Raw genomic sequence first — 279,876 nt, forward strand, 5'->3', positions numbered from 1 at the left:
GTTACACAGACTGGTCAATAGAGCAACGTAAAGATCCCATTCTGAGAAAAATTATTTCGGCAAAAGAATAAAATAAGATACTCAGCAAGAAAGGCGTCGCGGTCGAAAGTCCACTTATGACTCAATGAGACAGTCTATGTCTGGTCAATGAAACCCTGCAACGTAAATGGGAAAGCGAAGATGGTAAGAGCAGCCGAAATTTAATCATCATACCGGATTATAAAATAAAAGATGTTTTGACGAATTCCACAATGGACCTAGTGGATGTCACTTGGGAATAACCAAAACAGCCGAGAAAGTGAAGCAATGATTCTACTGGGTTGGATGCAAGAAATCAATTGCTTAATGGGTGGCAAATTGAGAGAAGTGCATAAAGGCGAAAGGGCAAGTCGAAAAAGTAGAGGTATTATGCAAGAGTATAGGCCAGGAACGCCATTTGAAAGAATAGCAATGGACGTTGCAGGCCCTTTCCCAGTAAGTGATTCTGGAAACCGATATGTCCTTGTGGTCATGGATTACTTTAGCAAGTGGCCAGAAGTTTATGACATTCCAAACCAAGAGGCGAAGACGTTTGTGGACGTAGTCGACAAGATCTGGATATGTCGCTACGGTGTGCCGTCCGAGATACACTCAGACCAAGGAAGAAATTGAATCGGCCATATTCCAAGAGATGTGTGACTCCCTTGCATCCACAGTATGATGGCATGGTAGAAAGGTTTAATCGCACTTTGGAAAAACATCATCGAAAGGTGGTGGATAACGGCCAACGAGACTGGGACGAGCATATACCAAAGTTTTTGCTATCTTATATTTAGATCAGCCATATATGATTCTACGTCACGAACACCGGCCAAGGTTCTATTCGGAACGGAATTGAAGTTGCCTGGAGATTTGATATTCGGCGCTAAACCTAATGAGCTCGCCATAGACGGAAACAGTAACGACATACCAAACACGTTTGGCGAAGTTCACGAATCAGTGCGTAACAAAATAAAAATGGTCAGCAACAGGATGAAAGCGAGATATGATCGTGTTGCAAATACTGAGGGCTTCCAAAAAGGACAATTGTTTCTGCTTTTTAATCCGCAACGAAAGAAAGGATTGTGTCCCAAGCTACAACACAATGGGAAAGCCCCTACAAAATCATCAAGAAGATCAATGATGTTGTATACCGCATTCAAAAGGACGACAGCCCAAGGTCAAATATGAAAGATGTTCACCTGGAACGTTTGGCTTCTTACGGAACGGGTTCTGTGCATATTCTGGACGAACAGGCTTAAGCGGGAGGCAGTGTTACGAATTCGACATTTCGATAGTCGTAAGCTAAAGTTCACCAATGTGGTATCACAATGGACTGAATAGTCTAAGTGAGCCTGATACATCGGACTGCCACCTAACCTAACCTAAACTTCTGGCCACTTGCTGAAGTAAACCATGACCACAAGGACATATCGGTTTCCAGAATCACTTACTGGGAAAGGGCCTGGAACGTCCATTGCTATTCTTTCAAATGGCGCTCCTGGCCTATACTCTTGCATAAGTCCTATACTTTTTCGTCTTGGCCCTTTCGCCTTTATGCACTTCTCACAATTTGCCACCCATTCAGCAGTTGATTTCTGGCATCCAACCCAGTAGAATCGTTGCTTCGTTGTGGAATTCGTCAAAACATCTTTTATTTTAGAATCCTGTACGATGATTAAATTTCGGCTGCTCTTACCATCTTCGCTTTCCCATTTACGTTGCAGGGTTTCATTGACCAGACATAGACTGTCCCATTGACCCCAGTATGATTTCATAAGTGGGCTTTCGGCTGCGATGTCTTTCTTGCTGGGTTTCTTAGTTTCTTCCTTCGCCGAAATAATTTTGCTCAAAATGGGATCTTCACGCTGTTCTGCTGGCCAGTCCACTCCAGATTCGACGTGCAACAGCTGGATATCCACGATTTCTTCCTTATGTTCAGCTTTTGAGCAGTGTTTGCACTCGACACTACAAGGTCGACAAGGCGTCCGCGTTCCCATGTTTGCCAACTTTTCTATGCTCGATACTGAAATCATAGCTTTGGAGTCTTTCGATCCTACGTGCCAGCTGAGCTTCCGGATTCTTGAATTGAAGCAACCATCTTAGCAAGAAATTCTGCCCATACAAGTATTTGTAGTAATACTTTACGTTTTCTATGACAGCAAGCAAATCCCTTCTCGTTACGCAATAGTTATTTTCGGACTCGGACAACGTTCGGTTAAAATATCCGATGACCTTCTCTTTACGATATATCTGTTGGGACAACACACCTCCAATTCCGAACGCTCTCGCATCTGTTTCCAAAACAAATTTTTCACCAGGAATAGGATATGCCAGGACAGGAGCAGAACATAAAAGTTCTTTTAGATGATGGAATGACTCCTCCTGTTCCTTGTTCCACTGGAACTTCGTACCTTTTTGCGTTAATTTATGGAGGTCTGCGGCGATGTTGGCGAAGTTTGGTACGAAACGCCTGTAGTATGTGCATAAACCAAGGAAGCTGCGCAATTCCGTGGATGTGGCCAATTTTTTACTGCTTGCATTTTGTCTTCATCGGTGGAACATGATGACCTAGGTACTTAACTTCTCGCTGGAAAAGCGAGCACTTCTTAGCGTTAAGTCGGAGACCAGCGGCTGACAGTTGCTGGATAACATCCTTCAAGTTATTAAGGTGCTCGTCAAATGTATTGCCCATAACTATCATATCGTCTAGGTATATCAAGCAGGATTTCCAATGCAACCCCTTTAGCACCCGCTCCATCAATCGCTCGAACGTAGGCGGAGCATTGCAGAGACCGAATGGCATTACATTCAACTGCCAAAGACAGCCATTAACGCCAAAATCTGTCTTTTCTTTGTCTTTCTCGGCGATCTCTACTTGCCAGTATCCACTCTGCAAATCAAGCGTGGAAAACCATGTTGTTCCGGCTACCAACGTGACATCAATGCGTGGAAGTGGATAACTTTCTTTCTGGGTGACATCATTTAACTTTCTGTAGTCCTAGCAAAATCGGGTGCTTCCATCTTTCTTTTTGACTAGTACAACTGGTGAGCACCAAGGACTTGATGATGGCTCGATCACACCACTTTCCGCCATTTCCTTTACGAGCTTATGAACCTCACCTCGTTTTGCCAGTGGAACACTTCGTGGGGCCTGTTTTATTGGTCTTTGCTCTATAGTATTTATTTCATGCTTCACAACAGATGTTCTTCTTTGATTTCTCTTCTCAAAAGCAAAGGCAGAGGCGTTTTTCGATAACAATTGCTTGGCCTTATTTTTCTCGGTCGGTGATAGATGACGTGCCCAAGCTTCGACATAACCTTCAAGATGTTTCTTCGCTGTGGCATGTGCCTTCGATGAGTTGTTTTCCAAATTGACTATTGCCTCGTCTGGTGTACATTTGCCAATGTCAGAAAATTTTCCAATATGCTCTTGATGGTCTGACAAGTTTAAAACTCGGACTGGTATAAGTCCCTCTTCATTCGTTGTTACCAGGGCGTTCGCTATCAAGATGTTATTATTTTTACTATTTGCTGGTTCAACCACCCACAATTTGCCGACTTCACAATCTCCATTCATTGGCACCCATAATATTGCTTCAGCATGCGGTGGTAGTAACTCTGGCTTGCTCGTAGGCAATTGTCTGATAGGGCTATTCTTGTCGTATTCCACATTAACCGGTATTTCGGTATTGGACCAGCTCATGACACGACGTTTCATATCCAGGTTTAGACCAAAGGCAATCATGAAATCCGCGCCTATTATAACTTCATCTACTATATCGGCCACAATGAACCCATACTTAACGGATATGTTAGCAATAGTTAACTTCATGGCGACTTTCCCATATACTGTTGCGGGTTCCCCTGTGGCTGTGAGTAGTTTGACTCCAATCAAAGGTGTAACTTTTTCTTTTACTATGTCTGATCTAATGATAGACTTCGGCGCACCCGTATTCAACGTCAATGTACGCTTGTCGCCATTAATAAACCCCGCGACAGTTAAAGTTATTTTGCTGTTGTACTATTGCTATGGAGATTGTGGGGCCATCATATGTGGGAGCCAGCTCTTGCCCCGCGGAACTAGCTCGATTTAATTTAAAGGTGACTCACTGGACTGTGAGTTCGCCCACACATTGCTATTGTTTGATGGGGACGGCGATTTCGATCTTGATCGCTTACGACGTGCTTTACATTCGCGAGCAACATGTCCACCAGAGCTCCTGTGGATTGGGACGCTTACAAGAAGAATCTGAGAGGATACAAGCGAGAACTGAGAAAGGCTCAGCATAACTCTTGGAATGATTACTGCAGCAGCATTAAGAATACGTCCGAGGCTTCCAGACTACGGAAGGTGCTAGCATCCACGAGCTCCGCTCCAGGTTTCATTATAACATCGGAGGGCAATTGGACAACGTCCAGTGAGGAGACGCTGGAGGTACTATTGGACACACATTTTCCCGGAAATCAGACGGTTGAACCATGCACTGGCGGTGCCACAGTGGCTCAGCGGTCGTTTCCTATCGAGGAAATTGTATCAGAATCTAGAATAAAATGGGCGTTAAATAGCTTTGGATCATTCAAATCCCCCGGACCTGATGGAATTACTCCGGCGGAGTTAAAAGCGGTGGCTGACAGAATTATCCCCTGGTTGTCGGCGATATATATAGGATGTATCAACTTAGCATATATTCCACGAAAGTGGAGAGAATCAAAAGTAGTTTTCATACCTAAAGCGGGAAAAGCCTCTCACTCGAATGCGAAGGATTTCCGACCAATCAGCTTATCATCATTCCTACTTAAGACTCTGGAGAGGATGATAGATATTTATCTTAGAACTAGCGTCGATTCAAGTTTGCTCTCGAAACGACAACATGCATACTCGAAAGGCAGGTCTACTGAGACCGCATTACATGAACTAGTCAGCTTTATTGAAAGCTCACTATCTGTCAAAGAATACACAATCGTGGCATTTCTAGACATCGAAGGGGCGTTCAATAACGTCCATCCGAGCTCGATGTTAAATGGACTGACAGCTCTGAATGTTGATCCAGGTATACTTAGGCTGTTAGACGAACTTCTAAGGAAGAGACGCATTTCAGCCACACTAGGACAAGCAAACATACAAAGGTATGTGAACAGAGGCACTCCTCAAGGAGGAGTTCTATCACCTCTTCTTTGGAATGTTGCTATAAACGACCTTCTGGTTTCCCTAGAAAAAGAAAGGATACAAGTGGTGGCATACGCAGATGATGTGGCGCTAGCAGTCAGGGGAAAATTCCCATCAACAGTTAGAGATATTATACAGAGAGCCCTCCGGATGACTGAGAAATGGGCGAAAGATAATGGTCTTGGGGTAAATCCTGCAAAGACAGAAATAGTCATGTACTGCAAAGATCGCAAAACTCCCACGGTTAGGCCCATTTCCTTAGGGGGTATTGAAATTCCCTTTGGTGAGTGTGCAAAATACCTTGACGTTATTTTGGACAGGAAGCTGAACTTTAAGCTTAATATTGAAGAAAGGGCGAGGAAAGCAGCGGTAGCTTTATACTCGTGCAAAAAGGCAATAGGGAAAAAGTGGGGACTAAAACCAAAAATTGTACATTGGCTATACACGGAAGTGGTTAGACCTATAATGCTATATGGTGTTGTAGTCTGGTGGCCGGCACTTCACCAGCCGACAAGTTTAGACAAAGTTCAGCGTATGGCGTGCTTGTGTATCTCAGGTGCATTCAGCAAGACAGGAACAAACTCCCTTAATGTCATACTGCATCTATTGCCTTTAGACATTTTGGCCAAAAAGTCAGCTGCAACAACGGCTGTGCGGTTGCGCGAGCTATTGCTGTGGTCGGAAAAAAGTTACGGTCACAGTTCGGTCCTCAAAATAATGCCAGATGTGCCTAACGTAGTGGATTACACTTTGGCGAGTCCACTTTTCGACAAAAAGTTTGAGACTCTAATTCCCAACAGTGAGGCGTGGTGTACACGGACCCCGGGGAATAAAAGATATATAGATTTCTACACTGATGGCTCCAAATTGGATGACCAAGTGGGTTTCGGAGTATATTCTAAAGATCTGGAACTTCGAATAGCGAAAAGATTACCTGATCACTGTAGTGTTTTTCAGACTGAAATATTAGCAATCAGAGAAGTGGTGAATTGGCTGAGAAGTAATGCTCCAAGCAATATTGCATTAATATATACTCAGACAGTCAACCTGCAATAAAATCCTTGGACTCTGTGTTCCTCAACTCGAAAACGGCCATCGACTGCCGCAAATCTCTCAATGAGATGGCTGAGCAGCACAATATTCACCTAATATGGGTGCCTGGCCACAGGAACATACCGGGGAACTGCGAAGCAGATGAGCTAGCAAGGCTAGGAACTACCTTACATATTCCAGGGGAACTAGAATCTGTTGGTGTGTCTCTGGCTACCTGCAAGCTCTTACTGCGTGAGAAGGCTGTCATGATGGCAAATGTTCGATGGGAGAATTGTAAGGGTTGTAACGACACCAAGCAAATATGGCCCCATTTAAACTTAAACCGCACACTAGATATGCTAGTGTTCTCGAGACGCCAGATATCACTCCTGATATCTGCTATAACGGGTCGCTGCCTGATAGGCGATTTTGCAAAAACTATTGGTGCGAAGTATAATGACTATTGTATGAGCTGTCATGATGCGGAGGAAAAGGAATCAATAAAACACCTCTTGTGTGAGTGTCCTGCATTTTGTGTAAGGCGTAAGCAAATTTTAGGGGCATATAGCTTCAGATTACTAGCGGATCTGGAAAACGTTAACTTAAGCAGTTTGCTAATGTTTTTGGAACAATCTGGTTGGTTCTACAGAAGAAAATAATCGAGAAGGTTCAACGGTTAAAACTAGAAGTGCCCATATGTAATAGGTACTTTTAGTTAATGTGGTATCACAAAGGACTGAATAGTCTAAGTGAGCCTGAACCTTAATCGGGCTGCCACTTTAACCTAACCTAACATGTCCAGGTTTATCACAGTTATGACACTTCATTCTGGATTTTGTTGTCTCCTGCTTCATTTCTTGCATTGTCAGCTTAACGGCTTCTTTCACTGAATCAATCATGGAATTTGATTCGTCATTCTCGGTCTCCACCTTACGTACTTTTTGAACTTGACGCGCTACTACTCTCGCTGTCTCTTGTGCAAGGGCAAATGTTACAGTTTTAACAAATGTAGCTTTTTGTGACGCATATGTAGCACATTTGTCTGGGCCTCGAATGCCATTTACAAAGGTCTCAATCTTGATGCGGTCCACAAGTGGATGACTCTCTCCTGGGTATGTCAATAACACTAACCGCTCAACTTCTGTTGCAAATTCTTGTAGAGTCTCGTTTGATTTCTGGACTCTACCTCTTAATTCCATTCTAAAGATATCTTACTTATGTTCTCCACCGTACTTGCGTTGTAGTGTCCCTATTACCTCATTATAATTAATTCTAGAAGGAACGGGAATGCTTTGTATCACATCGGCTGCATTACCCTTCAATGCCAACAGAAGTTCAATTGGAATTTGAATACATCAAATGAAGTTGAACCATCGAAAACAAGAGGTTTGGTTTCCTTTTTTTCCAATTTTCTTCCAATTTTCTAGAGTTTGCTTCCATTTTTAGGGAATTTTCTTCCAGCAAATTTCTAGAATTTTCTTCCATAATTTTGCTCAAAACATTGAGCATTGATGTGTAATCCACAACATTTGAAGCCACAGATGGATTTTCTACACTGCTGGTATTGACGAGTATTGATTCGTCAATGTCTTCCTTATAATCAAACTCGTGTGTCTCGATATCCATTTTGCGCCAGTAGACGCTTTTGAAGCTGAGCTTTGTTTCCTGTAATCGGCTGCTCCAGTTTATTCAATTCCTTTTTTAAGTCTTCCACTCGAAGCTCATTAAACTTCATTGTAGATTTTTTTTCGTTATTTCACTTCCCACACCAATTGTTACGTTTTGATATTGAGGCGTATTTAATGACCCCATAATTAAAACACAGTCCTTTTCAAATAACGACAATCTACAATTTATTTGCTTAACTGATAGGTTTCACTTATATGCTCTACGATGTGTACTTACGACTGACTGCACAGCTCCATCTGTCAGCTCTTTTATAAAGGGTGATACGGTCAAAATTTGGTCAAGGGAAAACGCGTGTATATCGGTGAAATCGTTTATTTAAAAAATCAAATTAAATTTCTTTTTCAAATTCAATTAGTATAAAATTCAGGAAAAATATTCAGTTAGGCTTTCGCTTTTCCAAATCCGAATTGCCGGGCCTCACGCTTGACACCTGCCATCAGATTTTGTACAGCCACCTTGTCCACCTTCTTCGGCGCAGAAAGCCAGTTTGCCTTGAACTGCTGCTCGTCCTTAGCAGTTTTTTTGGTCTTCTTTAGGTTCCGCTGACAATAGCCCAGTATTTCTCAATTGGGCGGAGCTCTGGCGTTTTGGGAAGGTTCTTGTCCTTGGGAACCACCTGCACGTTGTTGGCGGCGTACCACTCCATGGCCTTTTTACCGTAATGGCAAGATGCCAAATCCGGCCAAAACAGTACGGAACAACCGTGTTTCTTCAGGAAAGGCAGCAGACGTTTATTCAAACACTCTTTCACGTAAATGTCTTGGTTGATAGTCCCGGAAGCTATGAAATGCTGCTTTTCAAGCCACAAGTACAGATGGCTTGCCAAACCAGATATTTCTTTGCGAACTTTGACAGTTTTATGTGCTTGAAAATATCTGCTACCTTTCCCCTTCCTTTTGCCGTATAAAACTCCTGTCCCGGAAGCTGCTTGTAGTCGGCTTTGACGTAGGTTTCGTCGTCCATTACCACGCAGTCAAACTTCGTGAGCATCGTCGTATACAGCCTCCGGGATCTCGCTTTGGCCGTCGTATTTTGTTTATCATCGCGATTTGGAGTCACTACCTTCTTGTAAGTCGATAGTCCGGCTCGATTTTTGGCTCGATGCACGGTTGTAGACGATACACCCAGCTTATTTGCGGCAGCTCGGAGAGAGAGGTTAGGGTTTCGCTTGCAACTACCGGCAACTCTCTTTGTCGTCTCAGCGGCTTCCGGTTTTCGATTTCCCCCCGATCCAGACGTCCTGGCTGTCGACAAACATTCCCCAAACACTTTAATTACATTTGTAACGGTTGATTTGGCAACTTTTAGCAATTTTTCCAGCTTTGCGTGTGAGTAGCTCGGATTTTCGCGATGCGCGAGCAAAATTTTGACACGCTGCTCTTTTTGCTTGACGGCATTTTGACAACTGAAGAGTGAATTCCAAAATCAAAATAGGAGCAACATTCTACACACACACCTTCAAAATGAGGGGTGTTCATGTTTTTTAAATGCAAAATTGAAAGAAATACGTCAAGTTTATATTGACCAAATTTTGACCGTATCACCCTTTAGTAATGTATAACGATATCGAAAATTCTCGGTAGTCTGGCTACAACATTCTAGACTATTCTACTACTATCTGGTAGATGTCGCACGGACGACATCGCACATATTTATCGGCTTATGCTCATTGTCTTGGCTACAATCATCTAGAACATTCTACTATCTGGCAGATGTCGCATGAGCGATATCGCACATATTTATCGGCTTATGCTCATTGTCTTGGCTACAATCATCTAGAACATTTTACTATATGGCAGATGTCGCACAGGCATAAATGATTATGGTCATATTACTACAACTATAACAATAAGCAAAGAAGATAACAAAATGGGTTACTTTACAATGAACGATTGGGAAACTAAGAACACAAAAGATGTTTAGGAAAGTACTAGAAAATAAAGAAATAGTTTTGACAAGTAAGGGTAGGTACTATGTTCGGTTTTCGAGTTGAAAACCACTTTATTTTCGCGATTACTTTTCCTTAAATAATCAAAATTATAAATTAAAACAAACTTATTCCTGTAAAGTTTTGCCGAAATCTAGAGGAACAAGAAACTACGCATCAATTGAGTTAATTTGTCTGCTTCATATTGAATTGTTTTAATAAAGTAACCACGAAAATTTCAACGCGAAAATCGAACATAGTACTTACCTTAATGTCGTTATTTGACCGTTACAATAGATGTAGCACGGGCGATATTGGACATATTTATCGGCTTATGCTCATTGACTTGGCTACAATCATCTAGAACATTCTACTGTCTGGCAGATGTAGCACAGGCGTAAATGATTATGGTCATATTACTACAACTACAACAATAAGCAATGAAGATAACAAAACATAATATATATATATATATATATATATATATATATATATATATATATATATATATATATATATATATATATATATATATATATATATATATATATATATATATATATATATATATATATACACCGGGAGGGTTTCCATCTCTGACGAAAGATATCAACATAACACAGCGAGAGAATGAAAAGAGAGCAAATTCTGTGAAACCGCTGTATGTTGTTTCGGAACACTGTTTTATGATAAGGCCAAAAATTTGATATGCTTAAGCCTAAATATTATTTAATTTGAATATTAGAATGAGTATTCGGAGTAAAGAGAATAGACATTTGGAACCAAGAGAATAGACATTTGGCAAAAAACAGCATGTGTTTTCCCTTTGAGAGCAGCATTTTATGTATGTGTGGACATGTGTTTTATTTATCATTTTTGCACTATTGGCCCATTTTTTTCTTGCTTCGTTAAAAGAAATCGGAACGTACGAGGAGTAAGTCAAAATATTCAGGCAAAGGAAATTAAAACAAGTAAGGAAAGTCTAAAGTCGGGCGGTGCCGACTATATTATACCCTGCACCACTTTGTAGATCTAAATTTTCGATACCATATAATACTATATAATACGATACTATATATAAAGGTTTGTCCCAAATACATACATTTAAATATCACTCGATCTGGACAGAATTTGATAGACTTCTACAAAATCTATAGACTCAAAATTTAAGTCGGCTAATGCACTAGGGTGGAACACAATGTTAGTAAAAAAATATGGGAAACGTTTAAATCTGAAGCAATTTTAAGGAAACTTCGAAATAGTTTATTTATGATTTATCGCTCGATATATATGTATAAGAAGTTTAGGAAAATTAGAGTCATTTTTACAACTTTTCGACTGGCGATTTTACAAGGAAAATATTGGTATTTTGACCATTTTTGTCGAAATCAAAAAAACATATATATGGGAGCTATATCTAAATCTGAACCGATTTCAACCAAATTTGGCACGCATAGCTACAATGCTAATTCTACTCCCTGTGCAAAATTTCAATTAAATCGGAGTAAAAGATTGGCCTCTGTGGTCAAATGAGTGTAAATCGGGCGAAAGCTATATGTGGGAGATATATCTAAATCTGAACCAATTTCAACCAAATTTGGCACGCATAGCTACAATGCTAATTCTACTCCCTGTGCAAAATTTCAACTAAATCGGAGCAAAAAATTAGCCTCTGTGGTCATATGAGTGTAAATCGGGCGAAAGCTATATATGGGAGCTATATCTAAATCTGAACCGATTTCAACCAAATTTGGCACGCATAGCTACAATGCTAATTCTACTCCCTGTGCAAAATTTCAACCAAATTGGGGTAAAACTCTGGCTTCTGGGACCGTATTAGTCTATATCGGGCGAAAGATATATATGGGAGCTATATCTAAATCTGAACCGATTTCAATCAAATTTTGCACACTTGACTATATTAATAATTGTACTCCTAGTGCAAAATTTCAACCAAATTCGGCCAAAAATCTGGCTTCTGGTCCATATCGGGCGAAAGATATATATGGGAGCTATATCTAAATCTGAACCGATTTCAATCAAATTTTGCACACTTCACTATACGACTCAGTGTTATGTTTGTACAAAATCTCAAGCAAATCGGTATAAAACTCTGGCTGCTGGGTCCATATTAGTGCATATCGGGCGAAAGATATATATGGGAGCTATATCTAAATCAGAACCGATTTCTTCCAAAATCAATAGGGTTCTATTCTGACCCAAATTAGGAACATGTGCCAAATTTGAAGGCGATTGGACTTAAATTGCCACCTAGACTTTGATCACAAAAATGTGTTCACAGACAGACGGACGGACGGACAGACGGACATGGTTATATCGACTCAGGGACCCACCCTGAGCATTATTGTCAAAGACACCATGTGTCTATCTCGTCTCCTTCTGGGTGTTACAAACATATGTACTAACTTATAATACCCTGTTCCACAGTGTGGCGCAGGGTATAAAAACGGTGGAAAATATACAAAAATTACAAAGGGATCTTCATAAAAATAACGAAAGGGCACTATAACCTTTTTAGAGTTGGGACAGTATAAAAACAAAGTTTAGTTCCTCTTTATTTTGCAGCTAAAACAATTGAAAAAGTTTATTTTCTTTAAAATGAATTATTAAAGAAACACGCAGAGAAGAAACATAATTGTCACAATCATATTCGAAGAGCAAAATAATATGATAGGAGCTATTTTTGCGACGACCATGTAAAATTTTAACCTGCAACCATGTTGGCTCAGTGAACATGGTTCTAAGAAAAATATAATTGTCCTCATCTAAAATGTTATTATATTGATAAAAGGTATTTTGTTTAAATGAAAAGACAATGGTCACGATTTAAAATGTTATGGTATTATGGTTAGGCCTATCGTGCTATAGGTGTTGTAGTCTGGTGGCCGGCACTTCACCAGCCAACAAGTTTAGACAAAGTTCAGCGTATGGCGTGCTTGTATATCTCAGGTGCATTCAGAAAGACAGGAACAAATTCCCTTAATGTCATACTGCATCTATTGCCTTTAGACATTTTGGCCAAACAGTATTTTCAGGCTGAAATATTAGCAATAAGAGAAGTGGTGAATTGGCTGAGAAATAATGCTCCAAGCAATATTGGCATTAATATATCTCTTTCCGACCTATAGCCGATCCACGTGATAGATTTTCCTGGACAGAATTTGATAGACTTCTACAAAATCTATAGACTCAAAATTTAAGTCGGCTAATGCACTAGGGTGGAACACAATGTTAGTAAAAAAATATGGGAAACGTTTAAATCTGAAGCAATTTTAAGGAAACTTCGAAATAGTTTATTTATGATTTATCGCTCGATATATATGTATAAGAAGTTTAGGAAAATTAGAGTCATTTTTACAACTTTTCGACTGGCGATTTTACAAGGAAAATATTGGTATTTTGACCATTTTTGTCGAAATCAAAAAAACATATATATGGGAGCTATATCTAAATCTGAACCGATTTCAACCAAATTTGGCACGCATAGCTACAATGCTAATTCTACTCCCTGTGCAAATTTTCAATTAAATCGGAGTAAAAGATTGGCCTCTGTGGTCAAATGAGTGTAAATCGGGCGAAAGCTATATGTGGGAGATATATCTAAATCTGAACCAATTTCAACCAAATTTGGCACGCATAGCTACAATGCTAATTCTACTCCCTGTGCAAAATTTCAACTAAATCGGAGCAAAAAATTAGCCTCTGTGGTCATATGAGTGTAAATCGGGCGAAAGCTATATATGGGAGCTATATCTAAATCTGAACCGATTTCAACCAAATTTGGCACGCATAGCTACAATGCTAATTCTACTCCCTGTGCAAAATTTCAACCAAATTGGGGTAAAACTCTGGCTTCTGGGACCGTATTAGTCTATATCGGGCGAAAGATATATATGGGAGCTATATCTAAATCTGAACCGATTTCAATCAAATTTTGCACACTTGACTATATTAATAATTGTACTCCTAGTGCAAAATTTCAACCAAATTCGGCCAAAAATCTGGCTTCTGGTCCATATCGGGCGAAAGATATATATGGGAGCTATATCTAAATCTGAACCGATTTCAATCAAATTTTGCACACTTCACTATACGACTCAGTGTTATGTTTGTACAAAATCTCAAGCAAATCGGTATAAAACTCTGGCTGCTGGGTCCATATTAGTGCATATCGGGCGAAAGATATATATGGGAGCTATATCTAAATCAGAACCGATTTCTTCCAAAATCAATAGGGTTCTATTCTGACCCAAATTAGGAACATGTGCCAAATTTGAAGGCGATTGGACTTAAATTGCGACCTAGACTTTGATCACAAAAATGTGTTCACAGACAGACGGACGGACGGACAGACGGACATGGTTATATCGACTCAGGGACCCACCCTGAGCATTATTGTCAAAGACACCATGTGTCTATCTCGTCTCCTTCTGGGTGTTACAAACATATGTACTAACTTATAATACCCTGTTCCACAGTGTGGCGCAGGGTATAAAAACGGTGGAAAATATACAAAAATTACAAAGGGATCTTCATAAAAATAACGAAAGGGCACTATAACCTTTTTAGAGTTGGGACAGTATAAAAACAAAGTTTAGTTCCTCTTTATTTTGCAGCTAAAACAATTGAAAAAGTTTATTTTCTTTAAAATGAATTATTAAAGAAACACGCAGAGAAGAAACATAATTGTCACAATCATATTCGAAGAGCAAAATAATATGATAGGAGCTATTTTTGCGACGACCATGTAAAATTTTAACCTGCAACCATGTTGTCTCAGTGAACATGGTTCTAAGAAAAATATAATTGTCCTCATCTAAAATGTTATTATATTGATAAAAGGTATTTTGTTTAAATGAAAAGACAATGGTCACGATTTAAAATGTTATGGTATTATGGTTAGGCCTATCGTGCTATAGGTGTTGTAGTCTGGTGGCCGGCACTTCACCAGCCAACAAGTTTAGACAAAGTTCAGCGTATGGCGTGCTTGTATATCTCAGGTGCATTCAGAAAGACAGGAACAAATTCCCTTAATGTCATACTGCATCTATTGCCTTTAGACATTTTGGCCAAACAGTATTTTCAGGCTGAAATATTAGCAATAAGAGAAGTGGTGAATTGGCTGAGAAATAATGCTCCAAGCAATATTGGCATTAATATATCTCTTTCCGACCTATAGCCGATCCACGTGATAGATTTTCCTGGACAGAATTTGATAGACTTCTACAAAATCTATAGACTCAAAATTTAAGTCGGCTAATGCACTAGGGTGGAACACAATGTTAGTAAAAAAATATGGGAAACGTTTAAATCTGAAGCAATTTTAAGGAAACTTCGAAATAGTTTATTTATGATTTATCGCTCGATATATATGTATAAGAAGTTTAGGAAAATTAGAGTCATTTTTACAACTTTTCGACTGGCGATTTTACAAGGAAAATATTGGTATTTTGACCATTTTTGTCGAAATCAAAAAAACATATATATGGGAGCTATATCTAAATCTGAACCGATTTCAACCAAATTTGGCGATTTTACAAGGAAAATATTGGTATTTTGACCATTTTTGTCGAAATCAAAAAAACATATATATGGGAGCTATATCTAAATCTGAACCGATTTCAACCAAATTTGGCACGCATAGCTACAATGCTAATTCTACTCCCTGTGCAAAATTTCAATTAAATCGGAGTAAAAGATTGGCCTCTGTGGTCAAATGAGTGTAAATCGGGCGAAAGCTATATGTGGGAGATATATCTAAATCTGAACCAATTTCAACCAAATTTGGCACGCATAGCTACAATGCTAATTCTACTCCCTGTGCAAAATTTCAACTAAATCGGAGCAAAAAATTAGCCTCTGTGGTCATATGAGTGTAAATCGGGCGAAAGCTATATATGGGAGCTATATCTAAATCTGAACCGATTTCAACCAAATTTGGCACGCATAGCTACAATGCTAATTCTACTCCCTGTGCAAAATTTCAACCAAATTGGGGTAAAACTCTGGCTTCTGGGACCGTATTAGTCTATATCGGGCGAAAGATATATATGGGAGCTATATCTAAATCTGAACCGATTTCAATCAAATTTTGCACACTTGACTATATTAATAATTGTACTCCTAGTGCAAAATTTCAACCAAATTCGGCCAAAAATCTGGCTTCTGGTCCATATCGGGCGAAAGATATATATGGGAGCTATATCTAAATCTGAACCGATTTCAATCAAATTTTGCACACTTCACTATACGACTCAGTGTTATGTTTGTACAAAATCTCAAGCAAATCGGTATAAAACTCTGGCTGCTGGGTCCATATTAGTGCATATCGGGCGAAAGATATATATGGGAGCTATATCTAAATCAGAACCGATTTCTTCCAAAATCAATAGGGTTCTATTCTGACCCAAATTAGGAACATGTGCCAAATTTGAAGGCGATTGGACTTAAATTGCGACCTAGACTTTGATCACAAAAATGTGTTCACAGACAGACGGACGGACGGACAGACGGACATGGTTATATCGACTCAGGGACCCACCCTGAGCATTATTGTCAAAGACACCATGTGTCTATCTCGTCTCCTTCTGGGTGTTACAAACATATGTACTAACTTATAATACCCTGTTCCACAGTGTGGCGCAGGGTATAAAAACGGTGGAAAATATACAAAAATTACAAAGGGATCTTCATAAAAATAACGAAAGGGCACTATAACCTTTTTAGAGTTGGGACAGTATAAAAACAAAGTTTAGTTCCTCTTTATTTTGCAGCTAAAACAATTGAAAAAGTTTATTTTCTTTAAAATGAATTATTAAAGAAACACGCAGAGAAGAAACATAATTGTCACAATCATATTCGAAGAGCAAAATAATATGATAGGAGCTATTTTTGCGACGACCATGTAAAATTTTAACCTGCAACCATGTTGTCTCAGTGAACATGGTTCTAAGAAAAATATAATTGTCCTCATCTAAAATGTTATTATATTGATAAAAGGTATTTTGTTTAAATGAAAAGACAATGGTCACGATTTAAAATGTTATGGTATTATGGTTAGGCCTATCGTGCTATAGGTGTTGTAGTCTGGTGGCCGGCACTTCACCAGCCAACAAGTTTAGACAAAGTTCAGCGTATGGCGTGCTTGTATATCTCAGGTGCATTCAGAAAGACAGGAACAAATTCCCTTAATGTCATACTGCATCTATTGCCTTTAGACATTTTGGCCAAACAGTATTTTCAGGCTGAAATATTAGCAATAAGAGAAGTGGTGAATTGGCTGAGAAATAATGCTCCAAGCAATATTGGCATTAATATATCTCTTTCCGACCTATAGCCGATCCACGTGATAGATTTTCCTAAATTTTTGAATTCTGTTATTTATGTGTACATAGAACATTTTAAATTATTAAGTTTGTTCAGTTTGATCCTGTATCCTGTTTTTTCAGGATACGCACAATTGTTGCAGTCCACTAAATTCCGGTAAAAGCCCGGACGTAAAAATATCAAAAAACACAAAATAATCACGAAGTTACTGTTGGCATACAATATTTAATATGTTTTCTTATTGAAAACACTTGTTTGATGAAATATTCCACAATTTAAATAATTTTAATTTATTTGCAAACTTACCCATTTTTACAAATGCGCAAAGTACACTGCTGAAACTACAAAATTAATATGAAAAGCAAATATTTATAACGGTTCTTCACATTCTTAGACAAAGAAAGAGCATACACAATTATTTTTTTGCCGCTCTTATCGCAGTACGTCATATATTAAAGAAATTATAGAGACTTAAACTTACCCGCACAATTGTGCGTACACGGTCGGAAAGGGATATACTCAGACAGTCAACCTGCAATAAAATCCTTGGACTCTGTGTTCCTCAACTCGAAAACTGCCATCGACTGCCGCAAATCTCTCAATGAGATGGCTGAGCAGCACAATATTCACCTAATATGGGTGTCTGGCCATAGGAACATACCGGGGAACATCGAAGCAGATGAGCTAGCAAGGCTAGGAACTACCTTACATATTCCAGGGGAACTAGAATCTGTTGGTATGCCTCTGTCTACCTGCCAGCTCTTACTGCGTGAGAAGGCTGTCATGATGGCAAATGTTCGATGGGAGAATTGCAAGGGTTGTAACGACACCAAGCAAATATGGCCCCATTTAAACTCAAACCGCACACTAGATATGCTAGTGTTCTCGAGACGCCAGATTTCACTCTTGATATATGCTATAACGGGTCGCTGCCTGATAGGCGATTTTGCAAAAACTATTGGTGCGAAGTATAATGACTATTGTATGAGCTGTCATGATGCGGAGGAAAAGGAATCAATAAAACACCTCTTGTGTGAGTGTCCTGCATTTTGTGTAAGGCGTAAGCAAATTTTAGGGGCATATAGCTTCAGATTACTGGCGGATCTGGAAAACGTTAACTTAAGCAGTCTGCTAATGTTTTTGGAACAATCTGGTTGGTTTAACAGAAGAAAATAATCGAGAAGTTTCAGCGGTTAAAACTAGAAGTGCCCATATGTAATAGGTACTTTTAGTTAATGTGGTATCACAATGGACTGAATAGTCTAAGTGAGCCTGAATCTTAATCGGGCTGCCACTTTAACCTAACCTATGGTATTCATTAAAAATGTTTTTCTGCTAGTTAAAATGGTCACAACCTAAAATGTTTTGATCTTTATGAAAAAACTTTTTTCATCGTCGAAAAGAGGACGCCACTTGAGAAAAGAAAACACAAAATTAAATTTGTTTGTTTTTATTTATTTATAAACTAATTCATTGTTATTTATATTTATAATGCCGTTCAAGCAAACATCATATATTTTTACACACTCTTTTTTTCAATTTCAACAATAAGTAATTATTCCATATTTACATCGTGCCCATCAAATGTACAAACGCAGACATCATGTAACTGCAAATAAAAATAAATTATACCATATAGCAAAATGCAGAACAAAAAACAGGTACATGTTTTCAATTACACTTTCCTTTTTTTGTGTTCACATGAAACCACGTGCCACTTCTGAATAAATAAATTAACACAAAACACAGTAAATCCGTATTCTCCGTCCATTCCAAGAAACAATCAACACACGACTGACGCGCAAAATGAAAATCGGGTGTACTTGTTCAATGTTTTTATAAAATTCTTTTCGCTGCAAAAAAGTTAAAAAATTAAATTGTAACGAAAAAAAATGTAAATGGTCTTTATGGCCATGTAATGGTTCTAGACATGCTTCCAAACATATAATATGTTCTCATAAAACAAACATATTAATGTTTCGGCAGTATTCAATAATATATGTGCTTCCTGTAAAATATGTTTGGAACATATGTTAGGTTAGGTTAGGTTATGTGGCAGCCCGATGTATCAGGCTCACTTAGACTATTCAGTCCATTGTGATACCACATTGGTGAACTTCTCTCTTATCACTGAGTGCTGCCCGATTCCATGTTAAGCTCAATGATAAGGGACCTTCTTTTTATAGCCGAGTCCGAACGGCGTTCCACATTGCAGTGAAACCACTTAGAGAAGCTTTGAAACCCTCAGAAATGTCACCAGCATTACTGAGGTGGGATAATCCACCGCTGAAAAACTTTTTGGTGTTCGGTCGAAGCAGGAATCGATCCCACGACCTTGTGTATGCAAGGCGGGCATGCTAACCATTGCACCACGGTGGCTCCTTAGATGTTAGAGAAGCGTTTTTTTTGAGGTTGCAGATATTTTGAAAGTTTTACGAAACTCACAAAACATTCGGATGTACCAAATTTGAAGAAGTTCGGATGATAAATACGTCAAGTATGAACATATCGGTGATGAATATATATGACAGCTACACCCTCAAAAAAATCGCTTCTTTAACATATGTTCCAAACATATTTTGCAGGAAGCACATATATTATTGGATACTACCGAAACATTAATATGTTTGTTTTATGTGAACATATTATATGTTTGGAAGCATTTTGCGCCCAAAAATATTATATGCTTGGAAGAATTTTTCCCAAAGACGATTGTGCTCATTGCCTAACATACTCGTAATTTTCACTTCCACGAAATATTATAGTTTTTGGCACCTTTTTCTGTAATACAAATAATGTGGAAGAAATTATTCACTTTTATACATTTTTTAAAATTTACCTTTCGCCTGCACGGAGAATCGAACCGAGGGCCATACAGTTTGTAAGCCAACACACTATCCACTGGACTACATAGCTGTTATAGTCACCAGTAGATAATTATCGTTATAAGTTACATTTATATAGCATAGTTTGCAGCGCCCACGAGCCCGTGCAAACATAACATTATTTAACAGAAACATACATTTGTTTGCCACGTGGAGCAGTGGTTAGCATGTCTGCATTGCATGCAAAGGGTCGTGGGTTCAATCCCTGCAAATTGACACAGAATTTAACGACGATCGGTATACTAAACGATGATTTTCAGACATATCCTTCTTACATACACTGTTAGAAAAATATGTTTTTCATATGTTCCGATATAAACAAAATGTGTTTCGGGCACAATTTTTAAACACAATATATTTAAGTGCAAACATGTAATGTTCCTAAACTAACTCTAAATGTTTGGGACACATATGTTAGTATGTTAGAATATATTATGTTTGCGGCATGAATGTTTCATAAAAATAATATGTGTGAATGAAAATATATATACATTTACAAATTTCGAGTAAACATATATATGTCGTGATATTTTATTCAGAGAGCGACAGAGAGATATTATAGAGAAAGAAATAGTGATGGAAACCGGGAGGGTTGACGAAAGATATCAACATAACACAGCGAGAGAATCAAAAGAGAACAACTTGTGTTTTATGACAAGTCCAAAAATTTGATATGCTTAAGTCTAAATATTATTTAATTTGAATATTATAATGAGTATTCGGAGTAAAGAGAATAGTCATTTGACAAAAAAAAAAAAACAGCCTGTGCTTTCGCCTTGAGAGCATTCATTATATTAAAAATATTATATGCTTGGAAGAATTTTTCCCAAAGACGATTGTGCTCATTGCCTAACATACTCGTAATTTTCACTTCCACGAAATATTTTAGTTTTTGGCACCTTTTTCTGTAATACAAATAATGTGGAAGAAATTATTCACTTTTATAATTTTTTTTTTTAAATTTACCTTTCGCCTGCACGGAGAATCGAACCGAGGACCATACAGTTTGTAAGCCAACACACTATCCACTGGACTACATAGCTGTTATAGTCACCAGTAGATAATTATCGTTATAAGTTACATTTATATAGCATAGTTTGCAGCGCCCACGAGCCCATGCAAACATAACATTATTTAACAGAAACATACATTTGTTTGCCACGTGGAGCAGTGGTTCGCATGTCTGCCTTGCATGCAAAGGGTCGTGGGTTCAATCCCTGCTCCGACCGAACACTTTTTTTTTAATTTAATTTACACATTTATATTTATACTATATTAGATTTTTATAATGAAACTTCGAAATGTGGGTTAGTAAAGATTTATAGTCAGTAACAGTGCTTGATATAAACGAAATTGACTGATTTTTGGATAAAATATTATTTTTTTATTGCAAAAATAACAATTTTGTAACAAAAAACTGTTTTTGGTGCAAAACTTTAAAATTTGGAAGGAATTCAAAAACTCTAGCAAAATAAGAACATGGAGTCGAGTATAAACATATATAAATAATTTTATAATATAAACATAAATTTATTTAGGCGTGAACAGTTTTTTACTAGCATTTAACACCATCGCTCTAAAATGCCTTTTATTTTTCTTTAATAATTCATTTTAAAGAAAATAAACTTTTTTAATTGTTTTAGCTGCAAAACCCGCTTTTATATTTGAAGGTGTCCGTCAACTCTTCGTGGCCTACTTATTAATAAAGAGGAACTAAACTTTGTTTTTATACATTTTACTGTGTAATTTTTCACTATTTCCTCCTTATTTAATTTTACTGTCCCAACTCTAACAAGAGTATAGTGCCCTTTCGTTATTTTTATGAAGAACCCTGATTTCTTTTAACGAACCATGGTTAGGTTAGGTTAGGTGGCAGCCCGATGTGTCAGGCTCACTTAGACTATTCAGTCCATTGTGATACCACATTGGTGAACTTCTCTCTTATCACTGAGTGCTGCCCGATTCCACGTTAAGCTCAATGACAAGGGACCTCCTTTTTATAGCCGTGTCCGAACGGCGTTCCACATTTCAGTGAAACCACTTAGAGAAGCTTTGAAAACCTCAGAAATGTCACCAGCATTACTGAGGTGCGATAATCCACCGCTGAAAAACTTTTTCGTGTTCGGTCGAAGCAGGAATCGAACCCACGACCTTGTGTATGCAAGGCGGGCATGCTAACCATTGTACCACGGTGGCTTTGAATACAATATCACAACATATGTATGTTTAGTCGAAATTTGTAAATTTATATGTTTGCATTCAAACATATGATTTTTATGAAACATTCATGCCCCAAACATAATATATTCTAACATATTAACATAGATGTCCCAAACATTTAGTGTTAGTTTAGGAACATTACATGTTTGCACTTAAATATATTGTGTTTTAAAATTGTGCCCGAAACACATTTTGTTTATATAGGAACATATGAAAAACATATTTTTCTAACAGTGTATATCTAAGTCTGAACCTATGCCAAATTTGAGGGCGGTTGGACTTAAACTGCGAGCTGTACTTTGCACACAAACGTACATGAACAGACAGACAGACGTAACTAAATTGACTCAGAATTTAACGACGATCGGTATACTAAACGATGATTTTCAGACATATCCTTCTTACATACACTGTTAGAAAAATATGTTTTTCATATGTTCCGATATAAACAAAATGTGTTTCGGGCACAATTTTTAAACACAATATATTTAAGTGCAAACATGTAATGTTCCTAAACTAACTCTAAATGTTTGGGACACATATGTTAGTATGTTAGAATATATTATGTTTGGGGCATGAATGTTTCATAAAAATAATATGTGTGAATGTAAACATATATACATTTACAAATTTCGAGTAAACATATATATGTTGTGATATTTTATTCAGAGAGCGACAGAGAGATAGTATAGAGAAAGAAATAGTGATGGAAACCGGGAGGGTTGACGAAAGATATCAACATAACACAGCGAGAGAATCAAAAGAGAACAACTTGTGTTTTATGACAAGTCCAAAAATTTGATATGCTTAAGTCTAAATATTATTTAATTTGAATATTAAAAGGAGTATTCGGAGTAAAGAGAATAGTCATTTGACAAAAAAAAAAATAAAACAGCCTGTGCTTTCGCCTTGAGAGCATTCATTATAAAAATTTAATATAGTATAAATATAAATGTGTAAATTAAAAAAAAAAAAAAATTGGTGTACGGTCGGAGCAGGGTTGAACCCACGACCCTTTGCATGAAAGGCGGACATGCTAACCATTGCTCCACGTGGCAAACAAATGCATGTTTCTGTTAAATAATGTTTTGTTTGCATCGGCTCGTGGGCGCTGCGGACTATGCTACATAAATATAACTTATAACGATAATTGTCTATTGATGGCCATAACAGCTACGTAGCCCAGTGGATAGTGTGATGGCTTACAAACTGTATGGTCCTCGGTTCGATTCTCCATCCAGGAGAATGGTAAAATTTAAAATATTTATAAAATTGAATAATTTCTTCAACATTATTTGTATTACAGAAAAAGGTGCCAAGAACTAAAAAATTTCGTGGAAATGAAAATTATGTGAGGGAATGAGCACAATCTTCTTTGGGGAGAATTCTTCCAAGCATATAATATTTTTGGGCTCAAAATGCTTCCAAACATACAATATGTTTACATAAAACAAACATATTAATGTTTCGGCAGTATCCAATTATATATATGCTTCCTGCAAAATATGTTTGGAACATATGTTAGAGAAGCAATTTTTTTTGAGGGTGTACAAATGCACAAACATATTATACCCTGTACTACAATAGGGATGAAGGGTTTGAATTTGAAACTAAAATCTATGTAAAGTATTAAAAAATAAAGTATATACTCCCAAATACATTCTAGGTTAAGTTAGGTTAGGTGGCAGCCCGATGTATCAGTCTCACTTAGACTATTCAGTCCATTGTGATACCACATTGGTGAACTTCTCTCTTATCACTGAGTGCTGCCCTATACCATGTTAAGCTCAATGACAAGGGACCTCCTTTTTATACACTGGTAGAAAAAGTTTCGTTATATTAATGAAATGTGTCATTAAAATTGAGCCAATGCACAGTGGGCCAAATGACATGTTTTTTACGCATTAAATCAACGGAAGCACCCAGAGCTCTGAAATTTTGTACATATACCACTGGGGATGAGAATAAAGTACGATTAAAATTTTGGACCGATCCGCCCACTGCCACGCCCACTTTAAAATGAAGGCCTATTTCAACCCAAAGGAAGCGCCTAGAGCTCTGAAATTTTGTACATGTACCACTGGGGATGAGAATAAATTATGATAAAAAATTTGGACCGATCCGCCCATTGCCACGCCCACTTTAAAATGAAGGGCGTATTTCAACCCAAAGGAAGCGCTTAGAGCTCTAAATTTTTGTACATGTACCACTGGGGATGAGCATAAGGTATGATCAACATTTCGGACCGATCCGGCCACTGCCACGCCCACTTTCTAATGGAGGATGTATCTCAACCACTTTTATCATACACACTGTTAGAAAAATATGTTTTTCATATGTTCCGATATAAACAAAATGTGTTTCGGGCACGATTTTAAACCACAATATATTTAAGTGCGAACATGTAATGTTCCTAAACTAACACTAAATGTTTGGGACATCTATGTTAATATGTTAGAATATATTATGTTTGGGGCATGAATGTTTCATAAAAATAATATGTGTGAATGTAAACATATATAAATTAACAAATTTCGAGTAAACATATATATGTTGTGATATTTTATTCAGAGAGCGACAAAAAGAGAGTATAGAGAAAGAAATAGAGATGGAAACCGGGAGGGTTGACGAAAGATATCAACAGAACAAAGCGAGAGAATGAAAAAAGAACAATTTCTGTGAAACCGCTTGTATGTTGTTTCGGAAAACTGTTTTATGATAAGGCTAAATATTTGATATGCTTAAGTCTAAATATTATTTAATTTGAATAAAGAGAATAGACATTCGGAACCAAGAGAATAGACATTCGGAACCAAGAGAATAGACATTCGGAACCAAGAGAATAGACATTGGAAAAACAAACTGCATATGTTTTCGCCTTGAGAGCAGCATTTTATGCATGTGTGAACATGTGTTTTGTTTATCATTTTGGCATTATGGGCACAATTTTTCGTTAAAATAAATCAGGGGTCTTCATAAAAATAACGAAAGGGCACTATACTCTTTTTAGAGTTGGGACAGTAAAATGAAATAAGGAGGAAATAGTGAAAAATTACACAGTAAAATGTAAAAAAACAAACTTTAGTTCCTCTTTATTAAAATGTAGTCCACGAGGAGTTGACGGACACCATCAAATATAAAAGCGGGCATTAAGTTCGAGTTTTACAGCTAAAACAATTTAAAAAGTTTATTTTCTTTAAAATGAATTATTAAAGAAAAATAAAAGGAATTTTAGAGCGATGGTGTTAAATGCTAGTAAAAAACTGTTCACTCCTAAATAAATTTATGTTTATATTATAAAATTATGTATAAATGTTTATACTCGACTCCACATTCTTCTTTTGTTAGTTTTTCAATTCCTTCCAAATTTTAAAGTTTTGTACAAAAACAGTTTTTTATTAAAAAATTGTTATTTTTGCAATAAAAAATAATATTTTATCCAAAAATCAGTCAATTTCGTTTATATCAAGCACTGTTACTGACTATAAATCTTTAATAACACACATTTCGAAGTTTCATTTAAAAAAATTTAATATAGTATAAATATAAATGTGTAAATTTAAAAAAAAAAAAATAAATAAATAAAAAATGTTCTGTCGGAGCAGGGATTGAACCCACGACCCTTTGTATGCAAGGCAGACATGCTAACCACTGCTCCACGTGGCAAACAAATGTATGTTTCTGTTAAATAATGTTATGTTTGCATGGGCTCGTGGGCGCTGCAAACTATGCTATATAAATGTAACTTAAAACGATAATTATCTACTGGTGACTATAACAGCTACGTAGCCCAGTGGATAGTGTGTTGGCTTACAAACTGTATGGTCCTCGGTTCGATTCTCCGTGCAGGCGAAAGGTAAAATTTAAAAAATTTATAAAAGTGAATAATTTCTTCAACATTATTTGTATTACAGAAAAAGGTGCCAATAACTAAAAAATTTCGTGGAAGTGAAAATTACGAGTATGTTAGGGAATGAGCACAATCGTGTTTGGGAAAAATTCTTCCAAGCATATAATATTTTTGGCTCAAAATGCTTCCAAACATATAATATGTTCACATAAAACAAACATATTAATGTTTCGGCAGTATGCAATAATATATGTGCTTCCTGCAAAATATGTTTGGAACATATGTTAAAGAAGCGATTTTTTTTGAGGGTGCACCAAATCAAATATTTCAATATGTAGTAACATTGGAAACTGAAAATCTAGATTAGAACTGATGCTCACTGTTACTCCATCTTGATCACTGCCTTAAAGTGTATATGATTTCAGCAATTTTAGTTTAATTCAATCGCTCATTTTAGCTAAAAGTTTCAAATACCATTATTTCTGCAACACTATGTTGAAATGGGAGCATATTCGTTAAAAAATGTTCAGATACCGTTTTTGCGTTCCCAGCCCAAAAATAACATTTTGTTCTTGAAACATGTTTGACGTGATCCTATTACTTCTGTACGTGTCACTACCTTGACACTCTGCTATATGTAAGTCTATATGTAAATATTAGCTTTATGATTAAGCATATTTTGTAACTGGACTTGTGTCGACGAATCAGTTGCAGTAAGACACCCAGGACGACATTTTATTTTATATGCCTATTATTAATGATATGGTAGATATTGCAGATTTACCTAAATTTCTCATTCGTTACCATTGTTTTGTCCAGATGTTTCTACTAAACAAAGTAACGCTACTTCATTATATTTCCCTGCACAATTATTTTACTTTTTTCTTGATGGTAGACTTATCACTTTTTAATGTTTTTGCATTATTATTACAGCACTGGGAGTTGTTTTCTATCCAATATTTAATAATTTCTGCGTTTTGATTGTAACACCATAATTATAACAGGGTAGCTTCATTAGCACTTATAAGCAGACAAATTTATGTTTGCAAGAAAGATAACATCTCAACCTTTCTAACGCAGTATAAAACTCAACCAATACGTTCCAATATATTAAGTTCTACTCCAGAAAACATGGGACATACATTATATTTAGCAAAGAAAAAATATGCTTTTTGTCACACATTTTTCTTAAACAACCAAACAATATTTACCATCGCTGTTAATTTTTACTAAAAGTACATACTTTGACTTAAATTTTACATTTTAAATTAAGTTTATAACTTTAAAAACTTTTTTTAATTATACAATTATTTTTCGAGCTTTATGGACAGATATAGATTAAGGAACATGGTTAATAGAGCCATTGAAAAGAAAACGCCAGATACCAATCTATACACGCCTGGACTGTACATGTTTCGGTTCGGGCGAATGAACCTTTCCACAGCCTTTTAGTATAGTCTGGCTGGGAGAGATAACTCAATTTTGGGCCCTTTATGCTAACTCCTTATGGAGAAAACATTTGGGAAATTTCCTCTTACAAATTGAATCATCTTTTCTCCCACTGTACATCATCTTTTCATATAACTTGCAAGTCCCTTAATCTTATTTTTATTTCGTTTTGTTACATAGTAATGCAACAACACGAAATTTATTTTTTTTAGAAAGCTAATTTGTTAGAATTCACCTAAGTGGTGAACAGTCGAACAATGCTTGTTGTTTCTACAGTCAACTACAACATATGACAATTAACAGAAACTGGTTTCCAGGATACAACAACAATTCTAACGCGTACATTAGTCGTGTTTTTCCTAGTTTTACGACGGGCTCATCGTTGCTTATTATATTTCATGTTAGCCTGATAATGAAACAGGCAATTGACGTCCAAATGCATTATATCTAATTATACAATTATTTTTCGAGCTTTATGGACAGATATAGATTAAGGAACATGGTTAATAGAGCCATTGAAAAGAAAACGCCAGATACCAATCTATACACGCCTGGACTGTACATGTTTCGGTTCGGGCGAATGAACCTTTCCACAGCCTTTTAGTATAGTCTGGCTGGGAGAGATAACTCAATTTTGGGCCCTTTATGCTAACTCCTTATGGAGAAAACATTTGGGAAATTTCCTCTTACAAATTGAATCATCTTTTCTCCCACTGTACATCATCTTTTCATATAACTTGCAAGTCCCTTAATCTTATTTTTATTTCGTTTTGTTACATAGTAATGCAACAACACGAAATTTATTTTTTTTAGAAAGCTAATTTGTTAGAATTCACCTAAGTGGTGAACAGTCGAACAATGCTTGTTGTTTCTACAGTCAACTACAACATATGACAATTAACAGAAACTGGTTTCCAGGATACAACAACAATTCTAACTTTTTTTATCAGCAAAATCTCTAAAGCACCTTGCTAAACTATGAATTCAAGAAAAAAATCAATGGCAAAGAGTTGCCACTTCGTCGGCCTGAGACGGCCAAACGGGTTGCCATATTGTTTTACCATTTTGGATTTGTTTTTCGTAATGTGTTGTCAACTTTTTCGTACCACCAAATATTTAATTTTCACAAGTTCAAAAATTGATTTTATGCGTGGGAGTTCGGTCATTTGGCCCAATGTGCAATGAAACAAATTCATTGATATAACGAAATTTCTGTTAGTCAACGAAACGTTTCGTACTATCAACGAATATTTTCATTGTATGAATGAAAATGTTTCATTGTATCAATGAAAAATTTTCGTTGGCTCAATTTTAATGAAATTTTCTTTGTGTGTAGCCGAATCCGAACGGCGTTCCACATTGCAGTGAATGAAGGGATGAAGGGTTTGAATTTGAAACTAAAATCTATGTAAAGTATTAAAAAATAAAGTATATACTCCCAAATACATTCTAGGTTAAGTAAGGTTAGGTGGCAGCCCGATGTATCAGTCTCACTTAGACTATTCAGTCCATTGTGATACCACATTGGTGAACTTCTCTCTTATCACTGAGTGCTGTCCGATACCATGTTAAGCTCAATGACAAGGGATCTCCTTTTTATACACTGGTAGAAAAAGTTTCGTTATATTAATGAAATGTGTCATTAAAATTGAGCCAATGAAACAAATTCATTGATATAACGAAATTTCTGTTAGTCAACGAAACGTTTCGTACTATCAACGAATATTTTCATTGTATGAATGAAAATGTTTCATTGTACCAATGAAAAATTTTCGTTGGCTCAATTTTAATGAAATTTTCTTTGTGTGTAGCCGAATCCGAACGGCGTTCCACATTGCAGTGAAACCACTTAGAGAAGTTTTGAAACCCTCAGCAATGTCACCAGCATTACTGAGGTGGGATAATCCACCGCTGAAAAACTTTTTGGTGTTCGGTCGAAGCAGGACATGCTCCCCTAATAGAAAAAGTTTCGTTATATTAACGAAATGTGACGTTAAAAGTCAGCCAAAGAAACAAATTCGTTAATACAACGATATTTTTCGTTATTATAACGAATTTTCTGTCAATCAACTTAACGTTTCGTACTATTAACGAATATTTTCATTGTATTAATGAAAATGTTTCGTTATATCAATGCGAATTTTTCGTTGGTTGACTTTTAATGAAATTTTCTTTGTGTGTAACCATTGCACCACGGTGACATACTTCAAGCATATATATTTTCAAGATTTGTCCAAACTTTTTGTCCAAATATTGTTCAAACATATTATGTTGCACTTTAGGCTATATATTTTTAAGGCGTCAATTGGTTACTTCCATTTTTACTTGCAGCAAAATGCAATAAACGTACTTGTGTTGGATTACAAGTAAAAAAAAATTATAATTTATTTGAATGTTTATAAACAAAATATATTTATTTAGAAACAAAATATAAAAGTCGACAACAAAGACAATACACTAAGGAAGATGGGAGATTGGCTGCTGAGCACATCAAACCATTTATGGTGCTAGGCCCATACTATTCGGTTATCGAACCAATCGCGTATACGACAAGTATTGGCATAGCATTAAAATGCAAATAAAAAGAAATTAAGTGCAGGAAATAAATTTCGATAAACGGGAATATGTATTTCTTTGTTGCCTAAAATTTAACATTGTTTTATTAAGAAAATTAAGTTTTTCATTTAAAAAATAAAAACGAAAAACAAATAACAAAAATTACAAACATGTATGGACCTACGACGGTAAATGCAACATTTGGTGTGACGCATGTCAATTTCCCATCTTCCTAAGTGTATTGTCTTTGGTCACACTGAAAAAACAGTGAACCCACCAGGAAGAAAACTTTCGGTTAATTTTAGAAAATTTTGAATATTTGTAGAAAATTTTAACTAAACAGTATTACAAACGTTGCCATCAGGCCGATGTCATAAAAATAAGTAAATATTTTTCGACAAATACAAGAAAATTTATTAGACATAACTAAGTTTTTTTCACTTGTTAAAGAAAATTTTGTAGTTTGAAGAAAAAACTTGGAGTTCAAAATTGCAAGAATGTGTTTAGTGACATACGAAGTTCACGATGGACGCATTTTTGGTAAAATTTACAAATTTAAAGAAATTCTGAACTATTTTGTGGAAGACACGAATTTAGTTAATCTTTATGCTTCATTTGAGTATATTTTTTTCCTCGGGTTTAGTTAATTTAACTAACGTACACAAAAAAACTTTTAGAGTAAAGAAAACTTTCTCAAAACATAATATTTCTATGAACTAAAATAAAGTTAAATTGGCTTTAGTGAAATAGAGAGTTCACTTTTTTTTTGAGTGCAACAAGCAATCACGAACATTTACGTTTTACATATTCCTTCATGTTGGACTTTTAGCCTCACTGTGTTGTGTTGGTGTCTTTCGTTATCTCTCTCTCTAAAAACTCTAAAAACATATATTACACCCAGAAAAAAGTGACCCCCTTCTTTAAGTTAAAATGAACTCATTGTGAAGAAAGTTGAACTTCGTATAGCGCTAAAGACATTTTTATTTGTTTGAAAGATGTGATTTTCGTAGAAATTAGGTAGAATGCATTCCATATATTAGTTAACATTTTCCTATATTTATGTACCACTATACTATAGAATGAAAAAATTTACCTGAATTGAATTCATATATGGAATGATTTTATTGAACTTTTTTCATTCATTTGGACAAATCTTACATATTTGTGGTAAACCATTTACTTTAAAATTAGAACTTCGTTTTTAAATACAATTTTATTTATTTATATAGGCAATTTTTTCTTCAATAAAGACCTGTTTTATTAATATACTAGCGTAACCCGGCCTGCTTCGCTGCGCCTACCGAAGCATATAACGTAGTCAACCATATCCTTCGATCGATTCAAAAAGATTTGGAATCTTTTAAAGAGCAGGTTCAGGGGAAGTCTGGCACAAAAGACTGAAATACTGATTATTCACTCCATGGTTTCCACACACGTGCCCCGTACGTTTCAAAAAAAAATCGGACTATTTGCTTTTTCGTTTATATACAGAAAGAGAGCGGTTATGAAGATGTAAAATGGACCGGCTTAACAAACGTCGGGTAGGGGGTGTTCCCTTTCAACCAATTTTTTGTTTTTTAATTGTTCTGAATTCAAATCGTTGGACAATCTGTGAATTTCAAGCATGGTTTGTCAACTTCATGTAAATTTAAGTTTTTTACTTAAAAAAGTCAAGCAGAAGCCTGTGGAAGAATCATACAGTTATCTACCGAGTTCCCATTTATCGACAATCCTCTACTTTCTATTTTCAAAAAATCGGGCAAAAGGGTAGTAGACGTCCCAGAAAACCTCAAGCAAATTATAAGCCCTATTTTTAAACAGCAGGGCAAAGGGAGGCCCTCTTCCCTGCCGAATATCACAAAATCAGATATCCATTATAATAATATAACCTACCCCACATCCTCTGCAAATTTCAAGTAAATTGCAAAAGTTTAATTGTTTCACGGTATGTACTTTAGGAGAAAGGAGGTCTCCCTGTGCCCTTTCAACCTTCTTAGAAAATTTCAAGCAAATCGTATATATTTTTTTCCAATTTCCAATACATCGGGCAAGGGGAGGTGCCCCTTCTCGTCCAAATATTAAAAAATTAGGTACTCCATAATAAATGCATAACCTTACGGCGTGTTCTCTGTATATATCAAGTACTTAAACACCAAATATCGAAAAATAAAGTAGCGGGTATTTGTCTAGACACCACCCCTAAACTTCCATGGAAATTTCACCCAAATCGGAGGACTTTAGCCCAATTTTGAAAATGTCGGGCAGGGGATGTCCCCCTCCCCCACCAGATATCAACAAATGAGGTACCTTTTTTCACCACATGTACTCCGAACATTTTTCATGTGAAAAAATAAAATTATTTTATAACAAAAGCAACTGCGATGAATTTAAATTATAAATTTTTATAATGTGCTGCTTTTCCGTTGAAACATTTCTTGAATTTTCTTTGCTAGAAATCGGTTCGTGCGTTCTGCAGTTTCATCAGAGATGGCGCTGTATATAAAAAAGATTTTCGCGCTTTTCTCATGACACTTTTCTTGAATTTTCTTTGCTATAAACCTTACGGAGCACGATACCTTTCCAACAAAAGTAAAACCATGGAAATCGGTTGGTGCGTTCTGGAGTCATTACGTCTGTAAGTGTTTTCTTTCTTTGTATGTACACCATCATGAACATTGATAGACTTATTATTTGATATTTTTTGTTATTTATGTTTAATAATTTTCAAAAAAAAGAAAATTTTTCTCACTAATTTAAAATAACAAATATTTTATATATTTTATTTGTTATTTATTATATTATTTTACTACATTATTTTTTTAACAATCTCTCCGTATACAATAACAACGCGATTCCAACTAAAAGACAACCCACGCGCAAACATATATGACAGGTGCACTGTTAGAAAAATATGTTTTTCATATGTTCCGATATAAACAAAATGTGTTTCGGGCACAATTTTAAAACACAATATATTTAAATGCAAACATATAATGTTCCTAAACTAACACTAAATGTTTGGGACATCTATGTTAATATGTTAGAATATATTATGTTTGGGGCATGAATGTTTCATAAAAATCATATGTGTGAATGCAAACATATATAAATTTACAAATTTCGACTAAACATACATATGTTGTGATATTTTATTCAAAGCGACCGAGAGAGTATAGAGAAAGAAATAGAGATGGAAACCGGAAGAGTTGACAAAAGATGTCAACATAACACAGCGAAAGAATCAAAAGAGAACAATTTCTGTGAAACCGCTTTTATGTTGTTTCGGAAAACTGTGTTATGATAAGGCCAAAAATTTGATATGCTTAAGTCTAAATATTATTTAATTTGAATAAAGAGAATAGACATTCGGAACCAAGAGAATAGACATTTAAAAAAACAGCACATATTTTCGCCTTGAGAGCAGCATTTTATGTATGTGTGGACATGTGTTTTATTTATCATTTTGGCATTATGGCCACAATTTTTTTCTTGGCTCGTTAAAAGAAATCAGGGGTCTTCATAAAAATAACGAAAGGGCACTATACTCTTTCTAGAGTTGGGACAGTAAAATGAAATAAGGAGGAAATAGTGAAAAATTACACAGTAAAATGTGTAAAAACAAAGTTTAGTTCCTCTTTATTAATAAGTAGTCCACGAGGAGTTGACGGACACCTTCAAATATAAAAGCGGGCATTAAGCTCGAGTTTTGCAGCTAAAACAATTTAAAAAGTTTATTTTCTTTAAAATGAATTATTAAAGAAAAATAAAAAGCATTTTAGAGCGATGGTGTTAAATGCTAGTAAACAACTGTTCACGCTTTTTTATGTTTATATTATAAAATTATTTATGTATGTTTATACTCGACTCCACATTCTTCTTTTATTAGAGTTTTTGATTCCCTTCCAAATTTTAAAGTTATAAAGATTTAATATAGTATAAATATAAATGCGTAAATTAAAAAAAAAAGTGTTCGGTCGGAGCAGGGATTGAACCCACGACCCTTTGCATGCAAGGCAGACATGCTAACCACTGCTCCACGTGGCAAACAAATGTATGTTTCAGTTAAATAATGTTATGTTTGCATGGGCTCGTGGGCGCTGCAAACTATGCTATATAAATGCGATGCTGGATCTGTAATGTTCCATCGAAATATAGATCGAAGTGGTAGAATTACTAGACGTGCAAACGATATAGCTGTTTCCAGATGCCGATTAGAACTCACAAAACAACGTATTGGCTACTCGGGACCCACTGAATATAATAAATTACCTGTGTACTTAAAAAACTTATCTTCAATTTCTATGTTTAAAAAGGAGATAAAAGAACACCTTTTGCTAAATGTTGAAACACTTTTAATGTAATTATTTGATTTTTATGATTTAATATGATTATTTGAGTTATACGTATATGTAGTTATTGTTAAAGTTGCCTTTTATGCCCCTAAAAAGTCTATAAGGCGCTGGGGCTTTAATATGAATTTTGTATAGATAAATGAATTAATACATAAATAAATCAAAAAAAAAAAAACTTATAACGATATTTATCTGCTGGTGACTATAACAGCTACGTAGCCCAGTGGATAGTGTGTTGGGTTACAAACTGTATGGTTTTTCGGTTCGATTCTCCGTGCAGACAACAGGTAAAATTTAAAAAATTTATAAAAGTGAATAATTTCTTCAACATTATTTGTATTACAGAAAAAGGTGACAAGAATTAAAATATTTCGTGGAAGTGAAAATTACGAGTATGTTAGGGAATGAACACAATCGTCTTTGGGAAAAATTCTTCCAAGCATATAATATTTTTGGGCTCAAAATGCTTCCAAACATATAATATGTTCACATAAAACAAACATATTAATGTTTCGGCAGTATCCAATAATATATGTGCTTCCTGCAAAATATGTTTGGAACGTATGTTAAAGAAGCGATTTTTTGAGGGTGTAGACAAAAGAAATATCGGAAAATTTCTTATATTTTAACAAGTGTGTTTCCTTAAGTTTTGAAAAGAATGAATACTTATTAGTACGAATCAAATGCCTGCACAAGCCTATTCGAAGTAATCGATGTTCTACACGGACGAAAAATACTATTTTTCATATGTGTGGGTGTAAAAATTATATGTTTGGAACTCAAATTTGTAAACACAATATTTTTAAGCGCAAGCATTTAATGTTCATAAACTAGCATAACATGTTTGGGACATATATGTTAATATGTTAGAACATATTATGTTTGGGACATAAAATGTTTGTAAATATAATATGCTTGGATGCAAACATATATTAATTTAGAAATAGACTATAAACATATATGTGTTTAGAAAGAGAGACATAAAATGTGTGGTGGAAGTAAAATCATGAAAGTAACAAATTAACGCCTTAAAAATATATATACACAAAGAAAATTCAATTAAAGATTGGAAAAATACTGTGTGTGAATATAAACAAGTATAAATTTCCAAATTTGGAGTAAACATATATATGTTGTGATATAAGACCGCCAAAAATTGTATACGCTTAAGTAAAAAGATTAAAATGAGTGTTCGGGGATGAACTTATGAAATGCGCTGAAAAGTGAAACAATTTTGCCTTCCGAAATTATTACACTTGAAGAAATTTTAGTTTTAAATTTTAAATTCAGGAATATTTATTTTCAAATATTTTAGTGTAAAATTGTTTTCTCATTTTAATTCATAATTTATTATTAGATTTAAGTTTTAAATTAGCAATTAGGTTTTAGATTCAGGTTTAAAAAGTATTTACAAAGAGAATTCAATTTTCATTTATATGTAGAAAAGGGTGTAATTAAGGGTTACTTTTACTTTACAGGCAATGTACAATGGAATTGTGCAATATAGTTGTAAGTAGAAATTATAAGTGCAATTTAGATTTAACTTTTTGTGCAATATAGATTTAAGTCGAAATTTAAAATTTTTATTTACAATGAATGTTTGGTGTTGTGATTTTGTTCTTTTTGTTGATGAGGGTTTTGTTTGTGTCTCTCACTTGTACTTGATGGGTAATGGGATGATGGGTTGTTTTTGTCACTGTTCACTAAATGTCTTTAGGTTTACCTGTATATAGTTATTGTTTTTAACTGTTCACTTAAATGTTTGTTATATTTTAATGTTTATTTTACTTTTTGTTCACTAATGTTGTACACTCGTAACTTATCGCGGGGGGAGATCGTTTGTGCGTGCGCGGGTTGATTGTCGGTTCAATACTGGTTCGTTGCGCTCTTGAGTGATGCTTAGTAGCCGATGCAAAGCTTAGCGACAAAACTATAAGCATCGATCAAAGGGCAACTTTCCAGGTAAACAAATAGAAAAACAAAAGGACACGACGATTAAAAATTATTTGTGACGCCACGCACAGTGTTTCAAAACAGGTTCAAAGAAACTTGTCTTGTGTTGGCTTACCGGACGGACGTGTTTGTTTATGCTGCCACAAATTCACAAAAATAACACTGTTTAAAGCGTTGATTGTTGGTGACGGGTTGTTTTATTGGAGATGTGGCCCTTTGAGCATCTCTTCACTGTATTGTTGACGTTGTTGGCGGTGAGTTTTGTCATATTCTATTATTTTATTTGCCAAAACCCCCGGATAAAAGGCAAAAAAATAATAAATTCACTTGAAAGAGACGGATAATAGAAACACCAGCTGGATACATTGTTTATATTATTGACAGTATCAGCTGGTCGTTTCTCTCAAAATAGTGGTTGTTCAGTTGCATCATCAATACACCATATTGAACAGAGTTGTACCGAAGAGTAACATTCAAGATTTGTGGGTGGGTAATGCCGTGCGTATTGGTGTGTAAACACCGAATACATTTTGAACGACACGAGTCACCCTGTGTCAGATCTTGGTCGTTATGAAAGCGGTGAAACAACTCGTAGAAACAGCATTGGCTCCTTTCGCCTAAATAAGCTCCAAGAATTAGAAAAGGCAAATGCCGAACTAACGCTACGAAATGAGAAATATGAAAGATTACGTATTCAATTACAACACGATGCTGCCTGTTTAAAACAACAACTACATAAACGAACTGAATCGTACGAGACAGATGAAAACGAACTTCAGCATGAAGTAGGTCACTTTGAAAATGAAAACCAACAACTACCAAGAAATACGGATAGAGAGATGGAATCCACCTCAAATGAATGGCAAACTGTTAGAAGGAAGAAAAGATCAAACGAAAGCCCTGAAAAAGCAAATAATAATAAAAAACCTGCCACTGAAAACACATATTGGTTAAGTAAAGATCCGCAAACTACAAACCAATTTGCAGTTCTAGATAATGAAGACAGGGAAAATGAAAACTTCGTCAGAAACTCAACCATTCCGAAACCACCACCTATTTTCGTTGAAAATGTCTCAAATATTCAACCTTTAATAACACTTTTATCCCAAACTGTACCTGACCAATTTGAAATCAAAGCTCTACGTAATGAGCAGGTCAAGATACTGCCAAAGACCCCTAATACCTATAAAAAGATAATCCAAGAGTTAGACCTTAAAAATACTGAATTTTACACTTACAAACCGAAGAGTGAGAGAGGATTCAAAGTAATCCTGAGAAACATGCATTCCTCAGTTGATATACAACAACTCAAGGATGAACTTTTTGCACTTGGACATGAAGTATTGAATATCTGGAATATAAAAAGCAGTTATACAAAGAAACCACTACCACTATTTGAATTGGTGTTAAACACCAAACCTAATAATAAAGAAATTTATAATGTAACGAAACTGGTATCAAGTATAATCAAATTTGAACCCCCGATTCCAAGAAAAACTGTTCCTCAATGTTCAAACTGTCAACAGTATGGGCATACTAAATCATATTGCAGGAAAAAACCTGTCTGTATTAAATGTGCTGGAAATCATGAATCCAAGTCATGTACTCGCAGAAATTGGGCAAATGACGTTAAGTGCGCTCTCTGTAACGGTAATCACCCTGCAAATTATAAGGGATGCTTAGTATATAAGCAAATATATACCAAGCACTATCCCCCTCCTAGAACATCGAGAGAAACTCAATCCCAAGCTTCCTTTGGCCAAGCTCAAAGAAACGATGGTATGACATACGCAACGATGGTATGACAATGCAAGCGATCGTTTTCTACTAAACAATCAACAATGCACTGATCCCCAACAAAACAATACACAAACCACTGAATCAAATAAACTGTCTGAAATTCAAGATATGCTGACAAATTTAATCTTGCTTATGCAACAAATGTCAACTCTGCTTACGAATATAAGCACAAAACTTACCTTGCAACCCTGAGCAATAATATTAACAATGGATTATCTGAAAATAGTATTCTGGAATGCAAATGGCCTTGCCCAGCATACATTGGAAATAAAAAACTTTTTGCTATATAACCAAGTGTATATTTTACTTATATCTGAAACACATTTTACTGATAAGCACCATTTTTCCATTCCAAAATACAATTTTTACCATACTATGCACCCAAGTGGGAGGGCGCGTGGTGGATCTGGAATCCTTATCAAAGAATCAATTAAGCATTATCCTGAACGCAATTATTGCTCAGACGAAATTCAAGCAACTAATATTAGAGTCGAAAGTCTACAGGGTCCTATTACTATATCTTCGGTATATAGTCCACCAAGATACACTATTAAAAAAGATCAGTACATGAACTTCTTAGAAACTCTTGGAAATAGGTTTCTAGCATGTGGTGACTATAATGCGAAGCATACCCTTTGGGGGTCACGTCTCACGACACCCAAAGGCAGACAATTGTATTTGTCAATCAAAGAGCTTAGATTAAAGACAATTTCTCCATATTCACCGACCTATTGGCCTACTGATTTAAATAAATTTCCTGATTTGATAGACTTCTGCATTTCAAAGGGTATCCCGACTGATTCTGTAAAATGTGAATGTAGCGAAGATTTGTTTTCAGATCATTCCCCAGTTTTCTTAACCTTGCATACACAACGAATCGAAAAAGATCATAAATGCACACTTCATACTAAGAAAACTAACTGGCATTACTTTAAATATCAAGTCAGCAAAAACTTAAATAAGAAACTCCCTCTAAAAACTGAGTACGAAATAACTGAAGCTGTAGAACATTTTGTCCAAGTAATTCAAAATGCTACATGGAATTCAACACCAAAAACAAGTTTTAAAGACTTCCCGACCGTATCCAATACAGTGAAGAGAAAAATAATAGAGAAATGAAAGGCCAAAAAACAGTGGCAACTATCAAAATCTCCCGAAGACAAACGTCGAATAAACAAGGCAACGTCTGAACTCAAAAAAATTCTACAGACAATACAAGACGAACAAATTGAGAAGGAAATTCTCAATCTTGGCCCAACTAAGTCAAGTGACTATTCTTTGTGGAAAATTACTAAAAAACTAAATCTGAACGATAAAACCATTTATCCAATTCGGAAGAGTGACAGTACATGGACAAAAACCAATACTGAAAAAGTAGAAACATTCGCTGACCATTTGTACAATGTATTCACTCGCAACAGTTGCGAAGAAACTCCAGAATATATTCAAACTTTTTTAGATCAAACTCATCAACTCGATTTGCCAATTAAAAAATTCACTAAGAGCGAAATTACACAAGCTATAAAATCTCTAAAACTTGGTAAAGCTCCGGGTTATGACTTAATAACCCCAAAGGTTCTGAAGGAGCTTCCAAAAGATTGTATCACATTTATATTTAACGCCTGTCTAGTCTACAACTTTATTCCTCCGCAATGGAAAGTTGCACAAATTTCTATGATTCAAAAACCTGGTAAGCCATTTGACCAAGTGAATTCTTATCGACCAATCAGTTTACTTCCTGTATTATCTAAACTTCTGGAGTCTCTTTTCCTTAAAAGATTAATGCCAATAATTGAAGAAAATAAAATTATACCACATCACCAGTTTGGATTCAGGAAGAATCACGGAACAATCGAACAAGTACATCGCTTGGTGGAAACAATAAATCTAGCTTTTGAATCGAGACAATACTGTACATCTGCGTTTCTAGATATTTCACAGGCATTTGATAAAGTATGGCATGATGGCCTACTATACAAAGTCAAATCGCTTGTTCCAATAAACTATTATTTGTTTATGAAATCATATATTCAAAACCGATTATTCTATGTACAAGAGAATGATGAGATGAGTACACTGAGATCTATTAGGGCGGGCGTTCCCCAGGGGAGCGTTATGGGTCCTATTTTATATATACTATTTACATCAGATCTGCCTGAATCAGAATCTACTGTCATTGGAACTTTTGCGGATGATACCGCAGTACTGGTAGTAGACATCAATGCGGAAAATGCGAGTAATTTACTACAGAATTATTTAAATACTTTAAGTATATGGCTAAAAAACTGGCGCATAAAAGCGAATGAGTCGAAATCTACCCATGTCACATTTACATTAAATCATTCAACTTGTCCACCTGTGAAAATGAATCAAATAGATATTTCACAAAAGAAAGAGGTCAAGTATCTTGGATTGTACTTAGATAGCAAACTGAAATGGGGAACCCATATCAAAACGAAACGAAAAGCACTTGATATTCAAGCCAATAAAATGAACTTACTAATTGGTCCCAATTCGAAACTCTCTTTGGAAAATAAAATACTGATATATAAATGTATAATAAAACCTATCTGGACATATGGTATCCAGCTATGGGGCACAGCTTCCAATACAACTATCAAGATACTGCAACAATTTCAATCTAAAATACTAAGAAAAATAACTGCTGCTCCTTACTACATAACAAATAAACAAATACATGAAGAACTGAATATGAAAACTGTTACAAAATAAGAACACAAAATCATCCAAACCCATTAGCAATAAATTTAATGGCAAATGTGGAAACTTTCACTAGACTAAATTGAAAAGCTCCGCAAGATTTACTATTGTAATCATTAAAACACCTTAAACATGAAGATTGAGGAAAACAAATATTGAAAATATAATAATTTTAATTAAATGTATTTAATATAAAATGGGCTCACCACTGGGTGGGTACCATTAGCATAACTGTATTAATAATCAATTAAATAATGAAAATATCGCTAATAAGATAGAATGCATTAATAAAGAGATAAAAAAACATTGAACAATGAGTATTCGGAGAGAAAATTCATTAGGAACCAAGAGAAAAGACATTTGAAAAAAAGAGCATGAGTTTTGTTTATCATTTTCGCATTACGGGCACTTTTTTTGTTTCGTCAAAACAAATCGGAACGTAGGACGAGTAAGTCAAAATATTCAAACAAAGGTAATTAAAGGGATCTTTATAAAAACTAACGAAAGGGCACTATACACTGAAAAATAGCATGCCCAGTTCCAAAGATTGTGTCTCTATTTTAACAATTTTGGTATTGATTCCGAGCCAATGAAGCCGAGAATTCAAGTAAGGATACTTTTAAGACACAATTCTCTTTTAAATGTGGGTTTTGTGTATTTGACTCTATGAAGCAAATTTTATTTTTTCGCTTTTTCAGCTTTTTTCATATGCTATCCGTTGAAAACAAGACGTCCAGTAGAAATTATGCTATGTTTCAAGTAAAAAACGTCTTTAAAATAACGTTTTGAAAAACATGTCCAGATGCAAAAATGCAACAAATTTGAAGACAATTTCATTAGTTTTAAAGAATTTTTCTAAATTATTAAAGTCAAGTTGACCTTAGTTCAAAATTTTTTTCTTTCATGTTATGATACCCATTTTCAAGCCACTTAATTATAAGAATAACACGGCTTCATTAAAAAGTTTATCGACTTTTGAACATGGAAAAAACTTTATATTAGAGAAATGTGTCGTCTAAGCAAAACAAAATGTGTGTTCGTATATGAAGGACATGCAATCTTTGGCCTCACGACAATATTTTTTCAGTGTACTCTTTTTAGAGTTGTGACAGTAAAATGAAAACATTGGGAAACAGTGAAAAATTAAACAGTAAGATCTATAAAAACAAAGTTTAGTTCCTCTTCTTTAATAAGTAGTCCAAGAGGAGTTGACGGATACTTTCCAAAATAAAAGCGGGCATTGAGTTCGAATCGGTAAACCCAGAATAACATTACAACTTTTTTAGGCAAATTGTATTATAACTTGGTGGGGCATGATCCCAAGCAACAATTGAATAAGTTTATTTTCTTTAGAATAAATTATTAAAGAAAGCAAATAATTGTTCACACCTAAATAAATTTATGTCTTGGTTGTAAAATTATTGTTTAGAATTTAAATATAAAGTGCTTGGAAAAATATTTATATATATACTCGACTTCACATTCTTCCTTTGTAAGAGTTTTTGAATTTCTTCGAACATTTCAAACTTGTATACAAACCCTTTTTTGTTACAAAATTTTTATTTTTGCAATAAAAAATAATATATGATTTGAACTCAGTCCATTTCGTTTATATCAAGCACTGTTGTTTTCTGACTTTAAGTCTTTTATAAGACACACTTTACAGTTTCGTAGTAAAACTTTAATATAGTAGTATGTAATGTTGAACACCTTTTCGGGATATTCCGAACGTATCTGGAATATACGTAAAAAAATATATGTAAAAAAAAATAAAAAGCAGGTATCGAACCCAGGACCCTTGGCATGCAAGGCGGACGTACCAACCACTGATCCGCACCGCCAACAAATGTATGTTTAACAATGTTATGTTGTTAAACAATGTTATGTTTGCATCGGCTCGTGGGCGCCGCAAGCTATGCTATATAAATATGTCTTATAACGATAATTATCTCTTGATGATCATAACAGCTACGTAGCCCAGTGGTTAGTGTGCTCGCTTAAATACAAACTGTGTGGTCCGCTGTTCGAATCCCCGTCCGGCAAAAGGTACACTCAAAGTGAACTCTCTATTTCAATAAAGCCAATTTAATTTTATTTTAGTTCATGGAGTTATTATGTTTGGAGAAAGTTTCCTCTACTCTAATAATTTTTTGTGTACGTTAGTTTAATTAACTAAAACCGAGGAAAAAAATATACACAAATGAAGGATAAAGATTAACTAAATTCGTGTCTTCCACAAAATACTTCAATATTTCTTTAAATTTGTACATTTTACTACAAATGCGTATGTCACTGAACTTCGTATGTCACTAAAGACATTCTTGCAATTTTGAACTCCAAGTTTTTCCTTCAAACTAAAAAATTTTCTTTAATAAGTGAAAAAACTTAGTCTAATAAATTTTCTTGAATTTGTCGAAAAATATTTACTTATTTTTATGACATCGGCGTGATGCCAACGTTTGTAATATTGTTTAGTTAAAATTTTCTAAAAATATTCAAAATTTTCTAAAATTAACCAAAAGTTTTCTTCCTGGTGGGTTCACCCAGAAAAAAGTGCCTTCGAAACTAAAGGAAAAAGTTTCACCAATATGGTTTATCCATTTTATTACCATTAATGTAAATTTTTGTGAGAAATAATAAAATTTACTCGTTTCAGTAAAAAAAATCCTAAACTGTAAGCAGTTAGGAATAGTTCATTAACTAGAATAAGGCATGGAATTTTACTCATACTGTTTTCTTCGCTGGGTATAAGAATTTACTACTGAACAAGAAAATTTTATTCACCAATAACAAAGCATTCGTAAAAATAAACAAAATCCGAACTAAAACCAAGTTTCCTCAAAATTAGTAAAATTTCTTATAAAATGATAATTGCGACTTCCTTTATAATAGAAAGTTTTTCATACATACGAACAACACTTGGCATAGAAAAATATTTTAGTTCATTCGTACTAAGAAGTATGCAATCCTTTCAAAACTTAAGGAAACACACTTGTTAGAATATAGGAAATTTTCCTATATTTCTATTGTTACCTGTAATCGATACCTGTCATCGTAATCGATGTGTTTGCGCGTGGGTGTATCGATATGTTTGCGCGTGGGTTGTTTTTTTAGTTGGAATCGCGTTGTTGTGGTATACGTAGAGATTGTTAAAAAATAATATGGTAAAATAATATAATAAATAACAAATAAAATATATAAAATATTTGTTATTTTAAATTAGTGAGAAAAAATGTTCATTTCTTGAAAATAAATCTATCAATGTTCGTCATGGTGTATAAAGAAAGAAAACACCAGCAGAATAACAACCCTTTCATTTGTCTTCATTTTGGAATCTTCAATTATCAGGTAATATTCAGTGACGCTAACCTTTTGTAACAAAAATGGTTTATGATTTTTTATATTTGTAGGTATTGAAATCGTTAGGCAGCAACTTATTAAAAGTGAAAAGTACAAGAAGAAGAAAAAGAGTGTTTTACAGTTGATAATATCACATGGAAATTGGAAATAGTTGAATAATAAACTAATATTTCAAGGACAGTCGATGCTGTTGATTCTTAATAAATATATTCAATATATTAATAAAACATGTCTTTTATTGAAGATAAAATTGCTTATATAAATAAATAAAATTGTATTTAAAAACGAAGGTAAGCAATTCTAATTATGAAGTAAAAGTTTTACCACAAATATGTAAGATTTGTCCAAATGAATGAAAAAATTTCAATAAAATCATTCCATATATGAATTCAAATCAGTTAAATTTTTTCATTCTGTAGTATTGTGGTACATAAATATAGGAAAATGTTAACTAATATATGGAATGCATTATACCTAATTTCTACGAAAATCACATCGTTCAAACAAATAAAAATGTCTTTGGCGCTATACGAAGTTCAACTTTCTTCACAATGAGTTCATTTTAACTTAAAGAAGGGGTCACTTTTTTTTGGGTGTTCACTGTTTTTTCAGTGTAAAATTTAAAAAAAAATATAAAATTTAATAATTTCTTATGCAATGTTTGTATTACAGAAAAAGGTGCTATGAACTAAAAAACTCGTGGAAGTAAGAAAAATGTGAGGAAATATATAATTAGGCAGAAAAAAAAAATTTGAGCACAATCTTCTATGGGAGAAAATTCTTCTAAGCATATATTATTTGTGGGTTCAAAATGTCTCCAAACATACTATATATGCTCTCATAATAACATATAGTTTTTTGGAAGACAACATTATTGAATTTGGATGGAAAAATACATAATGTTTGGAACTTAGACTACCCAAACATATTATATTGTTTAGACCAATATGCTTTCAAGCATATTATATATTGGAAGAAATCAAATATATAAATGTTTGGGCAATACCCAAAAATGTATATGCTTGAAGCAAAATGTGTTTGGGAGTATATGTTACAGAAGCGATTTTTTTTGAGGGTGTAGTGAAGGCAATACACTTCGAATACTTCGATTAATGAATAAAACAAAACCACTGTAAAGCAATTACAGTGTCAAGCATTGCAGAGCCATCACAGTCAAAAGGAATCGTTTTACAGTTCTTTTCAATATTTTGGTTTTGAAGTAATCGTCATGATACGAGTAAATCAAAACATTTTTAGTGAAGATACACACACACACACGATGCTCTGAACGTGTAACAATACATATACCAAATCTCAGTTTTCTGTGAGAGTATCAATGAGAACAAAGCTTTATTTTATTTTTACATTTGCTATGACTCATAAAGGAATATCAAGTTAGACTTTTTAATTTTAAGCCATAGTCGACATAAGGAAATGAAAGACACTACAGCCATTACAAGCTCCGACATCTTAGGGTACAATCTGCAACTTTAGTCGCCCATACATCGAACAAAGATTCATGACAATAACTTGTCCACCATTAATTAAGGATCTACTTCCTTCGGTCACTGCTACTTGCTTCCTAGTCCTTGATTCACATCATCATCCTGTAGACAAATGTAAATAGCTAAAATAAAAATAAATGGAAATAACAAAAATAAATTGCTATACATGTATGTAGTCCTGCATTATGACGAACCTATCTCGGACTCGTAAATATACTTGTGTAAAACGTGTAACTTGATTAGTTAACATACAAGATATCTCTGAATGGATTTTAAAGAATTTTGCAAATTTTCTCATTCTAAAGGCCGGTGCTCTGTTCGGTTTTTGCATTGAAACTCCATACAAATCCAAAAAATGCGAAAAACTTGCGAAATTTTTCCATTTGTGGTACTTTGTTTTTTTTTTTCGAGTTGAAAACGTTTATAGCATGGCGCCATTTGCAATGTGAATTAAGATATAATTTATTTATTAAAACTATTTGTGTGGATTTATAACGCAAACACGGATCATATTTTTTTCCGAAAATATACAAAGGATCAAAGGAGTAGCAGATCAATTGCCCAAGGTAAAATAAAATGTTAATCTTGTAATGCAAGCAGCAACCACCAACTTAATTCCATATCGCTCACTATTAAATAGCGCTCCCTGTTACCTAAATAAACATCGCTTTCTATGTGCGAAATAATGGTTTCTATAAAATTTTTTCGCGGGAATGAACAAAAGGAACACACGACTTCGGTAAAAAGTTCATATCTGTCAGGAAATAAACTACGCTGGATTAACATCAATGTTTCATCCCATGTATAAGCCCATAATACCTATTTTATGTAAAGATACCCGAGTCATAGAGTTACTACGGAAGAAAGATTTCAAAATTATTTTAGTGTTATTTTCAATATTTTATTAAAAAAATAAAAATACAAACCGATTATTAAATAAAAAGCGCAATTGTTAATATATTTTATAAAAATTGTATAAAAGAGTATAAAAGAAGCAGTCTGTTGCAATATCCCATTTTAGGGTTATATGGTATAATGGTACTTAGGCTGTCGATGTTTCAACTTTTTTATCTTTATCCTCCTGGGATGATGGTCCCGTTTTGGAAATTGGTACAACACGTTCGGTGGCGGGTGCTGGTATTTTTTTCATAGGTGCAGTAACAGTCAACAAGCCGTCCGATGAGAGCGAAGAAGTAATAGTGTCTGGATTGACATCATCTGAAAATGTAAATGTTTGTGTGAATTCCTTCAAAATAACTTAATGGTCAATGTTCTGTATTGTACATATTCTCTTGAATAATAAAGGAAGTGTAAATATCATATTACCCAAAAGTGGAAAATTGGTCTTTCTATAGTTTAAAAATTCTGCAAAGCTTAATTTGGATACAAAGTGATTTCAAATATAGGATATTCCCATGATGTGGACATGAAATTGACAATTTTTTTAACGCAGTGCGGCAGATTGAAAGCCAGTCCTCCACAGAAAAAAAGTAAACTGTTTTATGGGAAAAATGAAGTAGGTTAGGTTAGGTTAAAGTTGCGGCCCGATTAAGATTCAGGATCATTTAGACTATTCAGTCCATTGTGATACCACATTAACTAAAAGTACCTATTACATATGGGCACTTCTAGTTTTAACCGCTGAACCTTCTCGATTATTTCCTTCTGTTGAACCAACCAGATTGTTCCAAAAACATTAGCAGACTGCTTAAGTTAACGTTTTTCAGGTCCGCCAGTAATCCCCTAAAATTTGCTTACGGCTTGCACAAAATGCAGGACACTCACACAAGAGGTGTTTAATTGATTGCCTTTCCTCCGCATAATGACAGCTCATACAATAGTCATTATACTTCGCGCCAATAGTTTTTGCAAAATCGCCTATCAGGCGTTATAGCAAATATCAGGAGTGATATCTGACGTCTCCCATCGAACATTTGCCATCATAACTGCCTTCTCACGCAGTATGAGCTTCCAGGTAGCCAGGGGCATACCAACAGATTCTAGTTCCTCTGGAATATTTAAGGTAATCCCTAACCTCGCCAACTCATCCGCTTCGCAGTTCCCCGGTATGTTCCTATGGCCAGGCACCCATATTAGGTGAATATTGTGCTGCTCAGCCACCTCATTGAGAGATATGCGGCAGTCGATGGTAGTTTCGAGTTAAGGAACACAGAGTCCAAGGATTTTATTGCTGTCTGAGTATATATTACTGACTGGTTGGCCAAAATGTCTACGGCAATAGTCGGTTTCTGAAGTGCCGGCCACCAGACTACAACACCATATAATATTATAGGTCTAACCACAGCCGTGTATAGCCAATGCACAGTTTTTGGTTTTAGTCCCCACTTTTTTCCTATTGCCTTTTTGCACGAGTACAAAGCTACCGTTGCTTTCATCGCCCTTTCTTCAATATTAAGCTTATAGTTCAGCTTCCTGTCCAAAGTAACGCCAAGGTATTTTGCACACTCACCAAAGGGAATTTCAATACCCCCAAAGGAAATGGGCCTAACCATGGGAGTTTTGCGATCTTTGCAGTACATGACTAGTTCTGTCTTTGCAGGATTTACTTCAATACCATTATCTTTCGCCCATTTCATCCGGAGGGCTCTCTCTTTAATATCTCTGATTGTGGATGGAAATTTTCCCCTGACTGCTAGCGCCACATCATGTGTGTATGCCACCACTTTTATCCTTTCTTTTTCTAGGGAAACCAGAAGGTTGTTTATTGCAACATTCCAAAAAAAGAGGTGATAGAACTCCTCCTTGGGGAGTGCCTCTGTTCACATACCTTTGTATGTTTGCTTGTCCTAGTGTAGCTGAAATACGTCTCTTCGTTAGAAGTTCGTCTAACAGCCTAAGTATATCTGGATCAATATTCAGAGTTGTCCATTTAAAATCGAGCTCGAGCTATTGTTGAACGCCCCTTCGATGTCTAGGAACGCCACGATTGTGTATTCTTTGACAGATAGTGAGCTTTCAATAAAGCTGACTAGTTCATGTAATGCGGTCTCAGTAGACCTGCCCTTCGAGTATGCATGTTGTCGTTTCGAGAGCAAACTTGAATCGACGCTAGTTCTAAGATAAATATCTATCATCCTCTCCAGAGTCTTAAGTAGGAATGAGGATAAGCGAAATAATATACCTGCCTATTTTTTCGTGCGAAAAATCCAGGGTTGTATAAATATGTGTTTGAAAATGCTCAAAACAAAGATTTCGCATTTATTCCGCGCTAACGTTTTTTATATGGAGTATAAACGTTTTTCGTGCGAAAACTTTATCTTAGTACTAGGCTTTAGGTATGAAAACGATTTTTATTTCCCTCCACTTTCCTGGGATATATGCTAAGTTGATACATCCTATACCGAAAACCAAGGGATGATTCTGTCAGTCACTGCTTGTAACTCCGCCTGAGTAATTCCATCAGGTCCGGGAGAATGAATGATCCAATTATCTATCCATTTTATTCTAGATTCCGATAGAATTTCCTCGATAGGAAACGACCGCTGAGCCCCTGTGGCACCGCCAGAACATGGTTCGACCGTCTGATTTCCAGGAAAATGTGTGTCCAATAGTACCTCCAGCGTCTCCTCACTGGACGTTGTCCAATTGCCCTCCAATGTTTTAATGAGACCTGGAGCGGTCTCATTAAAATATTCAGGAGCTCTGGTGGACTTTGCTTTGTTAAAGAGCTTCCTGCAGGATTTCCTGTTTTTAGTGACAAAGGTTGGGGTCTCCCTTATTGCAGACTACCAAATTAGTACGCAAAATAAACTCTAGGAGTGACTCTCGTCTTGCATTAATGTCACCACTTCCCCATATACTAAGACTGACTAAGATGACTCCTCAACTAAGGTGTTAACGGGACATGGAGGCATCTCCCTATTATGTCCCATGTAGACCGAAGATACCCAATATTTGCATTTGGCTCATTCTAAACTGGCAACGACAGTGTCAGTATTGCACATTGAAGGAAGCAGAAACAAGTTGAGCTCGTTTTTAGCAATTATACAGGCTCGATTTACATCATTACCAGTATACTGCAATAGTTTGCATCCCGGAGTACTTAATTCACATATTTTGTTTCTATAAACATATGGTTCTTGAATAAGAACTATATCTATGTCCCCTTTCACCAGGAGAACTTTTAAGGCAGCACATGCAGCCTTACAATGGTGAAGATTTATCTGGAGGATCCGTAGGACCATCGAGATTTTCAAAAACCGTCACATCAGCCGTTTCAATCGAGTCATACAGAATGTCCTCTTCAGAGATCTCGGTGACTCTCTCAATAACCATAGGTTCAAGTTTGGTGAGTTTTGAAGCTGCAGAAACCCACTCTCGAAACGGTGTCTATCCATGTCTGCATCTTTGGTATCTCCCTCGACTTCGCAAGAGGATCCGATTATTTCTGATTCAGATAGAGGATTGTCCGTTTCCGAATGCTTTAGCTGATCGTTTTTATATACCTTCATTTGGATATAATGAAAGCAATAACATACACGGCCCTGGGACTTTGCTAGATGTGGCAAAGACTGAGTGTTCAATATAAACACTGCATGCCGTCTCGGTCCATCCACTTCATCCAAAGGGCCAACCTTCCAATCAGCTGTTGGAAGATCTGGATTGCATTGTTTCAGTCTATTTAAAATAGATTCAGGGTTAGGAGGGTTTGCAGGTACCCACGCATGTGCTCTTGGTCTAGCCGGTATGTCTTTCTTCTCGACTAACTGTAGAACAGCTCCTTCCTAAACTTCACCAATTAGTATCAACGCAGCTTTAAAACATTCTATAGACCTCTGGTCCTCAAATGCGACTAGCTTAAATCGTCCTTGATACCAACCAGCCTCTTGGAGTCGAGGATCAGGGCCGGGAAATTTTTCCAGCACCTGTGAGTAGATGCCAGACAAAGCATTCTCAATTTCCCCCCATTTTTGCTTTCGAACCATACCGTCCAATGCTCCTTTAGTAATGATAGCCATCACAAGGCTGTCTTTAGCATCTGAGGCAAACGATCTTTGATTCCTTTTGGAGGATGACAGCTCATTCGGTGATCGTTCCGTTTTCCAGCTTCAATAATTCCTTGAGCCCATTTTAAGGAATCGCTTTGTTTGGCCGACAACGTGCTTTGGTCTACTGATCCTAGTTTCCTTAGGATAAGCAAAGCATTTATGCGTTCCTTGAATCTCTTTCCTGAGGGATTACCTCCTTTTGATGTCGTTACCTTAGAAAAGGTTCGACTTGTCAAAGTGTCGTCACCTGTCGACCCGTCTACAGGTCGACTAATTGGGCCTAACTCTTGGTCATTGCCCAAATTTATAACTCCAGTCGATACCCGTCCACTGGGCCCTGAAGTTAGCAACCCAGTGGATGACTTTGAATTTCGCTGCATGATGGCTTAATATTCCACCACACTTGAAATTAGTAGTAGGTACTTATTACAATGAGTTAGTCCGCTATTAAAAAAACACGTCCGTTCCGTTCGACGGTTGAATGACGATGAAGTACCTGGTGGGAAAATTGAACTAAATTGTAATCCATTGTTTGAAATTTCCACAATTCGTTGCTAAAACAAAAGGAAATGTAATGACATGGTAACTAACTACCATTTGCGAAATTACTCTGTATAATAAAAAGCAATTAAAATGAAATAAAAAAATCATTAGCGTCAAATCATGACCATTTCTGTCAAGTACATCGAAAAAAGTAAACTGTTATAGGAAGATTGAACTACCTCGCGCGAAAATTGAACTAATTTGTTCTGCACATTTTGACATTTCCACAAAGCATTGTTAAAAACAGGAAAATTTAATGCCCTATTGTACTTTTCAACTGCAGTCCACGAAATTACATTCTCTCCTAGAAGAAAAAATGAACTAAAAGTAAAGAAGAAAATCATTGACACATAACCATTTTAACCATACAGTAGTTCATTCTTACTATTTTTGGGAATCGTACGGAAATTTCCATTTTCCATATTGAACTTATGTGTACGGTCATTGAACTCACGTTTAGTTCATAAAATTTTTGAGACATTCTTAAAAAAAGTAAGATTTCATTAAGCTGTGGAAAATTTCGATAATATAATAAAATTTAACTACAAGCAAATAATTTTTATCCAATAAAAATAAGTTAAATTTAGCATTAGTTTAACTACGGAAATTTTTTTCTGTGTACAACAAATTATTGTAACTTTCTAACATTGGTTATAAATTAATATTTCGAAATGTTTCGTACATTCTTTCCTAGTATATTATTGACATTTTGTTTAACTTGTACATTTATGTACTTTTAACAAATTTAATGACACAAAACGTGCTCAACTTAAAATGACGCCGTGCCCACGGTTGCCACTCGAGCTAAAAAAATATACCAAAATTTGGAGAAAATTATACCGAAAAACTACCAAACAAAAAACTTTTATTTTTTCAAATCTTTCTTCTATAGAAAATTTTATTTCCATAGAAAATTTTATCAAAATTTCACTTTTGTAGAAAGTTTTGTCAAAATTCTATTTCTATAGAGAATTTTGTCAAAATTTTATTTCTATAGAATATTTTGTCAAAATTTTATTTCTATAGAAAATTTTGTCAAACTATTATTTTTATAGTAACTCTTAGTTGGAGAGGAATATTTTTCAAAATCTACCAAAACATCAATAATTCTACTAATTCCAAACAGTACAGAATTTACCAGTTTTGGTAGAATTCTGCCAACAGGGGTAACCGCCTGTCCCCCCATTTGGGAAGTGCTGCTTTAGAGCAATACCCAAATTAATCCTTTCGAGTACATAAGCATAAGTGAACGCATCTAAAGATAAGTCTTTTTCGCTAAACAATTTAGGATTTTAGTTTTTCAATAAAGACTAATCAATGAGAAATATTTTTTGAACATAAAACTGTGTAGCTGCATGATCAGAAGTGAACACTTTTGAAGTAAAATCTATAAAATTTGAAAATTGAGTTACAAATGATTTTGCAAAATAAGAACAAAATTACATTAAAATAAATATCGAATATAATATATAAACCCGAAAAATTATCGTATATCCCAGCCAAGCTTGTTTCTAGAATTTTCTGAGTAATATTTATCTGAATAGAAGGTTAGGTTAAAGTGGCAGCCCGATTAAATTCCAGGCTCACTTAGACTATTCAGTCCATTGTCTGAAAAGAAAGATGAAACCACAAACTATTTCGATTTACTTGTCCATATCATCTAGTGCATTTGAACGTCATCTGCTATCAGATAAGCCCAAACTATTCAACATTTCAAAAGCTTACCACCTGACAGGTGGTAAGCTTTTGTCCGCCATCAACCGATTTTATTAAATGGAAAATATCTCATCTCACATATTGCTAGGAATTTTTTTCAACTGTAAGCTGACAAAGCACATATCACACTCGTGAGGTGATTTACATCATCTATCTGATTTTCCGAAATGCGTCACATTTGAATTCATAGTATAAAATTATATTCAAGAACCATAAAGAATGTAGGTGGGATGACGAAAAATGTTTTCCCAATATTCAAATATTTCTGCCTCAAAAATACATATGCGCTATGCATGAGGCAATCTATTTTTGGTGAGTAATCAATGTTCGGATTATTTTTATCTCTGGTGCAGCGTTGCCAATTTAGCTATTTTCCCGCCAGATTTGGCTTTTTTTGACGTCGTTTAGCGGGAAAAAAATGCATTTAGCTGGCTTTTTTTCATTACCCTTTTAGCTTTTTTTGTTTTTTTTTCGACATGTTTCTATTGAAATATGGACAAAACGGCGTTTTTACTTAAGCCTTGCTGTCAGAAGAAGGTTTTCCACATATTTCAAAGCTCAATTGAAACATTAATAATGATTCCAGTCATTATGCGGGCATTTTAGCATCAAATAAAAGTTATCGTAAACTTTAAATCTAATGGTAGATACAGCTACAGATTCCTTAAATAAACTGCCACTAAATTATTAGGAATATTAGCATTTGACTCGTGTACCCTTTTTAAGCTATTATAATATTCTAGTTATTATGATATTACTAAATTGAAATAGTAGATATGAATTGCTTTGTACACTGAAAAATATTGTCGTGAGCCCAAAGATTTCATGTTTTTAAAATACGAACGCAAATTTTGGTTATAAAAGCATTTGTGAATTTATAATATATATAAATTGTTTTCCTTGTCCAAAAGCCGATGAAGTCGTTTTGTCCTTCTAGTTGAGTGATTCAACTTAAAAATGGTTATCTTTACATGAAAGAAGGCTAGGGTCAATTCTAAATAATTCTTAAAATTAATGAAATAGTCTTTAAATGTGTAAAAAAATACAATAAATAAAACCGTATTGATAGGATCAAAACATTTTTAAACGCGTGATAAAACAAATCTGTTATTTATTAATGGAATGGATTTACATTTACGAAAATTGGGCAACAATAGGATTGTTTGGGTAATTTTCCAATTAAAGTTATTCAGTATAAACTTGCAAGACAGTACACGCAAAGAAAAAAACGTTTGGAAAACGTGTACCGAAAACGTTTTTCTTTTGTTAGAGTTTTTTGAATTGCTTCGAAAATTTTAAACTTTTATCACCAAAAAAATTCGTTTGTTACAAAATTTTTATTTTTTCAATAAAAAAAGTTATTTTTGAAATAACAACACAGTCCATTTCGTTTATATCAAACACTGTTCTTCTCTGACTTTAGGTCTTTAATAAGACACATTTTACAGTTCAAAATTTAATATAGTACAATATAATGTTGAACATTTTTTCGGAATCTTCCGAATATATCTGGAATATATGTAAAAAAAAAAACAAAAGCAAAAAAAAAACTTTGGCCGAAGCAGGGATCGAACCCACGACCCTTGGCATGAGAGTCGGACGTAGCTACCACTGCTCCACGGTGCCAAACTAAATGTTTGTTTCTGTTAAATAAACTTTGTTTATTCGGTTCGTGGGCGCCGCAAGCTATGCTATATAAATATTACTTATATGGATATTTATCTATTGATGACCATAACAGGTACATAGCTCAGTGGTTAGTGTGTTGGCTTACAATGTGCATGGTCCGCGGTTCGATTCTCCGTCCAGGCGAAAGGTAAAAAAAATTTTAAAAATTTATAAAATCGTATAATTTCTTCTACATTGTTGGTATTACAGGAAAAGGTGTTAAGAACTAAAAATCCTCGTGGATGTGAGAAAGATGTGAGGGACAATGCAATTAGCAAGAAAATAATGTTTTTTTTGAGCTAGTCTTTATGAAATTGTTTTTACATCCTGGAAAAGAATAAACGTTTATCACAAAAAGTATATACTTTTCTTCCAAATACACTTCCTTACAGCGAAAAGCAAATGAGAAACGAACTTTGTTTGTCTAAAATTTCGTTTGGGAGGAAAGAATTATTTTTTTGCGTGTATATAAGTTTTATTATCTTGGGTAAAATTAGAAGAAGTGTACACGTTCACGAATTTATCATTAATTCAGCGGATTTAAACCAATTAAAACGAAATATATTGATATTTTCTAATGCACTTCTATGTGAAATTGTGCAATATATCGCACATTGGATTTGTTGATGATTAACCAGCTGATAATTGCAAGTTTTGACTGGGAAATGTAAACGACGGACTTCCAGTAAAAATTTGTGATAGTAATCATAATGTATCGAGTACGCAAACAGAACTCATATGGCTTAGATATTGTTGCAGTCTCACAGAAGTAGAATTAAAATGAATACAATTAAAATAATATGCTTTTTATGCATTTTAAGTGAAATAAAGCCTTTAATTTTGCTCAATTTCAATCAAAAATTTGACTTTTGATACAACAAAATTTAGCTCTTTTTAAATATTTTTTAGCTTTTTTTAAGCTATTTTTTGGGCAAATCTAGCGGTTTTTGGTGAAACAATTCTGGCAACGCTGCTCTGGTGCATTGTAGCACAAACTAAGAATGACAGACATTGTACTAAGAAATTTCGTTTCTGTTTTAATGTCAATATTGATGGTTTCCTGAGGAATTTTGAAAGTACTTTCAAAAACATTAGCCGTGGGGTATAGCCTAAACTCGAAATATATATTTTTGCTGAACGAGAGACTACACCCTCAAAAAAAATAGTAAAAAACATATATATGCTTCAAGCGTATATATTATCAAACAAAATATTGTTTGTATTGTTCAAACATATTATGTTTCAAATTAGGCATACACGGGTAGAAACAAATTTAATGAAATTTTCTTTGTGTATATATGTTTTTAAGGCGCCAATAGGTTACTTCCAATCTTTTAGTTGCAGCATACTCTCTGGTCTCTCTTTCTAAACACATATATGTTTATAGGCTATTTCTAAATTAATATATGTTTGCATCCAAGCATATTATATTTACAAACATTTTATGTCCCAAACATAATGTGTTGTAACATATTTACATATATTATGTCCCAAACATGTTATGCTAGTTTATGAACATTGTATGCTTGCACTTAAAAATATTGTGTTAAAAAATTAGAGTTCCAAACATATAATTTTTACACCTAAACATATGAAAAACATTCTTTTTCGTCCACGTATGCAACCTTAATTTTAATTTACTGGCAAAGTTTTACAATAGTATTGGTGGGACCAGCTAAGCTTGGTGTACAGTGAGCTGCAATCAAGTGATACGACCACAGGAACTTGTTGCAAAAACCCGTGAAAACTTATTTGGAAATGCTCAAATAGGAAGTCCTACCCCACCATATAGGTCAAATATTGCGCCTTCTGATTACCACTTGTTCCGATCGATGACTGACTAATCAACATTTTCGTTCTTATGAAAAAGCCAAAAACTGGGTAGCGATGGACAATACTTCGATTGATAAGTCTTACTAAAGACAAAATCTTTGGAACAGTGCATGCTTTTTTTCAGTGTAGGATTTAATAAACTTAAACAACTTTAGGCACTGTCTATTAAATATGACCACAATGTCCATTTGGTAGTTAAGACTTTGAGCCTTAAACTAAATTTAATTTACATACAGTCTCCGTATTTTTATGGCATGATTTATATCACTTTGCTATTACTTACTTGGTAACATGTAACGCCTTGTAAACTGTCTGGATACATAACCGTGCTCGTCTTGTTTTTCCTCATGCTTAGCCTCAACGATGACAAATTTATCGGTGACCTTAACATTGATTTCATTTGGAGAAAACTGTTGGACATCAAGGATAACCTCAAATTTTTCCTCGTTGATATTCAGAGTAGAACCGGAATCCTGTTTTTGCAGACCTGTGGTTCGCTGCCATGGGCGCATATAGCCGGATCGAAGCATTGTTGGACGTGAATTCCACACGGACGAAAGCAAGTCATCACGTCTCAAGCCTGTGCCGAAATGTTGATCCAAAAGACGCGATGTGCGAGTTGGAAACTCGAGTTCATCCCACCAGTCACGGAACATTAATGGAACTACGGACATCTACAGGATACAAGCAGAGAAAAAGAAAGTCAGTACTGACAACCAGCTGTAATGGCCATCCAATATTATACAGCGTTAATTTAATTTGTAATTGTCTCTGCGAGATGTTTGCTCAAAGTAGCCTACCCTTGATTCAGTTCACAAATATAAATTTGCTTTCCACAGGTGTATTCACGGCTGCTGTGTGTTTGTTAATAATCAAAATTTGAGTTTTCAACAAAATTTATATTAGGAACAGTGATCTCGCATCCACTCACAACCTAAACGAATGCTAAAAATAGATCACACAACTCATTAGTGTATACAATAGGATGTCCGCTATAAGTTGCTTCTAACAAAATCCATTTGTATATTAGTTTTGAAATATTTCGTAATTTTATCGGAGCTAGAAAGGCAATACCCCTTTTCGTGTGATTACAGTTTTAGAAAATGGTAATACCTCGAAGAAGAAGTTTAGTTCTTCATTTATAGATTAAGCTCTTATATTTATACCCTTCACCACTACTGTGGTACAGGGTATAATAAGTTTGTGCATTTGTATGTAACACCAAGAAGGAGTAATCATAGACCAACCTTTTAGTATACGGATCGGCTTAGAATTAAATTCTGAGCCGATTTAGCGATGTCCGTCTGTCTGTCTGTCCGTCTGTCTGTCTGTCTGTCTGTCTGTCTGTCTGTCTGTCTGTTGATGTATTTTTGTGTGCAAAGTACAGCTCGCAGTTTTAGTCCGATTGTCCTAAAATTTGGTATAGGGTCCTGTTTCGGCTCAAAGACGATCCCTATTGATTTTGGAAAAAATTGGTTCAGATTTAGATATAGCTGCCATATATATTTTTCACCGATCTGGTCATAAGTGGCGTGTATATTAACCGATCTTCCTCAAATTCCGTACATCCGAATATTTTATGAGTCTCGAAAAACTTGCAAAATATCAGCAAAATCGGTTCAGATTTAGATATAGCTCCCATATATAGCTTTCGCCCGATTTACACTCATTTGCCCACAGAGGCCAATTTTTTGCTCCGATTTCGTTGAAATTTTGCATAGGGAGTAGAATTAGCGTTGTAACTATGCGTGCCAAATTTGCTTGAAATCGGTTCAGATTTGGATATATCTCCCATATAAAGCTTTCACCCGATTTACACTCATATGACCACAGAGGCCAATTTTTAACTCCGATTTAGTTGAAATTTTGCACAGGGAGTAGAATTAGCATTGTAGCTATGCGTGCCAAATTTGGTTGAAATCGGTTCAGATTTAGATATAGCTCCCATATATATGTTTTTCTGATTTCGACAAAAATGGTCAAAATACCAACATTTTCCTTGTAAAATCGCCACTGCTTAGTCGAAAAGTTGTAAAAATGACTCTAATTTTCCTAAACTTCTAATACATATATATCGAGTGATAAATCATAAATAAACTTTTTCGAAGTTTCCTTAAAATTGCTTCAGATTTAAACGTTTCCCATATTTATACCCTTCACCACTACTGTGGTACAGGGTATAATAAGTTTGTGCATTTGTATGTAACACCAAGAAGGAGTAATCATAGACCAACCTTTTAGTATACGGATCGGCTTAGAATTAAATTCTGAGCCGATTTAGCGATGTCCGTCTGTCTGTCTGTCCGTCTGTCTGTCTGTCTGTCTGTCTGTCTGTCTGTCTGTCTGTTGATGTATTTTTGTGTGCAAAGTACAGCTCGCAGTTTTAGTCCGATTGTCCTAAAATTTGGTATAGGGTCCTGTTTCGGCTCAAAGACGATCCCTATTGATTTTGGAAAAAATTGGTTCAGATTTAGATATAGCTGCCATATATATTTTTCACCGATCTGGTCATAAGTGGCGTGTATATTAACCGATCTTCCTCAAATTCCGTACATCCGAATATTTTATGAGTCTCGAAAAACTTGCAAAATATCAGCAAAATCGGTTCAGATTTAGATATAGCTCCCATATATAGCTTTCGCCCGATTTACACTCATTTGCCCACAGAGGCCAATTTTTTGCTCCGATTTAGTTGAAATTTTGCATAGGGAGTAGAATTAGCGTTGTAACTATGCGTGCCAAATTTGCTTGAAATCGGTTCAGATTTGGATATATCTCCCATATAAAGCTTTCACCCGATGTACACTCATATGACCACAGAGGCCAATTTTTAACTCCGATTTAGTTGAAATTTTGCACAGGGAGTAGAATTAGCATTGTAGCTATGCGTGCCAAATTTGGTTGAAATCGGTTCAGATTTAGATATAGCTCCCATATATATGTTTTTCTGATTTCGACAAAAATGGTCAAAATACCAACATTTTCCTTGTAAAATCGCCACTGCTTAGTCGAAAAGTTGTAAAAATGACTCTAATTTTCCTAAACTTCTAATACATATATATCGAGTGATAAATCATAAATAAACTTTTTCGAAGTTTCCTTAAAATTGCTTCAGATTTAAACGTTTCCCATATTTTTTTACTAACATTGTGTTCCACCCTAGTGCATTAGCCGACTTAAATTTTGAGTCTATAGATTTTGTAGAAGTCTATCAAATTCTTCCAGATCGAGTGATATTTAAATTTATGTATTTGGGACAAACCTTTATATATAGGCCCCAACACATTAGACGGATGTGATATGGTATCGAAAATTTAGATCTACAATGTGGTGCAGGGTATAATATAGTCGGCCCCGCCCGACTTTAGACTTTCCTTACTGGTTTTTTACTAACATTGTGTTCCACCCTAGTGCATTAGCCGACTTAAATTTTGAGTCTATAGATTTTGTAGAAGTCTATCAAATTCTTCCAGATCGAGTGATATTTAAATTTATGTATTTGGGACAAACCTTTATATATAGGCCCCAACACATTAGACGGATGTGATATGGTATCGAAAATTTAGATCTACAATGTGGTGCAGGGTATAATATAGTCGGCCCCGCCCGACTTTAGACTTTCCTTACTGGTTTTAATATATATAATAACATCAAATATTTTGATAAAAAATAAGTAAGTAAAGACTAAAGTCGTGCGGGATCGATTATAATCATCTTCGTGTAGATCAAAAAAATTTTGTACCATAACATATTATATGTTCACATAATAACATATTGTTTTTTGGAAGACAACATTATTGAATTTGGATGCAAAAATACAAAATGTTTGGAACTTAGACTACCCAAACATATATTGTTTAGACCAATATGCTTTCAAACATATTATATATTGGAAGAGATCAAACATATAAATGTTTGGGCAATACCCAAAAATGTAAATGCTTGAAGCAAAATATGTTTGGGAGTATATGTTACAGAAGCGATTTTTTGTGAGGGTGTATAGTTGTTATTTATTGATAGTAATTGTATGTGTAAGTTATGCTAGAACAAAACACACAAATAACAAGAACCAAATTCTTCTGTCTATAGCATAATTCACAAAAATAAAATGTTGATTTTTTATAAGAAACGCATATTTTCTTTTATTTCAAATAAAACTAAATACGATTTTGGGGCCGCAATATATAAATTTTCTGAATGAAATTTATAGCCAATTTCAATGAACTATTTAATTGAATGAATCAAATAGATGATTGATTTTTGTCGCGAAATGAATTAAAATTTTAATTTATCCAATTAAAACTGTGATTGAATTTTATGTTAAAAATCAATCACGTTTTCATTTGATTCAATCACACAATTAATTGATTCCGTGACAAAAGTCAATTAAATTTTTAATTGAAAATCGTGTTGGTTTTCAATCAAAATGGGTGATTGATGCTATCATTTTCGTGATTGAAGACATTTCAATTAAAAAAATGATTGAATCCGCGATTTTCGTGATTGAAATCAAAAAAATTGTTTTGTGTGTAGAAGTGTCCATATGTAATAGGTATTTTTAGTTAATGTGGCATCACAATAAAAACAAAATAAAAAAAATTACTGTACATACTATTTTTATACCCTTCACCACTACTGTGGTACAGGATATAATAAGATTGTGCATTTGTATGTAACGCCAAGAAGGAGCAGTCTTACACCAATCGTTTAGTATACCGATCGTCTTAGAATTAAATTCTGAGTCGATTAACGATGTCCGTTTGTCTGTCGGTCTGTTTGTCTGTATATGAAATTTTGTGTGCAAAGTACAGCTCGCAGTTTAAATCCAATGGTTCTCAAATTTGGCATAGGGTCTTCCTTTGAGTCAAAGACAATCGCTATTGATGTTGAAAAAAATCGGTTCAGATTTAGATATAGCTCCCATATATATTTTACGCCCGATATAGATTCATATGGGCACCGGTGGCCAAAGTTTCGGTTGCGGTTTAGATAAGGCTCCGACATGATGTAAATGTCGCCCGATTCGGCCAAACATTGTCTCAAAGCCCACAATTGGGCACCTATCTTAGCAATATCTAGCCCATTGCTAAGTAGCCAAAATTATATATCGAAAACAAAATTGGCTTAAAACTCACATTTTTTTAATAACATTGTGTTTCGTCCCAGGATGTTATCCGATTTAAATTTAAATTGTAGAGAATTTGTTATGACTCATTCACATTACACTTCCAAAATCAACTTTAGCTAGATTTCATCTGTCATTGGCCTTATAAATAAGGGAATTGAAATCCGCTTTTAATAGATTTCGAGCCTAATTGTAGTCCAATTTAGACGTTTACACAGATACATACCTATAAATTTGATGGATTAATTGTGTATTCCCCCACATCTTTCTCACTTCCACGAGATTTTTTAGTTCTTAGCACCTTTTTCTGTAATACAAACATTGTAGAAGAAATTATTCAATTTTATGATTTTTTTTTATTTTAATTTTACCTTTTGCCGGACGGGGATTCGAACAGCGGACCACACAGTTTGTAAGGATCAAAGAAGTAGCTGATCAATTGCCCAAGGAAAAATAAAATGTTAATTTTGTAATAACAAGCAACAACCACCAACTTAATTCAATATCGCTCCCTGTTAAATAGCGCTCCAAGCTACTAAACACATATATGTTTATAGGCTATTTCTAAATTAATATATGTTTGCATCCAAGCATATTATATTTACAAACATTTTATGTCCCAAACATAATATGTTCTAACATATTAACATATATGTCCCAAACATGTTATGCTAGTTTATGAACATTATATGCTTGCACTCAAAAATATTGTGTTTAAAAATTTGTGTTCCAAACATATAATGTTTATAGCCAAACATATGAAAACAGTCTTTTTCATCCGTGTAGGGTGAAAATATAAATTATATAAATCATTCACTTCCTTATCATAATAACCATGTCAGCATGTTCCTTTTAATATGTAGATGCGCCTAGATTTCCAATAAATCAGCAATCTGTAAGCTAAATAAGTTTTTCTGAAATAATTCGAATTTAATTTTGTTCAATTAAAAGTTATTTTTGTTGAACATTACCTGCATAGAATATCAAGTCCAATTCTTAGTTCCAGGTTGCAGATTTATAATCTTCTTTTGCAGTTGTAGTCTTTTAGCATAAAAAGGTGTGTATCGGTAATTTAATTCCGTTCCAAAATTTCCACACATTGAAATCGTCTATTAAAATTTGAAACAATCAAATACAAAAATTTGGTATTATATTGATGATACTTTGTAAATTCTGGAAATAGAAAAAAATATAAATGGAAAATACATATTTTTATTATTGTCGGATATTTTTCATATTTTTAAATCCAAAAGAAAGAACTTTTTTACCGTTACATTCTCTACTTGGGTTCAGACTGAAAAAGACAGGTAAAACAAAAATTCAATTTAATGCCAACGCTACTTCGCAAGGTGAATCTTCCAACAAATCCATACCGTTTTTGGTTTTAAGAAAACTAGGAGTGAATAAAATTTATAATTTTAAAAGATCAGTACGGTACCCACCTTTTGATTGCAAACATATTCTTATATATTTGATACAATTATGGAGTTGGTGGGATTGATTGGTCAATTTCACGAAATAAAATTGGTCACTAAAAGAAATGAATAAAAAAATTTTAGCCCGTTTAATGTAAACAGGCTTCAATGGAAAACGGTACTCACAGTTCACAATTTCTTACCTTCAATAAACGTAGATTGCTTTCCATTTTTACAATACCACAAAACACAAACACAGGTAATTTCAAATGTTATATATTTCTTTAAACCTTTACCACGTGGCCATTGCACACTTTATTTATTTCAACCCTATGCTATGATGTGTTGTTGCTTTCAAAATATATATGCACACATTTTGAATGCAGCAGACAGAATGTCGCCAATCATGTTTTTCAATTTACGCGAAAAACAAAAACCCAACCGTTCGTTACCAGTTACTTCCACAGACTGATCTCTCCATCATACATTGTTGAATAAATACCCATTCTCTTGTTCTCTTTTCGCTCTTTCCATTGCTCAAAATTATTCCATTTCAATCACAAAGGTGATTGGATCAATCACATGTGTAATTGGAAACGGAAAAATTTTCAATCACGTTATTTCTGAATTGATTAACAAATTGATTGAATCAATTAATATTTTAATTGGAAACGTAACAAATATCAATCCTATTTTTAATTGGTTTTTATTCGGATTTGATTAAATAATTAATTGAATCAATTAACATATTAATTGAATCCGTTCCAAATTCAATTAATTGTTTAATTGAAAAAATGTTGATGGTAATTTTTTGTGTGTAGTTTTAACCACTAAACCTACTCGATTATTTTCTTCTCTTATCTCTTATCACAGAGTGCTGCCCGAATCCATGTTAAGTTCAAGGGACCCCCTTTCTATAGCCGAGTCCAAACGGCGTTCCACATTGTAGTGAAAATACACCCTCAAAAAAAATCGCTTCTGTAACATATACTCCCAAACATATTTTGCTTCAAGCATATAAATTTTTGGGTATTGCTCAAACATTTATATGTTTGATTTCTTCCAATATATAATATGTTTGAAATCATATTAGTCTAATTATGTTTGTATTTTTCCATCCAAATTCAATAATGTTGTCTTCCAAAAAACTATATGTTATTATGTGAACTATAATATGTTTGGAGGCATTTTGGACCCAAAAATATTATATGCTGAGAAGAATTTTCTCCCAAAGAATATTGTGCTCAAAATTTTTTTCTGCCTAATTGCATATTCCCTCACATTTTTTTCGCTTCCATGAGTTTTTATAGTTCTTAATACATTTTTCTGTAATACAAACATTGTAGAAGAAATTATTAAATTGTATATTTTTTTTTAATTTTACCTTTTGCCGGTCGGGGATTCGAATAGCGGACAGTTTGTAAGCCAGCACACTAACCACTGGCCTACGTAGCTGTTATGTTCATCAAGAGATAATTATCGTTATAAGTTATATTTATATAGCATAGCTTGCGGCGCCCACGAGCCGATGCAAACATAACATTGTTAAACATACATTTGTTGGCAGCGTGGAGCGGTGGTTGGTCGTCCGCCTTGCGTGACAGGGGTCCTGGGTTCGATCCCTGCTTCGACCAACACCATTTTTTTTTTTTAATATATTTTTTACGTATATTCCAGATACGTTCGGAAGTTCATGAAAAGGTGTTCAGCATTACATACTATTATATTAAATTTTTACTACGAAATTGTAAAGTGTGTTTTATAAAAGACTTAAAGTCAGAAAAGAAAAATGCTTGATATAAACGAAATGGACTGAGTTCAAAACAAATATTATTTTTTTATTGCAAAAATAAAAATTGTGTAACAAATAAAGGTTTTTGTATACAAGTTTAAAATTTTCGAAGAAATTCAAAAACTCTTACAAAAGAAGAACGTGAATTCGAGTATATTAAAAAAATTTTTCCATCGAATCCTAAGGTTAACGATAACCATTCAAAAGCACATTATATTTAAATTCTAAACAGTAATTTTACAACAGCACATAAATTTATTTTGGTGTGAACAATTGTTTGCTAGCATGTAACACCATTAATTTAGAAATACAAATAAATATGAATTTTTATTAACGAATAATTTTGTACTTAATTTAATTCTTAAGGCCGGTATAAATTGGTATTATCGCGTTAAAATGGCCATGTTTACCCTTTTACTTTTCTTTAATAATTTCATTTAAAGAAAATAAACTTATTCAATTGTTGCTTTGGATCTTTCCCCACCATGTTATAATACAATTTACCGGAAAAAGTTGTAATGTTATTCTGGTTTTGCCGCTAAAATGAGAAATAATTTTAGCGGAAAAACTCGAACTCAATGCCCGCTTGTATTTTCGAAAAAATCCGTCAACTCCTCTTGGACTACTCATTAATAAAGAGGAACTAATCTTTGTTTTTATAGATTTTACTGTTTAATTTTTCACTGTTTCGCCCTGTTTTCATTTTACTTTCACAACTCTAAAAAGAGTGCATTGAAAAAATATTGTCGTGAGGCCAATGAGTTCATGTCCTTAAAATAAGAATACAACTTTTGCTTAGCTTAGAAGGCGCATTTCTCTAATAAAAAGTTTTTTTCCATGTTCAAAGGTCGATACTTTTAATGAAGTCGTGTTGTCGTTATAATTAAGTGATTTGACTTAAAAATGGGTATCATAACATGAAAGAACAAATTTTTGGACTAAGGTCAACTTGACTTTAATAATTCAGAAAAATTCTTTAAAATTAATGAAACTGTCTTTAAATTTGTTGCATTTATGCATCTTGACTACAAGGCAAAAATCATTAAAAAATAGGATATGTTTTTCAATACTTTATTTTAAAGACATTTTTTACTTGAAACATAGCATAATTTCTACTGGAAGTCTTGTTTTTAATGGACATTTTATAGCATATGAAAAAAAAAAGCTGAAAAAGCGAAAAATTGAAATGTGCCTCGTAGAGTCAAGTACACAAAACCCCATTTAAAAGAGAATTGTGTCTTAAAAGCATCCTTACTTGTATTGTCCGCTTCTTTGGTTCGGAATCAATACCAAAATTGTTAAAGTGGAGACACAATCTTTGGAACCGGACATGCTTTTTGTTCAGTGTATAGTGCCCCTTTCGTTAGTTTTTATGAAGATCCCTTTAATTACCTTTGTGTGAATATTTTGACTTACTCGTCCTACGTTCCGATTTGTTTTGACGAAATTGTGCCCGTAATGCGAAAATGATAAACAAAACTCAAGCTCTTTTTTTCAAATATATTTTATCTTGGTTCCGAATGAATTTTCTCTCCGAATACTCATTTTAATATTTTACTTAAGCATATACAATTTTTGGCGAAGTCTTATATCACAACATATATATGTTTACTCATAATATGTAAATTTATACTTGTTTATATTCACTCGTATTATTTTTCCTATATTTAATGAAATTTTCTTTGTGTATATATATTTGTAATGCGCCAATTGGTTATTCATTATTTTACTTCCAGCATACACTTTGTCTCTCTTTGTAAACACATATATGTTTATGGGCTATTTCTAAATTAATATATGTTTGAATCCAAGCATATTATACTTACAAACATTTTATGTCCCAAACAGAATATGTTCTAACATATTAACATATATGTCCCAAACATATTATGCTAGTTTATGAACATTATATGTTTGCACTCAAAAATATTGTGTTTAAAAATTTGAGTTCCAAACATATAATGTTTATACCCAAACATATGAAAAACAGTCTTTTTCGTCCGTGTACAGAAGCTTTGAAACACACAGAAATGTCACCAGCATTACTGCACTCAAAAAAAAGTGAACTCTCTATGTCACTAAAGCCAATTTAACTTTATTTTAGTTCATGGAATTATTATAATTAATTTTTTTGCGTACGTTAAGTAAGAAGTTTTACTAAATTCGTACTTCTCAAAAATAGTTTATTATTTCTTTAATTTTGTAAATTATAGTACAAATGCGTCCACCATGAACTTCGTATGTCACTAAAGATATTCTTGCAATTTTGAACTCCATTTTTTTTCTTTCAACTTACAAAATTTTCTTTAATAAATAAGAGAAAAAAATTAATTATGTCTAAAAAATTTTGTTGAATTTGTCGAAAAATATTTACTTATTTTTGTGATATCGGCGTGATGTCAGCGTTTGTAATACTGTTTAGTTAAAATTTTCTCAAATTAATTAAATGTTTTCTTCCTGGTGGGTTCACTGTTTTTTTAGTGTGTGGTGGGAATCGAACCCGCGACCTTGTGTATGCAAAGCGGGCATGCTAACCATTGCACCACGATGGCTCCCTAAGACCAATAATAGCAGCTTTCAGATGCTAACTCAAAATACGATTTTTTAATTTGTTTTTAACTGTGTCAAATATTAAAAATGCCCTTTCAAAAGAAGAATTTGAAAAGGATAATGAAAATAATGGTAATGCATACTTGCTAATATTTAGGAACTTAGGTTGATTTCCTGTATCATTTTTCTCCAATTTCATGCCAGAATTTTTCCAAATTTGGTCGAAAATTGCTCCACTTTATAAGGTCTAAAATATTATTTTACCCCCAAATAAGTGTTACCCCTAAAAATCCCCCTAAGCTTGAAAAAAAAACCCTATATTTGGGGGGAAACCCCTAACCTGGCAACTCTGGCTTAGTGTCGTTGCCAGCGTTGCCAGAATTTACAATTTTCGTAAATATAATTCCAATCCTTTAATAAATAGCAGATTTGCTTTTATCGCGCGTATAATAATGTTTTGATCCTATCAATACGATATTTTTATTGTATTTTTTATGTTAAAAAAATAATACCACATTCAAAACTTTATTTCCTTAATTTTTTCTTGCATACACTGAACAAAAACATGTCCGGTTCCAAAGATTTTGTATACTAATGCTTTTGGTATTGATTCCGCGTCAAATTAGAATTTATTCGTTTTCTCAGTTTTTTCTTCATAAGCTATCAAAGTGCTTTAAAAACTTGGTAACGACAATTTAAATTTCCAAATTCAGACTCGACTTCAAGTAGAAATTATTCTATGTATCAAGTAAAAATGTAAAAATTAATTGTTGAAAAACATCTCCTGTTTTTGAACGCTTATTTATTTTGTGGTGAAGATACAAAAACTCCACAAATTTAAAGACTATTTCATTAATTTTAAGAGTTTTTCAGAATTGACCCTAGCCTAAAAAAATTTTCTTTCATGTAGAGATACTCATTTTTAAATTGAATCACTTAACTATAAGGAAAACAGTTTATATAAGAGAAATTCACAAATGTTTCAAAATTCGCGTTCGTATTTTAAGGACATGAAATCTTTGGCTTCACGACAATATTTGTTTTAGTGTACAAAGTAATTAACATCTACTATTTTAACTTAGTAATAGCATAATAACTTGAGAATATTATAATAACATAAAAAGAACACCATTAACGAGTCAAATGCTAATATTCCCAATAATTTACTGACAGTTTATCTAAGGACTTTGTATGGTAATAGTAGATTTAAAGTTTACGTTATCTTTTATGAATACGGGGAAAAAAACTTTACAACAAGGTGTATTTGTTTCAAAAATGCCCCGCATAATGGCGGGAAGCAATATTAATGTTTCAATTGAGCTTAGAAATATGTAGAAACTCTTATTCTGACAGCAAGGCTTACATACAAACGTTGACCTAGTCAAACAAAATGAAAGCACATTTTGTTTGACTAGGTCAACTAGGCTTTAATAATTTTGAAAAATTCTTCAAAATTAATGAAATAGTCTTTAAACTTTATGACTTTTTGTATCTTGACGACAAAGCAAACAAGCCTTTACTTGAAACATAGCATAATTTATACTTAAAATCGGGTCTGAATTTGCAAATTTAGGTTTTCCTAAGAATGTGTTTAAAGTGCTTTGGACCATATGAAGAAAAAAGCTGAACAAAACGTATGAATTAACATTTTTTCCTGAAATCAAGTACGCAAAACACAAACTTAATAGAGAATGTGTCTTAAAGTGATTCTTACTTCAAATCAATACCAAATTCATTAGTGTAAAGACAAAAACTTTGGAACCGGGTATGCTATTATTAATGCAAATAAATTTGACAAACATACTGTTTCTCTGTTGGTTAAGCTATCTTGCAGTTTAGCTAGGGCATGGGTTTAAGCTGAAATCAAAACAGCAATAATGTTTGAAGAAGAAACCAACACACAAATGAATAATTTTTCCATTACATGTAGTACATGAACCTTGGATATTTGTGGCTCTCGGTTAAAGTCATATATTTGTGAACTAAGGAAAATTGTTTTCTCTAAATGTCTCTAAACTTTTGTATTTGTTTTTTAATCAATTTTTTAGTGTCAAATGAAAACGTTGCTTGTCTGGAATTTTGTTCATCAGAAAAGAAAACTCTTGTTTCAGTGTATTAGTTTAAATTCGAGCTTTATTATATCCAAAGTACAAATTAAAAAATGTATTGTTTTTTTTTTAATAAATTATTAAAAAAAAAGTAACGGTAAAACAATTGCTTTTTTCGCCCGATAATGTCTTAAACATATTCCTTTAAATACAATTCCGCCGTTTTTGGTATTTTTTTTAACAGATTTTTTATTACTTCTGCTGTTCTTGAAGTTGCTATTATCACCCGATTTTCATATATTTTTAATACGTTTTGAGCCATAGCTATACAGTTTGTATCGCATCACTTTTGTATACCAATTGTATTGTTTTGATCATCTTGATTTGCATGTGCACAAATAAAATAATTCATTCCTCCGAAATGAAATTTTAGACCAACGAAGATTTCTCCTATTGGTAAAAATCTTTCTTTAACGGCAAATAAATCTTTGTTTATGGTACCTGTTTATACTCAACGATCTTTGTTTGAGATATGAGTAACATTGGTTAATGAATAAGAGTATTATGAGAAAATTTTAGATAATCGAGAGATCAGTTAATATATAAGGTTATTATGGACAAAAATAGGGTTATCAGGTGAAATTTTTTCAAACCCGCGGAAAAGGAATATGATCACCGCAAACATGTTTCAAGAGCAAAATGTTATTATTTGCGACAAAAATGTTTCATGTTCATTGTCTAAAAATAACATTTTGCTCTTGAAACATGTTTGAGGTGATCATATTACTTCTCTGCGTGAAATTGGGCGATACATACAGTGCTGTTCAAAACATTTGCAACTAGTCCTATCATGAATTTAATCTAGGTATATCTCCCATAATAATAACTTTATTGTTTAGCTTCCACTTAAAAAATATATACCTGTACTACAATACCCGGATTTTTTACAAACTTTTATATAAATAGCGAAACTTTGAAAGCGATGATTCCAAGTTCAAGCGAGCAAGACGCTCAAGTCCTAGCCATTACTAGAAGCATGCAAAAAGAGTTGCATGTACAAAAACATGACGATGACCACCCATGATGATGAAGTACGAAGTTCAAAGCCCGATCAACTTTTAATTTGGGAATGCACATCACCCACCGACATACGAAATATGAGAAAACTCAAGTTTATACCGAATATGCAGAGAAAGAAAACAATATTTGAGATAAATAATAGCAATGTGTCTGTGATATACAGCGATAATCCATTGAACACTAAGGTGACTTTGGAGAAATTTATATTAAAGATGCAACAGCAACGAATAGAAGAATTAGCGATGAGGAAAAATGATGAATTGTTCATATCCTTGGCCATGAAAGAATTCAAAAAAGCAAATTTGAAAAGAAAAGAATAAACTCCACACGGAGGACATTTAGGAGTCCGCAAAACATTATTGAAACTAAAGCAAAAGTATTTAGTGCTCCATACCACCATGAGACATTGGGTTCAATAAGGAGAAATCATAGAGTTCTTAATTTTTGTTAAATTTCACCAAGGATGATGAATGGGATACCATTTTTTACGTTTGCTTTTAATACCACACCACATGTTGATATTAATTATTCACCATATGAGCTAGTTTTTGGTAAGTTACCTTATTTACCGAACGATGAAATAAGAACAGCTAAAAAATGTTATAATATGGATGATTATGCCAATGAATTGAAACAAAGACTTAAATATTCTCTTGCTAAGTCAAAAGAATATTTAGAGAAGTCAAAAATAAGGAGAGTTCATAGTAGAGGTGTGCACGTGAGTAATAACTATTTTACTCATGCTCACGCACACTCACGCCGGAAAAATCTTACTCACGCACGATATTGTTGGGTAAGACTCACGCTCACGCACACTCACGAAAAGAAAATTTGTACTCACGCACACTCTCGCACGAAATGTCGTGACTCACGAAAAATATCGTGACTCACGAATAATTGTATGACTAATTTACCTTAGGGACGTGTTTGAAAACATGAGCATGATTAAAATCGAGAGCGTTATTAAACTCTTAACATCCTAAAATTGTAAATGTCACTAAAATTGTAAATTAATTAATTTCGTAAGCATTTTTTGTCTGTGGGCGGGATTTTTTCGTGAGCGTATTTTTCCGAAATTCGAAATTTTTCGTGATTCACGACAATTTCGTGTCACGTGCACACCTCTAGTTCATAGTAATCAAACTTCTAGTCCACTTATTTTGAAAGAAGGCGATTTTGTACTTTTACGCCAGATAAATAGAAAAAAGAGTCAATCACCGCATCTAGGCCCATATGAAATTGTAAATAGAGAAGGGGTAAATAGTTTTATAAATATCTATGGAAAAATAAATAAATTCCATAATAATATGTTAAAACCATGGAATTATTTAACAATGAATTCAACCTAATTGTGATTATATATATTATATATTCCGTAAAGACTTTTTTCCATTATGATGATAAAACAAATGATTTTTTTAACAAAGAATTGAATTGTAACTGAATTGAACAATTTAATATTTATAAAAATACATATATTTTTTTCATATGAATATTCAAAAATTACTCTTTATAGGGTGAGGGTGTAGTGCAAACGGTATTGTATATGTAAATCAGCTGTTTAAGTATAATTGGATTTTTGATCAGCTTTTTAGTAATAAGTTTATATGATATGCTATCTTTAAGGATTGTTGTTTATTTTTAAGGATAATGTTGAAAACAGAATTAGAAATTAGAAATATAGTTATTTAAGTATAAAAGATGAACGTTTTTCAATAAAGTAATCAATCAAGTTTAATTAAAAGGATCAACTTGCTGTGGCACTGAATCTGTGCCTTCAAGAAATTAAAAACTATTTTTCTACCGTGGCGTTCTTAAACGCCGGCAAACCAACTAGGCAGGCATTTAAAAACAACATACACTATTTCACATATAAATAAACTGAACTTCATCACAACAAATATAAACACACTTTACAATAGTTAGTACTACAGAAGATTAGAATAAGCCAACTTTGAGTAAGATGGGTGACAAAAAAGGCTTTGAAAATCGGGAAAATCTGGCGATTTTTTGCATATAGTTAATACTATAGAAGATTAGAGTAAGCAAAGTTTGAGTAAGATCGGTTCATAAATAAGGCTTTTGGGGTCATATTTGGGAAAATCGGGCGATACATATATATCACAGCTATATATAAATCTGAACCGATGACATTTTTCAGACTTAAAGATTACTTTGTGCCAAATTTGACGACGATCGGTTAATAAAAAAAGCACAACGAGACCCCTTTTGTCGAAATCGGGCGATACATATATACATGGGAGCTATATCTAAACTTGATCCGATTTCTTCCAAATTCAATAGCGTTCATCCTTGTGCCTAGAAAATACTCTGTACCAAATTTCATCAACACGAACAACAAATACAAAGCAATACTGGCAAAAAAAATCCCTAACAAAAATTTGCAACTTCTCAAATGTCACATGTGATCTCTCCTTCTCCGTCTCCCTTTTGCTGGCTTTTGGACCAAACGAACGACTTTGTGATAATTATCAAAAATTATTTGGTACAAGAACGGATCTAGTGGTTGAAATTATATGGAATAAAGCAACGACTGAACAAATCAGAACACCGCGTAGGTTAGGTGTCCATTGTGATACTATAACATACGTGATTTACTTCTCTCTTATTAATGAATGCTTCTATGGGTAGCTCAATGACAAGTGAACTCCTTTTTATAGCCGAGTTCAAAGTAGAGGTGTGCACGTGAGTAATATTTTACTCACGCACACTCATGATGGAAAAATCTTACTGACGCACTATATTGTTTGTTAGGACTCACGAAAAATACCATGACTCACGAATAATTTGATGGCTATTTTACCTTAGGGGCGTGTTTGAAAACGTGAGCATGATTAAAATCGAGAGCGTTATTAAACTCTTAACATCCCAGGTGTTACTAAAATTGTAAATGAATTCATCTCTTAAGGGTTTTATGTCCGTGGGCGGTATTTTCTTCGTGATCGTATTTATCTGAAATTCGTCACGACTCACGAAATTTTTCGTAATTCACGACAATTTCGTGTCACGTGCACATCTCTAGTACACACAGCGTTTCACATAGCAGCTTTTAAACACTCAGCATACACCGCTGAAACACACTTTGTTGTTTGGTCGAAATTGTGGTTGAAACCAAGGCTCAAGGCGTAAGATACACGGCGATGATTTCCCATTTATAAAAATTCCCTTTTGTGCGAAAAAAAAGTCGCATGGCGTCAGAAAGGTTGCAAAATGCGACTAAAGTCGCACAACTGTCACACCGCTGGTGACCCTCGTAGGTTTGGAGTGTCAGTATCAAGTGATCGCTTTTACTCGTTAGACCCTAATATTTCCACACGAGATCTATTTTTAAGCAAACGTCACTGTTTTAATTGTTTATATTTTTGTGCCATGAGCAATTCCCACTGAGTGTTAAAAGCGTGGGTATAGAGTCCCAATGTTTATATTCTTTGTGTATGGTGCCGATTGCAATCACATACTGTATATTTGTGGTATAATTTTGTGGTACACTGAAAAAAACAGTGAACCCGTTTCCATTGCAAAATTAACTAAACTGTAGTAATATTGACCATGATTTAGCCCTTAAAATTTTTTTCAACTTGTCTAGTTTATAATTCTCTTAAATTTTATTTCATCTATAATATTGTAGTTTAGTTCATAATAAAAATTGGTCAACAGTATCTTTAAAATGTCGACGACTAAACTATTTTTAAATCAATCATTCCACAGTGCAGAGAAATTAAATAATTAAAGGAACAACAAACCTTTTTACTATTATGAAAATTTTCATACATTAAAATTAAACTTTCTTTAAGCAAAAGTACTTTATTATAAAAACTTATGATGAAAGTTCTTAATACAATGTTTTTTTGTGAATTAAAATTATGACCGCTGTTTGGACATTTTGACTTATCCTTTTTTTATTCATTGTAGGTAATTTTTTCACATATCTTGCTGGAAAAAAATGGAAACAATAATGAAAATTGTTAAAAATTAACACCATGTAATGAAATATAATTTTTAATTCTTCATTTTATTAGAAATTTTGATTTTCTTTGATCTTTCTTTTATCCAATAGAAAATAATTAATCAAGCTTGAGATCGTTTTTTGTGTGTATTGGTTTCTTTATTTTTCAATATTTCGCAATTACATTGAATTGCTTCATCAGGAGTCGATCTACAATAAAAGTGGTTTGATAATTGTTAATCATGACATGTAATATTCTTTCTCAAAATTGTTTTTCAAATTGCAAATAATTTTAGTGGTTTATGCTACACTGAAAAAACAGTGAACCCTTTTCCATTGCAAAATGAACTAAACTGTAGTAATATTGACCATGATTTAGCCCTTAAGATTTTTTTCAACTTGTCTAGTTTATAATTCTCTTAAATTTTAGTTAATCTATAACATTGTATTTTAGTTCATTTTTACAACACCATAAGATTTATATACCCCTACCAAGTTAAAAAGTCAGTATTATTTTGGTTTACCTGTTTATTTTTTGGGAAACCCGATAATAAAAAGTGGTTAACAGTCTCCTTAAAATGTCGACGACTAAACTATTTTTAAATCAATCATTCCACAGTACAGAGAAATTAAATAATTAAAGGAACAACAACCCGTTTTACTATTATGAAAATTTTCATACATTAAAATTCAACTTACTTTAAGCAAAATTACTTTATTATAAAAACTTATGATGAGAGTTCTTAATACAATGTTTTTGTGAATAAAAATTATGACCACGTGGAACAAGAAAGTAGTTTATTTTAACTCGCTATTTGGACATTTTGACTTTTCCTTAGTTTTTTATTCATCGTTAGTATATTCACATATCTTGCTGAAAAAAATGGAAGGAATAATGAAAATTGTTAAAAATTAACATGTAATAAAATATAATTTTTAATCTCTTTAAATTAGCTTGTAACTTACCATATTTGGGGGCATTTTATTAAATGATGTAAGGAATTCAACTTTTCTTAGATAAACGTACCTCATAAAGTTTGTACCTGAAACAATTAGAGAAATAATGAATTAAGTAATATATTAACTGATAAAACTGTGTTGTTATCGATGTGAAGGACATAATACAATAAATATTCTTGTCAAAAGAAAGCCAGAGTTTTAATATAAAACTTACCAATTCTCTATTAAATTGTACGCTGAGGTTAAAAAGTTATCGAAATTCATTTGGGGATACACTGTAAATAATTTTTTTTTTACATTAAATAGAAAACATTAAAATGGTTTCCAAAAAATCTAATTAAAGAAATAATATGCATAAAAAAAACTAAATATTCTTGTTAAAAGAATGTTAAAGAAAGCTTACCAATCCATAAAAATGTTTCCAAATTGTTATTCTGAAATTAAATATTTGTTTTTTACAATAAAAATATTAAATTTGTTTCCAAAAATATTTGATTATTGTAATACTAAAATAAGGTATTAAAAACATGTAATTTTGATAATAAAAAGGTCATAAAAATTTAAACATTCTATTGAAAAGAAAGCCAATTTTTAAAAGAAAACTTACAACTTCTCTATTAAATTATACGCTGAGGAGGAATATAAAAATATGCCCGAATCCATCTTGGGGTTGCTCTGAAATTAAATATTTTTTTTTACAACAAAGAAAAACATTAAACTAGTTTCAAAAAAATAATAATAATAATTAGCAAATAATGATATAAATAAAAAATATCGTTTTTAAAAGAAAACCACAATTTAAAAAGAATACTTACCAATTTATGATTAAACTATGTATATGATGAGGTGTAACAAAAATTTTCCAAAAATATTTGATTATTGTAATTTTAAAATAAGGTATTAAAAACATGTAATTTTGATAATAAAAAGGTCATAAAAATTTAAATATTATAGTGAAAAGAAAGCCAATTTTTAAAAGAAAACTTACCACTTCTCTATTAAATTATACGCTGAGGAGAAATATAAAAATTTGCCCGAATCCATCTTGGGTTGCTCTTAACTTAGATATTTTTTACAACAAAGAAACTTGTTAAAAAATTAATAATAATAATAATTAGCAAATAATAATAATATACATAAAGAATATTATTTTTTAAAAGAAAACCACATTGAAAAAGAACTCTTACCTATTTATCATTAAACTATACGCTGAAGTGTACCAAACAATTTTCCAAATTCATCTGGAATTACTCTGAAATTGAATATTTATTTTTTACATTGAATAATAAAAATTAAATTAGATAACACAATTTCAATATACTTTCCATTTCAGCATTTTGTCCTAAATATTGAACATTCTTAAACTTTTTTTCTAAGCTACCGATCATCACTTCGCCATCGTACATCTCATCGCTAAAATATTAATAACTTTCATTTCAAAGTTTTAATAAACAAACACCAATATATGTCTAAAAAAACCAAAATATTCCATACCTTTGTATTCCCTTGTTACATACTTGCTAAAAAGATGCAACAGCCCACGCCAACGCCAACTATATAACTGAAGCATGCCAAACAAAACCAAGCAAAACCAAAACATTCCTACAACAACAAAAACACATGTGCCTTCATTGAAAACAACACCTCATCCAGACAAATAAACCAATCGCCAATAATAAACACACACACAAACCACTGAAAGAACAAAAACAACCCCACGCTCAGATATACACAACATCCCCATCACTCGCTACCATTTCTCATTATTGCATTGCATGCTCTCACTCTCAAAAAAAAAAAATTAAAGTAACATCATCTTTACATTAAACATATTCCACTTTGACGAGAAAGATCTCTGTACTATGCATTAGTTCATCGCATCTGTCCACAATTTACTCTAAAAACAATACTCTTAAATGCATATCAGTATAAGAACGATGAAACGTTTAACTTAAAATTAGCAAAAACTTCATGAAATGATATCTACCCATTTTTGACGAAAATGTCTATAAATTTAATTACATGTGAACTAAAAATATTTCATTGGGAAATTTTTTACCAACAATTATTAACCATAGGAATTATCAGTAAGAAATTGCTATCCACTTTCAAGTTCATTTTTCGTAAAAAAATATTTTCTCATACAAAAAAATCTTATGGTAAATTGCACTTATTATTTAGAAAATACTTTACATTTCACAAGTAGTTTTATAGCATGACAAACGAATTTTTAACTACCAGTTAAGAAATTTTTTAAGGAAATTGCCATCGTATTTTGTAGGCCATGAACTAAACGATTGCTACTTAGAATTTGTAAAATTTCCTTTCGAGTAGTTAATTTTCGTTGAAGATACGAAAAATGAACTAAAATTCTGGAAAATTCTTGTAATAAATTATTGTAAAAATCTTCTTAAATTTACGAGACACTATTTTTTCTGTGTAATCACAACTATTGGTTTTAGTTTACCAATTTTTATAAATAATTAAAGATTTTAACAATTGTATATTAACAAGTATCAGGAGTACAGGAAAAAACAAAAGGAATTACATTATACACTTACGTACGCAAAACATTCAAGTGTAACACAACAACAACACATAAAGCTTAAAACTAGAGTAGTATCACTACGTTCGTCTATTACTTTTATTGCACTGATTTCCTTCTTGCTTTCTCTGATGCTGAGTACTTGCGTATCTAGTTGTCTTGTCTATGATGTGTCTGTATATGTGAGCAATGTTATCTGTATCTGATTTGTAGTTCATTCTCTTCTCTGTGGGTACATTGTTAATGTACAACATTTCTAATGTTAATCTGTTGCTGTTGCTACTCTCTCTCTCCAATACTCTCACATCGTCAAAGTCCGGGTGATGTTTCGTTGTCGCACAGTGTGTTGCAAGCGCTGTTTTTTTGGAGTTTGTTACTATTGCGAAGTTTTATGTCTGATTTGTGTCCCGACAGTCTTGTTTTTAATTTATAATTCGTAGTTCCAATATATAATTTGTCACATGGTTCTTTGTTGTCTCCATTGCATGTTATTTGATAAATAATATTAGATGTTTCCATAATAGGTGTCTTGTCTTTAGTTTTTGTGAAAATGTTTTTTAGTGTATTGTAATTTTTATGGGCAATATTAACTTTATTTTTGTCTACTATGTTAGAGTTTGTAATCCTTTCCGAAATTCCTTTTACATAGGATAAGGATCTGTAAATTTTGGGTTCTTTCTCTATATTTTCTTTGTCCCAGTAGGGTTTATAAGATGAAATTTATCCTTTTATTAGTTTTGGTGGAAAATTATTTTCCTGAAGTATATTTTGCAGCTTTTTTCTGTTGTTTTTATGGAATTTATTATCGCTTATTGTCAGTACTCTGTTTACTAAGTTTTTGGCCGTATTTATTAGCATGGACCTTGGATGATTGGAATAGAAGTTCATTATTCTTCCTGATGCTGTATCTTTCTGATACCAGTCTGTGATAAGTTTTCCATTTTCTTTTATTAGTAGTATGTCCGTTTCTATTTCCATCGTAAAACTTATGTTTTATGAAATTCATTAGGGCATTTTAATGTGTTATCTATTTCGTCCTCTTTTAATATCGCAAATAGGTCGTAACGTACTTAGTCATAATTTTGGGTTTTTCTTTTAACTTTTTTTTTAACAATTTTCCATTAAAATGTCTGCTATGACCGGAGATGCTGGTGATCCCATGGGTAAGCCTTGTTTCTGCCTGTATATTTTTCCGTCGTATTTAAAATATCGATTGTCCACTATACAGAAACGTAGTATTTTCATAAACAGATGCTTTGTCATATTCGTGTGCACAGTTATTTCATTCCATCTTTCTTCTATTATTAGAAGTGCTGCGTCAACTGGTACACTTGGGAAAAGCGATACTACGTCAAACGAAATTAATTTCTCATCCTGTTGGATCGTCAAGTGTTTTATCCTATCTCTAAATTGCACTGAATCCCGAACATTATATCTAGACTTAACTGTCAAGCATTTCAGAATATCTGCCACATATTTACACATCTCCGAGGACGGGGATTTAACCGAAGAGCATATTGGTCTCAATGGGTATCCTTCTTTATGGATTTTTGGTAGTCCGTGCAGCCTTGGTGCTATCACATTATCTGCCTTAAGGTTCTTCTTTTCCGTTTCCTATATGATATTTTTGAAAAGTTCTTCAACTAACTCATTATTTCTCTTTTGTAGGGCTTGTGTGGGGTCTTTATTTATTCTTTGATATGTCATCATATCTCCTACAATTTTTAACATCCTCTCTTTATATTCTTACTTCTCCATGGCCACTGTAACGTTTCCCTTGTCTGCGTTTAGTATGTAAATATTCTTGTTGGCATTTAAAATTTTTTTTTTATTTCGTTCCACTGTGTTTATAATATATTTTTCTCTTCCACTATGGGACAATTTGTTAATGTGGTTCTCTACCGATGTTGCGAACTTTGTCCTAGCTTTTTCTTGCTCTTCCTTGTCATTGTTCATCTGGATTAAATTTTCTCCATCAGCGATATATTTGAACGACGGGAATTTTGTTCTGTGAGACCGTTTTGTCCTAGAGATAGAAGCCATTTTATATCGTATGGAAATTCCGTTTTGGTTTTGTTAACAAACCATTTTTCAATAACCCGTATGTTTAGTTCAGTCCGTTGTTTTTCTAAAAGTTTGTTGAACGAAATAAAAAAAAAAATTTTAAATGCCAACAAGAATATTTACATACTAAACGCAGACAAGGGAAACGTTACAGTGGCCATGGAGAAGTAAGAATATAAAGAGAGGATGTTAAAAATTGTAGGAGATATGATGACATATCAAAGAATAAATAAAGACCCCACACAAGCCCTACAAAAGAGAAATGAGTTAGTTGAAGAACTTTTCAAAAATATCATATAGGAAACGGAAAAGAAGAACCTTAAGGCAGATAATGTGATAGCACCAAGGCTGCACGGACTACCAAAAATCCATAAAGAAGGATACCCATTGAGACCAATATGCTCTTCGGTTAAATACCCGTCCTCGGAGATGTGTAAATGTGTGGCAGATATTCTGAAATGCTTGACAGTTAAGTCTAGATATAATGTTCGGGATTCAGTGCAATTGAGAGATAGGATAAAACACTTGACGATCCAACAGGATGAGAAATTAATTTCGTTTGACGTAGTATCGCTTTTCCCAAGTGTACCAGTTGACGCAGCACTTCAAATAATAGAAGAAAGATGGAATGAAATAACTGTGCACACGAATATGACAAAGCATCTGTTTATGAAAATACTACGTTTCTGTATAGTGGACAATCGACATTTTAAATACGACGGAAAAATATACAGGCAGAAAAAAGGCTTACCCATGGGATCACCAGCATCTCCGGTCATAGCAGACATTTTAATGGAAAATTGTTAGACACATCTATGGACAAGTTAAAAGAAAACCCCAAAATTATGACTAAGTACGTTGACGACCTATTTGCGATATTAAAAGAGGACGAAATAGATAACACATTAAAATGCCTTAATGAATTTCATAAAACATAAGTTTTACGATGGAAATAGAAACGGACATACTACTAATAGAAGAAAATGGAAAACTTATCACAGACTGGTATCAGAAAGATACAGCATCAGGAAGAATAATGAACTTCTATTCCAATCATCCAAGGTCCATGCTAATAAATACTGCCAAAAACTTAGTAAACAGAGTACTGACAATAAGCGATAATAAATTCCATAAAAACAACAGAAAAATGCTGCAAAATATACTTCAGGAAAATAATTTTCCACCAAAACTAATAAAAGGATAAATTTCATCTTATAAACCCTAATGGGACAAAGAAAATATAGAGAAAGAACCCAAAATTTACAGATCCTTATCCTATGTAAAAGGAATTTCGGAAAGGATTACAAACTCTAACATAGTAGACAAAAATAAAGTTAATATTGCCCATAAAAATTACAATACACCAAAAAACATTTTCACAAAAACTAAAGACAAGACACCTATTATGGAAACATCTAATATTATTTATCAAATAACATGCAATGGAGACAACAAAGAACCATGTGACAAATTATATATTGGAACTACGAATTATAAATTAAAAACAAGACTGTCGGGACACAAATCAGACATAAAACTTCGCAATAGTAACAAACTCCAAAAAACAGCGCTTGCAACACACTGTGCGACAACGAAACATCACCCGGACTTTGACGATGTGAGAGTATTGGAGAGAGAGAGTAGCAACAGCAACAGATTAACATTAGAAATGTTGTACATTAACAATGTACCCACAGAGAAGAGAATGAACTACAAATCAGATACAGATAACATTGCTCACATATACAGACACATCATAGACAAGACAACTAGATACGCAAGTACTCAGCATCAGAGAAAGCAAGAAGGAAATCAGTGCAATAAAAGTAATAGACGAACGTAGTGATACTACTCTAGTTTTAAGCTTTATGTGTTGTTGTTGTGTTACACTTGAATGTTTTGCGTACGTAAGTGTATAATGTAATTCCTTTTGTTTTTTCCTGTACTCCTGATACTTGTTAATATACAATTGTTAAAATCTTTAATTATTTATAAAAATTGGTAAACTAAAACCAATAGTTGTGATTAGCATAAACCACTAAAATTATTTGCAATTTGAAAAACAATTTTGAGAAAGAATATTACATGTCATGATTAACAATTATCAAACCACTTTTATTGTAGATCGACTCCTGATGAAGCAATTCAATGTAATTGCGAAATATTGAAAAATAAAGAAACCAATACACACAAAAAACGATATCAAGCTTGATTAATTATTTTCTATTGGATTCTTCATTTTAGCTTGTAACTTACCATATATGGTGGCATTTTATCAAATGGTGTAAGAAATTCAACTTTTCTTTGGAAAACGTATCTCATAAAATGTGTACCTGAAACAATTAGAGAAATAGTGAAGTATTCTAAATAAACTCATAAAACTGTGTTGTTATCGATGTGAAGGATATAATAAAATAAATATTCTAGTTGAAAGAAAGCCAAAGTTTTAATATAAAACTTACCAATTCTCTATTAAATTGTACGCTGAGGGCAAATATAAAAAGTTGTCCAAATTTATTTGGGTTACTCTGAAATTAAATATTTATTTTAAAAATTTAAATTATATAATAGGTTTTCAAAAAATCTAATGAAAAAAATAATAATATGCATAAAAAACCAAATATTCTTGAGAACGCTAGACAGTCATCATTCGTCAAAATGACGACATGTAATTTCAGTTTCGATTTAAAATGCATTTTAGTCTATTGGGAAATGGTAAATTTAAGTTATACTAATTCGACCGTTTTATGATTTTTTGTTTTATACTACTTAAAACCAAATTGAATAAGAAAATAAATTCAAGTTTGGTTCACTTTTTCGCACACGATGAAAATTATAGCGTCTTGAAATCAGCCGTAGTCAAAATGACGAAGGATGACGTTAATGTACAAAAAATAAGGATGACTGTCCAGGGTTAAAAGAACGTTAAAGAATCCTTACCAATTCACTATTAAATTACAGGCAAAGGAGTACTAAAAATTTGTCCCAATTTTTAAGGGGTTATTCTGAAATTAAATATTTGTTTTTACATTAAAAATATTATATTGGTTTCCAAAAAAAATTGATTAAAGTAATACTAAAATAAGGTATTAAAAACCTGTAATTTTGATTATAAAAAGGTCACACAAACGTAAATATTCTAGTTGAAATAAAGCCAATTTTTAAAAGAAAACTCGAATTCTCTATTTTTTAAATTTGTTCGAATCCATCTGGAGTTGCCCTGAAATTAAATATTGTTTTTACAACAAAGAAAAACATTAAACTGGTTTCCAAAAAAAAGTAATTAACAAATAATAATATACATACAAAATATTCTTTTTAAAAGAAAGTCATATTAAAAAAACACTTACCAATTTATGAATAAACTATACGCTGAAATATAACAAAAATTTTCCAAATTCACCTGGAATTGAATATTAATTTTTTACATAGAATAATAAAAATTTCAATACACTTTCAATTTCAACATATTTTCCCAAATATTCTTAATAACTTTTTTCTAAACTACCGATAAAATATTAATAATTTTCATTTAAAAGGTTTAATAAACAAACACCAATATATGTCTCAAAAATCCAAAATATTACATGCCTTTATATTCCCTTGTTGCATACCTTTTTAAAAAATGCAACAGCCCACGCCAACGCCAACTATACAACTGAAGCATGCCAAACAAAACCAAGCAAAGCCAAAACATTCCAACAACAACAAAAACACATGTGCCTTTATTGAAAACAACACCTCATCCAGCCAAATAAACCATCCGCGAATAACACACACACACACAAATCACTAAATGAACAAAAATAAAAACAACCCCACGCTCATGTATACACAACAAAACTCAAGTAACAACATCTTTACATTAATCACATTCCACTATGCCGATAAAGATCTCTGTACTATACATTAGTTCATCGCATCTGCTGACAATTTACTCCAAGAATAATATTCGTAAAGGCACACCAGTTTCTGAACGAAGAAAAGTTTAACTTAAAATTTGCAAAAACTTCATGAAATGTTATCTACCATTTTTGACGAAAATGTCTATAAATTTAATTACATGTGAACTAAAAATATTTCATTGGGTAATTTTTTACCAACAATTATTAACTATAGGAATTGTCAGTAAGAAATTGCTATCCACTTTCAAGTTCATTTTTCGTAAAAAAATATTTTCTCATAAAAAAATTTCTCATAAAAAAATTTTATAGTAAATTGCACTTATTATTTAGAAAGTACTTTACATTTCACAAGTAGTTTTATAGCATGACAAACGAACTTTAACTACCAGTTAAGAAATTTTTTAAGGAAATTTCCATCGTATTTTGTAGGCCATGAACTAAACGATTGCTACTTAGAATTTGTAAAATTTCCTTTCGAGTATTTAATTTTCGTTGAAGATACGAAAAATGAACTAAAATTCTGGAAAATTCTTGTAATAAATTATTGTAAAAATCTTCTTTAATCTACGAGACACTTTTTTTCTGTGTCGTCCCATAACTCTAATCAATAGAAAAGTACATAGGATGCATACAAACCCAATTGTAGTATACAAAACTTTCTTTCTCACAGTTTACAAACTCTTCTCTTACACTGAAAAAAAAGCATGCCTGGTTCCAAAGATTTTGTCTTTACTTTAAAAATTTTGGTATTGATTCAGAGCCAAAGAAGCGGAGAATACAAGTAAGGATACTTTTAAGACACAATTCTCTTTTAAATTTGGGTTTTGTGTACTTGCTTCTAGGAAGTAAATTTAATTTTTCGCTTTTTCAGCTTTTTTTCTTCATATGCTATTAAAGTCCTTTAAAAACGAGTTAACGACAACTTTATTTTCCAAATTAAGACTCGGCTTCCATTAGAAATTATGCTATGTATCAAGTAAAAAACGCCTTTAAAATAAAGTGTAGAAAAACATGTCCTACATTTGAACGATTTTTTGCTTTGTACTCACGATGCAAAAAGACAACAAATTTAAAGACAAATTGGTTAAATTTAAAGTTTTGTTTTCTGAATTATTAAAGTCAAGTTGACCTTAGCCCAAACATTTTTTCTTTCATGTTATGAGACCCATTTTTAAGTGAAATTACTTAATTATAAGGACAATACGATTTCATTGAAAAGTTTACGGAATTTTGGACAAGGAAAACAACTTTATATTAGAGAAATGCGCGTTCTATGCCAAGCAAAATTTGCATTCGTATTTTAAAGACATAAAATCTTTGACCTCACGACAATATTTTTTTAGTGTAGACAAAACTCTTCTTTTTGGCATTTTCGCAATCCCTGCACGACTTCCATCGCTCATTGCTTATACACGGAAAAATGTCAATTACACTAGCTTACAAAATAAAATTTTTTAATGTACATTTGATGAAAAGTGACTTATCTTATATATTTTGATCTGCTGAATTTGAATATTAGATTTTTATTTTTTTTATGGAACAGTTTCTTAGATATCCCGTTATTGCTGGTACTTGAATACAAGGTATTGAGATGACGTGCAAACGTGTATAATTGGATATGTGATAAGTTAAGTGGTTCAAAATATATTGATGAAAATAGGGTGAAGTTTCAAAAACATGACTCTGTGGTGCCGGAAAAGTATAATCCTTTGAATCTCTTCGTGTTTGTAAAGATGATACTTCAACGTAAGAAATAAGACCAACTAGAAGAAAAACGACCGAAAAATGAAAGTTATAAGCAATTGAGTAAACAAATCCGATGTCAAATCATGCAAATATGAGCCACTCACTCACACAAAAATGCCACTCGGCCACACAAAAATGTGTTTTTTGTCACGAGTTTTTTGAACGTGCGCCCAATTTTCATCGATATATTTTGAACCACAGATCCAATTATACACGTTTCTTCGTCATCTCAATACCTTGCATTCAAGTACCAACAACGATATAATCGGACATTTCTACTTCGTGGTATATGTTAAATTGTTTGAAAAAAAGTCCGAAAACCTAAAAATAACGGGATATCTCAAAAACTGTTCCATAAAAAAATGTTTAACCCTTTCGACCCTAAAGTTGCCTGTGGGCAACTTTTTGTGTTTTGAGACTCGCTGTCAGCGTTGTTTTTGTTCATAAAACAGTAACGGTATCGAAAGCTACAAGTGCTTTCTTCAAGTTGAATGAAAAATCAGTTAATTTGGTTGTCAATTAGCAAAAATTTTTTCATTAATACGCACGTGCCTCAAGAAAAAAATATTTGCGAATTTAAAAAGAGGTTTTTATACATGTGACTTTTTTTCAAAAAAAATCAAATAAAATTTTGAAAGTTTTTATTAAATCTGTTGTAGTACATGTCGAATAAAATATTTCTGGAAGTCAAATCTTAGAATTGCAAAAACACAACAGATGAGAAATTTTTAAAATTGAAAAGTTGCCTGTGGGCAATTGTGGTAGTAAAATTACATTACAGAGAAAAAAGGTTTGAAAACAATGATTTCTAACAAATTTTGAACTTCGATTGGGATGTCCCAGTGACGAGAAATGCGGCGATGATGTGGAAAGCATATCTGAAGTGCAGGAGGAATTTGGAAGGAATCGTAAAAAGGGAGGAATCCACAGATATCGACCTTCTTGGCAACATACTAGTGGATTTGCACGAATATTGGCGCTTTACAATACTTTGTTTTTTTTTTACACCGCCAGTTAAATTGACATGGGTTCAAAACAAAAAAAAAAAAAAAACATTTTCGTGAGTCACGCGAAACCGTGAATGAAATTTAAAGGAAATCTCGTGAATGTGCGTGAACGGGACTAAACAAAAATTTGTGGCGCGTGAGCGTAAGTAAAAATCAAATTGTGTTAATGATTGTGAGTGAGTAAAATTTCTCCGAAATCACGCTCCCGATAAAAATTCACATTCACGATCCAACTCACGATCATGATCCAACTCACTCACGATCAAGATAAAATTCACGTTAACGATAAAATTCATGTTCACGATAAAATTCACACTCACGGTAAAACAGAGACACAAAAAGTCACAATCACGAACAAATTCACGTTCACGATTAATTTCAAGCTCACCGATTTTAATCACCATTCATCACGGTTAAGATTTCAATAGGGTGAGTCACGAGAAATTTCGTGAATTACGAGAATTTTATTGAGCCACGAAAATTGTCGTGTTCCGAAAATATTCGTGAATCACGAGGTTTGTCGTGAAGTACGAAAATTGTCGTGAATCGTGCGAAAGCGTGAGGCATAAACGTTGTTCATGTGTGAGCGTGCGCGAGTATAACTTTTAATTTCGTGAATTGACGTGAGGGTGAATTCCTACCCACATGGCGTGCGTGAGTACAAATATTTCTTCGTGAATGTGTTTGAGCGTGAGTGAAATTCCACTCACGCGCGCACCTAAGTGTATATTTACTGTAAAATAACAAAAAACTTAAAAAAATCCAATAAAACGTAACACGTCTATCTTTCCAAAACAAACTATTTTGTAGTCACAATTGCCTAAAGTTGCCCACAGGCAACATTCTCTACAGCCTAAACGAATGGGCGTGGCGACCCGAAATTTTGGCCAGACGCTTTTTAAATGACTTCAACATGATTAAAAGTAAAAAAAAAAAATTAACCTTCATTTTCGAATTCAGCAGATCCAAATATACATATAAGAAAAGTCACCTCTAATAAAATATACATTTTCAGTGCAAACTAGTGTTATTACCCTGTTGCTAAAATTAACTTATTTAAATTTTTAAGAAATTATCCCCAGGGCAAATAGGTTAGGTTAGGTTAAAGTGGCAGCCCGATTAAGTTTCAGGCTCACTTAGACTTTTCAGTCCACTGTGATAAAAGTACCTATTACATATGGGCACTTCTAGTTTTAACCACTGAACCTTCGCTATTATTTTATTTTGTTGAACCAACCAGATTGTTCCAAAAACATTAACAGACTAAAATTCGCGTACGCCTTACACAAAATGCAGGACACTCACACAAGAGGTGTTTAATTGATTCGTTTTCCACCGCATCATGACAGCTCATACAATAGTCATCTTCGTACCAATAGTTTTTGCAAAATCGCCTATCAGGCAACGACCCGTTATAGCAGATATCAGGAGTGATATCTGACGTCTCGAGAACACTAGCATATCTAGTGTGCGGTTTAAGTTTAAATGGGGCCATATTTGCTTGGTGTCGTTACAACCCTTACAATTCTCCCATCGAACATTTGCAATCATGACAGCCTTTTCACGCAGTAAGAGCTTGCAGGTTGCCAGAGACATACCAACTGATTCTAGTTCCCCTGGAATATGAAAGGTAGTTCCTAGCCTTGCTAACTCATCTGCTTCGCAGTTCCTCGGTATGTACCTATGGCCAGGCACCCATATTAGGTGAATATTGCACTGCTCGTTGAGAGATTTGCGGCAGTCGATGGCCGTTTTCGAGTTAAGGAACACAGAGTCCGAGGATTTTATTGCTTGACTGTCTGAGTATATATTAATGCCAACATTTTTTGGAACATTACTTCTCAGCCAATTCGCCACCTCTCTTATTTCTAATATTTCAGCCTGAAAAACACTAAAGTGATTAGGTTAGGTTAGGTTATGTGGCAGCCCAATGTATCAGGCTCACTTAGACTATTCAGTCCATTGTGATACCACAGTGGTGAACTTCTCTCTTATCACTGAGTGCTGCCCGATTCCATGTTAAGCTCAATGACAAGGGACCTCCTTTTTATAGCCGAGTCCGAACGGCGTTCCACATTCCAGTGAAACCACTTAGAGAAGCTTTGAAACCCTCCGAAATGTCACCAGCATTACTGAGGTGGGATAATCCACCGCTGAAAAACTTTTTGGTGTTCGGTCGTAGCAGGAATCGAACCCACGACCTTGTGTATGCAAGGCGGGCATGCTAACCATTGCACCACGGTGGCTGGTAATTGATTAGGTAAACGGTGATTAGGTAATTTTTTTGCTATTCGAAGTTTCAGATCTTTAGAATATACTCCAAAATTTAAAGTTGTTACATTGTGTGGACGTGTTTTTAAGATACTCAAAATAAAATTAAAATTCTTTGTGTATACACCGCTTAGTTGGTACTAAAAACTATGACAAATTGTGAATTAAAGCTTTTGCAATCTAGTCGTAATATTCATTTCGAGGTACTTTGTGCTGAAAGCTGCATTTTTTGCTGTTTTATAAAATTGAGAAACATTGAAACCAAAGCAAGTGATTTTAGTTTTGTTGTTGTTTCGTCTTTGTAAACAAAGAGAAAGGGCGCTTTAACCTGTGAGTAGATAAATAAACAAAAGTCATCTTAATGTCCAAGAAAGTAGAATTGCCATTTTCGAATTTCGAAAATTTGAAAGTTGTGCTGGATTGTGCTAGGTTTGTACCGATTTGTGCTGCAATTTGTTTTTTTTTTTAATTTTATCAAATAGCCGAGATATTTGGAAAAAACATTTTTCAACAAAATTTTTGCCAGAATCGCCATTTTCGAATTTCGACATTTTGACAGTTGTGCTGAGTTGTGCTATTGTGCCGTTTAAATAAAAATTCTACCTCTTATAGTTTTCGAGAAATTCTAAAATTTCGAAAAATTTCCAGAATCGCCATTTTCGAATTTCAAAAATTTTAATATTGTATTAAACCGTTATCGACTTGTGCTAAGTTGTGCCGTTGAGATCACCTTTCTATCTCAAGCCGTTTCCGAGAAACAGCCAAATTAAATTTTTAAAAAAGTTCAAAAATATATGTTTGAAAAACGCCAAAATTTAAATTTTCGAATTTCAAAAAGCTGAATGTTGTGCCAATTTGTGCTAGGTTAGTACTTATTTGTGTCGTTTGAATCAACTTTTATCTCAAACCGTTTTGGAGATATTCGCAAAAACTTTTCTTAAAAAATGCCAGTTTATGCGAAAATAGTCAAAATTTAAAATTTTTGAATTTCAAAAAACTGAATGTTGTGCCAATTTGTGCTAGGTTAGTACTCATTTGTACCGTTTGAATCAACTTTCTACCTCAAACCGTTTTGGAGATATTCGCAAAAAACTTTTCTTAAAAAATGCCAATTTATGCGAAAATGGTCAAAATTTAAAATTTTCGAATTTCAAAAACTGAATTTGTGACAATTTTTGCTAGGTTAGTACTCATTTGTGCCGTTTGAATCAACTTTCTATCTCAAACCGTTTTGGAGATATTCGCAAAATTTTTCGAAAAAATAGCAACTTGGCTTTGTATTCAGTTTCCAAGTTTTATAAGGCTTGAATGTAGTGATATCCCAATGGGTCCCATAAAAAGACTCTTCATTAATTTAAATGTATTTATTTTAATAGTAAGCTTAAACCTCTATGGTCAACATCACAAGTCTTCAAGCTTTGTATAAAATATAATTTGAGGATCAACTAGTGTGTTAATATTAACACCAGTTGGAGATTTTTCTGATGATAAGTCATCGTATTCCAACCAGTGGTGATTTATTCGCACATAGCCAGTGTAGTGTCCAATCGATGTAGTAGTCCAATCGATGTAGAATATGGGGACTGTAGTAGCAGTTGCATAGCATGTCCTGGCTGCAACATCTTTTGATTATATTTGTGAAGTCCAATGCCTCCGCAAGATGTTTTATTCCTCTCTGTTTTATGATGTCGAGATGAATCCGAGTATCTATAAACACATCTGTCTTCGAAGAGTTGCATATTTGACATTGATACATGACGACATAGCTAGGTGCTCCAGAGAGTAGTTCCTTTGCCAAATCGGTGATGTTGCACTCGCAACTAATGTTTTCCATGGTGCACGTTGATTTGTTGGTGAATTTCGAAATTCTTCTTTGAGCAGTCCGCATTGATCGGAGTATAGATGCTCGCTCACGAAATAGTTTTGCACAAAGCCTTTCCTTCAAGAACATCCTGGCACAGCTAAACAAAGGAATGTCCACGTTTTGTAATTGTTCAGCATACGAAGACTCGTTCGCCAGTGCAATACACACAATCTCAAAAAAGCTATCGAATGCACAAGTGTTAGGCAAAGACACGAAACATCCCTTCAGCTTCACATTTGGACAACGGGATCCGTTTGGAATAACAGGGAGGTAGGTTCCTTTATCTTTCGTAGATGGTTCAAATTCTGGATATTTTTCACCATACCGTGCCCGCTTTATTTTAACCTTTTTGGATTTCTCTGATTGGAACCGTTTGAAGTCGGATACTACTTCTATTTCACTCTCAGAATCAGGAGAATCGTCTGGCATTTGTATTTCTTTTGTTATTTTTCTTCCGCCAATCTAACTCCAAAGAAAGTTCATTCTCAATATTTACATTTTGTTGAATTCGCTTAGGTTGTGGTGGGCATGTTTTTGATGTATTCTCCAATATTATTTTCCCTTCGATGTCGGTAGATTTTGCTATATAGTCGACGTCTCCATCTTTGTTTAATTTGAAGCATCCGGTTGTAGACTCATACAACGTTTTTTGAATTTCACGTATGTGTATTGCGGCGAATTTATCCACACGAAGCGGAAGACCTACCACCCGAAACTGCCTGTGCTTCAGATCGTTAAAATAGGATTCCACGGGTGCGGACGTTGCATTTACTCTTCCTTCTCCACGAAGACCACGCATAATTTCGGTAAATATTGGAAAATACATCATTAATTTTTTTAACTTCACAGTGAAGTCGGGAAGCATATCTCCATTAAAGTCATCGTCGATATCCATATACTCACTTTTGGCGTTTTCAGCAACTTCGTGTATGTGTTATTCACATAGGTCTGAATACTTGAATATGGTTCTTCTTCTATATGATGTTCTTCGACTTCTAAGTCCTCCGGTTCAGAAGAATATAATTGGTCATCAAAATTAAGTTCTGGGCTTCCCTTTATTTTGGACCTCAAGTACTCTTTGGCTTCAAATGCCGGACTTCCTTTTTCGCCACTTTTGTGCAATGCCAATTTTAAAATTGAAATGAACATTTTATTCATCTCTGAAAAATCACTTTGGGTCCTCAAAATACATAAAGATCGCATGTACATTGCTCTTACTCCAGTCTGGTGCACTTCCGAGCAATTATGTTCGTAAAATGACACACATCTAAACGTAAAATACAAGAGGGAAATGTTTGATTATTACCGCAAATAATATCGAAGCACCAATCTAGATAATGGTGCAAACTATTTGCATTCGAGAAGACGCGCGATGCCGCACCTAATAATGCTTTATTGAAGTCGCAAATAAATTCTTTCGGTACCGTTATGTTTCTCCTTTCAATTTGGTATTTTAAGAACCAACTTATAATCGCAACAGTTGTTTTAACCGTGGTTAGCATTTGACATACACGAATAGAAAAATTGCGTTCCGCAATCGTGACCGGACGGTGACAAAATGAAATGGAAACGTTGACAAAAAAATCAAAACGAAATGTTCACGATTTCGACCACGGGCGTTCACGATTTTATGAACGGCATTCGTTTTTCTTTGGCCATGAAAATTCTGAAAATAATCCTTAGACGTTGTTATGGCAATTCCGCCGGTGGTGTAATGTGCTAAGGCGACTGTTAACGCGTATGGTGCAGACGACACAGGTTCGAGTCACGGTAGCGGAAATCTTTTTTTAATTTTGTTTTTAAATTCGTAACCATTACGTTTTCAGATCATGAACGCTGGTTGTTGTTTTGACCACGCATGGTGTCATTTTAACGTTGTCAGATTGACCCCATATGTTCTCAGTTTGACAACACATGTGTGTTGATTCACTTTCATGAACGGATCGTTTTGAAATGACCACGCCGTTCATGATTTTTTCTATTGGTGTACCGGTACCGTTTTGTTGTTAATTTGAATGACCGCCTGGAACAGAAATATGTGCGAAGATTTTTCTTTGTTTGGTAAAACAATTGATTTTACTACACTGCCCGTTGCGTCCACTATTAAAGATTCGTTAAATTTCGAAAATAGGTACATTTGATCTCTCTACCAGTAGTGAACAAAAATTGGATCAAGACCGATATTGTGAATTGACGCAGAGTATTTGGTTGTGTATTTTAAATTGTAAATTCCGTCTATTGCATTTGTGCCCGTTATTCCTAACATTCTGTTCATAGCTTTCTGTTTCGCTTTCCCTAGGTTTTCAACTCTAGTCAAATTCGGCGGACTGGTATCTCCAAGCGTTTCAATTAACCGGTGAGCTTCGTTTCTTCTATATTGACACGGCAATAAATTTTTCTCTACCAAATTATTACCGATGGCTTTTCGTAAATTGCCTCGAAGTGGTCTCTTTTTTACGTGATTTACACTACCGTCAAAATCGCTAATACTACAATACATTTTGATCATTTCACCATCATTAGGTTCTTGAGGAATTCTGCCCAGAAATTTGCAAGGACATTCAGGACATTGACCAGATACCGATATATATTCCCGATTCGGACACTTGAGATTTTTTGAAAATGAATGGGCATGGAATATTTGTTACATTATGAATCTCTTCGTAAAGAACGTACGTCCATGTATTTTTTTTTTTCAACGTTTTTATGGTACGATCACGATTTTTGAAAATATGTAAACTACTGTCTGGTTTTAAACTAGACCAAATCTCCGTAATGTCTATATTGAATTCAACGATGTTAGATGATGTATCGGATGAACTGTTAACCTCGTTTGATTCGTAGCACGGACAGTCAATGTTAAGGATCGAGACCAAATCCGTATACAAACTATAACGGTTCGCTTTGAAAAGATTATAAATATACTTCGGTTTCATTTTATTACAATTTTGTAACGAATCACTTAAATTTTTATACACGTTTGCGGACGGAGGGGCTACATTTCCTTTTGAATCAATCACGTTGGAAAATTTGGGTTCACGAATAAGTTCTCTTAAATTTTCGATTTTATTATGAACTTGATTTGCAGACGATTTCTCCACTTTACTAATTTCTGGAACGACCTTAGTTTTATTGTTATCAACGGATTTTTCACTATTGATCGAACTCTTTCCCGAACTCATTTTAGATTTCACTTTAATATAAAATTGATAAAAAAAAATTGGCACAGAAACTTCGAATATAAGCACTTTTGATATGATTATGTAGGTGTTTACAGTTTGAGGTTACGGTTTTAATTGATTGGGAAAGTGTAAACCACGCTTCATTGAATAGGATAAATTCTTACAAATCATAAAATAGTACAGGTACACTCTATACGTGGTAGATCACATGTGTTTTCAACTCTCACATTATTGGGAAATCCTATAATTCGATTTGTTAACTCTTAATCATTCACAGATAAGGAAGTCTATTCAGAATTTATGAATGAATCGGTGGATTGTTACCTGTATTGCAGTGGTACAGAGCACGGATTTCCCAAATTTACCTGTCCCCCGACCACGACCTACATTTTGTCTGTATATGACCACGTCTGAAATTGTCTGTTGTCACCAACGAATTAAGTCATGGAAACCTGTGATCATACCAAAATAGAAGACGATAAATGATAATAAAATTATAGGACCATTTTAAACAATATGTTTGCCATTTCCTTTCCATTGGCACAACATTCAGTTTTTTGAAATTCGAAAATTTAAATTTTGACTTTTTTTCAATCATAAATTGGCATTAAAAAAAAAAAGTTTTTGTGAATATCTCAAACACGGTTTGAGATATAAAGTTGATTCAAACGGCACAAATGAGTACTAACCTAGCACAAACCGTGGTGCAAAGATTAGCATGCCCGCCTTGCATACACAAGGTCGTGGGTTCGATTCCTGCTTCGACCGAACACCAAAAAGTTTTTCAGCGGTGGATTATCCCACCTCAGTAATGCTGGTGACATTTCTGAGGGTTTCAAAGCTTCACCAATGTGGTATCACAATGGACTGAATAGTCTAAGTGAGCCTGATACATCGGGCCGCCACCTAACCTAACCTAACCTAGCACAAATTTGCACAACATTTAGTTTTTTGAAATTCGAAAATTTTAAATTTTGACTATTTTCAATCATAAATTGGCATTTTTGAAAAAAAGTTTTTGCGAATATCTCCAAAACGGTTTGAGATAGAAAGTTGATTCAAGCGGCACAAATGAGTACTAACGTAGCACAAATTGGCACAACATTCAGTTTTTTGAAATTCGAAAATTTTAAATTTTGACTATTTTCAATCAGAAATTGGCATTTTTGAAAAAAAGTTTTTGCGAATATCTCCAAAACGGTTTGAGATAGAAAGTTGATTCAAACGGCACAAATGAGTACTAACCTAGCACACATTGGCACAACATTCAGTTTTATGAAATTCGAAAATTTTAAATTTTGACTATTTTCGCATAAATTGGCATTTTTTAAGAAAAGTTTTTGCGAATATCTCCAAAACGGTTTGAGATAGAAAGTTGATTCAAACGACACAAATGAGAACTAACCTAGCACAAGTTGGCACAACATTCAGTTTTTTGAAATTCGAAAATTTTAAATTTTGACTATTTTCAATCATAAATTGGCATTTTTTAAAAAAAAGTTTTTGCGAATATCTCCAAAACGGTTTGAGATAGAAAGTTGATTCAAACGGCACAAATGAGTACAAACCTAGCACAAATTGGCACAACATTCAGTTTTTTTAAATTCGAAAATTTTAAATTTTGACTATTTTCAATCATAAATTGGCATTAAAAAAAAAAAAGTTTTTGCGAATATCTCCAAAACGGTTTGAGATCGAAAGTTGATTCAAACGGCACAAACCTAGCACAAATTGGCACAACATTCAGTTTTTTGAAATTCGAAAATTTAAATTTTGGCGTTTTTCAAACCTATATTTTTGAACTTTTTTAAAAATTTAATTTGGCTGTTTCTCGGAAACTTGAGATAGAAAGGTGATCTCAACGGCACAACTGAGCACAAGTCGATAGCGGCTTAATACAATATTAAAATTTTCGAAATTCGAAAATGGCGATTCTGGAAATTTTTCGAAATTTTAGAATTTCTCGAAAACTATAAGAGAGAGAATTTTTATTTAAACGGTACAATAGTGTACTCGGCTAGCACAACTCAGCACAACTGTCAAAGTGTCGAATTTCGAAAATGGCGATTCTGGGAAAAATTTTGTTGAAAAATGTTTTTTCCAAATATCTCGGCTATTGGTTAAAATTTAAAAAAACAAATTGCAGCACAAATCGGCACAAACCTAGCACAACTTTCAAATTTTCAAATTCAAATTCGAAAATGGCAATTCTATTTTCTGGGACATGTCATCTTCAAAAGTTTTCTGTGGTTGCTGATCAAGCTAAGTACTAATCACTGGTGATTGTCATAGCTAAGTACTGAACTTGTTTAGGCAAACTCAACTCTGAATTTAAGGTGTTTTTTATTTATGCCTAGAAGTATACTTTGATTTTTTGTATTATACTGGAGTGAGTATTACATTTGAATTCGAGTCTGAAATTATATATACTAATTTACTAAATCTTGAAATTATCTTGGAATCCATATCCTATCTTTGATATATCAAATATGCTTTGACTTGCCCAATATCGTCGTGTCGTATAACTAAATTAGATGAACAAATGATTTCTTGCTGGATTTGTACAACAAACTTCCATTCAAAGTGTGCGCAATTGGAAGCACGTACCATAGATAACTTACGCGAAGATAAGGGGCTTCGGTGGTGCTGTGAAAAGTGCAAACTGATTGATGGAGAGTTATTTAATTTGTTTAAGAACTGTAGAGCTAGACTTGATGACATTGCAAATGATTTTTATTTACTGTCGGATCGCTTTAAAAGATTTAAGAACATTCTGGATAATTCATCGAACTTGTATTTGGTTCTACAATCACCAAATGAACATTCTAGAAAAAGGAAGAAATCTAAAACTAATAAAAATTCATCGAAAAACGAAACCGGGAAAATTTATGTCCAAGAAAGTAGAATTGCCATTTTCGAATTTCGAAAATTTGAAAGTTGTGCTGGATTGTGCTAGGTTTGTGCCGATTTGTGCTGCAATTTGTTTTTTTAAATTTTATCAAATAGCCGAGATATTTCGAAAAAACTTTTTTCAACAAAATTTTTGCCAGAATCGCCATTTTCGAAATTCGACATTTTGACAGTTGTGCTGAGTTGTGCTAGCCGAGTACATTATTGTGCCGTTTAAATAAAAATTCTATCTCTTATAGTTTTCGAGAAATTCTAAAATTTCGAAAAATTTCCAGAATCGCCATTTTCGAATTTCGAAATTTTTAATATTGTATTAAACCGTTATCGACTTGTGCTAAGTTGTGCCGTTGAGATCACCTTTCTATCTCAAGCCGTTTCCGAGAAACAGCCAAATTAAATTTTTAAAAAAGTTCAAAAATATGTGTTTGAAAAACGCCAAAATTTAAATTTTCGAATTTCAAAAAACTGAATGTTGTGCCAATTTGTGCTAGTTCAGTACTCATTTGTGCCGTTCGAATCAACTTTCTATCTCAAACCGTTTTGGAGATATTCGCAAAAACTTTTTTTTTTAAAAATGCCAATTTATGATTGAAAATAGTCAAAATTTAAAATTTTCGAATTTCAAAAAACTGAACGTTGTGCCAATTTGTGCTAGGTTAGTACTCATTTGTGCCGTTTGAATCAACTTTCTATCTCAAACCGTTTTGGAGATATTCGCAAAAACTTTTTTTAAAAAATGCCAATTTATGATTGAAAATAGTCAAAATTTAAAATTTTCGAATTTCAAAAAACTGAACGTTGTGCCAATTTGTGCTAGGTTAGTACTCTTTTGTGCCGTTTGAATCAACTTTCTATCTCAAACCGTTTTGGAGATATTCGCAAAAACTTTTTTTAAAAAATGCCAATTTATGCCAAAATAGTCAAAATTTAAAATTTTCGAATTTCAAAAAACTGAACGTTGTGCCAATTTGTGCTAGGTTAGTACTCATTTGTGCCGTTTGAATCAACTTTCTATCTCAAACCGTTTTGGAGATATTCGCAAAAACTTTTTTTAAAAAATGCCAATTTATGATTGAAAATAGTCAAAATTTAAAATTTTCGAATTTCAAAAAACTGAACGTTGTGCCAATTTGTGCTAGGTTAGTACTCTTTTGTGCCGTTTGAATCAACTTTCTATCTCAAACCGTTTTGGAGATATTCGCAAAAACTTTTTTTAAAAAATGCCAATTTATGCCAAAATAGTCAAAATTTAAAATTTTCGAATTTCAAAAAACTGAACGTTGTGCCAATTTGTGCTAGGTTAGTACTCATTTGTGCCGTTTGAATCAACTTTCTATCTCAAACCGTTTTGGAGATATTCGCAAAAACTTTTTTTAAAAAATGCCAATTTATGATTGAAAATAGTCAAAATTTAAAATTTTCGAATTTCAAAAAACTGAACATTGTGCCAATTTGTGCTAGGTTAGTACTCATTTGTGCCGTTTGAATCAACTTTCTATCTCAAACCGTTTTGGAGATATTCGCAAAAACTTTGTTTAAAAAATGCCAATTTATGATTGAAAATAGTCAAAATTTAAAATTTTCGAATTTCAAAAAACTGAACGTTGTGCCAATTTGTGCTAGGTTAGTACTCATTTGTGCCGTTTGAATCAACTTTCTACCTCAAACCGTTTTGGAGATATTCGCAAAAACTTTTTTTAAAAAATGCCAATTTATGATTGAAAATAGTCAAAATTTAAAATTTTCGAATTTCAAAAAACTGAACATTGTGCCAATTTGTGCTAGGTTAGTACTCATTTGTGCCGTTTGAATCAACTTTCTATCTCAAACCGTTTTGGAGATATTCGCAAAAACTTTTTTTTAAAAAATGCCAATTTATGATTGAAAATAGTCAAAATTTAAAATTTTCGAATTTCAAAAAACTGAACGTTGTGCCAATTTGTGCTAGGTTAGTACTCATTTGTGCCGTTTGAATCAACTTTCTATCTCAAACCGTTTTGGAGATATTCGCAAAAACTTTTTTTAAAAAATGCCAATTTATGATTGAAAATAGTCAAAATTTAAAATTTTCGAATTTCAAAAAACTGAACGTTGTGCCAATTTGTGCTAGGTTAGTACTCATTTGTGCCGTTTGAATCAACTTTCTATCTCAAACCGTTTTGGAGATATTCGCAAAAACTTTTTTTAAAAAATGCCAATTTATGCCAAAATAGTCAAAATTTAAAATTTTCGAATTTCAAAAAACTGAACGTTGTGCCAATTTGTGCTAGGTTAGTACTCATTTGTGCCGTTTGAATCAACTTTCTATCTCAAACCGTTTTGGAGATATTCGCAAAAACTTTTTTTAAAAAATGCCAATTTATGATTGAAAATAGTCAAAATTTAAAATTTTCGAATTTCAAAAAACTGAACGTTGTGCCAATTTGTGCTAGGTTAGTACTCATTTGTGCCGTTTGAATCAACTCTCCATCTCAAACCGTTTTGGAGATATTCGCAAAAACTTTTTTTAAAAAATGCCAATTTATGATTGAAAATAGTCAAAATTTAAAATTTTCGAATTTCAAAAAACTGAATGTTGTGCCAATGGAAAGGAAATGGCAAACATATTGTTTAAAATGGTCCTATAATTGTATTATCATTTATCGTCTTCTATTTTTGTATGATCACAGGTTTCCATGACTTAATTCGTTGGTGATAACAGGCAATTTCAGACGTGGTCATATACAGGCAAAATTTAGGTCGGGGTCCATATACAGGTAAATTTGGGAAATCCGTGCTCCGTACCACTGCAATACAGGTAACAATCCACCGATTCATTCATAAATTCTGAATAGACTTCCTTATCTGTGAATGAATACGAGGTAACAAATCGAATTATAGGATTTCCCAATAATGTGAGAGTTGAAAACACATGTGATCTACCACGTATAGAGTGTACCTGTACTCATTTATGATTTGTAAGAATTTATCCTATTCAATGAAGCGTGGTTTACACTTTCCCAATCAATTAAAACCGTAACCTCAAACTGTAAACACCTACATAGTCATATCAAAAGTGCTTATATTCGAAGTTTCTGTGCCAATTTTTGTATCAATTTTTATAAAAGTGAAATCTAAAATGAGTTCGGGAAAGAGTTCGATCAATAGTGAATCCGTTGATAACAATAAAACTAACGTCGTTCCAGAAATTAGTAAAGTGAAGAAATCGTCTGCAAATCAAGTTCATAATAAAATCGAAAATTTAAGAGAACTTATTCGTGAACCCAAATTTTCCAACGTGATTGATTCAAAAGGAAATGTAGCCCCTCCATCCGCAAACGTGTATAAAAATTTAAGTGATTCGTTACAAAATTGTAATAAAATGAAACCGAAGTATATTTATACTCTTTTCAAAGCGAACCGTTATAGTTTGTATACGTATTTGGTATCGATCCTTAACATTGACTGTCCGTGCAACGAATCAAACGAGGTTAACAGTTCATCCGATACATCATCTAACATCGTTGAATTCAATATAGACATTACGGAGATTTGGTCTAGTTTAAAACAGAAAGTTGTTTACATATTTTCAAAAATCGTGATCGCACCATAAAAACGTTGAAAAAAAAATACATGGACGTATGTTCTTTACGAAGAGATTCATAATGTAACAAATATTCCATGCCCATTCATTTTTAAAAAATCTCAAGTGTCCGAATCGGGAATATATATATCGGTATCTGGTCAATGTCCTGAATGTCCCTGCAAATTTCTGGGCAGAATTCCTCAAGAGCCTAATGAAGGTGAAATTGTCAAAATGTATTGTAGTATTAGCGATTTTGACGGTAGTGTAAATCACGTAAAAAAGAGACCGCTTCGAGGCAATTTACGAAAAGCCATCGGTAATAATTTGGTAGAGAAAAATTTATTGCCGTGTCAATATAGAAGAAACGAAGCTCACCGGTTAATTGAAACGCTTGGAGATACCAGTCCGCCGAATTTGACTAAAGTTGAAAACCTAGGGAAAGCGAAACAGGAAGCTATGAATAGGATGTTAGGAATAACGGGTACAAATGCAATAGACGGAATTTACAATTTAAAATACACAACCAAATACTCTGCGTCAATTCACAATATCGGTCTTGATCCATTTTTTGTTCACTATTGGTCGAGAGATCAAATGTACCTATTTTCGAAATTTAACGAATCTTTAATAGTGGACGCAACGGGCAGTGTAGTAAAATCAATTGTTTTACCAAACAAAGAAAAATCTTCGCACATATTTCTGTTCCAGGCGGTCATTCAAATTAACAACAAAACGGTACCGGTATGTCAAATGCTAACCACGGTTAAAACAACTGTTGCGATTATAAGTTGGTTCTTAGAATTTCTAAGAAAATGCCAAAATGAAACGAGAAACATAACGGTACCGAAAGAATTTATTTGCGACTTCGATAAAGCATTACTAGGTGCGGCATCGCGCGTCTTCTCGAATGCAAATAGTTTGCACCACTATCTAGATTGGTGCTTCGATATTATTTGCGGTAATAATAAAACATTTCCCTCTTGTATTTTACGTTTAGATGTGTGTCATTTTACGAACATAATTGCTCGGTGGAAGTGCTATTCCAAACACCAGACTGGAGTAAGAGCAATGTACATGCGTTCTTTATGTATTTTGAGGACCCAAAGTGATTTTTCAGAGATGCATAAAATGTTCATTTCAATTTTGAAATTGGCATTGCACAAAAGTGGCGAAAAAGGAAGTCCGGCATTTGAAGCCAAAGAGTACTTGAGGTCCAAAATAAAGGGAAGTCCAGAACTTAATTTTGATTACCAATTATATTCTTCTGAACTGGAGGACTCAGAAGTCGAAGAACATCATATAGAAGAAGAACCATATTCAAGTATTCAGACCTATGTGAATAACACATACAACGAAGTTGCTGAAAACGCCAAAAGGGAGTATATGGATATCGACGATGACCTTAATGGATATATGCTTCCCGACTTCGCTGTGAAGTTAAAAAAATTAATGATGTATTTTCCAATATTTACCGAAATTATGCGTGGTCTTCGTGGAGAAGGAAGAGTAAATGCAACGTCTGCACCCGTGGAATCCTATTTTAACGATCTGAAGCACAGGCAGTTTCGGGCGGTAGGTCTTCCGCTTCGTGTGGATAAATTCGCCGCAATACACATACGTGAAATTCAGAAAACGTTGTATGAGTCTACAACCGGGTGCTTCAAATTAAACAAAGATGGAGACGTCGATTATATAGCAAAATCTACCGACATCGAAGGGAAAATAATATTGGAGAATACATCAAAAACATGCCCATCACAACCTAAGCGAATTCAACAAAATGTAAATATTGAGAATGAACTTTCTTTGGAGTTAGATTGGCGGAAGAAAAACAACAAAAGAAATACAAATGAAGCAGAATTTGCAGTTTTGCCGGATGATTCTCCTGATTCTGAGAGTGAAATAGAAGTAGTATCCGACTTCAAACGATTCCAATCAGAGAAATCCAAAAAGGTTAAAATAAAGCGGGCACGGTATGGTGAAAAATATCCAGAATTTGAACCATCTACGAAAGATAAAGGAACCTACCTCCCTGTTATTCCAAACGGATCCCGTTGTCCAAATGTGAAGCTAAAGGGATGTTCTGTGTCTTTGTCTAACACATGTGCATTCGATAGCTTTTTTGAGATTGTGTGTATTGCACTGGCGAACGAGTCTTCGTATGCTGAACAATTACAAAACGTGGACATTCCTTTGTTTAGCTGTGCCAGGATGTTCTTGAAGGAAAGGCTTTGTGCAAAACTATTTCGTGAGCGAGCATCTATACTCCGATCAATGCGGACTGCTCAAAGAAGAATTTCGAAATTCACTAACAATTACAAATCAACGTGCACCATGGAAAACATTAGTTGCGAGTGTAACATCACCGATTTGGCAAAGGAACTACTCTCCGGAGCACCTAGCTATGTCGTCATGTATCAATGTCAAATATGCAACTCTTCGAAGACAGATGTGTTTGTAGATACTCGGATTCATCTCGACATCATAAAACAGAGAGGAATAAAACATCTTGCGGAGGCATTGGACTTCACAAATAGAGTCAAAAGATGTTGCAGCCAGGACATGCTATGCAACTGCTACTACAGTCCCCATCTTCTAGTTAGTGTCGATATTGGTTTGGATAACCGGCTAAAAGTTTGTGATATACCCACCGAAATACAAATTTGTGGGGGCCCTAAGTACAAGATTGCGGGATTCGTCGGCTACAGAGGCAATTACAGCACTACATCGATTGGACACTACACTGGCTATGTGCGAATAAATCACCACTGGTTGGAATACGATGACTTATCATCAGAAAAATCTCCAACTGGTGTTAATATTAACACACTAGTTGATCCTCAAATTATATTTTATACAAAGCTTGAAGACTTGTGATGTTGACCATCGTAATATAGAGGTTTAAGCTTATTATTAAAATAAATACATTCAAATTAATGAATAGTCTTTTTATGGGACCCATTGGGATATCAATACATTCAAGCCTTATAAAACTTGGAAACTGAATACAAAGCCAAGTTGCTATTTTTTAGAAAAAATTTGCGAATATCTCCAAAACGGTTTGAGGTAGAAAGTTGATTCAAACGTCACAAAAGAGTACTAACCTAGCACAAATTGGCACAACGTTCAGTTTTTTGAAATTCGAAAATTTTAAATTTTGACTATTTTCAATCATAAATTGGCATTTTTTAAAAAAAGTTTTTGCGAATATCTCCAAAACGGTTTGAGATAGAAAGTTGATTCAAACGGCACAAATGAGTACTAACCTAGCACAAATTGGCACAACGTTCAGTTTTTTGAAATTCGAAAATTTTAAATTTTGACTATTTTCAATCATAAATTGGCATTTTTTAAAAAAAGTTTTTGCGAATATCTCCAAAACGGTTTGAGATAGAAAGTTGATTCAAACGGCACAAATGAGTACTAACCTAGCACAAATTGGCACAACGTTCAGTTTTTTGAAATTCGAAAATTTTAAATTTTGACTATTTTCAATCATAAATTGGCATTAAAAAAAAAAAAGTTTTTGCGAATATCTCCAAAACGGTTTGAGATCGAAAGTTGATTCAAACGGCACAAACCTAGCACAAATTGGCACAACATTCAGTTTTTTGAAATTCGAAAATTTAAATTTTGGCGTTTTTCAAACCTATATTTTTGAACTTTTTTAAAAATTTAATTTGGCTGTTTCTCGGAAACTTGAGATAGAAAGGTGATCTCATAAATTGGCATTAAAAAAAAAAAAGTTTTTGCGAATATCTCCAAAACGGTTTGAGATCGAAAGTTGATTCAAACGGCACAAACCTAGCACAAATTGGCACAACATTCAGTTTTTTGAAATTCGAAAATTTAAATTTTGGCGTTTTTCAAACCTATATTTTTGAACTTTTTTAAAAATTTAATTTGGCTGTTTCTCGGAAACTTGAGATAGAAAGGTGATCTCAACGGCACAACTGAGCACAAGTCGATAGCGGCTTAATACAATATTAAAATTTTCGAAATTCGAAAATGGCAATTCTACTTTCTTGGACATGGAAAATTTCTCCGGCTCCATTGGATTCTAATACTATAACGGATTCCGGTATTACCACTCCGACTAACAATACTGAAATAACTCCTTTAGCTGTTCCACCCCGTCACATTCCGCCACACTGAATAGTGGAACAGTCATGGCGTCAGCTACTGTGCCCACTGATACTAATACTTTCTATTTCCCTTTCAATACGCCTACAAATCAGTTACATGCTGGTACTGCACCAAAACCATTAAGAGTCTTACAGCCAATGAAAACTATTTTCGCTGCTCGTTTTGCTAATGTTGATGTCAAAGTATCTACACTGCAATTTATGGAGAGAAGGAACAAATCATCATTTAAAATTTTTGTACCTGAGGACATTTTTGATACTGTGGTAAACCCGGATTTCTGGCCGTACAGAGCTGTAGTTCATGAATTTGTTTTCAAAGATAGAGTTGCCCGTTTACCTCCCCGTACTGTCGAGCCATGAAAAAACTGAATACAACCCTGTCTGATATAAATTTTATTATGGTTTATCAGAATGTTAGGGGACTTAATACCAAATTATGTAATTTATATACTGGTAGCTTTGGCTTTAATAACGATTTAATTATATTTACAGAAACCAGGCTTTAGAGCAATGTCTTGAATACTGAAATTTTATGCGACAGATACCAAATTTACAGATGTGACCGCACTAATGGCTTGAAGAAATCAGGTGGTGGTGTCCTAATTGCTGTCTCTACAAAGTATGTTTCGTCAAAACTTGAACGAACATCAAATTGAGTATTTGGGAGTGAAAATAAGGTGCGGCTACAAATTTTTGTTTGTAACTTGCTCCTATATTCCTCCAGGTTCTTGTAACGATGTTTATAATGCTCATTTGACTGCTATCCGATCGGTTATGGCTACTGCAAGATCCTCTGATTTGATCGTTGTGTCTGGCGATTTTAATCTTCCATGAAATTGTTGTAAGGATATGAATCACTCTGTACCAAATATAAGTAACGGATTTCATTCTGATTTTATCGAAAATCTATTGAAGGATGGTGTTTTTCAAGTCAACAACATTCTAAATTATAAGAATAAATTATTGGATTTGATTCTAATGAATGAACTAGAAGATGTAATCCTTTCACGCATCAACGCTATTGTAAATCCTGAAGATCCTTATCATCCCACTATTTGTATGAATATAAATATGTCCTATTCAAGATCTGTACGAAATAAAACTGACACGAAAACTGAAAAGGAATACTGTTTTTGCAAAACTGACTACGGAAAACTGAACTCCTTACTATTAAATGTAAATTGGCATGATATTCTTCCTGCGAACAGTCTTGAGGAATCAATAAATATATTTTATGAAACTTTGATCTCATTCATTGGTAAATCTGTCCCCTTAATTCGAGTTACTAATTACACTGATCCGCCCTGGAACAACAATAAATTAAGTAACTTGAAAAACAGGAAGAATAAACTTTACAAAAAGTACAACATTTTTGGCTCAGCTACTGATTACGCAAATTACTCTATCGCTCGTTCGGAATACAGCTTGTGGAATAGACAATCATACAATAATTATCTATCGAAAACCAAAAATGAATTGAAACTTAACCCAAAATCATTTTACAAATTTGTTAATTCCAAACGTCAATCGAATGTTTATCCATGATAATGTATCTATATATAATATGTTTTCCAAGTTCTTTGCAACAACATACTCCTATAAGAATAATGGAACATTCTACACTCTCCACTCCTTTTATATCTCCTAATATTGTGCTGAGTTACATGGAAAAGATAAAATGTTCTTTTCGTCCGGGGCCAGATGGTATCCCCAGTAATATACTAAAATATTGTGATCATTCTCTATCGACTGCTCTTTCTATTCTATTTAACGAATTTTTGCGAACTTGTATCTTTCGCACTCTGTGGAAGGACTCATTTATCATTCCACTATTTAAAAGGGGAAACAAGTCTGATATTACTAACTACAGAGGCATTGCTAAACTGAGTGCTATTCCAAAACTAATGGAGAATATTATATCTGATATTTTGGTTCATAAAGTCTCCTCTTTTCTATCACCCAAACAACATAGCTTACGTAAATCTTGTTCAACCATAACAAATGTCTTGGAACTGACCACAATGATTAATGAAGGCTTTAGAGATCGTTTACAGACTGATGTCGTCTATACTGATTTTAGTAAAGCGTTTGATAAAGTAAATCACTCACTTCTACTGTACAAATTACATCGCATGGGTTTCAGTGACTTAATGGTATCCTGGCTTGGAAGTTATCTGACAAATCGCACTCAATGTGTAGTATTTGATAACATTATTTCGGAATCGATACATGTGCCTTCTGGTGTTCCTCAAGGCAGTCATCTTGGACCTTTATTGTTCTGTTTATTTATAAATGACCTTCAATCAGCAATTCGATTTGGTAATACACTTATGTATGCTGACGATGTTAAAATTATGAAAATTATCCGGAATAGTGATGATCAAGCTTTACTTCAATCTGATCTAAATAGCATGTACAACTGGTGTTCTCTAAATATGATGGAACTGAACACAAAAAAAGGCAAGCACATCTCTTTTTATAGATTGATTCACATTGATACAAATTACTATATAAATAACGACATGCTTGAAACTGTTGAATCCTTTAAGGATCTCGGAATACTGTTGGATCGGAGACTAGATTTTAGATCTGTCAATAAATCATATGAATCACTTGAATTTGTCAAACGCTGGAGTAAGGAGTTTTCTGAACCATTTGTAACAAGGAATTTGTACACTTCACTTGTGCGTCCAATCCTTGAATATGGATCTGTAATATGGGACCCACGGTATCAAATACACTGCAACCGTGTTGAATCTGTATAAAAGCAATTTCTACTGTTTTGTTTACGTCGGAACAACTGGACTCATCAAACCATGCCATCTTACAAGGAAAGACTTTCACTTGTCAAATTGCCTACACTGAAAAGTAGACGTACTATGCTGAATATCTGTTTTATGGTTGATGTTATTAATGGTAGATTTAAATCTGAGTTCCTTCTTAACAGTATCTCATTCAATATACCGTCAAGACCTACTCGTAATTTTGAACTGCTTCGCATTCAGTACTTTCGCACAAACTTTGAAAATAACGATCCTGTTCGCCGACTATGTGATGAGTTTAATAAATACTATAAATATTTTGATTTTTCAGAAGATAAATATAATATAAAAAGAAATATTACACTATTATTAAATACTTAGGGATAAGATACCATTTGTAAATATTGTAGTATAGCATTGTTAGTCTGTAAAGATTACTCCATAGATGAATAATAATAAAAAAACAAAAAAAGAAAACCATCAGTGTAGAAATCTATATATCTTTTATTCCCCACTGTCTGTGTACACCACGCCTCACTGTTGGGAATTAGAGTTTCAAACTTTTTGTCGAAAAGTGGTTTCGCCAGAGTGTAATCCACTACGTTAGGCACATCTGGCATTATTTTGAGGACCGAACTGTGACCGTACATTTTTTCCGATCACAGCGATAGCTCGCGCAACCGCACAGCCGTTGTTGCAGCTGACTGTTTGGCAAAAATGTCTAAAGGCAATAGATGTAGCATGACATTAAGGGAATCTGTTCCTGTCTTATTGAATGCGCCTGAGATACACAAGCACACCATACGCTGAACTTTATCTAAACCTGTCGGTTGCTGAAGTGCCGGCCACCAGACTACAACACCATATAGCATTATAGGTCTAACCACTGCCGTGTATAGCCAATGCACAATTTTCGGCTTAGTCCCCACTTTTTTCCTATTGCCTTTTTGCACGAGTACAAAGCTACCGTGGCTTTTCTCGCCCTTTCTTCAATATTAAGCTTAAAGTTCAGCTTCCTGTCCAGAATAACGCCAAGGTATTTTGCACACTCACCAAAGGGAATTTCAATACCCCCTAACGATATGGGCTTACCCGTGGGAGTTTTGCGATCTTGGCAGTACATGACTAATTCTGTCTTGGCAGAATTTACTCCAAGACCATTCTCTTTCGCCCATTTCTCAGTCATCTGGAGTAGAGGTGTGCGCGTGACACGAAGTTTTCGTGACACGCGTGATTCACGCGTGAGTCACGTGATTCGTGAATGAAGTTTTGACCAAATCACGTGAATGTGCGTGAATGGGACTGAACAAAAATGTGTCGTGCGTGATCGTGCGTGAACATCAAATTCTGTTCGTGAATGTGCGTGAGTAATTTTTTTTCAAAATCACGCTCACGACAAAATTCACGCTCACGAAGAAATTCACGTTCGCGAAGAAATTTACATTCACGAAAACTTCACACTCACGATGACATTCACGTTCACGAAAAAATTCACGTTCACGAAAAATTCACTCTCACGAGAAAATTCACGTTCACGAAAAATTCACTCTTACGAGAAAATTCACGTTCACGAAGAAACTCACATTCACGAAAAATTCACGCTCACGATGAAATTCACGTTCACGAAAAAATTCACATTCACGAATTTATTCAGCCTCACGAGAAATCACGAACCTATTCACGCTCACGACAAATTTTATATCTACAAAAATGTCTTGCTCACGATAAAAAGTATGTATGAAATATCTGTATTGGACTTCATACTAGATTTTATTAAAAACAACATTTTCATTATTCATGTTTCGCAGCTAAAATTTATTTTTTAATAATTAGCTTTAAAAAGTAAGATTTACTCAAGTATATTTTACTAAAATTTTTAACATGTACATAGTTTCATGGGGTTAAATTTTAAATCCTATGAACATAGTGTACTCAATGAACTATTTGAAATATATGACGCATATTAAGCAAAATGTCCAGTATCGATACTGCTTTCATTTTTACATCGAAAAATTCTGAATAATGTGTTGGGGTATAACTGACGTCGTCATTCCGGTTGTAACACATTGAAATACTGCTCTCATACAGAATAATATTCTGGGTCGTGGTGAAATTCGATCTAGCGATGCCGGTCCGCATGTTGAAACCTAATTTCCGAACGAAACAAGCTATCGATATAAAACTTGGTATAAGTAGTTGTTATTTATGTAGGTGGATGGTATTACAAATGGGCCCCCATATTTGGCTTCCGGAAGAGCAAATTTCCATATGTGTCCTTAGTTATATATAGCTCCCATTTAAACCGCACTAGTAATATGATCTGTTTTAAATGGTATGATTTAGGGAGAATGCAACAACACACACAATTTAACGTAATTTTGGGCCTGGTTTAATTGCTAGATATATCGAGGACAACCATTCGGACGAAAGATAGTTTTCTATGCATTCAAGACATTTTCTGCAGCAAAAAAAAGCCGTATCTATCGCTATTCTTTATAACGAAGTCAATTGTTTCATGTAGTATTATAATTTCATGTATTATATGATCTTTGACTACATTTTTAAACATAAGCAGCATTTTATTTTTAGATATTGCCACAGATTAGATATCAATCACAGAATTAATAAGAAACAAGAAGCCTTATTTGATTAAACAATAATTGATTTCTTCCGGCACTTTCAATGAATTACTTAATTGGTTGTGGTCGAAACTTAATTTTTTAATTGAGGCAATAATTATTTATTGTATTGTTTATTTATTTATAATTATTGGTTTCTTCGATGAAATAATTTATGGTAACTTTACAAGAGTTTACACTTTCTTATGTGCTTTCAGATTATATTATAGTTGGATTTTTTCTTTACACGAAAAAATATCAGTAAAATATTTCCAATTGAAAAGTTGATTGGAATTGAAAACGTAATCAATTAATTAATTAACTTATAAAATTAACTTGTTAATCAAAATAAATAATAAAGCCAACTAAGATAATGATTGAACATTTTTACATTTTTAAATTGAAAACATACTTCCAAATATAAAATTAACAATTTTCGGAAATAATTGGTTTCATTGGTTCATTAAATTTTGGCTTAGATCTGAAAAAATAATTCTACATAGTATAATTATAATATATGTAATTATAATATAATAAAAAATAAAATAAGTAAACAATAACACTATAAATCATTGATTGCCTCAATTAAAAATTAATTAAGTTTTTCGGACAAAATCAATTCATATTTTAATTGAGTTTATATTTTGATTTGATTAAAATGTTAATTGTATCTGTTAATTTTTTAATTGAGTACGTTTTCAACTTCAGATTTTTAATTAGAAATATTTTGGCGAATTTGTGTGGGTAGCTCATTTGTATCACAAGCGAGAGTTTTTAAGTTCGTACTCATTCGTGAATTACATTTTTTTCGTTTGTTTTGTAAGTATAATAGTCGTGAACGAGCGTGAGTTGATTTTACATCGTGAGCGTGCGTGAATAGTTTTTATGAATAGTGAATGTGCGTGAGTTGCATTTTACATCGTGAGCGTGCGTGAATTGTTTTTATGAATCGTGAGTGTGCGTGAGTAAGTTTCGTATGTCGTGAACGTGCGTGAGTTGCATTTTACATCGTGAGCGTGAGTGAATAGTTTTTTTTTTTATGAATCGTGGGTGTGTGGAAGTACGTTTCATTGTTCGTGAACGTGCGTGAGTAGTTTTTTTCGAATCGTGAGTATGCGTGAATAAGTTTGTTGTTCGTGAGTTGATATTTCCCGTCGTGAGCGTGCGGTAGTCACTATTCTGCAATCGTGAGTGTTTATCTTTGCAGGATTTTGGTTCGTGAACGTGCGTGAATCAATAAAAACCTTCGTGCGTGAATATTACGAATTCATTCGTGAGCGTGCGTGAGTGTGAGCAATTCAATAACTGGCGTGCGTGATCGTGCGTGAATATTACGAATTCATTCGTGAGCGTGCGTGAGTGTGAGCAATTCTAAAACGGGCGTGCGTGATCGTGCGTGAATGTTACGAATTCATTCGTGAGCGTGCGTGAGCGTGAGCAATTCTAAAAAAGGCGTGCGTGATCGTGCGTGAATGACATTTTGAATTTGTGAGCGTGCGTGAGCGTGCGTGAAAAATCCCTCACGCGCACACCTCTATTCTGGAGGGCTCTTTATATATCTGATTGTGGATGGGAATTTCCCCTGACTGTTAGAGCCACATCGTCTGCGTATGCCACCACTTTTATCCTTTCTTTTTCTAGGGAAACCAGAAGGTTGTTTATAGCAACATTCCAAAGAAGAGGTGATAGAACTCCTCCTTGGAGAGTGCCTCTGTTCACATACCATTGCATGTTTGCTTGTCCTAGTGTGCCTGAAATACGTCCCCTCATTAGCAGTTCGTCTAGCAGCCAAAGTATACCTGGATCAACATTCAGAGTTGCCAGTCCATTTAATATAGAGCTCGGATGGACGTTATTGAATGCCCCCTCAATGTCTAGAAACGCCACGATTGTGTATTCATTGACAGATAGTGAGCTTTCAATAAAGCTGACTAGTTCATGCAAAGCGGTCTCAGTAGACCTGCCCTTCGAGTATACATGCTGTCGTTTCGAGAGCAAACTTGAATCGACGCTAGTTCTAAGATAAATGTCTATCGTCCTCTACAGAGTTTTAAGTAGGAATGAGGATAAGTTGATTGGTCGGAAATCCTTCGCACTCGAGTGAGAGGCTTTTCCTGCTTTACGTATGAAGACGACTTTTGTTTCCCTCCACTTGTCTGGAATATATGCTAAGTTTATACATCATTTTATATATCACCGTCAACCAAGGGATAATTCTGTTAGACACTGCTTGTAACTCCGCTGGAGTAATTCCATCAGGTCCGGGGGATTTGAATGGCCCAAACAATGATTGTGAGAAATTGTAATTCTGTTTTGATTTATTTTTTGTGAGAATAACAAGTGTTAAGACTTTCATCCAGGATATCTTGAAGCAATCATGCATGTTTTTTTTTTTTGAATTTTCAATGTTAATTGCATATTTTTATTGGACAAGACTTGTTTTCCTGCAATGGGACTTAAAACAAAAGCCATTATTCCCCTATTATTTATGGGATAGTGGAACAAATATGGTGAAATATTTACCGGAAAACCAGTGCTTGATATAACTCATGGGCTCAATTTCGGGCTCATAGGAAAACATTTTTCTGTGGTGGTTTATATTTGCCCAGTAAGTGGTTTCACACTTACAGATTGGCTGATAAGTCCCCGGCCTAACAAAGAAAAACAATTTTTTTTGTCAAAATTCGTTTTTATTATTCAACATAGTTCCCTTCAAGAGCGATACAACGATTATAACGACCTTCCAATTTTTTTATATCATTTTGGTAGTACTCCTTCGGTTTTGCCTCAAAATAGCCCTCAGTTTCGGCAATCACCTCTTCATTGCAGCCAAATTTTTTCACCGCGAGCATCCTTTTGAGGTCTGAGAACAAGAAAAAGTCGCTGGGGGCCAGATCTGGAGAATACGGTGGGTGGGGAAGCAATTCGAAGCCCAATTCATGAATTTTTGCCATCGTTCTCAATGACTGGTGGCACGGTGCGTTGTCTTGGTGGAACAACACTTTTTTCTTCTTCATATGGGGCCGTTTTGTCGCGATTTCGACCTTCAAACGCTCCAATAACACCATATAATAGTCACTGGTGATGGTTTTTCCCTTCTCAAGATAATCGATAAAAATAATTCCATGCGCATCCCAAAAAACAGAGGCCATTACTTTGCCAGCGGACTTTTGAGTCTTTCCACGCTTCGGAGACGGTTCACCGGTCGCTGTCCACTCAGCCGACTGTCGATTGGACTCAGGAGTGTAGTGATGGAGCCATGTTTCATCCATTGTCACATATCGACGGAAAAACTCGGGTGTATTACGAGTTAACAGCTGCAGACACCGCTCAGAAACATTAACACGTTGTTGTTTTTGGTCAAATGTGAGCTCGCGCGGCACCCATTTTGCACAGAGCTTCCGCATATCCAAATATTGATGAATGATATGACCAACACGTTCCTTTGATATCTTTAAGGCCTTTGCTATCTCGATCAACTTCATTTTACTGTCATTCAAAATCATTTTGGGGATTTTTTGATATTTTCGTCGGTAACCACCTCTTTCGGGCGTCCACTGCGTTCACCGTCCTCCGTGCTTATTTCACCACGCTTAAATTTTGCATACCAATCAATTATTGTTGATTTCCCTGATTTCCGTAAACTCATTTCGAGCCAAGTTTTTGCTTCCACCGTATTTTTCCCCTTCAGAAAACAGTATTTTATCATTTTTTTCACAATAACAAAAGTTGCTTCACAAAAGACGCTCTATCTCACAAACTAATTGACTTACAGACGTCAAATTTTGACACGAATCATTTGAAGGTTGGTACTAGAGGTGTGCGCGTGAGGGAGTTTTCACGCACGCTCACGCACGCTCACAAATTCAAAATGTCATTCACGCACAATCACGCACGCCTGTTTTAGAATTGCTCACACTCACGCACGCTCACGAATGAATTCGTAACATTCACGCACGATCACGCACGCCCGTTTTTGAATTGCTCACACTCACGCACGCTCACGAATGAATTCGTAACATTCACGCACGATCACGCACGCCCGTTTTGGAATTGCTCCCACTCACGCACGCTCACGAATGAATTCGTAACATTCACGCACGAAGGTTTTTATTGATCCACGCTCACTCACGTTCACGAACCAAAATCCTGCAAAGATAAACACTCACGATTGCAGAATAGTGACTACCGCACGCTCACGAAGGGATATATCAACTCACGCACGTTCACGAACAACAAACTTATTCACGCACACTCACGATTCGAAAAAAAACTACTCACGCACGTTCACGAACAATGAAACGTACATCCCCACACTCACGATTCATAAAAAAACTATTCACGCACGCTCACGATGTAAAATACAACTCACGCACGTTCACGACTATTATACTTACAAAACAAACGAAAAAATGTAATTCACGAATGAGTACGAACTTAAAAACTCTCGCTCGTGATACAAATGAGCTACCCACACAAATTCGCCAAAATATTTCTAATTAAAAATCTGAAGTTGAAAACGTACTCAATTAAAAAAATAACAGATACAATTAACATTTTAATCAAATCAAAATATAAATTCAATTAAAATTTGGATTGATTTTGGCCGAAAAACTTAATTAATTTTTAATTGAGGCAATCAATGATTTATAGTGTTATTGTTTACTTATTTTATTTTTTATTATATTATAATTACATATATTATAATTATACTATATAGAATTATTTTTTTTACATCTAAGCCAAAATTTAATGAACCAATGAAACCAATTATTTCCGAAAATTATTAATTTTTTATTTGGAAGTATGTTTTCAATTTAAAAATGTAAAAATGTTCAATCATTATTATACCCTTCACCACTACTGTGGTACAGTGTATAATAAGTTTGTGCATTTGTATGTAACGCCAAGAAGGAAAAGTCTGAGACCCATCGTTTAGTATACCGATCGTCTTAGAATTAAATTCTGAGTCGATTTAGCGATGTCCGTCTGTCTGTCTGTCTGTCTGTTGGTGTATTTTTGTGTGCAAAGTACAGCTCGCAGTTTTAGTCCGATTGTCCTAAAATTTGGTATAGGGTCCTGTTTCGGCTCAAAGACGATCCCTATTGATTTTGGAAAAAATCGGTTCAGATTTAGATATAGCTTCCATATATATTTTTCACCGATCTGGTCATAATTGGCGTGTATATCAACCGATCTTCCTCAAATTCCGTACATCCGAATATTTTATGAGTCTCGAAAAACTTGCCAAATATCAGCCAAATCGGTTCAGATTTAGATATAGCTCCCATATATAGCTTTCGCCCGATTTACACTTATTTTCCCACAGAGGCCAATTTTTGCTCCGATTTAGTTGAAATTTTGCATAGGGAGTAGAATTAGCATTGTAACTATGCGTGCCAAATTTGGTTGAAATCGGTTCAGATTTAGATATAGATCCCATATATAGCTTTCGCCCGATATGAACTTATATGGCCCCAGAAGCCAGAGTTTTACCCCACTTTGCTTAACATTTTGCACAAGAAGAACGTGAATTTCATCGTGAGCGTGAATTTTTCGTGAATGTGAGTTTCTTCGTGAGCGTGAATTTTCTCGTGAGCGCGAATTTTTCGTGAACGTGATTTTTTTCGTGACCGTGAATGTCATCGTGAGTGTGAAGTTTTCGTGAATGTGAATTTCTTCGTGAACGTGAATTTCTTCGTGAGCGTGAATTTTGTCGTGAGCGTGAATTGTTCGTGAATGTGAATTTTTTCGTGAACGTGAATTTTGTCGTGAGCGTGATTTTGAAAAAAATTTACTCACGCGCATTCACGAACAGAATTTGATGTTCACGCACGATCACGCACGACACATTTTTGTTCAGTCCCATTCACGCACATTCACGTGATTTGGTCAAAATTTCATTCACGAATCACGTGACTCACGCGTGAATCACGCGTGTCACGAAAATTTCGTGTCACGCGCACACCTCTAGTTGGTACTATATAAAAATAATATGCATTTAATACTAGCGACGCCATCTCAGACCGGGGACTTATCAGCCAACCTGTTAAGAGCGAAGTTCTTTTACCTTTGTTTACCTTTGTTTACCTGAATTGTCTAGGTCTGAGTCTGAAATAACGAGCTAATACCACAATCTAGCATAACTTAACTTTGGGAGCCACCGTGGTGCAATGGTTAGCATGCCCGCCTTGCATACACAAGGTCGTGGGTTCGATTCCAGCTTCGACCGAACACCAAAAAGTTTTTCAGCAGTGGATTATCCCACCTCAGTAATGCTGGTGACATTTCTGAGGGTTTCAAAGCTTCTCTAAGTGGTCTCACTGCAATGTAGAACGCCGTTCGGACTCGGCTATAAAAGGGAGGTCCCTTATCATTGAGCTTAACATGGAATCAGGCAACACTCAGTGATAAGAGAGAAGTTCACCTATGTGGTATCACAATGGAGTGAATAGTCTAAGTGAGCCTGATACATCGGGCTGCCACCTAACCTAACCTAACCTAACCTAACCTAGCATAACTTAACCCAAGGGTATATGAACGAATGTTACGTTGAGCTGATTTCTAATATCGTGATCGCATGATTCGATTTTAATGAGAAATAAAATTGAACAAAATTTTCTATAGAAATAAAATTTTTCTATAGAAATAATTTTTTTACAAAATTTCTATAGAAATAAAATTTTGAAATCTTTTCTATTTGGCAAAATTTTCTTTAGAAACAATATTTTGACAACATTTGCTAAAAAAAATAAAATGTTAACAAAATTTTCTATAAAAATTAAGTTTTGGCCCATTCAAAAGCACATTATATTTAAATTCTAAACAGTAATTTTACAACAGCACATAACTTTATATTGGTTTGAACAATTGTTTGCTAGCATGTAACACCATTAATTTAGAAATACAAATAAATATATAAATTTTTATTAACGAATAATTTTGTACTTAATTTAATTCTTAAGGCCGGTATAAATTGGTATTATCGCGTTAAAATGGCCATGTTTACCCTTTTATTTTCCTTTAATAATTGTTTTAAAGAAAATAAACTAATTCAATTGTTGCTGTGGATCTTTCCCCACCATGTTATAATACAATTTATCGGAAAAAGTTGTAATGTTATTCTGTATATATATATATATATATATATATATATATATATATATATATATATATATATATATATATATATATATATATATATATTACAACTTTTTCCGATAAATTGTATTATAACATGGTGGGGAATATATATATATATATATATATATATATATATATATATATATATATATATATATATATATATATATATATATATATATATATATATATATATATATATATATATATATATATATATATACATATATATATTTTTTTTTTTTGCCTGAATATTTTGACTTACTCCTCGTACGTTCCGATTTGTTTTAATGAACCAAGAAAGAAATTGTGCCCATAGTGCCAAAATGATAAACAAAACACATGTTCACACATACATAAAATGCTGCTCTCAAGGCGAAAACACATGCTGTTTTTTTTCAAATGTCTATTCTCTTGGTTCCGAATGTCTATTCTCTTTACTCCGAATACTCATTGTGATATTCTAATTAAATAATATTTAGACTTAAGCATATCAAATTTTTGGCCTTATCATAAAACAGTTTTCCGAAACAACATACAAGCGTTTTCACAGAAATTGCTCACTTTTCATTTTCTCGCTGTGTTATATTGATATCTTTCGTCAACCCTCACGGTTTCCATCTCTATTTCTTTCTCTATACTCTCTCTGAATAAACTATCACAACATGTATATATGTTTACTCGATATTTGTAAATTTATATATGTTTACATTCACACATATTATTTTTATGAAGCAAACATAATACATTCTAACATATTAACATATGTGTCCCAAACATTTAGTGTTAGTTTAGGAACATTACATGTTTGCACTTAAATATATTATTGTGCCCGAGACACATTTTGTTTAGGTCGGAGCATATGAAAAACATATTTTTCTAACATTGATAGCACTTTTAGCCGAATACAAGGTTAATAGATTAGTATCATGGCACAATTTTATTTCCAATTCGATTTCGACCCTTTCTTTTGTATACAGTATAGATAAAAGTTTGAACGTAAACGCACTCACACGGCTATCCGAGTAAACCAAGAACTTGTTTTTGGCCAGCAGTACAGCTTTAGTAAGGGCGACTGCAACTTTCACTTGCACCCGAATGTTTCATTCAGTGCCAGTTGCTACAAGCGTAAAGATCTCGACACAAAATAATTTCGGCAGTCAAAAGATTTCAAAATCATCCAAAAATTTATGTGAAAATGTGAGTGTTGACGTAATAATTTCAGTGCTCAAAATAGTTGCATATACAAGAGTTTGTGATGTAAATACTTATTGCAATTTGTCGTTAACAAACGGCGGTCTTATATCAACCATCAGAAGCAAAGAAAACAAATGCGTCACTTTCGCCAAAGAAGTTTAAAAAATAAATTGTATTTATTTCGTATATATAGAAGCCTACGAACAAAGCAATCAAAATAATAGTAAAATTCGAAGAAGCTTGTACCGAAGACTGTTAATAATATAAAGTCTGTGGCATATCAGTTTGTGGATCTAAAAAAGTGTTTTAGCTGATCGTAAGTCAAATTGGCAACTCGATATATTTGAAGTATTGAACTTAACTTTTATGAGGTTTATGAGAGTGACTTAATTGCAAATTCATTAACCCCCAAAGCCTATACACGGAGTAACAATGGTAAAACAGCTCGAATATATGGGAAAATAGGTAATAGATCGAGACACCAAGAGTTTTCTCCGAATGGCAAACCCCACAAGCGGTATAATAATGTGCGATAACAGAATATGTGAAAGTGTACTGAAATAACGCTAGGCCAGGAAATTTGAATATATTGACAGAAAACCCACTAGTGATTAGAGCTGTAGCAGACCACAACATTCAGATTTCAGATAGGAAGAATGAATTACCCATTGCGAGAACTGAACTAAATTGTATTTCACATTCTGAGATTTCCACAAAGCGTTGTTACTTTTTAACTGTAATTCACGCAATTACATAGTCTCATAGAAGAAAAAACTAACTAAAAGCAAAACTAACATAGGCGCAAAATCATGACCATTTTAACTATACGGTTTGTAACCAGAAGGAGACGAGATATACTTCTAATACATATCTATCGACCGATAAATTATAAATACACTTTCGCGAAGTTGCCTAAAAATTGTTTCAGATTTAAATGTTTCCCATATTTTTTACTAACATTGTGTTCCATCTAGGGTTGCCAGATGGACTGGAATGGATTTCCTTTGTTATGTCCAGTTACAAACTATTCAATAATATTTCCAGCTAAATATTTCAATAGAAAAGACTATACGTTTAGTTATTTATCTCTTTCATTCTCAATAAGGTAATTTTTGATTGTTAATTACATTTAACCAGCAATCAATTACACCCAGAGAGAGAGAAAGCGTACACTGAAAAAACAGTGAACCCACCAGGAAGAAAACTTTCTGTTAATTTTAGAAAATTTTGAATATTTGTAGAAAATTTTAATTAAACAGTATTACAAAAGTTGGCATCACGCCGATGTGATAAAAATAATTATATATTTTTCTACAAATTCAAGAAAATTTATTTGACATAACTAAGTTTTTTCACTTGTTAAAGAAAATTTTGTAGTTTCAAGGAAAAACTTGGAGTTCAAAATTGCAAGAATGTCTTTAGTGACATACGAAGTTCATGATGGACGCATTTTTGGTAAAATTTACAAATTTAAAGAAATTCTGAACTATTTTGTGGAAGACACGAATTTAGTTCATCTTTATGCTTCATTGGAGTATATTTTTTTCATCGGGTTTAGTTAATTTAACTAACGTACACAAAAAACTATTAGAGTAACGAAAACTTTCTCTAAACATAATAATTCCATGAACTAAAATAAAGTTAAATTGGCTTTAGGGAAATAGAGAGTTCACTTTTTTTTTGAGTGTAGTAACACAAAATTTTCTCTTTTAATTAACACTTTCGACCCCGAATTTTTATCGGTATCGCTAAACAAATGTTTATATTTTTAAACATCTAGCCAACATTTCGGATGGCCACGTCCATTCGTTTGGGCGGTAAAGAATGTTGCCTGTAGGCAACTTTGGGCAATTGTGACTATAAAATGGTTTGTTTTGTAATGATAGACGTATTACGTTTTATTGGATTTTTTAAAGTTTGTTGCCATTTTTACAGTAAATATATACTTGAATGCGAACGTGAGTGAAATTTCACTGACGCTCAGGCACATTCACGAAGAAATATTTCTACTCACGCACGCCATGTGGGTAGGAATTCACGCCCACGCAAATTCACGGTATGAAAAGTCATACTCGCGCACGCTCACGCACGAACAACGTTTATGCCTCACGCTCCCACACGATTCAAAACAATTTTCGTAATTCACGACAAATCTCGTGATTCACGAATATTTTCGGAACACGACAATTCTGGCGGCTCAATAAAATTCTCGTAATTGAGGAAATTTCTCGCGACTCACAACAATATTCTTCATTCTCGAAAATGTTTGTGATACAACAATTACTATTCACTAAAATTCTTGTAATTCACGACAAATCTCATGACTCGCTGCAATTACTGATGAGTACTTAACATTCATAACTCATGACGGAACAATTAGCATAATTAATTTTTTTGTGTCCCTGTTTTATCGTGAACGTGTACATTATCGTGAGCACGAATTTTATCGTGAACGTGGATTTTATCGTGAGCGTGCGTTGGATCGTGAACGTGAATTTTTACCATGAGCGTGATTTCGGAGAAATTTTACTCACTCACAATCACGAACACAATTTGATTTTTACTCACGCACGACACATTTTTGTGTAGTCCCGTTCACGCACATTCACGACATTTAGTTTGAATTTCATTCACTGCTTCGAGTGAATCACGCGTGATTTACGAAAATGTTTTGTTTTGAACCCATGCCATTTTAAATGGCGGTCTAAAAACCACAGTATAATATGTAAAACGCCAATATTCGTGCTAATCCACCAGTAGGTTACCATGAAGACCGATATCTATGGCTTCCTCCCATTTTACGATTCCTTCCAAATTCCTCCCCAGCACTGCAAATATGTCTTCCACATCATCGCCGCATTCCACGTCACTGTGACATCCCAATCGAAGTTCAAAATTTGTTCAATATCATTGTTTTTTATACCTTTTTTCTCTAGGTCTCATGTCCAAAAATGTGTAATTTTACAAACATAACATGTATAAAAACCTCTTTCCAAATTCGCAAATATTTGTTTCTTGGGGACGTGCGTACTAATGAAAAAATATGCTAATTGACCACCAAATTAGCTATTTTTTATTCAAATTGAAGAAAACACTTGTAGCTTTCGATACCGATACAGTTTTATGAACGAAAACAAAAACAACGTTGACAGTGAGTCCCAAAACACAAAAAGTTGTCCACAGGCAACTTTAGGGTCGAAAGGGTTAAAAAACGATACACACTGTACACGCGAATAAAAAAAACCGTTTGGAAAACGTGTACCGAAAACGTTTTTCTTTTGCTAGAGTTTTTTGAATTGCTTCGAAAATTTTAAAGTTTTATCACCAAAAAAAATCGTTTGTTACAAAATTTTTATTTTTTCAATAAAAAAAGTTATTTTTGAAACATCAACACAATCCATTTCGTTTATATCAAACACTGTTCTTTTCTGACTTTAGGTCTTTAATAAGACACATTACATTTCAAAATTTAATATACTACAATGTAATGTTGAATATTTTTTCGGAATCTTCCGAACATATTTGGAATATATGTTAAAAACAAAAAAAAAACTTTGGTAGAAGCAGGGATCGAACCCACGACCCTTGGCATGCAAGTCGGACGTAGCAACCACTGCTCCACGGTGCCAAACTAAATGTTTGTTTCTGTTAAATAAACTTTGTTTATTCGGTTCGTGGGCGTCGCAAGCTATGCTATATAAATATAATTTATATGGATATTTATCTATTGATGACAATAACAGGTACATAGCTCAGTGTTTAGTGTGTTGGCTTACAAAGTGCATGGTCCGCGGTAGAGGTGTGCACGTGAGTAATAGTTTACTCACAGTCACGCACACTCACGACTGAAAAATCATACTCATGCACGATATTTTTTGGCAAGACTCACGCTCACGCACACTCACGAAAAGAACATTTTTACTCACGCACACTCACGCACGAAAACGTCGTGACTCACGAAAAATACCGTGACTCACGAAAAATATCGTGACTCGCGAATAATTTTATGATTAATTTGCCTTACCGAAGTGTCAGAAAACATGAACATTATTAAAATCGAGAGTGTTATTAAACTCTTAACATCTCAGGTGTCACTAAAATTGTAATTGAATTTAACTCTTAAGCGTTTTATGTTGGTGAGCAGGAATATTTTCGTGAGTGTAATTCGTTACTCAGGCACACTCACGAAGATATTATTTTCGTGACTCACGCTCGCGCACGACATTTTGGTTTGTTAATCACGCTCACGCACACTCACTCTCTTGTCATGAGCGTGACTCACGCACGAATCACGAAAATTTTCGTGAGTCACGACAATTTCGTGTCACGTGCACACCTCTAGTCCGCGGTTCGATTCTCCGTCCAGGCGAAAGGTAAAAAAAATGTAAAAATTTATAAAATCGTATAATTTCTTCTACATTGTTGGTATTACAGGAAAAGGTGTTAAGAACTAAAAAACCTCGTGGATGTGAGGGAAAATGCAATTAGCAAGAAAACAATATTTTTTTTTGTTTGTCTTTATGAAATTGTTTTTCTTCCAAATACACTTCCTTACAGCGAAAAGCGAATGAGAAACGAACTTTGTTTGTCTAAAATTTCGTTTGGGAGGAAAGAATTATTTTTTTGCGTGTAAAATTCTCCAATTTTTTACTATTCTTTCATTTAAAAAATGCCTTTATGTCTCTTTTCTTGTCTTCAGAGTTAATACTTTTTTACTACAGTTTTTTTTTGTCTCTACTGAAAATAAAAAAATTTGGTGTTACTACACACAAAAAAAAAAATTTTTTTGATTTCAATCACGAAAATCGCGGATTCAATCATTTTTTAAATTGAAATGTCTTCAATCACGAAAATGATAGTATCAATCACCCATTTTGATTGAAAACCAATACGATTTTCAATTAAAAATTTAATTGACTTTTGTCACGGAATCAATTAATTGTGTGATTGAATCATTGATTTTTAACATAAAATTCAATCACAGTTTTAATTGAATCAATTAAAATTTTAATTAATTTCGCGACAAAAATCAATCAACTATTTGATTCATTCAATTAAATAATTAATTGAAATTGGCTATAAATTTCGATCAAAAAATTTATATATTGCGACCCCAAAATCGTATTTAGTTTTATTTGAAATAAAAGAAAATATGTGTTTCTTATAAAACATATTCAATATTTTATTATTTTTTGAATTATGCAATAGACAAATAAATTTGGTTCTTGTTATTTGTGTTTTGTTCTAACATAACTTACTAATACAATTACTATCAATAACAACTATAGGGTGAAAAAATAAATTATATAAATCATTATCTTCCTTATAATAATAACCATGTTAGCATGTTCCTTCTAATATGTAGATGCGCCTAGATTTCCAATAATTCAGCAGCCTGTAAGCTAAATTAGAATAATTTGAATTTAAATTTGTTCAATTAAAAATTAATTTTGTTAAACATTACCTGCATAGAATATCAAGTTCAATTCTTAGTTCCAGGTTACAGATTTATAATCTTCTTTTGTAGTTGTAGTCTTTTAGCATAAACACGTGTATTAAGGAGCTCGGTAATTTAATTTTAGTAACAATTCCTTTCCAAAATCCACACATTGAAATCGTCTATTAAAATTTGAACCAATGAAAGACAAAAATAATGGGAAAACAATGTAGTATTTGGTATTATATTTATGTTATTTTGTAAATTCGGGAAATAAAAAAAATATAAATGGAAAATACATATTTTTATTATTTTCGGATATTTTTCATATTTTTAAATCCAAAAGAAATAACTTTTTTTACCATTACATAATTCAGCTCATTAGTTTATATATCAGATATACTGCTCTCTACTTGTGTTCAAACTGAAAAAGGCAGGTAAAGCAAAAATGCAATTTAATTCCAACGCCACTTCCCAACTTCAAGGTGAATCTTCCAACAAACCCATACCGCTCTTGGTTTTAAGAAAACTAGGAGCGAAAAAAATATAATTTTAAAAGATCAAGAAGGTACCCACTTTTTTGTTGCAAACATATTCTTATATATTTGATAAAATGATGGAGTTGATGGGATTGATTGGTCAATTTCACAAAATAAAATTGGTCACTAAAAGAAATGAATAAAAAAAAATATATTATTTTAGTCCGTTTAATGTAAACAGGCTTCAATGGAAACCCGTATTCACATTTCACAATTTCTTACCTTCAATAAACGTAGATTATTTTCCATTTTTACAATACCACAAAACACAAACACAGGTAATTTCAAATGCGTTCTCTCATATATTTTTTTGAAACCTTTACCACGTGGTCGTTTGTTGTTGCACACTTTATTTATTTCAACCCTTTGCTATGATTTGTTGTTGCGTTCAAAATATTTATGCACACATATTGAATGCAGCAGACAGAATGTCGCCAATCATGTTTTTCAATTTACGCGAAAAACAAAAAACCAACCGTTCGTTACGAGTTACTTCCACAGACTGATCTCTCCATCATACATTGTTGAATAAATACCCATTCTCTTGTTATCTTTTCGCTCTTTCCATTGCTCAAAATTATTCAATTTCAATCACAAAGGTGATTGGATCAATCACATGTGTAATTGGAAACGGAAAAAATTTCAATCACGTTTGTAATTGAAAATTATTTCCGAATTGATTAACAAATTGATTGAATCAATTAATGTTTTAATTGGAAACGTAACAAATATCAATCATTTTTTTTTATTGGTTTTTATTCGGATTTGATTAAATAATTAATTGAATCAATTAACATATTAATTGAATCCGTTTCCAAATTCAATTAAGTGCTTAATTGAAAAAATTTGGGTGATAATTTTTTGTGTGTACCCTTTTGTTTAATCGGTGCGATATGTGTTATCTATAAGAACTGCATTAACCCTATTCTCATAAGCGTAGGAAGGCCTCTGGGGAGGGGGCTTAGACCCCCCCAGAAAAATTTTAGCCCCCCAGAATTTGAAACCCTATTTACGATTTTACATTTTGTATTGTTGTTGTTTTTTATTGCAGCTTAAAACCATGCATTGACTAAACTACAAGTGTAGCTTAACCAACAGAGGAAAAGAATGTTTGTCAAATTTATTTGGGCAAAGCCCTATAGATTGCAAGATGGTTGGATGGACGCACGTTTCGGAATTACCACATTCCTCATCAGCATCCTCTACTTGCAGCAAAACTATCAACCAATTATCTGAATAAATTCAGGCAGTTTATTAAAACCAACAAAAACCACACTTACATTTTTATAAAAATTAAACAAGTCTATACTCGTACAACGCACAAAGTTTCACTAAAGACTTTCATGCACAATCGAATTTCTTGGGTTGTGGTAGAAGTCTGATATTTATGAAATAAAGCTGTGGTTGAACTTATGATTTAGTTGAATAAAAAGTAGTAATTGATATTAAAACTATTCTTTCATAAATTAATATCTTAATAATACTGCAAAAAAGCGTCGCCAAACAAGAAGTGAAAATGTTCTTTTTGGGTCAGGAAGTGGTACAAAATTGGCGGAGAAGCGATGAATTTAATATGAACTTGTCATAGAACGAATGACCACCGTTTCAACAACCGTTGTAATGAATTTGCATCACTTCTTAAGGTGTGATCAGAATTCAGTGTTTTGAATGTGAAGTAAAAATTTTGTGATATTTTCCCAAATAAATAATTTTTATACTTTTTTATGATTTTTAATGCATTCTAACGCTTGTTTGAAACGTTTTTTCAAATATTATCGATTTTTCTATAATGGATTTAGCATTTTTGTGGCAAAATTTGAATCATTTGTACCATTTTATTTGTTCTTACTCTTTTTTTAAACTATTTAAAAATGAAAACAAAAAATTACACATTAAAATATAAAAAATGAAGTAAAAAACTTCCTGTGTAGTTAAAATAGTTAACTTCTTTGTGAAGACATTTTTGGAAGTGCTTTTAAAGTTGTGCCTTTAGAACAACTCCCAATTTTTTGCTGGGAAAAGTGTGGAACTACCCTACGGGAAATGGATCAACCACAGAACTGGTACAGGACTAGTCCCTGGTGTGTATGGACCAGTCCCAGTTCTGATCAAAACGTATGGAAGGGACCGTCCACTTTAACATGGGTTTGTCATTGACGGAGTAAACTTATATTTTAGGACGCGTCTTGGACTCATCCCAAAGGACACGTCCTGGGACAATTTAGCAGGAGCAACCCATAAACAGGTCCTCAGGAACCAGTCTCGGACAAACTCTTAGAAATCTTCTTCAATTTGGGCTCCTAATCGAACCCGAAATGAAAAAAAACTTGGAATATGTCGAACAAAAGGTTATTCTGATAATTTTATTTCACTAAATGTGAAAATTGCAACTACCTGGAGCACAGGTACCAGTTCTGTGATAGGTCCGTCAGTGGCAATTTGCACCAATTTACCGTAGGGTACTTTTAGTTGATTTATTATAAATTGATTGTCGAGCTATTTTGATGTCTATTTTTTTATTAAATTTTATGAAATAAAACATTAGTTGAACCTATAAGTTCAGTCTATAAAGTTTTAGCTAGGGGGGCTATAGCCCCCCCTAGGAAAATTGTCTAGCTACGCTAATGCCTATTTTGCCCCTTAAATTTAATTTTGTAAGAAAAGATTGAATTAAAAATATGTTCTCTTTTTTAATTTAATTAAATTTACTTTATTTTATTTATGTTTATAAAAAGACTGAATTATAAATGTTTTGCTGTGTTTTTATTATTTATTTAAATATTTTAATAAATAGTTTTATTCCTCATATTTGGGAATCTACTAAATCCAGATTTTTTTTTTTAAATTCGGACAACCTTTACCGAAATTCCAGACAAAAGGGCATTTGAATCTGGCAACCCTAGTTCCACCCCAGGACATCAGCCGACTTACATTTTAAGTCTATAGATTTTGTTGAAGTTTAATAAATTTTGTTCAGATCGAGTCAGATTTATACAGCACCTAACATACCTGACGGATTCGATATGGTATAAAAAAAGTGGATCTGCTAAGTGGTGCGGGTATAATATAGTCAGTCCCGCTCGATTGTAGACGTTCCTTACATGTTTTAATTATTAATTTAGCCTTATTCTATCAAAAAAAAATCAATATTTTATTAATATGTACACTGTTAGAAACATATGTTTCCGTTGCAAACAAAATGTGTTTCGGGCACAATTTTTAAACACAATATATTTAAGTGCAAACAAGTAATGTTCCTAAACTTACACTAAATATTTGGGGCACATATGTTAATATATTAGAATATATTATGTTTAGGGCATGAATGTTTCATAAAGATAATATGTGTGAATGAAAATATATATAAATTTAAAAATTTCGAGTAAATATATATATATATATATATATATATATATATATATATATATATATATATATATATATATATATATATATATATATATATATATATATATATATATATATATATATATATATATATATATATATATATATATATATATATATATATATATATATATATATATATATATATATATATATATATATATATATATATATATATATATATATATATTTACTCGAAATTTTTAAATTTATATATATTTTCATTCACACATATTATCTTTATGAAACATTCATGCCCTAAACATAATATATTCTAATATATTAACATATGTGCCCCAAATATTTAGTGTAAGTTTAGGAACATTACTTGTTTGCACTTAAATATATTGTGTTTAAAAATTGTGCCCGAAACACATTTTGTTTGCAACGGAAACATATGTTTCTAACAGTGTACATATTAATAAAATATTGATTTTTTTTTGATAGAATAAGGCTAAATTAATAATTAAAACATGTAAGGAACGTCTACAATCGAGCGGGACTGACTATATTATACCCGCACCACTTAGCAGATCCACTTTTTTTATACCATATCGAATCCGTCAGGTATGTTAGGTGCTGTATAAATCTGACTCGATCTGAACAAAATTTATTAAACTTCAACAAAATCTATAGACTTAAAATGTAAGTCGGCTGATGTCCTGGGGTGGAACTAGGGTTGCCAGATTCAAATGCCCTTTTGTCTGGAATTTCGGTAAAGGTTGTCCGAATTTAAAAAAAAAAATCTGGATTTAGTAGATTCCCAAATATGAGGAATAAAACTATTTATTAAAATATTTAAATAAATAATAAAAACACAGCAAAACATTTATAATTCAGTCTTTTTATAAACATAAATAAAATAAAGTAAATTTAATTAAATTAAAAAAGAGAACATATTTTTAATTCAATCTTTTCTTACAAAATTAAATTTAAGGGGCAAAATAGGCATTAGCGTAGCTAGACAATTTTCCTAGGGGGGGCTATAGCCCCCCTAGCTAAAACTTTATAGACTGAACTTATAGGTTCAACTAATGTTTTATTTCATAAAATTTAATAAAAAAATAGACATCAAAATAGCTCGACAATCAATTTATAATAAATCAACTAAAAGTACCCTACGGTAAATTGGTGCAAATTGCCACTGACGGACCTATCACAGAACTGGTACCTGTGCTCCAGGTAGTTGCAATTTTCACATTTAGTGAAATAAAATTATCAGAATAACCTTTTGTTCGACATATTCCAAGTTTTTTTTCATTTCGGGTTCGATTAGGAGCCCAAATTGAAGAAGATTTCTAAGAGTTTGTCCGAGACTGGTTCCTGAGGACCTGTTTATGGGTTGCTCCTGCTAAATTGTCCCAGGACGTGTCCTTTGGGATGAGTCCAAGACGCGTCCTAAAATATAAGTTTACTCCGTCAATGACAAACCCATGTTAAAGTGGACGGTCCCTTCCATACGTTTTGATCAGAACTGGGACTGGTCCATACACACCAGGGACTAGTCCTGTACCAGTTCTGTGGTTGATCCATTTCCCGTAGGGTAGTTCCACACTTTTCCCAGCAAAAAATTGGGAGTTGTTCTAAAGGCACAACTTTAAAAGCACTTCCAAAAATGTCTTCACAAAGAAGTTAACTATTTTAACTACACAGGAAGTTTTTTACTTCATTTTTTATATTTTAATGTGTAATTTTTTGTTTTCATTTTTAAATAGTTTAAAAAAAGAGTAAGAACAAATAAAATGGTACAAATGATTCAAATTTTGCCACAAAAATGCTAAATCCATTATAGAAAAATCGATAATATTTGAAAAAACGTTTCAAACAAGCGTTAGAATGCATTAAAAATCATAAAAAAGTATAAAAATTATTTATTTGGGAAAATATCACAAAATTTTTACTTCACATTCAAAACACTGAATTCTGATCACACCTTAAGAAGTGATGCAAATTCATTACAACGGTTGTTGAAACGGTGGTCATTCGTTCTATGACAAGTTCATATTAAATTCATCGCTTCTCCGCCAATTTTGTACCACTTCCTGACCCAAAAAGAACATTTTCACTTCTTGTTTGGCGACGCTTTTTTGCAGTATTATTAAGATATTAATTTATGAAAGAATAGTTTTAATATCAATTACTACTTTTTATTCAACTAAATCATAAGTTCAACCACAGCTTTATTTCATAAATATCAGACTTCTACCACAACCCAAGAAATTCGATTGTGCATGAAAGTCTTTAGTGAAACTTTGTGCGTTGTACGAGTATAGACTTGTTTAATTTTTATAAAAATGTAAGTGTGGTTTTTGTTGGTTTTAATAAACTGCCTGAATTTATTCTGATAATTGGTTGATAGTTTTGCTGCAAGTAGAGGATGCTGATGAGGAATGTGGTAATTCCGAAACGTGCGTCCATCCAACCATCTTGCAATCTATAGGGCTTTGCCCAAATAAATTTGACAAACATTCTTTTCCTCTGTTGGTTAAGCTACACTTGTAGTTTAGTCAATGTATGGTTTTAAGCTGCAATAAAAAACAACAACAATACAAAATGTAAAATCGTAAATAGGGTTTCAAATTCTGGGGGGGGCTAAAATTTTTCTGGGGGGGGTCTAAGCCCCCTCCCCAGAGGCCTTCCTACGCTTATGAGAATAGGGTTAATGCAGTTCTTATAGATAACACATATCGCACCGATTAAACAAAAGGGTACACACAAAAAATTATCACCCAAATTTTTTCAATTAAGCACTTAATTGAATTTGGAAACGGATTCAATTAATATGTTAATTGATTCAATTAATTATTTAATCAAATCCGAATAAAAACCAATAAAAAAAATGATTGATATTTGTTACGTTTCCAATTAAAACATTAATTGATTCAATCAATTTGTTAATCAATTCGGAAATAATTTTCAATTACAAACGTGATTGAAATTTTTTCCGTTTCCAATTACACATGTGATTGATCCAATCACCTTTGTGATTGAAATTGAATAATTTTGAGCAATGGAAAGAGCGAAAAGATAACAAGAGAATGGGTATTTATTCAACAATGTATGATGGAGAGATCAGTCTGTGGAAGTAACTCGTAACGAACGGTTGGTTTTTTGTTTTTCGCGTAAATTGAAAAACATGATTGGCGACATTCTGTCTGCTGCATTCAATATGCGTGCATAAATATTTTGAACGCAACAACAAATCATAGCAAAGGGTTGAAATAAATAAAGTGTGCAACAACAAACGACCACGTGGTAAAGGTTTCAAAAAAATATATGAGAGAACGCATTTGAAATTACCTGTGTTTGTGTTTTGCGGTATTGTAAAAATGGAAAATAATCTACGTTTATTGAAGGTAAGAAATTGTGAAATGTGAATACGGGTTTCCATTGAAGCCTGTTTACATTAAACGGACTAAAATAATATATTTTTTTTATTCATTTCTTTTAGTGACCAATTTTATTTTGTGAAATTGACCAATCAATCCCATCAACTCCATCATTTTATCAAATATATAAGAATATGTTTGCAACAAAAAAGTGGGTACCTTCTTGAACTTTTAAAATTATATTTTTTTTTCGCTCCTAGTTTTCTTAAAACCAAGAGCGGTATGGGTTTGTTGGAAGATTCACCTTGAAGTTGGGAAGTGGCGTTGGAATTAAATTGCATTTTTGCTTTACCTGCCTTTTTCAGTTTGAACACAAGTAGAGAGCAGTATATCTGATATATAAACTAATGAGCTGAATTATGTAATGGTAAAAAAAGTTATTTCTTTTGGATTTAAAAATATGAAAAATATCCGAAAATAATAAAAATATGTATTTTCCATTTATATTTTTTTTATTTCCAGAATTTACAAAGTATCATAAATATAATACCAAATACTACATTGTTTTCCCATTATTTTTGTCTTTCATTGGTTCAAATTTTAATAGACGATTTCAATGTGTGGATTTTGGAAAGTAATTGTTACTAATATGTTAGAATATATTATGTTTAGGGCATGAATGTTTCATAAAGATAATATGTGTGAATGAAAATATATATAAATTTAAAAATTTCGAGTAAATATATATATATATATATATATATATATATATATATATATATATATATATATATATATATATATATATATATATATATATATATATATATATATATATATATATATATATATATATATATATATATATATATATATATATATATATATATATATATATATATATATATATATATATATATATATATATATATATATATATATATATATATGTTATGATATTGTATGGAGAAAGATATAGAGATGGAAACCGGGAGAGTTGACGAAAGATAACACAGCGATAGAATCAAAAGAGAACAATTTCTGTGAAACCGCTTATATGTTGTTTCGGAAAACAGTTGTATGATAAGGCAAAAAATTTGATATGCTTAAGTCTAAATATTATTTAATGTGAATATTAGAATGAGTATTCGGAGTAAAGAGAATATACATTCGGAACAAAGACAATATACATTAAAAAAAATCAGCATGTGTTTTCGCCGTGCGAGCAGCATTTTATGTGTGTGTGGACATGTGTTTTGTTTATCATTTTGGCATTATGCACACAAAAAAATATCACCAAAATTTTTTCAATTAAACACTTAATTGAATTTGGAAACGGATTCAATTAATATGTTAATTGATTCAATTAATTATTTAATCAAATCCGAATAAAAACCAATTAAAAAATTGATTGATATTTGTTACGTTTCCAATTAAAATATTAATTGATTCAATCAATTTGTTAATCAATTCGGAAATAATTTTCAATTACAAACGTGATTGAAATTTTTTCCGTTTCCAATTACACATGTGATTGATCCAATCACCTTTGTGATTGAAATTGAATAAGTTTGAGCAATGGAAAGAGCAAAAAGAGAACAAGAGAATGGGTATTTATTAAACAATGTATGATGGGGAGATCAGTATGTGGAAGTAACTCGTAACGAACGGTTGGGTTTTTGCTTTTCGCATAAATTGAAAAACATGATTGGCGACATTCTGTCTGCTGCATTCAAAATGTGTGCATACATATTTTAAACGCAACAACAAATCATAGCAAAGGGTTGAAATAAATAAAGTGTGCAACATCAAATGGCCACGTGGTAAAGGTTTGAAAAAATATATGACAGAACGCATTTGAAATTACCTGTGGTATTGTAAAAATGGAAAATAATCTACATTTATTGAAGGTAAGAAATTGTGAAATGTGAATACCGTTTTCCAGTGAAGCCTGTTTATATTAAACGGACTAAAATAATATATTTTTTATTAATTTCTTTTAGTGACCAATTTTATTGCGTGAAATTTACCAATCAATCCCATCAACCCCATCATTTTATCAAATGTATAATAATATGTTTGCAATAAAAAAGTGGGCACCGTATTGATCTTTTAAAATTATAAATTTTTTTCACTCCTAGTTTTCTTAAAACCAAGAGCGGTATGGGTTTGTTGGAAGATTCACCTTGAAGTTGCGAAGTAGCGTTGGTATTAAATTGCATTTTGTTTTACCTGCCTTTTTTCAGTTTGAACCCAAGTAGAGAGCAGTATATCTGGTATATAAACTAATGAGCTGAATTATGTAATGGTAAAAAAGTTATTTCTTTTGGATTTAAAAATATGAAAAATATCCGAAAATAATAAAAATATGTATTTTCCATTTATATTTTTGTCTATTTCCAGAATTTGCAAAGTATCATCAATATAATACCAAATATTGCATTGCTTTCCCATTATTTTTGTCTTTGATTGGTTCAAATTTTAATAGACGATTTTAATGTGTGGACATTTTGGAAAGGAATTGTTACTAAAATTAAATTACCGAGCTCCTTAATACACCTTTTTATGCTAAAAGACTACAACTGCAAAAGAAGATTATAAATCTGCAACCTGGAACTAAGAATTGAACTTGATATTCTATGCAGGTAATGTTTAACAAAATTAACTTTTAATTGAACAAAATTAAATTCGAATTATTCTGTTTACTTTCAGAAAAACTAATTTGATTTATTGGAAATCTAGGCGCATCTACATATTAGAAGGAACATGCATGGTTATTATTAAAAGGAAGATAATGATTTATATAATTTATTTTTTCACCCTATAGTTGTTATTGATAGTAGTTGTATTTGTAAGTTATGTAATTCAAAAAATAATAAAATATTAAATATGTTTTATAAGAAACACATATTTTCTTTTATTTAAAAAAAAAAAACTAAATACGATTTTGGGGTCGCAATATATAAATTTTTTGATCGAAATTTATAGCCAATTTCAATTAATTATTTAATTGAATGAATCAAATAGTGGATTGATTTTTGTGGCGAAATTAATTAAAATTTTAATTGATTCAATTAAAACTGTGATTGAATTTTATGTTAAAAATCAATCACGTTTTTAATTGATTCAATCACACAATTAATTGATTCCGTGACAAAAGTCCATTAAATTTTTAATTAAAAATCGTGTTGGTTTTCAATCAAAATGGGTGATTGATACTATCATTTTCGTGATTGAAGACATTTCAATTAAAAAAATGATTGAATCCGCGATTTTCGCGATTTGAAATCAAAAAATTTTTTTGTGTGTGGGTACAACTTTTCTTGGGTCGTTAAAAGAAATCGGAACGTACGAGGAATAAGTCAAAATATTCAGGCAAAAGAAATTAAAAACATCAAAACGGTGGAAAATATTCAAAAATTACAAAGGGATCTTCATAAAAATAACAAAAGGGCACTATACTCATTTTAGAGTTGGGACAGTAAAATGAAAAAAGGAAGAAATAGTGAAAAATTAAACAGTAAGATGTATAAAAACAAAGTTTAGTTCCTCTTTGTTAATAAAGGGTGATACGGTCAAAATTTGGTCAATATAAACTTGACGTATTTCTTTCAATTTTGCATTTAAAAAACCTGAACACCCCTCATTTTGAAGGTGTGTGTGTAGAATGTTGCTCCTATTTTGATTTTGGAATTCACTCTTCAGTTGTCAAAATGCCGTCAAGCAAAAAGAGCAGCGTGTCAAAATTTTGCTCGCGCATCGCGAAAATCCGAGCTACTCACACGCAAAGCTGGAAAAATTGCTAAAAGTTGCCAAATCAACCGTTACAAATGTAATTAAAGTGTTTGGGGAACGTTTGTCGACAGCCAGGACGTCTGGATCGGGGGGAAATCGAAAACCGGAAGCCGCTGAGACGACAAAGAGAGTTGCCGGTAGTTGCAAGCGAAACCCTAACCTCTCTCTCCGAGCTGCCGCAAATAAGCTGGGTGTATCGTCTACAACCGTGCATCGAGCCAAAAATCGAGCCGGACTATCGACTTACAAGAAGGTAGTGACTCCAAATCGCGATGATAAACAAAATACGACGGCCAAAGCGAGATCCCGGAGGCTGTACACGACGATGCTGACGAAGTTTGACTGCGTGGTAATGGACGACGAAACCTACGTCAAAGCCGACTACAAGCAGCTTCCGGGACAGGAGTTTAAACGGCAAAAGGAAGGGGAAAGGTAGCAGATATTTTCAAGCACATAAAACTGTCAAAGTTCGCAAAGAAATATCTGGTTTGGCAAGCCATCTGTACCTGTGGCTTGAAAAGCAGCATTTCATAGCTTCCGGGACTATCAACCAAGACATTTACGTGAAAGAGTGTTTGAATAAACGTCTGCTGCCTTTCCTGAAGAAACACGGTTGTTCCGTACTGTTTTGGCCGGATTTGGCATCTTGCCATTACGGTAAAAAGGCCATGGAGTGGTACGCCGCCAACAACGTGCAGGTGGTTCCCAAGGACAAGAACCTTCCCAAAACGCCAGAGCTCCGCCCAATTGAGAAATACTGGGCTATTGTCAGCGGAACCTAAAGAAGACCAAAAAACTGCTAAGGACGAGCAGCAGTTCAAGGCAAACTGGCTTTCTGCGGCGAAGGAGGTGGACAAGGTGGCTGTACAAAATCTGATGGCAGGTGTCAAGCGTGAGGCCCGGCAATTCGGATTTGGAAAAGCGAAAGCCTAACTGAATATTTTTCCTGAATTTTATACTAATTGAACTTGAAAAAGAAATTTAATTTGATTTTTTAAATAAACGATTTCACCGATTTACACGCGTTTTCTCTTGACCAAATTTTGACCGTATCACCCTTTAAGTAGTCAAAGAGGAGTTAACGGACAACCTTCAAATATAAAAGCGGGCATCAAGTTCGGGGTTTGCAGCTAAAACAATTGAAAGAGTTCAGTTTCTTTAAAATGAATTATTAAAGAAAAGTAAAACGCAAAACATTTTAGAGCGATAATACCAACTTAATGAAATTAAGTACAAAACACAATAAGTTGTAAATGCATTTAAAATGGTGTTAAGTGCTGGTAAAAAACTGTTCACGCCAAAATAAATTAATGTGTATATTATAAAATTATTTATGTATGTTTATACTCGACTCCACGTTCTTCTTTTGTTAGAGTTTTTGAATTCCTTCCAAAATTTCAAACTCTTATACCAGTTTTTGGTTACAAAATTGTTATTTTTGCAATAAAAAAAAAAATATTTTATCCAAAAGCTCAGTCCATTTCGTTTATATCAAGCACTGTTTCTGCACTCTTAGAAAGATATGTTTTTCATATGTTCCGATATAAACAAAATGTGTTTCGGGCACAATTTTAAAACACAATATATTTAAGTGCAAACATGTAATGTTCCTAAACAAACACTAATCGCTTCTGTAACATATACTCCCAAACATATGTTGCTTCAAGCATATACATTTTTGGGTATTGCCCAAACATTTATATGTTTGATCTCTTCCAATATATAATATGTTTGAAAGCATATTGTTCTAAACAATATATGATTGGGTAGTCTAAGTTCCAAACATTTTGTATTTTTGCATCCAAATTCAATAATGTTGTCTTCCAAAAAACAATATGTTATTATGTGAACATATAATATGTTTGGAAGCATTTTGCACCCAAAAATATTATATGCTTAAAAAAATTCTCCCAAACAATATTGTGCTCAAAATTTTATTTATTTATTTATTTATTTACAATCATAATGAATTATGAAAATAAACAGGTAATATAGGTGCTAACAACATAGGTTTTCGACCTGAATGCTCAAAATTTTGTTTCTGCCTAATTGTATATTCCCCCACATCTTTCTCACTTCCACGAGATTTTTTAGTTCTTACACTCTTAGAAAAATATGTTTTTTCATATGTTCCGATATAAACAAAATGTGTTTCGGGCACAATTTTAAAACACAATATATTTAAGTGCAAACATGTAATGTTCCTAAACAAACACTAAATGTTTGGGACATCTATGTTAATATGTTAGAATATATTATGTTTGGGGCAAGAATGTTTCATAAAAATCATATGTGTGAATGCAAACATATATAAATTTACAAATTTCGAGAAAACATACATATGTTGTGATATTTTATTCAAAGCGACAGAGAGAGTATAGAGAAAGAAATAGAGATGGAAACCGGGAGAGTTGACGAAAGATATGAACATAACACAGCGAAAGAATCAAAAGAGAACAGTTTCTGTGAAACCGCTGGTATGTTGTTTCGGAAAACTGTTTTATGATGAGGCCAAAAATTTGATATGCTTAAGTCTAAATATTATTTAATTTGAATAAAGAGAATGGACATTCGGAATCACATACATAAAATGAGAGCAGCATTTTATGTATGTGAGGACATGTGTTTTGTTTATCGTTTTGGCATTATGGGCACAATTTTTTTCTTGGTTCATTAAAAGAAATCAGGGCTCTTCATAAAAATAACGAAAGGGCACTGTACTCTTTTTAGAGTTGGGACAGTAAAATGAAATAAGGAGGAAATAGTGAAAAATTACACAGTAAAATGTATAAAAATAAAGTTTAGTTCCTCTTTATTAATAAGTAGTCCAAGAGGTGTTGACGGACACCTTCAAATATAAAATCGGGCATTAAGTTCGAGTTTTGCAGCTAAAACAATTTAAAAAGTTTATTTTCTTTAAAATGAATTATTAAAGAAAAATAAAAGGCATTTTAAACCGATGGTGTTAAATGCTAGTAAAAAACCTAAAAACCTAAATAAATTTATGTTTATATTATAAAATTATTTATGTATGTTTATACTCGACTCCACGTTCTTCTTTTGTTAGAGTTTTTGAATTCCTTCCAAATTTTAAAGTTTTGTACAAAAAACAGTTTTTTTGTTACAAAATTGTTATTTTTGCAATAAAAAAATAATATTTTATCCAAAAATCAGTCAATTTCGTTTATATCAAGCATTGTTAATGACTATAAATCTTTAATAACCCATATTTCGAAGTTTCATTATAAAAATTTAATATAGTATAAATATAAATGTGTAAATTAAAAAAAAAAGTGTTCGGTCGAAGCAGGGATTGAACCCACGATCCTTTGCATGCAAGGCAGGCATGCTAACCACTGCTCCACGTGGCAAACAAATGTATGTTTCTGTTAAATAATGTTATGTTTGGATGGGCTCGTGGGCGCTGCAAACTATGCTATATAAATGTAACTTATAGCGATAATTATCTGCTGGTGACCATAACAGCTACGTAGCCCAGTGGATAGTGTGTTGGCTTACAAACTGTATGGTCCTCGGTTCGATTCTCCGTGCAGGCGAAAGGTAAAATTTAAACAATTTATAAAAATGAATAATTTCTTCAACATTATTTGTATTACAGAAAAAGGTGCCAAGAATTAAAATATTTCGTGGAAGTGAAAATAACGAGTATGTTAGGGAATGAGCACAACCGTCTTTGGGAAAAATTCTTCCAAGCATATAATATTTTTGGGCTCAAAATGCTTCCAAACATATAATATGTTCACATAAAACAAACATATTAATGTTTCGGCAGTATCCAATAATATATGTGCTTCCTGCAAAATATGTTTGGAACATATGTTAAAGAAGCGATTTTTTTTGAGGGTGTAGCACCTTTTTCGCTAATACAAACATTGTAGAAGAAATTATTCAATTTTATGATTTTTTTTATTTTAATTTTACCTTTTGCCGGACGGGGATTCGAACAGCGGACCACACAGTTTGTAAGGATCAAAGAAGTAGCTGATCAATTGCCCAAGGAAAAATAAAATGTTAATTTTGTAATAACAAGCAACAACCACCAAGCTACTAAACACATATATGTTTATAGGCTATTTCTAAATTAATATATGTTTGCATCCAAGCATATTATATTTACAAACATTTTATGTCCCAAACATAATATGTTCTAACATATTAACATATATGTCCCAAACATGTTATGCTAGTTTATGAACATTATATGCTTGCACTCAAAAATATTGTGTTTAAAAATTTGTGTTCCAAACATATAATGTTTATAGCCAAACATATGATAAACAGTCTTTTTCATCCGTGTAGAGAAAGAAATAGAGATGGAAACCGGGAGAGTTGACGAAAGATATCAACATAACACAGCGAAAGAATCAAAAGAGAACAATTTCTGTGAAACCGCTGGTATGTTGTTTCGGAAAACTGTTTTATGATAAGGCCAAAAATTTGATATGCTTAAGTCCAAATATTATTTAATTTGAATAAAGAGAATGGACATTCGGAACCAAAAACAGTTTTTTGTTACAAAATTGTTATTTTTGCAATAAAAAAATAATATTTTATCCAAAAATCAGTCAATTTCGGTTATATCAAGCACTGTTAATGACTATAAATCTTTAATAACCCACATTTCGAAGTTTCATTATAAAAATTTAATATAGTATAAATATAAATGTGTAAATTAAATTAAAAAAAAAAGTTTCGGTCGGAGTAGGGATTGAACCCAGGACCCTTTGCATGCACGGCGGACATGCTAACCACTGATCCACGTGGCCAACAAATATATGTTTCTGTTGAATAATGTTTTGTTTGCATCGGCTCGTGGGCGCTGCAAACTATGATATATAAATGTAACTTATAACGATAATTGTCTATTGGTTACTATAACAGCTACGTAGCCCAGGAGATAGTGTGTTGGCTTACAAATTGCATGTTTCCCGGTTCGATTCTCAGTCCAGACGAAAGGTAAAATTTAAAAAATTATAAAATTGAATAATTTGTTCAACATTATTTGTATTACAGAAAAAGGTGCCAAGAACTAAAAAATTTCGTGGAAGTGAAAATTATGTGAGGGAATGAACACAATGTTCTTTGGGGAAAATTCTTCCAAGCATATAATATTTTTGGGCTCAAAATGCTTCCAAACATCTAATATGTTCACATAAAACGAACATATTAATGTTTCGGCAGTATCCAATAATATATGTGCTTCCTGCAAAATATCTTTGGAACATATTTTAGAGAAGCGATTTTTTTGAGGGTGTAGCAAAAATTAATATTTTATTGTCAAATCCATTCTAGAAAAATTGCGAATTTTTTGAAATACAAGCGTTAGAATGCATCAAAAATCGTAAAAAAAACTATACAAATTATTTATTTGGAAAAATATCACAACATTTTTTAATTCATATCCAAAACACTAAATTCGGATCACTTCTTAGAAAGTGACACAAAGGCTGTTGAAATGGTGAACATCGGTCCAATGACAAGCCCATGTTAAATTCATCGCTTCTGCGCCATTTTCACACCACTTCCAGATCCAAAAAGAATATTTACACTACTTGTTTGGTGACGCTTGTACACCCTCAAAAATAATCGCTTCTGTAACATATACTCCCAAACACATTTTGCTTCAAGCAAGTAAATGTTTGAGTATTGCCCAAACATTTTATGTTTGATATCTTCTAATGTTTTAGCAGTCCAAGTTCCAAACATTTTGTATTTTTCAATCCAAATTCAATAATGTGTCTTCCTAAAAACTGTATATTTTTGGATATTGCCGAAACATTATTATTGGATATTGGCGAAACATTATTATATTTGTTTTATGTGAACATATAATATGTTTGAAAGCATTTTGAGCCTAAAAATATTATATGCTTAGAAGAACTTTCTCCCAAAGAAGATTGTGCTCAAAATGTTTTCTGCCTAATTGTATATTCCCTCACATCTTTTTCACGTCAACGAGGTTTTTTAGTTCTTAGCAGCTTTTTCTGCAATACAAACATTGTAACGGCCGAAATGATTGTATCTTCTCAAAACCTAGTGCTACCTTTATCTACCGGCCGTGCTCAGGGAAAGGGGTGGAGTTCTTGTTTTGGAGAAAATACATCAAGCACATTACTAAACTAAAAATTAGGTAGCTAACCACGACGATGACGAAATTCGACATAGAAACAAAAAAAAAAAATGTTAAATAAATAAATAAATAAAATTAGGTATACTGGCTTGCAAAGAGGACATAGATGTAGGCGCCTCTTGCAATCTCTACCCACCCATCCTGTGTTGTCCATTTAAGTATCATTGAACAACCCTTGTTGATTGTGCTAAAACGCTCTCCGAGCCCTTCGTGGAAAAGGAACTAACTTAATTCATATTTGAATTGTTTATATACAAAGAAGTTTATTTATGTAAACCGCGAGGCGAAGAAAGTTAATTGAACCTATTAAGTATATGACTATATATCGAAATATTGTTATAATAAACTATTTAAAAAAAATTTAATAAAAAAATTAATGAATTAAATTATTTAAAATTCAACGGTGCATAAAAAAATTGATTAACGTCATACAAAATTAATGTAAATAAATGTTTAGAACTAATTCCGAATTTGTGTCTGTTTTGTGTAGAAAATGAGTGAATAATTTGTCTTAAAATTCATTTTTGTAACTCACCAGCAAAATTTTCCCTGATGACTGCAGGCCTGTTGTCACTTCCGGTTTCTGGCTGTTTGCTTAGAAAAAAAATTATTTAGCACGTATCCGCCCGTGTGTCATTCGCTGCCAGTTAAGTTGCACAATCGCCCGGTCAGATGATGCTTTTTCCGTGGATATTATTATGTGGTAATGCGTAATGATTGTAAAAATGCGTTGGGAGGAACGAGAAATTCCCCAGTTCCTATAAAATGGTGAAAATCTATAACGAACACATTCCTATTTCCTTCTTCTTAAAAATATATTTACCTCCCATAAATGTAATAAATGTAAATGTATTTCGCGTTCTAATCCACAGCAATATTCAAATAAATTTATTTCTTTTCAGCCGGTCTCAGTTTGCAACAAAAAAAAAATTCCGATGGCTTTTCTTTTTATTCAAACAAACGATACACACAAATTGAAAATTTTCTTAGAATGACAAATACATTTTTCTGTACACTCAAATTATTCGACAAGCAAAATTATAACAATTCCAAACTAACTAGATCAAAACAAAAATGTCTAACAAAGTAAATATACATGAGAGTATTTTATAGCCCATAATTCACCCCCACCCAAAAACAGGGGCTGACAAGTCTCAAAGGCTGATTCTTCTACTATACCCATATATCCTTTGCATGATATACGCCTGTATTTCCATTCTCTAAATCTCGAAGTTCTAAACTAACCCTTCCTACTCGTCGTATGACCTCTGCCTTCACTCCAACTGGAGCAAGTTTGCTATTATAATAGAGGTCCTTTGAACTTTGAGTAAAATTCCTTCTGATCACCTCTTGGCCAACCGTAAATTCCTTCTTTTTAGATTTTAAATTATATAATCGAGCATTCTTCTCATAAGCCTTCCGTACTCTTTCTTGAATTTGGTCCCGCAATAAAGAGAACTCATCATCCCTTTCAAGTTGGTTATCCGTCTCATTCATTAGTTGCAATCTTCTCATTATGTCGTAATCTTTTCCGTGTAAAACCATTGTTTGTCCGAATACAATTTGATATGGTGTTTTGCCAGTCGTTTGATGAATACTATTACGTAATGCGCTGTTAATGCTATCCAAATATACGTCCCAATCGCGTTGGTCATGCCGAACATAGGATCGTAATGCCTCATTAATTGAGCGATTCACACGCTCGCTGGCATTAGCCTGAGGACTGTGAACTGCCGTAAACATGTGCTTCACCCCAAATTTCTCCAAAAATTTCTGAAAATCTTTGCTACGAGATTGCGTCCCGTTGTCTGTTAGGATCGTTTCAGGTACACCGAAACAATTAAAAATCCAATCTCGTAGATATTTAATAATCTCATTCGAAGAAAATTTGCGAAGTGACTTCAAGAAAGTGAATTTAGAAAAATGATCCAATATTATCAAAATTCCTATATTTCCTTTCTTGGTCCTTGGAAGTGGTCCAATCAGGTCTATATAAAACCTTTGAAAAGGTCTCTCAGTTCCGACAAATTGTCCTAGCGGAGGTCTCATCGTTGTTGTTGGTGTTTTCGAAGTTTTACACATATCACAATTCTGGACATAATCTCTTACGTCGGTGCAGAGACGAGGCCAATAGAAATAACGCCGTACTCGTTCCAAAGTCTTAGCGATTCCGCCATGAGCAGAATTCGGTAAATCATGAGCTGTATACATAACTTCTTCCCTTAGTTCAGAAGGAACGTAAAGTTTCCATGACTCCGACTCATCGCCACCTCCTTCAGAAAATTTGGTTCGCTTATATATAAATTTTTCTATTACTTTGAAATCAGGCATTTCATTTTGACACAAGTCATTCCTCAAATTTGCATATTCAGCGCTATCAAAAGCCCTAGAATTAAGGTTAATCGCTGGTAAAGTTTCCAACTCGATAACATTCAAGGAGTTCTCCCCTTCATGGACTCGTGATAATGTGTCTGGAACAACATTCTCTTTCCCACTTCGGTGTTCGATAGTGAAATCAAAATGTTGCAGCTTCAAAGACCACCTAGCCAAGCGTCCAGATAAGTCGCGCTGTCCCATCAACCACTTGAGGCTCGCATGGTCCGTCACAACTTTAAACTCCTGCAGTTCAATGTAAGCTCTAAACTTGTGGACAGCTAAAACAACAGCCAGGTATTCAAGCTCGGTTATCGTGTAATTTCTTTGGGCCTTATTCTGTTTTTGCGACATGTACGCAATTGGCCTTTCGTTACCGTCTTTCTCCTTCTGCGCCAAAACACCTCCAACTCCAAAAGTGCTTGCATCGCATTGAACTATGAAAGGTTCGTCGTAATTTGGATGTATCATGACCGGTGCTCTCGTAAGTATTTCCTTTAGCTCATCGAAAGCATTTTGAGCCTCACTCGTCCATTTGAAAACCTTCTTTTTGGTAAGAAGTTCGGTTAATGGAAAGCAGATAGTGGAAAAATCTCGAATAAAGTGTCTATACCAACTTGTCATGCCAAGAAATCTTCTAAGCTCTCGTATGGACTTTGGTGGTGTACCATTGCCTACCACATACCCGAGGTACTTTACTCTGGACAAACCGAAACTGCTTTTGCCAACATTTATAGTAAGACCCGCCTTACGAAGGTGCATGGCAACCTCCATCAAATGATTCAAATGCTCATTAAAGTCTTTGGAAACAACGAGTAAGTCGTCTAAATAAACGAATACGTGCGTACGTAAATTATACGGAATTACCTGGTCCATTAACCTACATAATGTCTGTGGAGCGTTACACAATCCGAATGGCATTCGTGTGAACTGGTAGAGTGGCCGATTCGGAACTGTGAAAGCTGTCTTAGATTTAGAATTTTCCTCCAACTTGATCTGCCAAAAGGCATCTTTTAAATCTATCTTTGAAATACAATACACTGGAGGAAGTCTTGCCAACAGTCCATCTATATTTGGTATGGGATACGCATCTTTCGTTGTGACCATATTCAATTTCCTACTATCTACGCACATCCTTACCTTACCTGGTTTCACAACAACTACTACTGGGGAAGACCACGGTGAACTTGGTGCTTCCTCTATAACACCCAAAGCGATCATTCGATCTAATTCTGCGCAAAGTAGCTTCTCAACTGCAGGTGAGATGGGGTAATAACGTTGTTTCACGGGTTTGGCGTCTCCAGTGCCTATCACGTGTTCAATCAAAGAAGTACAACCAAGCCCTTCTGTCTCGGAATTGGGAAATATCGACACTACTTTATCCAACCTACTTCGCTGTTCTTCTGTTAAGACAAGTTTATCTGGATCTGACTCAGTAAATGTAACCTCGCCAATGGAAGGTACTGAAATTTTTAGTCCGAATGTTATCCAAAAATCATAACCGCACTGTTAAAAAAATATGTTTTTCATATGTTCCGATATAAACAAAATGTGTTTCGGGCATAATTTTTAAACACAATATATGTAAGTGCAAACATGCAATGTTCCTAAACTAACACTAAATGTTTGGGACACATATGTTAATATGTTAGAATATATTATGTTTGGGCATGAATGTTTAATAAAAATAATATGTGTGAACGTAAAAATATATAAATTTACAAATTTCGAGTAAACATATATATGTTGTGATATTTTATTCAGAGAGCGACAGAGAGAGAGAGTATAGAGAAAGAAATAGAGATGGAAACCGGGAAGGTTGACGAAAGATATCAACACAGCGAGAGAATGAAAAGAGAGCAATTTCTGTGAAACCGCTTGTATGTTGTTTTTATGATAAGGCCAAAAATTTGATATGCTTAAATCTAAATATTATTTAATTTGAATATTAGAATGAGTATTCGAAGTAAAGAGAATAGACATTCGGAACGAAGGGAATAGACATTTGAAAAAAAAAACAGCATGTGTTTTCGTCTTGAGAGCAGCATTTTATGTATGTGTGGACATGTGTTTTGTTTATCATTTTGGCATTATGGACACAATTTTTTTTTCTAGGTTCGTTAAAAGAAATCGGAACGTAGCTAACCACTTCTTCACGTGGCCAACAAATGTATGTTTCTGTTAAATAATGTTATGCTTGCATGGGCTCGTGGGCGCTGCAAACTATGCTATATAAATGTAACTTATAACGATAATTGTCTATTTGTGACTATAACAGCTACGTAGCCCAATGGTAGTAAAGTCGGGCGGGGCCGACTATATTATACCCTGCACCACTTTGTAGATCTACATTTTCGATACCATATCACATCCGTTAAATGTGTTGGGGGCTATATATAAAGGTTTGTCCCAAATACATACATTTAAAAATCACTCGATCTGGACAGAATTTGACAGACTTCTACAAAATCTATAGACTCAAAATTTAAGTCGGCTAATGCACTAGGGTGGAACACAATGTTAGTAAAAAATATGGGAAACGTTTAAATCTGAAGCAATTTTAAGGAAACTTCGAAAAGGTTTATTTATGATTTATCGCTCGATATATATGTATTAGAAGTTTAGGAAAATTAGAGTCATTTTTACAACTTTTCGACTAAGCAGTGGCGATTTTACAAGGAAAATGTTTATATATTGACCATTTTTGTCGAAATCAGAAAAACATATATATGGGAGCTATATCTAAATCTGAACCGATTTCAACCAAATGTGGCACGCATAGCTACAATGCTAATTCTCCTCCCTGTGCAAAATTTCAACTAAATCGGAGCAAAAAATTGGCCTCTGTGGTCATATGAGTGTAAATCGGCCGAAAGCTATATATTGGAGCTATATCTAAATCTGAACCGCTTTCAACCAAATTTGGCACGCATAGAAACAATGCTAATTCTACTCCCTGTGCAAAATTTCAACCAAATTGGGGTAAAACACTGGCTTCTGGGACCGTATTAGTCCATATCGGGCGAAAGATATATATGGGAGCTATATCCAAATTTGAACCGATTTCAATAAAATTTGGCACACTTGACTATAGTACTAATTGTTCTTCTTGTGCAAAATTTTAAGCAAATTAGGGTAAAACTCTGGCTTCTGGGGCCATATAAGTCCATATCGGGCGAAATATATATATGGGAGCTATATCTAAATCTGAACCGATTTCTTCCAAAATCAATAGGGTTCTATTCTGACCCAAATTAGGAACATGTGCCAAATTTGAAGGCGATTGGACTTAAATTGCCACCTAGACTTTGATCCCAAAAATGTGTTCACAGACAGACGGACGGACGGACAGACGGACATGGTTATATCGACTCAGGGACCCACCCTGAGCATTATTGCCAAAGACACCATGTGTCTATCTCGTCTCTTTCTGGGTGTTGCAAACATATGCACTAACTTATAATACCCTGTTCCACAGTGTGGAGCAGGGTATAAAAAGGTGCAAAGAACTAAAAATTTCGTGGAAGTGAAAATTATGTGAGGGAATGAGCACAATCTTCTTGGGGAGAAAATTCTTCCAAGCATATAATATTTTTGGGCTCAAAATGCTTCCAAGCATATAATATGTTCACATAAAACAAACATAATAATGTTTCGGCAATATCCAATAATATATGTGCTTCCTGCAAAATATGTTTGGAACATATGTTAGAGAAGCGATTTTTTTTGAGGGTGCGCAAATAACATCTTGTCGTATAGATGGTACCACTAAAAATTCGATATTTTTAACCTGCCCTTGAAATTTGATTTCAATGGACACTGTACCAAATACGCACTGACTTTTTCCATCAGCTGTACTTACGTTCCCAATACACTTACGAAAATTATTCCAACCACGAACCTCTTCCGATAGTTTTCCACCAATTACACTCCTATTAGCGCCGCTGTCTAATAAAGCGCCGTATGACTTCTCGCAAATACTTATGTTTATAAATGGTCTACTGTCATTAGCATAGTCGATAACTGGGGATATCACACACAACCCGTATGCCTTCAATCTTAAATAATAATCTCGAATGCGCCTTGATGATCTTAACTTTATACTATTTTTATTAAATATCCTAGCCCTAGCTATCTGATATTCCTTTAGTCTAATATGGTAAGGTCTTTGTAAGGGATGCACCTTTTCGCTGTTGACGTCATCTGCATCCGCGAATCTTGTGTTGTCATCTTTATTGAAATTGGATGCCCGCTCTTTTAATAGCGGACATCCTTCCACCCGTTTTCCTGCTTCTTTTTGGTACAATTCGGGCATGTTGGTTTGAAATTGTCCTTAAGGCCACAACCGTAGCAGAAAATTCTTCTTGACTCCATACAGTCAAAAAATGAATGGCCTATCCCATCACAATTCCAACATCTCATGTCACTTTTCATTGCTGCACAAATAATGTCATTGCCAATTTCCTCTTCGATGGAAACTTTATTCTGTATCTGATCAGTAATTTCACAGACTTTTCCCTTGTATTTTCTCTGATCAACCCCTTGAGTGTCCTTCATAAAACGCTCGTGTTTCCTCACGGCAGTCCGTAAATCTGACACAGTACCAATATTTAAATGCAATAGTTCGTGTCTAATTTCTGTTCTTAAATTTCGAACAATAATTTCACAAAGATCACCATCGGAAATTTGGTTTCTCAGTCTGTCTGTCATCGCATGAATAGCATCTAGGTATTCATCAAAAGTCTCGCTTGACCTCTGCTTGCGTTTACGTATATCTTCCAGTACATCAAAATCTGTATAATCGACTTTATATTGTCTCTTTAAAGCGCTTGTAAGTGAAGTCCAATCGATATGCTCATTTTGGCGATGGTACCGCCAATACCACTCTAACGCCTTTCCCTCGAACAAACTATAAGCATGCTTGCACAAAAGTTCGAAATCACCTCTTAAATTAGTGGTAGTCAAAATATTAATGCTATATATAAATTCCTCAATTGGCATCTGGTTGTCAAATCCAGAAAACTTTAATCGCCAATTACGAATAATATTTAGAATCTTTTCTGTATAAAATGTCTCATTAGCTGAATTGGGTAAAGCCGAATTAGATGCTTCTAATGGAATATGCCGTGTATTATTAGATGTGGATAGACCTGATAGGTCAGGTCCATTCTGCACATGGTTCAAGTCAGGGTTTACATTTAGATTAGAATTCATACTTTGAATCCCAGGATATAAATCCTCTAATCTCACCTCGAAAATCGTTCAAAGAGTCGGAAATCATTCGGGTATATCTACTGTCACCATCACCGGACCCAATCTCGTTGCGATCATTATGTGTTGCAGCGCGTCTTCTCTGCTCAGCACCTCTAGTATTTCTGGAAACTGAGTCGTCATTACTCATGTCTATCGTAAAACTCACGTTAGCCAGTTGGTCAATTTCCAGCAAATTCTCACGACTACGAGTCAAAGGCATAATTCAATTTTTTTTTTAGCAAAAGCAATAAATACATTTCCACTACAAAACTCGGAGTAAGCATTAGCACAATCAATACAAAAAAAATTTTAACCAGTACTCTAACATAAACAAAAAAAAATATAATAAAATTAAAATTACAGGATATTGTACAGGTATGTAATACCGATAGATTACTTCGATAGAACAAAAATCACAATACACATATCTGCCACCATAAAACTTAATCAACTACTCGTCAATGTGAGTCAAATCCCGATATGTCAACCAAGCCTTGAAATCTCAAAACATTGTGAAATAGTGATATATAGATAGATATAGAAGAGATTTCCAAATGAAAACTTGTTCGAATTCTGTGAGTATGTCACCGATGCCGCTCAATCACAAAAATCTCATACAAATCATCCGAACACTATAACAAAAAAATCAAATATATCCGAATTGTCCGGTCTGGAATCCCAAAATCGAAATTTCCAAAATCCGTAAATCGAATTCGCAGAAAAAAACTGAAAGGCACAAAATAAATAAAACATTCGTAATCTGTCAACGCCGCCACGGAAAGATAGTAGAAAAAAGGGACAACGACAATTAGTAAAATGAACTCAAATTCACAGATGTAATGATAAAATTTTTCCCGCGATATACTGCCGTTAGGCCCCACGTTGGGCGCCATTTAATTTATGTAACGGCCGAAATGATTGTACCTTCTCAAAACCTAGTGCTACCTTTATCTACCGGCCGTGCTCAGGGAAAGGGGTGGAGTTCTTGTTTTGGAGAAAATACATCAAGCACATTACTAAACTAAAAATTAGGTAGCTAACCACGACGATGACGAAATTCGACATAGAAACAAAAAAAAAATTTAAATAAATAAATAAATAAAATTAGGTATACTGGCTTGCAAAGAGGACATAGATGTAGGCGCCTCTTGCAATCTCTACCCACCCATCCTGTGTTGTCCATTTAAGTATCATTGAACAACCCTTGTTGATTGTGCTAAAACGCTCTCCGAGCCCTTCATGGAAAAGAAACTAACTTAATTCATATTTGAATTGTTTATATACAATGAAGTTTATTTATGTAAACCGCGAGGCGAAGAAAGTTAATTGAACCTATTAAGTATATGACTATATATCGAAATATTGTTATAATAAACTATTTAAAAAAATGTAATAAAAAAATTAATGAATTAAATTATTTAAAATTCAACGGTGCATAAAATAATTGATTAACGTCATACAAAATTAATGTAAATAAATGTTTAGAACTAATTCCGAATTTGTGTCTGTTTTGTGTAGAAAATGAGTGAATAATTTGTCTTAAAATTCATTTTTGTAACTCACCAGCAAAATTTTCCCTGATGACTGCAGGCCTGTTGTCACTTCCGGTTTCTGGCTGTTTGCTTAGAAAAAAAATTATTCACTCTTAACAAGCAATTGTATAGTGTAATTTTCTTATACGTTGAACAATATAATTGATAAGAATATTTGGGAAATCCTTGGTCACTAAGGTATCGCCCACACAGATTCCTTCGAAACGACTTCTATGTAAAAATTCTTTTAACTTTTTATGCTGATAATAATGGAATAATTAAAATATGCCAATTGTACATAGCGTATACGTAACGGTCCATTCAAGATTCGCAATCAGTTATTTAGCACGTATCCGCCCGTGTGTCATTCGCTGCCAGTTAAGTTGCACAATCGCCCGGTCAGATGATGCTTTTTCCGTGGATATTATTGTGTGGTAATGCGTAATGATTGTAAAAATGCGTTGGGAGGAACGAGAAATTCCCCAGTTCCTATAAAATGGTGAAAATCTATAAGGAACACATTCCTATTTCCTTCTTCTTAAAAATATATTTACCTCCCATAAATGTAATAAATGTAAATGTATTTCGCGTTCTAATCCACAGCAATATTCAAATAAATTTATTTCTTTTCAGCCGGTCTCAGTTTGCAACAAAAAAAAAAATTCCGATGGCTTTTCTTTTTATTCAAACAAACGATACACACAAATTGAAAATTTTCTTAGAATGACAAATACATTTTTCTGTACACTCAAATTATTCGACAAGCAAAATTATAACAATTCCAAACTAACTAGATCAAAACAAAAAATTCTAACAAAGTAAATATACATGAGAGTATTTTATAGCTCACAACCAGGGATCCGGAGCGGTCCATTTTTTTCGCTCCGCTCCGCTCCCGCTCCGGAGAAAAAAAAAACCGCTCCGCTCCTCGCTCCGCTCCGAGAAAAAAAAATCGCTCCGCTCCTCTTCGAGAAAATTATAGTACAAACATTGTATTATTTGCTCAATTGAGTTTTATTTTATTTAGAAAAATCGGGCGGTACATATATGGGAGCTATAGCTAAATCTGAACCGATTTCGATGATTTTTTGCACATATAGTTAGTGCTATAGAAGATTACATTTCGCCAACTTTGAGTAAGATCGGTTGATAAATAAGGGTTTTATGACATAATTTGACAAAATCGGGCGATACATATATATGGGACCTATATGTAAATCTGAACCGATTACGATGAAATTTTCAGACTTAAAGGGTGATACAGAAGATTATTTTGTGCTAAATTTGACGACGATCGGTTAGTAAAAAAAGTGCAACGTGAACCCATTTGTCGAAATCGGGCAATACATATATATGGGAGCTATATCTAAATTTGATCCGATTTCTTCCAAATTCAATAACGTTCGTCCTTGTGCCCAAAAAAACTCCCTGTACCAAATTTCATCAAAATCGGTTAATAATTGCGACCGAAATCCTGTGAACAACAAATACATGGACAGACGGACGGATGGACGGACGGACGCCAAGCGCTAGATCGACTCAGGAGGTGATTCTGAGTCGATCGGTATATATTTTATGGGGTCTAAAATCAATATTTCTTGTAGGCACATTTTTTGGCAGATCAAACTTATTATACCCTAACCACTATGTGGTTTAGGGTATAATGACTTTAAAACAATGTGTTGAAATATTTTATTAATTTTGAAGATTTTTTCAGAAATATTAAATCCATTTTGACTTCATTAAAACGAAATTTGCATTCATGTTAGGATACACATTTTTATGTCGAATCATTTAGCTATAAGGACAAACAGACTTCATTGAAAAGTTTAGAGACTTTTAGACAAGGAAAAACTTTTTTTCAGAGAAATACGTCTTCTATTCTAAGCAAAATTCATATTCGTATTTTAAGCATGTGAAATATTTGGCCTCCCGACAATATTCTTTGCGGTGCACCATCTACTATTTAATATGTGATAGAAACCAAATTTATGAAAATGGACCAAAATGGACCAAATTCTGTTTGGTCTGACCATCGGACCAAATTTAAAAATTAGAAATCTTTTGGACCAATTTTGGTCCGATCGGACCAAAACGGCAACGCTGATTGGAATTGAAAGTCTATACACAGAGTAGAAGTAACTACTCTCCGAAAGTTTTTTTTGTTTTGCAACAGACGTAGAGAAGAGGTTTTGTTATATTTGTAATGTGTGTGTATGTTTATGTTTGCAACAACCTCCATCGACATCAGTCCGTGGTATACCTACGAATATTCTTACTCAGATCTAGTGTTACCTAATTTCGCTTTTTTCCTCTTTATTGTATAATAAATGTATATGCGCACATTTTTCAACCAAAATTGAAACTATCCAGTTTGGGTATTACTTCCGAGCCAAAGAAGCGGAGAATACAAGTAAGGATACTTTAAAGACGTAATTCTCTTTTAAATTTGGGGGTTATGTACTTGCTTCTAGGAAGCAAATGTTAATTTTTAATTTTTTTTAGATTTTTTTCGCCAGTTGTCAAAATCCTTTAAAAACGAGTTATTTTTTTTTCCATATTAAGACTCGACTTCCAGTAGAAATTATGCTACGTTTCAAGTAAAAAGCGTCTTTAAAATAAAGTGTTGAAAAACATGTCTTATTTTTTAACGATTTTTTGCTTTGTAGGCAAGATGCAAAAAGGAAACAAATTTAAAGACAATTTTATTAATTTTAAAGAATTTTTCTTAATTATTAAAGTCACGTTGACCTTACCTCAAAAATTTTATCTTTCATGTTATGATACACATTTTTAAGTAAAATCACTTAATTATAAGGACATTACAACTTCATTCAAAAGTTTATTGCCTTTTGGACAAGAAAAAAAACTTTATTTTAGAGAAATGCGTCTTCCATGTTAAGCAAAATTTGCATTCTTATTCTAAGGACATGGAATCTTTGACTTCACGACAATATTTTTTTTAGTGTAGAAAACTAAAAAATTAAATATAAATAAGATCGTTTAATTGCATTTATTTGACGTTCATTACAAACATCTTTGTAGTAATACGGGATGAAATTGATCGAAAGTACTGTTGTTACTTTTACAACACATACTAGATATATATTTTGACATTTGCCGTTTTTGAAAACAATTACTAAAAAACACGTTGTGTTTTCCCCAATGTACGTACGTACAAAAATACATATCGTACATTTTAAACGTTTACTCACACTACGCTAAGTACTAGCTAAATTTGAAATTACCTACACAGTGTAATTTCAAAGTTACACATTTCATTCAAGTAATATTTTATTCGGAGCGGAGCGGTTTCCAAATGAAAAACCGCTCCGCTCCGAATAAAATATTACTTGAATGAAATGTGTAACTTTGAAATTACACTGTGTAGGTAATTTCAAATTTAGCTAGTACTTAGCGTAGTGTGAGTAAACGTTTAAAATGTACGATATGTATTTTTGTACGTACGTACATTGGGGAAAACACAACGTGTTTTTTAGTAATTGTTTTCAAAAACGGCAAATGTCAAAAATTCGCTCCGCTCCGGATTTTTGAAATACCGCTCCCGCTCCGCCAAAAAAAGGGCTTGCTCCGCTCCGCTCCGGATCCCTGCTCACAACATTGTAGAAGAAATGATTAAATTTTATATTTTTTTTAAATTTTACCTTTTGTCGGACGGGGGTTCGAACCGCGGACCACACAGTTTGTAAGCCAACACAATATCCACTGCGCTACGTAGCTGTTATTGTCATCGCTAGACAATTCTCGTTATAAGTTATATTTATATAGCATATTTAGTTTGTGGCGCCCAGGAGCCGATGCAACCATAACACTCTTTAACAGAAACATACATTTGTTGAAGTCGAATAACGATAACCATTCAAAAGCACATTATATTTTAATGCTTAACAATAATTCTACAACCAACACATAAATTTATTTAGGAGTGAATAGTTTTTTGCTAGCATATAACACCATTTTAATTGCATTCAAAATTTATCGCATTTAGAAATACAAATAAATAGGAATTTTTATTAACGAATAATTTACCTAATACCTTTAAGGCCGGTATAAGATAAATTCAAAGATTTACCTAAGAATACTAGATCCGATTCTGGATTTTGAGAGGAATAATAAACATTTCTTGCAAGTGTGCAAGAAAATGATGAAATAATGCCTTGATTTGAAATCTAAAATCTGTACATTATTACCCCCATTATTTAAATGGTTACAAGTATAATCTGGAAAATTTACTTTCAGTTTCAAGCAATTTGCATGATCAGTGCACCTTCTGTACCCTCATAAAGTGAAATCGGTTTATATGGAGGCCTTATCAAATGGACCGATAAAAATTTAATCTTATACACGTTTTTGTAGGTCTAAAAAACCAGTATATTTACAATTTGAGGCAAATCGCAAAACTACGATCCATATATGCCTAAAATATGGATCGATACACGTCATTTCTTGCACACCTATTTATAGTCTAAAAACATCCAAATTTTTAATTTCAGGCTAATTGAACAAGCCCAAATAGTAAAATCGGGAGATCGGTCTATAGGGGGATATACCAAAACATGGACCAGGACATACCATTTTCGGCACACGTATTTGTGGTCCTTCAATACCTCTGGATTTCCAATTTCAGGCAAATTGGATAAAAGCTACGGATTCTAGACGCTCAAGATGTAAAATCGGTAGCGGTCTATATGAGGACTATATTAAAACATAGACCGATACTCACGATTTTCGGCACACCTCTGTATGGTCCTAAAATCCCTCTAGATTTCAAATTTCAGGCAAATTTGAAAAAAAACTACGGATTGTAGACGCGCAGGAAGTAAAATCGGGAGATCCGTCTATATGGGGGCAATATCGAAGCTTAGACCGATACTCACGATTTTCAGCACAACTCTTTACGGTACTAAAATACCTCAAGATTTCCAATTTCAGACAAATTGGATAAAAACTACGGATTTTAGTCGTCCAAGAAGTAAAATCCGGAGATCGGTCTATGTGGGGGATATATCGAAACATAGACCGATACTCACAATTTTCGGCAGACCTCTTTATGGTCCTAAAATACCTCCAGATTTCCAATTTCAGACAAATTGGGTAAAACCTACGGATTATAGTCGTCCAAGAATTAAAATCGGGAGATCGGTCTATATGGGGCTTAACCAAAACATGGACCGATACTCACCATTTTTGGCACACCTCTTTATGGTCCTAAAATACCTCTAGATTTCCAATTTCATACAATTTGTATAACTAGTACGGTGTCTACACGGACGAAAAAGACTGTTTTTCATATGTTTGGGTGTAAAAATTATATGTTTGGAACTCAAATTTGTAAACACAATATTTTTAAGTTCAAGCATATAATGTTCATAAACTAGCATAACATGTTTGGGACATATATGTTAATATGTTAGAACATATTATGTTTGGGACATAAAATGTTTGTAAATATAATATGCTTGGATGCAAACATATATTAATTTAGAAATAGACTATAAACATATATGTGTTTAGAAAGAGAGACATAAAATGTGTGCTGGAAGTAAAATCATGAAAGTAACAAATTGGCACCTTAAAAATATATATACACAAAGAAAATTCAATTAAAGATTGGAAAAATACTGTGTGTGAATATAAACAAGTATAAATTTCCAAATTTGGAGTAAACATATATATGTTGTGATATAAGACTTCGCCAAAAATTGTATATGCTTAAGTAAAAAGATTAAAATGAGTATTCGGAGAGAAAATTCCTTCGGAACCAAGAGAAAAGACATTTAAAAAAAAAGAGCACGAGTTTTGTTTATCATTTTTGCATTACGGGCACTTTTTGTTGTTTCGTCAAAACAAATCGGAACGTAGGACGAGTAAGTCAAAGACACAATTCTTTTAAGACACAATTCTCTTTTAAATGTGGGTTTTGTGTATTTGACTCTATGAAGCAAATTTTATTTTTTCGCTTTTTCAGCTTTTTTCATATGCTATAAAAAAAGTCCGTTGAAAACAAGACGTCCAGTAGAAATTATGCTATGTTTCAAGTAAAAAACGTCTTTATTAATGAGTAATCCAAGAGGAGTTGACGGATTCTTCGAAAATAAAAGCGGGCATTGAGTTGGAGTTTTGCCGCTAAAATTATTTCTCATTTTAACGGCAAAACTCGAATCGGTAAACCTAGAATAACATTATAACTTTTTTAGGCAAATTGTATTATAACTTGGTGGGGCATGATCCCAAGCAACAATTGAATAAGTTTATTTTCTTTAGAATAAATTATTATAGAAAGCAAATAATTGTTCACACCTAAATACATTTATGTCTTGGTTGTACAATTATTGTTTAGAATTTAAATATAATGTGCTTTTGAATGGTTATCGTTAGCTTTAAGATTCGATGGAAAAATATTTCTATATATACTCGACTTCACATTCTTCCTTTGTAAGAGTTTTTGAATTTCTTCGAAAATTTCAAACTTGTATACAAACCCTTTTTTGTTACAAAATTTTTATTTTTGCAATAAAAAATAATATATGATTTGAACTCAGTCCATTTCGTTTATATCAAGCACTGTTGTTCTCTGACCTTAAGTCTTTTATAAGACACACTTTATAGTTTCGTAGTAAAAATTTAATATAGTAGTATGTAATGTTGAACATCTTTTCGGGATATTCCGAACGTATCTGGAATATACGTAAAAAATATATGTAAAAAAAAAAAAATAAAAAAGGTGTTCGGTCGGAGCAGGGATTGAACCTACGACCCTTTGCATGCAAGGCAGACATGCTAACCACTGCTCCACGTGGCCAACAAATGTATGTTTCTGTTAAATAATGTTATGTTTGCATGGGCTCGTGGGCGCTGCAAACTATGCTATATAAATGTAACTTATAACGATAATTGTCTACTGGTGACTATAACAGCTACGTAGCCCAGTGGATGTTGGCTTACAAACTGTATAGTCCTCGGTTCGATTCTCCGTCCAGGCAAAAGGTAAAATTTAAAAAATTTATAAAATTGAATAATTTCTTCAACATTATTTGTCTTACAGAAAAAGGTGACAAGAACGAAAAAATTTCGTGGAAGTGAAATTTATTCCAAGCATATACTATTTTTGGGCTCAAAATGCTTCCAAACATATAATATGTTCACACAAAACAAATATATTAATGTTTCGGCAGTATCCAATAATATATGTGCTTCCTGCAAAATATGTTTGGAACATATGTTAGAGAAGCGATTTTTTTTGAGGGTGTATGCAATTGAAATGAACAAAAAGTACGAAAATTTGATGTTGTTGGGGCAAGGAACAATTTTTTTCACAAATTCAATTTTTTTTGGCATTAAAAATACGAATTGAAACCTTAATAACTTTTGAACTAATTGTGATATTATTATGATTTTGGTTTTTTGATATTGCTGAATATACCATCCCCAAAATTGGTATAGAAAATCCCCAAAGTGGGGACATATGTTGAACAATATAATATGTTTGAGTAGTCTAAGTTCCAAACATTTTGTATTTTTCCATCCAAATTCAATAATGTTGTCTTCCAAAAAACTATATGTTCTTATGTTCTTATGTTTTTTTTTTGTATTCTTAAACATTAAAAATAGATTGTTTAAGTTATACTACTACAACTAGTCTATTTACAAAGGGACTAACTAGTAGTTTTTTAATATTGATATGAAAATTTACAGAGTTAAAGTATCATATTGTGCCTTGTTGATTGAATCGAAATTTCAAATCAAGTGGTTTATATCTCTGAAGTCTTCGGTTAGATATATGTTGTAATATATGTGGTATCTCTTCATTTTTGTGACTTAACAGTCTCATTTCATGCGCTTCTGCTTGATGATAGATTTCTTCTCTCACTGTTTTTATATTCAGATCCCTATGCAGGTCGTTGTTCCTTATATACCACGGAGCGTCCACTATTTCTCTCAACACTCTGTTTTGAAATTTTTGAATCATATCTATGTCTTAATTTTTAGCACAACCCCATAGTTGTAGACCGTTTGTCCACACATGCTTCAATACTTATTTGTACACCATTAGTTTATTTGCAATTGACAAATTACATTTTCTTTATTTCCAATGCCTTTTTCTTACTCTTTATCTGCTGGTTCCATTTCAGCTTTTCATCAAGTGTCATACCAAGATATTTCGCTGAATCAGCTCTAGGTACTTCTTGATCTTTAATATATATAGGTTAAGTTGTATCGTTTTCTGTGTAAAGTTAACATGCACAGATTTTGAACTGTTTAATTTTAGACCCCATTTGTCCATCCATTTATCAATATCGTTTAGAGCAGTTTGTAGTTTGGTTGTTGATTCTTCAATATTTCGCGTTTTTGCCATTATCACTGTGTCGTCAGCAAAAGTGCCTATTATGCAATCTTCCTGAGGCTGAAGGTCGTATGTATATAGGAGATAGAGCATAGGACCCAATATGCTACCTTGCGGTACACCGGATTGAATATGGTAAAGGTTGGAGTACTCTAAACCTTGCTTGACACGATAAAATCGGTCTTTTAGATACGATTCCAGCAAAAGGCAGAAGTTGCTGGGTAAAATCTTTTCCAATTTGTGTATTAATGACGAGTGTACTACTCCATCAAATGCTTGTGATATGTCCAAAAAGACTGCTGAACATACCTCCCTTTTCTCAAAAGTTTCTTCAATGGCATGAGTTATTCTGTGAATTTGCTCTATTGTAGAGTGTCCTTTTCGGAAGCCGAATTGATGATTAAGAATGATTTTTTCACGCTCCAAATATGAGTTGAGTCGTTTACATAATTTTTTTTCAAATAGTTTTCCAATTAATTGCAGTAAAGATATAGGTCTGTAAGAACTAGCTTGACTAGAATTCTTCCCAGGCTTTGGAATCATTACAACTTCTGCAACCTTCCAGAGAGTTGGAACGTATTGAATGCGAATGAAAGAATTGAATATTTTGGTCAGTTTTGCTACCGCTTTAATTGGTAATTGCTTAAGGATCTCTCCATTAATTAGGTCAAAACCAGGCGTTTTTTTTGCAGCTTAAATTTTTTTATTTCTTGAAGAACTTCTTTCATCGTAACTTTTTCTATAATTTCTTCCTCAACGTTTCCGGTAATGTCAGTCATTGGGTTAGAAATTGAGAAAATTGTTTTTAAATGTTCGGCAAAGACATTGGCTTTATCGTAGTCAGTTTTTGCCCATGTATTTTGTTGTGTTCTTAGTGGTTGATTTAATTTCTTTGGCCGTTTTAATTTTTTCGTTGCTTTCCACAAAGAATAATCAGTTTTACTGTCATGCCCAAGCTCTGATATGAATTTATTGAATTTGTTATTATTGTACTTTTTAATTTCTTTACGTAACTTTTGTGCTAACTGATTCATTTTCTTTTTTTCGTGCGGCGATCTATTTGTTTGCCATTTTTTTCTTTGTTTTCTCTTTTCTTTAATGAGATTTGTTATATACGATGGGTAGGTGTGGCCTAGTGAAGGTTTTTTTACAATAGGAGTGCTGTTCCATCCAGCATTCTGAATTATGTTTGTTAATTCTAAGACTTCCTTTTCAAGATCGTCAGAAGTTTCTATTTGAGAAAAACAATTTATTCCATTTTGGACCACAGTCCTAAAATATTCCCAGTCAGTTTTGTGACTCGCTAGTCTTGACTTTTCTTCATACACATTGAGCTCTGTGCAGTATGTTAAGTAAATTGGAGAATGATCAGAATTCAATTCATAACCTTCTTCAATTTTTAATTGTGTTGCAGAGATTTTATTAATAATGAAAAAATCTATTAGATCTGGACTTTTAGAATAATCCGTAGGCCGATAAGTTGGAGATCCGGTAGAGAATACATTGCATCCAATTTTGTTTACAGCTTTAAGGAGCTCCCTTCCTTTGGTTGTAGTTAATCTTGACCCCCAATGCACATGTTTGCATTAAAGTCACCATCAATTATAAATTTATATTTAAAACTTTGAAATAATTTTAAGTAATCAGTATGTTTTATGTTGTGTCTCGGCGGACTATAAACAGACATGATAGTTAGATGTTGGTTATTTTCCATTACAGTGATAGTTGTGGCTTGAAATTGTTCACATTGAATTTTCTCTTCCTCCCAGTGGATTAAGTAGTTTTTTACGATAATTGCACTGCCGCCTCTGGCTTTATTGCATGGATGAATAGTATGATATACAGAATATTTTTGAAGAGAAAAGTATGATTCATTTGTAAAATGGGTTTCGCTTATTAAACAGATGTCAATATTTTTTGATTCCAAAACTTGAATCAGTTCATTTTTTTGTTTTTGGAGCCCATTGGCATTCCACTGCATAATTTTTATGTTCGACTTCATTCGAATACACAACTGAAATTTTCCTCCAAAGAGAGGAGGCGGTTCTCGAATATCTTATTTTGTGATACAATGTTATCTAATTTGATTATTATTTCTGTTAGGAGATTTTGATTGATTTGGTTTGTATTTGGTACACTTTGTTTTTGATTGATTTGATTTGTATTTTGTACACTTTGACGTGTTATTTGAGAGTATGATTTCGATGGTTGGGTTTTATTTGAGATTGTTACTACATTTGTATCTAATATTCTTTTATTTCCTTGAATGGTTAAATGATTAGCATGTGTTGGGACTTTTCTGTTATTAATGCCATTGTGAGATACGGCATTTTTTAACTTCTTTTCACGTATTTTTTGGAGCTCCTTAGCTACAATGCAGCCTCGATAGCTGGCGGGGTGCTCTTCGCCACAGTTGACACATTTCGGATTGGTATCTGTTTGTTTTGTGCAGTTTTTGATTCGTGTTTTCCAGCGCAGCGGACACATCTAGGTTCTTTTGAACAATAATTTTTAGTATGGTTAAAACTCTGACATTTTCCACATTGAGGAATGAGTTTTGGAAGTTTCAGTGATTCTATGATTATTTTTGTATCAAGTACAGTATCTAGTTTGTATATTTTGTTTATATCTTCGGAGTGGTCGAATGATAAAACAAACATATCTAGCGGTTCTTTAGTTTTAAATTTTGTTTTATTAAAGGCATTAATAATTTTAAGTCCCTTATCTTTTATGTTGGCTATGATTTCAGTGGCATCACAGGTATGAGACAGACCCTTTGCCATAACACTTATAGGTCTTTGTTGCTTGTCCTCATAGGTATGCCAAGTGGTTTTGGATTCATTCAATATTTTTGTAGTGTTACGATAGTCATTCGCATCTGATGTGTTGATTTTATATGATTTATTGGGCAATAGTTTTATAGAGAAATCATTTTTTGTAGCACTTTTTACAAGATTATGCAGTTCATGATAGTTTTTATCAAACGACACAATAATCGGTGGTGGCCGATTGGGTTGGTTGTCCCTGTTATCCCTTTGTTTATGATTTTCATTTGTACCCGATGGGTCATCGGTTTGATTTGATGATGTTGTTGATTTTGGAGGTTGAGGATGTACCTTGATTTTAGATTTCTTGTGTCTTTGAACTATCCAATTAGTTTCACGTGTAAGTTCATCCTCATCGGTGAAGTATTCTTGTATTGGTTGATCAGGAGCAGTTTCTGTGCGACGATCATTAGAATTTATATGTTGTTGGGTTGAAGCATCTTGTTTTAACGATAAGTTTTCTTCTTTCAATGTATTGTTTTCTTCAAGTAAGTTATGAATGTATGTTTCAAGTTCGTTGATTCTTTGAATTAAATTTGCGTTTATGGACTCTAATTCTTTGACTCTGTTTACCCTAAACTCAGATAAACTGTATCTTGGAGTGTCTATATTATTCATTTTTTAATTTGTAATTCCTAGTGGGGTGTTTATAAAACAGTTCCTACTGGGGTAGTTTTGATCAGCTGATTGGCCACTACACCATAGACCAATTAAAATAGAGACATACCTTGATAATTCACCATGGTTTTGTTTATTTGCAGTGCGCAGTCACTCCACTCAATTGCGCAGTCAAGTGACTCAATTTATTTTTGGAAAACGAGAATTACCGTACAAATCAGTCAATTTGCATTACAAAAAAAGTGTGGATGTATAGAATTTTATAAGCTTTTTCAATATTTAGTGTTTCATCAAAAGAACAAAGGAATGAAAACAATTTAAAGCCAAATTAAAAAATCACTCAATTGCAGACGAAAAAGAGCCATCTACGGTGTGCAGACAAACTACAGCGCTGTGAATTCACTTGAGATGTCTATACCTTCCTTGGTCTATGACTACACCAATCGCTGTTTTAAAGGCGGTCGATATGGCAACTGCGATTGATCTGTACGAATGTATCAGATGTAGTTGTTTACTTTTATGTTACTGTCTCTATCAGCTGTGTTGAGTATTGTTTGTGTATATATTATAGCACAGAATTCACAAAATTTCAAGTAAATTTCTATTATTTTTAATTGTGGAAAACTACATTCAAGAACCGAGCCGTACATTGCCGAACAGCAACGAATATGTTATGTGAACATATAATATGTTTGGAAACATTTTGAACCCAAACATATTATATGCTTAGAAGAATTTTCTCCCAAAGAAGATTGTGCTCAAATTCTTTTTTCTGCCTAATTGTATATTCCCTCACACTTTTCTCACTCCCACGAGTTTTTAGCACCTTTTTCTGTAATACAAACATTTTAGAAGAAATTATTATATTTTACAATTTTTTTTAATTTTACCTTTTGTCGGACGGGGATTCGAACAGCGGACCACACAGTTTGTAAGCCAGCACACTAACCACTGGCCTACGTAGCTGTTATGGTCATCAAGAGATAATTATCGTTATAAGTTATATTTATATAGCATAGCTTGCGGCGCCCACGAGCCGATGCAAACATAACATTGTTAAACATACATTTGTTGGCAGCGTGGAGCAGTGGTTCGTCGTCCGCCTTGCGTGACAGGGGACCTGGGTTCGATCCCTGCTTCGACCAACACAATTTTTTTTTTAATATATTTTTTAACATATATTCCAGATACGTTCGGAAGTTCCCGAAAAGGTGTTCAGCATTACATACTATTATATTAAATTTTTACTACGAAATTGTAAAGTGTGTTTTATAAAAGACTTAAAGTCAGAAAAGAAAAGTGCTTGATATAAACGAAATGGAATGAGTTCAAATTAAATATTATTTTTTTATTGCAACAATAAAAATTGTGTAACAAATAATGGTTTTTGTATACAAGTTTAAAATTTTCGAAGAAATTCAAAAACTCTTACAAAAGAAGAACGTGAAGTCGAGTATATATAAATATTTTTCCATCGAATCCTAAGGTTAACGATAACCATTCAAAAGCACATTATATTTAAATTCTAAACAGTAATTTTAAAACAGCACATACATTTATTTTGGTGTGAACAATTGTTTGCTATCATGTAACACCATTAATTTAGAAATACAAATAAATATGAATTTTTATTAACGAATAATTTTGTACTTAATTTAATTCTTAAGGCCGGTATAAATTGGCATTATCACGTTAAAATGGCCATGTTTACCCTTTTACTTTTCTTTAATAATTTCTTTTAAAGAAAAACTTATTCAATTGTTGCTTCGGATCTTTCCCCACCATGTTATAATACAATTTACCGGAAAAAGTTGTAATGTTATTCTGGTTTTGCCGCTAAAATGAGAAATAATTTTAGCGGCAAAACTCGAACTCAATGCCCGCTTTTATTTTCGAAAAAATCCGTCAACCCCTCTTGGACTACTCATTAATAATGAGGAACTAATCTTTGTTTTTATAGATCTTCAAAGGTCGATACTTTCAATGAAGTCGTGTTTTCGTTATAATTAAGTGATTTGACTTAAAAATGGGTATCATAACATGAAAGAACAAATTTTTGGACTAAGGTCAACTTGACTTTAATAATTCAGAAAAATTCTTTAAAATTAATGAAACTGTCTTTAAATTTGTTGCATTTATGCATCTTGACTACAAGGCAAAAATCATTCAAAAATAGGATATGTTTTTCAATACTTTATTTTAAATACATTTTTTACTTGAAACATAGCATAATTTCTACTGGAAGTCTTGTTTTTAACGGACATTTTATAGCATATATATATATATATATATATATATATATATATATATATATATATATATCCCTTTCCGACCTATAGCCGATCCACGTGATAGATTTTCCTAAATTTTTGAATTCTGTTATTTATGTGTACATAGAACATTTTATATGATTAAGTTTGTTCAGTTTGATCTTGCATCCTGTTTTTTCAGGATACGCACGATTGTTGCAGTCCGGTAAATTCCGGTGAAAGTCCGGACGTAAAAATATCAAAAAATACAAAATAATCACGAAGTTACTGTTTCCATATAATATTTAATATGTTTTCTTATTGAAAACACTTGTTTGATGAAATATTCCACAATTTAAATAATTTTAATTTATTTGCAAACTTACCTCTACCACTCATTTTTACAAATGCGCAAAGTACACTGCTGAAACAACAAAATTAATATGAAAAACAAATATTTATAACGGTTCTGCACATTCTTAGACAAAGAGAGAGCATACACAATTATTTTTTTGCCGCTCTTATCGCAGTACGTCATATATTAAAGAAATTATAGGGACTTAAACTTACCCGCACAATTGTGCGTACATGGTCGGAAAGGGATATATATATATATATATATATATATATATATATATATATATATATATATATATATATATATATATATATATATATATATATATATATATATATATATATATATATATATATATATATATATATATATATGTTTACTCATAATATGTAAATTTATACTTGTTTATATTCACACATAGTATTTTGCATATATTTAATGAAATTTTCTTTGTGTATATATATTTGTAATGCGCCAATTGGTTACTTTCATTATTTTACTTCCAGCATACACTTTGTCTCTCTTTGTAAACACATATATGTTTATGGGCTATTTCTAAATTAATATATGTTTGCATCCAAGCATATTATATTTACAAACATTTTATGCCCCAAACATAATATGTTCTAACATATTAACATATATGCCCCAAACATATTATGCTAGTTTATGAACATTATATGTTTGCACTCAAAAATATTGTGTTTAAAAATTTGAGTTCCAAACATATAATGTTTATACCCAAACATATGAAAAACAGTATTTTTCGTCCGTGCAGCTGTTTAGTGGTAGGGTGTTGAAACCATTTACACTTAACGTAGGTAGTGGAAATATAGGGCTTTTTAGAAAACAGATCGGCTTAGCAATCGGTGCTTTGCAAAATGAGAATTTTTGAAAACAAAATTTTTTCTTTCTGAAAAATTGCCGATTTTGGGAGGAGAAGAACTCACATACTACATGACCAAAATGTCTGATAAAAGCAAATAAATTGTGGGCCCATATCTTGCAAACAGTAAAAGATAATCGCACAAGTTCTATACAGCAAAGATAAAATCGTCGAAATCGGTTCAAAATTGCGGAGTTGAAAGCTAAAACAAAATGTCATACCCCCGAGGTCACCTATTTTCAACGGTCGGCCCGTGGACGCATTAGAGATCCACAAATTTGCATCCTAAGAGGAAAACGCCACAGGTTTCATAAAAAGGAAAAAATCATGTTGATATCTTTATCCGTTCAAAAGTTGCAGAGTTATTTCCAAAAAAAAGCGATTTGGACCCACTGTGCGGAGGTTGAACCTGGGTCTGTTGGCACCATAACACAACGCTTTAGCAGACTCAGCCACAAACGCCACTGAACACGATGCAAATGTCTGTGATACGAACCTAATATAACATCGCGGCATGACATTCTAAATCAGAGCTTCCCAACCCAATTTGCTTCGCGCCCCCAAAACCAAACAAACAGAAATAAATACTAACAAAAGCTAAAAATATGATTAACAATAATTAATTAAACAATTAAAAATAACAATGTCAATGAATATTAATATAAAAGAGTTTATCAATTAGTGGGAAATTTGGTAATTGTTCTTTTCATTAGCTAGATTTTTAATATTTGGTACTATTACTGATAAAATCTTTTCAATTTCAATTTCAATTTCTTTATTGTTTAATAATAGTTACAATATTCATTTATATAAATTTAGCTATATAATTTTAAAGAGCTTAAGGCTTAACCTTTTTCTACTTAAATAATGCAAACTGATAATATGAAAGATGTATGGATTAATTGGTGATTTAAATGGAGGAAAAAATTTAACAAAAACCTTTATGAATATTTTTTTTTAATTTTTTTTTTTTTTTTTTTTTTAATAAAAACACCTATCCTAACTTAAATCTAATTACGAAACAAGCTCAGCTATATGATTAAATTCGGAAAAAGAACATTTGGCGTTGAAATTGGAAGTCATTATATTAATTTTGTCAGCCACTAAGTCGATATTAGCATCGTGGTGAAGTACCTCAGTTGAGAATAATCTGGGACGGTTGTAAATTAATTTAAGTACTTTATTCTGAACGACTTGCAATTTTTTTACATGAACATTTGCACTAAAAGCCCAAACAGGAGCTGCATAGAAAATAACGGCTTGAAAAATAGATTTAAATATTAACATTTTGTTTTCTAAGTTCAACGCCGAGGTTCTGCTAATAAAAGGGTAAAGAGTTCTTATAAGTATATTACATTTATTGACAATATAGGCAATATGATCTTTAAAAATCAATCTTTTGTCTAGCATTAACCCTAAGTATTTAACACTACTTTCCCATTCGACTTCACTATTGTTAACAATTATATTTGTTTGGGGTAAAAAACATTCCTTCCTTTTCCTTGTAAAAAATATAGCTTGACATTTGTCCGAATTAACAACTATTTTCCATTTGGCATAATAATTTAACAGTGTATCTACAGATCTCTGTAAATTATATATTATATCTGATGATAGCCTCCCAGAACATAGTATAGCTGTGTCATCAGCAAAAATGGATAATATAGAATTTTCCAGATTCGGAATATCAGCCGTATATATGTTATACAGTATTGGGGATAAACAAGATCCTTGAGGGCAACCTGCTTTTATTTCAAATAATTCTGACATCACAGAACCGATATGTACTCTAAATGATCTAGATTGTAAAAAACTTCTTATTATCCGCACTATTGACGACGGAAATCCTAACCTTATCAGCTTATAGACCAGTGCATCATGCCAGACAGAATCAAACGCAGCTTTAATATCGAGAAGTAGCATGCCTGTAGAGTTTTGTACATTAAAATTAGTCTTGACAATATTTCTAATTCGAACTAAGGGATGAACGGTATTGTGTTCCCTTCGAAAACCGAATTGCTCCGAAGGCAAAATATTTTTATCGTCAACAAACTGTACTATCTGGTCCTTGACAACTCTCTCCAGAACTTTACTCACTGACGATAATAAACTGATAGGTCGGTAAGAAGATGCCGAATCACGTGGCTTATTAGGTTTGTTAATTGGAATCACCTTAGCCTCCTTAAATTTCTGTGGAAAATATCCGAGCCTAAGACAGCTATTTATAAAAAAGGTTAAGAATTTTATACCCTTACTTGGTAGAGCTTTCAGGCATATATTATTAATACCGTCAATTCCAGGAGCTTTTTTCTTTCGAAGACTCTTAATTATTTCATTAATCTTTCTACAAGAAATGACGACGTGATTTTCAGGAGCCATGTTAGAATCGAATAATTGTAAACGATTTGTAACAACATCCTCAATAATAGGGCTTCTTAAGTTGCAGGAAAAAGAGTAATTTTCGTAAAAAATCTTTCCTAAAATCTGACATTTCTCAGCATTGGTAGAATAACGAATGTCGTCCTGCGTTATAGTGGGAATATTCTTGGATTTTTTACGTATTATCTTTGTTAGGTTCCAAAATGGAGGGGATCCTTTATCCAAGGATGATAGCAGATTGTTCCAAGATCTGTTTCTAAAACTCTGAATCGCATCTCCTACAATTAAATTCATTATTTTAAACTCATTGTAATCGTTGGTTTCTCTATAGCGTATCCATCTTCTACGAAAATGGTTTCTACGTCTAATGAGAAGCTTTATATTTTCAGGTAATTTTCTACCACGATTTTTCTTAACTCTACAGGGTACACTGTGAGCGATAGCTTCATTTAAAACTGTAGTAAAATGTTCAAGAGCTGAATCGACAATTTCTGTTGACGACAATTCTACAGTGGGGAGATTAAGATTTTGATTTACAAAGTGAGCGAATCGATGCCAATTGGCAGATTTAAAATCAAGATATGAAAGTAGGGTATTGCTATATTGAAAATTTAAACACAATTTCACTGGAAGATGGTCTGAACTCAATTCGTTCGTGACTACCGGTGTCTCCAAGAATTCCATCATGTTGCTGAGAAAGATATCAAGAGTAGAGCTCTGACAATTTAATTGTGATGGAATGTATGTACTTTCATTAGGATATAGAATGTCAAAACCATACGAATTCTGTTTCTCATAAATAATGTTTCCCCAGCAATTTGCCCTAGTGCAGCCCCATAATTGATTACGGCTGTTGAAATCGCCCCCCAGAATATATTTCTCACACCTTGTCAGTTTATGAATATCAGACGCAAATATCTTTTTACGTGAAACATCAGCGCCAACATTACCACCAGAAAAGTAACAAGAGTAGATATTAACGTTACCTATGTTCGTTTGAACTTGTATACCTATGTTCTCGCACTGTTAGAAAAATATGTTTTTCATATGTTGCGATACAAACAAAATGTGTTTCGGGCACAATTTTTAAACACAATATATTTAAGTGTAAACATGTAATGTTCCTAAACTAACACTAAATGTTTGGGACATCTATGTTAATATGTTAGAATATATTATGTTTGTGGCATGAATGTTTCATAAAAATCATATGTGTGAATGCAAACATATATAAATTTTCAAATTTCGACTAAACATACATATGTTGTGATATTTTATTCAAAGCGACAGAGAGAGTATAGAGAGAAATAGAGATGGAAACCGGGAGAGTTGACGAAAGATATCAATATAACACAGCAAAAGAGTCAAAAGAGAACAATTTCTGTGAAACCGCTTGTATGTTGTTTCGGAAAACTGTTTTATGATAAGGCCAAAAATTTGATATGTTTAAGTCTAAATATTATTTAATTTGAATAAAGAGAATAGACATTAGGAACCAAGAGAATAGACATTTGAAAAACAAACAGCATATGTTTTCGCCTTGAGAGCAGCATTTTATGTATGTGTGGACGTGCGTTGGGTTTATCATTTTGGCATTATGGGCACAATTTTTTTCTTGGTTCGTTAAAGGTATTCAGGGGTCTTCATAAAAATAACGAAAGGGCACTATACTCTTTTTAGAGTTGGGACAGTAAAATGAAATAAGGAGGAAATAGTGAAAAATTACACAGTAAAATGTAAAAAAACAAACTTTAGTTCCTCTTTATTAAAAAGTAGTCCACGAGGAGTTGACGGACACCATCAAATATAAAAGCGGGCATTAAGTTCGAGTTTTACAGCTAAAACAATTTAAAAAGTTTATTTTCTTTAAAATGAATTATTAAAGAAAAATAAAAGGAATTTTAGAGCGATGGTGTTAAATGCTAGTAAAAAACTGTTCACTCCTAAATAAATTTATGTTTATATTATAAAACTATGTATGTATGTTTGTACTCGACTCCACGTTCTTCTTTTGTTAGTTTTTGAAGTCCTTCCAAATTTTAAAGTTTTGTACAAAAACAGTTTTTTATTACAAGATTGTTATTTTTGCAATAAAAAATAATATTTTATCCAAAAATCAGTCAATTTCGTTTATATCAAGCACTGTTACTGACTATAAATCTTTAATAACGCACATTTCGAAGTTTCATTTAAAAAAAATTAATATAGTATAAATGTGTAAATTAAAAACAAAAAAAAAAAAAAATGTTCGGTCGGAGCAGGGGTTGAACCCACGACCCTTTGCATGCAAGGCAGACATGCTAACCACTGCTCCACGTGGCAAACAAATGTATGTTTCTGTTAAATAATGTTATGTTTGCATGGTCTCGTGGGCGCTGCAAACTATGCTATATAAATGTAACTTATAACGATAATTATCTACTGGTGACTATAACAGCTACGTAGCCCAGTGGATAGTGTGTTGGCTTATAAACTGTATGGTCCTCGGTTCGATTCTCCGTGCAGGCGAAAGGTAAAATTTATAAAAGTGAATAATTTCTTCAACATTATTTGTATTACAGAAAAAGGTGCCAATAACTATAAAATTTCGTGGAAGTGAAAATTACGACTATGTTAGGGAATGAGCACAATCGTGTTTGGGAAAAATTCTTCCAAGCATATAATATTTTTGGCTCAAAATGCTTCCAAACATATAATATGTTCACATAAAACAAACATATTAATGTTTCGGCAGTATGCAATAATATATGTGCTTCCTGCAAAATATGTTTGGAACATATGTTAAAGAAGCGATTTTTTTTGAGGGTGCGATAAGGGAAGTAGTCACAATAGGGATAGCCGAATGTGAAATATGGTTTCTAATCAATATAGCTACACCTCCCCCTCTATTAGAAGTTCTATCATTTCTATAAATACAAAATTGTGGATGACTAAATGAGATATTTGGTTTGAGCCACGTTTCAGACAATAGGCAGATATGTATATTATTGTTAGTAAGAAAATCAAATAATTCTAAGGTTTTGTTTTTAACGCCTCTCGCATTCCAAGTTACTATTACTACATTGTTTCTCATTATGACAAAAATTTGGTGGCAATACTGGTAATGACTTCGAATTGATCGAGTTTGTTTCTGCAATTTCTGAGTCTTGAGATTAACTCCACAGTTATTTGTTGCAATTCTTGAATAGTAAACAGATCTTCCGAATTCGGTGTACCATTGTAAACATTATGGTTGTTATTGTTGTTCAAAAGAGAGCTGTGGCTTCTCTGTGTCGACCATACTGGCGGTGGTTGGGGAATACGCTGATTGAGAGCATTCGGAAAGTTATAGGTGTTCGGAGTAAATCGATTGAACGTAGATTGTTGTTGTTTACTCTTTGGTCTGTTTCGTTCTTTGATTTCAATGTACTGAGCTCTACTAGGACAGTTTTCGTCTGTTGATTTATGAGCTCCCATGCAGTTTGCGCATTTCGAGATATTTTCATTGCAATCACTGGTTTTATGATTACCTGCACAATTTGAACAAAATGTTTTGACATTGCAACGACTTTGACCATGACCGTACATTTGACAGTTATGGCATTGAGTTATACGATTTCGTCGCACAGCTTGAAAGTCCCATTTAACTTTAACATAATCTATCACTGAATGATTAAGTCTGAGTTCCTTCATTGTAATAGTTTTTCGTTTGAAATATACAACGAAAATAACTATTGATCCGTATTTAGATTTTTGGTGAACAATTTTTACATCAATGCACTGAAGACCTTTACCGATAAGCTTATTTTTAATTGAGAGTGGATCTTGAGTTTCCAATCCAAAGAGAAGGGCCTTGTATGGTTTCTCTTCTTTGGTAGCATAAGTAAAAAATTCGTATTTGCCATTTAACAAAGTACACATAGCATCAAAATCATCCTTTGATTTGCAAAAGAGTTTAAGACCAATTGACATCTTTCGAAGAGAATAGTCAGATATTTTACAAATTTTACATAGTTCGTGCAATTCTTCTATTTTACATTTTAAAATAGTAATTGGTGGAATGTGAGATTTAGTTGCATTCGCCACTTCTACACTTTCAATATCATCGTCTGTTATAGTTTGCAATGGAGCAAAGTAATTTTTATTCCCTGCACTAGGTGCAGTTTCATTGTTTTTGGGTTTTTTCCCTTTCATTTCGATTAGATGTGCGTACACATCATTGGGTTCATGCGACCGTTTTATTTTGTTTTGTTACAAAAAAATTGTTCTTGTAACAAGTGAATTTTTGTGTTTTTGTTTTGAGCAGAAATATTGTTGGTTTGCGAAAATACACGAAAACGAACTCGGTTTATCACACAATGCGCAGAACATCCGATTGTATCGAAAGCTGATCATTGACTGATAAAATCTTTTGTAGTATTTTATTAATGTTTTATTGAACTTAACAATTTGTGTTATTTTAACAAATTTAATGATACAAAACCTGCTAAACCAAAAATGACGCTGCCCCCCCCCCCTGGAACCACGTGATGCCCCACTAGCGGGGGGGGGGGGGCACCATTTGGGAAGCGCTGTTCCAACTACTTCTTGAGATGTTCTTATTTATTATGAATGAGAAATAAAGAACTCTGATTCAGATCTCACCAGCGGCAATTTGTTATCAAATATTTTTTTAAAAATTATTTGTTTACACTATAAATCGTTTTTATTTTGTTATTTTCGGCATATATTTTTGTATAAATATATTTTTTCCATTAAAAATAAAACAAACACAATATTGAAAATTATAATAATTTGCAAAACCTTCTCAAAAGAACTTCCATGTTATTGAAAAAGTCAAACGTCACAGGCTTCATTCCCGGCTTTGATTTGAATTATTTTTTTTTTAATTTTTTACTTTTTTATTGATTTTATATTTTTTATCAAACTTAATTGTCCAAAACTAAGATTTTAATTTAAAATAGCCTAATTGGATACTTTCTAACACTTGGCCAAAATGACTGCATCGGAAGAGGAAAAACTTCAGTAGGGGCTCCCGGGACTCGGTGGGATCCCGGGATGTTTGTGGACTTGTCCAAAAGGACTGCATGGGAAGTGGAAAAAATAGATGGGGGGTTCCCGGATGTACTTTAAAATAAATGTTTGTGGAATAACTTGCAATTTTTTTTTGCTGGGTACACTGAAAAAAAGCATACCGTGTTCCAAAGATTTTATCTTTACTTTAACAATTTTGGTATTGATTCCGAGCCAAAGAAGCGGAGAATTCACATAAGGATACTTTTAAGACACAATTCTCTTTTATATTTGGGTTTTGTGTACTTAACTCTAGGAAGCAAATTTTAATTTTTCGCTTTTTCAGCTTTTTTTCTTCGTATACTATCAAAGTCCTTTAAAAACGAGCTAACGACAAATTTATTTTCCAAATTAAGACTCGACTTCCAGTAGAAATTATGCTATGTTTCAAGTAAAAAACATCTTTAAAATAAAGTGTTAAAAAACATGTCCTATATTTGAACGATTTTTTACTTTGTAGTCAAGATGCAAAAAGACAACAAATTTAAAGACAATTTCATTAATTTTAAAGAATTTTACTGATTTATTGAAGTCAAGTTGTCCTTAGCCCAACAATTTTTTCTTTCATGTTATGAAGTCCATTTTTAAGTCAAAGCACTTAATTATAAGGACAATACGACTTCATTGAAAAGTTTATCGACTTTTGGACAAGGAAAAAACTTCATATTAGAGAAATGCGTCTTCTACGCTAAGCAAAATTTGCATTCGCATTTTAAGGACATGAAATCTTTGGCCTCACTACAATATTTGTTTCAGTGTACTTAAAATCAGTTAAAATGGGGTAATCGTTGAAATGTAAACTATATCAGAGTGTCAAATTACAACGATTTAGTCAGTTTTTTCCGTGCCAGTAACGTAATTTAATGATTTTACCTAACCGTAGAAAATTTCTTCATCATTCGTAGAAAGTTCATGCATCCTAGTAAAAATTGATCTTATTGACGGTAAAACTGTCTTAACCCTTCTGCACGTAGTGAGGTCCCGGAGGGCCTTTTTTCATACATAACTTTATCTTTTATATGATTTGCAGCGTAATAGTTTGACTTCTGAAGTATTTTAAGTTGAAAATTTTTAAAACTTATATGATTGAATCATTAGATCGGTTTTTACAGGAAATTGAAGCGACCTATATGGCTTTAAATCTAGGACCAATAAATTTAAAATTAGGATAAAGATCTCATTTATATAAAGGTTCTCACGCACAAACAAATGTCAGTTTAAAAATCCAAACTATAACGGAATTAAAAAATGTTTTCTTAATTCCAAAAAAAAAAAAAAACTTTAAACCAAAGACACTAAATCCTCAAAATAAGTCTTAATCTATATTTGAAGCGTTATTATCTTAAATCCAACGTTTCAATATTTCAGTTAATTTAAGGACAATTTCTTTAAATCAAATGTGTGTCTTTACTTTAAGGAAAATTAGCCTTATTTCAAAGACATAGGACTTTAACGAAGGGACGCAAATTTACAAAATTTGTGTCCTAAATTTAATTTTTGAAGCAAAGATTATAAACTTTATTTTAATTCAAATTTCATTATTTAAAAAAAAAAATTGTCCTTAATATTTTGTAAATTTCGCATCCTAAAATTTAGGTTGCGTAATCTTTAATATCACGTAACTATTTTTTTTCAATGTGGGATGTTAAGAGTTTAATAATGCTCTCGATTTTAATCAAGCTCATGTTTTCAGACACGTCCCTATGTTTGTCCTTTAAAAATATAGTTTGTTCAGAACAACAACCCGACAAAAAACGTCTCCTTTACAGGAACTTCCAAATTATTTTGCTGGGAACATATTGGTGCATGGTACACCCTAAAAAAAAACGCTTCTCTAACATATGTTCCAAACATATTTTGCAGGAAGCACATATATTATTGGATACTGCCGAAACATTAATATGTTTGTTTTATGTGAACATATTATATGTTTGGAAGCATTTTGAGCCCAAAAATATTATATGCTTGGAAGAATTTTCCCAAAGAAGATTGTGCTCATTCCCTCACATAATTTTCAATTCCACGAATTTTTTAGTTCTTGGCACCTTTATCTGTAATACAAATAATGTTCAAGAAATTATTCAATTTTATAATTTTTTTTTAAATTTTACCTTTCGCCTGGACGGAGAATCAAAACGAGGACCATACATTTTGTAAGCCACCACACTATCCACTGGGCTACGTAGCTGTTATAGTCACCAGTAGACAATTATCGTTATAAGTTACATTTATATAGCATAGTTTGCAGCGCCCACGAGCCCATGCAAACATAACATCATTTAACAGAAACATACATTTGTTGGCCACGTGGAGCTGTGGTTATCATGTCTGCCTTGCATGCAAAGGGTCGTGGGTTCAATCCCTGCTCCGACCGAACACCATTTTTTTTAAATTTACATTTATATTTATACTATATTAAATTTTTATAATGAAACTTCGAAATGTGGGTTATTAAAGATTTACAGTCAGAAACAGTGCTTGATATAAACGAAATGGACTTGTCTTTTGGATAAAATAATATTTTTTTCTTGCAAAAATAACAATTTTGTAACAAAAAAGTGTGAAATTTGGTATGAAAGTTTGAAATTTTGGAAGAAATTCAAAAACTAACAAAAGAAGAATGTGGATTCGAGTATAAATATACATAAATAATTTTATAAAATACACATAAATTTATTTAGGCGTGAACAGTTTTTTACTAGCATTTAACACCATTTTAAATGAATTTAAAACTTTTGTACTTTTTACTTTTAAGGCCGGTATTAGGTTGGCATTATCGCTCTAAAATGACCCTATAGAGAGTATATTTAGTGCACTTTCGTTATTGTTATGAAGATCCCTTTGTAACATTTGTATATTTTCCACCTTTTTATACCCTGCGCCACACTGTGGAACAGGGTATTATAAGTTAGTGCATATGTTTGCAACACCCAGAAGGAGACGAGATAGACACATGGTGTCTTTGGCAATAATGCTCAGGGTGGGTCCCTGAGTCGATATAACCATGTCCGTCTGTCTGTGAACACATTTTTGTGATCAAAGTCTACGTCGCAATTTAAGTCCAATCGCCTTCAAATTTGGCACATGTTCCTAATTTGGGTCAGAATAGAACCCTATTGATTTTGGAAGAAGTCGGTTCAGATTTAGATATAGCTCCCGTATATATCTTTCGCCCGATATGCACTAATATGGACCCAGCAGCCAGAGTTTTATACCGATTTGCTTGAAATTTTGTACAAACATAACACGTAGTCGTATAGTCAAGTGTTCAAAATTTGATTGAAATCGGTTTAGATTTAGATATTGCTCCCATATATATCTTTCGCCCGATTTACACTCATATGACCACAGAGGCCAATTTTTAACTCCGATTTAGTTGGTTGCCAAATTTGGTTGAAATCGGTTCAGATTTAGATATAACTCCCATATATATGTTTTTCTGATTTCGACAAAAATGGTCAAAATACCAACATTTTCCTTGTAATATCGCCACTGCTGAGTCGAAAAGTTGTAAAAATGACTCTAATTTTCCTAAACTTCTAATACATATATATCGAGTGATAAATCATAAATAAACTTTTGCGAAGTTTCCTTAAAATTGCTTCAGATTTAAATGTTTCCCATATTTTTTACTAGCATTGTGTTCCACCCTAGTGCATTAGCCGACTTAAATTTTGAGTCTGTAGATTTTGTAGAAGTCTATCAAATTCTGTCCAGATCGAGTGATATTTAAATGTATGTATTTGGGACAAACCTTTATATATTGCCCCCAACACATTTGACGGATGTGACATGGTATCGAAAATTTAGATCTACAAAGTGGTGCAGGGTATAATATAGTCCGCCCCGCCCGACTTTAGACTTTCCTTACTTGTTTTAATTTCCTTTACCTGATTTGACTTACTCCTCGTACGTTCCGATTCTTTTAACGAACTGGAAAAAAATTGTGCCCATAATGCCAAAATGATAAACAAAACACATGTCCATAAAACAGTTTTGGCCTTATCATAAAACTGTTTTCCGAAACAACATACAAGCGGTTTCACAGAAATTACTCTCTTTCGATTCTCTCGCTGTGTCATGTTGATATCTTTCGTCAACCCTCCCGTTTTCCATGTCTATTTCTTTCTCTATACTCTCTCTGTCGCTCTCTGAATAAAATATCACAACATATATATGTTTACTTGAAATTTGTAAATTTATGTATGTTTACATTCACACATATTATTTTTATGTAGCTGATGGCCTTAGCAGCCAATGCTACTTTTCCCTTTTCTTTTTTATCATACATTTACTGTATGATTAAAATAAACAATAAATAAATAAATAAAATAATATTTTTATGAAACATTCATGCCCCAAACTTTATATTTTCTAACATATTAACATATGTGTCCCAAACATTTAGTGGTAGTTTAGGAACATTACATGTTTGCACTTAAATATATTGTGTTTAAAAATTGTGCCCGAAACACATTTTGTTTATATCGGAACATATGAAAAACATATTTTTTGGACGGGAAACATGGAACATTTTTTGACAAAAATGTTGTTTGACCAAATCTTTGTAATTTAAAACAATACGAGTATCAGAGTACCCTACTAAAGGGTGATTTGTTAAGAGCTTGATAACTTTTTTTAAAAAAAAAACGCATAAAATTTGCAAAATCTCATCGGTTCTTTATTTGAAACGTTAGATTGGTCCATGACATTTACTTTTTGAAGATAATTTCATTTAAATGTTGACCGCGGCTGCGTCTTAGGTGGTCCATTCGGAAAGTCCAATTTTGGGCAACTTTTTCGAGCATTTCGGCCGGAATAGCCCGAATTTCTTCGGAAATGTTGTCTTCCAAAGCTGGAATAGTTGCTGGCTTATTTCTGTAGACTTTAGACTTGACGTAGCCCCACAAAAAATAGTCTAAAGGCGTCAAATCGCATGATCTTGGTGGCCAACTTACCGGTCCATTTCTTGAGATGAATTGTTCTCCGAAGTTTTCCCTCAAAATGGCCATAGAATCGCGAGCTGTGTGGCATGTAGCGCCATCTTGTTGAAACCATATGTCAACCAAGTTCAGTTCTTCCATTTTTGGCAACAAAAAGTTTGTTAGCATCGAACGATAGCGATCGCCATTCACCATAACGTTGCGTCCAACAGCATCTTTGAAAAAATACGGTCCAATGATTCCACCAGCGTACAAACCACACCAAACAGTGCATTTTTCGGGATGCATGGGCAGTTCTTGAACGGCTTCTGGTTGCTCTTCACTCCAAATGCGGCAATTTTGCTTATTTACGTAGCCATTCAACCAGAAATGAGCCTCATCGCTGAACAAAATTTGTCGATAAAAAAGCGGATTTTCTGCCAACTTTTCTAGGGCCCATTCACTGAAAATTCGACGTTGTGGCTCGTTAGTAAGTCTATTCATGATGAAATGTCAAAGCATACTGAGCATCTTTCTCTTTGACACCATGTCTGAAATCCCACGTGATCTGTCAAATACTAATGCATGAAAATCCTAACCTCAAAAGAATCACCCTTTATAAGTAGAATTTTTAACTAATTTTAAGTGGTCGCATGAACTGCAAAATAAAAATTATTATGATAATTTCATAATTTTCTGTAAAATTGAACTAACTGGTTGTAAGTGTGATTAACTTGAAGTTCAAAGCTTTTTATAAATTACGAGGTACATTTGTTTCTGTGTACATGACATTATTTTATACTAATGGAATATATTTGTAAGACAACATTGCACGCACAGAAAAAACATGTTTGGACATGGTTGCAGCATCCATTTAATGCTTATATAGGGCATTTGTGAAAATAATTTTCGAGCCGAGAAAAATGTATGCTGGCAATAAGCATTTAAATGGTTCTCAAATGCCGCAACATGTTCTATTATTTAAATGATAGAATTTGAGACCATTACATGGCCGGGAAGATCATGTACCTGACCATTCCATTTTTCGACTTTTTTGCAAGGAAAAAAAGGGTTTTTATAGGTTACGTATAGATATGTCTAGAACCATTACATGGTCATAAAATTCGTGTACATATATTTCAACTTTTTTATAAAAACATTGAGCAAGTACATACGATTTTCATTTTGCGCGTCAGTCGTGTGTTGATTATTGCTTGGAATGGACGCAGGATACGGAATTACTGTGTTTTGTGTTAATTTATTTATTCATACGTGGCACGTGGTTTTATGTGAGCATAAAAAAAAGAGAAGTGTAATTGAAAAAAATGTAGCTGTTTTTTGTTTTGAATTTTCTATATAGCATCATTTATTTTTATTTGCAGTTACATGATGTCTAAATTTGCATGACGTAAATATGGAATGATAAATACAAATAAACAAGGAATTAGTTTATACGACGACGAAAAAAGTTTTTTCATAATGATCAAAACATTTTAGGTTGTGACCATGTTCTTTTAACTGGAGAAAAACATTTTTGATCGTGACAATTGTCTTTTGATTCAAACAAAATTCTTTTTTTTCAATATAATAACATTTTAGATGAGGACAATTTTATTTTTCTTAGAACTATGAGTCAACATGGTTGCAGGTGAAAATGTCGCCGCAAAAATAGCTCTTATCATATTATTTTGCTCTTCGAATATGATTGTGACAATCATGTTTCTTCTCTGCGTGTGAGCATAGGGAGCCACCGTGGTGCAATGGCTAGCATGGAATGTATAGGGAGCCACCGTGGTGCAATGGTTAGCATGCCCGCCTTGCATACACAAGGTCGTGGGTTCGATTCCTGCTTCGACCGAACACCAAAAAGTTTTTCAGCGGTGGATTATCCCACCTCAGTAATGCTGGTGACATTTCTGAGGGTTTGAAAGCTTCTCTAAGTGGTTTCACTGCAATGTGGAACGCCGTTCGGACTCGGCTATAAAAAGGAGGTCCCTTGTCATTGAGCTTAACATGGAATCGGGCAGCACTCAGTGATAAGAGAGAAGTTCACCAATGTGGTATCACAATGGACTGAATAGTCTAAGTGAGCCTGATACATCGGGCTGCCATCTAACCCAACCAACCCATGGAATGTATAAAAAACGTAAAGGCGAAGATTTTTCACCGACATCCTGATAAAAATCATTGCAAACTGTATCACAATGGACTGAATAGTATATGTGAGCCTGAAATTAATCGTGCTGTCCCTTTAACCTAACGTTTTGAGTTTTTTAATTGATTAATTTGAGCTCTCGGTGTTTATTGTATGGAAAAAAAAATATTTGTTATAAAATAAGAGGGGAGGCAATTCATTTAATGCAAAGTCGTCGAATGCAGGAAAATGTTTTTAAAAGAAATCAAAATAAATCGGAATTGTTAATTTTTGGTTTATTTTTTACCTACATTAGTACATAGCATCGCCGGCAATTTGTAGGAATCTGGGGTTTTTCGATATTATCGCTATCGGAAAATAAATATCGATTGTACCTTAAAAATAAAACTATCGATAGTTTTGCAGCTATACACGAATCCGTGCTAAGTGCATTTGTGTCCACTTAGACCATAGTTGGTCCATTGCGGTTCCTCAAACTTCTTGCCATCTTCCTCTTCGTGTCTTTCTCACTCCGGCCGGAATGAGTCCATCCTATGATAATGAGTCCTTCAGATGCGCCAAGGTCCTCCACCCCCATACCTTGATGAAAGCGGGAATACTCCTCAGGCTGCATTCTCGCAAGTCGGTCATAGTCTGAATGAAATAAGAGCCCAGTAACTTATTTCTTGTGAAAGATAGTTCTGGACACTAGAGGTCTGCATCGAATAACTTTTCACTACATGTATGCAATTCGCTGTCGAATATAGTACATACACTCTCTTTCTCTCAGAGCGCAAGTAGTGAAGTGAAGAGAACACTTGCTTGTCAAATATCACCAAGTATTTATCCGAAACAGTATGTGTTCCGAAAAAAGGAACAATAAAAATGTAAGTACTTGAGAAAAAGTACAACATGGATTCACTTCACGTGGTACCACAAGTATTTCTCAGTTATGTGCGAAGCAAAACTTTCCATTATTATTAATCATAGATAAGTATGTATGTCACATATTTGATATATGTACGCATGTCACACACTTACCTTAAAGTTTGCCGTTCTTTATAACAAACCGAAAACGTATATTATGGAGTGTAACTGTTTTTTGTATTTCTGAAACTGCACGTGGTACATGGAGTACTCTATGAAGTTTTGTTCTCGCAACATACTCGGCGTGATCACTCTGAGTACACTTAAATAAGAGAGAAAGAGGAACATGTGTTTGTTGGTAGTGAAGACATCAGAGTAGCAACAAGAAGTTACTGGTGGCTTTTGGTGTTCATCAAAATGTGTACCAAGTGTTTTACGACTCTCTCAAATAGATGTACTCAAGTAGCAAGTACACGTGTACTCTGCATTTACAAATGGAATTGTGCAGACTTCTACTGGACACTGGCACCGAAAGCGAAATGAATCTTCCGTAGCCACGGGGTCCAGATGTCATCATTCGTTAGACCGATTTTTTCCCAGAGTGTTGTGTCCTGTTATGATACCTATTATCGGCCTCACCTCCTCTCTTTGCAATGACATCAGGGTTCCTAATATTATTTTCGTCCCATATTGGTTTCGTTTGTTCACAGCCCACAAAAGAAGCACATCGTCCCTTCCATAAATCCTCATATTTGCTATTGATCTTGTAAATAAACAAAGAAAGCGGAGGAAAAACATCCGAAATTACGTTATCTGTGCCACCTGCGCCTTCCTTAGCCAATACATCTGCCTCTTCCTTCCCAGTTATGCCATAATGTCCAGATACCCACCACAGAGTTACCAAACACCATAAAGTTTTTCAGCGGTGGATTATCCCCTCTCAGTAATGCTGGTGACATTTCTGAGTGTTTTAAAGCTTCTCTAAGAGACTTCACCGCAATGTGGAACACCGTTCGGACTTGGCTATAAAAAGGAGGTCCCTTCTCATAACATAGAATCGGGCATCACTCAGTGACAGGAAAGAAGTTCGTTACTGTGGTATCACAATGAACTGAATAGCTTAAGAGAGCCTGAAATATCGGGCTGCCGCTATACCTAACCTAACTTAACATTGAGCACAAAATTTTTAAAAATACACGCTTTAGAGTTATCTTTTTTATTTTAATATGTTTTTGGCATTTTAATATTGTTTTTAGTATTATTTTAATGTTGATTTAAATACGAAATTTGTTTAGATCTGGTCACACAGATAATAACAATTAAAAAAAATTTAAGTACCCAATGTGTTGAACATGAACTAGACCACAGTAAAACTATACTAAATTAGCTGTTTGATTTTATTCCGCATAGTTTAATTTAAATTAGCTTCGTTAGACGCTAGTACCAGCAATCAGCTATGTAAATCGAAATTTTTTTAAGTTTTACTGCATTCAACTAAAGTGTACGTTATTTAATTGTAATACTGTTTTAGATGCCGCAAAGTACCTACCGAGCAGTAGATATTCCGTTCAATCAAGTTCAAAAACTTGCTATATCGGGAGGATATTCGACTTTTTACCCAGCAGTTGAACCTGCAGTCAAAATATGGGGAGATTACCGGTTGCGATATTGCTCCTTGGCAGACACGTTCAAACCAGTACTGGATCGTGTTTATAATTTTAATGTTCGTGATGATGATGTGTACATAATAACCAGCACAAAATGCGGTACAACATGGGCTCAAGAAATGACATGGCTGATTATGAATGATTTTGATTTTGAACAAGCCAAAAAAATTGATTTGACTATCCGATCACCCTTCCTGGAGTAAGTATTTTCAAAACTATTAGATTTATATAGCAACACAATTGGCACCAAATGTTTGAAAGGATTCTGTTTAGCGGTTCGTATTTTATTGTAATTACTCTGCAAACCGCATTCGTATCGCGTGAGTAAAGGCCTGGTTATGCCTCCAAAAACGAGTCGTAAGCGTAGGCGTGTCAGCTGTTTGTTTTTGATATACGACAGCCCATACAAACGATTACCCAACGTTTGCATAACGTAAGCGTTTTGTAAGATTCAGTAAAAACAAAAATTTACGTGTCGTTGTCGTATCAGCTGATCAAAAAACAAGCGTCATCGATGAAAAATGCGATTAGCGTAAAAATATATTTAATTAAAATTTAGTATTGTGTTCTTTTCGGTTAAAATGGACGATGAGAAATTAATATTTTTCGTGAAATTCATTTTAAATGTAAAAAAAAAACTTTTTTCTTCCAGTTCTTGATAGTTTGTTGGTACGTTTTTTCAAGCTGGATTAGCCATTATGTTACGGCTACGCTACATTTGCATAACCAGGCCTTAAATCGCTATTTGCATTAATGTTTCACCGTATCAGCAAGTACTTGCACTTTTTCTTGATACTTTTTGCTTTGTAAAATTTCTTGATACAACCTTCATCCATGTGATACGGTTTATTTTCTTTATATTTTCTTTACTTGAACAACAAAATATTAATAATAGGCTTGTTTTCCCGGTTTACATGTTTCTTATTTTATTAAAATCAGAAAAAAAGAAGTTGCGAAAAAAACTCGAGTACGTTGAAATAAAAATATTGTCACATACAGGAACATAGAACGTGTCGGAATAATCAGGTACAAACGAGACGATCAGATGATAGGATTATTTCGGCGAAAATCAGGAAACCGTAAATATAAGCAATTAATGCTATGTTCCCACTGACTCGTTTTCCTCATTCGTTTTTCTAAAACATTTCACCGCTCATACCGAGTTGAGATGTTTTAGTTTGACGGTTTCCATTGAAATTCGAAATTTCCATTTCCTTTAAATTCAAATATACTCACCGTTTGTTCAAATAAATACCGCGATCGCAAAGGGGAAACATTTTTTAAGTTATTTTCACGTCCCTATGGTCTCCAAAGGCTTTGTTTATTCATTTTTTCTATGAAAATTATTTTAATATTTTGACATACATATATTTTGAAATGAGTATGTTCAGTCAGAGCATATTCCAAATTAGGGGCGTTTACATTATAAAATTAACGTGTTTTGGAGGAAAACTTGTGTTTTGAACATGATTTTTTGTATGGGGACTCGTTTTGAAATGCTTATAAAGGGAAAACATCATAAACCCCAAAACATGCTTGGTGAGAACACCGTATAAGAGACCATTAGTAGCGGGAACAATATATTGATAGACGAAATAAGTTAACAGCAATAACTTGGAAGGCTGGAATACGATATGTGTTTAATGTCGAACGACATTAAACCATGAATTGTTCCAAAGAAAATTGCAAAGTTTCAAATTATAAAATTATTTCCTTAATTTGTTTTGAATTAGTTAAAATCGTCTTATTTTGATTATTTAACATTCATTTGTTTTCTATTTCAATGTCTATTGTATTTCTTTTCAATATTTTACATATTCAATTTTTTACTAACAAAAGCACGACCCACCCTAATATACAATTCATACTTCCAATAATCCATATGACATTCAAATCAACGACCTCTTCATTTTTGGCACCTTCTTTTTGCATTATCAACTAATCATTTGCCTGCAATCATAGGGTAACGGTATGACCCTTTTGTTGTTGTTGTTTTTCGTTGCATGCTTTGTTTACCACTCCAACGCATAGGAGTGAGAACTAATGCATGCAACAGATCAGTAGTCGTTAAACCATTGCGTCGGTCGCGTACATCAATCGTTAATAGATCAAACAACAAGAAAACAAATAGACATTAACATATTTATATACAAAACGAAATTAACTTACATTTGCAAACCAATGAACTTTTATATTGTGAACAAACGTAAAATAAACTGAAGAGAAATTATAAATAAAACATTTTAAATACAAAACAAACAAACATAAAAGTGTTAATTATTCAAGGCAAAGTGTGGTAAAATCGGACGGACATAATTGACATTTTTAGAGGTCAAAGTCGACCTCAAAACTTATAGTGAAAAATTGAAAGGTCTATACCGACCTACATTACGCCCCCACTAAACATTTGTTCAGCTTCGAACCGAATAGTGTGTTTTTAATAATAAATCGGTTTTATTAAAAACGTTCAGTGACTTGTGAACAGTGACCTACGGAACAGTGACCTATGGATAAAAAAGTGATTAAAGTAATCAAAACTCTTTTTTGTAAAAAATATTTTCAAAACCTAATCGAAAAGTATATTTATTTTAACCAAAAGAATCTAGTGACTTTTGTGGAAAAGTGGACATTTTGAAATTTTATTTTTTATTCGTGTCAAAACGCAAAACTACACTGTTAGCAAAATATGTTTTTCATATGTTCCGATATAAACAAAATGTGTTTCGGGCACAATTTTTAAACACAATACATTTAAGTACAAACATGTAATGTTCCTAAACTAACACAAAATGTTTGGGACACATATGTTAATATGTTAGAATATATTATGTTTGGGGCATGAATATTTCATAAAAATAATATGTGTGAATGTAAACATATATAAATTTACAAATTTCGAGTAAACATATATATGTTGGGATACTTTATTCAGAGAGCGACAGAGAGAGAGAGAGAGTTAGTATAGAGAAAGAAATAGAGATGGAAACCGGGAGGGTTGAATAAAGAGATATCAACATAACACAGCGAGATAATGAAATGAGAGCAATTTCTGTGAAACCGCTTGTATGTTGTTTCGGTAAACTGTTTCATGATAAGGCCAAAAATTTAATATGCTTAAGTCTAAATATTATTTAATTTGAATATTAGAATGAATATTCGGAACCAAGAGAATAGACATTTGAAAAAAAAACAGCATATTTGTATTACAGAAAAAGATGCGAAGAACTCAAAAATTTCGTGGAAGTGAAAATTATGTGAGGGAATGAGCACAATCTTCTTTGGGGAATTCTCCCAAGCATATACTATTTTTGGACTCAAAATGCTTCCAAACATATAATATGCTCACATAAAACGAACATATTAATGTTTCGGCAGTATCCAATAATATATTTTCTTCCTGCAAAATATGTTTGGAACATATGTTAGAGAAGCGATTTTTTTTGAGGGTGTACATAAGTGACATTTGTAGAGAAAAATATTTAAATTCAATTTTAATTTTCATATCTGTAAAACTTTCAAAATCAAGCAAATATTTTTACCAATCAACTTGTGGCAATTTTTGGACATTTTTTGTTTAGCTAAAACAAAAAGTGACCTAATTTACATTGTAATTATTTCAAAATTTCCAAAAAGAAAACAACATTACCTTAATAAGTCTTGAGCGATTATGACTTTTAATAAAATTTTGGAAAATATTAAAAACTTTTTGTGCGTGAAAAATCAAAAAACGGTAATTCAAATTTTCTTGAAAATTGACTTAATTTTGACTGAGTGACATATAAAAGTGAAAAACAAAAATCAAACTCTTTTAAAGTCAAATTAGTGTATCCAGTGACAAAAAAAGAAGTTTGTTTTTCAAAAAGTGAAGCAAAACTGTATTCCTAACGGTAAATCATCTTCAAGGCCAACATCGGCAAAATATATTCTGTGCAAAATTTTGGACATTTTTACAAAAACAATATCGTGCAAAAATACTGGGACACCAAGTCATCGTACAACAACGATCAGTGACGTCATCTGCAACATCAATGCAGTAGGAGTAACAAAAATTCACGCAAGTAGAAAAAGGGGACAAGCAGTAAGTACACAAGCAATAGTACTAAAAAACATCCCGAGACATTTCTGTAAGCTGAATTTAAGTGACATTCTTTCCTTGCGTCATCTCAAATTTTGATGTATCTTCGAATTATTTTGAACAATTTTCCAATAAAAATGGACGTTGTACAAAAATTTCATAATTTATGTGACGATTTAATTGATCTAGTTGAAACCGACGACAGCAGTCAAGTCAATTATCATATCGCGACTTTAGAATTTATTCTAAATCATTCAGAAGACTTATGGTTTCAAATACAAGATGCATTCGACAAATGTCAAGACCTCATTCAGCGAAATGCAAATCCAATAAACCCAAAACAACTCAGGGTAAAATATTGGACGACTTTCAACAAATACAAAATATTTTCGAAAAATATTAAATCAATAATACAAACTTCAAGACCGTCCCAGACTTCTTACAATTTCAACTCAAAAACTTCCTGCGTACCTCACAACGAGTTTCTTTCATCAAAAACACGTCCAAACAAACCAATCACTGAAAATGGATCTATAATAAAAGTACACATCTAAAATCATCAGACCTCCTGGTCGACAATACAATCCAATTAGTTCCTGGACCTCTTTATCGACCTAAAGAAACACAGGACACATTTTCGCATACAAGTATACAGTCCACATTTCAACCTAACTCATCCGGAAATAAAATACAGTCCACACTACACCCAAAACAAAATATTCTATCCACAAATATTACCGTCCTACCACGACCTAAGACTTTGCCTATACAAAACTTCTCTCAGCAGAGACTCATGACTTCAACTGCCAACAATGTTAAGTCCAATCGACATCGTGATCAACGAGACATAACATCGTCAACTTTATTTGATGACAGTCGACATTCGTCCATACATCATCCACAACTTAGTCTTGTCCAAAATTCTAGTCAACAAAAACTAGAATCTAAACCGACCGAACGACAACCTACTCAAATCTTCATCACAGATTATTCAGGACATGAACTCAGACCTCCATCAAGTCGAGCAGAAGTTCATGCTTCAATCGTAAACCTAGTTCCAGATAAAATTGCAAGACTGACTTGTAATTTTGTTCATTCAAAACATGAACTCAGACCTCCAAGCCGAGCAGAAGTTCATTTTACGGCAAATCTAGTTCAAGGTATTACAAATCCTATTTGTAATTTTATTCGTTCAAACAATGAACTCAGTCCTCCACCAAGCCGAGTAGAAGTTCATTCCTCAACCTACTACTTATTACAACATAAAATTACAAACCAGACTTGTAATTTTATTCATTTCAACTATGAACTTAGACCTCCATCAAGTCGAGCAGAAGTTCACTCATCACCATTGAGTCTATTGCGATCTACAATTGCATTATCGACCTTTCGTACTTTACCATACACACTTTCATCTTTAAACGAGTACATCGACCTTTACAGCAAAATCGAAAACTTACCTTGTGGTTCCAGTCCGCCAATCGACCTATTCATTGGACTTGACATTGCGGAACTATTTCCAGACCTTAAAGCCCCGATGCGTCCATTTGCGCTTCCTTCGCCACAAAAAACAGTTCAAGACTTGATTGTGGGAGAACCGATGGAGCAATCGAACTTTTTGGTATTTAGCACGTGGTCAGCGTCTCTTTTGACACAAAATACAGCCATGACCTTGATTGTGGGAGACTGACATCACGTCCAGCTAAAGCGATATCTAATGAGTATCAGTTAGATATCAACTTCGCCCATTTTTTGGGGGCGGAGGCGACCTCAAAACACCTTTTGAGGTCAAATCAATACTACAACCACAACGGAATTAATTTAATAACCCCATCGCATCGAATTTTGTCTACAATTTCATCTAAGAAGTATTCGAAAATATTGTCATTCAACAAAATAAGAATGATAGTCAACACTTCTATTGGCATTGACCTCCACAATTCAAACCTGGATCTCCAACAAGGCAATGCAATCCCCCAAGCGAATACAAATGGCCTTTCAGAAAATTACTTACCACACATCAGATTCAGAAAATTTACTACAAGTCGCTCATGGACTTCAATTAAAAAATGCATGTACAGCAGAATTTTTATAATCTACAAAAAATCACCCCCTAGCGCCAAAGTGAAAATTTACAACATCAAACCTCAAGACTTCACAATCTGGCTCGAAACAGCAATTTTTAACCAATTTTCAAAAATTGACTTTGCAAAACATGGATACACGTACGAATCGCCTACATACAAATCCGCATTTCGTGCTAAGGGACATCTACATGTGAGGTGGCATGATCATCCCTGGAATATCCGACGACATTCATCTTTTCATCAAGATCTAAATTTCCAAGAACAACTTTAAGTTCAAATGACCCACACGACCTTTTCAACAAAGCAATGCACAGTTCAGTAATTTTTTGATTCTCGCCAATCAGTTTCGACTTTTCGTATCATTCGCCATCAGACCTCTCTACTTGCAATTTTAACGATGAATTACTTGGAGGACTATCGACTTCTTCTAGGGACATATCAACACCGTATCAGAAAATTTGCAACACCTAAAATTCACCACTGAGATTTTCCGAAAATTTCAACTCATCGAAATTCAAGATCAGCATGTTTTACAGTGCGGTGCATCACCCTGACATCACCTGGAGTTCATCACGGAGAGGCCGGCATGTTTAATGTCGAACGACATTAAACCATGAATTGTTCCATAGAAAATTGCAAAGTTTCAAATTATAAAATTATTTCCTTAATTTGTTTTGAATTAGTTAAAATCGTCTTATTTTGATTATTTAACATTCATTTGTTTTCTATTTCAATGTCTATTGTATTTCTTTTCAATATTTTACATATTCAATTTTTTACTAACAAAAGCACGACCCACCCTAATATACAATTCATACTTCCAATAATCCATATGACATTCAAATCAACGACCTCTTCATTTTTGGCACCTTCTTTTTGCATTCTCAACTAATCATTTGCCTGCAATCATAGGGTAACGGTATGACCCTTTTGTTGTTGTTGTTTTTCGTTGCATGCTTTGTTTACCACTCCAACGCATAGGAGTGAGAACTAATGCATGCAACAGATCAGTAGTCGTTAAACCATTGCGTCGGTCGCGTTCGTCAATCGTTAATAGATCAAACAACAAGAAAACAAATAGACATTAACATATTTATATACAAAACGAAATTAACTTACATTTGCAAACCAATGAACTTTTATATTGTGAACAAACGTAAAATAAACTGAAGAGAAATTATAAATAAAACATTTTAAATACAAAACAAACAAACATAAAAGTGTTAATTATTCAAGGCAAAGTGTGGTAAAATCGGACGGACATAATTGACATTTTTAGAGGTCAAAGTCGACCTCAAAACTTATAGTGAAAAATTGAAAGGTCTATACCGACCTACATTACGCCCCCACTAAACAATATGTTTAGAACTGGAATAAAGTGAAAAACCGGAACTGCAGCAATTTTTGAGACGGCAAAGTTACAAAGAAATGGAAGACTTAGTTGAAGTTATAACGAAGTTTCATGGCAAACCTTAAAGTGGTGTTCGATGCTGGCCATGATGTAGCAGAATACGATCAACAAATCGGATCAGATAGGTTAGGGTTGGTTAGGTTATAGTGGCAGCCCGATTTATTTTCAGGCTCAATAGACCATTCAGTCAATTGTGATACCACATTAACTAAATGTACCTATTACACATGGACACTTCTAGTTTTAACCGCTAAACCTACGCGATTTTTTTTTTGTGGAACCAACCAGATTGTTCCAAAAACATTAGCAGACTGCTTAAGTTAACATTTTCCTGGTCAATAACATTTCTGCGGGTTTCAAAGCTTCTCTAAGTGGTTTCACTGCAATGTGGAACGCCGTTCGGACTCGGCTATAAAAAGGAGGTCCCTTGTCATTGAGCTTAACATGGAATCGGGCAGCACTCAGTGATAAGAAAGAAGTTCACCAATGTGGTATCACAATGGACTGAATAGTCTAAGTGAGCATGATATATTGGGCTGACACCTAGCCTAACCTTCCTGGTCAGTAATCTAAAGATGTATGCTCCTAAAAAAAAGAACGGATGTACACCACTGAATTTGCATCAGTTCTTAGGGTGTGATCCGAAATCAGTGTTGTTGGCTAAATTTAAATTCATTCTAACGCCTACCTGAAACGTTTGGCCTCAAATATTTTCAAAAATTCGCAATTTTTCTATGTAAAGATAAGCTCATAACAAAGAAAGGTTCAAATTAAAAAGATTTTGCAATTTATAAATTTTTAACCCACTTTTGCGATTTTTATACACTAAACCACATAGTGGTCAGGCTATAATAACTTTGATCTGCCCAAACCCCGATTTATTAACCGATCTTACTCGAAGTTGGTTTGCTCTAATCTCCTATATATAGTTGGTACTCTATATGTGCAAAAATTATCGAAATCGGTTCAGATTTAGATACTCGTGTAGCTCCCATATGTATGTATTCAATTGGAATTGACAACAAGTAGTAATGAGTATAATTTTAAGGGAACATCAATATCAACTACATCCGAACAGATGACACACCCTCAAAAAACAAAAATCGCTTCTGTAACATATGCCCCAAACGCATTTTGCTTCAAGCATAACATATATATTTTCAGGATTGGTCCAAACAAAATATTGTTTGTATTGTTAAAATATATTATGTTTCACCTCAGGCATACAATGATAGAAAAACATTTTAATGAAATTTTCTCTGTGTATAGATATTTTTAAGTCGCCAATTGGTTACTTCCAATATTTTACTTGCAGCATGGTTAGGTTAAAGTGGCAGCCCGATTAAGATTCAGGCTCACTTAGACTATTCAGTCCATTGTGATACCACATTAACTAAAAATACCTATTACAAATGGGCACTTCTAGTTTTAACCGCTGAACCTTCTTGATTATTTTTCTTTGTTGAACCAACAAGATTGTTCCAAAAACATTAGCAGACTGCTTAAGTTAACGTTTTCCAGATCCGCCAGTAATCTGAAGCTATATGCTCCTAAAAGTTGCTTGCGCTTTACAAATCGCCTATCAGGCAGCGACCCGTTATAGCAGATATCAGGAGTGATATCTGACGTCTCGAGAACATTAGCATATCTAGTGTGCGGTTTAAGTTGAAATGGGGCCATATTTGCTTGGTGTCGTTACAACCCTTGCAATTCTCCCATCGAACATTTGCCATCATAACAGCCTACTCACGCAGCATGAGCTTGCAAGTAGCTAGGGGCATACCAACAAATTCTAGTTCCCCTGGAATATGTAATGTAGTCCCTAGCCTTGCCAACTCATCCGCTTCGCAGTTCCCCTGTATGTTCCTATGGCCAGGCACCCATATTAGGTGAATATTGTACTGCTCAGCCATCTCATTGAGAGATTTGCGGCAGTTGATGGCCGTTTTCGAGTTGAGGAACACAGAGTCCAAGGATTTTATTGCAGGTTGACTGTCTGAGTATATATTAATGCCCACATTTTTTGGAACATTACTTCTCAGCCAATTCGCCACCTCTCTTATTGCTAATATTTCAGCCTGAAAAACACTACAGTGATTAGGTAATCTTTTCGCTATTCGAAGTTCCAGATCATTAGAATATACTCCGAACCCCACTTGTCCATACAATTTTGAGCCATCAGTGTAGAAATCTATATATTCTTTATTCCCCGGGGTCTGTGTGCACCACGCCTCACTGTTGGGGATTAGAGTCTCAAACTTTTTGTCGAAAAGTGGACTCGCCAAAGTGTACTCCACTACGTTAGGCACATCTGGCATTATTTTGAGACCGAACTGTGACCGTAACCTTTTTCCGACCACAGCGATAGTTCGCGCAACCGCACAGCCGTTGTTGCAGCTGACTGTTTGGCCAAAATGTCTAAAGGCAATAGATGCAGCATGACATTAAGGGAATTTGTTCCTGTCTTGCTGAATGCGCCTGAAATACACAAAATACACAGCGTATGGCGTGAACTTTATCTAAACCAGTCGGTTTCTGAAGTGGCGGCCACCAGACTACAACACCATATAGCATTATAGGTCTAACCACTGCCGAGTATAGCCAATGCACAATTTTTGGTTCTAGTCCCCACTTTTTTCCTATTGCCTTTTTGAACGAGTACAAAGTTACAGTTGCCTTTCTCGCCCTTTCTTCAATATTAAGCTTAAAGTTCAGCTTCCTGTCCAAAATAACGCCAAGGTATTTTGCACACTCACTAAAGGGAATTTCAATACCCCCTAAGGAAATAGGCCTAACCGTGGGAGTTTTGCGATCTTTGCAGTACATGACTAATTCTGTCTTTGCAGGATTTACCCCAAGACCATTGTCTTTCGCCCATTTCTCAGTCATCCGGAGGGCCCTCAGAATAATATCTCTGATTGTGGATGGGAATTTTCCCCTGACTGCCAGAGCCACATCATCTGCGTATGCCACCACTTTTATCCTTTCTTTTTCTAGAGTAACCAGAAGGCTATTTATAGCAACATTCCAAAGAAGAGAGAACTCCCCCTTGTGGAGTGCCTCTGTTCACATACCTTTGTATGTTTGCTTGTCCTAGTGTGGCTGAAATACGTCTCTTCATTAGCAGCTCGTTTAACAGCCTGAGTATACATGGATCAACATTCAGAGTTGTCAGTCCATTTAATATCGAGCTAGGATGGACATTATTGAACGCCCCTTCGATGTCTAGAAACGCCACGATTGTGTATTCTTTGACAGATAGTGAGCTTTCAATAAAGCTGACTAGTTCATGTAGCGCGGTCTCAGTAGAGTATGCATGCTGTCGTTTCGAGAAAAAACTTGAATCGATGCTAGTTCTAAGATAAATATCTATCATCCTCTCCAGAGTCTTAAGTAGGAATGAGGATAAGCTGATTGGTCGGAAATCCTTTGCCCTCGAGTGAGAGGCTTTTCCCGCTTTAGGTATGAAAACGACTTTTGTTTCCCTCCACTTTCCTGGGATATATGATAAGTTGATACATCCTTTATATATCACCGACAACCAGGGGATAATTTTGTCAGTTACAGCTTGTAACTCCGCCGGAGTAATTCCATCAGGTCCGGGGGATTTGAATGGTCCAAAGCTATTTAGCGCCCATCTTATTCTAGTTTCCGATACAATTTCCTCGACAGGAAACGACCGCTGAGCAACTGTGGCACCGCCAGTACATGGTTCAACCGTCTGATTTCCAGGAAAATATGTGTCCAATGGTACCTCCAGCGTCTCCTCACTGGACGTTGTCCAATTGCCCTCCGATGTTTTAATGAAACCTGGAGCGGAGTTGGTGGATGCTAGAACCTTCCGTAGTCTGGAAGCCTCGGACGTATTCTCAATACTGCTGCAGTAATCATTCCAAGAGTTATGCTGAGCCTTTCTCAGTTCTCGTTTGTATCCTCTCAGATTCTTCTTGTAAGCGTCCCAGTCCTCAGGGGCTCTGGTGGACTTTGCCTTGTTAAAGAGCTTCTGCAGGATTTCCTCATATTACTTAATTCCGTAGACCACCATGGTGGTCGATGTTTCCCCCTTGGCTTTCCTCCAGGGCATGCAGCTTTCAGTGAGATGTTGAAGGCCTTAGTAATCCGCTCCACTGCGTGTTCGATATCTTGCACATTTCTCATATTTGTCTCTGTTATTTCCGGTATCATCATATTGAACGATTCCCTATACCTATTCCAGTCAGCTTTCCTAACATTTGGCGGAAATATGGTCTTGGTGATATGAACATCAAATTTGAAACTGATGTAGCGATGATCTGGGAAGCTGTGTTCACTTAAAACCTGCCACTCAGATATCATTTCATTCAGTTCTTGCGAGGCCAAGGTGATGTCCAAAACCTCTTGCCTGTTTTTAGTGACAAGGGTTGGGGCATCTCCCTTATTGCAGACTACCAAATTAGTACGCAAAATAAACTCTATGAGTGACTCTCCCCTTGCATTAGTATCACTACTTCCCCATATACTATGATGTGCATTCGCATCGCATCCCATAATGAGTTTCGTCTTTGTTTTCAGTGACTGCTCCACTAAGGTCTTAACGGCATATGGAGGCATCTCCCTGTCATGTCCCATGTAGACCGAAGATACCCAATATTTGCATTTGGCTATTTCTAAACTGGCAACGACAGTGTCTGTATTGCACATTGAAGGAAGCAGAAACAAGTTGAGCTCGTTTTTAGCCATTATACAGGCTCGATTTACATCATTACCAGTATACTGCAATAGTTTGAACCCCGGAGTACTTAATTCACATATTTTGTTTCTATAAACATATGGTTCTTGAATAAGAACTATATCTATGTCCCCTTTCATCAGGAGAACTTTTAAGACAGCACATACAGCCTTACAATGATGAAGATTTATCTGGAGGATCCGTAGGACCATCGAGATTTTCAACAACCGTCACATCAGCCGCTTTAATCGAGTCATCAAGAATGTTCTCTTCTTCGGTGACTCTCGCAATAACCATAGGTTCAACTTTGGTGAGTTCTGAGCCAATAGAAACCTCCTCTCGCATACGGTGTCTATCCATGTCTTCAACTTTGGTATCTCCCTCGACTTCGCAAGAGGATCCGCTTACTTCTGATTCAGACAGAGGCTTGTCCATTTCTGAATCCTTTAGCTGATCGTTTTTATATACCTTCATTTGGATATAATGAAAGCCATAACATACACGGCCCTGGGACTTTGCTAGATGTGGCAAAGACTGAGTGTTCAATATAAACACTGCATGCCGTCTTGGTCCATCCACTTCATCCAAACGGCCAACCTTCCAATCAGCTGTTGGAAGATCTGGATTGCATCGTTTCAGTCTATTTAAAATAGATTCAGGGTCAGAAGGGTTTGCAGGTATCCACGCATGTGCTCTAGGTCTAGCAGGTATGTCTTTCTTCTCGACTAACTCTAGAGCAGCTCCTTCCCAAACTTCACCAATTAGTATCAGAGCAGCTTTAAAACATTCTATAGACCTCTGGTCCTCAAATGCGACTCGCTTAAATCGTCCTTGATACCAACCAGCCTCTTGGTGTCGAGGATCTGGGCCGGGAAACTTTTCCAGCACCTGTGAGTAGACGACAGACAGAGCATTCTCAATCTCCCCCCATTTTTGCTTTGGAATCATACCGTCCAATGCTCCTTTATTAATGATAGCCATCACAAGGCTGTCTTTAGCAACTGAGGCAAACGATCTTTGATCCCTTTTGGAGGATGGCAGCTCATCCGGCGATCGTTCCCTTTTTCCAGTCTCAAGAATTCCTTGAGCCCATTTTAAGGAATCGCTTTGTTTAGCCGACAGCGTGCTTGGGTCGACTGATCCTAACTTCTTTAGGATAAACAAAGCATTTACTTGCAGCATACTCTCTAGTTCTCTCTTTCTAAACACATATATGTTTATAAACTATTTCTAAATTAATATATGTTTGCAACCAACCATATTATATTTACAAACATTTTATGTCCCAAACATAATGTATTCTATTATATACATATTAACATGTATGCCCCAAACATGTTATGCTAGTTTATGAACATTATATGCTTGCACTTAAAAATATTGTGTTAAAAAATTTGAGTTCCAAACATATAATGTTTACACCCAAACATATGAAAAATATAGACAAATCCACTTAGCATGACTCTGATAGTCATGACGCAGTTGTTAGAAAAATGTAGTACAAAGTCATTTAGTCACTACTTTAAGAGCACTTCCAAAAATGTCCTCCCACAGATGTTCTTTATTTTAACTACATAGGAAGTTTTTTTATTCAATTTTTTATAACTCGCTTTTTTCATATTTTTAATGGTTAATTTTAATTTTTGTTTTATTTCACGTAGCTTAAAAACAGAGTAAGAATTAAGAAAATCGTAAAAGTAATTTAAATTTTGTTGAAAAAAATTCTAAATCCATTCTACACATTTATTTAGCAAAATATAACAAACTTTTTTTTAAATTCACTTCCAAAGCACTGGAAGCACTGGCCATTCAAAGCCAGTACTTTTTAATTTACAAAATACTTTATATAAATTATAAATTTTGTTCATTCAATTTATGAATTCCATCATTGGAATTCACTATTCATAAAATAAATGAATTATAATTTTTGCGTAAAATACAAATAGTGGTGGTCACTAAAGGGTGATACGGTCAAAATTTGGTCAAGGGAAAACGCGTGTAAATCGGTGAAATCGTTTATTTAAAAAATCAAATTAAATTTCTTTTTCAAGTACCACTCCATGGCCTTTTTACCGTAATGGCAAGATGCCAAATCCGGCCAAAACTGTACGGAACAACCGTATTTCTTCAGGAAAGGCAGCAGACGTTTATTCAAACACTCTTTCACGTAAATTTCTTGGTTGACAGTCCCGGAAGCTATGAAAATGCTGCTTTTCAAGCCACAGGTACAGATGGCTTGCCAAACCCGATATTTCTTTGCGAACTTTGACAGTTTTATGTGCTACCTTTCCCCTTCCTTTTGCCGTATAAAACTCCTGTCCCGGAAGTTGCTTGTAGTCGGCTTTGACGTAGGTTTCGTCGTCCATTACCACGCAGTCAAACTTCGTCAGCATCGTCGTGTACAGCCTCCGGGATCGCGCTTTGGCCGTCGTATTTTGTTTATCATCGCGATTTGGAGTCACTACCTTCTTGTAAGTAGATAGTCCGGCTCGTTTTTTGGCTCGATGCACGGTTATAGACGATACACCCAGCTTATTTGCGGCATCTCGGAGAGAGAGGTTAGGGTTTCGCTTGAAACTACCGGCAACTCTCTTTGTCGTCTCAGCGGCTTCCGGTTTTCGACAAACGTTCCCCAAACACTTAAATTACATTTGTAACGGTTGATTTGGCAACTTTTAACGATTTTGCCAGCGTTGCGTGCGAGTAGCTCGGATTTTCGCGATGCGCGAGCAAAATTTTGATACTCTGCTCTTCTTGCTTGGACGGCATTTTGACAACTGAAGAGTGAATTCCAAAATCAAAATAGAAGCAACATTCTACACACACACCTTCAAAATGAGGGGTGTTAAGGTTTTTTAAATGCAAAATTGAAAGAAATACGTCAAGTTTATATTGACCACATTTTGACCGTATCACCCTTTATTTGTATTTATTTTCTAAATTAAAAAGTACTGGCTTTGAATGGCCAGTGCTTTGGAAGGGCAGTTCGGAAACTTCTTAGCCTAGCACAAAAAGCGCGGTATAAACAGAAAAAAGTTAAGTGTTTTGGAAACTTACATCTCTGTTATGAACACATGTTAAATTTTGTTTCGATCTGGCAACTCCTTCATATAGAAACAGGTGTTCAAAAAAGACGCATCCGCAATTTTTTTACAATGGAAAAATTAGAAATGAGTGCTGTCATTAAATATTTACATAAAAAAGGTTTATCGGAACAAGAAATTCATAACGATATGGTTGTTGTTGTTGTTGTTGTTGTTGTAGCCCTTTGGAGTTGGTATTTTCGAGTTTTTCGGGAAATAAGCATACTCCAAATGGGGGTTTGCAGTCCTTGGACAGGGTTGAAAACCTACTACTGATTTAGCTCCCAGTGACTTTTACTTGTTCCCAATTCTAAAAATATTCCTTGCTGGTAAGCGTTTTACCACAAATGAAGATGCAATTATAGTTGTAAACCACTATTTTGAAGATCTTGAGGAAAACTATTTTAATCAAGGGTTAGAATTGCTAGAAAAGCGTTGAACTAAGTGTATTGAAGTTTCAAAATATTTCTGAAAAACTAACTATTCTCTTTCATCGATAGGCTAAGAAGTTTCCGAACCGCCCTCGTAGTGGTTACAACTACAATGGTACTCCCTGATAACTTCACAGAAAAAAATATCACTAAAATATTTCCAATTAAAAAGTTAATTGAAGTTGAAAATTGTTTCAATTAATAAATTAATTGATACAATTAACTTTTTAATCATGATAGAAAATTAAGTTAATTAAGTCAATGATTGAACATTTTAAAGTTTTTAATTAAAAAATTAATTGATACAATTAACTTTTTAATCAAATTCGGAGGACTAATTCAATTAAAAAAGTGCTGATTTTTTTTAATTTTTAATGAAAAATGTATTTCAACCAATCATTTGTTAATCCAAATAAAAACTTTAAGCCAATTCAGAAAGTAATTAAAAATAGTTACCTTTTTAATTAATAAATTATTTGAGTTTTGCAATCAACATCAATTAAATTTTTAATTGAATCAATTAAAAAATTAATTGAAATTTGCTGAAAAAAATCAATTAATTTTTTAATCAAGAATTTTTTCTATGCCCAATTAAAACTGTGATTGATACTATCATTTTCGTGATTGAAGACATTTCAATTAAAAAATTAATTGGATCAATTAATTTGGTGATTGAATCAGAAAAAAAATTTTTGTGTGTTCATTAAGAATTTATTGATTTGAATTTGCTTAAAATATGGCGACTTAAATCTAACTTTGTCTTGAAAATTTGCATTCCTTAAGGTGGGTATTAAGTTCGAGTTTAGCCGCTAAAACGCTATAGTGAAAACTAAATCAGTAAAAAAAGGCATACAATTATACATATTTGTTGCAAATTGTATTATAACTTGATGGGGAATAGCCCAAAGAAAATTTTCACAAAGTTTGTATTCCCTAAAGTGAAAAGAGGATTCCTGACAGAGAAGAACACGCAAAGAAAAAAGTGATGTAAAAAAGCATTGATCTAAACAGAAGGATCCGGAAGCGGTGCAAAATCGGATAAGTAAAAATGAACCAATCAAGAACACAAGTGGCTTATATAAGTATTTAATCTGTTCCTTTACCTAACATAGACTACAATTAATTTTAGACAAACAAATATCGTTTACCAGAAGACTAAAAAGACATTTTACCGATTGTGATACTTCCATATGCATCCTGGAAATGCAGTTTACTTTGATGTTTCAGAACCATAATGGCCCCAAGCACACGTGTAAGGTGGTAAAATGGCAATGGGTTTGCGATGAAATATTGCGTGTGGTTGACTGGCCTGCCCAGTCAACTGACCTAAATATCATCGAGATCGAAAATTGCACCCAGAGAAGGAATATGATCACCTCAAATATGTTTTAAGAGCAAAATGTTATTTTTGGGTGGTGACCATGTAACATGGTTTTCGCAGCCATGTTATTTTCCCGGAAATCATGTATCTGATTTCGGCAAGCAGGTTATATTTGACGAGAAAATAACATTATAGTGACAAGCATGTTACATGGTCACCATACAAAAATAACATTTTGCTCTTGAAACATGTTTGAGGTGATCATATTCCTCCTCTGGGTGTGAAAAACGAAAAAATGTTTAACGATTTTTTTCTTGAAAAACTTGATGATCAAGAAGTATTAATTATTAACATTTATCGTTGAATGTACACTTAAAAAACAGTGAATCCTTTTGTTAACAGTTTCTTTAAAACGTTTAAAATGTCGACGAATAAGGTTAGGTTAGGTTAGGTGGCAGCCCGATGTATCAGGCACACTTAGACTATTCAGTCCATTGTGATACCACATTGCTGAACAAACTAGTAAACATGTAACAAAGTAACACATAGGTTAGGTTAGGTTATGTGGCAGCCCGATGTATCAGGCTCACTTAGACTATTCAGTCCATTGTGATACCACAGTGGTGAACTTCTCTCTTATCACTGAGTACTGCCCGATTCCATGTTAAGCTCTATGACAAGGGACCTCCTTTTATAGCCGAGTCTGAACGGTGTTCCATATTGCAGTGAAACCACTTAGAGAAGCTTTGAAGCCCTCAGATATGTCACCAGCATTACTGATGTGGGATAATCCACCGCTGAAAAACTTTTTGGTGTTTGGTCGAAGCAGGAATCGAACCCACGACCTTGTGTATGCAAGGCGGGCATGCTATCCATTGCACCGGATTTGGATAGGTTCGGAACATAAAAAAATATATTCTTCCTCCACTAAGAAATTTAAGACAAACTAATACCAATATAGATATATACATCGCAATATTTCGACTTATATTGTCACCAAACCCTTATTTTACAACTAACATCAAAGAAATTTGTTCTATTCTTAAATTTCCTGTGAAAAATTCAATGGTTTTTCGGTGGGATGAAATTTAACATGAAAGTATTAAACATCGATTAGTGATAGTGATTTTAATTTAATTACAAGTGGACGTTTGCCCAAATTTTTATGAATTTAATTTGATTTTTTTTATTATTTATTTATGAATTAAACTTCTTATGAATTTGAAATTTATGTGAATTAAAGAATTATGAATTATAATGTACTCTTTGTCTTTGAATTGCTTTGAATTATTTTAAATTCCTTTTACTAAAAGTTTACTAAATAATCGATAAAATCTATTGTGAATACTTCCTAATTGAATTTAATACATTAAGCTGTCATCAGTTTAAGACGCTTTCTTTCCCTCCAACTTTCAAACGGTGAGCATCTTTTCTCAATTTACACTAACTCTTTTTAACTCAACTTCTCAATAAATATTATACACTTGTATTTAAAACTAAACTTCTCTGTGTTACCATTATATTTTCTTTCCGCACTGAAAAAACAGTGAACCCTTTTTCATTGCAAAATGAACTAAACTGTAGTAATATTGACCATGATTTAGGTTAAAGGTTAAAGTGGCAGCCCGATTAAGATTCAGGCTCACTTAGACTATTCAGTCCATTGTGATACCACATTAACTAAAAGTACCTATTACATATGGGCACTTCTAGTTTTAACTGTTGAACCTTCTCGATTATTTTCTTCTGTTGAACCAACAAGATTGTTCCAAAAACATTAGCAGACTGCTTAAGTTAACGTTTTCCAGGTCCGCTAGTAATCTGAAGCTATATGCACCTAAAATTTGCTTACGCCTTACATAAAATGCAGGACACTCACACAAGAGGTGTTTTATTGATTCCTTTTCCTCCGCATCATGACAGCTCATACAATAGTCATTATACTTCGCACCAATAGTTTTTGCAAAATCGCCTATCAGGCAGCGACCCGTTATAGCAGATATCAGGAGTGAAATCTGGCGTCTCGAGAACACTAGCATATCTAGTGTGCGGTTTAAGTTTAAATGGGGCCATATTTGCTTAGTGTCGTTACAACCCTTACAATTCTCCCATCGAACATTTGCCATCATGACAGCCTTCTCACGCAGTAAGAGCTTGCAGGTAGCCAGAGACACACCAACAGATTCTAGTTCCCCTGGAATATGTAAGGTAGTTCCTAGCCTTGCTAGCTCATCTGCTTCGCAGTTCCCCGGTATGTTCCTGTGGCCAGGCACCCAAATTAGGTGAATATTGTGCTGCTCCGCCATCTCATTGAGAGATTTGCGGCAGTCGATGGCCGTTTTCGAGTTGAGGAACACAGAGTCCAAGGATTTTATTGCAGGTTGACTGTCTGAGTATATATTAATGCCAATATTGCGTGGAGCATTACTTCTCAGCCAATTCACCACTTCTCTTATTGCTAATATTTCAGCCTGAAAAACACTACAGTGATCAGGTAATCTTTTCGCTATTCGAAGTTCCAGATCTTTAGAATATACTCCAAAACCCACTTGGCCATCCAATTTGGAGCCATCAGTGTAGAAATCTATATATCTTTTATTCCTCGGGTCCGTGTACACCACGCCTCACTGTTGGGAATTAGAGTCTCAAAATTTTTGTCGAAAAGTGGACTCGCCAAAGTGTAATCCACTACGTTGGGCACATCTGGCATTATTTTGAGGACCGAACTGTGACCGTAACTTTTTTCCGACCACAGCGATAGCTCGCGCAACCGCACAGCCGTTTTTGCAGCTGACTGTTTGGCCAAAATGTCTAAAGGCAATAGATGCAGTATGACATTAAGGGAGTTTGTTCCTGTCTTGCTGAATCCACCTGAGATACACAAGCACGCCATACGCTGAACTTTGTCTAAACTTGTCGGCTGGTGAAGTGACCATGATTTAGCCCTTAAGATTTTTTTCAACTTGTCTAGTTTATAATTAGTCTTGGGCAAAATCGTTCACCGTAGTGATTCGGACTCATCGTTCCTTTTGTACAAAGGAACTAGTTCCTTCAAATCGTTCCATCGTTCCTTTTCGTTCCGGATTTTTATATATGTCATCACACTCAAAACAAAGTGAACTCTCTATTTCACTAAAGCCAATTTAACTTTATTTTAGTTCATAGAAATATTATGTTTGGAGAAAGTTTTCTTTACTCTAATACTTTTTTGTGTACTCTAATTACTTTTTTGTAATTAACTAAACCCGAGGAAAAAATATACTCAAATGAAGCATCAAGATTAACAAAATTCGTGTCTTCCACAAAATAGTTCAGTATTTCTTTAAATTTGTGAATTTTACCAAAAATGCGTCCATCGTGAACTTATGTCGTATATTATGTATGTATGTCAATAAAGACATTCTTGCAATTTTGAACTCCAAGTTTTTTCTTCAAACTACAAAATTTTCTTTAACAAGTGAAAAAACTTAGTTATGTCTAATAAATTTTCTTGTATTTGTCGAAAAATATTTACTTATTTTTATGACATCGGCGTGATGCCAACGTTTGTAATACTGTTTACTTAAAATTTTCTACAAATATTCAAAATTTTCTAAAATTAACCGAAAGTTTTCTTCCTGGCGGGTTCACTGTTTTTTCAGTGCACTGTCATCTACTAAAGACAGACATGACATTGTTTGTTTACATTGTGTAACGAAGTTCGTGGTCAATTGAAAGTTACAAAAATATGGAAAATTGAGTGAAATTACTTGAAATATTGTATAGTAATATAATAAGAAAAAATAATGAAAGGAATGGAAAATTTAAGGAAGTAACTAAACCCACACTCAAAAAAAGTGAACTCTCTATTTCACTAAAGCCAATTTAACTTTATATTAGTTCATAGAATCAATATGTTTGGAAAAAGTTTACTTTACTCAAATAATTTTTTGCGTACGTTAGTTAAATGAACTAAAAAACAGGAAAAAATTATACAAAAATAAAGCATAAAGGTTTCCTAATTTCGTATTTCTCACAAAATAGTTCATTATTTCTTTAAATTTGTAAATTTTACCAAAAATGTGTCCATCATGAACTTCGTATGGCACTAAACGTTAAAATTACATTTTCTTTAAGCAAAAGTACTTTATTATAAAAACTTATGATGAAAGTTGTAAGAGGAAATTTCCCAAATGTTTTCTCCATAAGGAGTTAGCATAAAGGGCCCAAAATTGAGTTATCTCTCCCAGCCAGATCTATACTAAAGGCTGTGGAAAGGTTCATTCGCCCGAACCGAAACATGTACAGTCCAGGCGTGTATAGATTGGTATCTGGCGTTTTCTTTTCAATGGCTCTATTAACCATGTTCCTTAATCTATATCTGTCCATAAAGCTCGAGAAATAATTGTATAATTAGACTTAATACAATGTTTTTTGTGAATAAAAATTATGGCCATGTGGAACAGAGAATAGTTCATTTGAACTCGCTGTTTGGACATTTTGACTTATTCTTTTTTATACATCGTAGGTAATTTTTTCACATATCTTACTGAAAAAAATGGAAGCAATAATGAAAATTGTTAAAAATTAACACTATGCACTATGGGCGGAAATTGAAAATTTGCGGCAAAAATTATTTACAATCAATCTAGTATCGCCAAACATGGTATATCGATATATCTTATCAAAATCAAATGTTACCAACAAAAAGGGAGTCAATCCCCCTTATTCCAGGTGCGTTACTATAGAGGGGTCGAAATTGTAATTCCACTTGGAATACTATAGAATATACTCTTAGATGGAGTTTAATTTATATTTGCTTATTTTCCTTATTAAGAAAGCGCCTTATCCCCAGAACTTGATGTAAATAGTATAAACCAATTGTCATTTTATTAAATTAATTTTATTAATTAAAATTAAACAAATATTAACCATCAAAATCACATTCTTCGGTATCTAACTCTAATTCCGACCCTCTGTGTTTGTTGTTCGCAGGATTCCGGTGGCAATTGTTAACCGATTTTGATAAAATTTGGTACAACATGTTTTCTTGGTCAAAGGACAAACACGGTTGAATTTGGAAAAAAATGGATCAAAGTTACATATAGCCCCCATATATATGTAGCGCCCGATTTTGACAAATTAGACCATACTGCGCTTATTTACCACCCGATTGTCTTCAAATTTAACACAAAGTAATTTTTTATAGTACCCTTAAAGTGTGCAAAATTCCATCAAATCCGGTTCAGATTTAGATATAGCTACCATATATATCTATCGCCCGATTTTCCCAAATTTGACTATAAAACCCTTACATTTATTTTAGTATGGGCAAGTTTGGGCAGACAAACTTTACAGCACGTAAAAGTATACTTCCTCACGAACAATAATAAGCAAAAATTTTCATTAACAATCGTTAACATTTCTAGTTCTATTCCTCGCGAATATACGTATGTGTTACAATTTTCTCATATAAACCGCATTTTTGAATCCATAAATTCAAGTTCAAAAACACAAATATTTTGTAAAGTCTTTACAACATTTTGAACTACTAAACCTCCTCTTAGAATCTACATTTAAAAGTTTTCTTTATTCACTTTTATTGCGAAAAAAAAATTAAGCACGAAATTTGTTAATTTTTGTTCTCCTTGATTAAACGCAACTGGCATAAATTTTGGCAAACATTGGCAGGCTTTTCCCCTGAACAGGGTTGCCAAGTTTTAAATTAACTTTCGAGTTTTACTATCCAAGATGTTCTATAGTAAGTTCAATTGGAATATCCAATAATTTTTCATTTTGAAAATTTGACTTTTTGCCGCTGTGTTGCGATTTCCGCCCATAGTGCCATGTAATGAAATATAGTTTTTTAATTCATCATTTTAGCTTGTAACTTACCATATTTTGGGGCATTTTATCAAATGGTGTAAGGAATTCAACTTTTCTTTGGAAAACGTATCTCATAAAATTTATACCTGAAACAATTAGATAAATAATGAAGTATTCTATATAAACCCATAAAACTGTGTTGTTATCGATGTGAAGGATATAATAAAATAAATATTCTAGTTGAAAGAAAGCCAAAGTTTTAATATAAAACTTACCAATTCTCTATTAAATCGTACGCTGAGGGGAAATATAAAAAGTTGTCCAAATTTATTTGGGTTACTCTGAAATTAAATATTTATTTTTTACATTAAATACAATTATTAAATAGGTTTCTAAAAAATCTAATGGAAAAAATAATAATATGGATAAAAAAAAACCAAATACGCTGGTTAACCCTAGACAGTCATCATTCGTCAAAATGACGACATTTCATTGTCGATTTAAAATGCATTTTAGTCTATTGGGAAATGGTAAATTTAAATTATACTAATTCGACCGTTTTATGATGTTTTTGCTCTATACTAATTAAAACCAAATTGAATAAGAAAATAAATTCAAGTTTCGCTCACGATGAAAATTATAGCGTCTTGAAATGAGCCGTAGTCAAAGTGACGAAGGATGACATTAATGTACAAAAAATAAGGATGACTGTTTAGTGTTAAAATAAAGTCAAAGAATCCTTACCAATCCGCTATTAAATTACAAGCAAAGGAGTACTAAAAATGTTTCCAAATTTCTAAGGGGTTATTCTAAAATTAAATATTTGTTTTTTACATTAAAAATATTACATTGGTTTTAAAAAATTGATTAAAGAAATACTAAAATAAGGTATTAAAAACCTGTAATTTTGATGATAAAAATGTAAATATTCTAGTTGAAAGAAAGCCAATTTGTAAAAGAAAACTTACCAATTCTCAATTTTTTAAATTTGTTCGAATCCATCTGGAGTTGCTCTGAAATTAAATATTGCTTTTACAACAAAGAAAAATATTAAACTGTTATCCAATAAAATTAATTAACAAATAATAATATATAGGGTTTCCATATGGATAATTTTCAAAAGAGAACTTTCGCTTTAAAAAAAGGGAACATTTTAACTAAAAAAGAGTTTACAATAAAAAAATTCTTTATTAAAAAATTAATAATTTTATTGATGTTAAAATAAAAATAATAATAGTTTCTAATGATAGAAACAACGAAATAAATATATAACAAAACAATAAAAAACAAAAAGAATCACATTTTCTTAAAAAATAAACAAAATAAATTGACGACGACAACGTATTGGCGTATTTACGTCGTACGTTCAATTACATCTATTTCTAATTTTTCGCCGTACATCGAAACGTCGCAATTGTGTTCCCGCCTTTAATTTGTCAACAGATTTAACCCAGTAAACAATTAGTGGCGAACAATTGTGGCGAATTCCTACTAAATAAATAAAATTCCATTAATCTGGGATTTTTTTTGAAATAGAGTACATAAAGAGCACTGTTGGACATAAAAATACGGCACCAAAAAAAGAGAGTGAACAAAAAGATACGAACACAAAAAGAGAACATGTTATCTTTAAAAGAGATGTAATGGACAGCCTAATAATATACATAAAATATATTATTTTTAAAAGAAAGCCATATTAAAAAAATACTTTCCAATTTATGATAAACTATACGCTGAGATATAAAAAAAATCCAAATTCATCTGGATTTGAATATTAATTTTTTACATTGAATAATAAAAATTTCAATACACTTTCAATTTCAACATATTTTCCTAAATGTTCTTAATAACTTTTTTCTAAACTACCGTTAAAATATTAATAACTTTCATTTAAAAGGTTTAATAAACAAACACCAATATATGTCTCAAAAATACAAAATATTCCATGCCTTCATATTTCCTTGTTGCATACCTGCTTAAAAGATGCAACAACCCACGCCAACGCCAACTATACAACTGAAGCATGCCAAACAAAACCAAGCAAAGCCAAAACATTCCTACAACGCCAAAAACACATGTGCCTTTATTGAAAACAACACCTCATCCAACCAAATAAACCATCCGCGAATAACAAACACACACACAAACCACTAAATGAACAAAAATAAAAATAACCCCACGCTCATGTATACACAACAAAACTCATGTAACATCATCTTTACATTAATCACATTCCTCTATGCCGATAAAGATCTCTAAAGGCACACCAGTTTATGAACGATGAAACGTTTAACTTAAAATTTGCAAAAACTTCATGAAATGTTATCTACCATTTTTGACGAAAATTTCTATAAATTTAATTACATGTGAACTAAAAATATTTCATTGGGTAATTTCCTACCAACAATTATTAACTATAGGAATTGTCAGTAAGAAATTGCTATCCACTTTCTAATTCATTTTTCGTAAAAAAATATTTTCTCATACAAAAAAATCTTATAGTAAATTGCACTTATTATTTAGAAAGTACTTTACATTTAACAAGTAGTTTTATAGCATGACAAACGAATTTTTAACTACCAGTTAAGAAACTTTTTAAGGAAATTTTCATAGTATTTTGCCATGAACTAAACGATTGCTACTTAGAATTTGTAAAATTTCCTTTCGAGTAGTTAATTTTCGTTGAAGATACGAAAAATGAATTAAAATTCTGGAAAATTCTTATAATAAATTATTGTAAAAATCTTCTTAAATTTACGAGACACTTTTTTCTGTGCGGATTGGTTTCACTTCCTGAAAATATCGTTTGTAATTTCTCATTACTCTGAGAAATAACACAACGAATCGCATTGCTTTCCCAAAAAAAAAACTTAGATGCGAAATAATTTTAGCAGTGGTTGAGTGTACACGTTAGAAATTAACATATACAGTGACGCACATAATTATTGGCACACCAAATAAATTTGATTAAAAACCACATGTTAAAAGTGATATGAAGCTATTTTAAATTGAAAAATATTTTTGTTTGGATTATAACTGCATTAAGAATCTAGATCATTTTTTATTTTAGAAAAATTTTTGTACTTTCAATATTTAAATTATAAAAAATTAAAAAAGGCACAGATAGTTCTAAATTGGTTTTTGGTACCTTTAGTACTTTTTGGGCATTCCTTTGTGTTTGAAAGCAGCATCAAGCAGTCTAGACAATTAATGGACTAATTTTTTATTTTATTTGTACCTATATTCCCCCATTATTCCATCAACACTGTACCAAATTTCATCAAAATCGATTAATAATAGTGGCCTGAATACTTCGAACAATAAATACATGGTTAGGCGGACGGGCACCAATGGCTAAACCAACTCAGGAGGTGGTTCCGAGTCGATCGGTATATATTTTATGGAGCTTAAAATAAATATTTTTGGTAGGCACATTTTTTCACAGATACTCTATACTCAGATACTTATGTGCGGCACTGTAATTCTTCAACGAAATAATTATTAAAAAAAGTATATTTTTAGATTATTCGTTAATAATTTTGTGGGATAATTATAAATTCATTTATTAGAAAGAATTCGTTTGATTTAAAAGATTCATTTGATTTGCAAAAAGTTTAATTTGAAATGAAAAAGGTTTCATTTGATTTGAAAAAGTTTTCATTTGAAGTGAAAATGCTATATATGGATCTAACACTTTTTAAAAACATATAATTTTAGATTTAATGGAGTAGTGCCCAACGTGCCTCATGATACGATTGATGCAGCTAATGCTTTGGGATCGCCTCGCTTGCTGAAGTCACACCTTCCTGCAATGCTGATTCCCAAGGATGTATGGGTAAAGAAAGCGAAGGTGAGTATCTTCAAATCAGAAATTGCAACATTTTAATCACCTCAGTCGAGCAAACAAAGAAATAAAGAAAAGACAAAAAGTGTGTGGTTTCTTTTGATTCAGTGCAAAAAATATATATTTGGCGCTGAAAGCTTTTTTTCGGTTCAAGCAAATCAGTATCAAATCTTTGGGACATATTAATAAAATAATAAGGGTTGGGAACTGGGTAAGGTTTCCATATTATCGTGAATTAAAAGGACTACAAATATTATTCGTTATAACCATTAATTCGTTATGGGCGTGTGTGTTATAATGTTTTCTCCCAGTTAAGAAGAGCATGGACATTATCTATAAGTTTATGATTGTATGATTTTTATGATGAAACGGCGTAAACCGAACGCCATTTGAGAAAAGAAACCGCATAAACAATTTATATTCCATTAATGCGTATTTCCGAGGCGACATGTGCATTTTCTTGTGTGAGTAGTTGCATTCTAAGGTCCTTAATATCGGCTTTTAATACTGTGATTTCTTCTGAGCCTTTTTCCAAATGAAGAACACGATCATTAAGCTCTTTAACGTCTGTTTTGACATCACACAATCTTTTGTCGAACTCTTTAAGATCTGTAATGACGTCACACAGTCTTCTGTCGAGTTCATTTAAAATGCGGCTCTCGGTTTCTCTTAACATATTTTTAAATTGATCAATTAAACGGTCACTTAGTTTTGAAAAACGTTCATCAAGAATCTGCATAACTCGGAAAGGAGAATCTGATGATCTGGGTGTTTTGGAAAGATTACCGTAAGTACGTAATAAAAAACTTTCTCTATCACGTTTGGGTGCATTAGAGTTACGTATAACATTGTCATTATCTTCAACCAAATCCATCTGAGTGACGTCTCCTTGGTTTTGTTCAATCATGATTGCTATATATGTGGTTTTATAACAGCCTTTAGGCGCCTTTATTATTAGCAGCGACACCTGTAGTTTTAATTAAAAGAAAGTTTATAATCCTTGCTTCAAAATTTTTTTCATTAAATTTAGGACACAAATCTTAAAATTTTCCATATATCTAATTATGTTGTATCTAATTCCTTCCTTTAGTTAAACTAACCCTACACTGAAAAAAATATTGACATAATATGGAAGATTATGCAACTTAAATTTTAGGACTCGAAATTTACGCAATGCTAAGGACAAAATTCTTTAAAATAATGACATTTTAATTAAAAGAAAGTTTATAATCCTTGCTTCAAAATTTTTTTCATTAAATTTAGGGCACAAATCTTAAAATTTCCCATCCCCCTGTTGAAGTTGTACATCTTTGAAGTAAGGCAAATGTTCCTTAAAATAAAGAAAAACATTTTTAATTTAAATTAATCTTTTACTCAACTGACATATTGAATTTTTAAATTTAAAGATAAAAACGCTTCAAATATAGACTAAGACTTATTTTAAGGATTTGCATCTTTGGTTTAAAGTTTTTTTTTTTGCATTAAGAAAACAGTTTTTACTTTCAAGTACTTGGCATAATTTGGATTTTGAAATTGGAATTTGTTTGTACATGAATACCTTTATTAATATATCGCAAACAGAGAATAAAAATTCGATGAATGAAATCTGTATCCAATTTTAATTTTATCGATCCTAGATTTAAAGCCAGGGGGTTCGTAAAACATGTCTTTATTTTAAAGAAGCCTCTTTGGCTCGGAATCAATACCAAAATCCTCAAAGAAAGGTCAAAATCTTTGGATCCAAGTTAACTTTTTTTTTAGTGTAAATTTAATTTATGTTTAGTTTTGTGTGAAATTTCCAACTGCCCAATGAAATTTTCCTTTTTTTGAAGTATGTCTCAAATATTTCTTAATAATAATCTGTATCCAATTTTAATTTTATCGATCCTAGATTTAAAGCCAGGGAGGTCCGTAAAATATGTCTTTATTTTAAAGAAGCCTCTTTGGCTCGGAATCAATACCAAAATCCTTAAAGAAAGATCAAAATCTTTGGATCAAAGTAAACTTTTTTTGAGTGTAAATTTAATTTATGTTTATTTCAGAAAATTCATTTGTTTGTAGTTAAATTTTATTATTTTTGTGTGAAATTTCCAACATCCCAATGAAATTTTCCTTTTTTTAAGTATGTCTCAAATATTTTATGAACTATACACACAAAAAAAAATTTCTGATTCAATCACGAAATTAATTGATCCAATTAATTTTTAATTGAAATGTCTTCAATCACAGAAATGATAGTATCAATTAAAAAATTAATTGAAGGTCAATTAAAAGGTTAATTGATCCAATTAAAAAATTAATTGATACTATTATTTTTGTGATTGATTTTTGTTTCAATAAAAAAATTTGTTGAATCAATTAAATTTTTAATTGAATATTTTTTAAAACTCAATTAAAATTTTAATTGGAAAAATTTTCGTGAAATTTTTTTGTGTGTAAGTGCACTGAAAATATTAAGGACATATTTCTTTAAAATAACGAAATTTTAATTAAAATAAAGTTTATAATCTATGCTTCAAATTTTTTTTTTATTAAATTTTGTAAATTTGCGTCCCTCCGTTAAAGTCCCATGTCTTTGAAATAAGGCTAATTTTCCTTAAAGAAAAGAAACACATTTTTGATTTAAAGAAATTGTCCTTAAATTAACTGAAATATTCAAACTCTATACCTATTTTGAGGATTTAGCGTCTTTGGTTTACATTTATTTTTGAAATTAAGAAAACATTTTTTATTTTGAGGTATCCGTTATAATTTGGATTTTTCAACTGGCATTTGTTTGTACGTGAGAACCTTTATTATTATGATAATTTGATAAATGAGATCTTTATCCTAATTTTACTTTTATTGCCAGATACACGGACAAAAAAGACTGTTTTTCATATTTGGGTGTAAAAATTAAATGTTTGGAAAACAAATTTTTTAACACAATATTTTTAAGTGCAAGCATATAATGTTCATAAACTAGCATAATATGTTTCGGACATATATGTTAATGTGTTAGAACATATTATGTTTGGGACATAAAATGTTTGTAAATATAATATGCTTAGATGCAAACATATATTAATTTGGAAATAGCCTATAAACATATATGTGTTTAGAAAGAGAGACCTAGAGAGTATGCTGCAAGTAAAATAATGGAAGTAACCAATTGGCCCCTTAAAAATGTATCCACACAAACAAATTTCATTAAATATATGCTTGAACCAAACTGTGTTTGGGGTATATGTTACAGAACCGATTTTTTTTGAGGGTGTTGGTCGCTAAAAATTTCATTATTTAAAAGAAGCCGCATCTATGACTCGGAATGAGTGCTGCCGCTAGTGAAAAATTGAGTGAATTAGATTTTGGAAAAAAGTGGAGTAGATTGAATAAAATTGAAGTAGCATACATTTTTGAAAACAAAACAATAGAAATCATTTTATTATACCCTCCACCATAGGATGGGGGTATATTAACTTTGTTATTCCGTTTGTAACACATCGAAATATTGCTCTAAGACCCCATAAAGTATATATATTCTGGGTCGTGGTGAAATTCTGAGTCGATCTGAGATGTCAGTCCGTCTGTTGAAATCACGCTAACTTCCGAACGAAAGAAGCTATCGACTTGAAACTTGGCACAAGTAGTTGTTATTGATGTAGGTCGGATGGTATTGCAAATGGGCCATATCGGTCCACTTTTACGTATAGCCCCCATATAAACGGATCACCAAATTTGGCTAAGAGAAGAAAATTTCATCCGATCCAGCTGAAATTTGGTAAATGGTGTAAGTATATGGTCTCTAACAACTATGCAAAAATTGGTCCACATCGGTTGATAATTCAACGATTAAAACCGCTATGTTCATCGTAATTAAAGGAATAGGAAAAACAATTAGGTAATATGGGGACAATTTTAAAAATTTGAAGCAGAACAAAAAGTGAAGCAGATTTTTGGAAGAAGGAGTGACGAAGTAAATTTTTAGAATATGAAGCAAAATACTTCGATTGAAGTAGTAGCGGCAGCACTGCTCGGAATGAATACGAAATTCCTTAAGGGAATGTCAAAATCTTTGGATCAAAGCAAACTTTTTTTAGTGTGGGTATAAAGTTAAATGACCGTACACATAAGTTCAATACGAACTAAACCAAACGAAAATTTTCGTGCGATTTCCAAAAATACTAAGAATGAACTACTGTATGGTTAAAATGGTCATGATTTGGCGCCAATGAATTTCTTCCTAACTTTTACTTCATTTTTTCTTCTATGAGAGGGTGTAATTTCGTTAACTGCAGTTAAAAAGTTCAACAGGGCATTACATTTTCGTGGTTTTTAAAAACGCTTAGTGAAAATCGCAAAATGTCGAGTACAAGTTAGTTAAATTTTCGTACGAGCAAACTTCAACTATTGTTATATCCTCTATTTTGATTAATTTCAACAGTAAGTAATCATTCAATATTCACGTCGGGCCTTCACAAAATGTGCAAATACAGATCAGCCAGACCGAATCTTATGTACCCTCCACCATGGATTGCCTAGAAACTTCTACTAAAGACTGTAAGGTAAGGTATCATAAAATTCTTAATAACGTCTTCTAACTTGTAATTTAGTCGGGGTATACGGGGTATATATTAGATGAAAAAAGGAGATTAAATACTTATAAAATTCAGTTCTTGACCGGTATGTACAGGGGAGTCGGCACGTAATTATTTGAACAGATGTGCATTTTTGCGCGGTAAGTAGAGAGCCGGAAGTGAAATATGGGGGCTAAATTGTGAAAAATACAAATACACAGAAAAAAGTAAACTACATTATGGGAAAAATGAACTATATCGTGAGAAAATTGAACTAAATTGTATTCGAAATTTTGAGATTCTTTAAATTGACGAAAATTTTCCGACTTTTTTGAATTTTTAATTACCATTTACGAAATGCATCTTTCTCAAAAAGAAAAAATTAACTAAAAATAAAGAAAAAATCTTAAGCGCCACATCATTCCCATTTTAACAACGCTGTAGTTCATTCTCACTATTTTTGAGAAGTGTACGAAAAACTTTTTCTGTTTTACTTAGAATTGAACTAATTTATATGTCATTGAAATTTTACTGCCATTTAGTTCATAAAATTTTTGGGACATACTTGGAATAAATAGCAAATCGTTGGGCTGGGGAAAATTTCTTAAAAAATTTTAAAAATAATTTTTTTTGCAATAAATACTAGTTCATTAAGCATCAGTTTTTTTTCTGTGTATGGATTAATTTTTGTGTGATTAGTACCAAATTTTAGTAAGATCAAATGAACTTTTCTTATCAAGAGGTAAAATTTGTGGATCGTTTTAGCTGGGGGCTATATATACCTATAGACCGATATGGACTAATTTTGGCATGGTTGTAAGCGGCGATCAGAGATTGAAGCCAAAACAGTAACAGCAAAAACAGTAACAGTAGAGATGAATAAAATAAAATTGCCTTTGCTGGATTGGTTGTACAATTAATCTAATAGCGATTGGCATAGTTGAAAAATTTATATCGGCGCAACCGTGAAGCCGCCGCCGCAGCGAAAATTGTGTTGGAGAATGGCCAGTACAAATTTCAGCTGAATCGCATGAACTTTGCTCCTCTAAGATACGGAGTCTCCAAATCTGGGGGTCGGTTTATATAGGGATATATAAGTTAACAACAATTTTATTCTTTTAACTTTTGCAAACATTGCATCCGGTCAATTTATTGAACAAAAGTTAAAAGACATTTAAATAGGTCACTACTCATATTGCAACGTAAACCATTCCCACTTATTGGCATTTTTGTTAGCGTAGTACAATTGCTAATTTACAAGCTCATGTTTTATTATTGTCAACTAGAATTTAAAAGGAAATGTTAGCGTAAGCATAATTGTTAATTTATAAGCTCAATATCATTAATAAAGTTTAGTCGTAGTCAAGCACTCGAAATAGTAGTTTCAATTATAAAACTAACTGGCGCCCAACAAAATATTTAAAGACACTCAAGAAGTGTATCATTTTAAGTAAAAATACCACTAAAATAGTGAAAAAACTTTAAAATAAAAAAAAAAAAAATTTAAAGACACTCAATAGGTGTATCATTTTAAGTAAAAATACCACTAAAGTAGTGAAAAAAACTTTAAAATAAAAAACAAAACATTTAAAGACACTCAAGAAGTGTATCATTTTTAAGTAAAAATACCACTAAAGTAGTGGAAAACTTTAAAATAAAAAACAAAAACATTTAAAGACACTCAAGAAGTGTATCATTTGAACAAATTCTTAAACTAAACATTAAAATAGTAAAAAAGGGAAGTGAACCGTTAATACCAAAATGAAAACAAAAGGACACTAAAGCAGTGAACCACCGAAAAAAAAAAATAATAATAATAATAATAATAATAATAATAATAATAATAATAATAATAATAATAATAATAATAATAATAATAATAATAATAATAATAATAATAATAATAATAATAATAATAATAATAATAATAATAATAATAATAATAATAATAATAATAATAATAATAATAATAATAATAATAATAATAATAATAATAATAATAATAATAATAATAATAATAATAATAATAATAATAATAATAATAATAATAATAATAATAATAATAATAATAATAATAATAATAATAATAATAATAATAATAATAATAATAATAATAATAATAATAATAATAATAATAATAATAATAATAATAATAATAATAATAATAATAATAATAATAATAATAATAATAATAATAATAATAATAATAATAATAATAATAATAATAATAATAATAATAATAATAATAATAATAATAATAATAATAATAATAATAATAATAATAATAATAATAATAATAATAATAATAATAATAATAATAATAATAATAATAATAATAATAATAATAATAATAATAATAATAATAATAATAATAATAATAATAATAATAATAATAATAATAATAATAATAATAATAATAATAATAATAATAATAATAATAATAATAATAATAATAATAATAATAATAATATAATAATAATAATAATAATAATAATAATATAATAATAATAATAATAATAATAATAATAATAATAATAATAATAATAATAATAATAATAATAATAATAATAATAATAATAATAATAATAATAATAATAATAATATAATAATAATAATAATAATAATAATAATAATAATAATAATAATAATAATAATAATATAATAATAATAATAATAATAATAATAATAATAATAATAATAATAATAATAATAATAATAATAATAATAATAATAATAATAATAATAATAATAATAATAATAATATAATAATAATAATAATAATAATAATAATAATAATAATAATAATAATAATAATAATAATAATAATAATAATAATAATAATAATAATAATAATAATAATAATAATAATAATAATAATAATAATAATAATAATAATAATAATAATAATAATAATAATAATAATAATAATAATAATAATAATAATAATAATAATAATAATAATATAATAATAATAATAATAATAATAATAATAATAATAATAATAATAATAATAATAATAATAATAATATAATAATAATAATAATAATAATAATAATAATAATAATAATAATAATAATAATAATAATAATAATAATAATAATAATAATAATAATAATAATAATAATAATAATAATAATAATAATAATAATAATAATAATAATAATAATAATAATAATAATAATAATAATAATAATAATAATAATAATAATAATAATAATAATAATAATAATAATAATAATAATAATAATAATAATAATAATAATAATAATAATAATAATAATAATAATAATAATAATAATAATAATAATAATAATAATAATAATAATAATAATAATAATAATAATAATAATAATAATAATAATAATAATAATAATAATAATAATAATAATAATAATAATAATAATAATAATAATAATAATAATAATAATAATAATAATAATAATAATAATAATAATAATAATAATAATAATAATAATAATAATAATAATAATAATAATAATAATAATAATAATAATAATAATAATAATAATAATAATAATAATAATAATAATAATAATAATAATAATAATAATAATAATAATAATAATAATAATAATAATAATAATATAATAATAATAATAATAATAATAATAATAATAATAATAATAATAATAATAATAATAATAATAATAATAATAATAATAATAATAATAATAATAATAATAATAATAATAATAATAATAATAATAATAATAATAATAATAATAATAATAATAATAATAATAATAATAATAATAATAATAATAATAATAATAATAATAATAATAATAATATAATAATAATAATAATAATAATAATAATAATAATAATAATAATAATAATAATATAATAATAATAATAATAATAATAATAATAATAATAATAATAATAATAATAATAATAATAATAATAATAATAATAATAATAATAATAATAATAATAATAATAATAATAATAATAATAATAATAATAATAATAATAATAATAATAATAATAATAATAATAATAATAATAATAATAATAATAATAATAATAAATAATAATAATAATAATATAATAATAATAATAATAATAATAATAATAATAATAATAATAATAATAATAATAATAATAATAATAATAATAATAATAATAATAATAATAATAATAATAATAATAATAATAATAATAATAATAATAATAATAATAATAATAATAATAATAATAATAATAATAATAATAATAATAATAATAATAATAATAATAATAATAATAATAATAATAATAATAATAATAATAATAATAATAATAATAATAATAATAATAATAATAATAATAATATAATAATAATAATAATAATAATAATAATAATAATAATAATAATAATAATAATAAATAATAATAATAATAATAATAATAATAATAATAATAATAATAATAATAATAATAATAATAATAATAATAATAATAATAATAATAATAAAATAATAATATAATAATAATAATAATATAATAATAATAATAATAATAATAATAATAATAATAATAATAATAATAATAATAATAATAATAATAATAATAATAATAATAATAATAATAATAATAATAATAATAATAATAATAATAATAATAATAATAATAATAATAATAATAATAATAATAATAATAATAATAATAATAATAATAATATAATAATAATAATAATAATAATAATAATAATAATAATAATAATAATAATAATAATAATAATAATAATAATAATAATAATAATAATAATAATAATAATAATAATAATAATAATAATAATAATAATAATAATAAAATAATAATAATAATAATAATAATAATAATAATAATAATAATAATAATAAATAATAATAATAATAATAATAATAATAATAATAATAATAATAATAATAATAATAATAATAATAATAATAATAATAATAATAATAATAATAATAATAATAATAATAATAATAATAATAATAATAATAATAATAATAATAATAATAATAATAATAATAATAATAATAATAATACTAATAATAATAATAATAATAATAATAATATAATAATAATAATAATAATAATAATAATAATAATAATAATAATAATAATAATAATAATATAATAATAATAATAATAATAATAATAATAATAATAATAATAATAATAATAATAATAATAATAATAATAATAATAATAATAATAATAATAATAATAAAATAATAATAATAATAATAATAATAATAATAATAATAATAATAATAATAATAATAATAATAATAATAATAATAATAATAATAATAATAATAATAATAATAATAATAATAATAATAATAATAATAATAATAATAATAATAATAATAATAATAATAATAATAATAATAATAATAATAATAATAATAATAATAATAATAATAATAATAATAAAATAATAATAATAATAATAATAATAATAATAATAATAATAATAATAATAATAATAATAATAATAATAATAATAATAATAATAATAATAATAATAATAATAATAATAATAATAATAATAATAATAATAATAATAATAATATAATAATAATAATAATAATAATAATAATAATAATAATAATAATAATAATAATAATAATAATAATAATAATAATAATAATAATAATAATAATAATAATAATAATAATAATAATATAATAATAATAATAATAATAATAATAATAATAATAATAATAATAATAATAATAATAATAATAATAATAATAATAATAATAATAATAATAATAATAAAATAATAATAATAATAATAATAATAATAATAATAATAATAATAATAATAATAATAATAATAATAATAATAATAATAATAATAATAATAATAATAATAATAATAATAATAATAATAATAATAATAATAATAATAATAATAATAAATAATAATAATAATAATAATAATAATAATAATAATAATAATAATAATAATAATAATAATAATAATAATAATAATAATAATAATAATAATAATAATAATAATAATAATAATAATAATAATAATAATAATAATAATAATAATAATAATAATAATAATAATAATAATAATAATAATAATAATAATAATAATAATAATAATAATAATAATAATAATAATAATAATAATAATAATAATAATAATAATAATAATAATAATAATAATAATAATAATAATAATAATAATAATAATAATAATAATAATAATAATAATAATAATAATAATAATAATAATAATAATAATAATAATAATAATAATAATAATAATAATAATAATAATAATAATAATAATAATAATAATAATAATAATAATAATAATAATAATAATAATAATAATAATAATAATAATATAATAATAATAATAATAATAATAATAATAATAATAATAATAATAATAATAATAATAATAATAATAATAATAATAATAATAATAATAATAATAATAATAATAATAATAATAATAATAATAATAATAATAATAATATAATAATAATACTAATAATAATAATAATAATAATAATAATAATAATAATAATAATAATAATAATAATAATAATAATAATAATAATAATAATAATAATAATAATAATAATAATAATAATAATAATAATAATAATAATAATAATAATAATAATAATAATAATAATAATAATAATAATAATAATAATAATAATAATAATAATAATATAATAATAATAATAATAATAATAATAATAATAATAATAATAATAATAATAATAATAATAATAATAATAATAATAATAATAATAATAATAATAATAATAAATAATAATAATAATAATAATAATAATAATAATAATAATAATAATAATAATAATAATAATAATAATAATAATAATAATAATAATAATAATAATAATAATAATAATAATAATAATAATAATAATAATAATAATAATAATAATAATAATAATAATAATAATAATAATAATAATAATAATAATAATAATAATAATAATAATAATAATAATAATAATAATAATATAATAATAATAATAATAATAATAATAATAATAATAATAATAATAATAATAATAATAATAATAATAATAATAATAATAATAATAATAATAATAATAATAATAATAATAATAATAATAATAATAATAATAATAATAATAAAATAATAATAATAATAATAATAATAATAATAATAATAATAATAATAATAATAATAATAATAATAATAATAATAATAATAATAATAATAATAAATAATAATAATAATAATAATAATAATAATAATAATAATAATAATAATAATAATAATAATAATAATAATAATAATAATAATAATAATAATAATAATAATAATAATAATAATAATAATAATAATAATAATAATAATAATAATAATAATAATAATAATAATAATAATAATAATAATAATAATAATAATAATAATAATAATAATAATAATAATAATAATAATAATAATAATAAATAATAATAATAATAATAATAATAATAATAATAATAATAATAATAATATAATAATAATATAATAATAATAATAATAATAATAATAATAATAATAATAATAATAATAATAATAATAATAATAATAATAATAATAATAATAATAATAATAATAATAATAATAATAATAATAATAATAATAATAATAATAATAATAATAATAATAATAATAATAATAATAATAATAATAATAATAATAATAATAATAATAATAATAATAATAATAATAATAATAATAATAATAATAATAATAATAATAATAATAATAATAATAATAATAATAATAAATAATAATAATAATAATAATAATAATAATAATAATAATAATAATAATAATAATAATAATAATAATAATAATAATAATAATAATAATAATAATAATAATAATAATAATAATAATAATAATAATAATAATATAATAATAATAATAATAATAATAATAATAATAATAATAATAATAATAATAATAATAATAATAATAATAATAATAATAATAATAATAAATAATAATAATAATAATAATAATAATAATAATAATAATAATAATAATAATAATAATAATAATAATAATAATAATAATAATAATAATAATAATAATAATAATAATAATAATAATAATAATAATAATAATAATAATAATAATATAATAATAATAATAATAAATAATAATAATAATAATAATAATAATAATAATAATAATAATAATAATAATAATAATAATAATAATAATAATAATAATAATAATAATAATAATAATAATAATAATAATAATAATAATAATAATAATAATAATAATAATAATAATAATAATAATAATAATAATAATAATAATAATAATAATAATAATAATAATAATAATAATAATAATAATAATAATAATAATAATAATAATAATAATAATAATAATAATAATAATAATAATAATAATAATAATAATAATAATAATAATAATAATAATAATAATAATAATAATAATAATAATAATAATAATAATAATAATAATAATAATAATAATAATAATAATAATAATAATAATAATAATAATAATAATAATAATAATAATAATAATAATAATAATAATAATAATAATAATAATAATAATAATAATAATAATAATAATAATAATAATAATAATAATAATAATAATAATAATAATAATAATAATAATAATAATAATAATAATAATAATAATAATAATAATAATAATAATAATAATAATAATAATAATAATAATAATAATAATAATAATAATAATAATAATAATAATAATAATAATAATAATAATAATAATAATAATAATAATAATAATAATAATAATAATAATAATAATAATAATAATAATAATAATAATAATAATAATAATAATAATAATAATAATAATAATAATAATAATAATAATAATAATAATAATAATAATAATAATAATAATAATAATAATAATAATAATAATAATAATAATAATAATAATAATAATAATAATAATAATAATAATAATAATAATAATAATAATAATAATAATAATAATAATAATAATAATAATAATAATAATAATAATAATAATAATAATAATAATAATAATAATAATAATAATAATAATAATAATAATAATAATAATAATAATAATAATAATAATAATAATAATAATAATAATAATAATAATAATAATAATAATAATAATAATAATAATAATAATAATAATAATAATAATAATAATAATAATAATAATAATATAATAATAATAATAATAATAATAATAATAATAATAATAATAATAATAATAATAATAATAATAATAATAATAATAATAATAATAATAATAATAATAATAATAATAATAATAATAATAATAATAATAATAATAATAATAATAATAATAATAATAATAATAATAATAATAATAATAATAATAATAATAATAATAATAATAATAATAATAATAATAATAATAATAATAATAATAATAATAATAATAATAATAATAATAATAATAATAATAATAATAATAATAATAATAATAATAATAATAATAATAATAATAATAATAATAATAATAATAATAATAATAATAATAATAATAATAATAATAATAATAATAATAATAATAATAATAATAATAATAATAATAATAATAATAATAATAATAATAATAATAATAATAATAATAATAATAATAATAATAATAATAATAATAATAATAATAATAATAATAATAATAATAATAATAATAATAATAATAATAATAATAATAATAATAATAATAATAATAATAATAATAATAATAATAATAATAATAATAATAATAATAATAATAATAATAATAATAATAATAATAATAATAATAATAATAATAATAATAATAATAATAATAATAATAATAATAATAATAATAATAATAATAATAATAATAATAATAATAATAATAATAATAATAATAATAATAATAATAATAATAATAATAATAATAATAATAATAATAATAATAATAATAATAATAATAATAATAATAATAATAATAATAATAATAATAATAATAATAATAATAATAATAATAATAATAATAATAATAATAATAATAATAATAATAATAATAATAATAATAATAATAATAATAATAATAATAATAATAATAATAATAATAATAATAATAATAATAATAATAATAATAATAATAATAATAATAATAATAATAATAATAATAATAATAATAATAATAATAATAATAATAATAATAATAATAATAATAATAATAATAATAATAATAATAATAATAATAATAATAATAATAATAATAATAATAATAATAATAATAATAATAATAATAATAATAATAATAATAATAATAATAATAATAATAATAATAATAATAATAATAATAATAATAATAATAATAATAATAATAATAATAATAATAATAATAATAATAATAATAATAATAATAATAATAATAATAATAATAATAATAATAATAATAATAATAATAATAATAATAATAATAATAATAATAATAATAATAATAATAATAATAATAATAATAATAATAATAATAATAATAATAATAATAATAATAATAATAATAATAATAATAATAATAATAATAATAATAATAATAATAATAATAATAATAATAATAATAATAATAATAATAATAATAATAATAATAATAATAATAATAATAATAATAATAATAATAATAATAATAATAATAATAATAATAATAATAATAATAATAATAATAATAATAATAATAATAATAATAATAATAATAATAATAATAATAATAATAATAATAATAATAATAATAATAATAATAATAATAATAATAATAATAATAATAATAATAATAATAATAATAATAATAATAATAATAATAATAATAATAATAATAATAATAATAATAATAATAATAATAATAATAATAATAATAATAATAATAATAATAATAATAATAATAATAATAATAATAATAATAATAATAATAATAATAATAATAATAATAATAATAATAATAATAATAATAATAATAATAATAATAATAATAATAATAATAATAATAATAATAATAATAATAATAATAATAATAATAATAATAATAATAATAATAATAATAATAATAATAATAATAATAATAATAATAATAATAATAATAATAATAATAATAATAATAATAATAATAATAATAATAATAATAATAATAATAATAATAATAATAATAATAATAATAATAATAATAATAATAATAATAATAATAATAATAATAATAATAATAATAATAATAATAATAATAATAATAATAATAATAATAATAATAATAATAATAATAATAATAATAATAATAATAATAATAATAATAATAATAATAATAATAATAATAATAATAATAATAATAATAATAATAATAATAATAATAATAATAATAATAATAATAATAATAATAATAATAATAATAATAATAATAATAATAATAATAATAATAATAATAATAATAATAATAATAATAATAATAATAATAATAATAATAATAATAATAATAGTGAACTGGTAATTTAACAAAGACACAAATATTGAAAAATAGAAATACATTGCCTAAACATACAATTGAATAAAACTGCTTAAAATACAAAACAAACGGTTCTATAATCACGGAAACTACAAACTTATAACAATACCTGTCAAGCAACAAAAGGAAACTGTGTCACCAGCAAACAGATTGAAAACGCACAACGATTAAAGAAGCAAAATCTACATAAAAGAAGACCTACCCCTAAAAAGATGAAATCAGCTATAATTTGGTTGTGAGTTCTTAGTTACTTTATTCTAAGATATTATAAGTATTTGTTTTTTTTCTTCATATGATTAATTATACTAGAATCTTAAAAATCATTAATAATAATAAAAAGAAAAAAATTTATAAAATTTTTTTTACAAAATATTATAACCTTGACCTTTGAATTCAAACACGAATTTGTAAAACGAATCCTATTTTCAAATTCCTCACTAAACTATAAATATCTTGATAAAATGTCTAATCCAAATAATCTAATCCGCCCTCCAATATTAACTCCTCCCAACAATCAACCCAACAATCCTAACATCCCACCCATCCCACCTATCAATCATAATGCTCAATCTGAAATAGACATCATTAATGTAGTAACTAGAATTTGTAGGGAACAATGCAGAAATGTAGTAGAGAATATGTTAAATCCCAATGCGGATATTTCAGGGATAGATCAGGGCATAGACGAACGATATAGAGAGAACCTTACGGATTTAGACAAGGTTCCCGATATAGTTCGCTGTCTGAGGGAATTCTCCGGCAATCACACAGAATTTAGCTCTTGGAAGAAGAGTGTGGAACGGGTTTTAAGCCTGTACGAATCAACGTGAGGTACTCCGAAATATTTTGCAATCCTGAATGTTATTAGAAATAAAATAATTGGGGCGGCCGATGCTGCTCTCGAATCTTACAATACTCCCTTGAACTGGGAATCTATTTCGCGCTGTCTAGCATTGCGTTATGCTGATAAACGTGATCTTGGTACTTTAGAGTACCAAATGACCACTCTTATTCAGGGTAATAACACGGTTCAAGATTTCTATCAGGACGTTTACATCCACCTTTCTCTGATAATAAACAATATTTCGTGCATGACTATCGGTAAAGAAGCCATGGATATTCTAATCCAAACTTATAGAGATAAAGCTTTGGATACTTTCATTCGCGGGCTAAAAGGCGACCCTGCAAAATTGTTGTGCACTCCATCTGTGTCTAAAAATGCAAAACCAAAACTTCCGTACAGAACACGCTTATGGTAAAAATACCAAACCTCCGCAACACCCAAGAACCAATCAGAATTTTAGACCCCAAGTCTCCCACAGAACTCATGATGCATTTCCTCAAGTAACACCTGTATCCCTTAGAACTCAAAACATTTACCAACAGCATCAACCCCAATACTTGAACAACAATTCCCAACCCTTACAATACTTCAATCGGAACCGACAATTCCCGACCCGAATTCAGCGATACCAGATAGGCCAAAACAAAATAATGATTTCACAGGGAAAAGACCACCAGAACAAACATACCAACAACCCCAAAAATTCCAACGAAATTTCCACATAGAAACTACTGACCAGGAAATAAACGGTCAAGTTCACACTAACGAGGATGAATTATACTACTTATGGTATGGAAAATAATCTCCAAGATTTTCCAGAATATGTCGAATATGTGGATAGTCGATATGATGAAGAAAGCTCAACTGATATTCTCGAAACAGCTGACATTAATTTTTTAGATTAGAAAGCTCGTCTTTGCCATATTTTGAAGTTAAGACGAGCTCTGGTGAGATCCTTAGAATCTTGGTGGATACAGGATCTAATAAAAATTATATACAGAATTCCCTAGTAAAATCAAGTCATCCAAATAAAGTTAAATTCTACGCAAAATCCGTTGGAGGCAAAACCGCTATAACCCACCATACATTTTTAAATCTCTTCGGGTTGAAGCAAATTAATATTACATTCTTTTTGCTACCTGTTTTAAAATCGTTTCATGCGATACTGGGAAACGATACTCTGAAGAGCCTGTCAGCAGTTATCTACACTGCAGAAAATTATATGACCATAGGAGACAACATAAAAATACGGTTAAAACAACAGGTTTCACAATCAGTTAACACCATACAAATAAGATCTGATCACATGACTAAGGAACAAGAGTCCAAAATTAATCAAATAATCCAGAAATATCCTATTCTTTCTCCGAACCAAACGAATCGCTTACGTATACAACATCAGTCAAAGGCGAAATAAGAACCAACACCGATAATTTACTCCAGATGCTACCCATATCCCATGCATTTAAAGGATGAAGTCGAACGTCAAATAAAAGAACTATTGACTCAGGGCATTATTAGATCCTCAAAATCACCATACAACTCACCTGTATGGATCGTACCGAAAAAAATGGATGCTTCAGGGGTAAAGAAATTTAGAATAGTTATTGACTACAGAAAACTCAATATGGTCACAGTCCCCGACAGATACCCTATTCCTGAGATTAATGAAGTTCTTTCTTAATTGGGTCAGAATAAATTTTTTTCTGTAATAGACTTAAAAATTGGATTCCATCAAATCCCTCTTAAAGAAAGTGATATGGAGAAAACCGAATTCTCGGTTAATAACGGGAAGTACGAGTTTACGCGACTCCCGTTCGGTCTTAGAAATGCCCCTTCAATTTTTCAAAGGGCCTTGGATGATATATTGCGCGAACACATCGGAAAGATCTGATATGTCTATATAGACGACATCATCGATGACAGCTAAAATAAAGAGGGTGACCAAACTATGCAAAATATGTAAAGAAAATAAATATGATCGACACCCAAATAACATAAACCTTCAAGAGACACCAATTCCACAATATCCGGGACAGATTGTTCACATTGATATTTACATTACAGAGAGGACGTCCATCTTGACGGGAATTGATAAACTTACGAAATATGCCCAGGCGAGAATATTGAAATCAAGGGCGACAGAGGATATTAGACAACCACTTAGAGAAATACTTCTAAACTTTGGAATGCCCGAAATCGTTGTCATGGATAATGAAAAATCTTTCAATTCAAAATCTATAATATTCATGATGGAGAATGAATTCAATGTAAAAGTTTTCAGGATTCCACCTTACGCTAGTACTGTAAACGGTCAAATAGAAAGATTTCACTCAACCCTCTCCGAAATTATGAGATGCCTTAAGTCGGAAGGAACGCAACTTAATTTATCTGAACTTTTGGACAAATCCATCTTCGAATACAATAATACCGTTCATTCATCCCTAAGAAGAAAGCCAACCGATGTATTTTTTGGTAAAAAGTCCCATGGTAATCCTAAACAACGCGAGAATGAGATAGCGAAGATAGTCAAAGCTATTAGGGATAAACAAATAGCTGATCTGAATTACCATAATCGTGGAAGAAGTGCCCCGAAAGAGTATAAAGTAGGGGAAACAATCTTCGTAAAGGTTAATAAAAGATTGGGGACTAAACTTTCTAAAAATTATAGACAGGAAATAGTTAAAAAAAAATAGGAATACCACTGTATTGACAAATAGTGGAAAAATCATTCATAAAAATAATATCCGTAACTAATAGAATATAACTCTCTAAAATTCTTTCTTTTTTAGCATTGCGCTATCATCTCTTGCTTATAGCGAGGTGAGGATACTAGATTACACCAATTCACGAGTGGTAGCTATCGATACTGGATCTGCTAGAATTCAGTCTGGCACGGTGAAACTTGGGCATGTTGTTGATATTGATAAATATGAAAAGGTAGTCAACGATATACAGTCCATCGTCTACTCAAATGTGAGCACTTCCCATTCCCTTTATCCCTTCCTTTCCTATGAGATAGAACAACTACAGATACACATTAATAACTTAAAACCGAGAAACAAGAGATCCTTGGATTTTATTGGATCAGCATGGAAATGGGTCGCAGGTAACCCAGATCATGCTGATTTTGAAATCATTGAACAAAAAATAAATAATGTATTACAAAATAACAATAGACAGGTTATAATCAATAGGATGTCGTTAGAAAAATTAAATGAATTAACTTCACAAAAAAATAAAGTACTTAAATCAGTGAAAAATGAAGAAATAAAAAATTCTCTAATAGACGAATTAAAATACAAATTACAAATTATTAAAACCGAAATTTCAAACCTAAAATACGCTATAGATTGGGCAAAGGCAGGGGCCATTAATTCGTTCATATTATCCAAATATGAAATGGATATGATCAAAACCTTAGCTGACAAAGAAAATATAACTTATCTAAACATCGAAGAATCTCTTGATTTCGGCGAGATAAGAAAAGCCTCTAATGTTAACTCTTTAATTTATATTATAAATATTCCTACAACCTATAATGAATCATGTACACACAAAGAAAATTTCATTAAAATTGAGCCAACGAAAATTTTTCATTGATATAACGAAAAATGTTCATTTATACAATGAAATAATCCGTAATAGTACGAAACGTTACATTGATTAACAGAAAATTCGTTATAATAACGAAAAATTTCATTGTATTAACGAATTTGTTTCATTGGCTCACTTTTAATGAAGCATTTCGTTAATATAACGAAACTTTTTCTATCAGTGTAGTAAAATAAGAATAAAACCTGTAAAAACTAACAAAATTGCCATTAAGATCGAATTTGACGAAATCCTGATTTGCGATAAAAAAAAACGTTCGGTATTAAGAATAAATGCCAAAACTTCAATGAATTGACCATATGCAAAGATAACAACATAGAAGATATTAGTGATTCTGAATGTATCCCTAAGCTTATACGCAGTAAACCCTCAAATTGTTCCATGATAAATAATCTCCATATTGCTACTATAGAAGAAATTATTCCTGGCACTCTCCTACTAAACAAATTTAACGGTACAATTTTGGTGGGCCAAGAATCATACGACCTTAAAGGTACTTACCTTATTAAATTCCACAACGAAACGTTGAGAGTAGGTGGTAAAACTTTCTCATTTTCAGAAATTTCCTTTTCTAATCCATTACCTGCCATCGTGCAACCCATAGTAGGAAACCCGTATGTGGAGGAGACTCTTACATTGGAATTAATAAGAGAAATGAATGCTAATAATACAGAGGCCATATAACTTTTGAATATCGAAAATAGACTAAATTATGTCATAAATAACATTTTGGTGATCTCTGCGATATTATTGATCTGTCTAAAAAGGAAACGTAATTATAGGAAAGATCAGATATCCACTAGCATTAATGTAGACACTTCATGGCCATCACAGAATGTAACCCCCGTCAAAATGATTCCAACAATTATCCAATTGCAAAAATTACTCAGATACCCTATTTTTGATTGTGGACAATCAATCTAAAGGGGGAAGAGTTAACAACAATTTTATTCTTTTAACTTTTGCAAACATTGCATCCGGTCAATTTATTGAACAAAAAATAAAATACAGGTCACTACACTGAAAAAAAAGCATACTAGGTTCCAAAGATTTTGTCTTTACTTTAAAAATTTTGGTATTGATTCCGAGCCAAAGAAGCGGAGAATACAAGTAAGGATACTTTTAAGACACAATTCTCTTTTAAATTTAGGTTTTGTGTACTTGCTTCTAGGAAGCAAATTTTAATTTTTCGCCTTCTCAGTTTTTTTTTTCTTCATATGCTATCAAAGTCCTTTAAAAACGAGTTAACGGCAACTTTATTTTCCAAATTAGGACTCGACTTCCAGTAGAAATTATGCTAAAGGGTGATACGGTCAAAATTTGCTCAATATAAACTTGACGTATTTCTTTCAATTTTGCATTTAAAAAACCTGAACACCCCTCATTTTGAAGGGGTGTGTGTGTAGAATGTTGCTCCTATTTTGATTTTGGAATTCACTCTTCAGTTGTCAAAATGCCGTCCAAGCAAGAAGAGCAGCGTATCAAAATTTTGCTCGCGCATCGCGAAAATCCGAGCTACTCGCACGCAAAGCTGGCAAAATCGCTAAAAGTTGCCAAATCAACCGTTACAAATGTAATTAAAGTGTTTGGGGAACGTTTGTCGACAGCCAGGAAGTCTGGATCGGGGGAAATCGAAAACCGGATGCCGCTGAGACGACAAAGAGAGTTGCCGGTAGTTTCAAGCGAAACCCTAACCTCTCTCTCCGAGATGCCGAAAATAAGCTGGGTGTATCGTCTACAACCGTGCATCGAGCCAAAAAACGAGCCGGACTATCGACTTACAAGAAGGTAGTGACTCCAAATCGCGATGATAAACAAAATACGACGGCCAAAGCGCGATCCCGGAGGCTGTACACGACTATGCTGACGAAGTTTGACTGCGTGGTAATGGACGATGAAACCTACGTCAAAGCCGACTACAAGCAGCTTCCGGGACAGGAGTTTTATACGGCAAAATGAAGGGGAAAGGTAGCAGATATTTTCAAGCACATAAAACTGTCAATGTTCGCAAAGAAATATCTGGTTTGGCAAGCCATCTGTACCTGTGGCTTTAAAAGCAGCCTTTTCATAGCTTCCGGGACTGTCAACCAAGAAATTTACGTGAAAGGATGTTTGAATAAACGTCTGATGCCTTTCCTGAAGAAACACGGTTGTTCGTTCTGTTTTGGCCGGATTTGGCATCTTGGCTTTACGGTAAAAAGGCCATGGAATGGTACGCCGCCAACAACGTGCAGGTGGTTCCCAAGGACAAGAACCCTACGTCAAGCGGAACCTATTGTCAGGCGGAACCTAAAGAAAATAACAACCCCTTCATTCGACTGCAAAGGACGAGCAGCAGTTCAAGGCAAACTGGCTTTCTGCGGCGAAGAAGGTGGACAAGGTGGCTGTACAAAATCTGATGGCAGGTGTCAAGCGTGAGGCCCGGCAATTCGGATTTGGAAAAGCGAAAGCCTAACTGAATATTTTATACTAATTGAACTTGAAAAAGAAATTTAATTTGATTTTTTAAATAAACGATTTCACCGATTTACACGCGTTTTCCCTTGACCAAATTTTGACCGTATCACCCTTTAGAGTACATACACGCAGAGAAGGAATATGATCACCCCAAACATGTGTAAAGAACAAAATGTTATTTTTGGACGGTGACCATTTAACATTTTTGTCGCAAAAATTTAACATTCCCGGCAAACATATACATGGTTGCCGAAATCAGATACATGGTTAGGTTAGGTGGCAGCCCGATGTATCAGGCTCACTTAGATTATTCAGTCCATTGTGATACCACATTCACCCAGAAAAAAGTGACCCCTTCTTTAAGTTAAAATGAACTCATTGTGAAGAAAATTGAACTTCGTATAGCGCCAAAGACATTTTTATTATTTGTTTGAAATATGTGATTTTCGTGGAAATTAGGTAGAATGCATTCCATATATTAGTTAACATTTTCCTATATTTATATACCACTATACTACAGAATGAAAAAATTTAACTGAGTTGAATTCATATATGGAATGATTTTATTGAACTTTTTTCATTCATTTGGACAAATCTTACATATTTGTGGTAAACTTTTTACTTCAAATTTAGAACTGCTTACCTTCGTTTTTAAATACAATTTTATGTATTTATGTAAGCAATTTTTTCTTCAATAAAATACATGTTTTAAATATATTTATTTAGAATCAACAGCATCGACTGGCCTTGAAATATTAAAACACATTTTTTTCTTCTTCTAGTACCTTTCACTTCGAATAAGTTGCTGCCTAGCAATTTTGTCCACCTTTTACAATTTCAATACCTACAAACACAAACAACAAAAAATCCTATACCAATTTTTTCACAAAAGGTTAGCGTCACTGAATATTACCTCATAATTGAAGATTCCAAAATGAAGTCGAATGAAGGGGTTGTTATTCTGCTGGCGTTTTCTTTTTTATAAACCAATATTCAAAAAACGAAAATTTTTCTCACTAATTTAAAATAACAAATATTTTATATATTTTATTTGTTTTTTATTGTATTATTTTACAATATAATTTTTTAAAAATCTCTTCGTATACCATAATAACGCGATTCCAACTAAAAAACAACCCACGCGCAAACACATCGATGACAGGTATCGATTACAGGTAGATAAAAGAAATGTAGGAAATTTTCCTATATTCTAACAAGTGTGTTTCCTTAAGTTTTGAAAGGATTGAATACTTCTTATTACGAATGAACTAAAATAGTTTTCTACGCCAAGTGTTATTCGTATGTATGATAAGCTTTCTATAATAAAGGAAGTCAGAATTATCATTTTATAAGAAATCTTACTAAATTTGAGGAAACTTGGTTTTAGTTCGGTTTTTGTTTATTTTTACGAATGCTTTGTTATCAGTGAATAAAATTTTCTTTTTCAGTAGTAAATTCTTATACCCAGCGAAAAAAACTGTATTAGTAAAATGCCATGCCTTATTCTAGTTAATGAACTATTCCTAACTGCTTTCAGTTTAGGATTTTTTTTTACTGAAACAAGTAAATTTTATTATTTCACACAAAAATTTAACTGAATGGAAATAAAATGGCTAAACTAAATTGATGAACATTTGTTCCTTTAGTTTCGAAGATACTTTTTTCTGGGTGTTGGTGATCTTCTCTCTTATCACTGAGTGCTGCCCGATTCCATGTTAAGCTCAATGACAAGGGACCCCCTTTTTATAGCCGAGCCCGAACGGCATTCCACATTGCAGTGAAACCACTTCGAGAAGCATTGAAACCCTCAGAAATGTCACCAGCATTACCGAGGTGAGATAATCCACTACTGAAAAACTTTTTGGTGTTCGGTCGAAGCAGGAATCGAACCCACCACCTTGTGTATGCAAGGCGGGCATGCTAACCATTGTACCATGGTGGCTCCCATATCAGATACATAATTTCCGAGAAAATAACATGGTTGCGACAAACATATTCCATGTTCACCTTCCAAAAATAACATTTTGCTCTTAAAATATGTTTGGGGTGATCGTGTTCCTTCTCTGGGTGTATTTTATAAGAGAAAAAATTGATGCAAAATGGTTGATTTATATGAAGGAAAACTATTAACAAACTACACTGAAAAAACAGTGAACCCACCAGGAAAGATAACTTTCGATTAATATTAGAAAATTTGGAACTTTTTTAGAAAATTTTAACTAAACGGTATTACAAGCGCTGGCATCACTCCGATATGGCAAAAATAAGTAAATATTTTTCGACATATTCAAGAAAATTTATTAGACATAACTAATTTTTTTCAGTAGTTAAAGAAAATTTTGTAGTTTTAAGAGGAATCTTGGAGTTCAAAATTGCAAGAATGTCTTTAGTGACATACGAAGTTCATGATGGACACATTTTTGGTAAAATTTACAAATTTAAAGAAATAATGAACTATTTTGTAAGAAATACGAAATTAGGAAATCTTTATGCTTTATTTGTGTATAACTTTTTCCCGTTTCTTAGTTCATTTAACTAACATACGCAAAAAATTATTTGACTAAAATAAACTTTTTCCAAACATAATGATTCTATGAACTACTATAAAGTTAATATGGCTTTAGTGAAATAGAGAGTTCACTTTTTTTTGAGTGTATAAAAAAGGAAAACTATTTAAAACAAGTAAAGGGTGATTTGTTAAGAGCTTGATAACTTTTTTTTTTTAAAAAACGCATAAAATTTGCAAAATCTCATCGGTTCTTTATTTGAAACGTTAGATTGGTCCATGACATTTACTTTTTGAAGATAATTTCATTTAAATGTTGACCGCGGCTGCGTCTTAGGTGGTCCATTCGGAAAGTCCAATTTTGGGCAACTTTTTCGAGCATTTCGGCCGGAATAGCCCGAATTTCTTCGGAAATGTTGTCTTCCAAAGCTGGAATAGTTGCTGGCTTATTTCTGTAGACTTTAGACTTGACGTAGCCCCACAAAAAATAGTCTAAAGGCGTCAAATCGCATGATCTTGGTGGCCAACTTACCGGTCCATTTCTTGAGATGAATTGTTCTCCGAAGTTTTCCCTCAAAATGGTCATAGAATCGCGAGCTGTGTGGCATGTAGCGCCATCTTGTTGAAACCACATGTCAACCAAGTTCAGTTCTTCCATTTTTGGCAACAAAAAGTTTGTTAGCATCGAACGATAGCGATCGCCATTCACCGTAACGTTGCGTCCAACAGCATCTTTGAAAAAATACGGTCCAATGATTCCACCAGCGTACAAACCACACCAAACAGTGCATTTTTCGGGATGCATGGGCAGTTCTTGAACGGCTTCTGGTTGCTCTTCACTCCAAATGCGGCAATTTTGCTTATTTACGTAGCCATTCAACCAGAAATGAGCCTCATCGCTGAACAAAATTTGTCGATAAAAAAGCGGATTTTCTGCCAACTTTTCTAGGGCCCATTCACTGAAAATTCGACGTTGTGGCTCGTTAGTAAGTCTATTCATGATGAAATGTCAAAGCATACTGAGCATCTTTCTCTTTGACACCATGTCTGAAATCCCACGTGATCTGTCAAATACTAATGCATGGAAATCATAACCTCAAAAAAATCACCCTTTATATACAGCACTAAGTTCGGCCGGGCCGAATCTTAAATACCCACCACCATGAACCAAATATTAGGGTTTCCTTTGAAATTTCAGGAGGGCTTGAGGACTTGAGGACACTTCCCGAAGATAAATTTAAAGATTTCACCTATGAGAACTATATCAGATTCTGGATTTATAAGAACCAAGAAAATTATAAAATAACGTCTTGATTTGAAACCTTAAATCTGTAGAAGTAAAATCTGGAAATTTTACATTGAGTTTCGAGCAATTTTCATGATCAGTGCGCATTCAACACCCTCAAGAAGTGAAGTCGGTCTATATGGAGGCATTACTAAATGGACCGATAAAAACTTAATCCGATACACGTTTTTGTGAGCCTAAAATACCAGAATATTTACAATTTCAGGCAAATCAGATAAAAACTACGGTTTCTAGAAACCCAAGGAGTTAAATCGGGAGATCGTTCTTATGGGGGCTATACTAAAATATGGACCGATACTCACCGTTTTTGGCACACCTCTTTATGACCCGAAAATACCTCTAGATTTCCAATTTCAGGCAAATAGGATAAAAACTTCGGATTCTAGAAGCCCAAGAAGTAAAATATGGACCGATACTCACCATTTTTGGCACACCTCTTTATAGTCCTAAAATACCTCTAGATATCCAATTTCAGACAAATTGGATAAAAACTACGGTTTCTATAAGCCCAAGACCCCAAATCGGGAGGTCGTTTTATATGGGGACCATACCAAAACATGGACCGATACTCACAATTTTTGGCACACGTACTTGTGGTCCTACAATACCTCTAGATTTCAGGTAAATTGAATTCTATAATCCCAAGAAATAAAATCGGGAGATCGGTCTATATGGGTGCTATACCAAAATATGGACCGATACTCGCAATTTTTGGTACACGTATTTGTGGTCCTACAATACTTCTAGATTTCCAATTTCAGGTAAATTTAATAAAAACTGCGGTTTCTATAAGCCCAAGAAGTAAAATCGGGAGATCGGTCTATACGGGGGCTATACCAAAACATGGACCGATACTCACCATTTTTGGCACACCTCTTTATGGTCATAAAATACCTCTAGATTTAAAATTTCAGGCAAATTGGATAAAAACTTAGATTTCTATAAGCCCAAGACCCCAAATCGGGAGGTCGGTTTATATGGGGACTATACCAAAACCTGGACCGATATATCTTCGAACTTGACCTGCCTGCAGACAAACGACGAGTTTGTGCAAAATTTCAGCACGATTGCTTCATTATTGAAGACTGTAGCGTGACTACAACAGACAGACAGACGGACATCGTTATATCGTCTTAGAATTTCTCCCTGATCAAGAATATATATACTTTTTATAGTCGGAAATCGATATTTCGATGTGTTACAAACGGAATGACAAACTTATTATACCCCCGTCACCATTCTATGGTGGTGGGTATAACAATCGATTTAACATAAACGCAGAGAAAGAATAAACAGATCACTTAGCAAAAAATTTTATTTTTGGACTGTGAACATGTAACATGCCGGTCGCAGCCATGTTATTATCTCGGACATTATGAATCCGATTTCAACAATAATTCTATCTTTATCGAGAAAACAAAATTTTTGTGGCAAAAAGTAAAATTGTCTGAATCTGATACATAAAGTCCCATTCAAAACTAACATTTTGCTCTAGAATATGATCATATTCCTTCTCTGTATGGGGTATCTATACTAACATTTAATGCTTATCTGAAGCACGTAATTGTCGCAAAATCCATGTATTTTGTCTTTATGAAAATAATTTTCTAGCAGAGAAAAATTTATGTTGGCAATAAGCACTTAAATTGTCGTCAAATGTGACAAACATGTTCTATTATTCAACCCTTTCGACCCTAAAGTTGCCTGTGGGCAACATTTTTTGTTTTGAGACTCACTGTCAGCGTTGTTTTTGTTCATAAAACTGTAGCGTTATCGAAAGCTACAAGTGTTTTCTGCAAGTTGAATAAAAATACAGCTAATTTGGTTGTCAATTTGAAACATTTTTTCATTAGTACGCACGTGACACAAGAAAAAACTATTTGCCAATTTTGAAAAAGGTTTTTATGCATCTGACTTTTTTCAAAAATCACAACAAAAATCGAAAGTTTTTATTAAATCTGCTGTAGTACATGTCAAATAAAATATTTGTCGAAGTCAAATCTTAGAATTGCAAAAAACAACAGATGAGAAATTGTTAAAGTTGTAAAGATGCCTGTGGGCAATTGTGGTAGTAAAAGTACATATTTTTAAACATAAGACCTAGAGAAAATAGGTTTGAAAAACAACGATATTGAACAATATTTTTTAGTCACGATAAAATACACGTTCACGATAAAATTCATACTCACGGTAAAACAGAGACACACAAAAATTACACTCACGAACAAATTCACGTTCTCCGCTAAATTCAAGCTCCCCGATTTTAATCACCTTCACGTATTTTATCACGCTTAAGTTATCAATTGTTTGATTGTGCAACATATTTTAATTTTGCTAATGATTCCATCGTGAGTTATGAATGTTAATTACTTATCAGTAATAACAGCGAGTCATGAGATTTGTCGTGAATTACAAGAATTTTTGTGAATGCTAATTGTTGTGACATTTTCGTGAACCAAGAATAATGTCGTGAGTCACGAGAAATTTAGTGAATTACGAAATTTAGCCACGAAAATTGTCGTGTTCTGAAAATATTCGTGAAATGTCATGAATCGTGCGGAAACGTGAGGCTTAAACGTTGTTCGTGCGTGAGCGTGCGCGAGTATGACTTTTCATTTCGTGAATTTGCGTGAACGTGAATTCCTACCCACATGGCGTGCGTATGTACATAAATTTCTTCGTGAATGTACATGGACGTGAGTGAAATTCTCGATTGGGCGTGGTGACCCGAAATTTTGGCTAGACGCTTCTTAAATGACTTCAACATGATTAAAAGTAAAAAATTTAGCGATACCTGTAAAAATTCGGGCTCGAAAGGCTTGACCCCTGAGACCATTACATAGTCGGGTAAATCATGCACCTGTTTCTCGCGACCATCAAATTTTTTACCTTTTTAGCAGCGAAAAAAGTATTTTTTCCAGATCATTTAATTTTTCAACTTGTTTATGGCAAAAATAATTTCATAAAAACTTCAAGTATATACGAGTACACACGATTTTTATTTTGCGCGTCATTCGAGTGTTGGCTGTTGCTTAGAATGGACTTACAGAATTACTGTGTTTTGTGTTAATTTATTCATTCATAAGTGGCATGTGCACACACAATTTTTTTCTGATTCAATCACGAAATTAATTGATCCAATTAATTTTTTTATATGTCCTAATCACAGAAATGATAGTATCAATTAAAATTTTTTTCAATTAATAAATTTGTTGAATCAATTACGTTTTTAATTGAATATATTGTAAGACTTAATTAATACTTTAATTGGAAATATTTTTGTGAAATTTTTTTGCGTGGTTTCATGTGGACATAAAAGAAAGGAAGTGTAATTGAAATGTGTGTTTGTGTTTTGCTCTGAATTTTTATACCCTCCACCATAGGATGGGGGCATATTGACCTTGTAATTTCGTTTGTAACACAACGAAAAATATATATATATGTATATATATATATATATATATATATATATATATATATATATATATATATATATATATATATATATATATATATATATATATATATATATATATATATATATATATATATATATATATATATATATATATATATATATATAGAAAAAATAGGAAACTAATTTTAATATACAAATACATTAAGTCAATATTATATCTACAAGCAAAGTTATAATATTAGATATTCTAGTTGTGAAATAAATTTGGAATATTCTTTTTAAAAGAATATTATTTAATAATTTAATTATTTGGAATCATTGCTCAAAAAAGGAAGCGTTTAAATAGTTTAAGGTTGGGTTTCATACCATGCGTTAATCCGTCCGTTTATTGAAAAGTTGAATTTTCTCTTTTGAAAGCAACGCCTCGGTTAAAGTGCCTCATATAAAAAGACTAAAAATAAGTTCAATGCTAACTAAAGCAGAAGAAATTTTTCGTACACTTCTCAATAGTAAGAATGAACTACAGTGAGGGAATTATCTGGCACCTAAGATTTGTTCTTTATTTTTGCTTTTTCAGAAGGCTGCATTTCGTAAATGGTAGATAAAAATCCAAAATCTTCGCATCTGCAGTTCGCCCACTGAGTCCTTTGGGCCTACAATTCCCCCACTTATACCTTCAGGCCAAGGCCGTAGCCAGGATTTTAATTCGGGGGGGGGGGGGGGTGTTCAACTTTTAAAAAAATATTCATATAATCTCATGTGTAGAAAATTTTATTTATGCATAGGTATGTATACAATATTTTTATAATATTAAATTGAGCCGACGGGCTTTTTGGGCAGCAAATAAATCAATGACTTCTTCAGTCTGCACATTTATTCGGCGATGAACCGACATTAATGCCAATCCATTGAGTCTACTCTCGCCAGTCGAATTTCTAAGATACGTCTTTAATCTCTTCATTTTTGAAAATGAACGTTCGGATGAGCACGTAGTAATTGCAGGGATGAAAAATGCAGAACTAAAGTACTTTTTTCAATACTTTTTCACCCCGGTCAGTACCGTAGTACCCCCGCGAATGATTTAGTACCTTTTGTGTAGACATTTTTGAGTCGATATTAGATTTATGGTACAATAGCTTTGACAAAATATTTTAATATTTTGAGAAAGTCTTTATCAACCTTTTTTGCTAATAGTCTTTTACAAATATGGCAAAATAGACACGTTCATGTGGGAAGAAAATCTCGATTTTGTAAAAGATATAGTTAAAAACAGGATTTTATTGAACTTCAAGAATGTTTTAGTCGAAAAAAGAATGCGATTCTATATTATCAATTTTTTATTTCGGTAGAAAATGTTGTCTAAATTTTATTTCTATATAAAATTTTTGCAAAATTTTATTTTTATAGATAATTTTGTCAAAATATTATTTCAATTGAAAATTTTGTAAAAATGTTATTTCTATAGGAAATTTTTGCAAAATTTTATTTCTATAGAAAAAATTTTGCAAAATTATTTTTTTTCTATAGATTTTTTTTGCAAAATTTTATTTCCCTTCGTTTTGTTTTGTTATTGTTGGTTTTGTTCTTTAAGCATTGTTGTTGTTTTTTTATTGCAGCTTAAAACCATACATTGACTAAACTACAAGTGTAGCTTAACCAACAGAGGAAAATAATGTTTGTCAAATTTATTTGGGCAAAGCCCTATAGACTGCAAGATGGTTGGATGGACGCACGTTTCGGAATTACCACATTCCTCATCAGCAACCCTTACTTGCAGCAAAACTATCAACCAATTATAAGAATAAATTCAGGCATTTCAGTAACCCAACAATGAACCACACTTGAACCTTCCGAAAAAAAAAAAAGTTTTTGTATGATAGCCGGCTATAGAAAATTTTTGCCAAATTTTATTTATATAGAAAATTTTGTCAAAATTTTATTTTCTTTAAAATTCAGCCTCTTGACAATAATCTTCCAGTGAAATTTTTGTTGAAGTTTAGTAAAAAGTACCTTTCCGCTCAAAAAATACCTTTTTTGTACTTTCTTAAAAATTGTATTTTCCATCCCTGAGTTACTGGCAAAGTGACCAAAATTTTTAAAAGAATATGCAGTTTGGAAATATCTCTTTATTTCACTCTCCAAGTGCTTCCATCGCTGAATTAGGCAGGTTCTTTTCGCAGGTTTTGCGACATTTCATTTACACATGTGTGCTTGGCTGTTTCGTTGTTGTTGCTATGGCCAAACAAAGCGAGTCATGTTCACAAAAAGAACAACAAACACACATAAAAATCAGAAATACATTTTCCAAAAATGAAATTTGTGGTGCGAAAACAAAAACAATTTGTTTTTTTTTCGACCGTCGTTTGACGGGCTTTTCAACTAGTATTCTAGGATTTGTGCAAGTTTTATAGGTAAGCGTTTTCAAAATAAAACCTTCTGCTTTCCTTCAACATCTTCGATAAGATTTTTCTATGCAGCTAAAAATATATATTTATTTATATAAAAATATTCATTCATTTCGGGGGGGGTTTGATCCCCTCATCCACCCCCTTGAATACGGCCTTGCTTCAGGCCTACAGTTCCACCATTGAAATCATCGTATACCGTACAATATTTTTATTAAACCTTGATTTCTTTTATGAAATAAACTCACAAATCTGCTATGGGTTTTGTAACTGATAAAATGTCTACGATATTTTTGTTGAATAATGGATTTTTTATCAGTTGAAATTAGAAAGAATTTTCCATAAAACACCTACAACTCTGGACGTAGAATCTATTAAAATGCTTTTCTCAGGAAAATTCAATAATATTTCATTTGAATCTTCGTATATTTTAATCAAATAAAATTGTTTTCGGTCTGTGTAGATGTAAGAATAATAAAAAAATACAATGAAACGTTTCGTTTTTTCCTGAATCTGCCGCCATAAAAAAGAGACATATTTCATTCTACTAAACATTTTCATTGTCTTGTTTAAAATTTTTTTGTCAACGAAAAAAACTTTACCTCAGAGTTATGAACTAATCATGTTAAATTATCTTTCAGATTATTTACGTTTTTCGCAATCCTAAAGATGCTGCTGTTTCCTATTTCCATCATTGGCGTGGAATGGTTGGTTATGAAGGATCAAAGGAAAATTTCGTTCAGTCCTATATTGATGGGCATGTTAATTTCAATCCATTTTGGCCACATGTTTTGGACTTTTGGCAATTGCGCAACTCACCACAGGTATTCTTTACCAGTTACGAGAGAATGAAGAAAGACTTGGGTGGCGTGATCCAAGATGTTTGCCGCTTCTTAAGCAAAGCTATAAACGAACACCAACTTGCTGAAATGATTGATCATTTGTCCTTTGAGAAGATGAGGGATAATCCAGCGTGCAATCATGTTAGAGAATTTGACAGTATGAAGGAAGCCTCAGGCCGTGAAGTAGACGACTTCAGGTTCGTAAGACGTGGTATTGTGGGAAGCCATAAAGATGAATTGGCGCCCAATATCATAGAGAATTTAGATGAATGGACATTCGACAATTTGCACAGTTTGAACTTGAGTATAGAGGACTTTACGACGTACTCAAAATATTAATTAGGACTCGTTATTTATATATTTTATTAAATATTTAGTACAAAAATAAAAGTTAATCACAAAATCGAAAGGCATTTATATTATACATACCTGTAAAATTTTTATTTTTCTGCATTAAACGCTATGAGCTCATCACACAAATTTTTATAAATTTTTATTTTTAATTACGATTTTTTAGATACCAATCCTATTAGAAGGTTGGAAAGAAAAAACTTTAACTTGTAAAATGTTTCTGCAAATAAAAATTTTGCGTGTTACGAATTCGTAAAGCAGAACATGGGACGTATTTTGAATCCAAGGGTATTTCTTCTGATAAACCTGGAATTTTGAAACTAATGTTATATTCAATCCATAACGGTAGGCTATGAATAAGGGTTCTATCGACCTACTGGGAGGGAAAATTAAAAATGCAGGCGATTTCCATTGAGAAATTATACCGAAAAAATTTAGCAGGCTGATGTAAGGGAAAATAAATCCGTATATGAAAAATCGTTTCAGCGCCACCTATATGTGAAAAAAATGGGTTATATACGAATAATTTTTTTGCGATATAATCCTCCGTAGAAATTGGCATAAATTGACCAAACGGGAAGAGATAGAAAAACCAATTTTCAACCAAAGATAAACTGAAACGATAGCTTTCGATTGGAATTAAAACCTTTTGCCAGAAATCTTACGAATCGCAGTAATGTTGCATATACGAAACAGAGAGAAAATGGAAAAAGATGGGGTTCCAGATTTATATGTGAAAGATTTCTTTGAGTGCTCTATCCGATGGTAAAAACGGATATTGCGAAATGTGTTTGGGAGTCTCAATATATGGCTTGGAAAAAAGTGGACGCACTTCACCTCAAGTGACCACTGTGGCCAAATGGAAAGAGATGGGGTTCCAGATTTATATGTGAAAGATAGATCTTTTAGTGCTCTATCCGATTATAACAACGGATACAGCTAAATGTGTTTGGGAGTCTCAATATATGGCTTGGAAAAAAGTGGACGCACTGCTCCTGGAGAGAAAAGTGACCACTGTGGCCAAATGGAAAAAGATGGGGTTCCACATTTATATGTGAAAGATAGATCTTTTAGTGTCCTATCCGATGGTATATTGTGAAATGTGTTTGGGAGTCTCAATATATGGCCTGGAGTAACGGTTTATATGGGGGCTATATATAATTATTGACTGATATGGACTAATTTGTTCATGGTGGTATCTGAAATTTGGTCTTCACAAGGTTGCGGAAATCAAATCTGTGGATCGGTTTATATAAGCGCTATACCTAAATGTGGTCCGATATGGCCCATTTGCAATACCATCCGACCTACATCAATAATAACTACTTACGCCAAGTTTCAAGTCGATAACTTGTTTTGATTTCACCATACGGACGGAGATAGGTAGATCGACCGCAGATTTCTCGACGACCTAGAATATACAGACTTTATACGGTCTGAAACCAATATTTCGATGTGTTAAAAACGGAATAACGAAGTAATGGGGAAAGGTATAAAAACACAAATTATTTGAATTATTTGATTTCTTCAGAACGGAATAACGAAGTAATGGGGAAAGGTATAAAAACACAAATTATTTGAATTATTTGATTAATATTCTATTTGAATTAAAAATTTTATTGATTTCGGTCGAAACATTCTACACCTAGACCTCGCTTTACGTGGCAGATACGTTCCAAAAAATACGACGCAAAGTGAATTATGAGTTTTTATGGCAAACTATGCAAAGATTGGAGATAGATAATAACGCAAGTTTGAAAATCTAGCGACGAAAAGTGAAAACTAGTGCTAATTCAACAGCGACGCAAATTCGAAACAACGCAAAACGAAACGACGCAAACCGAGGTCTAGGTGTATTAAGTTTTTAATTGAGGCAATTATTTGTTTTTTGTTCCACTGTTAATTTATTTATAATTAATTGTCTGTTAGATGATTAATATTCTTATAATCTTACAAAAGTTTAAATTTTTCATAAAATTTGCAATTTTAATTACAGTTTAACTTTTCTTTAGATTTTATTACAAAATGTGTAGTACACTGAAAAAAATATTTACGTGACATTGAAGGTTACGCAACCTAAATTTTAGGATGCGAAATTTACAAAATATTTCTTTAAAATAATGAAAATTTAATTAAAATAAAGATGATAATATTTGCTTCAAAATGTATTTTCATTAAATTTAGGACACAAATTTTGTAAATTTGCGTCCCTCCGTTAAAGTAGCATGTCTTTGAACCAAGGCAAATTTTCCTGAAAGTAAAGAAACGCATTTTTGATTGAAAGAAATTGTCCTTAAATTAACTGAATATTGAAACTTTAGATTTAAGATAAAAACGCTTCAAATATAGGCTAAGACTTATTTTGAGGATTTAACGTCTTTGGTTTAAAGTTTTTGGATTTACGTTTATTAATAAACCGTGAAAAGAGAATGAAAATTTGACATATGATATTTGTATCCTAATTTTAATTTTATTGGTCCTAGATTTAAAGCCAGATAGGTCGCTAAAAAAGTTCTTTATTTGAAAGAAACCGCATCTTTGGCTCGGAATCAATACCAAAATCCTTAAGAGAAGGTCAAGGACTTAAAACTTTTTTTTTAGTGTATGTACGTTTATTTCCGAGAAATTTTTTCAATTGAAAAATTGTGTTTATTGAATTAAAGTGTTAAAAAACATTTACTCATTTTGTTTACAATTTTTTTGAATTTTATTAAAAAGTTAATTTTTTAAATGATTACGTTTTCAATTTAAAATATTTTAGTGATATTTCTGTGACTTTTCCATTTTTCTCTAGGAGCAGTGCCCCCATTTTTTTCCAACCCATATATTGAGACTCTCAAACAAATTTCACAATATCCGTTTCTACCATCGGATAGAGCACTAAAAGATCTATCTTTCACATATAAATCTAGAACCCCATCTTTTTCCATTTGGCCACAGTGGTCACTTTTCTCTTGAGGTGAAGTGCGTCCACTTTTTTCCCATCCATATATTGAGGCTCCCAAACACATTTCGCAATATCCGTTTTTACCATCGGATAGAGCACTAAAAGATCTATCTTTCACATATAAATCTAGAACCCCATCTTTTTCCATTTGGCCACAGTGGTCACTTTTCTCTCTGTTTCGTATATGCAACATTACTGCTATTCGGAAGATTTCTGGCAAAGGTTTTAATTCCAATCGAAAGCTATCGTTTCAGTTTATCTTTGGTTGAAATGTGGCTTTTCTATCTCTTCCCGTTTGGCCAATTTATGCCAATTTCTACGGAGGATTATATCGCAAAAAAAATTTTATTCGTATATAACTCATTTTTTCACATATGGGAGGCGCTGAAACGAATTTTCATATACGGATTTATTTTCCCTTACATAGCAGACTGATATATTGAAGTATATATCTGGGATGCTTTTGAAAATGAAAACTACTCGCAATTGTACTACTCGTCAAGATCAAAAATGTAGAGCAGGCATTGTACAGTGCGCCCACGTGCACTATATTGTAAATTCTTACAACTTAATTATAGTTGTGATTAAAAACGATATTTCTTGGATGCTTTCGAATATCGCAACCATTTGAGGCGTACTATAGTCTCAAGACCATTCTTCTGATATAAACAACTAAGGAAAGTCTAAAGTCGGGCGGGGTCGACTATATTATACTCTGAAATTTTGAAAAAGTCGCAAAAAAGTCGCATACTCCAAAAAAGGTCGCACAAAAAAGTCGCATAATAATAAAAAAGTCGCATACATTTGTGAGGTATTTTTATTAAAAAAAATGTTCTATACATCAACACAAAAACAATAAAGGAACAGTCAGTCCCTCTAACATAAAGATATATTTTAAGAACTTATTGTATCATAAAATCCAGTAAATAAGTGCAATAAAGTAGAAATGTAGGAGAACGCCATCCAGTGCCAATTTGCCATCAGCCAATTAAAATAACAAAAAAAATATTTATGTTTTATACTACACTTCTAATTGACTCTGTGAAATATATTGCATGTATTATGTGCTTACTGCTAACTTTTGCAAGATTTTACATGGAAAAAAATTCCTAGCAAAAACTTGCAGCTTCTCTATTTCTCAAATGTCAAATTTAATTTCACTCTGACTTACTAACTCCAAAAATTAAATGAACGTCTCCAGTAAAAATTTGTGATAATTATCAAAAATTAGTGGGTACTCGAACGAGGCTAGAGGAGCTAAACCATGTAGTGTAGGTATCGTAGACTAGGTGTCCATTGTGATACCATACACGATTTACATCTCTCTTAGTAATGAGTGCTTCTATGTTTAGCTCAATGACAACTTGTCATTGAAAAGTGAACTCGTTTTTTATAGCCGAGTTCTGGCGTCTCACATTGCGGTGAAGTACTTCGAAAGCTTTGAAACATTCAGCATCAACCGCAGAAACACATTTTGCTCTTTGGTCGAAACTGGGGTTGAATCCATGACCCTTTGTATACAAGGCGGGCCATTGCACAACAGTGGCTTCGCGTAAGGCGCACGGCGATTCCCACTTTTAAAAATGATTAAAATTTAAGCTCTTCCCTTTTGTGCGACACGCATGCGACAAAAGTCGCACATTTTGTATATTTTAAAAAAGTCGCACAAAAAGTCGCATGACGTCAGAAAGGTTGCAAAATGCGACTAAAGTCTCACAACGGTAACACTGTTGTGAGACTTTATTGACCCTGTGTTAATGTTCTCTAACAATTTAAATTAACTTAAATTGATGTTTGTGGATTTGATTAAGAAAGTAAGTAAAACAATTAGACAATACCTTCTTACAGATTTTTCATCAATATTTTGCAGGTCAAAAAGCACGCAAAAGTGCTCTATTTTTAGATAAGTACTCTTTTTGTGCTCTTCGTATGCATCACAACAAATATTACTTCAACGCGATTAAATAAATGCTAAAAGTAAACTGAACATACGTAAGTGTCACACTACGAGATTTTCCTATGCCGTTATTTTCTAATTAAATAGTGTTTTACTTTATAAATAAGAGTTGAAGAAGAGCACGCCGATGTTGCTTCTTCAATTTGTACCCTGTTGTAAATGTAAACAAACTTCTTCAATAACGTTTTTCACGAAAACACCAAAAAATGACTTGCAAAGTATTGTAAGAAAATAAGCTTGAGTTGAAAGTGGGTTATTATGTTTATGGTATGAACCTTTTAGTTATTTTTAAATGAATTGTATTTCTTTCGTTTGAAAAAGTGTGATCTATTTTTTTCGTATGTGCTCTTTTTATAAGCTGAATTTGCTCTTTTTGCTTCTTCAAAATCTGGCATCCCTAGCTACAATGCATGATAAATGCGACAACTAGAGAAAGAAGTCAACAGAATCAGCCAAATGTATACAGATCTTCAAATACTCAACATTAAGGATCTCTACAGAACTGCAATATTACATGAATTCTCTGCAAACACACATCTACTACAACCAAGAAACCATGTGAACTGAAATGAATTAATAATCATAATATATCAAATTACTTAGGTCTAGTGTGCCTACAAACAAGCCTTGTGGCTTCGTGGGCTTGTAGAAATAAGATTAATTGTAAATGATTATGTTTTATTAATAAAGATAATAAAGATTTAAAAAAAATGCTTTTGACCGACAAAAATCGAAAAAAAACGCCTGGACTTGAAAACTTGACAATAGACGATTGGATGCGTGTAACTTGGTCAGATGAGACAAAAATCAAACGAATTGGCTCTGATGGGCGGCAGTGGACATGGGTGGATAAAAGCATTGGAGTTAAAGAGTGAAATATTTGCCAAACATTAAAATTTGGAGGTGGCTCATTAATGGCTTGGGACTGTTTTCGTGAAAAGGTAAAAGTGTGTGCTGCGGATATCATATCTTCCAAGTCTGGACATATTCGGCTTGAAACCCGGACAAAACGACACCTTTATGCAGGATAACGATCCTAAGCATACTGCGAAACAGACTAGAAATGAGTATCAAGCTTTTAGATTGGCCTCCCCATTAAAAAGTAAGATTTTTGCTAAAAAGCATCCGCCTAGGACCGTTGATGAACAATGGGACCCTTCTATTGAAGCCTGGGTAAATATTGATCCAGAAGTGCAAAATAAACTCGTAAAAAATATGCCATAAAGAATAAAATCAGTTAAGAAATCACGCGGAAATACTGATAGAAATCAAATACAACTTTTCCGCTAGGGGTCATAATTGTTCACAACTAAGTCCTTGTATTAATATCTGCTAGAACTTTTATTCAAAGAATTATTTTAAGTTTCTGTACTTTTGTAATCACTTAGAGGAATGTATTTAAAGTAATTTCAAAAATTGACATTAAAATGAATAAAATAAAAACTTGTATTTCATGAACAATTTTTTCCCTTACTGTATTTAAATCTGACCCGATCTGGACAAAATTTGTAAGGGTTCTACAAAATTTGTAGACTTAGTTGGCTAACGCCCTAGGGTGGAACACAACATTTAACATTTGGGAAACATTTGAATCAGAACCAATTTTGAGCCAACTTCGCAAAAGTGTATTTATGATTTATCGGTCGATAGATATGTATTAGCAGTATAGGAAACTTAGCATTTCTGATTTTATAAGGAAAGTGTGGGTATTTTGGCTATTTGTCCCCAAATCGGAAAAACATTTATATGGAAGTTTTATCTAAATCTGAACCGATTTCAACCGACATGCATAGTCACTATGTCACGTAAATCGGATTACAACTTGACCTCTGTGGTCATATATGTACTAAAATATGTAGAAGACAGTTATGCTACCAAACACCGAGGAAAATATGCCACTTGTTTGGAGATTTCAGCAGGATAACGATCCAAAACATTCACCATATTTGGTGAGTGAATGGTTTCGGGATTAAAATTCGAACGTTGTTGAGTGGCCAATTCATTCCACCGACCTCGATCCCATTGAAAACCTTTGGGGGCGAACTCAAGAGACAACTCTCTTAGCTTCCCTGCAGCTACAAAAATAAAAACTGTGGGAAAATATTCAAAAAGTATGGTATAGTCTCCAGGTAGAGATTTGCCGTAAGTTAATTTCATCCATGCCTAAGAGAGTTGAAGCTGTCCTTAAAAATCCCGGTGAATATACCGGATATTACCGACCTAGTTTGATACTTATTGCAAACACAGACTTTCATGTACAAATTCCTCTATTATTTTCATTTTTTTCCCATATACACCTATTTAAAATTCGACGAATTTTTTGAATTTATTATATTTTAAGTCATTATTTAGACCTATCTGCATTGTAAACTATTTTTTAAATACACGAAATATGTTTACTTTATAAATTAATCTGAAATATGCAATTAAAACAATAAAATATAAAAACCATGGCCTCGTTTAAAACAATACCTATAACTATTTTTCTGTCCACATGTGTATATGGGAGCTATACCTAAATCTGAACCGATTTCAACCAATCTTAGCATGCACATCAAGAACCTTAATTCTACTACCTGCGCGTTTCAAGTAAATCGGAGTCAAATTGTTGTCTCTGTCGTTATATGTGCCTAAACCGGGCGAAATATATATGGGAGCTATATCTAAATGTGAACCGATTTCAATAAAATTTGGCATACTCTCTCGTAACTATACTACTAATTGTTCTCGTTGTGCAAAATTTCAAGCAAATTAGGGTAAAACTCTGGCTTCTGCGGCCATATCGGGCGAAAGATATATATGGGAGCTATATCTAAATCTGAACCGATTTCTTCCAAAACAATAGGGTTATATTCTGACTCAAAATAGAAACTTGTGCCAAAGACATCATATGTTTACCTCGTCTCCTTCTAGGTGTTGTAAACATATGTACTAACTTATAATACCCTGTTCCAGTATGGCGCAGGGTTTAAAAATCCGTCTGTCTGTAAACACATTTTTGTAACCAAAGTCTTGGTCGCAATTTTAATCCAATAGAATTTAAATTTGTATTTTGGGTTAGAATAGAACCCTATTGATTTTGGAAGAAATTGTTTCAGTTTTAGATACATTTTAGATATCCCATATATATCTTTCGCGAGATATATACTAATTTCCAGAATTTTAGCCTGATTTGCTTTAAATCTTGCACAACGAGTGCAATTGATAATATCGTAAAATAATCTTTATAGAGTGGTACTTCCAAATTCTTATCGGGAAAATGGGCTGTTATTGAAAATTGATATTTCACGAAAGGTAAAGAATGGTATTGTTACGAATTTGATAATTATAGATTTAAGTTTATTTAAATTAGTTTCCGTTAATTTAAAATTTCAAATTTTAACGATAAAATTTCGCTATCACTTGTTGGAATCATCTATTCATTTTCTAGTACTTTTCTTAATTTCATCTCATTGTCTATTGTCATTGGTGTTGTAGTAATGCGAGCATATATCTATGTGAGTGTATATGTGTTTGGCAGTCACCAGATGAATAACTTAATGGTCGTAGATCCTTCTAGCGTTGTCAAAGAATGTTCTGGCGTTGCCAGAATATTGTAGTGCTGCCAGAATGTTCTCGTATTGCCAGACCGTCATATATAAAAGCGCTCGCCTGCTGCTAACGAGTCAGTCTTAATTAAACCGTCAAACGAATAACATCAGTGTGAACGAATTGTAAAGTGAAGTCATAGTAAATAAATTGTAGATTAACGTTATTGAAACGACCAGTATTTTAATTGTCGGGTAATTAAAAACGCCTAAATATAAAAACGTAACAATTGGTGTCGGAAGTGAAATAACGAAAAAAAAATCTACAATGAAGTTTAATGAGCTTCGTGTGGAAGACTTAAAAAAGCAATTGAGCAAACTGGAGCTGCCGACAACAGGCAATAAGGCCCAGCTTTAAAAGCGTCTACTGGAAGAGTTTGAACGGCGTAATATGGACATTGCGACGCATGAGTTTGATTATAAGAAATACATTGTTGAATCAATACTCGTCAATACAAGCAGTGTAGAAACTCCATCTGTGGCTTCGAGTGTTGTGGATGACACATCAATGCTCAATGTTTTGAGCAAAATGATGGAAGAAAACTCTAGAATAATCATGGGTGAGAATTCTAGAAAAATGGAAGAAAATTCTAGAAAATTGCTGAAAGAAAATGTCCTACAAATGGAAGAAAATTCTAGAAAAATGGAAGAAATTCTAGAAAATTGCTGAAAGAAAATGCCCTACAAATGGAAGCAAGTTCTAGAAAATTGAAAGAAAAGTTCTTTCCGTGGATGAGAAAATTATGGTTCATGATGAGAAGTTTCTGCACATCGAGAAAAAATGTCAGAGCTGGAAATTAAAGCTGGTCCAGTGCGCGTCATCGAGGGCTCAAAAATCAAAACTCCTGTTTTCGATGGCTCAACGTCATTTGATGTCTTCAAATTTCAATTCGAAATGGTTGCTTGTAGAAATTTGTGGAATGACGATGATAAAGCAATTGAATTTCTATTGGCATTAAAGGGCAATGCTGCTGATGTGATACAAAGCATTCCCTCTTCTTCTAGAAATAACTATAATGAAGTAATAGCGGCACTTCAACGCAAATATGGTGGAGAGCACAAGCAGGACATCTTCAGAATGGAATTGAGAGGAAGAATCCAGAAATCGAATGAAACCCTACAAGATTTCGCAACAGAAGTTGAGCGGCTAGTGCTTTTGACATACCCAGGTGAGAGTCATCCTCTTGTGGATCGCATCAAGATTGAAACCTTCGTCAATGGAATTCCAGACCCAGATATAAAATGTGCAACATATGCGTCACAAAAGGCTACATTCGCTGAAACAGTAACATTCGCACTTGCACAGGAGACTGCGAGATTGCTAGCGCGGCCTCAAATTCACAAAGTACGTAAAGTAGAGACAGAGTGTGACGAATCAAAGTCCGTTATTGAGTCGATGAAAGAGGCCATGAAGCAGGCAATGCAAGAAATGAAGCAAGAGGCAAATAAATCCCCGATCAAATGCTATAACTGTGATAAGCCGGGACATCTAGCTCGAGAATGCAAAGCACGACGCAAACGGTCAAGATCCACATCACCATCTCCATTAAACAATAGCCATAAGAAGGTGACCCCACAGTCAAGTGAGTCACCTTTAAACTAAATCGAGCTAGTTCAGCGGGGCAAGAGCTGGCTCCCACAGACGATGGCCCCACCATCTCCATAGCAACCTAGAATATACAGACTTTATACGGTCTGAAACCAATATTTCGATGTGTTAAAAACGGAATAACGAAGTAATGGGGAAAGGTATAAAAACACAAATTATTTGAATTATTTGATTTCTTCAGAACGGAATAACGAAGTAATGGGGAAAGGTATAAAAACACAAATTATTTGAATTATTTGATTAATATTCTATTTGAATTAAAAATTTTATTGATTTCGGTCGAAACATTCTACACCTAGACCTCGCTTTACGTGGCAGATACGTTCCAAAAAATACGACGCAAAGTGAATTATGAGTTTTTATGGCAAACTATGCAAAGATTGGAGATAGATAATAACGCAAGTTTGAAAATCTAGCGACGAAAAGTGAAAACTAGTGCTAATTCAACAGCGACGCAAATTCGAAACAACGCAAAACGAAACGACGCAAACCGAGGTCTAGGTGTATTAAGTTTTTAATTGAGGCAATTATTTGTTTTTTGTTCCACTGTTAATTTATTTATAATTAATTGTCTGTTAGATGATTAATATTCTTATAATCTTACAAAAGTTTAAATTTTTCATAAAATTTGCAATTTTAATTACAGTTTAACTTTTCTTTAGATTTTATTACAAAATGTGTAGTACACTGAAAAAAATATTTACGTGACATTGAAGGTTACGCAACCTAAATTTTAGGATGCGAAATTTACAAAATATTTCTTTAAAATAATGAAAATTTAATTAAAATAAAGATGATAATATTTGCTTCAAAATGTATTTTCATTAAATTTAGGACACAAATTTTGTAAATTTGCGTCCCTCCGTTAAAGTAGCATGTCTTTGAACCAAGGCAAATTTTCCTGAAAGTAAAGAAACGCATTTTTGATTGAAAGAAATTGTCCTTAAATTAACTGAATATTGAAACTTTAGATTTAAGATAAAAACGCTTCAAATATAGGCTAAGACTTATTTTGAGGATTTAACGTCTTTGGTTTAAAGTTTTTGGATTTACGTTTATTAATAAACCGTGAAAAGAGAATGAAAATTTGACATATGATATTTGTATCCTAATTTTAATTTTATTGGTCCTAGATTTAAAGCCAGATAGGTCGCTAAAAAAGTTCTTTATTTGAAAGAAACCGCATCTTTGGCTCGGAATCAATACCAAAATCCTTAAGAGAAGGTCAAGGACTTAAAACTTTTTTTTTAGTGTATGTACGTTTATTTCCGAGAAATTTTTTCAATTGAAAAATTGTGTTTATTGAATTAAAGTGTTAAAAAACATTTACTCATTTTGTTTACAATTTTTTTGAATTTTATTAAAAAGTTAATTTTTTAAATGATTACGTTTTCAATTTAAAATATTTTAGTGATATTTCTGTGACTTTTCCATTTTTCTCTAGGAGCAGTGCCCCCATTTTTTTCCAACCCATATATTGAGACTCTCAAACAAATTTCACAATATCCGTTTCTACCATCGGATAGAGCACTAAAAGATCTATCTTTCACATATAAATCTAGAACCCCATCTTTTTCCATTTGGCCACAGTGGTCACTTTTCTCTTGAGGTGAAGTGCGTCCACTTTTTTCCCATCCATATATTGAGGCTCCCAAACACATTTCGCAATATCCGTTTTTACCATCGGATAGAGCACTAAAAGATCTATCTTTCACATATAAATCTAGAACCCCATCTTTTTCCATTTGGCCACAGTGGTCACTTTTCTCTCTGTTTCGTATATGCAACATTACTGCTATTCGGAAGATTTCTGGCAAAGGTTTTAATTCCAATCGAAAGCTATCGTTTCAGTTTATCTTTGGTTGAAATGTGGCTTTTCTATCTCTTCCCGTTTGGCCAATTTATGCCAATTTCTACGGAGGATTATATCGCAAAAAAAATTTTATTCGTATATAACTCATTTTTTCACATATGGGAGGCGCTGAAACGAATTTTCATATACGGATTTATTTTCCCTTACATAGCAGACTGATATATTGAAGTATATATCTGGGATGCTTTTGAAAATGAAAACTACTCGCAATTGTACTACTCGTCAAGATCAAAAATGTAGAGCAGGCATTGTACAGTGCGCCCACGTGCACTATATTGTAAATTCTTACAACTTAATTATAGTTGTGATTAAAAACGATATTTCTTGGATGCTTTCGAATATCGCAACCATTTGAGGCGTACTATAGTCTCAAGACCATTCTTCTGATATAAACAACTAAGGAAAGTCTAAAGTCGGGCGGGGTCGACTATATTATACTCTGAAATTTTGAAAAAGTCGCAAAAAAGTCGCATACTCCAAAAAAGGTCGCACAAAAAAGTCGCATAATAATAAAAAAGTCGCATACATTTGTGAGGTATTTTTATTAAAAAAAATGTTCTATACATCAACACAAAAACAATAAAGGAACAGTCAGTCCCTCTAACATAAAGATATATTTTAAGAACTTATTGTATCATAAAATCCAGTAAATAAGTGCAATAAAGTAGAAATGTAGGAGAACGCCATCCAGTGCCAATTTGCCATCAGCCAATTAAAATAACAAAAAAAATATTTATGTTTTATACTACACTTCTAATTGACTCTGTGAAATATATTGCATGTATTATGTGCTTACTGCTAACTTTTGCAAGATTTTACATGGAAAAAAATTCCTAGCAAAAACTTGCAGCTTCTCTATTTCTCAAATGTCAAATTTAATTTCACTCTGACTTACTAACTCCAAAAATTAAATGAACGTCTCCAGTAAAAATTTGTGATAATTATCAAAAATTAGTGGGTACTCGAACGAGGCTAGAGGAGCTAAACCATGTAGTGTAGGTATCGTAGACTAGGTGTCCATTGTGATACCATACACGATTTACATCTCTCTTAGTAATGAGTGCTTCTATGTTTAGCTCAATGACAACTTGTCATTGAAAAGTGAACTCGTTTTTTATAGCCGAGTTCTGGCGTCTCACATTGCGGTGAAGTACTTCGAAAGCTTTGAAACATTCAGCATCAACCGCAGAAACACATTTTGCTCTTTGGTCGAAACTGGGGTTGAATCCATGACCCTTTGTATACAAGGCGGGCCATTGCACAACAGTGGCTTCGCGTAAGGCGCACGGCGATTCCCACTTTTAAAAATGATTAAAATTTAAGCTCTTCCCTTTTGTGCGACACGCATGCGACAAAAGTCGCACATTTTGTATATTTTAAAAAAGTCGCACAAAAAGTCGCATGACGTCAGAAAGGTTGCAAAATGCGACTAAAGTCTCACAACGGTAACACTGTTGTGAGACTTTATTGACCCTGTGTTAATGTTCTCTAACAATTTAAATTAACTTAAATTGATGTTTGTGGATTTGATTAAGAAAGTAAGTAAAACAATTAGACAATACCTTCTTACAGATTTTTCATCAATATTTTGCAGGTCAAAAAGCACGCAAAAGTGCTCTATTTTTAGATAAGTACTCTTTTTGTGCTCTTCGTATGCATCACAACAAATATTACTTCAACGCGATTAAATAAATGCTAAAAGTAAACTGAACATACGTAAGTGTCACACTACGAGATTTTCCTATGCCGTTATTTTCTAATTAAATAGTGTTTTACTTTATAAATAAGAGTTGAAGAAGAGCACGCCGATGTTGCTTCTTCAATTTGTACCCTGTTGTAAATGTAAACAAACTTCTTCAATAACGTTTTTCACGAAAACACCAAAAAATGACTTGCAAAGTATTGTAAGAAAATAAGCTTGAGTTGAAAGTGGGTTATTATGTTTATGGTATGAACCTTTTAGTTATTTTTAAATGAATTGTATTTCTTTCGTTTGAAAAAGTGTGATCTATTTTTTTCGTATGTGCTCTTTTTATAAGCTGAATTTGCTCTTTTTGCTTCTTCAAAATCTGGCATCCCTAGCTACAATGCATGATAAATGCGACAACTAGAGAAAGAAGTCAACAGAATCAGCCAAATGTATACAGATCTTCAAATACTCAACATTAAGGATCTCTACAGAACTGCAATATTACATGAATTCTCTGCAAACACACATCTACTACAACCAAGAAACCATGTGAACTGAAATGAATTAATAATCATAATATATCAAATTACTTAGGTCTAGTGTGCCTACAAACAAGCCTTGTGGCTTCGTGGGCTTGTAGAAATAAGATTAATTGTAAATGATTATGTTTTATTAATAAAGATAATAAAGATTTAAAAAAAATGCTTTTGACCGACAAAAATCGAAAAAAAACGCCTGGACTTGAAAACTTGACAATAGACGATTGGATGCGTGTAACTTGGTCAGATGAGACAAAAATCAAACGAATTGGCTCTGATGGGCGGCAGTGGACATGGGTGGATAAAAGCATTGGAGTTAAAGAGTGAAATATTTGCCAAACATTAAAATTTGGAGGTGGCTCATTAATGGCTTGGGACTGTTTTCGTGAAAAGGTAAAAGTGTGTGCTGCGGATATCATATCTTCCAAGTCTGGACATATTCGGCTTGAAACCCGGACAAAACGACACCTTTATGCAGGATAACGATCCTAAGCATACTGCGAAACAGACTAGAAATGAGTATCAAGCTTTTAGATTGGCCTCCCCATTAAAAAGTAAGATTTTTGCTAAAAAGCATCCGCCTAGGACCGTTGATGAACAATGGGACCCTTCTATTGAAGCCTGGGTAAATATTGATCCAGAAGTGCAAAATAAACTCGTAAAAAATATGCCATAAAGAATAAAATCAGTTAAGAAATCACGCGGAAATACTGATAGAAATCAAATACAACTTTTCCGCTAGGGGTCATAATTGTTCACAACTAAGTCCTTGTATTAATATCTGCTAGAACTTTTATTCAAAGAATTATTTTAAGTTTCTGTACTTTTGTAATCACTTAGAGGAATGTATTTAAAGTAATTTCAAAAATTGACATTAAAATGAATAAAATAAAAACTTGTATTTCATGAACAATTTTTTCCCTTACTGTATTTAAATCTGACCCGATCTGGACAAAATTTGTAAGGGTTCTACAAAATTTGTAGACTTAGTTGGCTAACGCCCTAGGGTGGAACACAACATTTAACATTTGGGAAACATTTGAATCAGAACCAATTTTGAGCCAACTTCGCAAAAGTGTATTTATGATTTATCGGTCGATAGATATGTATTAGCAGTATAGGAAACTTAGCATTTCTGATTTTATAAGGAAAGTGTGGGTATTTTGGCTATTTGTCCCCAAATCGGAAAAACATTTATATGGAAGTTTTATCTAAATCTGAACCGATTTCAACCGACATGCATAGTCACTATGTCACGTAAATCGGATTACAACTTGACCTCTGTGGTCATATATGTACTAAAATATGTAGAAGACAGTTATGCTACCAAACACCGAGGAAAATATGCCACTTGTTTGGAGATTTCAGCAGGATAACGATCCAAAACATTCACCATATTTGGTGAGTGAATGGTTTCGGGATTAAAATTCGAACGTTGTTGAGTGGCCAATTCATTCCACCGACCTCGATCCCATTGAAAACCTTTGGGGGCGAACTCAAGAGACAACTCTCTTAGCTTCCCTGCAGCTACAAAAATAAAAACTGTGGGAAAATATTCAAAAAGTATGGTATAGTCTCCAGGTAGAGATTTGCCGTAAGTTAATTTCATCCATGCCTAAGAGAGTTGAAGCTGTCCTTAAAAATCCCGGTGAATATACCGGATATTACCGACCTAGTTTGATACTTATTGCAAACACAGACTTTCATGTACAAATTCCTCTATTATTTTCATTTTTTTCCCATATACACCTATTTAAAATTCGACGAATTTTTTGAATTTATTATATTTTAAGTCATTATTTAGACCTATCTGCATTGTAAACTATTTTTTAAATACACGAAATATGTTTACTTTATAAATTAATCTGAAATATGCAATTAAAACAATAAAATATAAAAACCATGGCCTCGTTTAAAACAATACCTATAACTATTTTTCTGTCCACATGTGTATATGGGAGCTATACCTAAATCTGAACCGATTTCAACCAATCTTAGCATGCACATCAAGAACCTTAATTCTACTACCTGCGCGTTTCAAGTAAATCGGAGTCAAATTGTTGTCTCTGTCGTTATATGTGCCTAAACCGGGCGAAATATATATGGGAGCTATATCTAAATGTGAACCGATTTCAATAAAATTTGGCATACTCTCTCGTAACTATACTACTAATTGTTCTCGTTGTGCAAAATTTCAAGCAAATTAGGGTAAAACTCTGGCTTCTGCGGCCATATCGGGCGAAAGATATATATGGGAGCTATATCTAAATCTGAACCGATTTCTTCCAAAACAATAGGGTTATATTCTGACTCAAAATAGAAACTTGTGCCAAAGACATCATATGTTTACCTCGTCTCCTTCTAGGTGTTGTAAACATATGTACTAACTTATAATACCCTGTTCCAGTATGGCGCAGGGTTTAAAAATCCGTCTGTCTGTAAACACATTTTTGTAACCAAAGTCTAGGTCGCAATTTTAATCCAATAGAATTTAAATTTGTATTTTGGGTTAGAATAGAACCCTATTGATTTTGGAAGAAATTGTTTCAGTTTTAGATACATTTTAGATATCCCATATATATCTTTCGCGAGATATATACTAATTTCCAGAATTTTAGCCTGATTTGCTTTAAATCTTGCACAACGAGTGCAATTGATAATATCGTAAAATAATCTTTATAGAGTGGTACTTCCAAATTCTTATCGGGAAAATGGGCTGTTATTGAAAATTGATATTTCACGAAAGGTAAAGAATGGTATTGTTACGAATTTGATAATTATAGATTTAAGTTTATTTAAATTAGTTTCCGTTAATTTAAAATTTCAAATTTTAACGATAAAATTTCGCTATCACTTGTTGGAATCATCTATTCATTTTCTAGTACTTTTCTTAATTTCATCTCATTGTCTATTGTCATTGGTGTTGTAGTAATGCGAGCATATATCTATGTGAGTGTATATGTGTTTGGCAGTCACCAGATGAATAACTTAATGGTCGTAGATCCTTCTAGCGTTGTCAAAGAATGTTCTGGCGTTGCCAGAATATTGTAGTGCTGCCAGAATGTTCTCGTATTGCCAGACCGTCATATATAAAAGCGCTCGCCTGCTGCTAACGAGTCAGTCTTAATTAAACCGTCAAACGAATAACATCAGTGTGAACGAATTGTAAAGTGAAGTCATAGTAAATAAATTGTAGATTAACGTTATTGAAACGACCAGTATTTTAATTGTCGGGTAATTAAAAACGCCTAAATATAAAAACGTAACAATTGGTGTCGGAAGTGAAATAACGAAAAAAAAATCTACAATGAAGTTTAATGAGCTTCGTGTGGAAGACTTAAAAAAGCAATTGAGCAAACTGGAGCTGCCGACAACAGGCAATAAGGCCCAGCTTTAAAAGCGTCTACTGGAAGAGTTTGAACGGCGTAATATGGACATTGCGACGCATGAGTTTGATTATAAGAAATACATTGTTGAATCAATACTCGTCAATACAAGCAGTGTAGAAACTCCATCTGTGGCTTCGAGTGTTGTGGATGACACATCAATGCTCAATGTTTTGAGCAAAATGATGGAAGAAAACTCTAGAATAATCATGGGTGAGAATTCTAGAAAAATGGAAGAAAATTCTAGAAAATTGCTGAAAGAAAATGTCCTACAAATGGAAGAAAATTCTAGAAAAATGGAAGAAATTCTAGAAAATTGCTGAAAGAAAATGCCCTACAAATGGAAGCAAGTTCTAGAAAATTGAAAGAAAAGTTCTTTCCGTGGATGAGAAAATTATGGTTCATGATGAGAAGTTTCTGCACATCGAGAAAAAATGTCAGAGCTGGAAATTAAAGCTGGTCCAGTGCGCGTCATCGAGGGCTCAAAAATCAAAACTCCTGTTTTCGATGGCTCAACGTCATTTGATGTCTTCAAATTTCAATTCGAAATGGTTGCTTGTAGAAATTTGTGGAATGACGATGATAAAGCAATTGAATTTCTATTGGCATTAAAGGGCAATGCTGCTGATGTGATACAAAGCATTCCCTCTTCTTCTAGAAATAACTATAATGAAGTAATAGCGGCACTTCAACGCAAATATGGTGGAGAGCACAAGCAGGACATCTTCAGAATGGAATTGAGAGGAAGAATCCAGAAATCGAATGAAACCCTACAAGATTTCGCAACAGAAGTTGAGCGGCTAGTGCTTTTGACATACCCAGGTGAGAGTCATCCTCTTGTGGATCGCATCAAGATTGAAACCTTCGTCAATGGAATTCCAGACCCAGATATAAAATGTGCAACATATGCGTCACAAAAGGCTACATTCGCTGAAACAGTAACATTCGCACTTGCACAGGAGACTGCGAGATTGCTAGCGCGGCCTCAAATTCACAAAGTACGTAAAGTAGAGACAGAGTGTGACGAATCAAAGTCCGTTATTGAGTCGATGAAAGAGGCCATGAAGCAGGCAATGCAAGAAATGAAGCAAGAGGCAAATAAATCCCCGATCAAATGCTATAACTGTGATAAGCCGGGACATCTAGCTCGAGAATGCAAAGCACGACGCAAACGGTCAAGATCCACATCACCATCTCCATTAAACAATAGCCATAAGAAGGTGACCCCACAGTCAAGTGAGTCACCTTTAAACTAAATCGAGCTAGTTCAGCGGGGCAAGAGCTGGCTCCCACAGACGATGGCCCCACCATCTCCATAGCAATAGTTCAACAGAAAAATAACAATTTAACTATTGCGGGTGTTATTAATGGCGACAAGCATACTTTGCCGTTGGATACTGGTGCATCAAAGTCTATCATTAGATCTGATTTAGTAAAAGGAAAAGTTACACCACTGATTGGAGTCAAGCTACGCACGGCAACAGGGGAACCCGCAACCGTATATGGAAAGGTCGCCGTAAAATTAACTATTGCTAACAAATCCGTTACTTATGATTTCATTGTGGCCGATATAGTAGACGAAGTTATAATTGGAGCGGATTTCATGATTGCTTTTGGTCTCAATTTGGATATGAAGCGTCGTGTAATGACATGGTGCGATGCCGAAATAACAGTAAACGTGGGATACGACGAGAATACACCTGTCAGACGTTTGACAACGAGCCAGTCAGAGTCTATACCACCGAATGCCGAAGCAATTATATGGGTTTCTATGAATGCAGATTGTGAAGTCGGCCAATTGTGGGTTGTTGATCCAGCAGAAAACAAAAGCAACAACATCTTGATAGCAAATGCCCTGGTAACAACGAACGAAGAGAGACTAATACCCGTTCGTGTCTTGAACTTGTCTGACAATCACGAGCAAATTGTACAATTTTCTGACATTGGCAAATGTACACCAGCCGAGGCAATAGTCAATTTGGAAGGCAACTCATCAAAGACACATGGAGCAGTGAGAAAACATCTAGAAGCGTATGTCGAGGCTTGGACACGTCATCTATCGCCGCAGAGAGAAATAAAGCCAAGCAATTGTTGTGGAAAAACGCCTCTGCTTTTGCTTCTGAAGACGGAAATCAAGGAAGAACATCTGTAGTGAAACATGAAATTAAAACCGCAGAAGAAAGGCCCATAAAACAGGCACCACAAAGTGTTCCCCTGGCAAAAATATACGAAGTTCAAAAGCTCATAAAGGAAATGGCGGAGAGTGGTGTGATCGAGCCGTCATCAAGTCCTTGGTGTTCCCCAGTTGTGCTGGTCAAAAAGAAAGATGGAAGTACCCGATTCTGCGTGGACTACAGAAAACTGAATGATGTCACCAAAAAGGACAGTTATCGGCTTCCACGCATTGATGACACGTTGGACACACTAGCCGGAACAACATGGTTTTCTACGCTCGATTTGCAGAGTGGATATTGGCAAGTAGAGATCGCCGAGAAAGACAAGGAAAAGACGGCTTTTGGCGTTAATGGCGGTCTCTGGCAATTCAATGTAATGCCGTTCGGGCTCTGCAACGCTCCGGCTACCTTCGAAAGATTGATGGAGCGGGTACTGAAGGGGTTGCACTGGAAATCGTGCTTGATATACTTGGATGACATCATAGTGATGGGCAAAACATTTGACGAGCACCTTAAGAACTTGAAAGATGTTATCCAGCAATTGTCAGCCGCTGGTCTACGCCTTAACGCAAAGAAATGCTCCCTTTTCCAGCGGGAAGTTAAATACCTGGGTCATCATGTGACTGCAGAGGGCATATCCACCGATGAAGACAAAATCCAAGCTGTCAGAGATTGGCCACGACCTCGAAATCTCCACGAATTAAGAAGTTTCCTTGGGTTATGTACATATTACCGTCCCAAACTTCGCCAGAATCGCCGCTAGTCTCCATAAATTGACGCAAAAAGGTCAGAAGTTCCAGTGGAGCGACGAACAGGAGGATTCATTCCAACATTTAAAAGAACTTTTATGTTCAGCTCCTGTTCTAGCGTATCCTATTCCGGGCGAAAAATTTGTTTTGGATACAGATGCTAGCGCGTATGGTATTGGAGGTGTGCTATGTCAATAGATAGACGGCAAGGAGAAGGTCATCGGATATTTCAGCCGAACGTTGTCCAAGCCTGAAAAGAACTACTGTGTAACACGACGAGAGCTGCTAGCCATCATAGAGAGTGTAAAACATTATCATGAATATTTATATGGACAACACTTCTTGCTCAGGACTGATCACTCCACTCTACGATGGTTGCTTCAATTCAAGAATGCGGAAGCTCAACTGGCTCGTTGGATCGAGAGGCTCCAAAGCTATGATTTCAGTATCGAGCATAGAAAAGGTGGAAAACACGGTAACGCTGACGCTTTGTCACGTCGACCTTGCAGTATAGAATGCAAGCACTGCTCGAAAGCTGAACATAAGGAGGAGATTGTTGATATTCGGCTGTTACACATCGAATCTGGAGTGGACTGGCCAACAGAACAGCGTAAAGATCCCATTTTGAACAAAATTATTTCGGCAAAGGGAGAGAACAAGAAGCCCAGTAAGAAAGACATCGCAGCCGAAAGTCCACTTATGAAATCATACTGGGCTCAATGGGATAGTTTAGTTCTAGTCAATGGATCCCTGCAACGTAAATGGGAAAGCGAAGATGGCAAGAGCAGCCGAAATTTGATCATCGTACCGGATTCCAAAATAAGAGACGTTTTGGCGGAGTTCCATAATGGTCCCAGTGGAGGTCATCTGGGAATAACCAAAACAGCCGAGAAAGTGAAGCAACGATTCTACTGGGTTGGATGCCAGAAATCAATTGCTGAATGGGTAGCCAATTGCGAGAAGTGCATGAAGGCGAAAGGCCCAACAAGGAAAAGTCGAGGTTCTATGCAAGATTATAGACCAGGAGCCCCGTTTGAAAGAATAGCAATCGGCATGGCAGGCCCTTTCCCAGTAAGTGATTCTGGAAACCGTTATGTCCTTGTGGTCATGGACTACTTCAGCAAATGGCCGGAGGTGTATGCAATTCCAAACCAAGAGGCAAAAACGATTGTGGATGTTGTCAACAAAAACTGGATATGTCGCTCCGGTGTGCCGTCCGAGATTCACTCAGACCAGGGAAGAAATTTTGAATCGGCCATATTCAAAGAGATGTGTGAATCCCTTGGTATCAAGAAAACGAGGACTACGCCATTACATCCACAATCCGATGGCATGGTAGAAAGGTTTAATCGCACCCTGGAGGAACATCTTCGAAAAGTGGTAGACAACGGCCAGAGGGACTGGGACGAGCATATACCAAAGTTTTTGCTGTCCTATAGATCTGCCATTCATGATTCCACCTCTCGAACACCAGCCAATGTTCTATTCGGAACTGAGTTAAAGTTGCCTGGAGATCTGATATTCGGCGCTAAACCTAATGAGCTCGCCATGGAAGAAAACAGAAACGACATCCCAAACACTGTGGTGACCGAAGCAGGCAAAAAAAAAAAAAAAATTCTGTCTTACACCTAATATACCATATTCCTATCACCAGTTATTGTTATGCTTTTGCTGTATGTTACACTTAATTTTTTTTGCAAATCTCTGTGCTCAATGATCATCATATATTCCTCATTCGTAATTTTGAAACAATAACAAAAACTTGGTTCACTACTTTTCATTCATTTTTGTTTTTACGCCTTCATTCACTAATTTTTTGGAGACTTTGTATGCACTTGTCTTTTACTTTTTTTACAATTACTGGTTTCTAGCTTTCATTCATTCAGTCCGTTTTTCGATTTACATAAAGAAGTCGCAAAAAAATTGCTGTGTGAATTTTTTCAAAAAAAAAAAGAGAACAATTAATGAAAATTCGGAATTTCGTGTGAATAAATAGATGTTTAAAATTAATTTCTTTTTAAGAAATAACAAAAAGTTGGAAAGATAATGTGGCAAACTCTATATGTGAACAAACATAGTGAATATCAGCTATGCTAGTGTTTTGACCTAACTGTCAACGAAAATTTCCCTTTCAAAGTGGCAACACCCGTGTACTAAATCATAGCATAATTTTTGACATTTGTCATTTGTTTAAATTTTGGCCTGAACCGCAGCTTCCACGTTGTTTCACCATTTTAAGAACTTCCTTTCTGATCAAACCTCCTACAAGATAACATCAGTAAAGTTTCAGTGAAATCAAGTTTAATTAATTTAATCAGAATAATATTGGAAATCATCGAGAGTTTAAACGTAATCTCCACAACATACTTTTACACATTTTCTAAATATTTCGGAGAAAGGTATGCATTTTTGATAAATTAAGTGATTTTTTTTTTGAAACCAATAATCTAAAAGACACCTAAATTTCTCAGGTGACAGTTTCCTCAGAAGTGGCTATTCTGAGGAAGCTAAAATCAAAGCTCCAATCAAATTTGAGGAATTTCCATTTAAAATATCCGAACGAAATTGTGGAAACTCCCTTCAAAAGCAACCACGTTTTCGATTAAATTTTTGGATAAACCCACAAGCAATTTATACCATATGGATTCCAAGACACCAGATTATAGCTTCCTGGATTGACAAGAATTTGCAAATCTAAAATTTATGCCTCCAGCTTACAAAATTCGGCATTTCTCCCAAATTTTCACATCCACGAGTTTGTATCGGAAAAGGACAGCTTTGCAGAAATCGACAGCTTTCAGTCCCACTTTGCCACGATGATCTAAAAACAAGTTGCTTCGAGAAATTTCAATCAACCCTATTTTGCCCAAATATCATCAACTCATAAATTTTCATTCCGAAACTGCCTAGAATTTCCTGGATATAAGCCCTGCTAAACAACATTCTACATCATTTGATTTCGACCAAAAGCTCTAAAAACCGCAGATAATGGAGCTAGTTAAATTTAGCGATTTTTAGTTTCCGCATTGATTTCCACGTAAGGGTGTTTGTTCAAAAACGACTAAGAAAAAATGATAAGTCATACATTCAAGTAAATTTGAAAAATTTGCACGTATGTAAGAAATGGATTTAACCAACATTTTGGTATTCATCTTTTCCTATTGAAAATGTTTGTTCCATAATGGATTTTTAAGTTTAAAAATCATATTTTCTAAATTTCGTAAATTTTTCTTTTCACAAAAATATGTTTTATTCGTAATACTTTTTTTTCTTAACTTATCAAATTCATAAAAATTTTGAATTAAAATGAATTCCTAGAATATTTCCATTTTTTTCATAAGAGTATTAATTTTTAATCAGAATTTACTGAAAATCATAATTCGTAAAATTATAATTCATTTGCATAGTATGAATTACTATCCTACAATTTAAATTCAACATATCATGTTGAAATTTTGGTAAAGGCAAAAACTAAAAAAAAAAAAAACTGAACGTGTATGACGTATCACCCTGTAAATCTTTTTACAACAAACCTACGCAAAAATATTTCTCCAACATTTCATTCATAGTAAAAATGCTCCAGCAATAACAACAACAGCAAAACTGAAGTGAGGAAGGCCTTCATCATTATCGTGCTTGCTGGTAAGTCCATTAATAAAAACAAATTACATACTATTTTTGCAAAGGTTTCTTTATACTCTCTTTTATCATAATAATCAAAAGAGAGCAATGACATGAGTGGCGCTGATATGATGATCACTGTTAGATATAACAGATATATGTAAATAACCAAAATAACAAAGAAATGTAAAATTTACTCGCTCTCATGATTTTGTTCGGTTTGATTGTTATTTTCTGTTAATTCGTTATTTTGCCTTCACCATTTAAAATATGTTTTGTTTGATATGTTAACCCGTTGAAGACCAACATAGAAAAAAAATATAAAATCGTAAAGTTTTTCATACAATGCATAACGAAAATTTATAACTATATATGATATTATAACACGATATTTATTTATTATCTCACTGTAATGAATTATAGCCATTCTAAAAATTCTCATTAAATATCGTATAAATATAAAATTTTCTAATTATACTCATAAGAAATGTCTTGAATAAATATTTTAAATTTTAAAATGAATTTCTAAAGTTAAAAAAAACAGGATGTTTTCTTGTAAGAATGTGAGACAATAAAGGTTTGAACAGTGTTCCATTAGGGGTTCTAAAAGAAATGTATGCCATTAGAACAATAGGTAGGTGCGGGTTATGAGGCATTAATCTCTTTACCATCTAAGAGATTCTATAGGCGAAATTTTTGATACTTTTGATTTCATCCCGGGTAAATTGATGAATATTCAATTTCATTTGGTTTTAGTTTCAGGTTTGTAAAGATTTTTAATTTTTTTAACGATATTCGATTTTATTAATTTTAAAATAGATTCATTGTTAGATTTTGATCAGGGAGTCTATAATAATCTATGTAATGGAAAAGGATATTAATGGAGAAAGACACGAATCCCCCACCCGACTGTACAGCTAGTTTTTCAAAGGCTCCCGCCGTCATTTTTCCATTTTTATGCAGCGATGCTTATTAGACATATTTCGATATAAAAGTGGCATCGAAAGTCCTTTTGGTCTTTCTTGTACATTACAACACTTTCGGAGAAGTTCACGAATCAGTGCGCAACAAAATAAAAATGGTCAGCAACAGAATGAAGGCGAGATACGATCGTGCTGTAAATACAGAGGGCTTCCAAGAAGAAGAATTGGTTCTGCTATTTAACCCGCAACGAAAGAAATGATTGTGTCCTAAACTGCAAACACAGTGGGAAGGCCCATACAAAGTCATCAAGAAGATCAATGATGTTGTATACCGGATTCAGAAGGACGACAGCCCTAGATCAAAGATGAAAGTTGTACATCTGGAACGATTGGCTCCTTACGGAACAGGTTCTGTGCATGTTCGGGACGTACAGGCTTAAGCGGGAGGCAGTGTTAACAATTTGATAATTATACATTTAAGTTTATTTAAATTAGTTTCCGTTAATTTAAAATTTCAAATTGTAACGATAAAATTTCGCTATCACTTGTTGGAATCATCTATTCATTTTCTAGTACTTTCCTTAATTTCTTTTATGTTCTTTTGGTTGCTTATTCTCATATCGAAATGTTAGTTCTTACCAGTGCTGCCGCTAGTGAAAAATTGGGTGAAGTAGATTTTGGGAAAAAGTGGAGTAGATTGAATAAAATTGAAGTAGCATACATTTTTGAAAACAAAACAATAGGATTCATTTTATTATACCCTCCACCATAGGATGGGGGTATATTAACTTTGTCATTCCGTTTATAACACATCGAAATATTGCTCTAAGACCCCATAAAGTATATACATTCTGGGTCGTGGTTAAATTCTGAGTCGATCTGAGCATGTCGGTCCGTATGTTGAAATCACGCTAACATCCGATCGAAAGAAGCTATCGACTTGAAACTTGGCACTAGTAGTTGTTATTGATGTAGGTCGGATGGTATTGCAAATGGGCCATATCGGTCCACTTTTACTTATAGCCCCCATATAAACGGACCCCCAAATTTGGCTTGCGGGGACTCTAAGAGAAGCAAATTTCATCCGATCCAGCTGAAATTTTGCACATGGTTTCAGCATGTGATCTCTAACAACCATGCAAAAATTGGTCTACATCGGTCCATAATTATATATAGCCCCCATATAAACTGATCCCCCGATTTGGCTTGCGGAGCCTCTAAGAGAACCAAATTTCATCCGATCCGGCTGAAATTTGGTACATGGTGTAAGTATATGGTCTCTAACAACTATGCAAAAATTGGTCCACATCGGTTAATAATTCAGTGATTAAAACCGCTATGTTCATCGTAATTAAAGGAATAGGAAAAACAATTAGGTAATATGGGTAAAAATTTAAAAATTTGAAGCAGAACAAAAAGTGAAGCAGATTTTTGGAAGAAGGAGTGACGAAGTAAATTTTGTGAAAATGAAGCAAAATACTTCGATTGAAGTAGTAGCGGCAGCACTGGTTCTTACTCTCTCATAGAATAACAACCCCTTTGCTTTGTTATTTTGCATTCTCATTTCATCTGATTGTCTATTGTCATTGTTGTTGTAGTAATGCGAGCATATATCTATGTGAGTTTATATGTGTTTGGCAGCCACCAGATGAATAACTTAATGGTCGTAGACAGCGTTGCCACTACGAAATTTTATTTTGGACAACAATTTTTCCAAAATCGGACCAAAATTCCCTCCAGCGGACCAAACTTCCAATTTTGAAGAAACATGCCTTAAAAAGTATTTTATTGTTGTAACATAAATAGTGCTTTTATTTAAAAGTATAGTAAATCTGAAAGGACTGATATGATTTAGTGGTTGACATCAAATCGACTTTTTATACCCTCCACCATAGGATGGGGGGTACATTAACTTTGTCATTCCGTTTGTAACACATCGAAATATTGCTCTAAGACCCCATAAAGTATATATATTCTGGGTCGTGGTGAAATTCTGAGTCGATCTGAGCCTGTCCGTCCGTCCGTCTGTTGAAATCACGCTAACTTCCGAACGAAACAAGCTATCGACTTGAAACTTGGCGCAAGTAGTTGTTATTGATGTAGGTCGGTTGGTATTGCAAATGGGCCATATCGGTACACTTTTACGTATAGCCCCCATATAAGCGGACGCTCAGATTTGGCTTGCGGAGCCTCAAAGAGAAACATATTTCATATGCTGAACACATACTTCATACATATTTCCCGGCTGAAATTTGGTACATGATTTTGATATATGGTCTCTAACAACCATGCTAAAATTGGTCCACATCGGTCCATAATTATATATAGCCCTCATATAAACCGATCCCCAGATTTGGCTTGCGGAGGCTCAAAGAAAAACAAATTTCATCCGATCCGGCTGAAATTTGGTACATGATGTTGGTATATGGTCTCTAACATCCATACAAAAATTGCTCCACATCGGTTCATAATTATATATAGCCCCCATATAAAGCGATCCCCAGATTTGGCTTGCGGAACCACTAAGAGAATCAAATTTCATCCGATCCGGTTGAAATTTGGAACATGGTATTAGTATATGGTCTATAAGAACCGTGCCAGAATTGGTCCATAATTATATATAGCCAATCCCCAATCACACAAAAATTGGTCCATATCGGTTCATAATCATGGTTGCCACTCGAGCCAAAAATAATCTACCAAAATTTTATTTCTATAGAAAATTTTGTTAAAATTTCATTTCCATAGAAAATTTTATCAAAACTTTATTTCATAGAAAGTTTTGTCAAAATGTTATTTCTATAGACAATTTTTTTCAAAATTTTATTTCTATGGAAAATTTTGTTAAAATTTTATTTCTATAGAAAATTTTGTTATGATTGAAATGGACCAAGATGGGCCTAATTTCGTTTGGTCCGACCATCGGACCAAATTTAAAAATTAGAAAACTTTTGGACCAATTTTGGTCCGATCGGACCAAAACGGCAACGCTGGTCGTAGATCCTTCTAGCGTTGTCAAAGAATGTTCTGGCGTTGCCAGAATATTGTAGTGCTGCCAGAATGTTCTCGTATTGCCAGACCGTCATATATAAAAGCGCTCGCCTGCTGCTAACGAGTCAGTCTTAATTAAACCGTCAAACGAATAACATCAGTGTGAACGAATTGTAAAGTGAAGTCATAGTAAATAAATTGTAGATTAACGATATTGAAACGAACAGTATTTTAATTGTCGGGTAATTAAAAACGCCTAAATATAAAAACCTAACAGTATGATTCGACCTGTTCAAAACATTTGCAACTACCTAAAACTTTGTAATATGTTCTTCTTTAATAGACCTATAAGACGATAGATTAAACGTACAAAAGGGGCACTGTAGGAATATTGTTAAGTTCATTACCTAATTTGGTCATAAACTGATCGCTATTGGCCTTTATAGGGAGTCACCGTGGTGCAATGGTTAGGGAGCCACAGTGGTATAATGGTTAGCATGCCCGCCTTGCATACACAAGGTCGTGGGTTCGGTTCCTGCTTCGACCGAACACCAAATAGTTTTTCAGCGGTGGATTATCCCACCTCAGTAATGCTGGTGACATTTCTGAGGGTTTCAAAGCTTCTTTAAGTGGTTTCACTGCAATATGGAACGCCGTTCGGACTCGGCTATAAAAAGGAGGTCCCTTGTCATTGAGCTTAACATGGGATCGGGCAGCACTCAGTGATAAGAGAGAAGTTCACCAATGTGGTATCACAATGGTCTGAATAGTCTAAGTGAGCCTGATATATCGGGCTGCCACCTAACCTAAACCTATTGGCTTTTATGCTCAATTTTTAGAATAATTCGATAAAATTACTGGCAATAAGTATTAAAAAGCAAAATATCGATGATTTTAAAGATGGGGTATCACAAAAATGAATTTCGGAAGAGTACATTGTCAGAGAACAGAACAGAGAATGCACTGTACACTTAGGCAGGAGGAAACCTAAGACTACGCCAGAAGAAGATCATATAATCAAATGAACTACACTCAAAAAAAGTGAACTCTCTATTTCACTAAAGCCAATTTAACTTTATTTGAGTTCATGGAATTATTATGTTTGGAGAAAGTTTCCTTTACTCTAATAATTTTTTGTGTACGCTATTTAAATTAACTAAAACTGAGGAAAAAAATATACTCAAATGAAGCATAAAGATTAACTAAATTCGTGTCTTCCACAAAATAGTTCAGAATTTCTTTAAATTTGTAAATTTTACCAAAAATGCGTCCATCATGAACTTCGTATGTCACTAAAGACATTCTTGCAATTTTGAACTCCAAGTTTATTCTTCAAACTACAAAATTTTCTTTAACAAGTGAAAAAACTTAGTTATGTCTAATAAATTTTTTTGAAATTGTTGAAAAATATTTACTTATTTTTACTACATCGGCGTGATGCCAACGTTTGTAATACTGTTTCGTTAAAATTTTCTACAAATATTAAAAATTTTTCTAAAATTAACCGAAAGTTTTCTTCCTGGTGGGTTCACTGTTTTTTTAGTGTAGTTGGAATCGTGTTGTTATGATATACGGAGAGATTGTTAACAAATAATTTAGTAAAATAATATAATAAATAACAAATAAAATATATAAAATATTTCTTATTTTAAATTAGTGGGAAAATTTTTGTTTTTTTTTTAATTTATTAAACAAACAATAAGTCTACCAATGTTCGTGAAGAAAGAAAACACCAACAGAATAACAACCCCTTCATTCATCAGGTAACATTCAGTGACGCTAACCTTTTGTGAAAAAATTGGTTTATGATTTTTTATATTTGTAGGTATTGAAATTGTAAGAGGAGGACTAAATCGTTAGGCAGCAACTTATTAAAAGTGAAAGGTACAAGAAGAAGAAAAACATTACGTTTTACAGTTGATAACATTACATGGAAATTGGAAATAGTGGAATAAAGGGTGATACGGTCAAAATTTGGTCAATATAAACTTTACGTATTTCTTTCAATTTTGCATTTAAAAAACCTGAACACCCCTCATTTTGAAGGTGTGTGTGTGTAGAATGTTGCTCCTATTTTGATTTTGGAATTCACTCTTCAGTTGTCAAAATGCCGTCCAAGGCAAAAGAGCAGCGTATCAAAATTTTACTCGCGCATCGCGAAAATCCGAGCTACTCGCACGCAAAGCTGGCAAAATCGCTAAAAGTTGCCAAATCAACCGTTACAAATGTAATTAAAGCGTTTGGGGAACGTTTGTCGACAGCCAGGAAGTCTGGATCGGGGGGAAATCGAAAACCGGAAGCCGCTGAGACGACAAAGAGAGTTGCCGGTAGTTTCAAGCGAAACCCTAACCTCTCTCTCCGAGATGCCGCAAATAAGCTGGGTGTATCGTCTACAACCGTGCATCGAGCCAAAAAACGAGCCGGACTATCGACTTACAAGAAGGTAGTGACTCCAAATCGCGATGATAAACAAAATACGACGGCCAAAGCGCGATCCCGGAGGCTGTACACGACGAGACTGACGAAGTTTGACTGCGTGGTAATGGACGACGAAACCTACGTCAAAGCCGACTACAAGCAGCTTCCGGGACAGGAGTTTTATACGGCAAAAGGAAAGGGAAAGGTAGCAGATATTTGCAAGCACATAAAACTGTCAAAGTTCGCAAAGAAATATCTGGTTTGGCAAGCCATCTGTACCTGTGGCTTGAAAAGCAGTATTTTCATAACTTCCGGCACTGTCAACCAAGAAATTTACGTGAAAGGATGTTTGAATAAACGTCTGCTGCCTTTCCTGAAGAAACACGGTTGTTCGTTCTGTTTTGGCCGGATTTGGCATCTTGGCTTTACGGTAAAAAGGCCATGGAGTGGTACGCCGCCAACAACGAGCAGGTGGTTCCCAAGGACAAGAACCCTCCCAACACGCCAGAGCTCCGCCCAATTGAGAAATTCTGGGCTATTGTCAAGCGGAACCTAAAGAAGACCAAAAAACTGCTAAGGACGAGCAGCAGTTCACGGCAAACTGGCTTTCTGCGGCGAAGAAGGTGGCTGTACAAAATCTGATGGCAGGTGTCAAGCGTGAGGTCCGGCAATTCGGATTTGGAAAAGCGAAAGCCTAACTGAATATTTTTCCTGAATTTTATACTAATTGAACTTGAAAACGAAATTTAATTTGATTTTTTAAATAAACGATTTCACCGATTTACACGCGTTTTCCCTTCACCAAATTTTGACCGTATCACCCTTTAATAAGCTAATATTTCGATGCTGTTAATTCTTAATATATTTAATATATAAATAAAACATGTCTTTTATTATAGAAAAAATGGCCTATATAAATAACATTGTATCTAAAAACGAAGGTAAGCAGTTCTAATTTTGAAGTTAAAGGTTTACCACAAATATGTAAGATTTGTCCACATGAATGAAAACAGTTCAACAAGATAATTCCATATATGAATTCAGTTCAGTTAAATTTTTTCATTCTGTAGTATAGTGGTACATAAATATAGGAAAAAGTTAACTAATATATGCATTCTATATGCATTCTACCTAATTTCTACCAAAATCACATCGTTCAAACAAATAAAAATGTCTTTCGCTATACGAAGTTCAACTTTCTTCACAATGAGTTCATTTTAACTTAAAGAAGGGGCCACTTTTTTCTGGGTGTATAATACATGCGTATCGCCGTATAAATCTTAAATTCATTTTTGTGCAATAAAATGCCTCTAAAATGCTTTATATTTTCCATATATGTTTGCTTAATTATGTGTTCGTTTCACGGCGTTAGCCGATTTAAATTTAAGTCGAGAGATGTTGTAGAAGTATAAAAAATGCTCCAAATCTGTTCTGATTTAAATATTTGTGGGAATATAAACCTTTACATAGCTCCCAACAAATTTGAAGGAGTTGACACTGAAAAAACAGTGAATCCACCAGGAAGAAAACTTTTGATTAATTTTAGAAAATTTTGAATATTTTTAGAAATTTATATTAAACAGTACTACAAGCGCTGGCATCACGCCGATATCACAAAAATAAGTAAATATTTTTCAACAAATTCAAGAAAATTTATTAGACGTAAATAATTTTTTTTTTCACTCGTTAAAGAAAATTTTGTAGTTTGAAGGAACAAATTGGAGTTCAAAATTGCAAGAATGTCTTTAGTGACATACGAAGTTCATGATGTACGTTTTTGTAGTAAAATTTAAAGAAATAGTGAAATATTTTGTGAGATATACGAATTTAGAAAATCTTTATGCTTAATTTGTGTATAATTTTTTCCCGTTTTTAGTTCATTTATCAAACTTACGCAAAAAAATATTGATGTAAAGGAAACTTTTTCCAAACATAATAATTGTATGAACTTAAATATAGCTAAATTGGCTTTCACATTTTTTTGAGTGGAGATGGTATCAACAATGTTGGTTTACATAGAGGTGAAGGGTATTATATCGTCGGCCCCGCCCGAATTTAGACTTTACTTACATGTAACTCTACTCCCAGTGCAAAATTTTACGTAAATCGGAGTACAACTTTGGCCTCTGTTGTCACATGAGTGTAAATCGGGCGAAAGATATATATGGTAGCTGTATATAAATCTGAACGGATTTTAGCCAAATTTGGCACATTTTACGGCAGTGTCAATTGTACTCGATGTGCAAAATTTACGGCAAATCATTTTAAAACTCTGGCTTCCGGGGCCATATAAGTGGATATCGGGCGAAAGATATATTTGAACCGATTTCAACCAATCTTGGCTACATTACCACACTATCAATTATACTCCTTGTACAAAATTTATTCCCGAAGGAAACGAAGTAAAAAGAAAATACAATCGCATTCTTTAAAAACTAATATATGGAATGGAGCGGATCGGTTTTTCTTTTTGAAAACGATCCGCACCCGCTCTGCTCCGGGTTTTAAAAGTATCGAATCCCTGATCGTTCTACCATTTTTACAAATAAATTCAATTCAAATTTATATTTCTCTATATTTCTTCACTGTTAGAAAAATATGTTTTTCATATGTTCCGATATAAACAAATTGTGTTTCGAGCACAATTTTTAAACACAATATATTTAAGTGCAAATATATAATGTTCCTAAACTAACACTAAATGTTTGGGACACATGTGTTAATATGTTAGAACATATTATGTTTGTGGCATGAATGTTTCATAAAAATACTATGTGTGAATGTAAACATATATAAATTTACAAATTTCGAGTAAACATATATATGTTGTGATATTTTATTCAGAGAGCGACAGAGAGAGAGTATAGAGAAAGAAATAGAGATTGAAACCGGGAGGGTTGACGAAAGATATCAATATAACACAGAGAAAGAATGAAAAGAGAGCAATTTCTGTGAAACGCTTGTATGTTGTTTCGGAAAACTGTTTTATGATAAGGCCAATAATTTGATGTGCTTAGACTTAAGCATGATTATTTTTATTATTATTTATCATTATTTAATTACTTACTACGAAATGTGGACAATTTACTAAGAAAAAATTTTGTATGGAAAAAAATGTTTGTAGTAAAACTTAACATAACGACATTACCGATTCGTATGATGGCTACCTACAGATTATTCCCCTTTTTATTATAAGTTGGAGTGTTTTTCCTCACATTGAAAATTTTAGATAAAGTAGAATAAAAAGTAGTTAATATAATCCTTGACGGGTGTATATCATTTTTTATAGATTCCTCATAAGTTAGGTATATATTTTACCTTAACTTATATATAGAATTCCAACTAGTCAATAAACGTGCTACTGTAAAATGAAGTGAGAAGAGAGTAATGAAATCATTGCACAGTGCTGCCGCTACTACTTCAATCGAAGTATTTTGCTTCATTTTCACAAAATTTACTTCGTCACTCCATCTTCCAAAAATCTGCTTCACTTTTTGTTCTGCTTCAAATTTTAAAATTTTCCCCATATTACCTAATTGTTTTTCCTATTCCTTTAATTACGATGAATATAGCGGTTTTAATCATTGACTTATTAACCGATGTGGACCAATTTTTCCTTGTTGTTAGAGACCATATACTTACACCATGTACCAAATTTCAGCCGGATCGGATGAAATTGGGTTCTCTTAGAGGCTCCGCAATCCAAATCGGGGGATCAGTTTAGGCTGTCCATTACATCTCTTTTAAAAAGAACATGTTCTCTTTTTGTGTTCGTATCTTTTTGTTCACTCTTTTTTTTGGTGCCGTATTTTTATGTCCAACAGTGCTCTTTATGTACTCTATTTCAAAACAAGTATATACGGCCGTAAGTTCGGCCAGGCCGAAGCTTATGTACCCTCCACCATGGATTGCGTAGAAACTTCTACTGAAGACTGTCATCCACAATCGAATTACTAGGGTTGCGAATTACTTGGGTTTAAGATATCTTGCCGATAGCGGCCTTGTACTACCACCACGTTGCAAATTTCAACCGAATTCCTCCAAGAGGCTCCGGAGATCAAATCTGGGGAACGGTTTATATGGGGGCTATATATAATTACGGACTGATATGGACCAATTCTTGCGTGTTTCTTAGAAACCACATTCTAATACCATGTTCCAAATTTCAACCGGATCGGATGAATTTTGCTCCTCCAAGAGGCTCCGGAAGACAAATCTGGGGATCGATTTATATGGGGGCTATATATAATTATGGACCGATATGGACCAATTCTTGCATGGTTGTTAGAGACCATATACTAACACCACTTACCAAATTTCAATCGGATCGGATGACTTTTGCTTCTCTTAGAGGCTCCGCAAGCCAAATCGGGGGATCGGTTTATATGGGGGCTATATATAATTATGGACCGATGTGGACCAATTTTTGCATGGTTGTTAGAGACCATAAACTAACACCATGTACCAAATTTCAGCCGGATCGGATGAAATTTGCTTCTCTTAGAGGGTCTGCAAGCCAAATTTGGGGGTCCGTTTATATGGGGGCTATACGTAAAAGTGGACCGATATGGCCCATTTTCAATACCATCCGACCTACATCGATAACAACTACTTGTGCCAAGTTTCAAGTCGATAGCTTGTTTCGTTCGGAAGTTAGCGTGGTTTCAACAGACGGACGGACGGATATGCTCAGATCAACTCAGAATTTCTCCACGACCCAGAATATATCTACTTTATGGGGTCTTAGAGCAATATTTCGATGTGTTACAAAAGGAATGACAAAGTTAATATACCCCCATCCTATGGTGGAGGGTATAAAAACTCCTAGATTGATGGAATTTTATTTATTTAGTAGGAATTTACTGGGTTAAGTCTGTTGACAAATTAAAGACCGGAACACAATTGCGACGTTTCGACGTACTGCGTAAAAATTGGAAATAGATGTAAAGGTAGAATTACATACCATGCGTTCAATGCGTCCGATGATTGAAGAGTTGAAATTTCTCTTTGAAATCAAAAGCTCAAATAGTCTGCCGCAAACAGAAAAAATCAACCCTTCCACCAACGCACGGATTGATGCATGGTGTGTAATTCAACCTTAATTGAACGTACGACGTAAATACGCCAATACGTTGTCGTCGTCAATTGTGGGCGAGATCATAGGAACATGTGTGTTTTATTTTTGACAGCGTATTTTTGAATTTATTCTGTTTATTTTTTAAGAAAATGTGATTCTATTTGTTTTTTATTGTTTTATCATATATTTATTTCGTTGTTTCTATCATTAGAAGCTATTATTACTATAATTTTAACACCAATAAAGTTATTAATTATTTAATAAATTTTTTTTTATTGTAAACTCTTTTTTAGTTAAAATGTTCTCTTTTTTTAAAGCGAAACTTCTCTTTTGAAAATTATCCATATGGAAACCCTAGATCAGTTTATATGGTGGCTATATATAATTATGGACCGTTTTTGCGTGGTTGTTAGAGATCACACCGAAAAAAAAGTTTACTATTTTTTATGAAAAATGAACTAACCCATAGTAAGAATGACCATGATTTGGCGCCAAAGATTTTTTTCATCTAGATAAGTTCATGATTTTCTTATAAATTAGTTCATGTATTGCATCGTATTTTAGTTCATTATTACTATGCTGTGGGAAGAATATACTTAAACTCATTCAAAATATTCCTGCTATCCAGAAAAATGAACAATTTTTTGGGAAACCTGTATTAAGAAATTGGTTTGAAATAAACTGTTTGTCAGTATAATTTTCAAAAAAGTAGAGAAATTGAGGAATCAAAGGTACAACAAGCCTCTATACAATTAAGAAATTTTTCGTACAAAGCAAGTCAATTTTCTATAACCACCAGTATTTTATTTCAAAAAAAATTTATAATATTACACAAAACTATGGCTTATGATATACAACAAAGGAAATATTTTTATTCGTACGTTGGATGCAGTTACTTGTCGGTAGTTAGTAATTGCTTCTTCAAAAGATTAATATTCTATGTTAATAGGACTAAAGTAATTAATTTAAATTTCCATGTTTTCTGTCCATATGAAAGATATATGTGTCATCAGTTGCTATATTAAATTGAATTGTCCAATTTAATCGATTTTGGCTAACTTTTGTTGGCGGATTTGTCTTTTAAACATCTGA

General features: G+C 32.6%; 4 protein-coding genes and 1 long non-coding RNA gene across 7 annotated transcripts; 3 read left to right on the forward strand and 2 right to left on the reverse strand.

Annotated features, from left to right (window-relative positions):
- Positions 1–44,135: 44,135 nt before the first annotated feature.
- On the forward strand, positions 44,136–44,556 carry LOC142239465 (uncharacterized). Its single transcript, XR_012723046.1, has 2 exons — positions 44,136–44,317; positions 44,380–44,556. It is a non-coding gene; the product is annotated as an uncharacterized LOC142239465 (long non-coding RNA).
- Positions 44,557–46,710: 2,154 nt separating this feature from the next.
- Positions 46,711–57,537, reverse strand: l(2)efl (lethal (2) essential for life). 3 transcript variants are annotated; one of them, XM_075309766.1, is made up of 3 exons: positions 57,404–57,537; positions 56,887–57,277; positions 46,711–47,052 (listed from the first exon to the last, which is right to left on the reverse strand). In XM_075309766.1, exons 2-3 carry the CDS (start codon positions 57,275–57,277, stop codon positions 46,877–46,879), a joined length of 567 nt encoding a protein of 188 aa, XP_075165881.1. In that variant the 5' UTR covers positions 57,404–57,537; the 3' UTR covers positions 46,711–46,876. The 3 variants fall into 3 exon arrangements, with proteins under 3 accessions (XP_075165881.1, XP_075165883.1, XP_075165884.1); XM_075309768.1 differs by having other exon boundaries at positions 56,887–57,323; positions 57,404–57,484; XM_075309769.1 differs by having other exon boundaries at positions 57,349–57,463.
- Positions 57,538–79,192: 21,655 nt separating this feature from the next.
- On the reverse strand, positions 79,193–80,041 carry LOC142239853 (uncharacterized). Its single transcript, XM_075311609.1, has 2 exons — positions 79,928–80,041; positions 79,193–79,699 (listed from the first exon to the last, which is right to left on the reverse strand). The coding sequence occupies exons 1-2, from the start codon at positions 80,039–80,041 to the stop codon at positions 79,193–79,195; spliced, it is 621 nt and encodes a 206-aa protein (XP_075167724.1).
- Positions 80,042–80,335: 294 nt separating this feature from the next.
- LOC142239854 (uncharacterized) lies at positions 80,336–80,956 on the forward strand. Its single transcript, XM_075311610.1, has 2 exons — positions 80,336–80,347; positions 80,450–80,956. The coding sequence occupies exons 1-2, from the start codon at positions 80,336–80,338 to the stop codon at positions 80,954–80,956; spliced, it is 519 nt and encodes a 172-aa protein (XP_075167725.1).
- Positions 80,957–118,389: 37,433 nt separating this feature from the next.
- On the forward strand, positions 118,390–243,347 carry St1 (Sulfotransferase 1). Its single transcript, XM_075310631.1, has 4 exons — positions 118,390–118,467; positions 182,468–182,802; positions 209,242–209,374; positions 242,692–243,347. Exons 2-4 carry the CDS (start codon positions 182,468–182,470, stop codon positions 243,229–243,231), a joined length of 1,008 nt encoding a protein of 335 aa, XP_075166746.1. The 5' UTR covers positions 118,390–118,467; the 3' UTR covers positions 243,232–243,347.
- Positions 243,348–279,876: the final 36,529 nt, after the last annotated feature.

The sequence above is a fragment of the Haematobia irritans genome, chromosome 5 (assembly GCF_050003625.1).
Source record: "Haematobia irritans isolate KBUSLIRL chromosome 5, ASM5000362v1, whole genome shotgun sequence".
Lineage (NCBI taxonomy): Eukaryota > Metazoa > Arthropoda > Insecta > Diptera > Muscidae > Haematobia > Haematobia irritans.

What these genes read in the sequence shown, in the direction of transcription:
- LOC142239853 (XM_075311609.1), bottom strand. Translation starts at nt 80,041, where the DNA reads ATGAACAATGACAAGGAAGAGCAAGAAAAAGCTAGGACAAAGTTCGCA. An exon ending in AAAAATATATTATAAACACA is followed by an intron (nt 79,700 to 79,927) that starts GTGGAACGAAAT and finishes AATATCATATAG; the next exon opens with GAAACGGAAAAGAAGAACCT.
- St1 (XM_075310631.1), top strand. Translation starts at nt 182,468, where the DNA reads ATGCCGCAAAGTACCTACCGAGCAGTAGATATTCCGTTCAATCAAGTT. An exon ending in ATCCGATCACCCTTCCTGGA is followed by an intron (nt 182,803 to 209,241) that starts GTAAGTATTTTC and finishes ATATAATTTTAG; the next exon opens with ATTTAATGGAGTAGTGCCCA. An exon ending in TATGGGTAAAGAAAGCGAAG is followed by an intron (nt 209,375 to 242,691) that starts GTGAGTATCTTC and finishes ATTATCTTTCAG; the next exon opens with ATTATTTACGTTTTTCGCAA.